Below are 288,358 nucleotides of genomic sequence, written 5' to 3' on the forward strand. Positions count from 1 at the left end.
GATGCCAGTGATGGACAGCAACATTGCTTATTAATTCAGTTATTGGACCATGATCTAGTGGGCAGAGCCTGAAAATGGTCGACAAACTGAGATGTACAGACAGTAATGAAACTTTATGGAAAATATCGTTGTTTATTGTAAGTAGTTCCTATCAATATAACTTAAGCATAAAAACATTGAAAATTGCTAATTAATTCAAAGTCACTGGACATGTCCTACAGGGCAAAACCTCAAAATAGTCGTCAAACTGATATGTACTGATACTAATGCAACTTTATAGAAAATATCATTGATCTATCACAAGTAGATCCTATCAATTGACTTAAGCAGAAAAACTTAACATCGAAAATTGCTTATTAATTCAGTCACTGGACCATGTCCTAGGGGGCAGGACCTCAAAATAGTCTTCAAACTGATCTGTACTGATAGTAATGCAACTTCATACAAAATATCATTGATCTATCACAAGTAGATCCTATCAAACTAACTTAAGCAGAAACTTAACAATTGTTGACGCCGGAGCTGTTGCCGGAAAAGCAAACCCTGTTTTTCGCTTTCCACGACTTTTGTCGCGGGCGAAACAATAAGGCAGGGTTTCCACTGGCTGTAGCCATTCTCGCATTTTCGAAAAAATAAAAATTGTGCCGATTAAAATTTGTTTTTGGCGAAAGAAATATAACGGTTCGACTTCGTCCATTGTTTACATTTTTCGGGTTACTCAGAATTTTTCCCTAATCAGACAATACCGGGAATTCACCTTGAACTCGTTACGATTTTGATAGAAAATCAATAATCAGCTGATTGCATTTTATAGCTATCTGCAACAAAGGATTATAATTAATCAAGGTGTTGATTGTATTGTTTCATGAAATGGTGTGGTTGAATGGCTTCACGTCACTCAAATTTTTTTTTACAACTTTGATTGAAATAATTGTTTTGAAGTGGGTACTTTCCGTTTTAGCAATGCACGTTTTGAAACATATTTTAAGTCTCCTCTTTTTCTTTTAACGATGGTCTGGAAAAAAAACTGTTGTTATGACGAAAATGTTAAAAAGTAAGAGAAATCTCTTACTTTAAATTTTATCGTATAACTTTTGATAGAAATAACTGTTTTGAAGTGGGTAATTTACAATCGTTTTAGCTACGCACGTCTTTGAGGCATAGTTTTACGTCCAAACTTTTCTTTTAGTGATGGTCCGGTAAAGAAAACTATTGTTAAGAAGAAAAATATTCAAAAATAAGAAACATTTCTGACATTAGTCTTTATCCTTCAACTAGATGGGAAGTATCTTATATATTATAGATGAATCCTGTGTTCTCCGGCAGAAGTAAAAAATTATGATTTCATGATTTACAGTATCTTTTAACAAGAGTGCACACACTGAAATGTCTCGCCTTCTTTACTAATCATTGATATTATGTTGATAGTCCTAAATATAAAGCTTTATTACAACTGTCACATAAACTTAACATTAACCAAGTAAACTAAACATTGACCAATGAACCATGAAAATGAGGTCAAGGTCAGATGAACCATGCTAGGCAGGCATGTACAGCTAACAATTCTTCCATATAACAAATATAGTTGACCTATTGCTTATAGTTTAAGAAAAACAGACCAAAACACAAAAACTTAACACTGAGCAATGAACCTTGAAAATGAGGTCAAGGTAAAAAAAAACCTGTGTGACTGACAAATAGATCATAAAATATTTCCATACACCAAATATAGTTGAACTATTGCATATAGTATTAGAAAAAAAGACCAAAACTCAAAAACTTAACTTTGACCACTGAACCATGAAAATGAGGTCAAGGTCAGATGACACCTGCCAGCTAGACATGTACACCTTACAATCATTCCATACACCAAATATAGTAGACCTATTGCATACAGTATAAGAAAAACAGACCAAAACACAAAAACTTAACTATAACCACTGAACCATGAAAATGAGCTCAAGGTCAGATGACACCTGCCAGTTGGACATGTACACCTTACAGTCCTTCCATACACCGAATATACTAGACCTTTTGCTTATAGTATCTGAGATATGGACTTGACCACCAAAACTTAACCTTGTTCACTGATCCATGAAATGAGGTCAAGGTCAAATGAAAACTGTCTGACGGGCATGAGGACCTTGCAAGGTACGCACATACCAAATATAGTTATCCTATTACTTATAATAAGAGAGAATTTAACATTACAAAAAATCTTTAACTTTTTTTTCAAGTAGTCACTGAACCATGAAAATGAGGTCAAGGACATTGGACATGTGACTGACGGAAACTTCGTAACATGAGGCATCCATATACAAAGTATGAAGCATCCAGACCTTCCACCTTCTAAAATATAAAGCTTTTAAGAAGTTAGCTAACGCCGCCGCCGCCGGATCACTATCCCTATGTCGAGCTTTCTGCAACAAAAGTCGCAGGCTCGACAAAAACTAAATGTTTGTTATTATAGAGTTTATTCATTACAATGTAGATTAAAAAATAGATATTAAGAATTATAATAAACATAGTTTTTTCGTTTGTAGTGGTTTATCTTTTGTCATATCGGGGCCTAGCTTTTATAGCTGACTATGCAGTATGGGTTTTGCTCATTGTTGAAGGCTGTACAGTGACCTATAGTTGGGAACTTTACGTCATTTGCTCTCTTGTGAAGAGTTGTCTTATTGGTAATTATACAACATCTTCTTATTTTTATATAACAACATGACAGATTTTTTTTTTGTTAGAAAGAAGGAAAACTTTAAACGAAAAATATGTATATGTTAGTTGGCAAAAAAAAAATTGAAAGTGGCAAAAATTAATTGTTTTGGCGAAAGGGGCAGCGAAAAAGAAAATAGACCCAGGGGAAACCCTAAAAAGGTATACAGAAAATTATAAATCCTAAGTAGATAAGACTTGAATACAAATTTTCACACACTGACAAGCCCTAATGCAATGTGTCTCAATGCAGATTATCCCATATCTCTTTTCATTCAAAATGTATATTATTGCCTACTTTTGTGATTTAAATATATACACTGATATATGTAGGTATATTTCTAACTCAGCAGATTTTTCATGCTATAATGGAAAGATCTGTATTTTTATTTCTGTAGTTTCTGGTTACTGTTCCTCTTGTTGGTATAGTAGCTAATCATATATATGTCCTTAAATTCCCTGGAAATATAAATAAAAAGAGTGCCTTAAGCTTGAAAAAATTAAAAACAAGATTTGACATTACAATTACTTTCAATGAAGTCTGAGCTCTTGTCAAAAATACATATACTTCTTATGTTAAATGAATAATCATTTAAAATACAATCGACTCTCACTATCACAAATGAGTATATATATATATATATATATATATACAAGTCTAAATTGAAAACAACGTTCAAACCTATGATTGCATTGGATAAAAACCGCAATTTTTATACGTGTGCATGCAAAACAAATTTCTTGTTAGAGGGGTCTAAATACAGCACAAACAACATTTTCCAAAAGACCAAAAAGGTGAAAAAGTATATTTTAACAAAACGCATTTGACTAACAGGTCGAACAACAAATGTTCTTAAACCCTGCTGACTGCCATTGGCGATTGCCAAATAAACGGATCACCGATGTAATAAATGGATCTTAATTTTAAATTTAATACTAAACAGAAAACAATAAACTTGCGTAAAAGATGATATACCGCAAACAAAAGGTGCAAAGGTTTTTGTACACCATATCCGGATTTCGACAAATAATGTCTCTTCAGTGATGTTAGGAATCGAAACGGTATTTGGAAGGCCATATAATTTACCTCAATTTAGGATAGACTCTTGAATTTTGAAAGAGTCAAAATAGGATGAACGGATCATATAAACCTGAAGGCAAATATAATACAAGCCCAAACGAAAAAATATAAACAAGTCTAAATTGAAAACAACGTTCAAACCTATGATTGCGTTGGATAAAAACCGCAATTTTTATACGTGTGCATGCAAAACAAATTTCTTGTTAGAGGGGTCTAAATACAGCTCAAACAACATTTTCCAAAAGACCAAAAAAGTGAAAAAGTATATTTTAACAAAACGCATTTGACTAACAGGTCGAACAACAAATGTTCTTAAACCCTGCTGACTGCCATTGGCGATTGCCAAATAAACGGATCACCGATGTAATAAATGGATCTTAATTTTAAATTTAATACTAAACAGAAAACAATAAACTTGCGGAAAAGATGATATACCGCAAACAAAAGGTGCAAAGGTTTTTGTACACCATATAATGAAAATCTATTAATTGGCACAGACATTTTACTTTGAGATGAATGAGAGTAAAATGTATTGTAAACTTATCATGAAGATGTTTGTGTAAAACTTTTCTAAAAAAACAGGAGATAAATGAGAGTAAATTGTATTGTAAACCTATCATGTGCATGTTTGTGTAAAACTTTTCTCAAACACAGGAGATAAATGAGAGTAAATTGTATTGTAAACCTATCATGTGCATGATTGTGTAAAACTTTTCTCAAACACAGACTTGGTAGTGTTGTGAGATGTGAAGGACTTCAGATGAAGAAGTTAAACATTCCTCTTCTGGTGCTTATTTACAAGTGCATCCATTTATCAGGAAAGTGTGATCACAGGAAGGATCAATTTAGATTGGCTAATTATTCCTTATCATAATTATCTGCCTTGAAAAAATTCCAAATCGAGAACTCACAAAAATTTTCATGTAGATTTTCACAAAATTGTGTTTTATGGCTATTTTTCACAACCAGAATTTTGAAATTTATACAAGGGGTCAAAATTGTGTAGTTCACGCCTAAATCATGTAAATTGGCAAGTTAGAAATAAGGCTGTGTATTGTCTGCAGCCTTTTACTCAAGTTAAAATTGCCAGGCAAGGATGCAGATTAAAGCAAATTAAACAAAGAAATTAGAGAAAAACAATGATTTTGCAACACTTGTTTGTTTTTGAGGGCCCATATATAACAATTCAAATACTAGATAATAATTTACCAAATTCATATTTATAAACAAATTTAATTTTAAAATCCAATATTGACTTATAAGCATAATAAATATTCTAATTCAAGCTTCATAACAAATTTCTCCTTTCTTTTCATAGCATTGCATAAGAAAAATTCAAAATGTAATCAGTTATTGACCTTCAGATTTGGTGTTTTAAACTGCTGCATTTTTTTTTTAAAGCTACAATGTAAAGGCCCTTCAAACAGTAATGTGAGGAATAAATTTCAACAGTATTTTACAAAAGGACAACACTATTTCAACGTCGTCTTTTGTAATACCTGTTAAGTATGGAATTTCAGCACACTCTCACCATTTTTGTTTGCCATTTACATGTTCTCTTCCTATTGCCAGTTAATAAAGAACAAAACTTTTCCTGTTTAAAGTTTTGGGTGTTTTTTTTTGTGATTTTGGCTTATTTAAAAACTTGACAAGTGTTCTAGAATCAATTACAAATATTTTCAACTTCTACTTGATAATGAAAAAACATGATTTTTTCATGAAAATACAGCAAATAATCTCACACGACTTGAAATAAATAAGTTTCATTAGACATTTTCAACTAGTGTCAAAAAGATTTTCCTGATTTCATGTGGTGAAAAATAGTGCACATATCATATACCCATTGATGCCAAGCCCCTTTAAGCATGTTAAGCCACACCAAACTGATGTTTGGTTCTTTCGATTTTGTCGCACCAAATTTGGACAAAACTTTTTAATAAAAAAAAATATTGCCAAACACGGAATTTTCTCATCCACATCCCACTCAATTTAGAAATAAAAAATATCTGGTTCCCTGTTTTCCTTGCGGCAAAGGTATGTTAATGGTTAAATAATCAGGAACAATTCAATAAATTGAAGAAATGTTGACTGTTTTTGTTGTGTCGCCTCACTGTCAAGGGCAAAATCTACTGGAAATAAACTGTTAACACAGAGATATGTCTCGCCTATTTGTTATTTTGATAATGCAAATGTTGAAATTAAAATTACAATACTTTAACATGCAAGTTATGCAAATATTCAAAGTCAATGAACCAGGACTGAATGTACAGGGCTAAACAGTCTCCATGGAAATGAGATGTGCCAATGCTAATACAACTGCAAACCAAATACCATTGACTTTTCATAAGTCGTTCCCTTTAAACAAACCTAAACACAAACATTAACTTTTAAACTATGGAAAAGTTTCAAAGTCAATGAACCATAATAAGGGGGTGGGGTTATATAATCTCCATGGAAATGAAACTTGCAAATGCAAATACATTTGCATACCGAATATCATTGACTTAACATTAGTGGTTCATCTTAAACTGACCTAATCACAAACTAATACATGTAAACTAAGCAAAAGTTTCAAAGTCAATAGACCATGACTGAGAAGTAAGGACCAAATATTCTCCATGGAAATGAGATGTGCTAATGCTTCTACAACTGCATACCAATTATCATTGACCTACCACTAACGGTTCACCTTAAACTGACCTAATCACAAACTAATACATGTAAACTAAGCAAAAGTTTTAAAGTCAATAGACCATGACTGAGGGGGCGGGGCCAAATAATCTCCATGATATGCCAATGCTTATACAACTGCATACCAAATATCATTGACCTACCACTAGTGGTTCCCCATAAACTGACCTAATCACAAACTAATACATGTAAACTAAGCAAAGTTTCAAAGTCAATAGACCTTGACTGAGGGGTGGGGCCAAATAATCTCCATGGTAATGAGATGTGCCAATGCTAATACAACTGCATACCAAATATCATTGACCTACCACTAGTGGTTCCCCATAAACTGACCTAATCACAAACTAATACATGTAAACTAAGCAAAGTTTCAAAGTCAATAAACCTTGACTGAGGGGGTGGGGCCAAATTATCTCCATGGTAATGAGATGTGCCAATGCTAATACAACTGCATACCAAAAAACATTGACCTACCACTAGTGGTTCACCATGAACTAAACCTATTCACAAACTAATACATTGTTGACGCCGCCGCCTGAAACAGCATACCTTTGTCTCGCTTTTTAACTCCGTCAAGGCGAGACAAAAAACAAAAGCAAAATGCTCGTCAACGCCACATTCGAAATTTTATTCCAAATGTCAGTAGGTGGGAAAGATAAAGCACATCCATTGATGCTCTGTTCAAAATTTCTGCACAAGTTCAACCCTTGTCACAAGCGATGACGATCTTGTATGTGTTGATATAAATTTGTTAGTGTTAATAGACCTTGGCTGCAAATTTGTGTGCTTTGAACTTAAAAAAGGCCTAGATCCTAACAAAAATTCCTCTTATGACAACCCTGCAACTAGCAAGCATGTTGATCCCCAGAATAAACAGATATTTGATTTTTCTGAGCACCCTAGGCCTCACCCTCTAACTAAACTTAAATATTTACAAGAGTTATGTGATTTATTATCTGTTTAAATAGGTTTACCTTGCCTCCATCATGTCCATGAATAATATTGTTTTTAATAGAAATCAAAGATTTTTACAAAACATTTTTAAATCATTACCAAAAAATAAATAGGTTTGTCTGAAAGCCAAACCTTGATTCAGAATATTATAATCTGCAATCAAGTAAGCATAATTAATTTTTGTTTTCCAGCTGAACAAATATAATACAAAATCATGCCATTGTTTAAATTTATATTTTAATCTTGTTCATGATTAAAAATTTTCTTAATTTGATATAACTAATTTTTGTAGGATAAAATTTTTAAAAAATCACTCGCTCACTCCATAACTCTCTCTTTGACTGAAAAAATGGCAGATTTACAAAAAAAAATAAAATTAAAAAATTTGCTCTCTCGGATTATTCTTTTACGTTTAAAAATCCAAAGAACTAAACATTAAACTGCTGTGGCCTTAGATGCAATCAGTAAAAAAGTATTAACATTTCTGTAATTTATGATTTTTTTCAGTCATACATGTATGTAATATTTTGACTTCAGATTCGTTCATAAAATTTTATAATAATCATACTAACAACTACATGTAGGCATACCGGTACAGTGACAAACAATGACTTCCTGTATTAATGACAACTACGATTAAAATTTGATGAGCATTTGAGGAACACCGACCATCGTGGTAAATGGAAGTCTTCAATGTTTACAATATTTGCAAAAGGCATAATGGTCCTGTTTCTAGTTTCCTTGTTCGAGTTTTCTTTCCTTACTGCAGAAATTAAATTGTTTCATCAGACATCGTAAGACTTGCTGCATTCATTAACTATTCAGAATTGAATAAGAAATACATAGATCGCTTTGCCCTATACCAGTCAGGGATATAACTCTATAGGGTTATTACAGGAAATAACTTGCATGTGTTATTACAGATATTTTTATGAGTTGTCTACTCTTTAAACCTAAAATTTTCTAAATCTGTAATAACATATGTTTGTTATTTGTAAAATAAATCATCAACATTTTAATTTTTAGTGGGCTCTAGGGAACCCTGGAAACTTTGCGCAGAAACTAAATGCATAGCCTTGATAACTAATTTTTGAATTAAATTAATACATTTAACATTAACCATGGTAAATCAATAAGACAAGGCTTTTAAGTGATAAACTTAGCTGTAGTAACAAGGCTTAGTTATTAAAGGCATGCAACTTATTATATGAGACACTTGGGATTTACTGGGAAACTTGCCAGAACCTCATTGCATGCTTTGGTTATTATTTCTTACAATGAATTAAAATAAATTGTAATTAAGCATGACCTATGTCTGAGCAAATGCTTTGGAGTGATATAGAGAAGCTGTAATAACACCCTTTAGTTATTACAGGCCAATTTTTCCTGTAATAACATAGGTGTACTATGCATGATAGTCAAAATATGAACTGTTATATTTTTCTATAGTTAAGTATACATAAAGACAATAGCAATATCAATAGAACCTGTATACATTTTAACAAAACTAATGATGTGTATTGTCCCTTTGAAACATGTAACATACATATGTTATCACAGGTCTTTGATTTTTTAGTCCACAATAACAAACATATGTTATTTTTCTCTAATAACCCTAAAGAGTTATATCCTTGACTGTATACTATAGTCCCAAGAAACCCCAAAGCAATTTATTTTCCAAATCACTCAAGTGCTTCTTGTACACTGCACTGTATGAGAAAATGAATGTTCCCAGCTGTACAAAATAAAATAAAATATTAAAATGCTGACTGACTAACCATGTGTTTTTCAGGATTAACCTTTTACACAAATTCTCAAATCTGATAATTTGGTTGTCTGTAAGTCATAAATGTCAAATGATCAAAAATGAAGAGACTTACAGGATAGCAAAAATACTGGTCAGTATCTCATTGTTTTTTGGTGTTTTAGCACACACGTTTGTCGATGCTATTTGATGTAAAACAGACTTTGAAAATTTTGGGGATTATTTTCCTCTTTGGTCTTGTTTCATGGAATATTCATGTTCAGTATCGGACCCTCACACAGTTGAGCAAACTTCTAAAATCAAGATGGTCCAAAGACGAGCTGCCAGATATGTCTGTAACAGGTACCATAACATCAGTAGTCCTACAGATATGATAAACTCATTACCATTAAACTGGCCAACACTACATGTACAAGTAAGAAGACTATGCACAAGATTAATAATGTTCTACAAAATAGTCCATCAAATCGTAGCAATCTCATCTGCTATTCTCATACCATCAGACAGTAGAACCCACAAAAATCATAAATTATTTCACTTTCAGACACATTTCAACCAAAAAAGATACATATAAATTTTCAATTTTTCCATATATCATAACTCATTGGAACTTACTTATTGCCAATCCATAGTCGCTGTCACTACAGTCGACAGTTCAAATAACAGCTCACACCAGCTGTTCTCCACAAATTCATTTAATTTATTATTAGCCTATGTACATAGTTTTAATCACAATTTAAAAAAAAAATTTATGCACTCCAAATTCATTTTCAATTATTTTTATATTATTGTAAATATATATATATAGGCCACGCTGCGCAAAACAGTAAATAATCTTCAGATCAATGAAGGACTACTGAAAACCTAAAGAAGAAGAAGAAGATGGTATCGAGTTAGCTGCGAAACGTAGTTTGTTGTTTTTTATGAAATAAAATGCTGGCGCCGTGGTGGTATAGAAAACACCAATCGCTCAACCACCTTGTAAGAAGAACTACAGGAGATCACATAATCAGGTGCTAATTAACATAAAGCTTTATTCGGTTCTGATTGTGAGAACATCTTACCTAAACAGCTAAAATTTGTCTTGTTCAACCATCAAATTTCCCGGCCCAAATAATGTTTTGGAAAAATGGCCAATCAAGACACTTGTTACAAAATAATAAAGCTTGGATAAAATTCTATATTTGGTTAATCTCGGGATTTCCTTTGTACAGTGTTTCACGAGATAATGCGAGATTCTTTAAAATAGTAGCAGAAACAATATGGCGATGACAGAACAAGTTCCGCTTCAAGTCTTCATATATGTAGGAATTATAATATGTTCTCTAGTGGATTTTATAAAAACCGAAGGTGAGTGGTGGATTTGTAGCAATTTAATAAAAAAATCTTTACTCATGAAAACACTGAAGGTTTTTGATTTTACTAATTTTTACCTGAGATTTACCTGAACGATTTTTTTTGTTTTGTAACCACATAGAACATACCGGCTTATTAGTCAAACATTATGATGCGAATGTGATTTGCGTTATATTTATTGAATGTCAGTCAATCTTTGAGCTCCTACCTTATGTTATGATTGAAAATATAAACTTTATTTTTATTTCTTTTATTTTATCAAATTAAAGCTACAGTACCTTGAGAACAAGTGTCTGCATACATGTAGCTAAGAAGAACTCATTGAAGATACCCGGTTTTATGTACACCAGACAGGAGTTTTGTCTACAAAAGACTTATCTGTTATGTTAAATAAAAAAAATCACAACCAAGAAAATGTGGAAAAGTTCCCCAAATTAGTAACTATCCCTGAAATGAGGAATATGATCTTCCAGTGTTTTAAGAAAAAAAAGAGCACATTTTAAAATTTGAAATGAAAAGTATTTGTGCATTGACAATTTTCAAGGTGACTAACGTTTTAAAAACCTAAATTTTAAAATAATTAATTGGATCTTTAGGTAAAAATTGTTTCATTGATTTTCTACAAATTTGTGCAATTTTAGTTGACGGATCGACTCAATTAAAAAAAAATAGATTTTTAACACACTCATAATAACTGAATAATCTTCACAAGTTTGTGTTAATAACTGTTTGACACATTTATTGCAGTACTAACCATTTTTCCTTCCAAATTTTGTACTGAAGATTGTTTTATGAAAAAGGCATACAAAAAATACAAACATGTATTTGTTGATTACAAAGAAAACTGCAAGCAAAAGAGGATCTCCTATACTTGGCAACAGAAAAACTGGAATCTTAATTTATTTACTTGTTATGATCACATGGTATAAGCACATATGTTAGGTGTTGCAGATACATGTACTATATTGACTTCATGATGTCTTTCCTGGTTTTATTGTGTTGTTTGGTTGCTGTCTTGTTGACAAAATCTACATCTTGTATTCACTGATAAACATTTATTGCATATAAACTGACACATACGAACATATACATGTAAATAGACATAAAGAAATGAAAAGCAGTAATTAAAGCAGTGTTCCTGTGAAATATTTATTGTCCAGTATAATATTGTCACATGATATAGACATCCACCTAAGACTCCTTTCTGGGCACTGTCAGTATATGTACATACACCCCATAAATGTACTGGTATCTCTCAACATGTACATTTCAACCTCATAATGATATTCTTTTCTCCCCATTGTTTTTACATGTACAAATGTGTACCAACTTAAAATCCCCTTCTCTGAAGTGTCTTTTAATACATATATATCTGCCCAATTTCCATTTCTCACCAATATCTTTACATGTACAAACTGTATATCCAACCCATATCCTTTATTTCCCAATGTTTCCACATGTATATATATCCCATATCTTTTCCCCCCCACTGTCTTTACATACATGTATATATCCAACCCATAACCATTTCTCCTTATTGTCTTTCAGGTATATCCATATCCCATTCACCTGAATGTCTACTAGTATATCAACCCGATATCTACATGTATCTCCCAAATGTCTCACAGGTACAAAAATGTATATATCGGATTATATCCACATCATAACCCTTTCTCCCAAATGTTACATTCACCCATATTGCTTTGTCCCAAATGTCTATCAGGTACAAAAAAATGTATCCACCTCACATCCCTTTCTCGCAAATCTTTTTCAGGTACATCCACCCCATATCCCTTTCTCCTCATCTTTTACATGTATATCCATGTACCATATCTCTTTTCCTCTACTCAGTTACGGTTTCTTCATGTAAATCCACTCCATATCCCTTTCTCCTTAATGTCTTTTTTGTGTATTTTAAACCCATATCCCTTTCTCCCTAATGTCTTTTAATGTATTTTAAACCCATATTCCTTTCTCCCCACTGTCTTGTCATGTATTTTAATAGAACTGAGAATGGAAACAGGGAATGTGTCAAAGGGACAACAACCCAACCAAAGAGCAGAAAACAGCCCAAGGTCACCAATGGGTCTTCAACGCAGGGAGTAAATATCCCTTTCTCCCCAATGTCTTTTCATGTATTTTAAACCCATATTCCTTTCTCCCCAAAGTCTTTACATCAACACGTAAATCAACCCCATATCCCTTCTCCCCAATATTGCTAAATGTAAAAATGAATGTATTGCTAAAAATAGATGTTATCATAAAGACCCATCTTTAGAATCCTACATGTACACATCATGAAAATCCAACCATAATAGTCCATGGCATCAATTTTTTTCTGAACAATTCTAATTTGTCAAGCAAGTCAGCACAAGGTTGTATTTCCAATACAGAAACACTGTATATATTTGATTCTCTAAGGAATGCTAAATATTTGCAACTATTATCAAGTGCTGGAAAGATATTGTTTTGTTTATAGAAGAAACCAATATGGAATTTTTAGTAATTGTGCTATTGATTATATACTTTCTATTATCGAAGATGGAAGTTGTTAGGAATTTGTTTCGTTCTTAAAATGTTCATAAGTTCATAACCATGATAAATACATTGATACATGTTACATTATTCTCAAGGTAACATATAATGAGGCACAAATTACATCAAGTGCCACCATATAATTTTGAAGGTACAAAATGTGATGATCCGTATCGGTATCAAACACAAGTACCATTCAATTGACTAAATATCAGTGTGCTAAATAATGATGTAAATATTGTTCACAGTTGACATTGTTGATCACCCAACTTTACCAGTCTACTTATTGTAAAAAAATATCACCCTACTTTACCAGTCTACTTATTGTAAAAAAATATCACCCTACTTTACCAGTCTACTTATTGTAAAAAAATATCACCCTACTTTTCCAGTCTACTTATTGTAAAAAAAATATCACCCTACTTTTCCAGTCTACTTATTGTAAAAAAATATCACTCTACTTTTCTAGTCTACTTACAATTGTATTGTAAAAAAAAATATCACCCTACTTTTCCAGTCTACTTATTGTAAAAAAATATCACTCTACTTTTCTAGTCTACTTACAATTGTATTGTAAAAAAAAATATCACCCTACTTTACCAGTCTACTTATTGTAAAAAAATATCACCCTACTTTTCCAGTCTACTTACAATTGTATTGTAAAAAAAAATATCACCCTACTTTACCAGTCTACTTATTGTTAAAAAATGGAAGAAACTAGAAAGGTGGAGGTGTGCTAAAAAGGGCCCATGATTGTTATGTTGATTTTCTAGGCACTACAGATATACATACATTGATGAAATTTAGAAGTTCCTCCACGGTTGTGGTGAAAAAATGTCTTTTCCATTTCAGTGTATATATTGTACATTTAGAAGTTCATTCTTGTTCATGGTCGTATCTTGGTAGCCATTTACACAGTTGTTGCTCATAAAAAGATGTTTTATGACCTTGATTTAAGATAATTCATTTATATCTCAGAATTCAAGGTTACATCCAGCAATGGAAATCTTTTCCAGGCTATCCATGATAATTCACATATATTTGTAGTTACATCTTTATAAGTGACCTAAAATGTATGTATATTTCATGACCTTGAACCTAGGTCATATCTTCTTGGTCAACGAATGGACAAGTAGGTATTATTTAGTCCAAAATATGGAGTGTTTTACTCGGACAATATGTAACATTACTTACCATGACTGAAATTATATATTTACATGTAAGTTGGTTGCAATTTGTTAGAAATTACCAGATATGTGCAAACCAATTTCTGTTTTATCTAAAGACATTTGACTACATGTACCTTTTCCGATGTCAACTCTACAACTTAGGTAGAAATGTACAAAAACTACATGTATCAAAATTTATTCTTTAATTGAATTAGTTTTACATGTTATATAAATTTGAACAACATTATGTTTAAGATATGATAATACCTATTTATCTTGATGGTGGTTTTTGCCACAGGGAAAATATTTAACACAGATTTTCTTATCTCAGATATGTATTAAGTCAGCCTCTAAGCTGTATTGTCACCAGAATGTTACATTTTATATGTATAGACAGCTATAGTACAAATCATAGGTAACAAAGGTGCAAAATCAATTATGTAAAGGTGAATGCATTTAGCATGGCAGGTATATTTATCATACTGACATTCTAAATTTTAAGATTATTTATTTTTCCTCACACTTATGGGTGTAATTCTCAGCAGTGACCAGAAATTTTTCTGTACAACTATGTTAACAAACTATAATTTGACAAACATAAAGTTGTTACACAGGATGACAGGCTAATCTTCCATCAAAATAAATGTTTCCAAACAAATGAACTTGCTAGTGGTTTGATAAATGGGGTTGATAGTTCAGTGGTTTACATTGTGTCTAAAGGATGTTATTCCTTCCAACAGGAAGAATCATGCCAATTAGGGTCTGTTAATTGAACTTACAAATTTTACAAAGAAAACTTGGGGATAATTTTTGATACTTACATTATCTTTTGAAAGTTCTGTGTGTGTGTGTGTGTATGTATGTCCAGCATTTACAATTGATTCTGATCTGCTTGTCAGTGTCTGTTTTGATCTCAGTAGTTCAAAGGTGATTTGGCCACTCTTGCTAGAAATAGAATGAAGTTTATAGAAAAACATCTATCTTCACATATATGATTGTATGTTGTTTTTATTGTTTTTCACCTATATTTATCTTTTGGTCTGCTTATTTACTGGTCAGCCTGTCAATGTCAGTTTTGATTTTAGCAATTAAATGGTGATTATGCAACTCTTGCTAAAAATAAAGATTAATTCATAACACTGTCCCACCCAGATCCTCCCTTATTATGCTGTGTATATGTCAGTTGTACCAATAACCAGTCTGCTATGTCTTTGGTGCCCTGACCGAATGCTGAAGAGTTACAGTGCAGATAAAGGCACTTGATTTACACTTATCAGAGTTCAGTAAAGGGACCAAGAAATGCCAACTGGTCATAGTATAAGGAATAAAGTAAACAGACACAGGTTTGGGAGAAAGAATCACAGTTTAATATTTTCTTTGCATATCAATAAAGCAATAAACATATTTACAAAGAAAGCAAAATCAAGTTGAAAAACTGTGGTACTCCTAACAAAAAGTACATAATAACTGTGAGTTCTTTAAACAATACTACTCTACTAAATTAAACAATACAAAAAGATATGTGAAGTTGATGCTTCTTATCAAATAAACATATGTATTATGCATGTGTATACATCTTTTAGCAAATAAAATTAAATGTCCTTAAGGGAGTTGGAGGGTGGGAAGAAAAATTTTCCCAGTAAAATAATAATGGCTGCTGCAAGCAAGCGTTGCTTTAGGAATAGTTGAGCCTGTGTGCATAAAACAAAAGCCCGGCTAATTAAGCGCTGATTGGTTAATTCAAAATTAGCTATGAATCTCATTGGTTAATTAGTATGATCTCGAAAAACAATTAGTAAACGAGAAGCACATGCGGCAGTGACTGGGAAACCCCATTGCTGATTGGTTAAAAACCTAGACATGCGAGTGTCCCCGAGTAACTACTGACCAGCATTCCAAAACGTATTATGTATTAATACTCTATTTAAATAAAATAGTTCCTATAATTTATAGAAAAAAACTCTATCTTCATGTGTTTGTTGTTTGTTTTGTTTTTTTACCCACATATTTATAATGATATTGGAATGCCTTTACTTTTTTAAACAGTTCTAGTTCATGTGTTTTATGGTAGGAAAATAAGGCCTTTATGCAAATGTTGCAGAATGTGAGCCCCCAAGGGCCTGTTATATTTCAGAAGGTATAAGAACCTGATAAATCATATCTTGTTACATATGCAGATGCCTTAAAGGCTGAAGGTTCTGTCTGAGGTATGTCTATTGTCATTGACCTCATTTTCATGGTTCAATGACTGATGTTAAGTTTTCCTGATAAGGGCTCTGTAAAGATTTCACCAATACTTAAGTAACTATATATTTACAGTGTATAGAATGATTTTAAGGTGTACATGATTGATCATGTTGATTGTCCTTCTGACAGGGCTTATCCAACCTTGACTTCTTTTTCAAGGATCATTGATGTAGTAATTTCTTAGATTACTTTTACCTTCATCTTGACCTCACAGACATTCTGTATGTACATTATTTTCGACTTCCGGGCATTATGCTGAGGGGAAGGCTATAAAGTTGAATACATGAAGAAGTTGCATGAACATTTTTCACATGACTTCCTTTTGAATAATGTAAATGATAGATATACTTGGTTGACCTGCAAAAAAGATATTCTCAAGTACAAATTTATTTCTATGATACATATATGTGTTGATAACAAGACTTTGATGAATGACAATGTACTGATTGATTTTGTCAATCTGTTTATCTCAAAACATCTTCAAATGAGGATCTTTACCCATCTTCAAATGGGGGTCTTTACCATTTTGTCAATCTGTTTATCATAAAGCATCTTTAAATGAGAATCTTTACTTTGTTTTTTCAATCTGTTTATCACAAAACATCTTAGAATAAGGGTCTTTACTAGTCCATTACAAAACAATGAAGATATCCTCCTTATTTTTAAAAAATATGACATACTTTGGTCAAAATGACTATTGCAATAAAAGGTGACCATTGATGTGCAGAAACAAGGAATAAAGAATACGATTGTTATTCCAAGGCTCCTTGAAAATGGCTCAACAGAATCAAACCCCACTAAATTGGCTTGCAGAGATTCTTCAACAAGACATAAAGTTGTCCACCTGTTATTTTGATTTTTTTCCCATATCAGGACATGAACAGCCATTTCTGCTTATATCATTATCAGTTTATTCATTGCAACTCCTTGAAAATGGCTTGCCAGAATTCAATCAAACTTAAACAGATTTTGGACTAAGGACATGAAGTTGTACACCTGTTATTTTGATATTTGATATGTGTGATTTTTGGGGGTTTCCTGAACCAAAACAAGGACATTGTCATTTCTGCTTATATTGTTTGGAAACAGCAGGCAACTCAGTGTTTCTTAGAAGATGCAACCATTTTTATTATTTTGTGTTTATGCTCCAGAAATTAGGTTGATATATGAATTAATAGAGGATGTGGAGTATACATGTATGTCAGTGACACAGCAATTCAACAACACATGTAGCCAATACAATGCAATCTTGCAAATTGTTTTGTATAACATTTTACCTGTTGAGTTGTATTTAGTCATATATTCAAATTTATGGATTAAATTTTAATTTCTTTATAAGACTCGTAAAGATTTTACAACATATTTCAAAACATGCACTTATTTAATGTAAGGGACAGTTTGGGTGGTCAGAAAAATATCTGTAATTACTGGTACATGTACACTACTTCAGAAAATTAGTGACCTTACTTGTGTGACCACACATTATTTATAATTGTAATACTTACACCATTAAGTAAGATTTTATCTGTTTTACTGTCTGTATGGTTGGTATATTTGATAGTAATGTTAAGTAAACCTGACAAGTATTTCCATGCTGTGACTTCAAGCTCCTATAAGATTTTGACATATTTTTAAGGAATCAAACATTAATTTGATTTTACATCTCTATAAAGACAAACTTTTTGTGCAATCACAAAAAATTAAGTTTTTTTTTTTATCAGTTTTAAACACGATTTTTTGGCAAATATAGACAATTTTTTATCTGATGATTGGTTGTTTTTATACATTAAAGATTTAATAGGAATTCCCAAAAAATATTGTACAACAAGCAACTTGACTCATTTTCAAGGATTAAAACACACTATAACAGGAATTTAAAAAAAAAACATCATATGGGGTATATAACTATTGAAATAGTCCCTGAACTATGAACAGCTTATCAAAATGTTGGTCTGATAAGTTGGAGGGTTCTCAATAAGGAATTTTCAACTGATTCCAAATTTCTGTTGAGAAATAAAACGCCTTAAATCATTATTTAAGTCTTCTTCAAAACAAATAAATGACAAAAGAGTCAAATTCAGATTAATTATTTAAACTTTATTATTGATTCATTTTATTCAAAGTGACCTACTTAAATAGAATGTTGCCATACTCCATTCTAACATCAAGTCATATGAATGCAAGTCATTGAAGTATCTGATATTTGATCTTACTGAAGTCATAATAGCATTTTTGTCATGTTAGTATTTACAGATTCATTTTCCTGGTATTCATTTTGTAAACAAAGACCATCATAAATTAAAGTACACTGTCAAATAAATGTTATTCTAATTGTGGTTCCAACATTGTCAACTCCGACCTGTAACCTTGGGGGATTTATCGGAACCTTTCCACCTAAAGTATCATTTGAAAGGATCTGTAACCTTAAGAAATGTTCACAACTAAGAATCAGATCAGTTTAGAAACATAAGTTTGCTAAAAGATACCGGGTGACAGGAGGCAATTTTTAAACATGACCTTGTGACCTAAAAAAGGGGGGGTACCCTATTGGATCCCCCTAATATGCACTAAATGTGTCCCAAGGCTTGGCCAAACCAAAGACTTTAAAATTGGTACTTGCTAATTCCCAGACATACATGTGGCATTTAGGAGTCAGAACAAAGATGTACTTATAAATAAGCTCTGAGTTAGAATAATGTGTCTGAGTAGGGTGTTTATCTTGTAAGCTAACACATTAGAATTGACTCAGCTTGCCTGTTTAGTACAGATCAGAGTACATGTATAAAGCAGGACTTAGTAGATAATAGTCTTCTGGTTAGTAGAAAAGAGGGTACATTGTACATGTATAAAGCAGGACTTACTAGATAACAGTCTACTGGCAAGTACAAAAGAGGGTACATTGTACATGTATAAAGCAAGACTTACTAGAAAACAGTCAACTGGTTAGTACAAAAGAGGGTACATTGTACATGGATAAAGCAGGACTTAGTAGATAACAGTTTGCTGGTTAGTACATTAGAGGGTAGATTGTACATGTATAAAGTAGGACGTACTAGATAACAGTCTTCTGGTAAGTACAAAAGAGGGTACATTGTACATGTATAAAGCAAGACTTAATAGATTATAGTCTACTGGTTAGTTCAAAAGAGGGTAAATTGTACATGTATAAAGCAAGACTTACTAGAAAACAGTCTACTTGCAAGTACAATAGAGGATACATTGTACATGTATAAAGCAGGACTTACTAGATAACAGTCTACTGGTTAGTATAAAAGAGGGTACATTGTACATGTATAAAGCAGGACTTACTAGATAACAGTCTACTGGTAAGTACAAAAGAGGGTACATTGTACATGTATAAAGCAGGACTTACTAGATAGTCTACTGGTTAGTACAAAAGAGGGTACATTGTACATGTATAAAGCAGGACTTACTAGATAACAGTCTACTTGTTAGTATAAAAGAGGGTACATTGTACATGTATAAAGCAGGACTTACTAGATAACAGTCTACTGGTTAGTATAAAAGAGGGTACATTGTACAAATATAAAGCAGGACTTACTAGATAACAGTCTACTGGTGAGTATAAAAGAGGGTGCATTGTACATGTGTAAAGCAAGACTTACTAAATAGATAACAGTCTACTGGAAGACCCTATTTGGGCACATTGCTCTGAATCTAAGATAGTGGAAAAGAGATAAATTGAGTTACTAGTATTAGATACACAAATGAAGGCATTTAGTCGATTAGGTGTATCCAAATTATACCAAGATATTACAGTAAAATCAAAGGATAGATTTCAAGTATTTTAAGGGGGTCTTTATGCTATTAATCTTATTTTATGTTAAAGCATGATAAATGCAGGATATCCAATTACATTTAATGACATCTTAGTTTATTTACACCAAAATGTCGTTAAATGACATTGGATACCCTGCATTTATCATGCTTTTCAATAACATATGGTCAAATCGCTGAAAGACCCCCCTCCTAAATTATTGAAAACTTTCATCCTGCATTGATAATAATAATTATCTTGGTGTAAATTAGATACACCCATTCGTTCTAACGCCCTAAAGGTGTATCTAATACATATTTCTGTGAAATAATAAGTTCCATTATATATTTCATTTGAATATCTATACATCATATACATACATGACTTTTGGGATTTATTGTCTTAAGAAGAATAATAACTTTTAACGATTCACTGACTTAATGAAAATCAGCCATATCAAATTTAAAATTGCTGCTTCTTATAGATTAGATGAAGTCTCTTGTATATATATCCAAACATTCATGTATATAATTTTTAAAAGTCACCGATTGAAGTCTGCTCTGAATATAGGAACTACATGATTTTAACAGATTTCAGTGCCCATATGAATGGCTAGATAATGCTTTGTGTTTTAATGTTAATGGGAAATAGACATTAAATGTACATTGAAAGATCATTGTGATTTACTTCATATGTTTCCATCTCTTCTTTAATTACTTAAATTAGGATGAGAAATAACTGGTGACAAAACTGGAAAGGTGACTGTGAAATTTCTAATTTTACTTTTTTCTTTACAATCCACTACTAAATTACAATTTATTTTATTAATTGCTTATTTTAGTTTATAATGTATAGGTTGTACTAATTGATCATCTTTTTTTATGATATCACATGAAAACAGTGATGGAATATATTGTTTTATCGTGTTCAAAAGTTTACAAGATAAGAAATTTCTCATGTTGTATATCATCACAAATTTTGATGCATCAATGCAAATATAAAACAAGTTTATTGCATTTTCATGCAGACATGAACTCATTGAAGTAATTTATCAATTAATTGAAAGTTTTAAAAGGTGGATATTCCACAAAACATTTATGAAGTTTATATGCACCTTCCTTCAAATTTACATTTAAACAATTTTAATCAGAGTTAAAAAAAGAATAGGATACCAAACTAAATACAATTTGATTGCATACATTGAAGTTTGAAGACATGACTAATAACAGGCTTGTAGGCTGTCTATATACTGATTTTGTTCTTTTATGGTACAATTTATTATTTCACTGTTCCAGATAAAACATTAAAGGGGGGGGGGGGGGGGGGGGGGGGGGGTTATTGCTAAAAAAAAACTAGATTAATTCTGAAGTATGTTTATTTTCTGGTCTCAAAGCAGAAATGAAATATATTTTTTTTAGGGATTTTGGTGATTATGGCAGATATTTGATAGTCTTTGTGAAATTGATACTCAACTTTTCCAAAGTGGGCGATTAAGAGCTTGCCATATTGAATAAATTTTGTCTGATGTTGCAGACCTTATGTTTACCTTAGATGTCTTTTGATATTTTGTGTTGTTGGATTGTTCTCTCAAATGAAATATAATTTATTAAGGGACAGGCTTGTAGCTGGTCTACATATGGATGATATGTTAAACTTGTATCAGGTCTACATGCATATGTGGATTAGATAATCAGTGACTTCCTTGTATCAGGTCTACTTGTGGATTAGATAATTAGTAACAGCCTTGTAGCATGTCTTCACATGGATTAGATAATCAGTGACTGCCTTGTAGCATGTCTACACATGGATTAGATAGTCAGTGACTGCCTTGTATCAGGTCTACATGTGGATTAGATAATCAGTGACTTCTTGTATCAAGTCTACATGTGGATTAGAAAATCAGTGACTGCCTTGTAGCATATCTACACAGTAGATAGTCAGCAACTGCATTGTATCAGGTCTACATGTGGATTAGATAATCAGTGACTGCCTTGTAACATGTCTCCACATGGAGTAGATAGTCAGTGACTGCATTGTATCAGGTCTACATGTGGATTAGATAATCAGTGACTGCCTTGTAACATTTCTACACGTGGAGTAGATAGTCAGTGACTGCATTGTATCAGGTCTACATGTGGATTAGATAATCAGTGACTGCCTTGTAACATTTCTACACGTGGAGTAGATAGTCAGTGACTGCATTGTATCAGGTCTACATGTGGATTAGATAATCAGTGACTGCCTTGTAGCATTTCTACACGTGGAGTAGATAGTCAGTGACTGCATTGTATCAGGTCTACATGTGGATTAGATAATCAATGACTGCCTTGTAGCATGTCTACACATTGATTAGATAGTCAGTGACTGCATTGTATCAGGTCTACATGTGGATTAGATAATCAGTGACTGCCTTGTAACATTTCTACACGTGGAGTAGATAGTCAGTGACTGCATTGTATCAGGTCTACATGTGGATTAGATAATCAATGACTGCCTTGTAGCATGTCTACACATTGATTAGATAGTCAGTGACTGCATTGTATCAGGTCTACATGTGGATTAGATAATCAGTGACTGCCTTGTAGCATTTCTACAGGTGGATTAGATAGTCAGTGACTGCCTTGTGGCATGGTTACACATAGAGTTGGTAGTCAGTTAATGTCTTGTAGTTATAAATCTTTACTAATGGATTATTTATAGAGTTCCAAAAATTAAGAAGATTATGTAAAGAAAATCATCATCTGATTGCTCTTTTAGTTCATCAGGACTTATTTGCAGAGTTTATGCTAGGAAAAAGACAAATTTACCAATTAATTGAAAAATTGAAAATATAAGACAAGGATATATTTTGTGTAAGATAAAACTATAAAAAATGCAAATTCTTAACTACAGGCATAAAAGGAAATTTAACATGAAATAATATAGTTTTAAAAGGTGTAAGATCACTAGTACATATACTATTTATAGTGGAGCCTGGAGCTTGATGAAGTCATCTGTTGGGGAAATTAAATATGAAAAATTATTTGGAAAGCAAGTATTTTTCTAAATAATCTTATATGTTGCATTAAATCAAAAATTATTCAAATTAACACAAATTAATGACCAGTAAGTTGAACCTCTATATATTCTGTCAGCCACTGTACATTGTTTTTTCTTTTTATTTCCTCTTCATGAAATGTTTGATACCTTGTTTTAAAGTGACTTATAAGTATATGAATCATAATTAAACAAATATGGAGTAAACAAACAATCTATTTTACTTAGACTATTTAAATACCAATATTAAAGTCCTCAGTGCTTAAAATAATTTTTAGCTCACCTGGACTAAAATGCAGTTAAATGCCAGAAAATGTCAGATGACTTCTTTCTCCCTGTGTTGAAGACCCATTGGTGGCCTTGGGCTGTTTTCTGCTCTTTGGTCGGGTTGTTGTCTCTTTGACGCAATCCCTGTTTCCATTCTCAATTTTACATATAGGATTATTTTAGATATTAGCATTTTTACATGTACTATTAGTCCTAAAAACTATATTAGATTGACTAAAATATTGAAAAAATTTTCAGCAGCACAAGATCGACAAACAAGTCAATATTATTGAAATCATCAATCGACTCCTTACAGTTGTCTCCCCTAATTATCTTGAAAACTTTAAAAAAAAAAAATTGGAAGAATTTTTTTAAGACTTCATTTACCATAAGATGGAGTACAGTTCCATGAACAAATGGAGTCAGTTTAGAACTCATACTCTGCCAGACATAAAAATGTCTGTGTTTTATTATTTATTTGGTTGCCAAAAGTGTTGTGAGGCTTAATGACTATAAGATATTTTTAACATTTATTTGTTTTATTTTCAGATGTTCCATACACATTGCTCAACGAACCGTCCAATTTTAACCCTGTGATAAGTTTTGAAGGACATTATATAAACAAACGACAGGCACCATCTTCATCGGATACAACATCCCCCATTACAGAAACTACGCCAAGTCCTTCTGGAACTCAGAGTACACAATCTTCAACAACATTAAGTACAATTGATGTTAAGGTATGTATTTTGACATAACACCAATGAGGCAATGATTAATGAAAACAGAATATATAAAATACTGTCTTACTATGTTTATATTTGTATATTTATATTTGCCTTAGAAAGTTTGTCCAATGCTTAATTTTGCTATGCTTTCTAAAGTAACCTGGTTCATTTTAACTGTCATTGATTTTTTTCCTTTTTCTGTTGTAGGACCAAGGTTCACATAAGTATTATACTTCAAAAGTTGTACTAAGTGATAAATATTGGGATGAACTAAATGATTTTCCTGCACAGCATGCTTCATTAACAAATGGTCATAGAATTGCTGTGGTAAGTATAACATTACAACAGGTCCTAACAGTTTCCTAGGGAGCAAGTACCTCATCCCCCCCTTTTTTCCACAAATATCTTCCAAATTATATAAAGGATTAACCCTAAATGGGCAGACACTAAGTGCTGCAATGAATTTCCATCTTAAGTTAATTTTCAGATTATGTTTATATAGGTCATTTTAATGACAAGTGTGATTAATGTTCCTTGCAGTGCAATGATATTTTTCTTATTTCTCTTCATTTGTAACTTATTTTCCTAGAATGCTTTTCAGAATGATAAAGTTGTAAAATACATTTTTAAATTTCTGCTACACCAATATACATATACAGTCTATCCTCTTCATCGGAGATTATTTGTATTTCTATACAACTGCAGAAGTAATTCTTCATCTCAAAGAGAGAGACTTCCTATTGGTTTTTCATACTTCATCCCAAAGAGACAACTTCATATTGGTTTTGCAAAACCTATTTAACAAAATTATATAAATTTGACAGGTCAGTGTATTATTCTATTCATATACAAAAAGAATATGAATTGTATATTTTTCCATTAAAAGTTGTTCTCTGGTTCATGAGATCAGTTTACAATGACATAGCATCAGAATTCATTTATTTTATAGGATAATATAAAGTAATATCAAAAGTTCCAATAGGTCATTTTATGTTAGGATATTTGGCTTTAGTATGAAAAGACTTAAGACACAGAATGTTATATTTGTTAAAATTCTGTTATTTTTTTTATTTATTATAGCTGCAATATATATATGATCTTATATAGTAATATAAAAGACTTAATTACTTAAACTGTCTTTAGATTATTTTATGTAAGGATATTTTTTCTTGAAGTTTATGAACTAATAAGTTGTAGATGGTAAAGATGTGTCTGAAAGGTGATTGTCTTACATGGCAATTAATAGATCAATAATTCTCTTAGAGATGTGCCTTTAATGTTCAATTTAAAATGAAAGGTTAGTTGTTAAATCAATAATTCTTACCTTTAATAAGGAGGAAGTAGACATTTAAGCCTGGCTTTAAGCCATTGTCTGTGTCATTAAAAGAGGAAATTTTGTCCTTATTACAAAATTGTATGTACAAATAACAAAAAATGTAAGAAAGAAATCATTTTCCTCTTCTCTTTTCGCAAAATATTTATTTGGTAATATCTTATGATTCTTTGCGTCTAATGTAGAAAATAAATTTTAAGAAATCCCTTTATTTTCCTGTCAGAAAAATAGGATATAAAGGTAGTTTTATGTATAGATAATGATTTGAAAAAAATGCCTTTATTTAAAATGTTTTCTGTAAATATCAGCACATTTTTCAGAAATAATGTTGTGTTTATAGATATTTCTATTTTGGTTGTGTTATCAATTTCCGGAAAGAAAAGATATTTCTCGTTCCACACTGAACACAATGTGATATGAATAAGGGATATGAGAAATGCATTAATTTCCTGCAATGTGTTATGGAATTGTGATATTTCATTGCTTGATTGGCTATTTGTAAGGTCAATGATGACTTTCAAAGATCATATTCCCCCCCCCCCCTTGGCAACAAGACTTTTTGATTTCTTCCTTGTAAATATAAAAGGAATCACATATTTCACCTGAAAATGTTTTTATTTTTGTCAAATTTGATTGCATTCTGAAGCATACAAAAAGTTTATGTCTGATCTTTACACTTGTTCACATAGGTTCCTAACACAATATTCTCAATACCATAAGGCAGATTTATATTTAAAGTGAAGCCTGGAAATCAAAAATATTTCACCAGAACCAAGATAATTTTACCATAAGAGAAATAGGTGTAAACAACTTATGAGAATAGGATGTCGTTTGATATCAACTCTTGTTATTTAATCAAATGATAATAATAAACTCACCAGATGACTCGTTTATTTTTATGTTGAAATTAAATAACTCTAGTTGATATCAAGAGATATCCAATTGGAACTTGTTATGACACCTATAGATATTTGACTGTCAGAAAGTTGAACACTATGCAGTTTGAAGATTTACTTGAAATATATATACAGACAAAATGAAATAGATTTTCAATATGAATGTCTGTTTTAACAAGCTTGTGATACAACATCTTACAAAATATTTACAGAAATTCAATTATCACATCAAGTTGTAAATCTTTCAAGTTTTTATGTTCCAAAAAGGTACCAATAGAAATTTTTATGGAAAACAAATTCCCCTTGGGTCTTTTGAAAATCAATATCTATGTCTGAATTTTGTAATTTCAGTTGTTTTAGCCAAATAATTTAGTGTATACATGGTTTTGCATACAAAATAGATATTAAACTAGTACATTCACCCTTTTCCTTAGCCATGGTTTAATTGATACAAATTGTAAGCAGCATTATAATTCACTCTGTTTGTATTGTTCTATTGATTTTGTCTTTTATTTCATTTGAATTAAAAGGTCTAAAAGCATTAACATAATTGAAGGTTTAAATGTAAGAATTGAAAGATAATTCTTAACAGAAATACATGTATGCTCTATTTTGACTTTACTGGTATGACAAAGATATTTCATATTCTGATTGTACTTAGGTTCAATAAGTCATGTTTTATATGATGAAAATAAAAGAGGATGTACTTTATGTAGAAGTACCCTGTGTAATGCCTGTTTCATTGGGGAAGTTATTAGTGAAAAGAGAGTCAGTCATGTTTGATGCCATTGGGAGTTGCTTTTCATAATAGTTTGACTAACAACAGCTTCCTCGTCAAATTTTCTTGCATTTAAACCCTGCAGTTACAGTGGCTGAAAGGAAGTTACTACAGGTGTTTTAAAAAAGTACTAAGATGTTTAATTTGTCCACAAAAGTAGCTTTAATTTTCAAACACCCCTTATCTATTTGGATTTTTAAGATTTGGCTTATACTTTAGACAAAAAAACATGTCAATTATTGATCTGATTGACACATCACAAATTAAAAGTATTGAAACTGAATCATATGGTCAGCTGTAATCTGTTTACCTAGGCCAACACATAGATTAATGATCAAATATCAAACAAAGTTTGGTTAAGTTTTAAAGGTATCTTATAGAAATGGTGAATGCCATTTTAGAGAAGGAAATGAAAGGTTGTCAGGTCACACAATGTTAGCTTCTATATTGATTCTGACCAAAAATAGTAATTATGAATAAGTCTATGATTGAATTCTATCCAGTCTTTAATTTGCTTAAAGGAAGATGAGAGTACCCTCTGTGTTTAAATCTTAGGTATGATCGGTGTCCACAGCCAGGTCTCAAAAAGCAAAATATATATAGCCATATAATCTAATGTACAGATACATCTTGAAGAGACTTAATCAGTGGTCTAAGTTTTAAAGCTCCATTACTCATAGAACTGGTTTAAATGCTTGAGTTCACTTACTAGATACTTAATGACCTACAGTTAATTTGGTATTGAGATACTTAATCACCTACAGTTAATTTGGTATGTAGATACTTAATCACCTACAGTTAATTTGGTATTGAGAATTGGTATGTAGATACTTAATGACCTACAGTTAATTTGGTATGTAGATACTTAATGACCTACAGTTAATTTGGTATTGAGATTTGGTATGTAGATACTTAATGACCTACAGTTTATTTGGTATTGAGATTTGGTATGATGAGACAACTATCCACCAAACACCAAAGTTTGAGAATGTAAACCACTACAGGTCAATGAACTATATGTTATGCCTCATATTTCAGATCTCAAATGGTGACTTTAAAATGTATAACTTGTAGGATCGAATAATAATATATGAGAAAAAAAAAATTTGAATTGACTTATTTGATGTGGTTAAGGAGACTAGCTGCTTTTGTTGGACAGTTTCAAAATATAAGTAACCAGATTTTGAAAACAAGTAAAAGTAAAATAGCAACCTGATGTAATTCGGATTATTTTGATTAATTCTCCCGTGTGTCAAAGGCAACTTTCTCCACTAATGTGATGGGTGTACATGGTGCATTTTTTAGTCTTGACAAGTTTATTAGGTCGAGCAAATAGTTTTAGAGTTATTTCCTTGTATTTTATGTTAGAACATTTCAAAAGTTCATTTAGACATGTCAGGCAGAATATCAAACATGTATTTGGAAAATCCCTAGAAAAGTTACCTCTGGAAGCAAACTGACCACCATGATGGCATATAATTCTATGAATGTGTACAGAAAAATCACAACAGAACAATTTCTTTAAAATATGTCCACCAGGTATTGAATATATGTATATTTGTTGTGAATCAAGATCTGTTTTATTGTATGTAATTGATTATTGATTAATAAATAGTGTTTTTGTTTTCGTTATACAGACTGTTGGTTTAACATTTGGTTTTCCTTTTTATGGCCACTCAGTAAGAAAAGTCACCATAGCAACAGGAGGTAAGTTAACAAATAAGAAAAATGTTATGAGAACATTTTGTTTAAACAAACGGTAAAACATCATTACCATACAACTTTCACCTCGAACTGAAAACTGCAGTGAATACATGTGATTAAAAAATTAATTGTGAATGACACTAAAATCGTAAAATATCTATAGGTCAACAGTCTGTATCAATATTTTATATTTGTCAAGCTCCATGAGTTTAGAACAGTAGTGAATTATTTAACAGAGAGTAGAAAAGTTCTACCAACAAAACAAAATTCCCTAAATGACATAAGACATTAGTCATATTAAGATATAACTTAAAAGACAACCACTAAAAAGGTTTGGGACAGGCACCTGTACATTTGGTGGAGTGAAACTAGTTTTTTGAGATCTCACCCCCCCCTATTAGATAGGATCATTGGCATGACATAAGAACATACATGTACAATGATAATCAGTACAGAAATACTTAAATTTATAATACTGTTATAAGATAGAATAAAAATATAAGTACAAACTCAACAATAATAAACAATACTGTATCAGCGAGGGCTCAAAGTAACTGATACAACGCTACTGATATGAAATCATGCCGTTCCATACGAACACATACACTGTACTTTATTTTCCCTTGACTGAATAAGGGCATTTACTAAACATTTGTTGTAAAAAAATAATTTAATCGAAACTTAACTTGAGGATACTAAAGAAAAATTTACATGTGTTAAAAAAACACTAAACAAATTTCTAGTGAGAAAACAAGTTTATGTTATACAAGAAACAACTTGTAATTTTAAAGTTTTACAAACATTGTTAACTTTTACGTCAGTTGGTCTCTGGTGGAAAGTTGTCTCATTGGTAGTCATGCATACCACATCGTATTTTTATAATGAAGCCCCATAGATAATTGACTTCTATTACTCAGTTTTGTATTTGTCTGTCTGATGTTGCAAATCTTTTAAATGAAAATATGACTTGTATGACAAAGCTTAATGACAAGTGTACATGTGTTTACACACAGTTAATCTATTTCTTATACTTCCTAGGATAGGATGATCGTGTTGAAATACCCCTATATCATCACAGGTCTCTGAGTAATACATGATTATATAGTATATATGGTGACACTGTTAACAATACCCTGTACTTTCATGCATGGTCTATATGAGTTCATTTAAAATTTTGTTATACAAGTTGTTTACAGTAAATAGTTCCATTTTATAACCTTACATGTCCTTTGCTATGTATTTTAATAAGAAGATTGGTAGCCTGTTTATTCTATCATAACATTTCACTACTTTTCTGTTTGCACAAAACCTACAAATTCAATTAATTTTGCCTCAAAATGTTTGCTAGAGTTTTGCAAGGTTTATTAAACTTTGCCGATAGTCTTTCAGATCTTATGATAATTTACTTGGAATTGATGTCCAAAATTAAGAAAAAATTGAAATTTTGTTCACAAATGAGAAATATTATTTTTAACTTCAACTGGTATTTTACTTGCAAGATATATTTGGGAAAAATAATAAAGAATGGATAAACATCAACCCTTATCTATGAATTCACATGTAGATTCAAATTTATGTGACATCAACACTCTTAGAGTATTTGCTTTGTTTTGCATTATGTCAACTTTAACAGAAACAGTATATTTGAATTAAATTTGATATAACAAATAGGTAAAATACTGACGCTGCACAATTTATTATGCATGTTATGTACAGTATCCCTGAATATGATAGCATTTCTATTAAGTTTTACAAAAACTAGCCCATTACATTTTAAAATGTAATAGTCTTATATACAGAGACAGGCTATTGAAAATACTTTAAACTGCATAAACTCTTCCTAAAAACTTTCTTTCAGTGCAGAAGTACTGTTTTGTCCTATTTATAATCATTCAAATACTAATGTTACTGTTATTGATTGTTTAAAGCTTAAGTTTTGGCAGGGAACATAATTTTAAAATTTATTTGAATATACTTCAGTATTGATTTTGAAATTCGTTCAACCCTGCAATGTAAACATTCACATAATACAATGTAGGTAAAAGGAAATTTAATTTTAAATCTATTAATTATAATATCTAGAATTAAGCAGATATGTACATATTTTTCTTACAAAATTAAGAAGTTTAAGGATTGTTGATCATATCTATATGCACTTAAAATGATAAATTTGATTTTTTGATAAAAAACAATAATCTGCCAAACAAGAAATTGTGTTTATAAACAAATTAAACACATAGTAATTGTAAAATGCAGTTTTTGGCTTATATCTCAAAAACTAAAGCAGTTATAGCAAAACTCACATGAGTTGAAATTGATCAGTAGGTCTAGGTCTATGTTATCATAAGTTTTCAGAAAACATTAAATGTCAATTTTATTAAAAATTATCTCTAAAACAGAGCAAAACTGACATGGGTTATTATCTTGAAAGCTATAATAGATAGAGAAAAATTATGAAGAGTAAAAATTACCAAATTCTACAAATAGGTCAACATAGAGGAAGGCATCAATTGACCACTTAAAGGAGTTATTGCCCTTGAATAATGGTTTTACCTATATTTGGCAGATATTATAATAGAAGGAGAGAAATTCTGAAAACGAAAATGTTCAGCAAAATAAGATCTACAAATATTTTTTTACCAATTTTTGCAGAAAAAACATAATAGATAGAGAGAACTGTAAAAAGCAAAAATGTTCAACAAATTAGATCTTCCAGTCAAATCATCATAACTGAAACCATTAATTGACCCCTATAGGAGTTATTGCCCTTGAAAGATGATATTTGCCCATTTTTACAGAAAACAAAATTGAAACTGTAAGAAATTCCAGCAAAATAGGATCTAAAAATAAGTCAACTTTGCTGAAATTATCTAACTGACCCTTTATATGAGTCATTGCCCCTGAATGACCATTTTTACCATTTTTACCCATTTTATGTATTTTTTGTAAAAACTATAATAGATTGAGAGCAAAAATGTTCATGAAAATAAAAACTTCTAATAAGTGAACATGGTTGAAATCCTCAACTGACCCTTTAGAAAAGTTATTGCCCTTGAGATGATTTTTAAATGTTTTTTTTTTTTTTTTTGCAGAAACTATAAAAGAAAGTAAATAGGAAAAAATTTCAGCACATCAAATTCTTCAAACAAGTAAACATGGCTGAAATTGTTAACCAGCATCTTTGTTTATTGGTCTTAAATGGATAATTGTCTCATTGGTAATCATACCAATCTCCTTATTTTTATATTTTTACTTATAGGTTTTTGTCTTGCTTGCGAGAATGCAGAATACAAGACATTGGGATTACAATCTGTTGGCAGCGGCAGTGGTGTAAACTATTTGTACTAAGCTTTATATGTCAAGAGGGAAAAAGACAGAGAGGTTTCATACCTTGTTTACAGATACCTTATGTTACAAAGTTTCCGTCTGTCAAATGTCTGTTGTCCTTGACCTCATTTTCATGGGTCAGTGACTGATTAAAAAAATTAATTTTGTCATGTCAACGTCTCACTTATTACAAGTAAAAGGATAACTATATTTGGTATATGAGTTTCTTGCAAGGCCTAGATGTCTGTCAGACAAGGTTACATGACCTCAACCTCATTCCATGGATCACTGATCAAGGTTAAAAGTATGTGATTAGGTTTGTTGCTCAAATGCTGTAAGCAGTAGGTCAACTATATTTTATATGTCAGTCTGGCAGGTTTCATCTGACTTTGACCCCACTTTCACGGTTTATCGGTCAATGTGAATTTTTTGTGTTTTGGTCATTTTTTCTACAACTATAAGCAATAGGTCAATTATATTTGGTGTATGGAATGATTGTAAGGTATACATATCTGTCTGGCCAGTATCACCTGTCCTTGACCTCATTTTCATGGTTCATTGTTCAATGGTCAGTTTCAGTAGTTGGGTCCTCTTTTAAGATACTATAAGCAATAGGTCAACTATATTTGGTGTATTGAATGATTGTAAGGTGCACATGTCTGCCATCTGGAAGGGTTTATTTGACCTTGATTTCATTTACATGTACATGGATCATTGGTAATGTTAAGTTAATATTCATCTTAAGGACTTTCAACATAAATTTAATCAGATTAGTAAAGCTGACAAGACTTTTCAGTATATTCACTTTTGTTTCTTTCAGGTTTTTTGTATATGAGTCCATTTTTACACTCCTGGTTAACAGCAACACAGTATATAGCTCCATTGATGGCAAATTTTGATACAACAATTGGAAATGGTTCCGATATTTTATATAAAGATTACAGTAAGTTTTAGACAGAACATTGTACATTTGTAATTCAGGTAAAGGAAAAAGAAGGATTTGGTGAATTAATTCATGCTACAAAAGTACCTTTTCATGCTTGGCAAACCCAAATTCAAGGAATACATAGTACTTTGATTTCTATACTTCATCTTTAAGTCATCATGAATCCTTCAACAAGGAGCAAAAGCTCACCCCTAGCTGCAAGTTGAAGATTGTTCCTAGCACTGGTTTGAGGACGATAATACTACATCTAGAATCATTGATATACATACAGATTGATTAATTTTTGCTTGCTTTATGTCCAGTGGCAATTTTTCATGAATACTCTATAGACAAACAAAGTAATTGTTTAAAATGAATACAATATGTAGTTTCTTCAAAGCATGTCAGCCAGAATGAAGGATAGTAAATTTGGACTGCAACTGGCAAATTATGATATTTGGTCAGGGGCAGACATTTTGGCTTGCCGTATCAACAAGTTTTATTTGGATACTTAGTTATATAAAAAAAAAGGAGACATGGGATATTTTCCAATGAGACAACTTTCCACCAAAGTTCAAATGAAGTGGATGTAAGCAATTATAGGTCACTGTACGGACTTCAACAATGTGCAAAAACCATACTGTATAGTTAGCTATAAAAGGTCAAGATATGACAAAATGTGAAACAATTTTAACGAAAATTTAGTAAATGAGTAAATTTACTTTCTTATATAGATATAAGAAAATGTGGTATGAGTGCCAATGAGACAACTCTCCATCCAAGTCAAAATTTATACAAGTAAACCATTATAGGTCAAATTGAACATTTTCCTCTTGATTCTTTTATTTTACATTAAAAATGATAAATTTACACAAAGGGCACAATATTTTGATATGCTCACACTATTAGGCAAAATTGCATAAAGTTTAGATTTACAGACAATTTTATAGAAAGCTTACTTTGATAACAATGTAGTAAGTTTGAGGTAACACAACACTACACAAAGTTTTTCCAGCAGATTTATCCTTAAAAGGCATCAATAGATTTTGGAGAATTTTTCAAAGGTGCGTTTAAATTATGAAAATAAAGTTATTTTTTGTTGATCTACAAATATTCTTGAATGCTAATCCTTGGAACAGACAGGAAATGATAATCAAGTAATCAAATAATGGAAGCTTCCTAAGTTCTGTTTATGGGTTTAATCGGTCATTAGATGTGACTTTTGTCAAACTTAATCAGAAATTTGACAGTAGATAAGACATTATCTCCAAACAGACAAGACTGCAACACAGAAAACCAATGTTTTATTGATTAATAGGCATACAGGAAAACAGTTTTTAACTCAATTAAGACGTGATCGAAACCTTAAACAGTTATTAGACTTGATATATCTTTGTTGGAGATTATTACAAAATGACAGAAAGTAGGCATTATAATTCTGTAGAGGAAAAAGACACAAAAAAATGGTATGTGTAATTACAGGGAATCAATTTCTATTTTATGTTCTATTTTGATGCTATTGTTCAGATTTGAAATGCTTAATAGTTGTCAAATGCAGTTAATGGTTCAATTTCCTTAAACATGCCATATTACCAACACCAACTACGATGATAATATCTAGTTTATATGTTAAGTGTTTCCCAAATCATAAACAATAAAATGAAATCTTTAATTTTATATCAAAAATAATTCAAACATGTTGTATATAATATTGAGTTTGTGTTGTCTTTCTGTTTCATTTCAGTTAATTTGATTAACTTTGCTTATTTAAGGTCATACACTTCAGTTATTACTGAAGCTTTGACACAAAGTCAATCTTTAAATGTACTCTCAAAATTTGCCAAAGTAAATATACCTTTATAACTTACTGTACAAGATATTTCAGTTTGATTTTGGCACATTTTGAGTGAATTTCTTGTCTTTATGCAGAGAGCAGGCTGCATTCAATTGATTTTAAATTCATGGAATTAATTTGATGACATCGTTGTATTTTCATCCCAATTAAGAAACTTCAGAATAGCAATTTGTTGTGCCAACAATGTTTGAATACATAATGTTACACATGAATAGTTATAATCTGGTCCTGTATTGTGTTTCTTCAATACTTCAATTGACCTATAATCACTCTTTTAAGCAACCAGCATTGGTCCAGTCAAATGAAGGCTTTACAATGAGTATGGCAATAAAGAAAAGATGTTATTTGTTATTCACTCAATATTAAGAAACTAAAATGAGTGTCATTTCAATCAGATAATTTTTTTTTTTTTTCAGCTGATCGTTTTGTTGTGGAATGGCGAGATGTTTACCTTCAAGATCAGAATCACAGTGAGTTTCTGGCTTGTATTTAAGATCTGATGCTTGCAATCCCTTAAATGATCAGGATCTTATATGACTATAAAGTACAGATAATTGATTGACCTAACATGATCAGACTTATGCTGGACTTGTAATCAAAAGGTTTTCAGCGTGATATATTTTAGCTTTAAGTATCATTACTGCAGCCGTATTTATCATTCATAAGAAGAAAATAATCATCATAGAATTCTTAAGCAGCTTCTAGGTTACCTAGAATGTTATTGACATCCTCTTAATGACTTACATTGTATTAATAGTGTCTTATTGATATTCATGGACAGGAATGGTATCAAAGTCAATTGGAAAATTATCGTTATAATACCATTAAGTTTGGACATACTTGTTTAAGAATAAACTATCTGATTTCCTAGAACCTATTTGCATCATTGCTGTCATATTTGTACCCCAACCATCATAAGGTATTGACCAAGACAAAATGTTTACACAGTTGCTTGGTTCTACAAATACAAGCTGTATTCTGATATTAATTTATTTTTCAAATTGTGAATGTTTTGACAAATATCATGCTAGGTAGTTACAAGAATGGTAATTTTAAGACCATTTTCAAAGTTTTTTTTTCTAATTGGATGGCATAAATGAGATCATTGATGTCACACAGGTTAACACTGAACCTTCTAGAAAATTTCATTTAAATATTAAAATTCTTTGAAAGCACCAGATAATTAGAACCAAAATTACCTTTAATAGTGTTGCCTTTTGTACAAAAAAAAATCAGTTTGTTCTGATTAAGTGAAAACATGACTGCAAAGATAACTTTTGAAATTTCTTCTAAGAAGGGACTCCAAAATCTTCTCTGACTTCATTTGAATAATGATTGGGAGAGCCTGTATTATTAATTTTTTTTCATTCTGATCAGATGGCATGCAAGGTGACAAAGATTCTTTAACTGTTTTGTTAGACAAATTAGGAAATCATCTTCATGTTTCCTCTTACTTGGCCAATCTTGGACAGGCATTTATTAGTTCTAATTGCTGAACCTACGAGTTTCTCCTCCTGAAATTAAAAGTTTGAAACATTCCAAATTTACATTAGTAAAAAGGGAGTCTCTACAAAGCCTCTGATTTTTATTTTGGATAATGACTGATTGAGTCGCATAAAAGACATAAATACATGCATATGCTAGGTTCTCACTGAACCATAAGTTAAATCTCACAAACTTAACCTAGAAACAGTAAACTTTTCTTCGAAGGATAAATGTACTGTATTGAGAGTCTTGTATGACAGTTGTCTTTTATTCCAATCAGCTGAAGAAAATATCCCACCATAGCTAGTTGTAATTACATAAGGTGATCAATTTCAAATGCCAGAATGTTTGACAAAATCCTGAAAAGAGTCAGGCTGTCGAACTAAGAAAATTGGTTGAAAGTGAATGGGAGTGGTAGATGTAAATATTGGGCATGGACTCATGTGATCAATACACACTCTTTATAGCCTCCAGTTTATATTTATAGACTTTCAAACAAACATATTTTGTAGCCATTATCTGACTTATTTGTTTTTTTACCATTTTTATCTGCAGTTTCTCATGATAGTTTCTATATTTTTCTTTCTATTTTAGTCTTACAAAATTGACTATTAAATATTAACTTTATTTTTATACATCATAATTCAGTTTTAAAGTCAATATTAATATTTTGATGTCAGAATTAAAGTTTGCGATTATTACTGAATTCTTCTTAAATAAGAGTTCAAAAATTATTGACATTTATATATACATTTGTATAAAGTATACTTATTACATTGGTTGCAATGAAATACTCAGATTTCCCAGTTAAATAAAAACTGATTATTTCACTCCTTTGAAGTTATATTACAATGGTGTTGTCAAGACACTGTAGATGAGGTTGCATCAAAAGGAATTGGGAATGTGTAGAAAAAGACACTTATAACTAAATCATATACTAGTCTAGCATTCATGAATTCATGTGTTGTTCAGTCACTTGTTGAATAATTAGTTATTCTATAAATATTGTTATTCTGATAGTGAACATTTTATTTATTTATAAATCAGATAAGAAACCAGTTAGAAAATAAGTACCTGAAAATTCATTGATTTATATAGAATATGTAGAGTAAAATTAAAGTCATATGATACTTCAAATTTTAAAAGAAAGTTGAATATGTTTGACTTTAAAACGTGTGTGCATGGACTTTCTCTTAAAAGAAAATCCTTTCTATTATCAAAATCTTCAAAAAAAGTACTGCCATTGAATTATCGTCTTCCCGTTCTCCTTAACCACGAGACCTTTCGTTATAATTTTGGCAACCACACAACTCAATTGCAAGGGAAAAACCGTGATGAAAGAAAAAGTGAACAAATGTGGGTAGATAGTGTTTATTGATTCTGAAAGAAAAAAAATTAATATCGTTCTGTCATTTCCTTTATTTTCACGTGCTTAATGATTCTTTGTTTATTGTTTATTAAGGTCGTGATCAGTAAAATTTCGGTATTATATGGTATGGATTGGTAATATTTGTAAAAACATGTGCATAGAGGAGTAAGTTTAGTGTATATGTGTGCATTGGTTCAATAATTTCCATAACATTATAATTAAAAGAAACTCGTTTCATTTGACGGTAAATAAAAAAAACTTGTTGAAATTTTGTTTATTTATTTGAATAAGTTTTGAGAATATGAAAAGGAATAACTTATTTGTACATATTGTAAATATCCTATGCAATACTGTAATTGATTTATTTTCCTTTCAGACAAAATTTTAGACAGCAAGATATTTATTAAAGTATATATCAATGTTCTTGTTACAAAACAAATGCTTACAACCTTGTTGTAAATTTGATCATTCATTGTAAATTAGGTTTGAGTATTTGACAAATGAAATGTCTGTTCGCTTTATTTCCGCCACAGATAATCCTGGTAATTGCACCTTTTTTTGTTGTAAAGTTGTTATAAGATGGTCATTGATTGGTCAGATGTGTATTGCTTGCAAATAAGAAATGTCATATGAACTCTTGAAGCTATCAGCTTTCAATTGAAAATACAAACATTGTGTGATAATGTAGAAATTTAATATATTCTTCAGCTTTTGAAGTCTGGGGAGTTAACAAATGGGCCATCATAATGATAGGTTCAGTATACATTTGTATTCTGTTATTCTGAACGACAAAAAAGTCGAGCAAATTGTCAGCCTTGAGTCCTATTTCAGCATAGCCCACCCCAAAGATATATCATTGAAAGTACCACCTCAGATGTGACATCATTCTATGCTTGTCATTGTTATAGAAATATCTGGTTCTAAACCTGACTACATCAGAAAAAAAATAGTGTCCAGATCATATTTTTAAGTGATTAAAAGAAATAATTCCCACACAGTATTTTAAATAGCACCATGGCAAAAGAGCACCATGGGATTTGAAATTAACAATGTATCCTTAAAATTATACCACTACATTTAAAATACATTCTAATGTAAAATCTATTCAGGTAGCACCTTGGTTAAAAAATGTAGTACCATGATACCATTGTGCCATACTGCCCTTCAGGTCAGAGAATTAACTTTTATTTGTGACTTAGAGTGTACTGAAAAGCTTTCAAGATTTAGGTATTTTTGCATTGTTTTTCATCAGTAGGAAACAAGTTTTTCTCTTATATACTGTAAATTCATTATTATTCGTGGAATATAAATTTTTGTGGATTTTGTGGGTATAAATGAACTATGAGTTTATAAATGCTCAAGGAAGTACAATTTTTATTTAGGCTTGTATGCAAACTTTGGCAAAACCATGAAATCAAATATCCATGAAAAAACAATGTTTTCTCCATCGACGAAAATTGGTACTCACCAAAATAAATAAATCCACAGTATATTTGTTGGCAATATTAAACAAACTTTAATTTCTGATCACTTAATGAAAAACAGGAAAGTTGTACACCAAGTAACTGCTACCTCACTCTAATAACATTAAGAAAAGTGTAAATAGAGAAATGTTCCTAAAGGCTAAACTATTATCAGTCTCTGGAAGCTGCCCACCATAGGGCATAGCTTTTTAAAGAACTGCATAAAAAGTCTGGCAAACAATATTTAGAACCTAACAAAAGGAGGAAGAATGTTGGAGAATAAATCTCTTCAGAAATTATGGTTTTTATGACAAATTTTACTTCCAAGGTTATTACTATTGTTAAATATATTTTGATGCAGTACCCTATGGCACACATTAAATCGAGGCTTGCTTTTGACCTGTGTACACTGGTTGTTGTTGGTGGAAATAATGGGAAAATAATTGTCATTAAATAATACATAGAATTATTTCCGCCTCCAAATGACTGTTTTACCATATTCTCCAGTAAAATCACTTTTTGTTAAGTTGTACATAAATCAATGGTACTTTATTTTCTTTGATCATATAGAGAATTATTGAATCTTAATCAAAGAACAAAGTCCATAATACAAAAGCTTTTATCTGTCATAGCGATAACATGATTGGAGGACATTATATATATAGTGATAGAAGAAGGAAACAGATCTTCATTAACAACAAAAGATTTAGACTGCCATTTGAGGAAAGCTGATTTAAGGCTTGTAATTCTCTTTATTGTCTGTTTATTGGATTCTATAATGTGATTACCTTATAGCTGTCTCTAGGAGTCAAATCTTAAATGAAATGATTGGCACATTTCTCACTATATATAGTATTGATCATTGAGTTGTTATGGAATGATTTAGATAACCTATCAGACAGTCCTTACAAAATGTTTCAATAAAAGTTCTGGTCAGATACTAATGATTGCTTAATAGTATGTCATTGGAGGTTGTCCTATTAATTAGTAGTTCTCAAATTTTATAATCTCATAAAACTTGGATGATGATCAGGAGAATAATAGATGACACTACACCAGAAACAAGTAATACTTAGTATATGTAACAGATTTCCTTGCAATTAGGTTTTGATAGCCAACATTGTTTAGTTTTCTTCATTAAGTTAAGGGGGAATAATGGAGTGTCCATCTGGTCTTGTTAGCGCTCTCACGTGTTCAATTCTTGCCAAATTTTTATGAAACTTATATCATTGGTTTATATCAGCAATGTCTTGGAAGAGTTCGAAAATCAGTCCTGATCAATTATTTTTTAAAGAGTTATGCCCCTTGGAAACATTAAATTATATGGAAAATTGCATCATGAGCACTCTCATTTGTTCAATTCTTGCCAGAATTTTCTGAATCTTAAATCATAGGTTTATATCAGAAAAATTTTGCACGAGTTCGAAAATCAGTGCCGATCAAAAATATTTAAAAGAGTTATGCCCCTTGGAAATATTAATTATATGGAAAATTGCATTGTTAGTGCTGTCATGTGTACAAATCCTGCCAGATTTTTATGTTATTTATATTATAGGTTTATACCATCAATGTCTTTCATGAGTTTGAAAATCAATGCCGATCAATTATTTTTAAAAGAGTTATGCCCCTTGTAAATATTGATTATATGGAAAATTGCATTGTTAGCGCTCTCATAAGTTCAATTTTTGCCAGAATTTTATGAAACTTTTATCGTAGGTTTATATCAGCAATGTCTTGGACACTCTCGAAAATAAGTTCTGATCAAATATTTTTTGATGAGTAATGGCCCTTGGAAATATTAAGTATAATGGAAATCACATCTTGCCAGAATTTTATGAAACTTTTATCATAGGTTTATATCAGCAATGTCTTGGACACTTTAGAAAATAAGTTCTGATCAAATATTTTTTGATGAGTAATGCCCCTTGGAAATATTAAGTATAATGGAAATCACATTGCATTTGCTCTGAAGCCTTCATTTCTCTAAGATATTAATAAAAAGTCTTATAGAACAACAAAAAAAGTGCTTTTCTTACTTAGTGCCCTTGTACCTTGGACAGATAAAATATGTGCAATGCGGGGGACATAGGAACTCTGTCCTTTATTATTTATATTTAGTTCTATTTTGGAGTTGAGATTTTAGACACTAAGTTTTTAGTTTTTGCAGAAGTCAATAAAAAACTAAGTCAATTTAGAATAATTGATCCTTAAACATTTAATTTTGGTATGTGGATTATGATATCTAATAGGAATGAATCCACATATTCTTAAATATTTGGGTACTTGTGCTTATCATTATTCAAAAATGTTTGAGAGAGCATTTATGTATCGTATAGAATCTGGAAAGCTGAATGTTGACTATTATATGTCTTTTTCTTGTGTGTATTGGAAGCTGTCTCATTGGTGTTGGCCCAATATCTCTTTTAATTCATGATAGATTAAGACAATATAAAAAATATGAAGATGTGGTCTGGTTGCCAATGAGGCAACTTTTTTCTTGAGACAATAATGTCTGTAAGCTTGCAGAAAACTGATAAAATATCTTAATATTTCTTTTGGTTTCTTCAGTGTTGTTGGGTTGCTGACTTATTGATGTATACTCCACATCCTCTTTTATTCATATATAGAAACTTGCTCAATCTTGCTCAAAGATGCAGTGACCAAGAATAAAAAAAATCATGTGCAGAGATTTAATTCTCGACTTCTTCCTCATTTGGGAATATTTGTATTTTGTTATAGACCTTGGCCATCTCTTGTTACTGATCTGTTTATTTATTTCTTTATCTTTTTTTAAGCAAAAAACCTTTTGTATAAATAATACACTATTTTTTAAAATGAATCTGTGTGAATGAAAATCAGATATGTTTTAATAAAAGCAGGAATACCAACCATTCAAGATAATAGATATTTTTGAAAAATGAATCCAAGTATGAAGTAATGGTGACATGTATAAAACCCGTTTGTATACATATTGTCATTTAATTTTATGGAAGATTTGATTTTCTTAGGTTTGATTAAAATCCTCACTGTCTAATCAATCTAATGTGGATAACCAGACTTTATTTGATCAGATTCTGAAACAGATCTGATCAATAAAATTAAAGAACAAAACAGAGTGCCATTTGACAGTGAGAAACATTTCTACATCATTCTTTAATTTTTTTTTTTATCTTTGATGAAAAGTAAGAATGAAGCATGGTATTACCCTAGTTTCAACAGAATAGGACAAAAAATGAATTTACTGAAGTGTAACCTGTCTGTCCAATGTCAAAATACTTCTCAGTTTTCAAGATACAAGATTTGTCATTCAGGGTTCAAAACTCTATTTATTTGACTTAAGAAAAAAATGGGACAAAAAGTAACTAAACAATTTCAAATAAAGTTTTTTGTCTCGCCTGCGACAAAAATCGCAGTATGCGAGACATAGGTATTACTATCCGGCGGCAGAGGCGTAAACTATTTGTATAAAGTTTTATATTTCAGATGGTAGATTACCTGGCTGCTTCATACCTTATATGCAGATACCTTATGTTTCGAAGTTTCTGTCTGTCATATGCCCATTGTCCTTGACCTCATTTTCATGGTTCAGTGACTGCTTGAAAAAAAATTACAGTTTTTTGTCATGTGAATTTCTGACTTATTATGAGTAATAGGATAACTATATTTGGTATATGGGGTCCTTGCAACGTCTACATGTCCGTCAGATAGGGTTCACCTGACCTCAACCTCAATTCATGGATCTGTGATCAAAGTTAGTTATGTGATTAGGTCCATTTTTCAGATACTTCAAGCAGGAGGTCAACTATATGTGGTGCATGGAATGATTGTAAGGTGTACATGTCAGACTGGCAGGTTTCATCTGACCTTGACCTCATTTTGATGGTTCATTGGTCATTGTTAATTTTTTGTGTTTTGGTCTGTTTTTCAAGTACTGTAAGCAATAGGTCAACTATATTTGGTGTTTGGAATGATTGTAAGGTGTACATGTCTGTCTAGCTGGTGTCATCTGACCTTGACCTCATTTTCATGGTTCATTGGTCATTGTTAATTATTTGTGTTTTGGTCTGTTTTTCAAGTACTGTAAGCAATAGGTCAACTATATTTGGTGTATTGAATGATTGTAAGGTATACATGTCTTTCTAGCTGGTTTCATCTGACCTTGACCTCATTTTCATGGTTCATTGGTCAATGTTAAGTTTTTGTGTTTTTCAAATACTAATAGCAATAGGTCAACTATAATTGGTGTATGGAATGATTGTTAGGTGTACACGTCTGTCTAGCCAGTATCATCTGACCTTGACCTCATTTCCATGGTTCATTGTTTAACATTATGTTTTTGTGTCTCGGTCTCTTTTTCGATTACCATAAGCAATGGGTCAACTATATTTGGTGTATGGAATAAATGTAAGGTGTACATGTCTGTGTGACAGTTTTTATCTGACCTTGACCTCATTAATTGTCATGGATCTTTTAGAATATTAAGTTTATGTGATACTTGTAGTAAAACCTTTATCTTTAAGACTTTCAACATATTAAAATCAATGATCAGTAAAACAGGCGAGACTATTCAGCGTGTGCACTCTTGTTTTCTAAGTAACAGCCTTTTGATTATTCAGGGTTGTGGGAACATAGATCCTAGACTTACAATATTGGACAACAGATTAGAAAAATATATTGTTGAATTGTACTAGTAATTATTCTGACTTTATGAATGTCAATCTGTGTTAATTTTTTTTTAGCGTTGACTTATTTGAAGTAGCTGAAAAATGTACAATTTTCAGTAATGTTTGGACTCAATAAAGATGCCTTTGGCAATTTTTAGATTCAAAATGAAATTAAGAAATAGATTAATTCTTTTCAAGGGGAAATAAATTACTTCTGTCAAGAATGTGAACAGGGAAATCAAGCTCTGCGATATCGGCCTCAGCTCTTTTCCAGATCAAATTAATATTGAAGAAAATGAAATATTGTGAAAATGCGCTTTATTATTTCTTATTGTAGAATGAATTAAAACAACCAAAAGCTCTTAAGCTGTCTTTCTTTCTGTGAATGGTTGGGAATGAACTCAAACAACACATGCACTAAAGCTGTTCTTTCTTCTGTGAATGGTTGGGAATGAACTCAAACAAACACAGACTTCAGAGCTGTCCTTTCTCCTTTATATGATTGGAATGAACTCAAACAAACACAGGCTTTAAAGCTGTCTTTTCTTCTGTGAATGGTTGGGAATGAACTCAAACAAACACAAGCTCTAAAGCAGTCCTCTCTCTTCTGTGAATGGTAGTGAATGAATTCAAACGAACACAGACTTTGAAACTGTTCTTTCTTCTGTGAATGGTTTGGAATGAATTTAAACAAACGCATGTTCTGAAGCTGTCCTGTCTTTTGAGAAAACTCATGAACTCACACATACAAAGGCTCTAAAGCTGTCCTGTCTTCTGTGAATGGTAGGGAATGAGTTCAAACATACAAAGGCTCTAAAGCTGTCCTGTCATCTGTGAATGGTAGGGAATGAATTCAAACATACAAAGGCTCTAAAGCTGTCCTGTCATCTGTGAATGGTAGGGAATGAATTTAAACATACAAAGGCTCTAATGCTGTCCTTTTTTCTGTGAATATTTGAAAGAAAAACACCTCACAGTTTTTCAATGTCTGGTCAAAATTAGATGAAACAAATACAAGCAGTCAGCCTCTAGAATATTGTCGTTGGTTCATGTCTGTCATATTTGTTTTTCGTAAATTGTTTTGTAAAAATTAGGCCATTCGTTTTCTCAATTGAATTGTTGCATATTTTTCATGTCAGGGCTTTTTATAGCCGACTATATGGTATGGATTTTTCTCATTGTTGAAGGCCTATAATTGCTTATATCCACTTCATTTGAACTTTGGTGGATAGTTGTCTCATTGCAATCATACCACATCTCATTTATTTTATATCAAACACACACAGGCTCTTAAGCTGGTCTTTCTGGTGTGAATTTTTGGGAATGAACTCAATCAAACACAGGCTCTATAGCTGTCCTGTCTTCTGTGAATAGTTGGGAATGAACTCAATCAAACACAGGCTCTAAAGGTTTCCTGTCTTCTTTGAATGGTAGGGAATGAATTCAAACAAACACAGGCTGTTAAGCTGTTCTTTTTGCTGTGAATTGTTGGAAGAAAAACACCTCACAGTTTTTCAATGTATGGTCAAAATTAGATGAAATAAACACAAGCAGTCAGCCCTTAGAATATCTATCTTTCCAAATACAAGTCCTTAATGACAAGTTATTTCATAGTCAGGTCTAATTAATGTTTACTTTAAGAATAAGCAATATATTCTTGTGTATAAACACATTACAACTAAAGAAACAGTCACAATTAACAAACACAAAAGAAAGAAACAATAAATACAGATTAATCGCATGTAGCTTGTGAAGATTCTGTAATTCATAATATTGAATGAAAGTTCAGATCCTTAAAAGCTTTATTTATGAAATGTAAATTTTTTATAAACATTGCTATAGTATCAAAGAAAATGGACTGCTTTATAGCCATGAGTTATTTATTGTGACATCTATGCCAAAACATTGATTATTCAGCCACTGACAATTAGATTTAAAGTCGTAAATTTGTTCCTATTCATCACATTGGTCATTACTAAGGCTGTTCATATTCTGGTTCAAGTTTCAGTTCACGTTCGCATCATCTCACTAATAAGGAAAATATCCATGTTTTATTTATATTTGTATTGTTGTCTTAACAACATGATTTGTAACACACGTTTGAATTGAAGTGTTGACAGTTTTGTTATGTGGTGACTGGCTTATGTCTTTGATTAGAAATAATGCTTGTTTGGTAGGTTTATATAGTAAATTAAAAAAGAAAGTGGCCTTCAATATGCTTTTAGAGTAACAGATATCATCCATCAGATATGTCAAGTAAATTGACTGTTTGGATATCCTCCTATATAGAATCTATTGAAGTATGAGGAGAAGTATATTTTAGTCTCTGACACCATATTTGTAATGTGGTTGCTTGTTACTGTAATCAGTCAACTATATTTCCAAATGGCATGTAATTGAAAACAACTATACTCAGTTTATGAGTTGGCCCTTTGTATAAAGTCTTATATACTTTTTTCATTAAATACATATTTCAAGAATTCCTTTTTTTGATTAATTTGGGTTCAATGTATGCAGTTTTAATTGTGCATGATCATATGCTTTTTACCCAATGTACCTTACAAAATATTCATTTAAACCAATGCTTGCTTACTTCTAGAGAATATCTTATAGATTTCATATGAGATGTTGATAAATTAATACATTGAGTTTTGAAAAAAGCCTTGAGAATTCTTTTTTTTATTCTGTCTAGTTTTATAGAGAATTCATTTTGTTACCTGACAGCCGAGTTGAAGCAATGCATTGGAAACATTTCTGATGTTACAATGTTATTGTCTGTGTCACTCTTTGTCCACAACTTGAACACAACTAGACAAACTTGCACAAATTCTTATCTAGAACCTTCTATTTTAATTTTTATCTGACCTTTATCAGCTGTGTAAGTCCACAACTACTTGAATGTTGCATGACAAAATTCTATTAAACTGTAACAGTTTCTTCTAAAGGACATAAAGCTGTACACCTGCTATTTTAATTTTTTTTATCTTGAGTGATTTTAGGAATTTCCCATTATTACGAAAGTATGGACTTCAGTTATAGCAGACATCACAGGCCTTCCTTGGAAGACTCACACATTCTTCAAACATTCCTATTAAAAAATGTGTGTACCTCTATAGGGATCAATCTTTCAGTACAAAGCAATGAAAAATGAAGATTCTATTTTTGTTTTAAATTGAAGCAGCCTGTATCTATTGAGATGTGCTATTTTTAGATAGATTTGACAGTTAATGAGTTAAGATATCTACATAAATGTTGAAATGCCTTTAATAGAGATTTAACTCAATAAACCATCCCCTCAGTCTAAATAACCTGTTTTGTCATCAGCTTTATTCCTCTTGATGTCAAATTATCAAAGCAGTGGAAACCATTCACAACAAAGTCTAACTTCATTTGACAGTTTTCTGCTACACTTCTTCTGAATTATTGTTTCAGGGAGATTTTCTTAGTCATGTAATTATATTTGTAATGACAAGAAAAAAGAAATGATAAACAGGTCAAAAACAATTTTAATCTCATAATAACTAATCAATGAAGACTAAATTGTATTGAAAAGAATAATGAATCTTCCTCATAGGACTTTAATATATATATACCTGCTGACTTGTATATAATATTTGGGAAGCTTTTTTGGGATAGCTACTTTTAATTTAGAAATTTTAGCATAAATTTTGATATCAATATTTGTATGTAGCTTTCCAGAAATCACAATATTTTATATCAAATTTTCCTACATTGTTCCATAACAAATGCTTGCGATCATTTATAAATGTACAATATCCTGATTTTTCATGTTTCTTTTTACATTATTATGTGAGGCCAGTCTTGCTACAATGAGTGATTATCAAAGAGAATTTTGTTATCAGTTATTAATGTATATGGAAAATCATTCTATAGAGGTCAGTTGACACTTTCTGACCCTGCTTTTGGGGTCTTTAACTTAATATTCCTTTCCTGGTGAGTGAAACAGGAAAATAATTATCTTGGGAATCCAAGGAATCCTGGGCTATCTCTGTCATCTCTGATTCTTTCTCTTGGGTAGTATGCAAGTTTCTAGTATAGTTCCTATATGAATTCAGAAATTTTGTATGCATTTATTAATCTTAATTCAATTGAAAAAAAATATTGATCTATTCATTAATGCCAGTACAGAACAGGGTTTTTATACAAACATTCATTTTAATGTTTATTTTCAAAATATAAGTTCAAATTCATTCTCTCTGTGCTCTGACTGATTTAGTACCACCCTTTTTCAAAGATGAACAAAAAATGACAACAAGTGAAACCCAATACAGAATGTGTATTATACAATGAATAACATGTTATTTGTCTCAATTCTGTTCTTAAAATTCAAAGCCTATAAACAATTCATTCAAAGAAATGTGATACTATTACAACACAAAGTGATTAAATTTAAAAGCCTGAGTTTCAGACAAAAACAAACAAAAAAATCTGTTCCATACAGTAAGTTATTAAAGGCTTTTAAGGTTATTATATAAAGTCAGTTAGAAAAGTCCCCATGGTAAATGTCCATATCATTAAGTCAGTTTAAAAGGGGTCAATGGTAAATGTCCAAACCATTCAAGTATTTATAAAAGGCCTCTTGTTAATCATTTCTACATTAAATGCCAAAGGTGTGTGCCAACACTAAAAGTAACTTAAAAAAGGTCCCTGGTAATAATCCCCAACTTTGAAGAAGTCATAAAAGATCTTGGTTTATTACATAGTTGGATTACAAATAAATAGATATGTTACTGTTTACCACAATTTATCTAAGAAGACTGAAGTTGAAGTCAAATAGTAATTGCAAAATATTTTGCTGAACTGCTGGGATGAGTTCAACATTTGAAGCTGGTTTGTTAATGCAACTAATACAAATATAACATAAGTCAAACATAGTTTTATGTCAAAACCTGATATAAATGTTTTATTAATAAATAATTAATAATATTGGTTAAAATGTATTGATTTTGTATGTTCTTGCATTCCTCTGAAGATTATGGTGTTGATAAGGGAATATCAAATTTATAAATGTCTGTAGACATTCATAAAATGTGTATATAATATTTTCATTCATCTGTCAATGACACATTATATCCTTTATAAAGCAGATACCACATTTATCATGAAATAAACTATGAGGGTGGAAAGGGGATTTGATATTTGGCATGAAGGGGTATTACCATAAGAAGATGTGCCACATATAATCACGACCTTCATTTCACCTTGATCTTTGATCTCAAGGTTAAGATAATTATTTTTTAGGGACATTTTCCTGTCTGGAATGTATTGATTTTATTTATAGGCTTTTGATATTTGTCATATGGGTGCAGTAACTCAGGACTATGTTTTGCATACCTTGAAGGTGATCTCTGACCTTGAATTTTGACCTTAAAGATCAGAGAAATTAATTTTTTTTTACATCCACTGAAAAAACCTATATATTCTTACTTGCCATGCATGGCAACACTAATGGTCTAACACAGAAATGAAATTTAAAAAAAACTTACTCCTTTAAGCCATGCATGCACGGCTAACTCGCCATAATGGGGTAAGTTTCAGAAATAAATTATTTACTGAATATTCCAGTTTTCAAAGTATTTGTTGTTTCAAGATAATTCTTTGATTTTACGTACACCATATGTCTTATCCTGGCCTGTCCCCTAATATTGGTAACTGTTTTAATCACCAAAAACTGTACATATCATCTCCCCTAAATCATATATATATATATATTCTGATATGCCATGATAAGACATTTCTGGTGCACCATAGGTTTTGCTCTTGGGGGTCATGGCATCAATTCACTAAATATTATTATTTTTTAATTATCTCTACAGCTGTTCAAATTTGCATCATTTATACCATATATTATACCATATATATTTCTAAATTCCATGACAAGACTTTTCTTCTGCACAATAGATTTTGTTCAGGGGTGAAGTGGTATTGTCATACTAGTCTACATATGATGTGATATTGGAAGCTGCACTTTTTTAGTATTAAAATACTTATAAAAATAAGGAGATGTGGTATGATATATTTCTTATTATATACTTAGTAGTAAATACATGTAAATTGTTTGTGTGATATGATCAATGGCAATCGTGCTGTATCAGCCATCCATGATGATATCGATATCAGTCATGGTTGCAAAGGCTTTAAATATCACACCCTTAATCTGTATGACGTCATGTCATCGACATCGACATCAGTCACCGTTGCAAAGGCTTTATCAAACCCCTAATCTGCATTACGTCACGTCACATGAAAAAACATCTACTTGAGGTATATAATAAAGTGTATAATGATATGGCTTTATCAATAACACACACCATATCAACCCTCAACCAATACAATCCCTTGAGCAGAGCTCTTGGGATTATATTGGTGTCTCGGTTGATACGGATGTGATATTGAAAAAGCCATATAATATTCTTTATTTATCAAATTTACATAAACAAACCAGTAATATTTATGTAGATTTGAGTTTTTGTCTGAAGTTGTTTAACTTTGTTAGCAAATAATAATACCATCAAAAATTTGATAAACTCAACATTTCATTTTCTTAGATTTAGTCTTAGAATTGGCAGTTGTATATTAGTAACAGTAATTAGAATAGAATGTTTACAAGTTATGTTGCACTTTGTTGAGGGAAATCTGTTCTATTTGTTATATTATTTGAACACTTTTGAAAATTGTAAGAGCAGTTATTGATTTGTAATAGATAAAGTGATTTGGTCATATTTGTATTCTTGGGTTAAGATAGTGTAAATGAATCTATTGACAGTGGGTTTGACATTTGACAGCAATCTTGGTGTGCTTCAATTTTAATGCCAATATTGACATACCCTGTAATTGAGTTCATGATGCCATGCAATTAATGTGCAGAAATGATTTGTAGAAGTGCAATGAATTCTAAATAGGCAGTAATGAAGGAAATATCAGAGACAATTCAATTGTTAACATAAAGTGCATTCATTTTAGTTTAAAAGTACTTTTACATGATTTCTCAAGAATTGTATTACTGTGGATTCATTTAGTTTCGTGGATGCCAATTTTTGTGGATTGAGAAAAACATGCATTTTAGGGGATATTTGATTTCGTGGTTTAAGTGCTAGAGTCTGCATATAATCATATTGAAAATTTTTTATTCATTGAACAGTTAAATTCATGGTTCACTAAAGTATTGTACCCATGGAATCCACGAAATTTGGTATCCAAAAAATAATGAATTCACAGTAGTTAGGACATCTGTTGGGTATCATCAGTTAAAGAATTCAGGAATCAGAAAGTAAATAACAGATAAGTGACTGAAGTGTGTTTTGTAATGGGTAGATCTGCCACTTGTAGGGCATGTCGACAAAACATTTGTTGTACTTTCAGCAGCTGTAACATGAGATTAACTGATAATAAAACAATATTAAATTACCATGCCATTTAAGTCTGCAACCAAATTTGACATTCTCTTTTTTATTTAAAGTACATAAGTTTCCATCAGTTAACCCTAATTCTTATAACTAGGAGTAAGTTCTAAGGAATGCTCCATATGAAGTTTGATCTTACCTCCTATAGACATCTGTGAAGCTCATTGGTTAAAAGCTAATGACACTTGGGAACAGTGTATATCTATATTATGTCACATTATGTTATATGTTTTAACAGCAGCACATACACACAAAATTTTCTGTTTAGCCAAGGTCTTATGGGAAATTTGACAACTACAATGCTTTCTAATTCAAAATACTATGGGAGTAGTTTTACTTGTAGATATGAATGAAAGATCTGATCTACCTCAATCAGACAGCAACCAATACATACTTTTAAAAATAAACACATACCAGTTTATATGATTTATGAACATCTTTGATTCTTTTTGTATCACTTTAAGATTTCTGTGTATATAATCATAGTGCAGCATTGATATCTTTTGATTGTATGTTGAGTTAAACATTTTAATTATGTTGACCTTCCAAGATATCTTATTTGGTTTTATTGTGTTGTTGTGTTGCTGTCTCATTGACTTTTTAAAAATAGTTCCCTATATTTGACATCAAAATCCTGTGAAAAATATGATTGCAACTAATAACTAAATCATTTTCAGAACATAATCAAAACAGCAATCAATGAACAGGACGAGGATCAATGCTGAAGTTGAAAATGCACTGCTTATTGTACCAAGGACATCTTATCTGAATTTGAATTGCATGTTAATAGATAAAAATACAATTTCCTGTCTTAAGTGAGAGCATGGGGGATAATTATTGTAATGAGAATAGGATTACCATCATTTTAATGTGTAACTTCAGTAATTTTCAATTAGAATTTTTCTATTTTCAGCAAACCCATTCAGTTTCCAGACCACATTACATAAAAATGGCAGTATAGTTTTTGGTTATAGACAAGTAAGTTCTGTTTATACAATTTGTTTATACAACACCTCAAAGCAATGACATACACAGTAACCCATGTGCAATCTGTGGTATATAAAGTAGTGGCATTTACATGTACAACACCCAATAGGTCCTTTGTGGTATGGAAATTATAGCTATTAGAAATTCTGAGAGTAGAACCAAAAATATAGTGATTTATTTATTTGATGAGTAACTTACCATTTTTGCAATATTAGATTGTCCATCTCATTCAGAATTGCTGTTTGTATACACATAACACTTGGAAAGCTGTTTCAAAAGGGAACCATAACTAAATGTTTTGAAATCATATATAATCTTAGAAAGATTTGCTTCCATCAACTGATAAAATGTATATCTATGTAAATGATGAAATGTTCAGAGGGAATATCAGACCATTTTGATATTTTTTTTTCTTTAAGCAATATAACAAAATGAATATAATTACATAATCATTCAGAATAAACAGTTTATAAAATTTTGAAAACTACAGGTTTAAATTGTAAAAAAAATATTTAATGATCAGTATTTGTCGAGCCTTCGACTTTTGTCGAAAAAGCGAGACATAGCGATCCTACATTCCGTCGGCGTCGTCGGCGGCGTCCACAAATATTCACTCTGTGGTTAAAGTTTTTGAAATTTTAATAACTTTCTTAAACTATCCTGGATTTCTACCAAACTTGGACAGAAGCTTGTTTATGATCATAAGATAATATCCAGAAGTAAGTTTTGTAAAAAAAAATTCCATTTTTCCATATTTTACTTATAAATGGACTTAGTTTTTCTGCCAGGAAACATTACATTCACTCTGTGGTTAAATTTTTTAAATTTTAATAACTTTCTTAAACTATCCTGGATTTCTACTAAACTTGGAAAGAAGCTTGTTTATGATCATAAGATAGTATCCAGAAGTAAATTTTGTAAAAAAAAAATCCATTTTTTCCGTATTTTACTTATAAATGGACTTAGTTTTTCTGCCAGTTAACATTACATTCACTTTGTGGTTAAAGTTTTTAAAATTTTAACAACTTTCTTAAACTATCCTGGATTTGTACCAAACTTGGACAGAAGTTTGTTTATAATTAAAAGCTAGTATCTAAAAGGAAATTTTGTAAAAATTTGTTCCATTTTTTTATACGACCGCAAAAATTAAAAATTTTTTGGTCGTATATTAGTATGACGTTGGCGTCGTCGTCGTCGTCTGGCGTCGTCCGGCGTCGTCCGAAGACACATTGGTTTTCGCACTCTAACTTTAGTTTAAGTAAATGGATCTCCATGAAATTTTACCATAAGGTTCAATACCACGAAAGGAAGGTTGGGATTGATTTTGGGGGTTATGGTACCAACAGTTAAGGAATTAGGGGCCAAAAAGGGGCCAAAAATAAGCATTGTTGTAACTTCCAGACAATAACTTGTGTGTAAGTGTATGGATCTCTCTGACATTGTACCACAAGGTTCCATATCACAAAGGAAAGGCTGTAATTGATTTTGGGGGTTAATTGCCTCAAAATTTTAGGAATTAGGGGCCAAAAAAGGGGCAAAAAACAAGCATTTTTCTAGTTTCATGACAATAACTTGTGTGTAAGTGTTTGGATATTTCTGAAATTGTACTGCAAGGTTCCATATCACAAAGGGAAAGCTGGAATTGAGTTTGGGGGTAATTGCCCGAAACGTTTAGGAATTGGGGGCCAAAAAGGGGCCAAAAATAAGCATTTTTCTAGTTTCCAGACAATAACTTGTGTTCAAGTGTATGGATCTCTCTGAAATTGTACTGCAAGGTACCATACCACAAAGGGAAGGCTGGGATTGAGTTTAGGGGTGATGAATCATAAGGGGGTTCAAAAAATTTGGGGGGGGGGATTTTTTTTTTTTTTCTATTTTTTTCTTTTTTTTCCTTTTTTTTTTCTTTTAAAATTTTCCATTTTAAGTTGGTTATTTCTGATTAATATTTAAAAGCAAATAATAATGATATGGTAGGAGATACACACCAAACAGGATGTGTAAATTATTATATAATAAGTATTGTGCAATAGCAAGAAATTTTCAATTGCACAGTATTGCACAATAGCAAGAAATCTTCAATTGCACAGTATTGCGCAATAGCAAGAAATCTTCAATTGCACAGTATTGCACAATAGCAAGAAATATCCAATAGCACAATATTGCGCAATAGCAAGAAATTGTCAATTGTACAGTATTGCGCAATAGCAAGAAATATTCAATTGCACAGTATTGTGCAAAAGAAGATACTTCGTATAAATTGCTTATTTCTTAATCAATTTAAATGGGGTTTTATTCTTGAATTCTTGGGGTTCTTTAATATGCTGAATCTAACCGTGTATTAAGTTTTTGGATTTTGGGCCCCGTTTTTAAATTGGTCCACATTGAGGTCCAAAGGGTCCAAAATTAAACTTTGTTTGATTTCATCAAAAATTGAATTATTGGGGTTCTTTGATATGCCGAATCTAACCGTGTATTTAGATTCTTAATTTTTGGTTCCGTTTTCAAATTGGTCAACATTAAGGTCCAAAGGGTCCAAAATGAAACTTAGTTTGATTTTAACAAAAATTGAATTTTTAGGGTTCTTTGATATGCTGAATCTAAACATGTATTTAGATTTTTTATTATGGGCCCAGTTTTCAAGTTGGTCCAAATCGGGGTCCAAAATTAAACTTTGTTTGATTTCAACAAAAATTGAATATATGGGGTTCTTTGATATGCTGAATTTAACCATGTATTTAGATTTTTGATTTTTGGGCCCCGTTATCAACTTTGTCCACATTGAGGTCAAAAGGGTCCAAAATTAAACTTTGTTTGATTTCATCAAAAATTAAATTCTTGGGGTTCTTTGATATGCTGAATCTAACCATGTATTTAGATTTTGGATATTGGACCATAATAGGTGAATGTCCAATTTAAAATTTTTAAGTTCTTAGACCACATTCATTCTGTGTCAGAAACCTATGCTGTGTCAAATATTTAATCACAATCCAAATTCAGAGCTGTATCAAGCTTGAATGTTGTGTCCATACTTGCCCCAACTATTCAGGGTTCGACCTCTGCGGTCGTATCAAGCTGCGCCCTGCAGAGCATTTTATTGTATTTTACTTATAAATGGACTTAGTTTTTCTTCCAGTTAACATGACATACAGTCTGCAGTTTAAGTTTTTAAAACATTTATTAAATTCATAAACTATCCTGGATTTTTACCAAACTTGGACAGAAGCTACTTACAATCAAAAGATAGTATATAGAGGAATATTTTTATTTATTTTTTTCCTCATTTTTGTTGAGACTGCGATTAACAGCAAAAGTAGGCGAGACACTGGGTTCCGCGGAACCCTTACGAATTTTTAATCTTTAACTCTTAGTTGAAGACAAGAGTAAATTGTCATTTGAAATAACATAAAATGGACATAAGGTCATTTTCTTGGCCATTTATTGAAAATCAATATTATAATTACAGTTTAAATCTACAGAATGAGAAGTTTTGTCATCACCTATAGTTATCATAGATCTACATGTAGCTTTAAGCATTGTATTATTTCTTTAATTAAAAATCCTTTTGTACTAAAGATACACTTGGGAAATTTGAATTATATGATTCTAACCTAGAAAAAATGTGAGTTCAAAGGACAATATGGCATCGATTAAATGTGTGTACCATAATGGTCATAGATAAAAGCTTCAAGACTTTAAAACTTTTTGGATATGATATTAAATGATTGGACACTTTAAAAACACATCATGTGATTTGTAAAGGAAATATTGTTACCATATTAACATTGCTATTCTTATTTATTTTTTATCAAATTAATTAACATTCATAGGCCATAGTAATTAGGCCTGAAAATTGACATATCATAGCAAAACATCCTTTTTATACGACTGCAAAAAAATTTTGTGGTCGTATATTGGTATGACGTTGGCGTCGTCGTAATCGTCCGAAGACACATTGGTTTTCGCACTCTAACTTTAGTTAAAGTGAATGGATCTCTATGAAATTTTACCATAAGGTTCAATACCACAAAAGGAAGGTGGGGATTGATTTTGGGGGTTATGGTACCAACAGTTAAGGAATTAGGGGCCAAAAAGGGGCCAAAAATAAGCATTTTTATACGACCGCAAAAAAATTTTGTGGTCGTATATTGGTATGACGTTGGCGTCGTCGTCGTCGTCGTCGTCGTCGTCCGAATACATATTGGTTTTCGCACTCTAACTTTAGTTTAAGTGAATGGATCTTTTTGAAATTTGACCATAAGGTTAAATACCACAAAAGGAAGGTTGGGATTGATTTTGGGGGTTATGGTACCAACAGTTAAGGAATTAGGGGCCAAAAAGGGGCCAAAAATGAGCATTTTCTAGTTTCCAGACAATAACTGTGGAACGGTGTATGGATCTCTCTGAAATTATACTACAAGTTTCCATACCACAAAGGGATGGTTAGGATTTGCTTTGGGGGGTTATGGCTCAAACCGTTTAGGAATTAGGGGCAAAAAAGGGGGGAAAAACAAGGTTGTCCTGGTTAATGGACAAATACTTTAGTACAAAACATAATTTAAAGCAGTGTAAGGGAGATAAATCAAATACATCATTGAAATTATCTCCCTTACACTGCTTTTAAATTATGTATAAAGTAATGGTTAATGAACAATAAAGATAATCTAAAACAGTGTAAGGGAGGTAATCCAAATACAACGTTTTGGTTACTTCCCTTACACTGCTTTTAATTATGTTTAAAGAAATGCATATTTATAAAGGAAGACCAGTAAAAATATCTGCAAATGTTTTCATCTTTTTTTTTTACAAAAAAATCCATATGAAAGATTTGACACTATATTTTTATTAATTCTATTATAAAATAGATTAAGTTAGCACTATTGTAAATTTAAATGGGTAATTATGGTTGCCAACTCCATTGGAAATTTGAATTGAGATTATGACCATATCTTGAGGGAAAGAATTTTTTTGGGGGAAAAAGGGGGGGGGGGGGATAAAAAGAAATTGAGGGGGGCCAATTTTTTTCTCATTTCAGATTTCAGAAATTAAAAAGAATTATTCTTCAAATATTATTTTTTTTTCAAATTTCAAATATTGAAAAATTTCAAGAAGTAATCTTTAATTGCACAGTATGGCGCATTAGATTTGTAAAATCTTTGATCACATTTATTTATTTGTTATGCCGAATCTAACAGTGTATTTAGATTTTTAATTTTGGGTCCAGTTTTCAAATTGGTCTACATTAATGTCCAAAGGGTCCAAAATTAAACTTTGTTTGATTTTAGCAAAAATTGAATATATGAGGTTCTTTGATATGCTGAATCTAAACATGTATTTAGATTTTTGATTTTTGGCCCAGTTTTCAAGTTGGTCCAAATTGGGGTCCAAAATTAAACTTTGTTTGATTTCAACAAAAATTGAATATATGGGGTTCTTTGATATGCTGAATCTAACCATGTATTTAGATTTTTTATTTGTGGACCCCGTTATCTAATTGGTTCATATTGAGGTCAAAAGGGTCCAAAATTAAACTTTGTTTGATTTCATCTAAAATTGAATAATTGGGGTTCTTTGATACTCCAAATCTAACCGTGTATTTAGGTTTTTAATTTTGGGTCCTGTTTTTTAAATTGGTCTACATTGAGGTCCAAAGGGTCCAAAATTAAACTTAGTTTGATTTTAACAAAAATTGAATTCTTTGGGTTCTTTGATTTGCTGAATCTAAACATGTGTTTAGATTTTTGATTATGGGCCCAGTTTTCAAGTTGGTCCAAGATAGGGTCCAGTATTTAAACTTTGTTTGATTTCAACAAAAATTGAATGTATGGGGTTCTTTGATATGCTGAATCTTAACATGTATTTAGATTTTTGATTATGGGCCCAGTTTTCAAGTTGGTCCAAATTGGGGTCCAAAATTAAACTTTGTTTGATTTCAACAAAAATTGAATATATGAGGTTCTTTGATATGCTGAATCTAACTATGTATTTAGATTTTTTATTTGTAGGCCCCGCTATCAAATTGGTTCATATTGAGGTCAAAAGGGTCCAAAATTAAAATTTGTTTGATTTCATCAAAAATTGAATTATTGGGGTTCTTTGATATGCCAAATCTAACCGTGTTTTTAGATTTTTAATTTGGGTCCCGTTTTTTAAATTGGTCTTCATTGAGGTCCAAAGGGTCCAAAATTAAACTTAGTTTGATTTTAACAAAAATTGAATTCTTGGGGTTCTTTGATATGCTGAATCTAAACATGTGTCTTGATTTTTGATTATGGGCCCAGTTTTCAAGTTGGTCCAAGTTGAAGTCCAAAATTAAACTTTTTTTGATTTCAACAAAAATTGAATATATGGGGTTCTTTGATATGCTGAATCTAACCATGAATTTAGAATTTTTATTTGTGGGCCCCGCTATCAAATTGGTTCATATTGAGGTCAAAAGGGTCCAAAATTAAACTTTGTTTGATTTCATCAAAAATTGAATTATTGGGGTTCTTTGATATTCCAAATCTAACCGTGTATTTAGATTTTTAATTTTAAGTCCCGTTTTTTAAATTGGTCTACATTAAGGTCCAAAGGGTCCAAAATTAAACTTAGTTTGATTTTCGCAAAAATTGAATTCTTGGGGTTCTTTGATATGCTGAATCTAAACATGTGTTTAGATTTTTGATTATTGGCCCAGTTTTCAAGTTTGTCCAAGTTGGGGTCCAAAATTAAACTTTGTTTGATTTTAACAAAAATTGAATATATGGGGTTCTTTGATATGCTGAATCTAACCATGTATTTTGATTTTGGACATTGGACCATAATAGGTAAATTAAAAAAATTCAAGTTCTTAGACCACATTCTTTCTGTGTCAGAAACCTATGCTGTGTCAAATATTTAATAACAATCCAAATTCAGAGCTGTATCAAGCTTGAATGTTGTGTCCATACTTGCCCCAACTGTTCAGGGTTCGACCTCTGCGGTCGTATCAAGCTGCGCCCCAGCGAAGCATTTTATTGTAACTTCCAGACATAACTTGTGTGTTAGTGTATGGATCTCTCTTACATTGTTCCACAAGGTTCCATATCACAAAGGGAATGCTGGGATTGATTTTGGGGGTAATTGCCTCCAAATTTTAGGAATTAGGGGCCAAAAAGGGGCAAAAAACCAGCATTTTTCTAGTTTCATGAAAATAACTTGTGTGTAATTGTATGGATCTCTCTGACATTGTACCACAAGGTTCCATATCACAAAGGGAATGCTGGGATTGATTTTGGGGGTAAGTGCCTCCAAATTTTAGGAATTAGGGGCCAAAAAGGGGCAAAAAACAAGCATTTTTCTAGTTTCATGACAATAACTTGTGTGTAAGTGTATGGATCTTTATGAAATTGTACTACAAGGTTCCATATCACAAAGGGAAAGCTGGAATTGAGTTTGGGGGTAATTGCCAAAAAAGTTTAGGAATAAGGGGCCAAAAAGGGGCCAAAAATAAGCATTTTTCTAGTTTCCAGACAATAACTTGTGTTCAAGTGTATGGATCTCTCTGAAATTGTACTGCAAGGTACCATAGCAAAAAGGGAAGGCTGGGATTGATTTTGGGGGTAATTTCCTCAAAATTTTAGGAATTAGGGGTCATAAAGGGGCAAAAAAACAAGCATTTTTCTAGTTTCAGGACAATAACTTGTGTGTAAGTGTATGGATCTTTATGAAATTGTACTGCAAGGTTCCATATCACAAAGGGAAAGCTGGGTTTGAGTTTGGGGGTAATTGCCCTTAATGTTTAGGAATTTGGGGCCAAAAAGGGGCCAAAAAACAAGCATTTTTCTAGTTTCCAGACAATAACTTGTGTTCAAGTGTATGGATCTCTCTGAAATTGTACTGCAAGGTACCATACTACAAAGGGAAGGCTGGGATGAGTTTGGGGGTGATGAATCATAAGGGGGTTCAAAAAATTTTGGGGGGGGGGATTTTTTTTCCCTTTTTTTTCTTTAAAATTTTCCATTTTAAATTGGTTATTTCTGATTTATATATAAAAGCAAATAATAATAATATGGTTTGAATTGGTAAATTTAATTTTTTTTAGTTCTTAGACCACATTCATTCTGTGTCAGAAACCTATGCTGTGTCAAATATTTAATTACAATCCAAATTCAGTGCTGTATCAAGCTTGAATGTTGTGTCCATACTTGCCCCAACTGTTCAGGGTTCGACCTCTGCGGTCGTATCAAGCTGCGCCCCAGCGGAGCATTTTATTAAACTTAGGTTAGCAGTCTGTAATTATTCGATATTATATTTCTTTTAAAAGCTTGTTGATCAAATAGTCATAGATTTTCACAGGCTCTTTTAAGACTCAAAATAACAATTGTAATCAATCTCAATGAAACATTTCATTCTCATGTGTGTTGTATTTAGCCATTATTCTTCTATTGGTCCATTAGTAACAATCCAGATCACACATGTATTGTCATATAATAAATCCCAGCAAATTCATTAACTCATAAGATATGAATTAATAAAGTATACTATGTCACCTGCAGAAATATATATACCAAAGAGTGAATTAATATTATCAAGATTCTATTGCTTTATTAGAAATGAATAAAACCATGTATGTCAAAACTTTGTGGGAATGCATCGCAGTCTTTTGATTAGATACTAAAAACTTTATTATAATTTTAAAAAGTTTGGGACCTATAAAAATTTTGGGACCTATACAAAATATTATCACAGGTTCTTACACAGCAGTAACTGATTCCAAAACTTTGGAACTAACTTTTTATAGTTTGTGGAAATTCACAAGAACACAAGAAAAAGCCATACCAAGATGACATCAAGAGACAAATTAGAAAGCACCAGAAGTAGTCAATAAGGCCAGTCGGAAAGTACCAAAAGTAGTGAATAAGGCCAACCAGAAAGCACCAAAAGTGATAAATATAAAGGTCAATCAGAAAGCACCAAAAGTAGTAAACAATACCAATCAGAAAGCATCAAAAGTAGTAAATAAGGCCAATCAGAAAGTACCAAAAGTAGTAAATAAGATCAATCAGAAAGTACCAAAAGAAGTAAATAAGGTCAATCAGAAAGTACCAAAAGTAGTAAATATAAAGGTCAATCAGAAAGTACCAAAAGTAATAAATAAGGTTAATCAGAAAGCACCAGAAGTAGTAAATAAGGTCAATAAGAAAGCACCAAAGTAGTAAATAAGGTCAATCAGAAAGTACCAAAAGTAGTAAATAAGGTTAATCAGAAAGCACCAAAAGAAGTAAATAAGGTCAATCAGAAAGTACCAAAAGTAATAAATATAAAGGTCAATCAGAAAATACCAAAAGTAGTAAATAAGGTCAATCAGAAAGCACCAAAAGTAGTAAATAAGATCAATCAGAAAGCACCAAAAGTAGTAAATAAGGTTAATCAGAAAACACCAAAAGTAGTAAATAAGGTCAATCAGAAAGCATCGCAGTCTTTTGATTAGATACTAAAAACTTTATTATAATTTTAAAAAGGAAATTTTGGGACCTATACAAAATATTATCACAGGTTCTTACACAGCAGTAACTGATTCCAAAACTTTGGAACTAACTTTTTATAGTTTGTGGAAATTCACAAGAACACAAGAAAAAGCCATACCAAGATGACATCAAGAGACAAATTAGAAAGCACCAGAAGTAGTCAATAAGGCCAATCGGAAAGTACCAAAAGTAGTGAATAAGGCCAATCAGAAAGCACCAAAAGTGATAAATATAAAGGTCAATCAGAAAGCACCAAAAGTAGTAAACAAGGCCAATCAGAAAGCACCAAAAGTAGTAAATAAGGCCAATCAGAAAGTACCAAAAGTAGTAAATAAGATCAATCAGAAAGTACCAAAAGAAGTAAATAAGGTCAATCAGAAAATACCAAAAGTAGTAAATATAAAGGTCAATCAGAAAATACCAAAAGTAGTAAATAAGGTCAATCAGAAAGTACCAAAAGTAGTAAATAAGATCAATCAGAAAGCATCAAAAGTAGTAAATAAGGTCAATCAGAAAGTTCCAAAAGTAATAAATATAAAGGTCAATCAGAAAATACCAAAAGTAGTAAATAAGGTCAATCAGAAAGTACCAAAAGTAGTAAATAAGATCAATCAGAAAGTACCAAAAGAAGTAAATAAGGTCAATCAGAAAATACCAAAAGTAGTAAATATAAAGGTCAATCAGAAAATACCAAAAGTAATAAATAAGGTCAATCAGAAAGTACCAAAAGTAGTAAACAAGGCCAATCAGAAAGCACCAAAAGTAGTAAATAAGGTCAATCAGAAAGTACCAAAAGTAGTAAATAAGATCAATCAGAAAGTACCAAAAGTAGTAAATAAGGTCAATCAGAAAGGACCAAAAGTAGTAAATAAGGTCAATCAGAAAGCACCAAAAGCAGTAAATAAGGTTAATCAGAAAGTACCAAAAGTAATAAATATAAAGGTCAATCAGAAAGCACCAAAAGTAGTAAATAAGGTTAATCAGAAAACACCAAAAGTAGTACATAAGGTCAATCAGAAAGCACCAAAAGAAGTAAATAAGGTCAATCAGAAAGTACCAAAAGTAGTAAATAAGGCCAATCAGAAAGTACCAAAAGTAGTAAATAAGGTCAATCAGAAAGTACCAAAAGTAGTAAATATAAAGGTCAATCAGAAAGTACCAAAAGTAATAAATAAGGTTAATCAGAAAGCACCAGAAGTAGTAAATAAGGTCAATAAGAAATCACCAAAAGTAGTAAATAAGGTCAATCAGAAAGTACCAAAAGTAGTAAATAAGGTTAATCAGAAAGCACCAAAAGAAGTAAATAAGGTCAATCAGAAAGAACCAAAAGTAATAAATATAAAGGTCAATCAGAAAATACCAAAAGTAGTAAATAAGGTCAATCAGAAAGCACCAAAAGTAGTAAATAGGTTAATCAGAAAACACCAAAAGTAGTAAATAAAGTCAATCAGAAAGCACCAAAAGAAGTAAATAAGGTCAATCAGAAAGCACCAAAAGAAGTAAATAAGGTCAACCAGAAAGCACCAAAAATAGTAAATAAGGCCAATCAGAAAGCACCAAAAGTAGTAAATAAGGCCAATCAGAAAGTACCAAAAGTAGTAAATAAGGTCAATCAAAAAGTACCAAAAGTAGTAAATAAGGTCAATCAGAAAGCACCAAAAGTAGTAAATAAGGTCAATCAGAAAGTACCAAAAGTAGTAAATAAGGTCAATCAGAAAGTACCAAAAGTAGTAAATAAGGTCAATCAGAAAGTACCAAAAGTAGTAAATAAGGTCAATCAGAAAGTACCAAAAGTAGTAAATAAGGTCAATCAGAAAGTACCAAAAGTAGTAAATAAGGTTAATCAGAAAGTACCAAAAGTAATAAATATAAAGGTCAATCAGAAAGCACCAAAAGTAGTAAATAAGGTTAATCAGAAAGTACCAAAAGTAATAAATATAAAGGTCAATCAGAAAGCACCAAAAGTAGTAAATAAGGTCAATCAGAAAGCACCAAAAGTAGTAAATAAGGTCAATCAGAAAGTACCAAAAGTAGTAAATAAGGTCAATCAGAAAGTACCAAAAGTAGTAAATAAGGTCAAACAGAAAGTACCAAAAGTAGTAAATAAGGTCAATCAGAAAGTACCAAAAGTAGTAAATAAGGTCAATCAGAAAGTACCAAAAGTAGTAAATAAGGTCAATCAGAAAGTACCAAAAGTAGTAAATAAGGTTAATCAGAAAGTACCAAAAGTAATAAATATAAAGGTCAATCAGAAAGTACCAAAAGTAGTAAATAAGATCAAAAGCAGTAAATAAGGTTAATCAGAAAGTACCAAAAGTAATAAATATAAAGGTCAATCAGAAAGCACCAAAAGTAGTAAATAAGGTTAATCAGAAAACACCAAAAGTAGTACATAAGATCAATCAGAAAGCACCAAAAGTAGTAAATAAGGCCAATCAGAAAGTACCAAAAGTAGTAAATAAGGTCAATCAGAAAGTACCAAAAGTAGTAAATATATAGGTCAATCAGAAAGCACCAAAAAGAGTAAATAAGGTTAATCAGAAAACACCAAAAGTAGTAAATAAGGTCAATCAGAAATCACCAAAAGTAGTAAATAAGGTCAATCAGAAAGCACCAAAAGTAGTAAATAAGGCCAATCAGAAAGCACCAAAAGTAGTAAATAAGGTCAATCAGAAACCACTAAAAGTAGTAAATAAGGCCAATCAGAAAGCACCAAAAGTAGTAAATAAGGTCAATCAGAAAGCACCAAAAGTAGTAAATAAGGCCAATCAGAAAGCACCAAAAGTAGTAAATAAGGCCAATCAGAAAGCACCAAAAGTAATAAATATAAAGGTCAATCAGAAAGCACCAAAAGTAGTAAATAAGGCCAATCAGAAAGCACCAAAAGTAGTAAATAAGGTCAATCAGAAAGCACCAAATAGAGAACAAATAGAATCAATTAGAAATCATCAAAAGGAGGACTAACTAGACCAATCAAAAAGCACCAAAAGTAAACTAATAAAATCAAGAAGAAATCATTAAAAGGAGGACTAACTAAACCAATCAGTAAGCACCAAAAGGAGACCTAACAAAAAAAGTATTGCATGCCTCCATTTCATTGTAAGGAATAGTGAATAGACAGATATGTTGTTTGCTATAATTATTTCATTATAGAATTTCCAACATTTTCATTTCCAATGGGTGGCTCCTCTAAGTCAAGGATGGCCACAATTCAAACGTCCTGTTAACCTACAAAAATGTAGTTGTTTTCTCGCTATTATGGTATTTTTGTTAGTACTTAAAAATGGGGATCTTTTATTATTCTACGTAATTGATTTGAATTTTACTTTTATTTTAAATTTTGATTAGCATTTGCTGAAAAGTAATGAATTAATGCAATTAATTGTCTATCTTGATCAAGTGTTCTAATACCTTGTCAGGAGTGTCAATCTACCTGTACAAGTGATTAGAGATCATAAGCCAGATAAACCTCAAGGCTTTAAAACTGTCATCAGGAGGACCCTTTTGATTATCATTCAAAAGGGGTTATGCAGTTACATGCAATTGATTATAATTGCTAACAAAAATGGCGGCATCTAGCAAAAAGAAATAAATTTTGACTACACCTTTCAATCATAGTGTAGTTATTTAACAATTGGGGAGATCATTTGACGATGGCTGAAGATAATTTAACGGTTGCGATGCGCCATCATAAAACAGGTCATGGAGATCTCTGCACTTTTTTAAATACTTAAAAATATGGAAATATGATTTTGGCATTGTGTCCTGTGGACATGGCCCACACTTTCATATAATGTTATAAAGGGACATAACTCAAGAACGGTAAAAGTGACCCCACCAAAATTCGAACTTGATCTGAGGTGTGGTAAAAAGCATTGTGTTTAAGTTTCATAACATTTGGTTGAAGCAAACAAGTTAGAGAATGGAAACGAAAAAAGTCAGCTATTTTTCCATTTATAAAGGGGCACAACTCTAGAACACTAAAAAATACGCCACTCAAATTCGATCTTGATCCGTGTTTTGTGGTAATAGGCATTGTGTATAAGTTTCATGAAATTTGGTTTTTGCAAACTAAAGTTAGAGAACGGAAACTAATTTTGGGACGTACGTACAGACGGACAAACGGACAATGATAACACTTTAGGCCCCTCCAGTGATTGCGGGGCCATAAAAATACAGAGGGATGCTTAAAATATTAAGTGGAAAAAATGGAGTTTGTCAGTTCTCAAGGATGCAGGGATCCAGTTTACCTTAAAACATTCAAATGATGTCAGAAATCAACATAAAGTAAAAAAAAAAACAATTCTGGTAAAATAAAATAAATCAATTATATTACATAATGTAAGAACATATGCATGGTAATATAAAAAACAAAATGTATCAATTATGGCAGTATTTTATTAATCTTTTGAAACTATATAAGACATTCTTCATTGCAGGTCCCAATAAATGTAACAGAAATAATAACAGCCAATCATCCAGTAAAGATAGGTGTTTCTGATGCTTTCTATGTCGATGCTACTGTTAATGGTTTGTATTCACTTTTATACCTTTTCAATTCTCTCTCTCATGTATGTTCTTCACTTCTTCTTCTTTTTATGATATTTCAATGTAATTATTTTCTTTTCTTTTCTGTTGAGTTTGTTTCATTAAGTATAAGTTTAAGATTTACTTTTCATATAAATACTCTTGGCCATTCAAAAAATTTCAGTGGTTCAGTTTAGATTGGTGCCTTGTTTAATTTTCTGACAATTTGTTTTAGGTCAAAGATCTAGAAAAGGTTTGTTCTCCAGAATTACAATGATAAAACTTTATACACTACTAAGCAGCCAAATGTGAAATAAATATCTGCTGGTGTTATATAAAGATATGTTAGGAGGTTGTGGTTTATGGCAGGGTGTATACTTATGCAAATGTGAAATGTCAGAAATAGAGCTTTGCTACAATTAGGTTTGAGTTTTGTTCTTATGTTTCATTAATTTGAAAAGATAATTGAATGAAAATGCATATCATCTATCTGTATAATTAACAGTTGAAAAGAATGAAACAGAATACAAATATTCTGAATTAGAAGGTAATTACAGAGCATCATGTCCAGCATCATGTGAATTCTCAAGAAAATTAATTAGATAAGTTTGTTAATTTGATACAAAGAGAAAATTTTGCATCATTTTTTTGTGCATCATGACCTTTATTTATGATTTTAATTGCATGACATGATACATAACAAAAAGTAATGTAAGGAATTTGTAAAAGGATATACCTTTTTGTTATTCATAATAGTTTGTTGTCTCTGTAAAATTGAGTGAAATACTTGTAAAGTACTGTTCCAATGAAAACCTAAATATATGTCCTTGAGGAAGGAGGACAGGTAGATAGGTCTAGCTGTTTCCATTCAAAAACTTGAGAACTAAATCCATTGGATGTTGGATGTGTACTGATTGATATTTCAGTCTTAGATACATCATTTTTATACGACCCCAAAAAAATATTGGTATCACGTCGACGGCGTCGTTCGAAGACATTTGGTTTCCAGACAATAACTTTAGTTTAAGTGTATGGATCTCTGAAATTTAACCAAAAGGTTCAATACCACAAAAGGAAGGTTCAGGAAAAAAAAAATTTGTGGGGGGTCAATTTTTTTTCTCAAGATTTAAGAAATTGTCAATTTTCCAAAGAAAAAAATTGGGGGTCACAATTTATTTTGCTAATTCTTTGTATATAGTCTGAAAAAAACACATTTACTAAGTATTGTGCAACAGCACAGTGTATTGCACAACAGCAAGAAATCTTCAATTGAATATAAATTCAAATCATAAAATCACAAAAATTTTTGTGGTCGTATATTGGTATGACGTTGGCGTCGTCGTCGTCCGAATACGCATTAGTTTTCGCACTCTAACTTTAGTTTAAGTGAATGGATCTCTATGAAATTTTACCATAAGGTTCAATACAACAAAAGGAAGGTGGGGATTGATTTTGGGGGTTATGGTACCAACAGTTAAGGAATTAGGGGCCAAAAATAAGCATTTTCTAGTTTCCAGACAATAACTGTGGAACGGTGTATGGATCTCTCTGAAATTATACTACAAGTTTCCATACGACAAAGGGATGGTTAGGATTTGCTTTGAGGGGTTATGGCTCAAACCGTTTAAGAATTAGGGGCAAAAAAGGGGGGAAAACAAGGTTGTCCTGGTTAATGGACAAATAGTTTAGTACAAAACATAATTTAAAGCAGTGTAAGGGAGATAAATCAAATACATCATTGAAATTATCTCCCTTACACTGCTTTTAAATTATGTATAAAGTAATGGTTAATGAACAATTAAGATAATTTAAAACAGTGTAAGGGAGGTAATCCAAATACAACGTTTTGGTTACTTCCCTTACACTGCTTTTAAATTATGTTTAAAGAAATGCATATTTATAAAGGAAGACCAGTAAAAATATCTGCAAATGTTGCATCTTTTTTTTTTACAAAAAAATCCATATGAAAGATTTGACACTGTATTTTAAATTCTATTATAAAATAGATTAAGTTAGCACTATGGTAAATTTAAATGGGTAATTATGGTTTGGGGGAAAAAATGGGGGGGGGGGGGGGTAAAAAGAAATTGTGGGGGGTCAATTTTTTCTCATTTCAGATTTCAGAAATTAAAAAGAATTATTCTTCAAATATTTTTTTTTTTTCAAATTTCAAATATTGAAAAATTTCAAGAAGTAATCTTTAATTGCACAGTATGGCGCATTAGATTTGTAAAATCTTTGACCACATTTATTTATTTGTTATGCCGAATCTAACGATGTATTTAGATTTTTAATTTTGGATCCAGTTTTCAAATTGGTCTACATTAAGGTCCAAAGGGTCCAAAATTAAAATTTGTTTGATTTTAACAAAAATTGAATATATGGGGTTCTTTGATATGCTGAATCTAAACATGTATTTAGATTTTTGATTTTTGGCCCAGTTTTCAAGTTGGTCCAAATTGGGGTCCAAAATTAAACTTTGTTTGATTTCAACAAAAATTGAATATATGGGGTTCTTTGATATGCTGAATCTAACCATGTATTTAGATTTTTTATTTGTGGACCCTCGCTATCAAATTGGTTCATATTGAGGTCAAAAGGGTCCAAAATTAAACTTTGTTTGATTTCATCAAAAATTTAATTATTGGGGTTCTTTGATATGCCAAATCTAACCGTGTATTTAGATTTTTAATTTTGGGTCCCAGTTTTTTAAATTGGTCTACATTAAGGTCCAAAGGGTCCAAAATTAAACTTAGTTTGATTTTAACAAAAATTGAATTCTTGGGGTTCTTTGATATGCTGAATCTAAACATGTGTTTAGATTTTTGATTATGGGCCCAGTTTTCAAGTTGGTCCAAGTTGGGGTCCAAAATTAAACTTTGTTTGATTTCAACAAAAATTGAATATATGGGGTTCTTTGATATGCTGAATCTTACCATGTATTTAGATTTTTTATTTGTGGGCCCGCTATCAAATTGGTTCATATTGAGGTCAAAAGGGTCCAAAATTAAACTTTGTTTGATTTCATCAAAAATTTAATTATTGGGGTTCTTTGATATGCCAAATCTAACCGTGTATTTAGATTTTTAATTTTGGGTCCCGTTTTTTAAATTGGTCTACATTAAGGTCCAAAGGGTCCAAAATTAAACTTAGTTTGATTTTAACAAAAATTGAATTTTTGGGGTTCTTTGATATGCTGAATCTAAACATGTGTTTAGATTTTTGATTATGAGCCCAGTTTTCAAGTTGGTCCAAGAAAATTCAACTTTGTTTGATTTCAACAAAAATTGAATATATGGGGTTCTTTGATATGCTGAATCTAAACATGTATTTAGATTTTAGATTTTTGGCCAAGTTTTCAAGTTGGTCCAAATTGGGGTCCAAAATTAAACTTTGTTTGATTTCAACAAAAATTGAATATATGGGGTTCTTTGATATGCTGAATCTTACCTTGTATTTAGATTTTTTATTTGTGGGCCCGCTATCAAATTGGTTCATATTGAGGTCAAAAGGGTCCAAAATCAAACTTTGTTTGATTTCATCAAAAATTGAATGATTGGGGTTCTTTGATATGCCAAATCTAACCGTGTTTTTAGATTTTTAATTTTGGGTCCCGTTTTTTAAATTGGTCTACATTAAGGTCCAAAGGGTCCAAAATTAAACTTAGTTTGATTTTAACAAAAAATGAATTCTTGGGGTACTTTGATATGCTGAATCTAAACATGTGTTTAGATTTTTGATTATGGGACCAGTTTTCAAGTTTGTCCAAGTTGGGGTCCAAAATTAAACTTTGTTTGATTTCAACAAAAATTGAATAAATGGGGTTCTTTGATATGCTGAATCTAACCATGTATTTTGATTTTGGACATTGGACCATAATAGGTAAATTAAAAAAATTGAAGTTCTTAGACCACATTCTTTCTGTGTCAGAAACCTATGCTGTGTCAAATATTTAATCACAATCCAAATTCAGAGCTGTATCAAGCTTGAATGTTGTGTCCATACTTGCCCCAACTGTTCAGGGTTCGACCTCTGCGGTCGTATCAAGCTGCGCCCAGCGAAGCATTTTATTACAGTTTGTTCTTATGTTGTACTGTTACACCACTGTCCCAGGTTAGGGGAGGATTGAGCGCTCACAAACATGTTTAACCCCGCCTCATTCTTTATGTGCCTGTCCCAAGTCAGGAGCCTGTAGTTCAGTGGTTGTAGTTGGTTTATGTCTGTCATATTTGTTTTTTTCGTAAATTGTTTTGTTATAAATTAGACCGTTAGTTTTCTCAATTGAATTGTTTCATATTTTTCATGTCGGGGCTTTTGTAGCCGACCATACCGTATGGGTTTTTCTCATTGTTGAAGGCCGTATGGTTGCCTATAATTGCCAAACAGTGTCCGTTCATTAACATGAAAACACTTTGAAGAAATCTTTTCAAGTTTAGATATGTTGTTTCCTGTGACTAAATGAAGGTCAGTTTTAATTTCTACGATTTTAGCTTTTCTTGTTGTTGAGTTGTAGACCTTTCTGTAGCGAAAAGTGATATTTATTACATGATTTATTTTTATTTTGAGTTATTTCCCTTTGAACAGAAATGGTGTAATAAATAAGTATATGGATAGATAGTCTATCAATGATTGTATCTGTTCAATTTATTTTAGTCAGGAGTTGTCAAAAATTTCTTTATAACTATTTTTTTTAAGTCATGTGTGTTTTGAAGGTAGATGTGACAGTTGTTATGTGGTATTTTATTTTTGTTGGGTGTGTTAATGTTTAATTTTTACTTGATCCTGTTTCGGGGTCCAAATTTGCAAATATCATTTTCATTAGATAATAATCTATTTTTATTAAAGGATATATTTCATTACATTACATTGTGTAGATAAAGTTGTTGACATTGATAGATAAGTTGCAGATATTAGTTTGTGACAAACAAAAGAAAAAATATTGGTAACTATTAATTAGGGCCCCGCCTAATGGCGGGTCACCCTAAAGTGATCAGTCTGTCCGTAACAAATAGTGTCCGCTCTATAGCTAGAGAACTGTTGTACTTTATACTTGACATGTATATTAACCAACACCACAGGGTGTGTCATAATGTTTGTACAACTTCCTAGGTCAAAGGTCAAGGTCAAAAACTTCGGTATAAAATATAGAAATTTACTGTTCATTATTAGACATTTTGAAGATAATTACAGATAAGTTTTATAGATTTTTATAGATTTTTAAAAGACATTGTATTAATGATAAATGATATTTTGGAATTTTTTTTTTCTTTTCTTTGGTACATTGTTTGAAGAATTTTGTGGTAGGTTTGTTTGTTATTCTGAATGCTATATATATTATTTTTACTTGATCCTGTTTGGGGGTCCAGATTTGCAAATATCATTTTCATGCAGGAAAATCTGGTTTGCTTTCATTCTGACAGCCTCTTGTTTGTATTTTATTACTGATGACAAAATGGAGGTAAAATCCATATTGATGCCATTCAGGAATTATGGTCCTTGAGGTTGCAGTCTTGTAATTGACTGCTCCATAGGCTTAAATGCAAAACAGCTGAAACATCTTAAAAATAAAATGCTTCAAAGAAAATGTTTTTCATGTACATATCATATATGTAGTAATGTGAAATTGGGATTTAATGTAAAAAAAAGTGCCTGATGCCACAAAGAATAAAAAGTTATGAAACCCTGAAGTCAAAACTACTTTTTTCTACTTTCTGTTTGCTGTTTTCACTAGTCCGCACCACTTCCAGTAGAAATGAAATCCTTCCACTTTCCTGGTTTGATATCTCAAAAAAAGATGCTTCAATTTAGCATAAACTTTTAATCAAATAGAAAAAATTGAGTCCAGAAAAAAATTCAGAAAAAGATGGACTATTTTATTTCACTCGGACTCCATGTTTTGACATCGGAAACTGGAGTTGTAATACAAGTCTGGTACCTTGATTGATTGTAAAATTGTACATTATGTAGATTCTGTGTAATAACTTTATAACTCTTGATCCAATCCTTTTCAGATTTCAGTAATGTGTTGTTTCTCTCGAAAAAACGGAGGTCAATATTGGTTTTTGACAATTATCACTTTTGCTATCCATGAATTATGGCCATTGATTGCTTTAACAATGGCACTAATGAACAAAATCCTGGTTTACTAACATTTTGAAAGCCACTATTTTTTTAATATTTTAGTTCTCAGCTTACAACATTACAATAAAAAGTAGGATGAGAAATATTATTATTTTAAGAAACACATTATGTTTAAAAATAAAAAAAATAAAATTGGCTCTTTAAATTTTTGAAAGTATTTAAAAGTTTAAGGTATTTGTAACCCTGTGAAATAACTGTAGTGTGATAACATCACAAATGAAGCCTATAGTAAATTTATGGTTACTTTTACTATTTATGTAGAATTCACTCAATTTAAGAAAAAAGAAAAAAATGTTCCTAATACCAAGTAATCTTTCTTATATTTTGAGAATAGTTGGTTGCTTATGTGCATGAATTAGTGATGGCTGAGTAGTTTGCATGAAAAAAGAATGTGGGACAATGCTTATTGAACTGTTTGCATGATTTTTACAGACACATTTTTGTTTTATATAAGCTGGATTATTAAGTGTACATTGATTGTATATTTTCCATTATGAAACTTGCATAATTCAATGTATTATAGTTTTTGTTTATAAAGTTTCAGTTTATTTTGACTCCTCTTTGTCAAAGGGTGACATTATGTTTTAGTTGTATTACTTCTTTTTCTTATACTTCCTTGTTCAGGCCAAAACAATTTTTAACTTTTGACATTTGCTAATGATATTTGGCATGAAAGTGCATTACCATAAGATTGTGTGTGGCATATCATCATGACTATGTGACCTTGACATTTGACTTCATGGTTAATATATTTTTTTATATGTTTGTGTACTTAACATTTTTATCCTTTAACATAGGCTTTTGATATTAAGTGCATGCAAGATAATGTGTAGCGTTCCATTGAAGATGACCTCTGAACTTGATCTTTGACCTTCAAGGTCAAATAGTTGTTTGGTTTATGTCCATTCCTAAACTTTAAATATTCTTGCTTGCCATGACATGAACTTTTCAGTGCAACTAAGGGTTTGTCCTTAAGGTCATGCCCTGTCCCCTCATATAATAAATCCTTAGATATTACAAAAATAATTCAGATCCCACCCCTAAACCATATATAGTATTAATTTTCTGAACAAGGCCTACTTATATAAAAATAAGGAGATGAGGTATGATTGCCAATGAGACATCTATCCACCAGATTTCAAATAAAGTGGATGAAAACAATTATAGGCAATCGTATGGCCTTCAACAATGAGAAACCCCATACTGTATAGTCGGCTATAAAAGGCCCCAACATGAAAAATATGAAACAATTCTATTGAGAAAACTAACGGTTAATTTATAACAAAACAATAATGGAAAAACAAATATGACACGAACCAACGACAACCACTGAACTACAGGCTCCTGACATGGGACAGGCACATAAAGAATTTAGTTCACTATAGGATTTGTCCCTGGGGGACATCCCTTTCCATCAGTACATCATTGATTGTTAAATATCTTGAAAACTGTTTGTATCCCCATCCTTAAACCTTATATATTTGTTATTGTCATGACAAGACCTTCACAGTTCACCACAAATTTTTTTTTGGAGGGGTTATGCCCCTATCCATTAAATTTTTAATTGTTATAATTATCAAAATGTGTTTAGATCTACACCCATAAACTCTATATATTGTGAACTGCCATAACAAGACTTTTCAGCTCACCATAGATTTGTTTCATACCACTCATCAAAAATGTTGGAATAAATTGTAGATAAGATAACCAACCATTTACCATATACATATGTTTTCTTATTATACCCTAACTCTAACAGTTTGGGCTATACTGCATTCACCTTGTCCTTCCATCTATTCATCTGTCTGTTTCTTCAACAATAAAAAAAACACTTGACAGGGATGAGTTGTATTGATTGACCACTTTCCAAATCTTCTACGCATCCACTTCTTGTTAGCCTATATTTTTGATACAGCCATACTGGATCTATAGGATCACTCCGGATTTTAAGATTGTGCAGAATTCTGATTTTCAGACATATCATGAAACTTATAATATGTTTTATGACTTGAAGAAAGGTTATATACCATTTTAGTAATGACTTTCATATTTTGTAAGCAGATAAGCAGTTGTAATGTGTGAACACTTTTTGATTCTGTCAGACACCTTTTCTTGTTTGCCAATACCTTGAGTTTCAACATGTTGAATACAATTAAGATTTTTGTCACACTTTTAATTAGAACTATTGAAAAAAAATTAATTGAGATTTTGTCAGCTCCTTGGAGTGATGAGTTGTAAAGTGTGAAAACTTTTGGATCTGTCAGACAGTCTGTTTGTCCATACTTCGAATATCAATATTTGGAATCAAATCAAAAAATTTTAATCACACTTTTCGCAAGTACTACTGAGCAGAATAACTTCATATTTTGTCAGCAGCTTGGCAGATATGAGCTGTAACATGTAAGCCCTGTTTTGAATCTGTCATATGGTCCTGTTTTCCTAGACTTTGAATTATGAATGAGAGTATGCTTAGCATGAAAACGCATGCATTCTTGTTTGCCAAGATAATACCTTTGTAGTACTAGAATGTGTTTGGCAAGATAATACCTTTTTAGTACTAGAATGTGTTTGCCAAGATTATACCTTTTTAGTACTAGAATGTGTTTGCCAAGATAATACCTTTTAAGTACTAGAATGTGTTTGCCAAGATTATACCTTTTTAGTACTAGAATGTGTTTGCCAAGATTATACCTTTTTAGTACTAGAATGTGTTTGCCAAGATTATACCTTTTTAGTACTAGAATGTGTTTGCCAAGATAATACCTTTTTAGTACTAGAATGTGTTTGCCAAGATAATACCTTTTTAGTACTAGAATGTATTTGCCAAGATAATACCTTTTTAGTACTAGAATGTGTTTGCCAAGATAATACCTTTTTAGTACTAGAATGTGTTTGCCAAGATAATACCTTTTTAGTACTAGAATGTGTTTGCCAAGATAATACCTTTTTAGTACTAGAATGTGTTTGCCAAGATAATACCTTTTCAGTACTAGAATGTGTTTGCCAAGATAATACCTTTTCAGTACTAGAATGTGTTTGCCAAGATAATACCTTTTCAGTACTAGAATGTGTTTGCCAAGATAATACCTTTTCAGTACTAGAATGTGTTTGCCAAGATAATACCTTTTCAGTACTAGAATGTGTTTGCCAAGATAATACCTTTTCAGTACTAGAATGTGTTTGCCAAGATAATACCTTTTCAGTACTAGAATGTGTTTGCCAAGATAATACCTTTTTAGTACTAGAATGTGTTTGTCAAGATAATACCTTTTTAGTACTAGAATGTGTTTGTTTTGCCTTTATCTTTACTGGAGTGACATCTAGAGAAGAAGGTGAGACGTAAGTTTACGTCCACTTAAACAGATCCACCTAGTTTAAATTTGGATTCCATGAAAATTTATCCTATTCCATTAAGGGTTAAGGAAGATTCAAAGAACAAATCTGTTAATACTTTAGCACAAGGAAAATAAAAAAGCTTTATGATAAAAGATAGCATTATTGAAAAATGTGAATACAATCTTATAAGATATTGAGATTTGAATACATGTTTCTGTATCATATTACATGATTGGTTTTTATGTCCTGCTTTTGCCAAGATGTTGGCCACATAGATTAAACCTTGTTCACATATTTATTTGGTTGTATATCTAGATTTGGTACATTTAAGCAAATAAGTCTATTTTTACAAACTTATTATAAAGTGTGAATGATGATTTGTACAGTAAAAAGCTGATAATCAATATTTGGATCACAGTGACCTATATTTCATGCTTTTGTGACTTTAGTTTAGTTTGATGTTTACAGCCATTTTTTATCAATGTCATTGTGTACTTGTAAAGTTAAAGCTTTTCAGCAAAACTTTTATCATTTCTTAATTACATTTCATGCTTGAGTTACTTGTGAAGTTTTTAACTCTGATCCATTTCTGAGAATTTGCAATAACTTATCAATTATAGTTGACCACTATAGTCTAGCTGTAATGCTATTTTGGTGACTGTTGTCAATATAAGTTTATTTCCTGGCAGACTAATCATCTATTTTACTTTTACTCTCAGTTGTTAAGCAGTATCATCCTTTAGGATATTCACCATGGGCTGACATTAAGGATGTTTGCTACTCTTGTTTTTGACTTTTTTGTCAGATATTCGGAATCCTCTAGTTTTATCCATGTATTGCCAATAAAAAAAATTCCCGCTAACCCCTACTTTTCTGTTCATAATTTTAATACATGTAGTTTGACAAGCCATTAATGAAAATCTTATAAAATCCTTGTTATTTTTTCATAGTTTTTGAAAGAAAAAAGGTGCCAATGTTAAATGTATGAAAAATCTAGAGAGAATCTTGTTATTTTTAAACAGAGGAGCGAACATCCTTAAAGTTAATAATCCTTGTAATTTTGTAGTTATCTAAGAAATTTGCTATTGTTTTCCAGGTATAACAAGGAGAACTATTTATGAATACCACAGAGTAGAAGTGAACTTGACACTAATTGAGGAAAATACAGTTGTTCTACTAGAGCCATTACTAAGTAAGTATAAAAGAATTTATTGTGGTACAATTTAGATAAAGTATTTTGTTGTGACAGATAGTTGAAAAAGGATCCATTTTTAGCTCACCTGACCCGAAGGGTCAAGTGAGCTTTTCTCATCACTTGGCGTCCGTCGTCGTCGTCCGTCGTCGTTAGCTTTTTACAAAAATCTTCTCCTCTGAAACCACTGGGCCAAATTTAACCAAACATGGCCACAATCATCATTAGGGTATCTAGTTTAAAAAATGTGTCCGATGACCCCACCAACCAACCAAGATGGCCGCCATGGCTAAAAATAGAACATAGGGGTAAAATGTAGATTTTGGCTTATATCTCTGAAACCAAAGCATTTAGAGTAAATCTGACATGGGTAAAACTGATTATCAGATCAAGATCTATCTGCCCTGAAATTTTCAGACAAATCTGACAACCTGTTGTTGGGTTGCTGCCCCTGAATTGGTAATTTTAAGGAAATTTTGCAGTTTTTGGTTATTATCTTGAATATTATTATAGATAGAGATAAACTGTAAACAGCAATAATGTTCAGCAAAGTAAGATCTACAAATAAGTTGTTATGACCAAAATTGTCAGTCGACCCCTTTAGGAGTTATTGCCCTTAATAGTCAATTTTTAACAATTTTTCGTAAATTTTTGTAATCTTTTACAAAAATCTCCTTCTCTGAAACTACTGAGACAAATTTAACCATACTTGGCCATAATCATTATTAAGGTATCTAGTTTAAAAAATTTGTCCGATGAACCCGCCTTCCAACCATCATGGCCAACTTAATTAAAGATAGAACATAGGGGTAAAATGCAGTTTTTGGTTTATATCTCTGAAACTAAAGCATTTAGAGCAAATCTGACAGGTGGCAAAACTGTTCATCAGATTTAGATTTATCTGCCCTGAAATTTTCAGACAAATCTGACGACCCGTTGTTGGGTTGCTGCCCCTGAGTTAGTAATTTTACAAAAATTTTGCAGTTTTTATACGACCGCAAAAATTAAAAATTTTTTGGTCGTATATTGGTATGACGTTGGCGTCGTCGTCGTCGTCGTCGTCGTCGTCTGGCGTCGTCCGGCGTCGTCCGAAGACACATTGGTTTTCGCACTCTAACTTTAGTTTAAGTGAATGGATCTCCATGAAATTTTACCATAAGGTTCTATACCACGAAAGGGAGGTTGGGATTGATTTTGGGGGTTATGGTACCAACAGTTAAAGAATTAGGGGCCAAAAAGGGGCCAAAAATAAGCATTTTTGTAACTTCCAGACAATAACTTGTGTGTAAGTGTATGGATCTCTCTGACATTGTACCACAAGGTTCCATATCACAAAGGGAAGGCTGTTATTGATTTTGGGGGTAATTGCCTCAAAATTTTAGGAATTAGGGGCCACAAAAGGGGCAAAAAACAAGCATTTTTCTAGTTTCCAGACAATAACTTGTGTTCAAGTGTATGGATCTCTCTGAAATTGTACTGCAAGGTACCATACCACAAAGGGAAGGCTGGGATTGAGTTTGGGGGTGATGAATCATAAGGGGGTTAAAAAAAATTTTGGGGGGGGGGGATTTTTTTTTTTTTTCTTTTTTTTTCTTTTTTTCCTTTTTTTTTCTTTTAAAATTTTCCATTTTAAGTTGGTTATTTCTGATTTATATTTAAAAGCAAATAATAATGAAATGGTAGGAGATGCACACCAAACAGAATGTGTAAATTATTATATAATAAGTATTGTGCAATAGCAAGAAATTTTCAATTGCACAGTATTGCACAATAGCAAGAAATGTTCAATTGCACAGTATTGCACAATAGCAAGAAATCTCCAATTGCACAGTATTGCGCAATAGCAAGAAATATCCAATAACACAATATTGCACAATAGCAAGAAATTGTCAATTGTACAGTATTGCGCAATAGCAAGAAATATTCAATTGCACAGTATTGTGCAAAAGAAGATACTTCGTATAAATTGCTTATTTCTTGATCAATTTCAATAGGGTTTTATTCTTGAATTCTTGGGGTTCTTTAATATGCTGAATCTAACCGTGTATTAAGTTTTTGGATTTTGGGCCCCGTTTTTAAATTGGTCCACATTGAGGTCCAAAGGGTCCAAAATTTAACTTTGTTTGATTTCATCAGAAATTGAATTATTGGGGTTCTTTGATATGCCGAATCTAACCGTGTATTTAGATTCTTAATTTTTGGTTCCGTTTTCAAATTGGTCTACATTAAGGTCCAAAGGGTCCAAAATTAAACTTTGTTTGATTTTAACAAAAATTGAATTCTTAGGGTTCTCTGATATGCTGAATCTAAACATGTATTTAGATTTTTGATTATGGGCCCAGTTTTCAAGTTGGTCCAAATCGGGGTCCAAAATTAAACTTTGTTTGATTTCAACAAAAATTGAATATATGGGGTTCTTTGATATGCTGAATCTAACCATGTATTTAGATTTTTGATTATGGGCTCAGTTTTCAAGTTGGTCCAAATCGGGGTCCAAAATTAAACTGTGTTTGATTTCAATAAAAATTGAATATATGGGGTTCTTTGATATGCTGAATCTAACCATGTATTTAGATATTGATTTTTGGGCCCTGTTATCAACTTTGTCCACATTGAGGTCAAAAGGGTCCAAAATAAAACTTTGTTTGATTTCAACAAAAATTGAATATATGGGGTTCTTTGATATGCTGAATCTAACCATGTATTTAGATTTTTGATTATGGGCCCAGTTTTCAAGTTGGTCCAAATCGGGGTCCAAAATTAAACTTTGTTTGATTTCAACAAAAATTGAATATATGGGGTTCTTTGATATGCTGAATCTAACCATGTATTTAGATTTTTGATTATGGGCCCAGTTTTCAAGTTGGTCCAAATCGGGGTCCAAAATTAAACTTTGTTTGATTTCAACAAAAATTGAATATATGGGGTTCTTTGATATGCTGAATCTAACCATGTATTTAGATTTTTGATTATGGGCCCAGTTTTCAAGTTGGTCCAAATCGGGGTCCAAAATTAAACTTTGTTTGATTTCACATAATTGAATTATTGGGGTTCTTTGATATGCCGAATCTAACCGTGTATTTAGATTCTTAATTTTTGGTTCCGTTTTCAAATTGGTCTACATTAAGGTCCAAAGGGTCCAAAATTAAACTTTGTTTGATTTTAACAAAAATTGAATTCTTAGTGTTCTTTGAATGCTGAATCTAAACATGTATTTAGATTTTTGATTATGGGCCCAGTTTTCAAGTTGGTCCAAATCGGGGTCCAAAATTAAACTTTGTTTGATTTCAACAAAAATTGAATATATGGGGTTCTTTGATATGCTGAATCTAACCATGTATTTAGATTTTTGATTTTTGGACCCTGTTATCAACTTTGTCCACATTGAGGTCAAAAGGGTCCAAAATTAAACTTTGTTTGATTTCATCAAAAATTTAATTCTTGGGGGTTCATTAATATGCTGAATCTAACCATGTATTTAGATTTTGTATATTGGACCATAATAGGTGAATGTCCAATTTAAAATTTTTAAGTTCTTAGACCACATTCATTCTGTGTCAGAAACCTATGCTGTGTCAAATATTTAATCACAATCCAAATTCAGAGCTGTATCAAGCTTGAATGTTGTGTCCATACTTGCCCCAACTGTTCAGGGTTCAACCTCTGCGGTCGTATCAAGCTGCGCCCTGCGGAGCATTTTATTTGTTATTTGTTATTATCTTAGATATCATTATAATATCTAATATCTAATACTATTAATTATGATTTTAACCTTATTTTACATGATTTCCAAAGCATCAGTAAATACAGGTGAGCGACACAGGCTCTTGAGAGCCTCTAGTTATGTCTTAATTCTAAAAATAATACTTCCAATTCAGTTCATATTATCTTACAAAAATATATCATTATTATTGGTAAAATATTGTGCGTTACTTCACTTCTCATCACAACTCTTCTGCTGTATAGAAAAAACACATCACAAATCAGGAATAGTATAATTCAAAATTCCATATACAAACACCATACAAGGATGAGTTAGTGGAACTTATTATATTGGTTGCGATATAATACTATGGTTTCCAAGTAAAAAAAAACAACATATTTCTCATATTAGATAAATCCTGTATAATATTTATGTCAATATGTCAACAAATTTGCATTCAGCGAGGTGAAATTACATAGAAAAACTTTAATTTACTTGCATATTCTACTTTATTCGTATTAAAAGTCAAAATACATGTAATATTACTGTAACCTGACTGTTAGTGTTGCTCTCCACCTATTGCAGTTTATTCAAAATTCTGACCAAATTGCAATTTATTTTATCATACCAAACTGTTCAACTGGTCACAAATTTTAACAAACTGCTGAAGAAAAACACAGTCAAGTGGTGAAAGTGCTAAGTGATAAAATAAAGCATACTTACAATCCTATAAGACTTTAAATCCACTTCAATGTTATTATGAAAAATCTGTCTAACAATTTCTATACAGATTTTATTGTAATTGTCATGCTAAAGGTGATAGGTAGTAATTTTTGAATTGCTAAAATTATGTCCAAATTTAAGTTTTTGAAATATTTCTAATAAAATGGTGTTTTTCTATGAATGCTACAAAGCTTTCTTTGAATTAATCTCTAAATACTTGGTTTAATGTATTTGAAGCTTGAATATATTCTCTTGAAGTTTTAAAGGGAGATAAGATCAATATTTTAAAAGATCCATGCTTTTTAAATTATCTCCCATGGAAACTTATTAAAAATGTATTGTAATTTCACATATATTTTACTGAAAATAAGATGTTTTAATTCAAATGATGTCTGAACCTTATGAATATAGAAGACTTTTCGAAAGAAAAATTGTATGAAAGTTAGTTTGGACATTTTTATTGCAATTCAAAAATTACTGCCTATCACCTTTAGCATGACAATTACAATACAATTTGTATAGAAATTGTTAGACAGATTTTTCATAATATCAAAGAAGTGGAATTAAAGTCTTATAGAAATTAAAGATAAAAAAAAAAGTCTTATAGGATTGTAAGTATGTGTTATTTTATCACCTAGCACTTTCACCACTTGACTCTGTTTTTCTACAGCAGTTTGTTAAAATTTGTGACCAGTTGAACAGTTTGGTATGTTAAAATACATTGCAATTTGCTCAGAATTTTATATAAACTGCAATAGGTGGAGAGCAACACCTATAGTCAAGTCACAGTAATAAAAAAAGAATATCTAGTTTAAGAGATCAAATATCAAAAATAAATTTCTACTCATGACCAAATGATACTCATAATTCACTCATGGGCTATTCCAAATTATGAATATATGTGTTCTTCAGTTAGTAATAGAAATTTGTTTTTGTCATTTGAATTTTTGGATTTGTATCAGGTCTTGGCATTTAAAAAGAAATGGCTAATTAATATGCATCACTGAATATAAAGCAACCTGCATGTGGTACTGTTAATCTTTTTTTTCTGCTTTTAAGCATGTAACATAGCAAATGATTGTGAAACCTGTATACAACAGAATTCTAATTTTGAATGTAAATGGTGCGCTGCTATTAGTCGATGTTCTGATGGTATAGATTGGCACAGACAGGAATGGATGAAAGCTGGATGTACATCTTTAGTAAGTATCACATATTCTCAGCCATTACATTATTGCAAGTTGTATATTTTTTTTCTTCAAAGAACAGAAATGAATACTTATTTAACTTATTATGCTTAATTAACTATTATCATTCTAACAGATGATTAGATTCATATGTTGACTACAGCCTAGAAAGGTTATTCAATGAGTTGATCTATAGTTTTAATTTCCATGACATATTTTTAGTAATTCTGCATGTGATAAATGAGGAGCATGTGGTCAGGGAATTTAGCCTCTTTGAAAAGTGATTTCATTGTTGGGTGAAGGCAGCAGCTCACATTTTCTAGAAAGAAATTTCAGTTATGCTGTGATCTTACAGTGCATATAAGGATAAGCAATGTTCATTTAATATGGTCACTATTTACAAAATGTTTTTTGATAAGGAAAACATCTTATCATGTCAGAAACAAGTTGATGAAAATTTTTCCTTATTAAAAAATAATCTTTTTGTAATTAGATGACTGTTTTCTGCTGTATTGACTATTAATATAAATTGCTGTCTTCACTAATAGTCACGCTTTCAATTAAGCTGCATTAAGAATGTTTAAAGTTTTGTTGATACAGTGAAGTTTGTTTCAAAGAACTGAATCACTACTAGATGAAATATTTTAAGAAATGCTGAACAAATACTGAAATTTAGCCAGAAAAACTCTTTTAACTTCATTTCAAGTAAAGATTTTTTTTTACAATTTAAATATTTGATCTTTTACAGTTAGTTTTAGCTTTAACAATTTTACAGTTCCTTCTTAGAAATCATCTGACTTAAGTTTGTTCATTTTTGTCTTCCTAGGAAATTGAAATACTGCAACTGTGAATTTTTCTATCTTGAAGGGAGATAACTCTTGGCACAGAGTTTTTAAAATTAATTAGTATAACCCTGTGTTTTATCAGCTATGAAAAGATGATGCAAAATACTTCAAAAAATCTGATTCAGAAGTTTTAAATTTAGGGAATTTATTTTAGATCAAAGACAAATGCCCTCATTTATAATTTAAGAATAAGGGTAATTTCTACCTTCTTACACACAATGAAAAAGACAACTAGACCTAAAGTTAATACATTTATTAATTAAGCACTACCGTATGTATTTTATATACACATTACAAGAAATTTCAACCAGACTATAATCCCACTAAATTTTTTTTTTTTTTCTTTGTAAAATAGGATAGGTTTTAATGTTGATGACCAGTTGGTAAAAACAAATATTTTCTAAAGAATGCTTGGTTATGAAGGTTTTGTTTGTAGAAGGCAGAACTCATGCTTAGCCATCTTATGTTATATAAAGTGTGCCATTCCATTGGAGGAACACTCAAAATTTAGTAAATTTACAATTGATAAATAGTTTTGTACAGTTAAGTATAATAATTAATGAGTGAACCTGTTCTTTGAAACTCACTTCATATGTGTGGTAGTAGATTAACATCTTCCTTAACATATTTTATGTTCTTTATATATGTTGTGACATCGTTGATTTTCTTTAGGCACATGACACTGTCAGTCGCTGTAATGAAATATATACTACTACCACAAAGAAACCTACTGTTACAACCTGTGACCCAATGGTAAAATTGTAGCGAGCTAGGCATTTTTCAGACCTAGCTGTGTGTATAACTCTCTGTCTCTCACTGCTGACCTTTGTTTTATAGCTAATCTTAAGTTAATTTTATGCACTACTGGAAGTCTCCATCTGACTCAAAGAGTCCCAATAGTATTCTGATAATAGCAAGTGCTTGTCTTCATGATTTTTCTTTTTTTGGCTGCTTCTATGCAATGACAAGTACATGTGTTCTCTCTTTCTCTAGTATTATGTATTTAAGTCTCTACAGAAATCATCTAAAGTAAAGACAAACTTATTTTAATTGATTGATTGGTGTTTAATGCCACTTTCAGCACTATTGTGCTATTTCGTGGTGGTCAGTTTGTAATGGTGGAGGATGCCGGAGTGCCCAGGGAGATGCACTGATCTTAGGTAGGAAAGCTGACACAATCCTAGTCAATTTTATTAAGATTAGAGTCTAACTCACCTGCCTATTTGTATATTAGTATGTTGTTTCAACATATAGTAAACATGGATGTTAAAAAAGTGTAGTTATACATATTGATTTATTTTTGATTTGCATAGCATTTGTCAATGACAAAACAAGCTATATTTTTTTGTAACTTATTGGATGGCAAGAAGGAAAGACCTCTTAAGAGAAGTTAATATACTTAGGTTTGTTTGACATGACGCTTTGGATTATATGTCCATCCTCTTTACCCAGAACTGATTAGTTAATCCATCCTAACAGAAGCTTAAGCAGCCAGGCCTTACTATACCTCAGCTACCATTGGAGTTTTAAATTATTAGTATATAAACTACAATCTGTTAATATACAGATCATGTGTGCATGCATGCTTACAAGGATCTGACAACACTCATTCTACTTTCTGTTCTGGTAGTTATTATATCAGCCAATGAAATTTCTGCCTTCAATTTGTTGATGGTGTGTATCATTTTGAAAAAAACAGAGGATCTTGAAAGGTCTTTTAAACAGAAAGTAGAACAGAGCTTTGTCAGATCCTTGTAAGCGAAGTATGAACACAGGATCTATATTTCAATCAGATTGTTAATGCTACAAAGTGTGTATGCATTTTTCTTTTGGTTTAAATTTATTTTTTTCTACATTGCACCCTATAATCTAGCAAAATCTGAGCAAATGTTACTATCTTGTATAAAAATATAAATAAATATGTTGTTTCTTCAAGCAATGTATTGATGTAGTTGAATAGCTTGATATTACAATGTATATTAAAAAAATTCTTATTCAAACGGACAAAAATATGGACCAAGTTAGTTCTACTCAGATTTTGCTATGTTTAATGCATGGATTTAGTATAGTATATTTACTGCATGTTATTTAGGCTAGTGAAAAATGTGCCAAGTCTCCTCCTACAACACTATCTACAAGGACTACAAACAAGTCAACTATTACAATAACTTCAACAACTACTGTTGCAACAACACTGACTACTGTTTCAACAAAACCAACTTCTACTTCACTGAAACATTCACCATTACCAAGAACTACTAGCTCTGTGGCATCTTCTGAGCAAGTTGCTGCAATTTGTGACAGTTCATCGGTATTTTAATTGCAATGAGGATGTCATTGATGCCCCATTTCGGCACCAGTTTTTATTAAAGGTCGCATTTCCTTTTTATCGTTATTTTTGCATGCATTATTTGTAAAGGAGTGGTTTTTTATGCCTTTTCTATAATAGTGGAGGGACGTTATTTTGTCTATCCATTTATCCCATACCAGGTTAAAGTTTTTGGTTAAGGGAGTTTACCATGAAGTTTGTGGTCACCTCAATCTGAAAGTTAGGATACATGAACATCGTGGTGTAACCATTTATACTATATACCAAATTAGAGTTTTGATCCCGATTTTATGTTTCACTGAACATAGAAATGTGATAGCGTGAAATTAGTACATTCTTATGTTAAAGTTTTTGGTTACAGTAATTTACCATGACATTTTGGTCACATCAGCTTGAAAATTAGTACACATGTTCATTGTGAGTTGAACTTTGTAGATTGTATCTCAAATTACGTTTGACCTGGATTACTCAGCTCACTGAACATGGACATAGGATATGCCGGTTCTTGTTTTTCATCAGGTGTTTCCTTTTTAAGTTTTGCATGTCATTTGCTATAAGTTTTAAAGTCTTTATATTTACTTGCAGTTTAGTGTAATAACGATATAGACATTTATGTTCTCAAATCATTTATATTCTTGATTTTAAAGACTTTGTTTCTAGAATGATTGATGGATGTTTTTAATTTGCATACTGGCTTATATAAAACAATATAAAAAGGCTATTTCAGTAAGAAATTAAATTTGCAAAAGCTGTGGAGCCAATATGGTAAATCAATGGCAACCCTTTGAATTCAGTTAAATTTGAATTTCCTTAGCGGGAGAGGGAACTTTTTTACATTAAATTTTGTATTTATATTATTCATTTGTTTATTTGGGTGCACATATGTAGAATATAAGCCACAAGTTTTTGAATTTAAGGCCTATGGTAAAAAGGAAATAGCCATAATTTTGTGGGAGTGGAAATTTAATCAATTACTCATGTTTTTTACCAAAAGCATCTTAGTGTATAATATTCCCCTTGTAATATATATTGCATGTTTACTATTATAGTATTTTGAATCAACTGAAAATGGACAAGCATCTTTTTATTATCAATGGTAAAACATTGAAGATTGTATATATTTGATTTAGAAATATTCTATATCACAGAAAATGACGCCTTTTGTAAAATTTACGAAACTTCATGTAAAGTATACAATATACCTAGCCATGTACATTTTATCTGCCAGTACATTAAAAAAATTAGGCTGCAGATGGGGTATTTGTGTCATAACAATACATCTTGTTTCATATTAAGTAGTTCAAGAATATCTTAAAAATTGTTTGAATCAATTAATGATATAATTGCCTCCTTTGACACCCTTATGTTTCAAAAGTTTGGAGCACTCATATTTTGTAAATATGTCATAGCTATCAATATGTAGATACCAGTTGTTGGGTGGTTGTCTCTTTGAATTGAAGCCCACAGTTTCTCTTTATCATACCAGTAATTGATCCTAAAATGCAGTATGATTTGAGTGTGGTTTTAACTAGCACTTATTAAACTATAATATATATTACTTTTTGTGTTCTTCTGGTATTGGAGGTCCTTAAATCATAGTTTATTAATATATTATTTTTTAGAATATTTAGATTGTTATCTTTCATTCAATACTTTAGTACTTTAAACTATAACTGGTAATAAAAAATTAACAAGAGAAAATGAAAAGTAAAAAAAGTTAAATATATAGTATGTAAAATTTATTTACTGTCCTTATTTTTTTTTCTACATATTCTGTAGAAAACACAAGAATAAAAGTGATGAAATTGTTTGGTTTTTGTTCTACACTACAAGCTGAGAAACATCTGTATACTAATGTGACTTTGTGATACAATAACGTACTATTAGTTATCTTAATAAAGAAACTTCAATGTCTACAAACTTTTGTTTTCAGATCAGCAGTGGAAAGGGAAGTTGTAATGAAATGAAGAAAGAAAAAAGTAAGTATTTCATTAATCAGATATGTCATCATTCATGACGTTGTTGTGTCACAGTACTCTCCTAACACAGTATAATTAGTGAGCAATAGTTTATAGTGTATTGTTGATGCATCATTCATGTCATTGTTGTTGTGTCACAGTACTCTACTAACAGAGTATAATTAGTGAGCAATAGTGTATAGTTGATGCATCATTCATGTCATTGTTGTTGTGTCACAGTTCTCTACTAACAGAGTATAATTAGTGAGCAATAGTTTATAGTGTATAGTTGATGCATCATTCATGACATTGTTGTTGTGTCACAGTACTCTACTAACAGAGTATAATTAGTGAGCAATAGCTTAAATTTGGTGACTATGTTGAACAAATCTATCCCATCGAACTAGAGATAAAGGATACTACAGATACAGTTAAGTCTGCCTCATATCTTGACTTACATCTAGAAATTGACAATGAGGGTCAGTTGAAAACAAAACTTTACGACAAAAGAGATGATTTCAGCTTCCCAATTGTGAACTTTCCATTTCTATGTAGCAACATTCCAGCAGCGCCTGCATACAGAGTATATATCACCCAATTGATACGATATTCCCGGGCTTGTGTTTCCTATCATGATTTCCTTGATAGAGGATTGCTGCTCACAAGGAAGCTATTAAGCCAAGAGTTCCAAATGGTGAAGTTGAAATCATCCCTTCGTAAATTTTACGGACGCCATTACGAGTTGGTTGACTGTTATGGAATAACCGTTTCACAGATGATATCGGATATGTTCCTTATGTCGTAACTACAATACTTTTCCCTTTTCACAAATGTGACTTACCGAATTAGACTATTTACCGGATTTGTAATAACATAAGCAACACGACGGGTGCCACATGTGGAGCAGGATCTGCTTACCCTTCCAGAGCACCTGAGATCACCCCCAGTTTTTGGTGGGGTTCCTGTTGCTTAGTCTTTAGTTTTCTATGTTGTGTCATCTGTACTATTATTTGTCTGTTTGTCTTTTTATTTTTGGCCATGGCGTTGTCAGTTTTTTTTTTATCTATGAGCTTGACTGTCCCTCTGGTATCTTTCGTCCCTCTTTTATAGTGTATACTTGATGCATCATTCATGACATTGCTGTTGAGTCACAGTACTCTACTAACAGAGTATAGTTAGTGAGCAATAGCTTATAGTGTTTTGTTGATGCATCATTCTACTCTACTAACACAGTATAATTAGTGAGCAATAGTTTATAGTGTATTGTTGATGCATCATTCATGACATTGTTGTTGAGTCACAGTACTCTACTAACAGAGTATAATTAGTGAGCAATAGTTTATAGTGTATTGTTGATGCATCATTCATGTCATTGTTGTTGAGTCACAGTACTCTACTAACAGAGTATAATTAGTGAGCAATAGCTTATAGTGTATTGTTGATGCATCATTCATGACATTGTTGTTGAGTCACAGTACTCTACTAACAGAGTATAATTAGTGAGCAATAGCTTATAGTGTATTTTTGATGCATCATTCATGACATTGTTGTTGAGTCACAGTACTCTACTAACAGAGTATAATTAGTGAGCAATAGCTTATAGTGTATTGTTGATGCATCATTCATGACATTGTTGTTGAGTCATGGTACTCTACTAACACAGTATAATTAGTGAGCAATAGTTTATAGTGTATTGTTGATGCATCATTCATGACATTGTTGTTGAGTCACAGTACTCTACTAACAAAGTATAATTAGTGAGCAATAGTTCATAGTGTATTGTTGATGCATCATTCATGACATTGTTGTTGTGTCACAGTACTCTACTAACAGAGTATAGTTAGTGAGCAATAGCTTATACATTGTAGTGTATTGTTGATGCATCATTCATGACATTGTTGTTGAGTCACAGTACTCTACTAACAGAGTATAATAAGTGAGCACTAGTTTATAGTGTATTGTTGATGCATCATTCATGTCATTGTTGTTGTGTCACAGTACTCTACTAACACAGTATAATTAGTGAGCAATAGTTTATAGTGTATTGTTGATGCATCATTCATGACATTGTTGTTGTGTCACAGTACTCTACTAACAGAGTATAATTAGTGAGCAATAGTTTATAGTGTATTGTTGATGCATCATTCATGACATTGTTGTTGAGTCACAGTACTCTACTAACAGAGTATAATTAGTGAGTTATAGTTTATAGTGTATTGTTGATGCATCATTCATGACATTGTTGTTGAGCCATATTACTCTACTAACAGAGTATAATTAGTGAGCAATAGTTTATAGTGTATTGTTGATGCATCATTCATGACATTGTTGTTGAGTCATAGTACTCTACTAACAGAGTATAATTAGTGAGCAATAGTTTATAGTGTATTGTTGATGCATCATTCATGACATTGTTGTTGTGTCACAGTACTCTACTAACAGAGTATAATTAGTGAGCAATAGCTTATAGTGTATTGTTGATGCATCATTCATGACATTGTTGTTGTGTCACAGTACTCTACTAACAGAGTATAATTAGTGAGCAATAGCTTATAGTGTATTGTTGATGCATCATTCATGACATTGTTGTTGTGTCCCAGTACTCTACTAACAGAGTATAATTAGTGAGTTATAGTTTATAGTGTATTGTTGATGCATCATTCATGACATTGTTGTTGAGTCACAGTACTCTACTAACAGAGTATAATTAGTGAGCAATAGTTTGTAGTGTATAGTTGATGCATCATTCATGACATTGTTGTTGAGTCACAGTACTCTACTAACAGAGTATAATTAGTGAGCAATAGTTTATAGTGTATTGTTGATGCATCATTCATGTCATTGTTGTTGTGTCACAGTACTCTACTAACAGAGTATAATTAGTGAGCAATAGTTTATAGTGTATTGTTGATGCATCATTCATGACATTGTTGTTGAGTCACAGTACTCTACTAACAGAGTATAATTAGTGAGCAATAGTTTATAGTGTATTGTTGATGCATCATTCATGACATTGTTGTTGAGTCATATTACTCTACTAACAGAGTATAATTAGTGAGCAATAGTTTATAGTGTATTGTTGATGCATCATTCATGACATTGTTGTTGAGTCACAGTACTCTACTAACAGAGTATAATTAGTGAGCAATAGTTTATAGTGTATTGTTGATGCATCATTCATGACATTGTTGTTGTGTCCCAGTACTCTACTAACAGAGTATAATTAGTGAGCAATAGTTTATAGTGTATTGTTGATGCATCATTCATGACATTGTTGTTGTGTCCCAGTACTCTACTAACAGAGTATAATTAGTGAGCAATAGTTTATAGTGTATTGTTGATGCATCATTCATGACATTGGTGTTGAGTCACAGTACTCTACTAACAGAGTATAATTAGTGAGCAATAGTTTATAGTGTATTGTTGATGCATCATTCATGACATTGTTGTTGTTTCTAATCTAAAGTGAAACCTGAAAAATCAAATACCTCTTAAAACAGAACAAATACTACAGTCTTGGTGGTGTTTGGCAGGTTTACTGTATAAACAATACGTTAACTATATTTGGTGTATAAAAGGATTGTAATATGTACATATAAAAGTGAGGAAATGTATGATTGCCAAAGAGACAACTATCCACCAGAGTAAATATGAAGTGCTAGTAAGCAATTATAGGCACCCTTGCTCTTTAAATTTTTTGTTGGTCTATTTTCACAATGAATTGCATTTAAGCTCATTATTTCTCACTATGAAACGTGTTGAAAAATGTGTCTTTTCATTTTCTCTGTATTTAACCTTAATGTAAATGATTTCCATATAAGATAATAAAACTACCCTTCAGATTTGTCGAGGGCAGATCATTGACATACTACCAGTGTATTTGTAGAAAATATTAGCTATCCTGATATATTTGTTGTTATATTTTGTAGATACACAACAAGCTGTTGGAGGGATTATAGGAATAGTTTTAGTATTGCTGATATTAATAGTAGCAATTGTTGGCTGGTTTGTTTATGCCTACAGAAATCCTACATCTGCTTCAGGAATGTGGCTGATGGAGGTATGTATTTGCCTAAAGCTTCAATTGAAAACATGGTAGAATCTGTATACAAGATAGCAGCAAAATGGTATATTAAAATAAATGGTAACATAATGCTGCTATATTATATAATGAGCTATAAAATTCTTAGTAAGAGAACAATTGTACTCAGAAAGTTACATTATTGTTCTACAATCCATAATAAATAAGAGCCGAGTGACGTCCGAGGGCTGTATCCTAGGTGTTAGATGATGGACCACCATTTCACTGTCTCACGACTTTGGCCCTGATAATGCTTCCTGTCATCGTTATTACTATGTCCGAGACTCATTGACCAGTACTCCATCATCGTGGTTAGCGGGCTGCCAAGCTGACCAACCTGGCTCTGAAAGCAGCCATTGTGAAGCAATAAAACACCAAAATAGTCAACAAACCAAATCAACTCACCAAAACCAAGATGGCGGCCTACCAAAATGGCGCATTCCACCTGTTCCTGTCCGACTGCAGAAAATATTTAAACGCTCACCAAAACGCCTTCGGGCACCAAGCCGACCGTGCAAGGGCTGAACAGCCAGTCAAGGTCGTTAAACACTTCCAGTAGTAGTATTGAGAAGATACACATAATAAACAAGTAGCTTGAAATTGATATAATACTATGAATGAAACAAGGAGAGGGGGTATGGCTTGGCTTGAAATGATTAAGTAACACACTAATATTTCAATGGCTTATTATGCAATGAAAAAATTAAATTAAAGCTGTTATCCTAATGCTAGCAATTTGAAGGTTTGGTTGGCTTGCTTGCTTTGTTTGTTTAAATGTTTGCTCAAGCATTGTAATTAAAAGATAGGTGGGACTTCAGCTTGTTTACATTATACATAACACCCAATAACATTTAAGTATCAATAATGTATACAAGCTGAAGCCCCGCCTATGTATTGATTGCAGATGTCAATCTTAATTACAATGCTTGAGCAACATTTATACAAACAAAGCAAGCAAGCCAACCAAACCTTTAAATTGCTAGCATTAGGATAACAGCTTTAAAGCTTTAAATTATTTTTAGTTAGTACTTCACCATGTGAACATATTTTGGAAACTGTTCGATTTACAATATAAAGGAATGTCCCCTATATTCAGCTGAAAAAAAGTTTGTACACGTAATGACCTGAGATTTTCTACTTCAATGCAGGTCATAACCTGCATTTTCATTTTCATAGGTTGACAGGTATGATACATCTAGGTGCTAGATTCTAAAGATAATAACCAGGTGCTGTATTCTATAAAAACACTGGGGTGCTGTATTGCATTAAAAAATCTGTAAATCTTTCATATTCATATGTTAAAATAACTTTTGTTGTATGTCGAGAGGAATACTAGTCAATTTTCACAACCATTATATTATTGTGAAACTTTTAACCAGTTAGGAATGATGTCCATTTCTTCAAGAGACATAATTGATATTTGTTTTAATATATGTCTATTAAATTTAATGAATCCAGACTCAACTTAATGTTATGGATAAAATAACAATATACACATACGTTTTCTAACTATCAGAGTAGAACCTATTTTATCATGCAATTGTTTCTTTTAGCACCGACCAAGTGTAATGAAACAGAAAATAGTCAACATGAAATTCTGGAAAAGAACAACAGAGACTGGAGATAAATATAAAATAGAATCATCTGCATCAGAAGCCTAAATAAATCCATAGAATGCCTTACAAACCACCGACTGCACTGCAATCATTGTAAAAAATGTGTTATTTTTTTGTCTGAAGGTTAGGTTACTGTATGCAATAAATTGAAAACAACTATTTTGTCTGAAGGTTAGATAACTCTACTTGATAAAGTGTATGCAAAAGATTTAAAGGGGCATTAGCTAAGTTTGTTTCAAACATTTAAAAAAAGGATTTTGAAATATTTTGCTATAATAGTCAGTTTGCTTCAATTTTGTCAAAATTAGCTAAAAATAAAAACATCTTTTGTATTATTGGCTTGCAAGTCAATAATTCAACCTCATTTGAATCTGTACTCATGCAACCATCAATTTTACCCTTAGCTAGAGATGGATTACTCATGTGCTAAGTATGTTTAGTTATTAAAAAGGAAAAGAATATCAACATTTGAAAGTGAATCAAGGGAGCCACTGGGAAGATTTATTTCATTGGCTGATTAGGCCAATAAAAGACATTCTTATACAGTTAAAACGATTATTTACATAATTTTTAAATCTATGACATGAAATCAAACAGACCTGGAAAAATTCCTCATATATGGTAGCATGTGCTTGTCTATATTCATATCCATTATTTTGTTTATATCAGGTCAAATGATTGTCGGCCTTCTTCCTTAAGAGTTCATCTTAATGATTAATAATATGTTATCTATTCTAAGTAGCACGTAAAATGCTGATACATTTTAATGAGCCCATGCATTGTTAATTGTTTCTTTTAGACTAAAGTGTTTGCAATAGATTTTAAGCTTATTCAAATGTCATTTTGTAGTATGGGTGCATATTCTTGCTTCTATTATTTATTAAAAGAAGAAGAAATGCTAAGCTTTTTGAAGGTTTCATTGTATATCAAAAACCCCACTCTCTCATTTTACATTACTCATTTTTACTGCAGCTTTCAATGTTAAAAAAAGAGAATACTTAATTAGCAATGTAAAATAAATTGTCTTGTTCCAAGAAAATGTTGTGCCTGGCATTTTCCTGCCATTTTTTCCGGAAAATGGGATACAACTCGGTCTAAAATCTTTTTTCTGACAGCAATAAAATGGGGGCCTCCATACATCATATTTCTAAGTTTAGAATATAGTTTTTCAAAGTTTTCATAAATACTTAAGGATATTTGCAAAGAAGCACATAACCATTGAATTAATGGTCATGTCAAAAATAAAGGAAAACTTGATTGATTGCAAATGGCCATGATCATTTGGACAAAAAGGAGCGCATTTTTCACATCAAATATGGTCAGAAAATTTTGTCAAATTAATACATGATCCAGGTACATTCTTGCCTTGATTTTTCTAAAGAATTTTTTTAAGAACCAGATGATCAACTTTACATACACTATAGTCTGGTGTCTTAAAACAGTGATTTAATATACAATGAACAATTGATTTTTCGATGCTAATTGTTGCTGTTGTTGTTTTGTTTATTGTTTTTTTTTGGGGGGGAGGTCATTGTGCATTGTGACAGGAATTTATTGTGATTTGTAAGTCATCTTTACATGTAAACTTACCTTCAGATGAAAGTGATTTCATTTTTTCAAACATTCATCTTATTTTTTTTCATGTTCATTTATATTATACAAATGATTCCAGGTTGTTTTGTGAGAATGACCTTATGTAGGTCACATAAAATGAATAATTTGTTTACATATTTCACAAAATGATAACAATTGGTGTTTCAATAGCAATACATATATCATAATACTTATTGTACATCTTATACATGTATTAGGTTTTATTCAGATGATTTGTGCAGTGTACCCTGCTTTCATATAAATAAAAGCCTCAACTTTTATTTATTAGTCATGCCTAAAAAAATTTGACCTTTGTCTAAAAAATGTGTTTATTATTCAGATAATGACCTATCATGAGAAGATAGAGGTAGGGTCTTTGGAACTCCAGATTTCTTGACCTATAAAACTGACTATCATGAAATTCATCTATTGAGAGCTGCACAAACAAACAAATAAGTAATGAGTACATATCAAATTCACAAATTATTCATTTTCTGTCACTTAAGTTGTTGGAAGAAAATTCATTTTGTTATAAAGAGCTTTATTTACCCATCATATTTGTTTTCTTCTATTAGACTTTTTTAAATATGTAAATACTCATCCTGTGTTGCTCTTTTTTGCAATACTTAATAAGCAAGAGATTATTTTTACATGATGAACGTGGGACGATTGTGTTGCTCTGAATCCTACTTCCAAACATATTATTCTGGAGAGCTGAGAGGCAAAATGTAGATATGTTCTTTTTTAACTCTTAAACAAAATTAAAGTGTGGTTCTTTAAATGAAAACTATTTTGCATGATTTAAGATACGAAAACATAAAACAGATTCAGAAATAGGACTTAAGATACAAAAACCTAAAACATTCAGAAATAGGACTGAAAATACAAAAACATAAAACAGATTCAGAAATAGGACTGAAGATACAGAAACATAAAATAAATCCAGAAATAGGACTTAAAATACAAAAACATAAAACATTCAGAAATAGGACTTAAGATACAGAAATATAAAACACATTCAGAAATAGATAGGATGGCAGATCTTAGAACTCCTTCAAACCTCTTGTTTTTAATTATAAAGAGAAAATTTCCCCTGTTTTGGTTTTGATGGTAAATAGTGGACAACGTGCAATCTAATCCCTATAGTCACTGACTTGTGTTGAGCCATCAAAAATGGTTTAATTACTACAATAAAGTAATTTATTAATAATATATTTGATCAGATATTAGATTAACAAAATTATGAATATGTGCATTACCATACTTTTAAAGAGAACATTTCATTTAAAGTTGTTAAAAGTAGTTCATATCTATTCTTCCTATAATTATGGACAGATCATGATTCAATTCAAACTATTGCCTGCATTTGAACAATGAAATATTTTTATTGTAAGTTCATGATGCACAGTGAAAGCAATCTTTATCCCCTCAATGCTGAGAAACATTTTTCTGTCATTCACTTATACCCCACATGTTTTTTATTCATATCTTACCTTTGTATGACACCAAAGTTTTTTGTAGAATGTAAGAAGTGTGTTTTTAACATTCCATGATCATTACATATATTACCTCGGTTCCTTTGAGGGAATAAACGTTTTACTAGATCATCTAATTTTTATAATGATTGAAGGTAAAATTTACAGAGAATATGACTGAGCTAGGGTAATTTTCAGTAACTTATAAAAAATCTCATCTTTCATTGAATTTTCAATTTTTTGATATATTCTTTACTTTTAATGTATTTATATGTATAAAAACAAAATATGACATAGTGATGTATTTTCACAATATAAGAGTAGTCATTTTTACTTGACCCTAACTTTATCAATATTGACCTGATTATATTATATTTATCTATGAATCTGACCTAACTTAATAGATCTGCTGACAAACTATATGAATCTCACTGGGAGTGCTGCTGTCTTTGTGATAGGATACTTATTGCTGGGAAATATGTATTCATTTTACAATTCCCTTCATCATTAAAAATGTTTTTGCCAATCCAGCATCAACAGGGTCTCATTAGTCATTAATTCAGCTAAAATTTAAATTGTTTAGAATTTTATCTACATATATTACAGATCTATACTTTTACTTTTTTTTCAATAAATACGCAAAAAGACGAAGTGTTTTAATGATCCATATCCATGTATTGAAATACTTGTGCTTTAAATGAGTCTGATATTCTTTTAAACAATGTTTTGGCAAGTTTGCAAAGAAAAAAAAAGATAAATATTTTCTAGCTTTAAGTATTCAAATCAGTGAAATTTATGTACTAGCATATCAGTCCTTTATTTTTATATTTACAGTGTTGTGTATTGGGATATTTTATGTTTTCATTTATTTTTATTTATTGAATATGTTACTTTGAGTAGAATATATTGAAGCAACTTATATCAAAAACAACTAAATTCTTTATCAAATTTCAACATGTTTATACAAAGAATAACTATCTATTAATACTGATAAATTTGTATATTGATGAGAGAATATTTGATATTGTATGTTACATGTATAAGAATTAAGGAGATTATGTTATTGGTGTCTTTAGTAATAAATGAGTTTTTTTTAGGTTTACAATACTTCTTTCTACTAATATGATATCTTCAGTATGATTTGTGTTTCAAACCTGTTTTGGTGATTGCCTATGTAAGTACAATAAGATGTTACAATTGATGTAATGATTAGATAAGCTAGAAAGGAAATGTGTGGTCTGTTAAATCAAGTACCTATTTATTTGTCATTCCAGTTCAGAAACACTATTGCAAAAAAGTACTTAATCCTTTTAATTCTCTATCCAAGCATTTGCTATTTTTATTTTAATTCCTACTTTTTTGGAATCCCAGGATTCCATTCATGTTTATTGTACATGAATATTTCACAGTGAAATGGAGATAATGTTCACATAAGTTTCAAAAGTAGTTTAGGCAACATGTTCTATTTAAGTATTTGTAGATATGTAAATCATATAAGGGAGCTACCATTTGATTTTTAGGGGGGGTGGGGGGCTAGGATGAAATTTGAAAAAAAAGGCAGAACAGGAGTTTTTTGAGTAAAAAAAAGGCAGGATGAGCAGCTTGGCAAAAAAAAAGGCAGTATGACAATTTATGTAAAAAAAGTCAGGATAAACTAATGAAAAAAGGCAGGACCAAATAGAGTGAAAAATAAAAAGGCAGGACCAATAGAGTGAAAAATAAAAAGACAGGACAGAGATTACAACCAAAAAAAAATGCAGGACAAAATTTTTCATCCTAGCCCCCATAAAAATCAAATGGTAGCTCCCTAAGAATGATAGTGATATAACTTTTTCAACTCCTGTACTATTATTGTTCAAGTTTGATGGCTTTACGTTTCATTGCAACATACAATTTTTATCCTATTTTAACAAACATTTGAAATGTATAATGTTATATACAGGATTTTTAATTAGTTTTTTTGACATATTTATGGGTTGAATTATTTATGATGATGTGTTTTAATATTTTTATTAATCATAAGATATATTTGTATATGTTGAACTAATGTACTTATTGACATAATATCACGGGTAGAAATTTAGTTTATGTTCTTTTGAAGTTTTAAAGCAAAAAACAAATTCCACATAGAGAAGATATTGATGAGAAATGTTTGGACCAGAAACAAAATTAACATATCTCGTATTCTGATGCATACTTTATTTCACTATTAGGTTTTATGTCTTAAATAAATCCGTGTACATCAATAATTTCTGTAAAAAGTTTTGATAAGTTTCAGAAACTCAGTGAATGGTTTTGTATAATGTTATGGCGATTTATATTTGATGGTTAGTGAGACCAACCTGATCTTCTACCACTATAGGCTTTAATTGTGATTTTGTATCAAAGACTTCAGGACTTTACAAAGATTTACCCCAGCTCAGATGACAGAGATACCAACGATGTTTATTGTTTATGTTACTTTGTTCTACATTCTTGTTATCATGTCATCAATACATCATTTTTGTTATAAATGTTTTCTTTTTCTTTTTCTGACCAAATAACAATCATGAATAACCCCTTCTCCTTTAAAAAAAACACATATAATACAACAACAAAAAATTTAAAAAAGATCTACTCTAAAATAAGTGAGCTAGTCTTGACAACCAATCATTCACCAAAAATATAGCAGGGGTCAAGTTGTGTTTTTGGCTTATATCCTACAAAATTTAATAATAGAACTAGAGGCTCTAAAGAGACTGTGTAGCTCACCTCTGTCTATGTACAAATTCAACAAAGGACACTGTCATTGTAGACAAGAAAAGAATTCATGACAAAAATCTCTTTTATGTTGGTCTTGTATTGCTGATCATTTAGTCTGTTTAGTTTCTGTCTATCTTTAGTTTTTGCTCAAAACACAAAAGAAGGTAAAAAAAAAACCTCATTTAAGGGAAATCACTCCAATAAAGTGTGGTATTCTACCAACTATATTGGCAAAATTTGACTTGTTTGTAGATCTTGCCTTGCTGATCATTTTTGTTATTTAAAGTTTCTATTTATCTACTATTGTTTTTATCATATAAGGCAAAACGCAAAAAAAATGGTAAAAATTGACATTAAAGGGCAATAACTCCAATAAGGAGTCGTTGGACAATTTCCTTCATATTGTCTTAATTGAAGATATTGTCGCAAAAAATTTTTTGTGGTCGTATATTGGTATGACGTTGGCGTCGTCGTCGTCGTCCGAAGACGCATTAGTTTTCGCACTCTAACTTTAGTTTAAGTGAATGGATCTCTATGAAATTTTACCATAAGGTTCAATACAACAAAAGGAAGGTGGGGATTGATTTTGGGGGTTATGGTACCAACAGTTAAGGAATTAGGGGCCAAAAAGGGGCCAAAAATAAGCATTTTCTAGTTTCCAGACAATAACTGTGGGAAGGTGTATGGATCTCTCTGAAATTATACTACAAGTTTCCATACCACAAAGGGATGGTTAGGATTTGCTTTGGGGGGTTATGGCTCAAACCGTTTAAGAATTAGGGGCAAAAAAGGGGGAAAAACAAGGTTGTCCTGGTTAATGGACAAATACTTTAGTACAAAACATAATTTAAAGCAGTGTAAGGGAGATAAATCAAATACATCATTGAAATTATCTCCCTTACACTGCTTTTAAATTATGTATAAAGTAATGATTAATGAACAATTAAGATAATTTAAAACAGTGTAAGGGAAGTAATCCAAATACAACGTTTTGGTTACTTCCCTTACACTGCTTTTAAATTGTGTTTAAAGAAATGCATATTTATAAAGGAAGACCAGTAAAAATATCTGCAAATGTTGCATCTTTTTTTTTTACAACAAAATCCATATGAAAGATTTGACACTATATTTTAAATTCTATTATAAAATAGATTAAGTTAGCACTATGGTAAATTTAAATGGGTAATTATGGTTGCAAACTCCATTGGAAATTTGAATTGAGATTATGACCATTTCTTGAGGGAAAGAATTTTTTGGGGAAAAGAAGGGGGGGTGGGGGGTTTAAAGAAATTGTGGGGGGTCAATTTTTTCTCATTTCAGATTTCAGAAATTAAAAAGAATTATTCTTCAAATATTATTTTTTTTTCAAATTTCAAATATTGAAAAAATTTCAAGAAGTAATCTTTAATTGGACAGTATGGCACATTAGATTTGTAAAATCTTTGACCACATTCATTTATTTGTTATGCCGAATCTAACCGTGTATTTAGATTTTTAATTTTGGGTCCAGTTTTCAAATTGGTCTACATTAAGGTCCAAAGGGTCCAAAATTAAACTTTGTTTGATTTCAACAAAAATTGAATATATGGGGTTCTTTGATATGCTGAATCTAACCATGTATTTAGATTTTTGATTTTTGGGCCCCGTTATCAACTTTGTCCACATTGAGGTCAAAAGGGTCCAAAATTAAACTTAGTTTGATTTTAACAAAAATTGAATTCTTGGGGTTCTTTGATATGCTGAATCTAAACATGTGTTTAGATTTTTGATAATGGGCCCAGTTTTCAAGTTGGTCCAAGTTGGGGTCCAAAATTAAACTTTGTTTGATTTCAACAAAAATTGAATATATGGGGTTCTTTGATATGCTGAATCTAACCATGTATTTTGATTTTGGTTATTGGACCATAATAGGTAAATTAAAAAAATTGAAGTTCTTAGACCACATTCTTTCTGTGTCAGAAACCTATGCTGTGTCAAATATTTAATCACAATCCAAATTCAGAGCTGTATCAAGCTTGAATGTTGTGTCCATACTTACCCCAACTGTTCAGGGTTCGACCTCTGCGGTCGTATCAAGCTGCGCCCAGCGAAGCATTTTATTGCTTATTTAAGTTTCTACCTATCTATTACCATTTTTATACAACCGCAAAAAAATTTTGCGGTTGTATATTGGTATGACGTCGGCGGCGGCGTCGTCGTCAGAAGACACATTGGTTTTCCCACTCTTACTTTAGTTTAAGTGAATGGATCTCCATGAAATTTTACCATAAGGTTCAATACCACAAAAGGAAGGTGGGGATTGATTTTGGGGGATATGGTACCAACAGTTAAGGAATTAGGGGCCAAAAATAAGCATTTTTGTAACTTCCAGACATAACTTGTGTGTTGGTGAATGGATCTCTCTGACATTGTACCATAAAGGTTCCATATCACAAAGGGAATGCTGGGATTGATTTTGGGGTTAATTGACTCAAAATTTTAGGAATTAGGGGCAAAAAACAAGCATTTTTAAAGTTTATACTTTCGTCCTGGAGGAAAATGACAGCTTAAGTAATATTGATTGATAGACGGATGCCAGGTGATGACTTGAGACCTACATGACATGTAAGCACATAGGAGACGATGAATGCCAAGTGACGCCCCTAACACATTGTATGTGATCCTGGATACTACTGTGCTTTATGATTACCTCAAGACCTCTAACTTAAATTTGGAGATCCTCTTATATAATAGTTTCTTCAAGTGTTGCTCTTTAACCATGGAACAGCTGGTGCCAAGTTATTCTCAACATAAACACGTACATGTATATACAACATAGGACCAAACGCTACAGTCTCTCAACTTGTCTTTAAGATGAAGAACCTCAATTACTGACCATATAAAAACCAGAACCAGACAAATGACTAAACCTGATGCAAGTACTTTGACAAATTGATAAGGCTGTTGATAACAAAGGCTTGATAAAGTTTCACTTTTATTATATAATATAAGTTTGCCCTTTGGGAGTCAGTATCTCAGCTGGGAAAATTTTGCTCCAGGCCCTGTCGACGACACTTGGTATAGTGGGTAGCCAAGCCCCGTGGACATGGACACTCCGCCAATCAACTGGAACGCAGAGGGTTCCAAAAGGGGATGAAGCGATGCTTCATCTCGTAGCAGGGTGCTACGAAAAGGGGTTGGATTGACGGTGGAGAGATGAAAAGTAGTTAATTACTTGGGGATAAGAAGAGAAATTAACCAGTGGTGAATTTCGTAATGGTCCAAAGATCAGATGTGAAACAGCTGAGTGACCCCCAAGGAATTGAATAGGATGTGGTTGTAAGGGGATGGACTTAAAGTTTAACACCTTTGACACCTTCAATACTTCACTGATAATGAAAGATAGAAATAATAAAATATGTATTTAATCATATGAATCAGTTTTTAAAATAAAACAAACAAATACATGATATTAAAATACTCAAATGTTAAATATCTACAGGTATGTATTGTACATGTGCAAATGTACACTATATGGTATAAAATAAGAATAAAAGCAAAAATTATTTTACACAGGATATGACGTAATGGATAGATACAAGAATCATGATGATAACTTTTGTTGTGCCTTTTTAATTACATTTTTACTAGTTCTTATATAGCGACAATAACTATTAGAATTCCATCTACCTAATGTTTTAATTAAGTGATCCTCAATATTAGATTTTCCAGCTGTTGTAGCAGCTCCAATTCGAAATGAATGTCCGTTAAAGGACTGAGGATTATATCCACAAATACCCAAAAGATGCTTTAACTTGCTGATGAAAAATTCTCTTTCTAAAGCCTTACCCGATTCGTCAATAAATAAAGCACTATTATTTTGAAATTTAAACATTGTTTTCCTTACAATCAAATAATCATGTAAAGCTTTAAATGGACAACAATCATGATTTAGCTTGTGAAGTTGAATATCAACACCCATCCTGAACGGGTCAGTCTTAGACTGCTTTAAATGTAAAATAACATAGTCAGAATAAAACAAAATATCAGATATACATAAATTGTTGTTACAATCAAATGATTTTGACCTGTGAATTGTAAATTCGCCACAGCGTAAGAAACCATAAAAAGCTACTGTAAAAGCAGTATATAACATCTGGTCAATAAAAGGTGAAAAAATTCCTTCTTTAAGCTTAACACATACATGTTGAAGGATATCAAAAGTTATGGGTAAGCGATCTTTAATGATCGGTTTCTGTAATCTTTTAATAGAATTAAAAAACAAGGACAGTCTCTCTAAATTGTTACTAGAATTATTGAAAGGAGAACAAGCATCTATGTCTAATTCCACATATGTATAGTTTAATTGTAGAGTACTGTAGTTTGAGATGTTGAAAGCAATGTGTAGCAAAATATATCAATAGATCTTCTGACACTGAATGAGGCTTGCTGTCAGTGACACTTATACCATTTAATAGCAAAAAATTAAAAAAATGATTATAACCGGTCTCATATGACACTTTTGTCCCTTCAGAAATAGAATAATTCCATAATTTACTAACTGTTTCACTCAGTGCCACATTACTTCTGATGCACTTGGAACTATGCATGGACTCTGTTCTGCTTTTGGGGCCAGCTTGTGAAAACGGGTGATCTGTAAACGAGACAAAGCATCCGAAATTTGGTTTTTATAACCTGGAACATGTTTTGCACTAAAGTAAAAATTATATTTAGCTGCACACCAAGTCAGCTGTCTCATCAATTTCATAATTTCTAGAGTTTTTGATCTCCCCTTTTTCACAATAGCTACAGTGGCCTCATTATCACACCAGAATAATATTCTTTTACAAGACCACTCTGGCCCCCAAAGCAGTGCTGCTACAACAATAGGATATAATTCTAAAAAAGCTATTGAAAGGTTGTTTGTCAATGATGGTAAATCCAAAGGCCAGGTTGAATAAAAGAATTTCCCCTGAAAATAGCCCCCAAATCCTATTGTTGACGCAGCGTCTGTAAATAATTCCATATCAAAGCTACTTGTAAATTCATTTTCATGAAACATAGTAATGCCATTCCAGTTTGACAAAAAACGTAACCAAAAATCCAAGTCTGTTCTACATTCTGTGCTTAAATGCACGAAATCAGACAAATCTTTAACTGTAGTTGACAAATTAATCAAATAAGAAACAAAAGACCTTCCAGGTAAAATAACCCTGGAAGCAAAATTTAAATGTCCCAATAACTGTAAAAGTTCTCTTTTTGTACAAGATGATTTGTGTAATATTTTGCGAATAAAATTGCATATCCTTTGCACCTTATTATCAGGTAATCTGGTTTCCATTTTTTGTGAGTCTAGTATGATACCCAAATATTCTAAACAAGTAGTAGGCCCAACTGTTTTATGACTAGCAATGGGAATGTTAAGCCGTTTAAATATTGTCATCATAATTGCCATTGTCCTCTCTCCATCTTTGTCGGGATGGTCAATTGTTAGGAAATCATCTAATAAATGCAGGATATGCTGTACCTTATAGTTTTTCTCAGCAATATAACACACTGCTTGGGAGACAGTGTCAAAAATTTTAGGACTGGAACGGCATCCAAAGGTGAGCCTAACATAAAAATAATACATAGATTTCCACTTAAAACAAAACAGTGGCCATTGCGTAGGTTTGTAAGGACAAATTTTAAATGCATCGGATATGTCGTACTTGGATAGACTTGCTTTTCTCCCACATTTTGAAATGATGCGGATAGCATCATCTATTTTCACATAAGACATAGAACAATCATTTTTGTCTATCATATCATTAACACTCATACATTCATCATTGTGTGGTGATGACAAATCTAAAATTAATCTTTTCTTATCGGAATATTTCCCTGTTGCTACCCCTAGAGGGCTTACTCTAAAACGAGGAAAAGGACTATGTTGAAATGGCCCATACACAAAACCTTTTTCACATTCTTTCTTTATCAAATCTGAAACAACTGTAGATTGCGACCTAGCTGAGTAATTATTTTTGCATACTTTGGTATCCCATGTATCGTATTTTACCATAGAATCGAAACCATTTCTTAATCCATTTATCAAATATGATGTGAAATTTATATCTGGATGATTCTGCAGCTCATGCTCAAGTTTTTCTATGTTGATAGGAGTTGATGCTTTCATCGAATAATCTTCCAAATGTACATGTAGTCATGATTTGTTATCAGGTTTAGTCTGAGTAACATCTTTGCTACTAGTGTTATTTTTGTAGGTTTGTGAATATTTTTGAGGAACATGAACATTGTGATGGTTTTGTCTATTACCTGTACATGTAGGTGCGGGGTGACCTGTAGATCTACAAGTTGAGCAAGCGTGAAGAAGGTTGCATGTTGTTCTGAAACAACCCCTGACATTATTATAATTGTTACATACTTCTTTACCGTCATAAAATACTCTACTACGACCTTGTTTATCAAGCTTGTTTGGCATGTTTGGTCTAACTGACCTGTTGTAACCTAAGTTGCTATCTACATGTATACCCTGATGATCAGAACACTGCAATGCACAAAATTCTGTGGCATGATCAACTTGATGACATAAGTTGCATGCATTTACTCTAATACCCCCACTAACTAGTGAAAGAATGTCACGGTCTCTTTTACTCCAATCAACCTTGATGTGTTTCTCTCTTAGGAGTGTAGCTGCCTTTGCAGAGAACAGCTTATGGTAGGTATAAAATTTATCTCCATAAAATTTATGGATCTGAATCAAATCTGCTTCATATGCATCAAGCTCTTCACGTCTTTCGGGATATGACACACACATGATTCGCTTATATTTTCCAAAGGCCTGAATAAAATCTTGTATATTCAGGTTCCTGTTAAGACGGGGGTCAGGCTTGCTTGATAGATTAACTTTTATTTCATCAGCAGTGATTCCTATAGAGTAAACGTCCTTTGTATTCAACAGCAAAATCAAAAGTGAGAAGCTGGCAGCCTGCAACTGTAATCTGAGAACCTAATCCCTGATATCAGACAGACCAAATTAGGCATGACCTTTGACCTTATAATGGAATCGACTGCCCCATCTCATGGAAGAAACCATCCCGTCTGAATAAACAACACTTATACTCTGCATAAGTTACAATTTCCTGACAATAACTTGTGTGTAAGTGTATGGATCTTTCTGAAATTATACTACAAGGTTCCATATCACAAAGGGAATGCTGGGATTGATTTTTGGGTTAATTGCCTCAAACTTTTAGGAATTAGGGGCCAAAAAAGGGGCAAAAAACAAGCATTTTTCTAGTTTCCTGACAATAACTTGTGTGTTAGTGTATGGATCTTTTTGAAATTATACTACAAGGTTCCATATCACAAACGGAAAGAAGGAATTGAGTTTGGGGGTAATTGCCCAAAACGTTTAGGAATTAGGGGCCAAAAGGGGCCAAAAATAAGCATTTTTCGAGTTTCCAGACAACAACTTGTGTTCAAGTATATGGATCTCTCTGAAATTGTACTGCAAGGTACCATACCACAAAGGGAAGGCTGGGATTGATTTTGGGTGTAATTGCCTCAAAATTTTAGGAATTAGGGGCCAAAAAGGGGCAAAAAACAAGCATTTTCTAGTTTCAGGACAATAACTTGTTTGTAAGTGTATGGATCTTTATGAAATTGTACTACAAGGTTCCATATCACAAAGGGAAAGCTGCGTTTGAGTTTGGGGGTAATTGCCTTAAATGTTTAGGAATTTGGGGTCAAAAAGGGGCCAAAAATAAGCATTTTTCGAGTTTTCCAGACAATAACATGTGTTCAAGTGTATGGATCTCTCTGAAATTGTACTGCAAGGTACCATACTACAAAGAGAAGGCTGGGATAGATTTTTGGGGTAATGCCTCAAAATTTTAGAAATAAGGGGCCAAAAAGGGGCAAAAAACAAGCATTTGTCTAGTTTCAGGACAATAACTTGTTTGTAAGTGTATGGATCTTTATGAAATTGTACTACAAGGTTCCATATCACAAAGGGAAAGCTGGGTTTGAGTTTGGGGGTAATTGCCCTAAACGTTTAGGAATTTGGGGTCAAAAAGGGGCCAAAAAACAAGCATTTTTCTAGTTTCCAGACAATAACTTGTGTTCAAGTGTATAGATCTCTCTGAAATTGTACTGCAAGGTACCATACCACAAATGGAACGCTGGGATTGAGTTTGGGGGTGATGAATCATAAATGGGTTCAAAAAATTTTGGGGGGGGGGATTTTTTTTTCCATTTTTGTCCAGCCTTAGACTTTTGTCGAAAAAGCGAGACATAGCGATGCTACATTCCGTCGTTGGCGTCGTCGTCGTCTTTGTTGTCGTCGTCGGCGGCGTCCACAAATATTCACTCTGTGGTTAAAGTTTTTGAAATTTTAATAACTTTCTAAAACTATCCTGGATTTATACCAAACTTGGACAGAAGCTTGTTTATGATCATAAGATAATATTCAAAAGTAAATTTTGTAAAAAAAAAATTCCCATTTTTTCCGTATTTTACTTATAAATGGACTTAGTTTTTCTGCCAAGAAACATTACATTCACTCTAAAACCAGGAAACATTACATTCACTCTAAAACCAGGAAACATTACATTCACTCTGTGGTTAAAGTTTTTAAAATTTTTAACAACTTTCTTAAACTATCCTGGATTTGTACCAAACTTGGACATAAGCTTGTTTATGATTAAAAGCTAGTATCTAGAAGGAAATTTTGTTAAAATTTTGTTCCATTTTTTCCGTATTTTACTTATAAATGGACTTAGTTTTTCTTCCAGTTAACATTACATACAGTCTGCAGTTAAAGTTTTTAAAACATTTATTAGATTCATAAACTAGCCTGGATTTTTACCAAACTTGGACAGAAGCTACTTACAATCAAAAGATAGTATAGAGAGGAATATTTTTTATTAATTTTTTTCCTCATTTTTGTTGAGCCTGTGATTAACAGCAAAAGTAGGCGAGACACTTGGTTCTGCGGAACCCTTATGAATTTTTTTCTTTAAAATTTTCCATTTTAAATTGGTTATTTCTGATTTATATATAAAAGCAAATAATAATGATATGGTTTGAATAGGTAAATTAAAAATTTCTAAGTTCTTAGACCACATTCATTCTGTGTCAGAAACCTATGCTGTGTCAAATATTTAATCACAATCCAAATTTAGTGCTGTATCAAGCTTGAATGTTGTGCCCATCCTTGCCCCAACTGTTCAGGGTTCGACCTCTGCAGTCGTATCAAGCTGCGCCCAGCGGAGCATTTTATTAAGATATAAGGCAAAAACGTAAAAAATTGGTAAAAAACGTCATCAAAGGGCAATAACTCTAATAAGGAGTAGTCTGAAGATTTCGACCATGTGACTTAATTGTAGATCTTGTCTTGCTGATAATTTTGGCAATTTAAAGTTTCTCTGTATCTATTATAGTTATCAAGATAATAGGCAAAAATGAAAAAAAAAATGGTAAAATTTGTCATTTAAGGGCAATAACTCCTATAAGAAGTCCCCTAACAGTTTTGACGTAATAAGACAATTGGTAGAGTTCAACATACTGGACATTTTTGTCCTGTCAGATTTTCTCTATTACGGTTTTAAAAATATTAGACAAAACTTGCATTTTGCACCTATGTTCTATTTTTAGCCATGTCGGCCATCTTTATTGGCAGGCGGGGTCATTGGACACATTTTTTAAACTAGATACCATAATGATGATTGTGGCCAAGTTTGGTTAAAGGAGTAGGTCCGGTAAGGGCCGATTTTGGCCTCAAAATTCAGGTTCATCTGATTAAAGATTTTGGACACTTTTTAAACACTTAAGTGTCTACTTCCGTAGATTCAGTTAGTTTATGTGAAAGATTTGAACTGATTTAGTCATTATAGACGCTCAAATTCAAGCTTAAATATGACAAATCTATCAAATATGCCATAATATGTCAATTTTCAGATGGTTTTTGTCAAAAATGAAAGTGGCCGCATCCGTGTTAATTCTCAACCTTTATATATGTTATGTATTATCATCAAATACAACTTACATTTAAATATTAAGAATGAACACAAATGCGGCCACTTCCATTTCAGACGGAAACCGTCTAAAAATTAACCAAAATGCTAAATTTTTTCAGTAATTTAGCAGGACTTAATGATGCTAGTACCCAAAACATGTGCATTGTATAGTCAAAAACAGCCCATATTTATGTAACAGAAGTATTCTTCTTTCCAATGAATAGCTAAAAATTTACATTTTAACAATTTTGTAAAACTGCTATTTTTGGGGCCAAAAAGGGGTCTTACTGGGCCTACTCCTTTGGTCTAGTAGTTTCAGAGGAGACGGACGCCAAGTGATGAGAAAAGCTCACGGCTTGGCCCTTTGGGCCAGGTGATCTAAAAAAACAGTCACCTCAAAACAATCAGCACATCATGATAAACCATTTCTTCTAATCATGACCATCAATCAAATCCTAACATTGCTGTCAGGACATTCAACATTAATCATACATTATTTACAGACATACTTATTATGCATGGATGCTATTGGCAATGGGACATTTGAGGTATTTTTATACGACCGCAAAAAAATTTGTGGTCGTATATTGGTATCACGTCGTCGGCGTCGTCGTCATCCGAAGACATTTGGTTTCTGGACAATAACTTTAGTAAATGTAAATAGAAATCTATGAAATTTAAACACAAGGTTTATAACCACGAAAAGAAGATTGGGATTGATTTTGGGGGTTATAGTCCTAACAGTTTAGGAATAAGGGCCAAAAAGGGGCCCAAATAAGCATTTTTCTAGTTTCCAGACAATAACTTGTGGAACGGTGTATGGATCTCTTTGAAATTATACCACAAGTTTTCATACCACAAGGGATGGTAAGGATTGGCTTTGGGGAGTTATGGCTCAAACCGTTTAGGAATTGGTTGGAAAAACAAGGGTTTCCTGGTTAATGGACAATTAAAAAAAAGTACAATGTTAAGTTTGGATTACCTCCCTTACACTGCTTTGAAATTATGTATAAAGAAATGTTGTATTGTCTTGAGGTGATTAGCTGTCAATCTATTATTAGAAGTTACTATTTAAAAATGCTGATTAAGGAATATTTAACATATTAATTTTAGCCATGATTATGTATGTCATGATCATTTTCTATTTTAAGACTTTTATAATGTATTTAAATGGGTAATTATGGTTGCAAACTCCATTGGAAATTTGAATTGAGATTATGACCATATCTTGAGGGAAAGAATTTTTTTTTTTTGGAAAAAGGGGGGGGGGGGGTGAAAAAAAACTGGGAGGGGTGGGGGGGAGGGTAAAAAAGAAATTGTGAGGGGGACAATTTTTTCTCATTTCAGATTTCCGAAATTAAAAAGAAAATTTCTTCAAATATTTTTTTTTTTTTTAAAAGAAAGGGGGGGGGGGGTACATTTTTTTTTGGGAGGGGGGGGGGTCAATTCGCAACAGCATAGTGCATTGCACAAAAGCAAAAAATTGAACATAAATTCAAATCATATAACCAATTCTAAGTTCTTTGACTACAGTTATTCTGTGTCAGAAACCTATTATGTGTCAAATATTTAATTACAATCCAAATTCAGACCTGTATCAAGCGCGAATATTGTGTCCATTTTTGCCCCAACTGTTCAGGGTTGGACTTCTGCGGTCGTATCCAGCTGTGAAGCAATTTATTTTGTTGAGATTTCCTAGTAAACACAAGGTGCTACAGTTTTAATTCCCCGCCTCCATAATCGCTCCAGACAACCAAAAAAGAATCAGCTGGTTTGGGTTGAAGTGTCTAAACCAAGTGTTACTTCGGGAGAATGTGGCTTATGTGGTGAAAACGCTGAAAATGTTGCACACAGATGTGTCATTCATCTAAATTAATCAGTAAGGCCACCCCAAAAAACTAGAGAATATTTTGCAATGTGACTAGCAAAAGTTCAAATGTTATTTATATTCCAGAATTTTGCGTGTGGGGCCTCCAATATGTCAGTCATTCTACAATAGCCTCAATGGCAATAGGAGGGATGCTATCCCAAATAAACTGTATCTCCCAGTGAGCAAACACTTCAGACAGTCGGGCAACAACTTCGATGGCTGTAACTGCCCGAAAGCATTAGTGATTAAACACAAACAAAATGGAATGGTGCTCACCGTGTAGTGGGAAAGCCTGAATAACAGAATTAAATCTGCTTCATCCAAATGGCACCAATAAAATGATATTGCACTTTTCACTTTTAGATGTGTTCATCATTTTTAACAGAGACATATTATATGTGTGTGGTTATAATTTTGGCTGTATATATATTTATGTATATTTGCACATACTACTATACCTTTTGATATAATATGATGTCTAAGTAAACACTATACCTTTTGATATAATGTGATGTCTAAGTAAACATTAAATTTCAGTTACAGTTTCTGTATTTATGCTGCTTTAACAATGGCCAGCAGCGATTTATATTCCTATGTGCGCATGGCTAACCCTATTTAGTTGGGTTAGTTTTCATCATACCTTTCTTATCAATTTTCCAGAATTCAAAATTATTCTAGATTCAAATAATTTCTTGTTTTCTAATGAAAGTCGGTGTGCGATTCATATAAACTGTAGCATCCAATTGTTAACTTGTAAACAAGAGGCAGAGATTCACATAAACTGTATCATCCAATTTTTAACTTGTAAACAAGAGGCAGAGATTCAAATAAACTGTATCATCCAATTGTTAACTTGTAAACAAGAGGCAGAGATTCACATAAACTGTATCATCCAATTGTTAACTTGTTAACAAGAGGCAGAGATTCACATAAACTGTATCATCTAATTGTTAACTTGTAAACAAGAGGCAGAGATTCACATAAACTGTATCATTCAATTGTTAACTTGTAAACAAGAGGCAGAGATTCACATAAACTGTATCATCTAATTGTTAACTTGTAAACAAGAGGCAGAGATTCACATAAACTGTATCATCCAATTGTTAACTTGTAAAAAAAGAGGCAGATATTTACATAAACTATATCATCCAATTGTTAACTTGTAAACAAGAGGCAGAGATTCACATAAAGTGTATCTTCCAATTGTTAACTTGTACACAAAAACTGTATCATCCAATCGTTAACTTGTAAAAAAGAGGCAGAGATTCACATAAACTGTATCATCCAATTGTTAACTTGTAAAAAAAGGCAGAAGATACATCAGGCAAACAACATAGAGCATCATGAACCCAGCCAATAACTGGGGTGATCTTTTAAAAGTGCTCCGAAAGGGTAAGCAGATCCTGCTCCACATGTGTTGCTCCTAGCAAGTACAAATCTCATGACAAGTCTCATTCGGTGATGTCACAATCTAGGAAAAGTGGACGGGATTATGGCTACGTGGGACATAACTCTGTAACTGTATAAACAAAGTATATAATTTAAACATGCGTTGACAAAAGAACAAGTCTGAATGGATTTTCTGAATTTTTAATATAATCGATGCTATTAAAATTCACGGTGTTGAGCAATTGAATGTCATCTCAATATTAAAGTAAAGATCAATTTTCCATGATCCATAATATCTACCTGTTTATGTTATTGGAAAACATGGAATTATATCAACATTAAAGTAGCGAGTTAATAATGGAGCGCTAACAGAAATTGTGAGTATACATTGATAGATTGCTTTCATGTTTTAAATTTACTTTACTTTTTACTTATAGTACGGAATATCTGATATGTTTTGGTAACTAAGGTTTTTAAAATTATTTATAGACTGTGCAAGGGAAGTATTATATGTCTCTGGCTATGATATTGATGATAACTACATTTGTCTCTTATCACTGATTTTTATCTTAATTTCAATTTGCTTTTGAATAAAAGAGAGATGTGGGGATATGTCAACGAGACAGAAACCAGACAACACAAACAAATAAAAGTTATCTAGGGTGCAACACACGGTTCTAAACAATAGACAGGTGTCTTTACGAAACCCCCAGGTCTCAATCGCCCCAAAATTAAAAAAAGAAGCGAATAAAAAGGTTCTTCAGTTAGGTAAATGTCGGAGAATCTCTATTCTCATTTCGGTCCAAAGCATCTCGATTATTTTTTACAATATGAATGTAAAAAAATAAGGAGTGTCTGTATTATTTAAACACTATTATAAAAATAAAAATAGCAAAAACCTATATAGGACTTAAACCTAGCCAACATAATTCAATGTACTGACAATTCTCTCTCAACTGACCTTGATCTAAACATAGGATGTAAGACCTAGCCTATTTTATAAATTGATTTACATTAAGTGAACTGTTTACAGTAGAAATATTGAAACCCTATTGATTGACAGACAACATGGCATAAAATATGTCTTCATCACCTCACGACGTATTCAGAGATTCTCGTTTGAATTGTTTTACATTCCACATGTCGGAGCCTTTTATAGCTTGCTATGCGGTATTGGTTTTGGTCTCTGGTTGAAAAATGCTCCATTGGCAGTCATACCACATCTTCCTATTTTTATACAGCGGACTTTATACTATTTAGACTGTTCTGATCCGTACACGGTTTTGATGCTATTAAATGTTTATATATTTGACTTCGCAGACATACGACACGGAGTCTATTTGGTGATTGTGTTTTAAGAAATATATTTTTGCGCACTGATTCGATATCATACTCCTTCGTATAACTTTAATAAAAGAAAAGTTCTAGTAAAGTAAAGCTGCGAACTTTAAAGGAGAATATCTAAAACAGAGTAGCAAGGCAGCATGTTATTCCCGTGTTTAAGGATGATAACAGCACCGAGTTCGCGGGAATCTTTGAGTGACTAGAACCGACTCTCAACATCTCATCTTGAACCTGATCACGTTCCAACAAATGCATACATCATATTATTGTATTAGATATATTATAGTATATATCAAACAATTTAATATTTCTTTGGTGCCTTTATATTGCTTAAATGTTGTAAAAATGGGAAAATCTCACGATAATTGTTCGTGATAAGCCTTTACTTTATCAAAAACTCAAAATATTGCGAAGCACTTCATTGTTTGTCTACAGGAACAATAACAGTTTTGTCCTGAAGTTAGTTGTCCTACAGATATCTATAAATAATTGAGTTTTTGAAGATATGTGAAGTATGTAAATGAAAAAAAAAACACGTTATAGTGTGTCCTAAACGTTTTATAATACTTACCTTATAAGGATGGTGTGTCCTAAACGTTTTATAATACTTACCTTATAAGGATGGTGTGTCCTAAACGTTTTATAATACTTACCTTATAAGGATGGTGTGTCCTAAACGTTTTATAATACTTACTTTATAAGGGAAGCTCAAAACAAAACAAAGTTAAAAGCCAAGAATGCATAAATACTTGAGAAGCTTTAAGACAAAAAGGACAGTAAAAAAACATCCAAAGCCAAATTTGCCTGACGAAGTTTAAACCTTTTTTTAATATCTTTAATCAACGAAAACATACTGAATGTATGTAAATTAGTCATGCCAGTGCTATAAGTTAACTATGTTTACATCATATTGAAGTTCCGAAATCTTTCACCTCCCTATATTTTGTAAGACAGAACATGTCAACTACAACTCCTCAAGCTTGAGAAAAGCTTTTATTGGAAAATTGAAAAATAAAAAAATAAAAGAAATAAATTGTTTTAATTTTGGTTATACAAAACCTGTTTTTGGGTCTTTGGCACACACATTTGTCATAATCTGCCCGTGTTTGTAAATTAAGTTGTTAAACTTTGAGGATGAAAAGCACTTTTCAATGACGTTAAGGAAAATACGAAAAAAGGAGTTCATGTAGATACGCTAAAATTCCGAATTGTCTTATTAAAAAAAATCAATTTCACTGAAAGCTGTCATCACTTTGTTTGTCTGTAAGAAGCTACAGAATACTCATATAGAGGGCCTTGTCATATTGTTGTGCTGACAGGTTGATCAAATTGATAAATGAAAAAAGTGTGTTCAGCAACAGTTGCTACTAGGTATAAACATTTAATAATTCTATCAGAAGCTGTGAAAGGACTGTGGCCCAAATATTTGTCTATAGCTATATCTCAGAGCATACATGTTTGCTTTTATTCGTGAAATATCGTTATATTTAGAAACCGTTTACAGTGTGAATACTGTCTAGGTTTCTTAATTTGATAGCAGTATATGACAAAATAAACAGATCAAAATCTTCATTCTAAAAATAAGATAAGAAGATATGGTATAATTGCCAATAAGACAACTTCCACCAAATGACGTAGAATTAAGCAACCATAGGTCAACTTATGGCCTTCATCATGAGCAAAATGTCCATTTCTCTTTTTACATGCTGACATTTGGGGTTATGACCAACTTCAGCCAAAGAAGCTTTAAATGTCTTGTTGAAAGGCATGTTGCAATATATGGGTATTGAGCAATTTTTATACGCCCGTTTACGGGACGTATCATGGTATACCGTTTTCCAAGTATTATCAATGTATTATCTATGTAAAAACTCAAAAATACACAAGTCTTTGGATCAAGATAATGTTTTTTTTCACAAGAGCATTTCATGAACTGCATTTACACAAAAAATCTATCTCAAGAAATATTTAGCGATGATGCAACTTAAAAATGAATTGAAAAACGTAATGGTTCTATAAACACATATGTAACATCATCTGACTTCAAAGACCCAAATCTTGCTAGACACTATTTTTTCCAATAGTTCTTAGTTCGGTAAAATTATTTGAATCAAATGAAAAATTATATAATTATCTTATACTCGAAAATGACTGATTTCTCATTGTATGTTGTTAGTTTCATTCAGTGGCGGATCCAGAAATTTTCATAAGGGAGAGGGGGCGGGGGGGGGGGGGGGGGGGGGGGGCACTTACTGCCTAAGAGGGGACCCGCTTCAGTCATGCTTCAGTGATTCCCTAAATGATCAACCAAATTTTTCCCACAAAAGGGGGGCCCGGGCCCCCTGGAAAACCCTCTAAATCCGCCTCTGTCTTTTTCTGTTTTTATTGGTTCTATTCGCTTGTATCATTTTACTGTAATAGAAGGATGTTGTAAACTCTACCTTGTTTACAGATCAAATTTAATGTTTTCTGTCCAACACAATCCTGTTTCTTGACTCTTTTATTTTTAATGAGAAAATTAAAGTCAATTTTAGTCCCAAATAAATAAAGTCGCTGTAGAATGCAGGTAAGTGTCAATAAAGGTACAGTTTTCTCACGATTTAGTGCAAAAAAGATAAAGATAAACAACAAAAAGATCTCACACCTTCGTTGTCGTTATAAATCTGATTTTATTTGAAAAGGCTTCTTCTTTAGGATAATAAATGATATAATAACTAACACAATTTTATGTTATAGGAAAAAAGAAAGCCATCAGAGCAGCTTATATAACAATCTGAAGTTCACAAAATCCAACCAACGTACTTTGATGATAAAAGTGACCATAAATTTGACAGTAATAAACTCACCAATAAGAAAGACACCATTCGATTCCCGTCATCTATAATTGTTGGTAAGTTCTAATTATGTCAGTAAATCTTATGCAATCTTATGACTTACTTAGACACTGTTAAACACGAAAAATATACGACCCTCTCCTTAAGCCTTTCCATTAGATTTGAGTGTCTACGAGATTAAGAAAACCATTTTGTATTCAAATAGTATAATCAATATGTTCTAACACAAAAACAGAGAGGAATAGGAAATGAGGTATGCAAAGAGCCTTTGAAGAATAGGAATAGAGGTATGCCAATAGCCTTTCAGAAACAGGTATAGAGGTATGACTATAGAGCTTTAGCTAAACAGGAAATGCATCGATTAATATCTGGCAATAGAGGCAAAAAAGAAGTCTTAGCATTACAAAAAAGCGCCTCCATTAAAACCTAGCAATAGAGGTATGACATGAGCCTTTATAGAATGTAAATAGAGGTATGACAAGAGCTTTTGTAGAATATGAATAGAGGTATGACAGGAGCCTTTAAGGAAAAGAAATTGATGTGAGACATGAGCCTTTGTGGAATAGGAATTGAGGTGAGACATGAGCCTTTGTGGAATAGGAATTGAGGTGAGACCGCAACCTTTTGTGGAATAGGAATGTAGGTAAATCAGGAGCCTTTGTAGAATAGCAATAGAGAAATGAAAAGAGCCTTTGTGGGATAGGAATAGAGGTATACTAGGTGCCTTTGTGGAATAGCAATAGAGGTATGATAGGAGCCTTTGTGGAATAGCAATAGAGGTATGACAGGAGCTTTTGTGGAATAGGAACAGAGGTATGACAGGAGCCTTTGTGGAATAGCAATAGAGGTATGACATGAGCCTTTGTGGAATAGCAATAGAGGTATGACAGGAGCCTTTGTGGAAAAGCAATAGAGGTATGATAGGAGCCTTTGTGGAATAGGAATAGAGCTATGACAGGACCTTTTGTGGAATAGCAAAAGAGATATGATAGGAGCTTTTGTGGAATAGCAATAGAGGTATGATAGGAGCCTTTGTGGAATAGCAATAGAGGTATGACAGGAGCTTTTGTGGAATAGGAACAGAGGTACGACAGGAGCCTTTGTGGAGTAGGAATAGATGTATGATAGGTGCCTTTGTGGAATAGGAATAGAGGTATGCAAAGAGCCTTTGAAGAATAGGAATAGAGGTATGCCAATAGCCTTTCAGAAACAGGTATAGAGGTATGACTATAGAAATTTAGCTAAACAGGAAATGCATCGATTAATATCTGGCAATAGAGGCCAAAAAGTAGTCTTAGCATTACAAAAAGCGCCTCCATTAACAACTAGCAATAGAGGTATGACATGAGCCTTTATATAATGTGAATAGAGGTATGACAAGAGCTTTTGTAGAATATGAATAGAGGTATGACAGGAGCCTTTGTGGAAAAGGAATTGAGGTGAGACCGCAACCTTTTGTGGAATAGAAATGTAGGTAAATCAGGAGCCTTTGTAGAATAGCAATAGAGAAATGAAAAGAGCCTTTGTGGAATAGGAATAGAGGTATACTAGGTGCCTTTGTGGAATAGCAATAGAGGTATGATAGAAGCCTTTGTGGAATAGCAATAGAGGTATGACAGGAGCTTTTGTGGAATAGGAACAGAGGTATGACAGGAGCCTTTGTGGAATAGCAATAGAGGTATGACAGGAGCCTTTGTGGAATAGCAATAGAGGTATGACAGGAGCCTTTGTGGAATAGCAATAGAGGTATGATAGGAGCCTTTGTGGAATAGGAATAGAGCTATGACAGGAGCCTTTGTGGAATAGCAAAAGAGATATGATAGGAGCTTTTGTGGAATAGCAATAGAGGTATGATAGGAGCCTTTGTGGAATAGCAATAGAGTTATGACAGGAGCTTTTGTGGAATAGGAACAGAGGTACGACAGGAGCCTTTGTAGAGTAGGAATAGATGTATGATAGGTGCCTTTGTGGAATAGGAATAGAGGTATGCAAAGAGCCTTTGAAGAATAGGAATAGAGGTATGCCAATAGCCTTTCAGAAACAGGTATAGAGGTATGACTATAGAAATTTAGCTAAACAGGAAATGCATCGATTAATATCTGGCAATAGAGGCCAAAAAGTAGTCTTAGCATTACAAAAAGCGCCTCCATTAACACCTAGCAATAGAGGTATGACATGAGCCTTTATAGAATGTGAATAGAGGTATGACAAGAGCTTTTGTAGAATATGAATAGAGGTATGACAGGAGCATTTGTGGAAAAGGAATTGATGTGAGACATGAGTCTTTGTGGAGTAGGAATTGAGGTGAGACATGAGCCTTTGTGGAATAGGAATTGAGGCGAGACCGCAACCTTTTGTGGAATAGGAATGTAGGTAAATCAGGAGCCTTTGTAGAATAGCAATAGAGAAATGAAAAGAGCCTTTGTGGAATAGGAATAGAGGTATAATAGGTGCCTTTGTGGAATAGCAATAGAGGTATGATAGGAGCCTTTGTGGAATAGCAATAGAGGTATGACAGGAGCTTTTGTGGAATAGGAACAGAGGTATGACAGGAGCCTTTGTGGAATAGCAATAGAGGTATGATAGGAGCTTTTGTGGAATAGGAATAGAGGTATGACAGGAGCCTTTGTGGAATAGGAATAGAGGTATGACAGGAGCCTTTGTGGAATAGCAAAAGAGATATGATAGGAGCTTTTGTGGAATATGAATAGAGGTATGATAGGAGCCTTTGTGGAATAGCAATAGAGGTATGACAGGAGCTTTTGTGGAATAGGAACAGAGGTACGACAGGAGCCTTTGTGGAATAGGAATAGATGTATGATAGGTGCCTTTGTTGAATAGGAATAGATGTATGATAGGAGACTTTGTGGAATAGCAATAGAGGTATGAAAAGAGCCTTTGTAGAATTGGAATTGCGGTATGACAGGAGCCTTTGTGGAATAGTAATAGAGGTGAGACAGGAGCCTTTGTGGAATAGTAATAGAGGTATGATAGGAGCCTTTAAGGAATAGTAATAGAGGTGAGACAGGAGCCTTTCCTTTTGTAGATAAGGAAAAGAGGTATGGCAGAAGCCTTTGTGGAATAGGAATAGAGTTAAGAAAGGAACCTTTGTAGAATAGGAAAAGAGGTATATAACCGGAACTTTTGTAAAATAGCAATAGAGGTATGACAGATTGAAGCCTTTGTGTAATAGCAATAAAGGTATTACAGGAGCCTTTTTGGAATAGGAAAAGATGTATGCTATGAGCCTTTGTGGAATAGGAATAGAGGTATGATAGGTGCCTTTGTGGAAAAGCAATAGAGGTATGACAGGAGCCTTTGTGGAATAGCAATAGAGGTATGACAGGAGCTTTTGTGGAATAGCAACAGAGGTATGACAGGAGCTTTTGTGGAATAACAATAGAGGTATGACAGGAGCCTTTGTGGAATAGGAATAAAGGTATGACAGGAACCTTTGTGGAATAGCAATAGAAGTATGATAGGAGACTTTGTGGAATAGCAATAGAGGTATGACAGGAATCTTTGTGGAATAGCAATAGAAGTATGACAGGAGCCTTTGTGGAATAGTAATAGAGGTATGATAGGAGCCTTTGTGGAATAGCATTAGGGATATGACAGGAGCCTTTGTGGAATAGCAATAGAGGTATGACAGGAGCCTTTGTGGAATAGGAATAGATATATGATAGGAGCCTTTGTGGAATATGAATAGAGGTATGACAGGAGCCTTTGTGGACTAGGAATAGATGTATGATAGGAGCCTTTGTGGAATAGAAATAGAGGTATAATAGGAGCTTTTGTGGAATAGGAATAGAGGTATGACAGGAGCCTTTGTGGAATAGGAATAGAGGTATGACAGGAGCCTTTGTAGAATAGCAATAGAGAAATGAAAAGAGCCTTTGTGGACTAGGAATAGAGGTATGATAGGTGCCTTAGTGGAATAGGAATAGAGGTATGATAGAAGCCTTTGTGGAATAGGAATAGAGGTATGACAGCAGCCTTTGTGGAATAGGAATAGATGTATGATAGGAGCCTTTGTGGAATAGCAATAGAGGTATGATAGGTGCCTTAGTGGAATAAGAATAGAGGTATGACAGCAGCCTTTGTGGAATAGGAATAGAGGTATGACAGCAGCCTTTGTGGAATTGGAATAGAGGTATGATAGGAGCCTTTGTGGAATATGAATAGAGGTATGACACGAGATTTTGTGGAGTAGCAATAGAGATATGATAGGAGCTTTAGTTGAACAGGAAATGCCTCCATTAACACCTGGCAATAGAGGTTTTTTCAAGTTATTTAACAGAACAGGAAATGCCTTTATTTACACCTGGCAATAGAAGTATTTACAAGATACTTAACAGAACAGGAAATGCCTCCATTAACACCTGGCAATAGAGGTATTTATAAGATACTTAACGGAACAGGAAATGAATCAATTAACACCTGGCAAGAGAGGTATGACAAGAAACTTAACAGAACAGAGAATGCTTTACTCTGTAGATATATATGGACTTGTTTCGGTTGTCTTTCGGAGTGTTTTATTTCATTCCTTCTATTTTATTTTTAACATTTACAATCCCGTCCTCTTATCCTCGATTGTGGCATCATCAAATGAATTTCATCACCGAATGTTTACTTACCATGAGTAACACGACAGGTGGCACCAGTGGAGCAGGACCTGTTTACCTTTAAGGTGCACCAGAGATAAACCCCAGGTGTTTCGCAGTCTTTAATTTTCTTTTATTTTTTTTTAACTTGTTCGTCTTATCGTCGTTTTCGTTATTTGAAATGGCGTTGACAGTTCCTCTAGACTTGTGAGTTTTAAATGTCCCCTTAGTATCTTTCGTCTCTTTTTTATATAAATTTATCTGTAAAATAGATCTAAATCAAATAAATCAAAAGAACTGAATTAAAACAAAATAAATTTATATGCTAATTAAAAAGAATGAATAAATTATCAATAACGAATGATAGGTGCACGGAAAACATCCCAATCATCTAAACATTAAAAAACAAAGCCGGCCAATATTATGTTCTTTTCTGTCTACATCTATCAAATCTGTCTGTTTCAGTGATTTTAATCCAATTGTTATTTGAAATGTAGTTTAAAACTAATGTTTATTTGATGATAAATGACATGTTCAATGGCCGATAGATATTTTCTCCGTGTATAGCGAACTTTACGGGTGAATTAGTATGTATATATGTGAAAAATATCTATATATAAACACCTATAGTATATTTTTCTATTGTGTCCATTTAATTTTGAGTTCTATGTAAAGACTTCCTATTACTTTGTGTTTATTTGAAAAAAAATGTCTTACAGGAAGTGAAGTAAACAGAACTATAACAGGAGTTTGAAATGAAGCATCATTAACATGTATTTCCAGTTATTTATGTTTGGGATATGGATAGCTTATGTAACGTCGAACGGTAAGTAGATCATTATTACTCTGATTTCAAAAGTTACAATTTTTGAAATACAGACGAAGTTGCAATTTCTTTTGGTCCGCAACACCAAAATATTTTGTACCAGAATTCAACATACGTGTACATGATTTTTTATATGAGTTAGTTATGTAAATGGTCGTATTCTTAAGTGTTTTAAAATCAATTCCATGAATTATGATTATAAAGTTCATTTGAATTTGAATAGTGATTCCCTTACCATATAATTATAGTTCGTTCCTTCATTGGCTATACAGTTAAAGCAGTTTCTCTAATTTAAAGGTTTATGATCTAGTAGAGTGCTACTATGAAACAACAATGAAAGACAACGCAAAACAGTACCGAAACAACTAACTAATCTTGTCCGAAACAACGGACAATTGATATATAACATGTAAATCAAACAGAAACGTAAATCTATACAATATATATATATAACACATTGCAATGTCATTCCATTTAATGTGACTTTACGGTTAAATGACTGAGTAAAACGAAGTGAAATAAGATATAGTACATAAAGAAAAAACATCACGAGACATAAGTTAAAATGATAAGTGTTGTTTATATGTTTCATTTCCATGTGTTTACCAGAAGCATTGCATACATTAATTAATTAAATCAATTCAGCATTTAATAACAGTTAGTGTAGTATGAAACAGACTTCCATGCATTAAACACCTTTATCAGCTATGAACAAAAGTTCCGGTAGCAAAAACACATCTTGACCATTAAAGCTCCATCCATTAAATAAACGATCAAACATTCATAGTTCAGCTTAATGACTTTTACCTATTATAATTACATAAATATTGACATGTCGGGTCACATTTTATCGTTTATAATTATATCAACACACCAACATTTGTTGGAAGTGGCTGAATAATCGTGCCTATTTCTGAAATGGTGATGTACCAACTTCTTTTATTGCCATTGGCTGAATTGTAATTTTAAGGCTGACAATTTTTTAATTAAAATGTTTAATTTTTATCAGTACGTCAAATAATCTTTGAAAAACAAGTATTTTGTTTTCATACGTAAAATCTTTTAGACAAACTTTTGATTCCTGGAAACATGAAATATATTATTATAGAATTGATTTAAGTTTTTTTGTTTTATGAAATATCAATGTTACTAATTCAATGCATAGAATTTTGAAGAACTGCTTACATGCACACACATCTAAAACATGGGTTAATTCTCGTAGAATTGATATAAAATAAAAATAAAAATATATGATTAGTTTTCAAACGTACACAATTTTCCTTTACCTTTCATGCTAAGGAAGGAATACATACTGCATGATCAACGTCTTGGAATGTTTCACGTAATTATAGAAGTTTTAATGTTTATCATACGTAATCATTTAAAAACTATTTGTAGAATACAAAATAGAGTATGCAACAGACTATAAAAGAGAACAGGATAATTATGTTATTTCTTTCCATGATTATCGGAGAGAAAAACGACAAGTGGAAAACAGTTGGTCTCCAAGTACGACAGCACACACTAATCTGACAATTATACCAACAACACAAACATATAGTAATGTGACAAGACCAACAACACAGATACATAGTAATGTAACTAGACCAGCAACACAGATAAATAGTAATGTAACTAGACCAACAACACAAATACATAGTAATGTGACAAGACCAACAACACACATAAATGGCAACGTGACAAATAGGCCAACAACACAGATACATAGTAATTTGACTAGACCAACTACAAATATACATAGTAATGTGACAACACCAACACACATAAATGGCAACGTGACAACTAGACCAAAAACACAAATAAATGGCAATATGACTACTAAGCCGACGACCAAAGTATCAAGTATTCTGCCTTCTACAACAAATACACCAAGTACAACAAGACTGCCGTCTACAACAAAAGCACCAAGTACAACAAGAGAAGCCATATCAACAACAACTACTACAATTTCTAAAGAAACTACGTTTAACCCGCCAGAAACAACATACATAAAGGTTTGTGTTTATTTTTCATCTTTTTCAGGTTTAAAAAAAATTGGAATACATGTTATGGCATGTATTTTAACATTTGAACGAGCTATTTAAGCATGGTGAAACGAATATACATGGAACTATATGTATAAGATAAAGAAATGTAAGGCGTTAAACGAAACTTGTATATATGTCTTGGCTAAAATATTGTTATATACAGCAAAGCACATGTTTAAATGCTTTAATTGTAGGTGAACGTTTCACCATTGTCGGGTGTTTTAAAAGTTCCGGCTCTAGAACAAAGTTAAAAACAAAAATATTTCCAAAAATATCGAAAATTCATTATAGAAAGACACAAGACTGAGTCAACCAAAGAAAGATAAATATCCATACTGGCATATCTAAACAACACTGAAATTTGACAAAACTCAAGCAAAACTAGGCGTGAAATTTGGTGCTCAGTAAAAGTATGCATATCTCTCCATTACTTTTTTTATGTAAGTTTCTGGTATTAAAAGTTGACACATCAACGAAACATATCGTTCAATTACTGTGTCATGTTCAATCTACTTGTGATAGGGACCATAAAACTCCTTCAGTGATGACATCAGCCTGAATATAATCCTGTCTGTATTCCTCCTATCTGTAACAATCTTGGATGCACTCTACTTCAAAGGAATGCAATGAGTGACTTTATCTAAATTATTTTCAACAGGTAAACTAATTGCCTTTTGTTTCAGCATATCAGTTAGAGTAGAGGTCATTCTATTCATCGACAATTGAATGTGATTGAAAAGTAATAAAACATTTCCCCTTGTGGTATGATTGTGGATGGATTGGTAGCGTTCCGGGTGAACATTATATATACATAAATAGAGATGACAACCAATAGACAATAAAAAAAAACTTATGTAAATCTGAATGTCAGCATTTGTTTTGAACAATAAACAAGTATCAATACATTATACTGAAGTCTATATTGCATTTTGGTGTTTTGATGGGTTTTATAAGATTAACTAATAAACTGCGATTCACAACAGTAAGCAATCCAATATGTGATAAGAGGGGAACATCCCAAATAGGAATAACTGTCAGGTGACTGTATACAAACTGAACATAAATATGGTAAAGCATAAAAAAACATATGTTTTTAATCATTTATTTGCATACCTTACTCTTATCAAGCGGTTAAAGTATCGCAATGTTTTGGTCAATACAAAATCCTACCAAAAGGAATAGGTGCGATCCTGAAGTGTTAAGTAGTAAACCGACAACTTCGTATGCAACACCCGTCGTATTTCCCACCAAACACACGTTTTGAAATTATGTTACTTAGCAAGAAAAGGAATGTTCACTTCTTAAAAAATAAATTCGTAACGATTGTCATAAGTTTTGTTTTCAAACGTCTTTTGATGTACATAAGTGTCAATATGTAGCAGTCTACCGTTAATGACCGTATATTGACTTTTAGCGTTAAATTATCTATGTACTATCTCATTAAGTATTCAACATCCTTTTATTCGCGCTATATCCGTGTCAAAATCGTATTAAAACCCCCTAAAAATATTGTAAATCTCATCTAAAATTTCACATAGATGCATTCAGATCAAATAACAAAAAGTTAAACATTTAAAAATCGTAAATATATGCTGTTATAATAACTAAAATTTAAAAACTAAATTGACAATAAAGTAAAAACGTTGCCGGTGTACAAAATTCTTATCATCTCATAAAATCTGTCTATCTATATAAGTTAACTGACTTGAAACATTAACGTGCATGTAGGTTAAATAAGTACATCTAATTGACAAACGAATAACTTGATCATTTCTTTATTTCGTAGACTGTATAATTTTATTTTACCATGCTTCGGAGAACGTATAAGAGTTTTATGCAAATTTATGAATCATTATATGAAGCTTTTTGTGGAGTGAACACAGCGAACAAGATCAAAACGTTTCATTTATATTGTGTCGAGCAGCTGATATTTTACAATATCAATATGACGAAAATATGATAATCGATTGATCGATTTATATGTGTGTGTTTTCCATAATTAAAAAAAACATGTTTTTCTATGTTTCACAAGCAAATCGGTAGGGGACTTGATGAGTTCGGGTCAAACTTGTACACGTCAGTTCAAACAGTATGATGTCGGTTATAAGTTCGGGTCAGCATATTTAACGTCAAATAGCTTGATATATAATTTTATGAAGCGCTAAGATACAAGCAGAGGAGAGACCAATAATACGAATTTTAACACTTCTTCTGGGTTCATAAAGTAAAATCATGTGTACAGCATTAATATTTTTAAATGAATAAGTACTTAAAATGCAGTTTCATAATAATGCCGTACTTGGTAAACTTTCAATATTTTATTTTCATTTTTTGAAGAGAAAAAGTGTTTTACTTTTTAAGCTCAGTAAGCATAAGATATACATTTATTGTCTTGGATATTGTTTTTCGAGCAGGGACATGCACTGTCAAATCTCCGTTTTTTCTTCTATTAAACTGCAGTCATTAAACATTTAAGAAGGGGTAAACGATTTTCGAGAATGTTTATTTTAGGTATTTTTAAAAAAGTTCGTTATGAATATATTTGCTGTATTACTTCCTTTAAGATATATCCCAATTAATAAGAACGACTGTGTTTTTAGTGCTACATGTATTGCTATTGCTATTGCTTCAATCAATTTATTGTTCATTTGGTTTTGAATTTTACTTTTTTGTATTTATGAAAATCAATTATCAATGCCAGTGCCCCTAAGGCACTTTGCTGGAATAACCTTCAACAGAAGTCGACACTCGCCAAATGGGAGCTACAAAATCCAGAAGATTCTATATCAGCCAGACTCACTACAGTTTAACATCTCTCATTATTCTATTCCAGCAATCAATCTCTCACCATTATTGAACTCCACCCATTTATGTTCTATCCCTACAAACCAACCCTCTTCGGTTTTGAACTCCACACATTTGTTATTCTATTCCAGCAGTCCAACTCTCATAGTTTTGAACTCCACACCGTTATTACTATTTTTCTACTCCAGCAGTCCAACTCTCACCAGGTTTTAACTCCACACCGTTACGGTTATCACTATCATATTAGGTCGAATCTTACCAGTATTATACTGAACATTTTGTCACTCCATTTTCAGCAATCGAATACTTATCAGTACTACAACTCCACAGTTATTCATGATGGTAATGGCGTCTATTGGCATGAACTTGAAAACCATACAACTCACGTGGTCCTGTCGGATGCAAAATACTTATCATCAGCGGTAAATCATCTTTCTTATTTATCGTACATTTTACCTTTTACCAATGGGTACATGTTATGATAGTGTGCTCAGGCTGAGTGAAGAAAGTCGTGGGTTGTCTCTAGAGGAAAGGCAAACCAGAGAATTTAAAATTGGTATTTGCACCTTCTATTATAAAGTAATTTTGAAGTAGAACAGTGACTGAACGGCTCCCATTCTACATAATGTGTCTGAGTAGGGCTACATGACTCACATTTAAAAAAACAATCCGACGCAGTGTGTCATTCTAGGACTAAGGAGGGTATTTTTATACGGCATTAATAATCGTCCTGAATACTATGTTATATTTGTCACTGGTCGTTCAGTGTCCAGCCATCCAATATGTACACGTGTTATTATTGTGTACACCAACCTACTGCGTTACGAATGAAGTATAAAAGATTAGTTTCATCAGATCTGAAATTTAAATAAAAAATAAATTATTTTCTATATTGTTATAACTTTTTTTTATCATAAATCATTCGGTCAATACTTTTAGTCTGGTAGTAGTCTCAGTTTTAGTATATTTCATCATTAAAATTAAAAATAAAACACCAAACAGAAATACACAAATGTTGTTCATTGTCTACAATTTTATTATTCTCTTCCTTTAAGAATATACATTATTGTACTGATTACATATAAATTGAATGCATATTATCACTACAGTTGCTAACATGTTTTTACAGGGTTTGAACTTGCCATTTATAATGCCATTTTACGGTCACAATATATCCAAGGTACAACTTACAACAGGAGGTACGTTCAATGGTACCTTACATAACACTAGATATTAAAGGAAGGTTTACTTTTGGTGAACATGTCCAACACATGAAAAACTAAAAAATGATCATGACAAAAATTTAATCGTCAAGAGCAAAAAGAAAGCAATCAATAACAAACTGAGAAATCGACCTTGGTTCATTTGCTTTAATGTTTGAGAACGATGGAAATGTCGTCATTGTATTTAGCAGTCTAAAAACAACTACACATTTTACTTTCCTATAGAAAAGAGTAATTGAATCAAAGGTTCATCAAAATGCAAGGATGTATTTGAATATAAACTTTTATTTAAATTATACTTGTATTTGTTATATATTGGTTCCACTGTATCAGATTTATGTTGATTTCCTTTGTAGGGTTTATATACATGGCTCCATTCGTACATAAATTTTTGACCTATTCTCAGTATGTGGCTCCACTGATGGCGAACTTTGATACACAAACAGACAATTCCGATATATTGTATAAAAAATATAGTGAGTATCATGCTGTTTATCTGTATTTGTTGTTAAATGCTATTGTCAAATTGAACCCACTGTGATTGAACTACACGTTAAAAATAGGATGAACGCATGTTAAAGGTCTAAAGCACCTCAATTCACAAGGGTATAACCCAAAAAATGACGAAAATAGGTAGAATTTCAACAGCACCTTGAATGTTAAAAAGTGACGGAAACAATAATTAGTGACGAAAAAATATATAGAACTTTGACAGTGCCTCGAATGACCTCAAATGGCATAATTGAGGAAAACTATGAATAAATTTAATAGCATCTTCAATGTCAAAAGTGATTAAAATACTAGAACTAATAAACAGAACAGTAGGCAGCACCTCACAGGTAGGTCAACAGATGCTATCGCTTAAAATGTTCACACAGAAGGTAATTCTGATAGCATTACAACATGGAATGCTTACTTAAACTATATTGTATTATGACTGTAACAATACTTTATCCAGATAAAAACGCACATACACACACTATACATGATATATCTTTTTCAGATGACAGTGTAGTAATTGAATGGCGCAATGTTCATCTAAATGATCAGCGATATCGTAAGTCGTTGTTTTAAATAAAGTTAAACATCGAACTTGTCTGTATTTTCATAACATTCCGATAGTATGCTTGACTTTTAAGGTGAACATCCGATTGCTCTGTCATCATATTTTTATTGGGGAAAATTATAGATTGATTATACTATAAAGTAGTAGAATTTATCGATTTAAATCTAAAGAAGCTGGTAGTTCGACACATCTAAGCAGGTATGAAAAGCAAAATACGCACCTTTGAATTTTAAAACAGTTATGTTTCTAGCTTCATCAATTATGTTTATAAACAAAACAGTTTATGCGAAATCATAAGATCGTGTGGTCAACCTTAAAAGTCGCTTTTCCTTAAATTAATAAATACATTGTATTTTTTAAGGTGGAAGTCACATTGCTGGTAATTTCTCTATTCTTTCAGTTTTTTGTATTGATGTTTATTGTCTAGAAGGTCGGAATAGCATTTAATTTTTTTTTGCTTATTGACAACACATATTTTAATATTGCTCAGCAATAGTTTATTGAGAGTATTTATGAAAATTTTGAGGGTGTGACTACTTTTTCCCTATTTATTTCAATCACAAAGTCAATAGCGGGGAATAGAATAGACATCTTATACTTTAGGGGTAGCTGTAGTTTATGGTTTAGTTTACAGTTATATAAGGGTAAGAGTATAGATTAGTTTTGGTAGGGGTTAGGTTTTATGGTTAATGTTAGTGGTCATTTTATAGCTTTATATGGGTTAGATACACTATAGTAAAAGAAGTAGAATAAGAATATGTATTGTTCTCATAAGTTTATACAAATCTTCTGCAAATTCATCATTAACAGACAGAACAAAAATATGATAATTTATATTTAGACAATACGTTGCTTCACTTTTGATTTTATTTGAGTGTCGTTCCTGTTTTAATTACATGTTCAGACACACTTTGAGTTGAGGTTGAGTAAATTTTATGGTAAGGTCCAAGGATTTTTTAAATATTAATTTGCTGATGAAGTAAAAGGGAAATTGTCCTGACTATTCCGACTTTATATTGTCTTTGATTATTAATTGTTAGTTCTTTTATTTTCGGTGATTTCATTTGTAGTGAATTTTGTTGTTGTTGTTGCCTTCATTCGTGCATATTCATAGTCATAATTTCATAAAACTTAGTCAATGCAATAACAACAAGAGGCTCTCAAGAGCATGAATCGCTCACCTGTAATATTTTGCTTAAATCTTTCATCAATGATTATTTTTGCTTTTCAATATATATTGATGAGTAGCTTAAAAATTCCATTTAAATGTTCTTTGTATCTGTCATATTTTCTTCAAAACAAAAAAATGCATTTTACCCCTATGTTCCATTTTAGCCGTAGTGGCTATGTTCTTGACGTACAAGGAAATGAAATACTAAATTTATACTAGATACTTTGAAACTCATTCAGCCCAAGTTTGGCTGAAATTGATTCAGCAGTTTCAAAGGAGAAGATTTGTCCTTAAAGGGCAATAACTCCTTAAGGGGTCAATTGACAATTTTGGTCTTAGAAAACTTATTTGTAGATCTTACTTTGCTGAACATTTTTGCTATTTACAGTTTATCTTTATCTATAATACTATTCAAGATAATAACCGAAAACTGCAAAATAACTCATCAATTCAGGGGCAATAACCTAAAAATCAGATACCCGATTTGGCTGAGAATTTCAGAGTAGGTAGACCTTGACCTAATGAATACTTTAACTTCTTGTCTGATTTCCTTTAAATGCTGCAGTTTTCGACTTGTGTTCTATTTTTAGCCATGGCAACCAAGTTTTCTGAGGAAACAGAAAATAAAACGCAAACTTTATTCTAGATACCCTAAAGATCATTCAGCTTAAGTGTGGTTGGAATTGGTTCAATAGTTTCAAAGGAGAAGATTTTTTAAGTTATCTTAATCATTAATAATATTCAAGATAATAACCAAAAACTGCAAAATTTCCTTAAAATTACCAATTTAGTGGCAGCAACCCAACAATGGGTTATTAGATTCATCTGAAAATTTCATGGCTGTTAGAACTTCACCTAATGAACATTCCCTCCCATCCTCCCATGTCAGATTTGCTCTAAATGCTTTGGTTTTTGAGATATAAGCCAAAAACTGCATTTTACCCCTATGTTCTATTTTTAGCCATGGCGGCCATATTTTTTGACGAAACAGAAAATAAAACACAAAGTTTATTCTAGATACCCTAAGGATCATTCAGCTTAAGTTAGGTTGGAATTGGTATAGTAGTTTCAGAGAAGAAGGTGTTTGAAATAGTTTACACCGGACAGACGACGACGGTCGACGACAGACGACGACGGACGCCAAGTGATGGCAAAAGCTCACAGTTCCTTCGGAACGGTGAGCTAAAAATGTATTCATTTAACATAAAGTAGTAAATTAATTAAGATTGATAAAACGTTAAAATGCTACACTGATTGCCCATCGAAACAAATTTTACAAGGACTATCTAAGACCTATGAGATAAACAAAATAGACAAAATAAACAAAATAGCCCAAACCATTATCACATGACAACAGACAACTTCCAGACTTGGAACTAAAGTTCACGACACATGTAGTGGGGTTAAACTGTTTTTGGATAACCCGAATAATTCAGTCGTTATATTTCGCTGCTCTACGATGGTGACTTCATCGATCGATCTCGGAGAGGGATTGAATTATTTGGATTAGCTTTTGGGGGTAAGATTACACCCCTTTAATCTCGATTTGGAGACTAGTTAAATTGTTCACATCATTGTCCTTGGATATATATATATATATTAACTTTAGACATTTTTACGAATCCAGATATTGATATAATTGTTATTACTGCTTATAAGTATGGTAGTGAAGAATAGTAATTTGATCAGAGAAGTAACAAAAAAATAATTATATCTTGATATGTTTAAAAAAATTACCAACTTTCTTTTGCAGATGGCCAATTTAGATTTCAGGCCAAATTATTTCAAAATGGAAGCATTATGTTGGTATACAAAACGGTAAGTAATAGTAATAAAGTAATGGTACAACTAATTTGTCGAGTGTTGTAACCTTAAGCATTCTGTACCAAAAATGAAAACAACACGTTATAAATTTCATTCGGTCGAAGCTCTTTTCTGGATTTACTGACCTTCATCAGGAACGCTCAGTGCCAAATATATGAAAGCCAAGGATGTATAAGAACCGAAACAGTTGAAGAGCTATACGTGTACAAGAATTTTATTTGAAGGTTAAACTGGTATTACTATTACACGTCTTTGATTAAACTAGACAGATATAAGTATTTACACTTAGAAATAAGTCTAACGATGCCCTTGACACCTACCAATTTATTTTGCACCTATAATTTAGTTGACTTCATCATCTAACGATTTCCTTGACACCAACCAACATGTATGCCACCATTTCATGTCATTTTATATAAAACTGTTCATACTCAAGTATAACAAGCATCATTGTAATATTGTAAAAATATTTACCAAAACTAAAATTACCTATTGTTGACAAACAGACATGTCATTCTTAAATATGAAAATGTTGTTATGTTGTTCTTTTGTTTAGATTCCAGCACCCGTTATGAATATATCAACAGACAATCATCCTGTAAAACTTGGTATATCTGATGCATTCTATATGGATTACACACAAAATGGTGAGTTGTTTTGTATGCCATCATTAGATTCTAGTTGGATACATATTTTCAAATATCAAAATCAGTTACATATAGTATGATAATTGTATAAATGTATACACAATAATTGTGTAGTGTTACATATAGTATGATAAATGTATCAATAAATGTATACACAATATTTGTGTAGTTTCGTTGCTGTTTCATTGTCGCATACTTAGCATCTATTTTTTTTATATACTAGGGACTTTATGTGTAGCAAATGAACGAAACAGAAATGCAACAACAACTTGATGCAGATTAAAAGTAAAAAACCTAAATATTGCACGACATATTTTACCCTGTTGGATTATTTGATGTTGCGTTGTTCTTGTTTTCATTTCTATTTTTTATGTATGGTTCTTCTCATTATCTTTTAAAGTTTTGCAATGTAACTTTTTTTTAACTGATACAGATATTTGTATATTTGTTTCAATTGCTGTCAGTGGTGTAGCGGCAAAAATGTGCGTTTTCAAAAATTTTTAAAGGCGGAATCTTTCACCATTCGCGGCAAGTTTTGTTCTGTACAACATGTACAAATCAGAAATCATACCCCAGCTTAAAAAAATTAATTGTCATTTTGTATATATTTTCCACCAGGAAGATTTAAACGACAAAGCTGATCTCCTGTTGGTTGGAAATGTTATGTCGAAAAAAACACTTATCTTGCCGCTCTACTGATGTTTTCCCTCCTTTTTAAAGCATCTAATCACCGCCTCCGATCAGATATGAATACGGCTAAACTTTCAGAAGAACTATTTTATATTCATGTCTAAATGTTTCAAACATTGTAACAATGAAGTGAATTCTGTTTGTATTTATCAAAATAGACTTATATTAAAGTATTATTTTTAAAAATTAATTAGTAAAAATAGGCATAAATTTCAGACGGATACTTTTAAAGTATCATTCATGTTATTATTTTACGGTGTACGCTACAAACGGTTATCTTTAGTATTATTCATGTTTTTATTTTTCAGGAGTACGCTACAGACGGATATATAAGTATCATGCTGTCGACATTGAAAAGTCGTTAATAACCAATAATACAGTAGTTATTTTTCATCCTTTACCAAGTATGAAGATTTATGTAAATTTTAGTATTTACTTATAATTGATTTGTATAAATACAAGAGTGTACGTATATGTATGTGTGTTTCAAGGTATAAAAGCTCATGTACAGTTGATGAAATCGGCTTGATTTTGCATAACAATTCAGGTATATAATAGAAAAATTCAGTCAATATGATGAATAACTGTGAGACTTAGAAAGAGATAAATAGTAATTTTGATGTTTTCATAGATGGATCTAATTTCCACTAAATTTATTTTACACCAGGGATATTTCCAAAAGTGTGAATTTTGCGTTTCTAACAGCATTGAGCGTATTTCTGAACATGGCACCGAATTATAGTAAAGATGACAAAAGCTGCAGGTTTGAAGTATTTTGGCAAACTTTCAGTATTTCAAAAAACTAGAAGATCATCGTAGCCTTAATCGTATACCTGGTAAACTAACACCGTGTATTTTAAGGGGAGATTTTTGACAATTGGGGAAAACACAATCAATATCTATTCCTGGTGGCCATTTTTTCATCTGATCCGGAGCAAATGCCGATGATTTGCAGAAAACTATCCATACTCAATTCCTACAACGTCAAGTAGACTAAGATTAGATGACGAAACCTAGACTTTCAATGAGAGCTATGTACCACAAATGTCGCAATGTTTGACACACAATAAACATTAAATATGGACAGTATGTGTCTTCCAATCAACAACCTTCTACTTGTTTAAAACCGTTTGATTTGTAGTTGCAGATGCTTGATTATTGACCACTCAGTTTCAAACATTACCTCTTTTCCATCTAACCGACAGAAAATGAAGATGGTAAAAAGACTTTCCATATAATATGCATAAAAATTTTGATTAGAAATGAGCGAATGGTTTCAATGGAGTTTATGGAAACGTAGAACTTTTTAACTAAGAAAATATTGAACGACCATGCGCTCCATTATTTCTATAACATATGTTTTATTATTTTTTTGTTGAAGTGTATTAAGTCCTACAGAATTTCAGATGGGGATATAACGTTCACCTATTTTTCTATTGGGCTATATATATAGTTGTTTTATCATACCACATTAAGGCGTACTTGCTTTATTATGACATTTATAAAATGATTCGTTTCTGTTGTAAACAATATAATTTTTGTCACTTTCCGAGTGAAAAGTCGGGTCATTCACTAATACATTAGTCCTTCGCAGATTTAGAATTAGGTGTATAAAAAAGAGACATAGAGTCTTACCTTTACTTAATATAAAAAAATAAAACTCTTCATTAATTCATTATCTAGCTTCAACATATACACTTTGGATAAATAACTATACCTCTTGTAACCGGGAGGCACATAGTTCGTTTTAACAAACTAAATTGAACGTGATTGAAGTAATTTGAAACTTTATTGTTGAAAAAAAAAATAGATAAGATTTAAAGATTATTTCATCTTTTGTATTTAAGCATGTAATCTAGCAACTAGTTGTGACCATTGTGTATCTAGAGTTATAGATTTTGATTGTTCATGGTGTCCGAGCGTTAGGCGATGTTCTAATGGGTATGACTGGCATAGACAAGAATGGAGTGAATCAGAGTGTTGGGAAAAAGTATGTTAGAATACCAATAGTCATTCATTGTTCCTCTTTAAGCCATTTATTCCTGTTAGTTGTTTTATAATAATAATAATAATAATAATAATGTTTATTAAGATAAAGGCAATGTATACAAATACATAATAAGATTTAGAAACATAGCTAGATAAAACCTTAAGATATAGTAATGGGCAATGAGGTTCAAAATCATCATTGAATGGTTTTAAAAAAACATGCGGTTAGATTAAAAACTACTAAGTAACACCAAAATCCGCACTATGGCCTTATCTCAATAATCCAAGGTTATGTTCAGCCCACATGTCTTTTGACGGTAGCTAAATAATCCAAGGTTATGTCCGACCCACATGTCTTTTGACGGTAGCTAAATAATCCAAGGTTATGTCCGGCCCACATGTCTTTTGACGGTAGCTAAATAATCCAAGGTTATGTCCGTCCCACATGTCTTTTGACGGTAGATAATCCAAAGTTATGTCCGGCCCATATATCTTTTGACGGTAGCTAAATAATCCAAGATTATGCCCGGCCCACATGTCTTTTGACGGCAGCTATGAGAGAATAATTAGATGATGTTAGAAAAAACTGAAGATGTCAACACAATTGAAATCTACATTGTTCTACATGGATTCATGTATTAACTGCTTACTCTTTCATGTTGACTTTTTATAATTGCCTGTTTTTCGTGTCTGTCTATTTCTCACTTGTGTGGACGTTTAGACAAGACCGTATCAGCCACACTTCCTTTTTCAAATGGAAGATTCTTTCTACTAAACTTTTGACAATTAGAACTCTTACTTGTAGTATTATAGTATAGACGATTTTATGTATCAAAACCATAATTAGTCTTCATATTATCATTTAGCAATGCTTTTGAAGCTCTGTAGATTTTAAATCATTGTGATTGATAAAAGATCGTAATACAATTTATCTAAAAAATTCCAGAATTGTAACAAACCAAGAGCACGTGAAATCCTGCGTTTCAAGAAAATTCTCGGCAAAGTTTGTCTTAAAAATAATTTTCAGGTGGTTGTTGGTTCACTGCCTTGCAAAATGATTAAACGGTATCGCTAAGCTTAATTTATAAGCTGAAATGAAAACAAACAAAAATAAGACGAACAATGAAGTTAATAGAGTGACCATGAATTATTTTAAAATACAATTGATCATTTATATCTTACGATACTTTTTTCTAGGCTGGCAATACTACAGATATCTGTAAGGCGACAACAGTAGCATCAACTACAAAACTCACTACACAATCAACCACAACTACCATACCAACAAAACCACCGATAACAACTAGGACACCAAGTACATCTACACCACCCACAACCACCACAACTACGCCACCATCTACACCAAGTCCACCGACAACGGTAGCTTCAACAGTTATACCAACTACTCAGGCAACAACAAAAATTACACAAGTGGCATCAACCCCTTCAACAAAGACTACTACCATACCTACAACTTCGACTATTACTCCATCGACATCAACAACATCGACTTCTACTACTCAATCGACGAAAACTCCAACTACTACTAAACCAACTACAACTAAATCGACGACGACCCCAACTACTACTACATCGACGACGACTCCAACTACTACTAAATCGACGACGACTCCAACTATTACTACACCGACAACAACTCCAACTACAACTGTATCGTCGACTACAATATCGGTAAGGTATAAATATAAATAAATGTCAGAAATAAACAGTATAGGTATGTATGTTTGTGTGTTTGTAGCATGAGAAGATCTGTCAACCTTATAAGGTTTGGCTGTTATCTAAAACATTATAGGAGATTGGTTAAACATGTAAATTGTAAAAATGATCAGCAACACAAAGATCAACTATAGTATGGAAATATAAAAGTTCTTATAAGCCGAGGCGGAGGGGGCATTAAGGTTTACCCTTGTTCTTCCGTGCGTACAGATGTACGTCCTGAAATTGGTTTCCGTTCTCTTACTTTAGTTTGCCTCGACCAAATGTTATGAAACTTATACACAATGTTATTGACACCGAACACAGACCAACTTCGAATTTGGGTGGTGTCACTTTCACCGTTCCTGATTTATGTCCCTTTATACATGAAAAAATTTGTGAATTTGCGGTATCCGCACTCTTACTTTACTTTGCCACAACCAAATGTTCAAAACTTATACTTTTGTTTCCTTCTTTCTACAGGTATGAATTGCCGTTCTATATCGGCACACTCCTACATTGTAGGATGGCTAATGCGCTATACACAATTATACACCCGCACCCACTAAAAACTCATATCCAATAAAACATGCCATTTATTCACCAATTCATGCATATATATATATAAAACGGTAACGGTAAAATCGTGCTGCACATAAACTGTGTTGTCACATATATACATACATATTTTATTTACACAATTCTTATAAACGCCAAACACAGATCAAGTGCGATTATGGGTGGTGTCACTTTCAATTTTTTTTTAGTTATGTCCCTTTATAAATGGAAAAAATTGGTGAATTTGCCGTTTCATCACTCGTACTTTACTTTGCCTCAACCAAATGTTATGACACTTATACACAATGCTCAAATTAGGATGGCATCACTTTCACCGTTCTAGAATTACCCCATTACTGTATGTTATTAAACAATGAGAGCACCCAAACCCCCGAGCAATCTCTAATGACAACATACAAAAACAAATGTCATTAAATTTCAAAGAAAACAAAACGTCAATAAGTATGAATTAGATAATTGAATCTTGCATATTTACAAGCGGGGGCATCTGTGTTCCATGGACATATCTTTGAATATAGTTTACATTGACACACATATCGAAACATAACTAAATTTGTTCATTTTCTATGTAGTTTAAGAGATTACTCTATCTATATATTACATTATACATATTTAATAACAGGTTAACTCCTAAGTATCCTACAGCCTGTCGATACTTTTATTTTGGCATTGCACAAGTCATGTCTTCTTTGACTGTCCATGACGTTAAAACACTAAATACCTGGGATGTGTTTTAGTTGATTTTAGTGTCTGATGCATGATTTTATATTATTAATTGTTTTTGGCTTTTAACTAGCTTTCAGTAACCGCGAGTACTCTCAAATCGTACTTTCGTGTTAATTTGACCTGTTGATACAATTTGTAATGTATTTTTGTTATTTAATTTTTACTTATTCAGTTTTATATCTAGTCTCACTGTTTTTAATATATACCACCTTTGTTAAGTGTTTAGTATGACGATAAATTTTCACTTTTGTTCTCGTACTAGGAACAACAAAATTATTTATTTTGTAAAAATTATTTCCGTACTCCAAGTATACCTTACAACAAAATTATTTTTATTTACCTGTGTACGTTATTTTATTTGGCGGCATTTTATCCAAGGTTATGGTTGTCTTTCTGATATTGTTTTACATCTAACCCCCTTGTTTTATTAATTTTGCATTTACATTGTGTCATATATCAAATTTATTCGTTCAGTGTATGTTCACTTGTTTTTGTTAATATGTCTTTTGATTGAGTTAAGCCATTTCAATTGATATGTTAGTGTGTCTTTCTATGTTGTGATGTTACACTATTTTTTCAGGTAGGGTGAAGGTTGGCGCCGATTAAAACGTTTAAACCCGCTGCATTTGTTTGCACCTGTCCTAAGTCAGGAACCTGATGTTCACTGGTTGTCGTTTGTTGATGTGGTTCATAAGTGTTTCTCATTTCTCTTTTTTTATATAGATTAGACCGTTGGTTTTCCTTTTTGAATGGTTTTACACTAGTAATTTTTTGAGCCCTTTATAGCTTGCTGTTCGGCGTGAGCCAAGGCTCCGTGTTGAAGACCGTACTTTGACCTATAATGGTTTACTTTTACAAATTACGACTTGGATGGAGAGTTGTCTCATAGGCACTCATACCACATCTTCTTATATCTATACATTTCTTTTATTTCATCAGGAGAGCGATACAGACACAGGTGTGCCTCTTGTATTACTAATTGTAGTAAATGGAAACTAAAGTACAACAATGTATGTGTAAATAATTGTATAACGGAATTTAACCATTATATTTTTAGATGTCTGTAGATTCATTATTTTCTTTTTGTGAAAGTACAATTTTATAATAATCATGCATTTATTAATTTGTTTCAGTCACCAAATCAACCACATGTAGAACGTCATACACAAAGAAAAGGTAACAAAATTGACAGTTTAACATATTTTTCTTTTCTATACCCAGCAGCATTGCTAATGACAGCCTCCGGAAACTTCTTGTCCATCAACAGCTGTGACAGCTGTTAAACTTTATATTTATATTACAAGTTAGCCAAAGTTTGCTTGATACACTATGTGGGCTTTGAACATTTTGTTCAGAATTGACGAATATAAATAAAAAGGAACTAATTCTTATTTCAATAAGGGTTCAGGCCTTTCAACTTTGCAAAACTTGTTTGGCAATGGTCTGTGGTTTATTCCAGTGTGTTCCATAAATAACTTAGGTAATGGCGTTAGACACTAACAACAAACCAATAAAAGTACTATAGTTGTTATGTGAAATAGTAACTCAGATTCGTCAGACCAGCACACCTGCCTTTTTGTGGACTGGTTTAATGCTATTGTACAGTTAATAACTAATTTATTATTGATGTGTAATATAAGGCACATAACCAAAGGTATGATAAAAGATTTAAGTGTTATACTATTTTGCAGAATCGTATAACAAAGCAGCTGTGATTGTCCCTATTGTACTGTTTCTACTGCTAATTGTTGGCCTTGTTGGTAGTTGGGTATATTACGCTTATACACATCCAAATACTAGCGCTGGACAATGGCTTATAGAGGTTAGTATCATAAATGCAATAATTTAAATTTATAAATAAACCGTATGATATATTTACCGAACGTATGGCACGGTGTTACTGGAATAACCCACAATGGAATAACCCACAATAGGTACGGTCGATACCAGAAGTTTGAGCATTGATGATGTTTACACCAAGAGTTCCTTCTCTCTTTTATTAATATTAATTTTTGTAACTTTCAAGATTGCATATATGCGAAAGTAATAATGTTTTCCCCAAATATGTTTTTTTTATGTTCAGTTTTGCATGATGTTGAGGATTATTACCAGTTTACAACATGCTCGGTCGCCATTTTTATATTTGCCAGCAATTTGAATATCTATTGTTTATTGTATTGTATTTTTCATTTATTTTGAGGTTTGCGTTCACTTATTAGACACCGTTTATTTTATGTGTACTGTATCGTTATCAGGACGATCCGATGCCATCGTAAGAATGATCGTTTAAATATATTGACGGTCTCCCTTTCTCTCTATGCAAACACAAACAGACACACAAACAGACACACACACGTACATATGTTGAAAAGCTTTTTGGAAAGCAATCCTGTATGCCAATTCTTTATTTTGTATTTATTTCAGCATCGACCAAGTCAATTGAAATCAAGATTTTCCGATATGTTTAAGCGGAGTACGGAAACTGGAGAAAAGTATAAGGTGAAAAACGAGGACATTGAATTTAATATGGATGAGTCAGTTGCCTAAGGCAGTATGTTTACTGACCTGGTGTACATCCGAGATACATTCTCTGTACATGGAAGTGGAAGCACTTTTTAAACTCTACTAAATTATCTATGACGTGTATTATAGTATCGTATAATATTTTACTGATTTATGTACTTGTATAATGTACATTTTGATTATATTGGTTGGTGCTTAATGTACACGCACTACAAACCAGTAAAAGTCTGAAATGGCCTATATCTGTACTCGACTGTACTGATTTTTACTCGACCAGTCTGAATTGGTCTGAATTTTACTCGACATTACTTGACCCCAGTCTTAACCATACTCGACCGTACTGATTTGTACTTGACCCTTATCTTTGCCATTGAAAATAGTCTGAACTATTTCTCGACCAGTCTGAAACAGTCTTAACCCATTCTCAACCTGTACTCGACCAATTTTTTTCAGTCTTAACCAAACTCGACCAAAGGTCTGAACAATACTCGACCAGTCTGAACCATACTTGACCAAAAAACCTATACTTTTTTTAAAATTTTAGCTGTTAAAATTAATTTCTTTTTATCTGACATGACAACAACTACAATAAAATAAAGATATATATCAAAACATATTTTTACATCCTTACATGATTCTCAGATTTATCAAATAGAGATAGTTAAATAAAATTATCTGATATAATAATTTAATTATATTAATTTTAAAGTTTTAGAGTTTTGTTAAAAAAAAAGTTTTTTTTAACTAAAAACCACACCTTTACTGAGGGTAATAAAACCTTATTAAGGTGCTTCTTGTTTGGCATGTGTGTGTTTTTTTTGTTTATTTTAAACTTAATTTTCCCAAATTCCTAAAGAAAAACTGCATAGGTTTCATGGTTACATACAATAGTTATATAATTATCTTTTTAATGAGGTAACAACAGCCAAAAAATCACTGAAATTGTTTAACCTTATATTAGAAATATATCTATTCTTATTATTATGTGGGATATATTATATATATCAAAAAGGGATAAAAAAAAAAATAAAAAAATAGATAAAATTTTTCTTCTTATTAGTGGTAAAGTATAAAGTAATACCTCCTGCTTGGGGCAAACTCATTAAAAAGATCACACCTGGTCAGAGAGTATTAATTTCTAATTAACATTCATTAAAAATTGCAACATCTGTAAAACTTGAATCACAAGGCCTTTTGAATTCACTAGATAAGTAATACACGAGTTTAAGAAAAAAAGGGCTTTCTCTTTACCTGTAAAACACACATGTACTGAGGTAATTAAACCTTATTAAAGTGCTTTTTGTATGCCATGTCTTTAATTTTGACAAAAGTTATTTAAATTTAATTGAAATAAATTTTTTCTGCAACTTTGGAACACATTTCCTTTTTTAAATGGTTATCAAGGATTGCTATGGAAGTTCTATTATCTTGATTATATTAAATTCTTGGTTTTACAAAGCAAAGGTGTGATTTTTAAAATTTATTAAGTTGCTTTATAATACTATTTTAAATATATTTTAATAAAAAAAAATGTGCACTGCATTATTAATTTAACTCAACTGACACCATAAATCTATACCAGGCTTAAGTTAATGGTGAAAATTGTCTAGTAACCATAAAATATATCTGAAACATGAAAAAAAAATTGAATAACATTGAAAATAATAGTCACAATTCAGTTTTGAGATTATTTGATCAGCTTGTTTTATTTTTATTTTAAAGGTGATATATACATGTAAGTGTTGATAAATATGGTGTTGAATTTATATTATGTTTATTGTGAAATTTTGGTTTCAATGCCATATTGAATACATTTTAAATTTCAAATTGTTGTTCAAATTTCTAGCCAGGGGAAATAGCTGTTAAAAACAGTTCCTAAATTGATGAAATACAATAGATAGATACAAAAATTAGGTCTAGGTTTGTTAAGACTTAGTCGAGTATGGTTCAGACTAGGTCGAGTATGGTTCAGACTAGGTCGAGTATGGTTCAGACTAGGTCGAGCATGGTTCAGACGAAATTAAAATGGTTAAGTACTGGTCGAGTACAAGTTCAGATTGTTAAGTATGGTTCAGACTACAGTCGAGTATTATCAAGTAAATTTCAGACCAATTCAGACTGGTCGAGTAAAAATCAGTACAGTCGAGTACAAATATAGGCCATTTCAGACTTTTACTGGTTTGTAGTGACGTGATTGAAAGGTGATTCGTCAAGTTACTATTTGTATAAAGTTTATATAGTCCTAGGGTCTACACCGTATACGTTTATATAATCCTAGTCTCTACACCGTATACGTTTATATAGTCCTAGGCTCTACACCTTATACGTTTATATAGTCCTAGGCTCTACACCGTATAAGTTTATACAGTCCTAGGGTCTACACCGTATAAGTTTATACAGTCCTAGGGTTTACATCGTATAAGTTTATATAGTCCTAGGGTCTACAACGTCTGCATCATGTTTACTTTTTAATGTGTTCAATGTAGAGAGGATACCGATAGTTCTTATCAAAACAAACTTAAATTTGAATAGATGAACAAAGTCAATAAGGTTTCCTGGTTCGTTTTTCGGGGTAATGTTGTAATTATGTTGTTTTCAGTGTCATAACTCTTTTGAAACACTAAGGGTTATTTACCTACATGAATAAGTGACATAGACCTTTGAAACACTAAGGGTTATTTACCTACATGAATAAGTGACATTGACATGATTAAGCATAACTCTTTTGAAACACTAAGGGTTATTTACCTACATGAATAAGTGACATAGACATGATTAAGCATAACTCTTTTGAAACACTAAGGGTTATTTACCTACATGAATAAGTGACATTGACCTGATTAAGCATAACTCTTTTGAAACACTAAGGGTTATTTACCTACATGAATAAGTGACATTGACCTGATTAAGCATAACTCTTTTGAAACACTAAGGGTTATTTACCTACATGAATAAGTGACATTGACCTGATTAAGCATAACTCTTTTGAAACACTAAGGGTTATTTACCTACATGAATAAGTGACATTGACCTGATTAAGCATAACTCTTTTGAAACACTAAGGGTTATTTACCTACATGAATAAGTGACATTGACCTGATTAAGCATAACTCTTTTGAAACACTAAGGGTTATTTACCTACATGAATAAGTGACATTGACCTGATTAAGCATAACTGTTTGGAATATTTTGTTTATAATGCTCATCAACTTTGTAATTAAGGATGTACTTAGGTGAAATTAAAAAAAATCTAGATTTTAAAATTCATACTATAAGTCAGAAGAGCATTAGTTAAGGAACAAAATAAGCTAAAAATATTGATAGGTTATGGAGCTCCTTTTCGAGATATTTAATTTTTTTAAAATGGCGGAAAAAGGTTGACTCGGACTTTTACCTTATATTTGCATTGGTATTATTTGGGTCTCAAATCGGAAGAAAAGAAATCTAGAATCTACTTAAATTTTGGTAAATGACCTTTTATGAGCTATTGAAGTCTTATATGAAAAGAAATATGGGTGTTATGGGGCAAAATATTTTACCCTGTATTGTAGAAAAAAAACCAGAGTCCGAACATCTGACACAAATTCCTAAACCTGACCTAAGTACATCCGTTTTTCCAATTGTTTTTATTTATTCGAGCTTCATTGATGAGTCAAGTGCTCAATTATAAGACTGGTATTTGTTGCCTTTTTAGTTCAAACCTCAATTTACTTTTATACCTCTGTATAGTTTTATTGACAAAAATTGTGCGACCAACCCAAACAGACATAATTGGTTAATGTGACAATATACCCATTGGGATCTAGCAACCAAGATTACTTCTAAGTGGTCTTCATCTTCTTTCAAATGTTTTATTTTTATAAACAAATTTTATCTGCTTTTCCGATGTAAAAATAAAATGTAATATGACGGCTACCCAAATCTTTAATTGAAATTATGCTATGACATATTAAGGGGTCGTTAGTGAATCGGGGACAAAAAAGTTAAAGTATTGGTAACAAAAAAATCGGATAGCAATTTGAACGAAGATCTTAAGCATCCTTATTGTTCTTACTAAAATTTCGTTTGAAATTGATAACACAAGAGTTGAAATCAAGGTCGGTAGTTTTATGTAAAGTCATAATAAGATTCTACATGAAATGTTAAATCATGTTTGTTTTTTTGTTATACTGGTAATGATATATACTTGTAAATAAAATTAGAATAGAGAATGGAAACGGGAGATGCGTCAAAGAGACACAAACCTCATCAAAGAGCAGACGAATTAATTCATTAAGCGAACTACGAGTTTTATACTTTTATACTGTTACAATTCCGTTTAAAAATGAATATATTTGTATAAGAACACTTTATGAAAATCAACATTTCATTTAATTTTAAATAATCCGTATGTGATTTTTATTGTAAATTATGTTATATTTTTTTTTTATCTTTAATATTTATATTTTGATAAATATTTTGTTTCTGATTCAAATGTTTTTGAAGAATCAACCAGTTGATTAACAGAATAAATAAAATTGAGAATGGGAATGGGGAATATGTCAAAGAGACAACAACCCGACCAAAGAGCAGACAACAGCCGAAGGCCACCAATGGGTCTTCAACACAGCGAGAAATTCCCGCACCCGGAGGTGGTCCTCAGTTGGCCCTTAATAAAATTGTGTACAGTCTAGTTCAGTGAAAATGGACGTCACACTAAACTCCAAAACATATAAATGAACTAAAATTAAAAAAACATACAAGACTAACAATAGGTAACAAAAGAAACTAAGCAAAATGACAATGATACATAAATTAACAAAGGACTACTAGCAGTTACTGACATGCCAGCTCCAGACCTCAATTAAACTGATTGAAAGATTATGTCTTCATCATATGAAAATCAAGTACAATCCCTCCCGTAAGGGGTTTAGTATCATACCATCATAAAATATATGAGAAGAACATAACCCGTATCATGCCAATAACTGGTTTTAGAATAAATGTGTTTATTTCCGATGCAAAGACCCTATGAGTGAATCAATATTAATACCAAAATATGCAATCCTTAATGACTTTACAACAGTATCGTAACTATATCCTTTCCGAATAAGTCTGTTTAAAGTTTTGGTTAGCTTTTGAGGTGAATGCCGACATTTTTGTGCTTTGTAAAGAATATTACCATAAAATATTGGATGTGAAATACCCGAACGTATAAGATGTCTGCATGTTGATTTATATTTATGAATGATGTCCTTGTACCGATGATAAGATTTAGTAAATGTTTTGACTAGTTTGTGATATCGAAAACCCTGGTGTAATAATTTTTCAGTAATACAGAGATTTCTTTCGTTGAAATCAAATACGTTGTTACATGTACACGAGCGAATCGAACAAGTTGAGATAAATAAACACCATAAGATGGTGACAAAGGAACGTCACCATCTAAAAATGGATAATTAACAATAGGAAAACTTAATTATTATTGAAATGAAATCGACTCATTTCCCTCCATTCCACTTTTACTTGTATTCAGAAATGTTAAATCTGCTTAACTTTCCGGAGCAACTGAGATCACACACTTGGTGGGGTTCGTGTTGCATAGTCTTTGGTTTTGTTGTGTTTTGTCTTTTGACATGTGTTCGGTTTTTTTGCCAAGATATTGTCAGTTTTTTTCTCGACTACTGAGTTTGAATGTCCATTTGGTATCTTTCGCTTCTCTAGGTAACCACGAATTGAAATTTTCAACGAAGTACACATTTTCATGTGCTTGTATGCAGACTTTGGCCCTACCATGAAGTCAAATATCCACAAAAATACATTTTTTCCACAATCCCAAAAAAAATTGATATCAACGAAAATAAATAAATCCACAGTAATTGAAATAAGGCACATATATAAAAGTACTTGCAGTTACTGAAAGACAGTTCAAAGCCAATTACAAATAAGAATAAATCAATTATGCCCCAGACTAAAGTATCAATCAGTACACATCCAACAAATTTAGTGTAAAGACATCATGAACATTGCAGGACCTTGTACAATACCGAAATATAAGTAAACAGTATCGACAGGGTGTAGGATCATGAGTACTCATACCTGGCCATAAACATTTAGTTATTTTTCTAATATTATTTTTTTTAAATCAATTTTAGTACCGATAAAAACATTATTCAAAGATTTCACTACGGTGTTAGACTGATAACCTAATACATTTATTCAAAGGATCAACATGGATCGTCTCTAAATTTACGGGCTATAAACAACATCTACGTAAAAATTAGGATGTGCTATCTCTTTTTTAATCAATCAGGTACAGCCAAATTTCCAAACCAAATCTTTGTTTCTATGAAAAAATTAAGGTAAAGGTTTAATTAATTTGTGGTATAAATAATTTACCTATCATACACGAACTACGTCCATTTAAATCTAAAACGTCACTACAGGCACTTGAACAAGTAAGAAGGCGCATAAGGAACATCATCGTCCAAAAGGGTAAAATTGACATTAGGAAACGAAGAATCGTCTCTTTTATCGTAAATTCTAGTGTGTACTTTCCAGTGTGAAACTGAAATGTCCAAATCTTAACGGACAATTATTGCTGTTTTTACTAGGTTCATTTAAAGTATGTTCCCTTCGGTAAATGTCCGCACTAAACTTACAAAATTCTTGATTTTTTAAAACAATCATATCATCAAGGTAACGATAATAGTTTTAAAATTGATCAAGACTGATTTTGGCAATAAAATGTGATTCATAACACTACAGCAACAGGTCTGCTATTTATATGGCACTATTTGTGCCCATAGGCAAGAGCTTACACACGGTCAAAATATAAACTGTTTTGCTGTAACGCACAAGGATATTGTCAAAGAGAACATTTACAGCTTTAATCATCTCATCACAGTCCAGTGACGTCATGACACTCAAATATATTTAAGGCCTTTTGTCCAGCCTCAAATCTGTGTACTTTCCTCAGATTATGACACTAAAATCTGTGGCCCTTTGTTTATTCAAATCCGTGTCCTTTTTATTATTTAAACATTCAGTAATGTGAAGTAACTTGGAACAGGTACATATAGAATTCGGCATGATGAAAGTGCTTACCCCTATCGTAATCTCGTACCGTAAAAACACAATACCAAACTGTAAAAAATGGTTGGGAAGGGCTTGACATTAGATCGGCACAAAGAGCACAATTCAACTAACACAATGACTAAAGACAGAAATCTATTTTACCGTTTGGCCTTCAATACTTCTTTATTTATTTGACAATCATCAAAAAAGCGTTTAAACTAATATATATAGATATTAAGAGAAAACAAGTTTTAATATTATGAACAATTTTTTCACTATCAAACTATTTTTCTGATTTAATTTTTTTTAACTTGATAATAAGGCTAAAAAATAACAAAAATATAAATAAAAATATGTTTTTTTTCAGCACTTTTTTAATATGCGAGAAACGATAAGCCCTTATATAGAGGGTGTCAACATGGGAGTCCCTGATTCGAAAAACCCTTCGCCTACTCTCAATTCCCCCTCCCCCCCCCCCCCCCGCTTACTCCCGGACGGAAATCGATAAAAAAAACTTGTTCAGCATATACCTATTATTTACTCCCACTCTTCTCCTGGTTCCCTTTTCTTCTTCCCTTGGTTTCTGCCACCTGACTTCCGCTTCCCATCCCCTCATCCCTGTCGAACCTCTTTATGTAGATAGTTCTTCAATGGCCTTAACTTCTGTCGATTTCATTCAAAAATGGAAGTCGTATTTATGCCTTTGACAACACAAATATTTCCTCAAAGACGTTTTTATAATCCTGACGTCAACAAAGGACCTGTTGAAAGGATACAGATTTGAGAAAAGAAAGGACATATATTGGTGACGTTTATGACGCAATGTAGAATAAGACGAAGATCTGAGGAAAGGATACCGAATTGAGACTGGACATATATTTGAGGGTTGCAAGTATATTAAGCATATTTTCCTTTTTTTCATTACAGTAGAAGGATTTATATAAGTTGCAGCACATAAATCTGCATATTTTTTTTTTCAAAGAACCATTTAATTAAATAAGATATCTTCTGTTTGATAAGAATATGTGAAAATGTAGTGTACGGAGTCGAAAAGTCATCACTGTCAACCGATTGAACGGATCATCAAAAGCACAAAAGTTATCCAAACATTCATAGATTTTTTGACACTTCCAAAATTGCTAATTTCATTATTTTTATATGCTTTGTTACACAAAATTAATGACAAGTTGACAAGTTCTTAAACAGAAGTAAGAGAACTAGTTAACAACACAGAAAGATAAATCGTAAGACACTTACTAGAAGCCGAGATGAAACGAAATTTGAAGGATTGTTTGTGTAGTGTAGGTAGTCAATACATAGAAGACACCTTCAAAAGTGCAGAGGAGGCCTTAAGCAGAGATATTGTAGGGACATGATCACTTACTATTGAACTCTTAGTAGTATTTACGTCATACCATTCCTCATTGTTGGCTGTTGAATGTATAACTAAAATAAATATGAAATATAACGTTTATATTTTCTGTAGAACGCAACAAGAAGATATGCTATACAATACAGCATGACTGAATACTTTATGTCGAACTGAATTGTAATGGAACACTGGGCATTTGATTTTCAATATCAAAATTACATGATCAAATTTCACTAATAAAAACATAAGATAGCCAATGAATATGCTATTAGGCAAATATATTTGAAATTAGATAGTAACTACCTGTGCAAACTTTTCGTGTACTGCTTTAAAATCTAAGTATTCGTAATGAAACGAAGCAATATGTAAACAGAATGTCATTTTGGATTTTCTACAGCTAGAACAAATTTCATTGCAGAATTATCTCTGCAGAGGTAAGTTCTGGTGATTATAACTATATATACAAACTTACGTTTTGATGTACGGGAAACAGATCTTAGGAAAGTCTACAGATTTGAGGCCTGACAAAGTTTTGATGTTATTCACGGGGAAAGGATTTTTCCCCTTTACTTCAGGGAAGAAATGCTGTAGACAAAAAAATAATGATAATAACTTATGTATACTAGAAATATGATTACAAAAGAAACACAAAAACAGACAAATTTTGCAGTATTTTATGAAGGTAAAAGAAAATAAAACATAATAAATTCCGTACGTCCGAAGCGCTTTTCTGTGTTTACCTTCACCAGGAAGGCTCAAACTTAAAGATTTGAAAGATAAGAATGCATAAACATGCGATAAGGTCTATCACTTGCTTGAGGGAGTTGGAACCTTATTCTTAATAATTTCTTAATTTATCAACGGGGACTTGCCACACGACCGAGATGTTATATATGTATATATCCATATAAGTAGATGTCTCTTTACAATAATTGTTTCTTAGAAGTTGATAAACCATAATAAAGGATTCAAACAGTTTTCCACATTAATCAATGACAATAACACCTTTTTAAATATCGTGCGTCCGAAACGCATTAATGAGGCGTGTAACCTTCGCCAAGAACGCACAAACTAAAAAATTGCAAGCCAAGTATGTATAAATACCAGGGGGAGCTATAAGGAACCTAACATGAATAGTTAAATTCATCTATGATCAGCTTAGCCTGCGGAAGTTGGAACCGTAATTTCTTAATAATGTCTAAATTTATCAACGGAGAATTTAAGAAAAGTATGTTATAAATTATGTCAGTTGCGAACTACTGACTTCTGAGCTGATTATACCTCGGATACTAACAGTCCACCTTAACCTAAGTGTATAGACTCAGTTATTATAAATGAAAATAACACTTTTTAAATTTCGACCGTCCGAAGTGCTGAATCAAATAAATATACCTAATAAGTTGTAATTACAAGTAAATTTTATTTGTAAAACAATCCATATTAATTGTCATAAAATGCCATCTTTGAAGATATCGACATAAGCCACGGTTGCAAAGGTTTTATCATGCCACATCAGAAAAACATCATATTGTAATATCTATACGATAGGACTTTTTTCAACATTTCACACATCGTATAAACCCTCACCCAATATAATGCCTCGAGCTTATATTGGTGTTTTAGGTTGATACCTTAAAAAAACAACATATAATATTTTCATTTATCATATCTGTTTAATTAATTGCACACATGTATTCTGGCTGCTAAAAGTCAAACAGAAGTCTTACACAGATGTTATGACCCAATTTCCCCCCCCGCAATGGAAGCTTTTATATAGATATATCAATGAATGCCCCTAGTTAAACTGGAAATGCTTACCTTTCCAGAAAATATGAAGTTGTTTTGGGCGGACCGTATTGCTTAATCTTCAGTTGTTCTGAGAAGTGTTTTGTGGGCTGTTGTTTGTCGTTTTTCTTTTTTGATATTTTTCTGTCTGCCTTTATTGGACTTTTGATTGACCCTTATTGAATTTACCTTGGGATTCTGTATTTTTGTTATACATTTTTGGTATCTTCTCCATCTTCAGACAATTGATATGCGAGACGACCATCAATAGTGAACAAATAAATGTTCTGGCATTATATGGTTTTGTGAAACTTAATAAGAACATGGTTTATCATTTTTTATTAGTGAGTTTGGTGGTGGTCGTTGTTCAGGAATATGACACATTGAACTTCTACGACATATTAATCTTCAATAAAACTTATTTGGTTAATAACCAAACTTTGAAAAGAATATGTTTGAAAGCAATTCCACAAATGAAAAATAACACTTTATGAAATTCTTGCATTCGATGCACTTTTCTTCTGAATTTACCTTTATAAATGACGCGTAAACCTAAACATTTAAAAGCCTGGAATATGTAAATACGTAGAAACGTTAGCTATTTCACCTAAAGGGACCTTAAAAAAAATAGCCAGATTCATCTAAGGTCAACTTTGCCTGAGGGAGTTGGAACCTTAGTATCTTAATAATTTCTTAATTTGTGAACTGGGAATTTTAAAATGGTTTGTTATAAATCCTGTCAGTACAGAAACAATGAATGTTGAGCTAATGATACCCTCGGAGACTAACAGTCCATTAGCAGTGGTATCGCCCTAGTGATACCAACCTCTTCATTTTCTTCTATTTGGATGAAACAGAAAAAAAAAACTTAGTTGGAGAGTTATCGATATTCATTTATTATGATTTGTCCCGTTTTCAAAAATCATTTTCTAAAACTACAAATTTATTTGAAACAATACTGCATTGTAAGTAGATATCCCTTGTCACCATCTTATGGTGGTTATATATCTCAACTTATTCGATTCGCTCGTGTATGAAACAACGTATTTGATTTCAACGAAAGAAATCTCTGTATTACTGAAAAATTATTACACCAGGGTTTTCGATATCACAAACTAGTCAAAACATTTACTAAATTTTATCATCGGTACAAGGACATCATTCGTAAATATAAATCAACATGCAGACATCTTATACGTTCAGGTATTTCACATCCAATATTTTCTGGTACTATTCTTTACAAAGCACAAAAAAGTCGGCATTCACCTCAAAAGCTAACTAAACCTTTTAACAGACTTATTCGGAAAGGATATAGTTACGATACTGTTGTCAGGTAATTAAGGATTGCATATTTTGGTATTAATATTGATTCACTCATAGGGTCTTTGCATCGGAAATAAACACATTTATTCTAAGACCAGTTGTTGGCATGATACGGGTTATGTTCTTCTCATATATTTTATGATGGTATGATACTAAACCCCTAATGGGAGGGATTGTACTTGATTTTCATTTGATGAAGACATAATCTTTCAATCAGTTTAATTGAGGTCTGGAGCAGGCATGTCAGTAACTGCTAGTAGTCCTTTGTTAATTTATGTATCATTGTCATTTTGCTTAGTTTCTTTTGTTACCTATTCTGACATCGGACTCGGACTTCTTTTAAACTGAGTTTTACTGTGCGTATTGCTATGTGTTTCTTTATTCTACATTGGCTAGAGGTATAGGGGGAGGGTTGAGATCTCACAAAACATGTTGAACCCCACCGCATTTTTGCGCCTGTCCCAAGTCAGGAGCCTCTGGCCTTTGTTAGTCTTTTATGTTTTTTAATTTTAGTTCATTTATATGTTTTGGAGTTTAGTGTGACGTCCATTTTCACTGAACTAGTACACAATTTTATTTAGGGGCCAGCTGAGGACCACCTCTGGGTGCGGGATTTTCTCGCTGCGTTGAAGACCCATTGGCCTTCGGCTGTTGTCTGCTCTTTGGTCGGACTGTTGTCTCTTTGACATATTCCCCATTTCCATTCTCAATTTTATTCTACAAACAATTGTCATTTTAAATAACAATCAAGTGAGATTATGATATTAAACATGTTAATCTTACAATAGGCCTTCAATTAATTTTTTTCTTCAGGAATTTGACTTTTACGACGGAAACAATATCTGAACATTTCTGTAGTTAGTATTTCTTGTCCCTTTTCAGTGATTCAGTATGGAATCTTCTAAGACTCAAACATGTAGCCTGTGTAACAAACAAGCCACCAAATGGTGCCCAGAATGTGCAAACTTCCTGTGTAAAAATTGCGCCAGACATCACAGCTATTCCTCATCTACAATGCGTCATGAACTTGTCAATATAGAGAACTATTTAGGATTACCCAAATCAGTTCTGTCCATTAAAGACGTTTGTATTCTGCATAATAATACATATGAATTGTATTGTAAATTTCATCAAGATTTGTGTTGTGCATCATGTGTAAGCGACACCCACAAGAAATGCCTGGAATTTTGACCTATTAATGAGGTAATACAAAATGCAAAGACATCGGTCATTTTTGATAAACTGGAACAAAACCTGTCAGACACTCGTAAGGAAATACGATTACTAAGAAAGAACATATACATGAATACCATCCAAATCAGAAACCAGAAGAAACAGTGCTTATCTAAAATATCAAATATTCGAAAGATAATTAATGAGCATTTAGACAGACTTCAAGAAGATATACAAGAGAGACTTTATGGAATTGAAACTGAGGTTCAAACAAAACTAAATAAGATGTTAAGTGAAATGACAGAAAAATTGGAATTGTTTGATCAAATGCATTTAGATATAACAAATATCAAACACTATGCTAGTGATTTACAAACATTTTTAGGGGTTAAAGAAATGACAGAGAAGGCTGATCAAGAAAATAGTAATATAGAAGATATGAACAATTACGAAGTTGTCAAGTTAGATATAACTATTTCAGATGACTTATCGTCACTTGTCCACACAATTTCATCTTTTGGTGAAATATTTACAGACACAGAACAATCAACAGAAACTCTTTCAACTAGAAGCATCGATTTTCAAGCACCGATTGAAGTGCCAACGACAGTGACAAAAAAGAGTACCATACACCTGCCGCATGGTAAACATGATGTCTGTGTGCATGGTTGTGAAATTTTAGAAGATGGTTTAATTCTGTTTGCAGATTTCGACAATAAAAGACTAATAACATACTCTGAAGATGATGTGGATTATTTCGAATTCATGAACTTACCAGGTAAACCGTTTGACCTTGTTCATACTACAAACGATAATATATGTGTAACTCTTTCAGATAAAAAAACGTATGCTACTCATAAATATATCTACTAAACTAATACTTAATTCAGTAGATGTAGGCCATCGCTGCTTTGGGACTGCTGCAGACTTGCAACATTTAGCCATTCGCGCTATACATTCTATAACATCAGATCACGAGATCATATTTTATAATTTTGATGGCAAGTTAATACATCGTGTCAAAGTTCCCGGACATTCTGCCAGACAAATCTGTTACAGTGGTAATGAAGTGAAATGTACAGAGTCAGAAAAAAACATAGTTTCATGTTATACTAAAGACGGTAATCTATCATGGGCTTTCAGTGATGAGGATATCATTCGGTATCCTGCTGGAGTTGCCGAAGATCGAAACCGATTTATTTATCTAATCGGACAAGAAACAAATAATGTCATTGTTATTACGCCAAATGGGCAGTATTGTAAACAAATTTTATCGCTAAAAGATGGCTTAGACAAACCTTTAGCGGTGTGTATCAATGTTTCAAGAAATGAACTATTAGTGTGCAATTTTTCGGGAAAGGCGATTCTCTTTGCGCTAGGTTAATGTAAATTACAAACGGGATGTAATGTTAAAAGTTCGAACTGAGACAAAGTACTGTTTATATGCGTCTTGGGTGCCAGACAAACATTTCATGTCAGTTTCAATCTAAAACAACTAACAAAAAAACTAATCTGTGTTTAGATGCAATAAAAATCAAAATATTTGGAATAAAGCAGGCGTTTGTATGAATTCTGACATTTAAAGTTATAAGTGAACTCAATGTGTATTTTGTTACATTGACAGAATTTTGATTACTCGACAACACCTATTTACAGTGAAATAAATAATGTCTAGAGCAAGTATGTGCGTGGAAGATCCCTGCATTTGTCAAATGTTGAAGGACAGTATATTGTTTCTGATTAAATTATGCTATGTTTATGCGAACAAAGTATACGAATCAAAGTACTAAAATACTGAACATCGGATGACCGCAAGTTCTTGTGGATGGTCAAAAGCACTTGTCACAGAAAAAAATAACATCTCTATACCTAAAACTGAGGTTAATGTAGAGAGATTTTTTTTTCTTAGACAAGTTCGTGCGTGGATGATAAAATAAATGACAGGAAATTCAACCTCACCGTAATAACTATTATATTGTAGTGATACAAATCAGTATACACTGGTTTGTTGTTATATATTATATTAATATAACAGTTACATGTATATATAATTTTCATCCATTTGTATATCATTTTATTCTACTATACTAATAATAGTGCAGTGCAAGTTCATGGTGGACACTCTTCTGTAAAAATTCGATTTTTCTTAAAGATTGGATATGAGTAGGCATTCATATTTTCCCGCAAAAACAATCTTCCATGCAGAATTACCGGTCCTTGCCGGGATTGTCGCAAAACGTTCTTGAGATATTCTTCCGCATGCTTTAACACAATTTTTCGGTACGTGTGCATAGATATTATCAATGATTTTTTACTTATATATATATATCTAACGACAAAACATTTTCATATTATTAATTTATTTTCTAAACAAAAATATTTTTATCAGTATTCATTGAAGAGATGTTTTTATAACAAACGATAAGGAATGTTATTTTGCACTCGTTAATATCCGCGTATTTATCATGTTTATAGATCGGTTACAAACCCAAAACGAATGTTACGTAATGGAAATCTAGGCGATAGCAATACATCGGAATGCCTTTGTATTGTAGCCATGCAAAAACATTATTAAATAGTAAACTTTCGTAATATATATATATATATTTAATAAGCAGCTTACATCTTGTTTCAAACATAATTAGAATCTGGTCATTGTTACTGAATATATACTAATATACTAATATATAGCGGATAAACAGACAGATGGACTACTGGATCACTGTTCACTATTATGCGAAGACAACTGGGGTGAATAATAAAAAATGACTGCACCTTTTGAAGGAAATATAGTGTTGTAATATTAGATCGTTCTGAATTAATCACCAATTATTGGTATGACGATGTATCCATCAAATAGTATTAAAAAGCACTGAATGGTGTTGTAAAGCATGCATGTACATGTAGTACATTTATACTTAATTGTTTACTTTTCATCTATTCAAAACTGCAGAACAATGGCATCTTTAGCATTGAGATATACAGATATCATGAATATTTCAAACAAATTGTTTTTGAAACAGGAACATAAAATGAACCTTAAATTAGGTGATCCTGTAGAAAAATGACACAACTAATCTATCGAAAAGTACATAATAATGTTCTAATAATAATGTTCATTGTAAAGGAGGGAAGATACCTAGAGTAAAACAAAAATCATAAGGGAAAAAACAGCAAACACCAAGGCAAAAAAGAAAAAGCACTTTACTACACAACTAAGGATTGAGTTGTGGCTTTGTCAGTTTGTTTCGCCTTGTGAGTTTGAATTCACTTTGGTATCTTTCGCCTCTCTTTTATCAAGTTACGTCTTCTGTTAAGGTACATAACATCACCAATAGATGACAAATTGGCGTTTTCTCAACGATCATGACAAGAACAAATGGAAATGAACTCTTTTAAACCTTATTGTTGCCATCGTCATCTGGAAACATATTACGAAAAATCAATAGGACGGATTTAAAAAAAAATATATGTACACATTTATTAAATATCAACGATAATAACTGTCCTTTCCTGTATTTAGATATTTCAGGGAAACTCTACACAAAAATTTAGGACAAAAGGGACGATTTTTCGTTCCCTATTGTTAATTTTCCTTTTTTTACACCAGTGTCCCAGGTTAGGGGAGGGTTTAGCGCCCATTTACATGTCTAATCCCGCCACATTATGTGTGTGTTTGTCCAAAGTCGGGACCCTGTAATTCGGTGGTTGACGTTTTTTTCTGTATAGCATATTTGTTTTTCGTTTGTTGTTTTGTACATAAATCAGACTGTTAGTTATCTTATTTGAATTGTTTTACAATTTGTTATGTAGGGACCTTTTATAGCTTGTTATACGGTATGGGATTTTCTCATTGTTATGAGCAGTACGGCGGCGTATATAGAATTAAGAAGATGTGGTATGATTGCCAATGAGACAATTCCTTACCAGAGACCAAATGGCGTAGAAATTATAGTTCCTTATATCTGCATCAATTGATCTCTGGTGTCTCATTGGCAATCATACCACATCTTCTTATTTTATATACATAAAATTGAGAAAAAGAGTGTAACTGACGAACCAGGAACTGCTCATCTGTCTGGAGCATCTGAATTAACCCCGCTGGTTATAGGTGTCTCAAACCTTTATTCTTCAGCATAGTGTACTGCCGATTGTTTTTTGTCGTTTCAGCGTTTTTTTCTCGATTTGCCATGGTGTGTTCTGTTTTTCTTCGACTTAAAGTATTTTCCACCCTCTCCGCACGAATTCAAACTCTAAAGCGTTACTTTCCTGGCTGATGTATTTCACAGAACTTTAAGGTTAATGGTTTTTACTAACCTTCTACTCAAAAGTTTAAAATCTACGACCAATCGGACAAAATTTGTATCCCTATCATAATAAGAGATCACATAAGAATACTATGATTTATTAATAAATAAATAATTCTTGAATCGTGACAAAAAATACAGTCATTATTTTTATCCGGTTCAGTAACCGCATTTTTCACTGAAGGCGTGAAGTTCTGTTGATTTAGGTGATTTTGCTGACAATTTTCTATAGAGGTATACAACAGCTCCAGCAGACGACAAAAATGCAATAAGCAAGGCAAGCAAACCAAGAATCATAGGCCATTTATCAATGCAAACTTCACTATTGTCATCGCCATCTGAAATAAAACATTTAAACATAAGTATTTGATCTTAAGAAAATTTTAAGTAAAATGTATTAAAATGGCGTAAAGAAACATATTATTATTATAATTATTATTATGATTATTAAAAATTTCATCGCCAATATAATAGATGAAGGTAGTCACTGGTATATACAAAAGGAAGTCATTAATATTCATTGCCTATAGGTTTGTTTGCTTTATAGTTTGATCATTGGGTATACTTTCACACTAAATTATATGTTGAATCGGAACATTTTTGGTTTACAGATGACTTGGGATAAGCAGGATATGAAATGATTTTTCCTGACAGACATATTTGTATGTACAGATGTTCTGCATTAACAGACGTTTAGGATTTTGACAGACTGATCAGACTAATCTGAGAAAGGAAGTATCTTATTTTTCACACCTACAAAAAATGTGTGCCTATACTTGTTTATTTGGCAATATCATTTAAGGAGAATACTCAGTATTTACCTCATAAATATTTATTTTTAGTACAGCTTTCATCGTAATCATCACTCAGCGTAAGATAATGTTGTGACTAAATATTGATAAAGATATGCATAAAAGGAGATGGATGATGCATACGCCAAAAAAAAAAAAAAAAAAAAAAAAAACAGCAGCACTGCGACACATACAGTCTTAAGTATCATGTTATTTAAAAAAAAAATAATTACATAATATGTTTTGTACAGAAATAGAGGGTGATTATTATTATCGATCGTCCTACTGACTGAAACAATCTGCTCAAATACGCTGACCCAGCCTTGATAACTTTTAACCGGACATATCACCGACGTCGTAATGAATGAACCGATGTTATCAAGTCATCTTCCGGTTTACTGGTGAATCAAAGAAAACTCTTGTTTCTATTATGCAAAATACGCAAATAAAACCCGATAAATTGATTATCTGGTTGTCTGCATATTCATATTGTAAAATATCAGCCGCTCGGCATAATATGAAGCATTTTTAAACTTGTTCGCCGCGCTTACTCGAAAAGGGCTTCATATTGTGACTCGCAGCTTATATTTTACAATTTCAATATGCAGACAACCTGATAATCGGTACATATTCAACTTATTTGTCGGACGGTCAGATAGTATAAAGAATACTAAGTTACCATGAAATCATTCAAGCTCGGGTTTCTTATAAATAACAATTACCTTCAATAACAACATCATTAGCTATAATTCTGAGCGTTGAACCGACGTTGATGTCATCGAATGGTGATTGGTCGTCTGCTCCTCTCTTCTGACGGAGGCTTCCGGAAACAATGACATCCATTACATCTCTTCTTTTTCTTCCCCATCCATTAGAACCACTAGAACATGTGGTCTAAATTCAAATATTATCCATTACAATAAATCAGTCAGAAAAAACCCGTTTTCGAAATACAACATTTATTAAGAAGTTGCAAAAATAAAATATTCAGTTTTATCAGTTAAAATTTACTTATCCATAGCTCTATTTAAAGACAAAATAAGAATTTCTAGGAATGCTGTCTGTCCTATGTGTAAATTTTGATGTTGAATGACCATAAAAACGCATCATTAGATCTGTTTAAGAAGGACATTTCCCTATTTAATTGCAAACAAATCTTTCATGGTTTTTATATCTACAAATACTTGAATTCGTGAGCGATACACATGGAGTGTTTGCGATATGTGTTGCTTAATTTTCGGTTCTATTGTATAAATCAAACATTTATAGGTATCAGCAAGTCAATATGGCGGCTAACTCCTTAATTACGACATGCCGAGTCAACGAAAATAAAATATTAAGAAAAATTGCAAATAATTGGGTTGAGAATCATAACGAGTAAACGATTATGTATGTGTAAACTGGGACTCTGACTCACCAACTTTGCATAAAATTCCTCCTTTGGACTTTTATTCAGTTTTTGAGTTAAAGTCATATGAACTTAAAATTTAAAAAAAATAATTGAATATGTTTTATATACTTGAAAGGGTAAGTTTTACTATAAAACAAGTGTATGTGAACTAAATGTAAAAGAAAATCCTGTATATTATCAAAATCTTCTTAAATGTACTGCTATTGAACTATTGACTTTCCGTACACTAATTCGCCGATTTCCCGTATGCAGTGACCTTAACTACAAGACCTTTCTTAGAACTTCGGTCACCGCACAGCGCAATTTCGAGGGGGAAAATCCTGATGAAAGAATGTAAATAAACTTGCAGTGGAAGGTAAATAGTAATAACTGATTCTTAAAGAACAAATTTAAAACAACAAATCATTTAACAACTGTTAAAAAAAATATTATGGCTCTTTTTAAATTCACTTCTTTGCCACGTGCTCCACATGCTCTGTGTTGATTGTTTATCTATGTGACGATCATGTAAACTTCGGCAACAAACTCGAAAGTTAATTAATTTGCGATCAACAATCACTGACTGAAATATTATTTGTCGATAAAACGTTATAGATTCGTAATCAATATAAAAAAAATAGTTTTGTATATATGCATGCATTGGTTCAATAATTCCGATAACATTAAAATTATAAGAAACTCGTTTCATATGACTTTAATCTTTATTGTTAGAGATACAATTTTCTTTGTTTTAAAGGCTTAAAATGTCTTGAAATTTGTCTAGCTTAAATATTTCAAAATATTTGAATTTGTTGTTCTTTAAGATATAAGAGTAGAAATTAGCTTATGTCAATTATGCTGTTTTAGAATTAGGTTTAACACTGTCTTTTTAGAGTTCAAATGTCCTTAGAAACAAAGATTCCAAAAAATATGAAATGATTGAAATACCAACACCACACAACGAGCCAACAATATTTATCTAATTGTTAACAATGTAAATGCGCTGAAAAGAACGGAGAAATATCTTATCTCATGTGGCGTTGTAGAAGAATCTGTATTTTTAAAAAACGTTTTAAAGAGTCTTATTAGCGGAAAATATGAAACATAAATTATGTAATTTGACGGACATGGTATTCCCTGGCGACGCATCAGCTCTCGGTCCTTTTGAATTGATGCGACTCCTTAAGTTTTTGTTTGTAACCTTAAATTATATCTTCTTTGTGGATTTAGGATATTTGAACATCGGTAAACTACTGTTGCCTCTAATTCCCTCCTATGTCGTTATAACGTAAAATAAACCAATCCCTACCCAAACCTGCCCAAAAAAAAAATATAAGAAAATTATAAAACTCATCATTAAATTATTTCAGTAAAAAGTGACAACCTTATTGTACATGAACATTTTACTTACAACAGAACAGCTTCCTAAACAAACTTGTAAGCTACAGGTAAACGTCATGGGAACAGATCCACCATTGAGGTCAGTTGTGCGGAAAGCACCAAAGGTAGCCGACAAGTATCCTTGTGCTGGTTTGGAGAATTCTGGGAAAAGTTCTGTATCTGTTGCACATCTGGGAAAATATATACATTGAATCACATATCACACTAGTATTTCATTCCGGTTCATTTTCTTCAATCAGATGTCATGGTACGCAAAGGCATAGACAATCATTTCCAAAATGGTTTCAAAAACCGGTACTACTTATCCCATTCTTATTTTACTTTAATCTACTGTAATTCAATGTTATCATCTGTCTTTCTATCTTAATACAAAAAACCTTATTTGTATATTTATGCAGCTCTAAACGGAGTTAAACATTTTATAAAGTGCAAGCGTCCGAAGCGCTTTTCTAGAATACTTTCATCGGGAAAGCTCAAACCAAATCATTTGAAAGCCAGAAATGCGGAAATACGCTGCAACGGTAGGAGCTGCATGACCAAAAGGATTCTAAAAAATAAAATACAAAAGGTATCCATAATTAATATCTTACGTATTTTCTGTAATTGGGATGGTTGATGCTGTGCAGTATTTCGCTTTGATATCAAAATCCTCTAAAATAAAAACATTCAAACGTAAATAGACAGTTATAAATATGACCAGAGACAATAATGGCGATTGCGAACTACGTTTTAAAGAGTTTTTAAAACTTTTTATAACCGAAGATATTGTTAATACATTGCTGAAAATTTTTTTTAGTATAATACTTCAGATATGGATTTTTCTTTGTTACAAAATTTTACTTGTAAAAAATTGAAGGAACCAGAATTTTTTTAATTAAACCTCCTTTGTGTTGGAGAGTTGTGTACACAACTGAAACACATTACTACTAATAAATCTGCAGGTTTAGATGGAATTGGTCCCATTTTTAAAAGCTTATTGCAGAGATAATATCGCCATCACTAACTTGTCTAATAAACAAAAGTAAAACATCTAATCGTTTTCTGGAAAAATTAAAACATGCTAGGAGGCAAACAGAATGATGTTCTCTCCAATTAACGTCCAATTTCTATTTTAAATACCATATCTAAGATTTTTAAAAGACATGTAAAAACTATATACACAGATATGTGAATCCTTGAATAATAAAATAAATATTACATATAGTTCAGTCAGGTTTCAGACGAGGTCATTCATGTCAAACCGCTCTGACTAAAATAATTGACAAATGGTTAAACTATTTAGATAATGCAGAAATAGTTGGTACTGTGTTTTTTTTTGGATTTCAGTAAGGTTTTTGATCCTATTAACCACGCAGTACTTATAGAAAAGCTAAAATTTTATCATATTGGAGAACATATGATAAATTGGATAAAACCATTTTTGTCTGAAAGACAACAACGTCAAGAAGTTAAATACGCAAATATTAAATTTGATAAAACGTTTGTAAAATATGGAGCGCCTAAAGGTTCTATTTTATGTCCTCTATTATTATTAATTTATATCACTTCATGTGAAACACTCCAACATGGATTTATATGCTGATAATTTAACATTGCATTTTCATGATAAGAAAATTGAAAAAATTAACAGCATATTGCAAAAATTTAAATGCTGTACATTCTTGGTGTTACAATAACAGTGTGAAAATTAATGCACAAAAAACAAAAAGTATGAATTTAAGTTCAAAACAAAAACTTACACAACTATCAGAATTAAGTATTACCATAAACGAAACATGTATTAACTGTGTATTCTTTCATTACTTATAATTGACATTTATGAAAATTTAAGCTGGGAAGAACATGTTAATCGTATATGTAAGATTATCTCATCTAAAATATCACTCTTGTATAAACTTATAGAATATTTGCATATACACATAAGAGAACTATTTTATAATGCATATATTCTACCATATATAGACTATTGTAGTTCAGTTTGGGGAAATGTATTACAAAAAGAGTAAGATAAAATCATAAAACTTCAGAAAAGAGTAGCAAAAATTATACTTGAATGTATCAAATTTTATGTTTTCTTCTTTAAAATGGCTATCCTTTATACAAAAAAAGTAAAATGCCAACGATCAATTCTTATGTGTAAATATATGAATAACACATAGCAGAAAGGGTGATAGAGCAGATTGTTACCCCGAGAAAACATTGTCAACTGAGGCGAAGCCAAGGTTGACAACGTCTTTTCGAGGGGTAGCAATCTGCTCTATCACCCTCTCAGATATGTGTTATTTAATCTATTATACTGAATGTTCTGTTATTACTGTCTATTAAATTTCAAATTCAAAGTAATAAACTATGTCGTCTTGTACATAACAATCATCCGTATTTATTAAAGCGCACACTTGAGCAAGCGTCTCCGTGAAGGATAATAGAGTATTTGCCATGGGATAGAGTAAATTGTCTCCCTCGTATTAACCAATCAAAATCTGGCATTTTGACATGAAGTATAATAAATTGTAAATGAATTAACACCTGATTACTTATCAATGGTAATTAATAATAATGTTAAATACTACAACTTACGATCTGTCTCTAATAACGATCTATTTGATCTAAGACCAAATGCTAATTTTTATAAAAAAAAAATCTTTTCATTATTATAAGGTACTATGGAATAATTTACCATTTACAATAAAAAATTGTCGCAATGTGGAATTATTCAAGAAACATTGTCACAATCATTTTCTTGAAAATTCTATGCAAGTATTTTAATGTATAAATGTAAACTGTATACATGTATTTTGTTTTAGGGCCTCAATGAAAATATGACTAGTTCTTATTGAGTTACCCTCTTTAAATAAAGAATTTATTATTATTATATTATTATTATTGAGCCATTTCTTAAGACACTCAACATTTTTCTTTGATACATTGGAATCAGGTGACTTTTTAAGTCTTGTTTAATGAAAGTTTACCATTCACACCTCTTATTTTTAGATAATATAAAAAAGAAGATGTGGTATGATTGCCAATGAGACAACTCTCCACAAGAGACCAAATGACACAGAAATTAATAACTATAGGTCACCGTACGGCCTTCAACAATGAACAAAGCCCATACCGCATATACAGTCTTACAACTAAGCCCAAGAATTTGCATCAAAATGATGTTGAATAAAAAGTGAACTTATCTCCTGCACCACTTAGAAAATACCATATTTTCAAATTAAACTGTCACATCAATTATATTATGTTAGTTCACAGATACCACATGGTTTCTTTCTCAATCTATAGGTGACAATTGTTACAAGAAGGGATAAAAATGAAATACAAAATACCAATCAAGAAATATATCTTTTTTTTCATTATATGTGATTTTAATTTTTTTTTCCAAATTTGATTTTTTCAATAACTTGCAAGATTAGAATATTTTTAAAAACCATATTTAAAAATAATTAGGTTTTCAAATAAATCTTGAAAGTCAGGATAAACAACATCAAAGAATATTTCCAAAATAAGAATTAAACGCAAAAAAAAGGGGGTCAACCCCCCATGTGCCTGTGCATTTTCCTAAAACTTTTAAAGTTTAACAATTTTGTGTTTTAAACATCTGTTTGTTAAGTAATATTATCAGACGCCTTATCAGTATGAAATGACAGATTTATAGCCCTTCTTAACCATTTTATGATTGAGAGAAGATAGGAAATTTTAACTTTCTTGTGCATGGATGCAGGACTGTATAGCTGTAAAAGACCCCGTAATGACAAATGTAAAATAATTCAAACGAGAAAACCAACGGACAAATTTATGTACAAAATAATGAACGAAAAACAAATATGTAACACATCAACAAACGACAACCACTGAATTACAGGCTCCTGACAGTAAAAAATCTGCTGACTTGTATGTACGATATATTCGAGACTGATGAAAATTATTATCAAAACTTTTAACTTACGAAGATAATCAGCATCAAGTTCCATGGTTAAGGTCAGCATATCAGTCAGTTTTACGTTACCACCGGTAACATCAACTCCGTCGCTATATAACTTCATAAAAGCGGTTGGTTTTACTGTTAAATTTTGCCCGGCATCGTCATCTTTGTCTCTTAGAAAATAAACAAAAACATTGATATGTTATATAAACGCACACATGCTCCAGTGATCGAACATTTTAAAGCAAACAATTGCTGCTTAATAAATGTTAATTGCTTTGAATGATTTGTATCTTACAATGCAAGTGTGTTTATAATTTACAACTTCACTATATTACTCTAATTGTGTGTAAGCCCAAGACGGGATTACAAGAATATTTTCATTGTTTTAAATCAAATATATCATATTTACTACGCAATTGCATTAAAATCAGGGACATGTAATTATACAATACAAATCTACTTACTTCTTGAAAATATAAATTAAAAGGAGACTTTAAGATCAAAAGTTTTGAAAGCAATAAAAGTTAATACCTATCATAGGTGTAATACCACCATTGATTTTCCCCTATTTAAGTCTTTGTTAAATTTGCACTTTTCAAAAAATTGTGCAGAATTTATCTTTGTTTCAAATAAAGAAATACTTGGCATGAGTATCCTGTCCAGTACCATAGAAAAAATTTCACATAACATTTCATTGCATATAAGAAAATAACCATCACTGGAAGTTAACCAATCAAATTTTCCCCCTTTTTTAACCTGTGTACAAGCTTTAGTAACCATGTAACCTCAAGTTTCCAAAATATTCAATAGAAACCCCAAATAAAAAAAATAATGGTGCTTTGAAATACCCAAGATATATGTTTATGACCCAGAAATGTTTTACTGCAATGAAATGTAGGATCAATTACCTACAACTGTCAAATTCAAGGGAATATTTTTTTTCGACCTATTTTCGTTTTAATTATCAATTTGAATTGTTTATTGGTAGACTTAAAAACCTGAATATCTCTAGCCTAAGTTACAATTAACTGTTGGGGTAAAAAATGCAACTGCAGTTCATGTAGTTTCCATCCAGTGCTGTCTCATTGCTGAAATTTCTTTCTTTCTTTTTATTATGGCCATTTGCTCTGTTTTTTTATGCATTTATTATATATACCTGCTATCAAATGGCAGTGCTTAATAATTTATCTATTTATTGATTTTATGCTTTTTAGTTTGTTAGTTTTTTTATGATATTCAAGTGATTTGCTGGTTCCCCCATTCAATGCACACAGAGGTGCTTGCCGCATGAGCATTGACTCTGGAGGCTCAGAAATCAAAATTAATTTGCTTTCATTATATTTGCATGCTTTTTCATTTTTATTTATTAGTATTTGCATGATGCTGCATGATTTTTGTATGTGATAGTCGGTTAAAGAGCTCACCAGAGTTCATGTTTTGTCTGTTATTATGTATATATATGCCGACTCTAAAAAAAATTTACTTACTTACTTTCTTACTTACAAAAACAGTAATTCAGTATACTTAATGCACAAACAGAGACGGTATATATGTCTCTAGCCACAAACAGAGACGGTATATATGTCTCTAGCCACAAACAAAGACGGTATATATGTCTCTTGCCACAAACAGAGACGGTATATATAACAGAGACGGTATATATGTCTCTAGCCACAAACAGAGACGGTATATATGTCTCTTGAAACAAACAGAGACGGTATATATGTCTCTAGCCACAAACAGAGACGGTATATATGTCTCTAGCCACAAACAGAGACGGTATATAAGTCTCTAGCCACAAAAACAGAGACGGTATATATAACAGAGACGGTATATATGTCTCTAGTGCCAAGAGGAAAGATATAAATAGTCATGACTTACAAGTTGTTAACATCCCCACTTAATGAGATGTCGGTCAGGTCGGCCAAACACATTACTGGTATTTGTTTATCGTCTCCTGTTTGATATAGTTGTTTCTTCTGGACAATTACTTTAAATGATGATTCCTGCGGAATGTTAGATGAATTAAGTAAACACAAACTTTAAAATACAGGTTTTTAACAAGAAACGTGTATTTTTTCTATGTGCAATTTATGTCTGACTGTTTTTGAAAGGATTCCACAATATGTAGTTATATATGAGAAAGGTTAACATGCAGACTTGTTAAAACACGACAATGGCAATATAAAAAGAGAAGTTATTAGTTGATTTAAACTTTATCCAATTCAGGGTTTTGAACATAATTGATTTTACCCCAATATTCCTAATTTATTAATTTAGCTTTAAAGATGTCCTGAGATGAAATAACACTGGATAAAGATAAAAAAAAGTAACTTTTGGTCTCTGGTGGAGAGTTGTTTCATTGGCAATCATACCACAACTTCTTATTTTTATTAATCTACACTCCTGAATTTACCAAAGCGTAAAGTAACATTGTTTCTGTTAGAAAGAAATGTTATTAAAATAGTTTCTCGTGAAGACTACCGGTATAAAATAAGATACTATATATTTTTTTTTATCTTTTTGAATTATACAAATACATTTATTTTTGTCTTTTTCTTGTTATAGATATTCTATGAATCTTTATATACAAAGGAGTTATATGAAATTTACAGCGCACATGTCCATGTATTATTACTTACCCATGCAATGCCACAAGCACCAAAGTTAAATTCGTGGATGTTCGAACCGGTCGCCGTCAACTGTTTACAAGCGGCCCCTTGACCTTGAATATAGATGATTCCATCTTGAGCGGCATCGTTCAAAGTCAGCTTCAAACTGCTCTTTGTACAACTATCAACGGTCACTGGAAACGACCGAAATAAATAATATGTTACTAAATAAGCCATAGAATAGAAAACAACTTTGAATTATCCAAACAGAGTCTATATATTTGTTACATATTCCAGAATTTTTTTTATTAAAGCAAAGTCATGTAAATACCTTGTCATGGTCCCAAAACAGGAATCGAAAGACAGTGCAACTTTTGATATAATATGTTAATATTTTAAGTTATACATGAAAAAATTGCAAACCCTTATTCAAATGTATTGGTTATAATTTGTATTCTTTTTTGTTTATAATCTCTTCATTTTTTTAAAAATAATTTTTGGATATTCGAATATTTTAGCCTTGAGCATCACTGAAGAGACATTTATTGTCGAAAGGCGCTTTTGGTGCAGTAAAATTGGTACCGTAAATGTTATTTGTGGTTTAACACTTACGACTAGGATTAAATTGAGCCAGTGCCAAATATGATGCTTACAATATACCTACGACTAGGATTAAATTGAGCCAGTGCCCAATATGATGCTTAAAACATACTTACGATTATGATTAAATTGAGCCAGTGCCCAATATATATGATGCTTACAATATACTTCCGACTAGGATTAAATTGAGCCAGTGCCTAATATGATGCTTACAATATACCTACGACTAGGATTAAATTGAGCCATTACCCAATATGATGCTTACAATATACTTACTAGTAGGATTAAATTGAGCCAGTGCCCAATATGATGCTTACAATATACTTACTAGTAGGATTAAATTGAGCCAGTGCCCAATATGATGCTTACAATATACCTACGACTAGGATTAAATTGAGCCATTACCCAATATGATGCTTACAATATACTTACTAGTAGGATTAAATTGAGCCAGTGCCCAATATGATGCTTACAATATACTTACGACTAGGATTAAATTGAGCCGTTGTCCAATATGACGATAACAGTATTCTTACGAGTAGGATTAGATTGAGCCAGTGCCCAATATGATGCTCACATTATACTTACGAGTAGGATTAGATTGAGCCAATGCCAAATATGATGCTTACAATATACTTACGACTACGATTAAATTGAGCCAGTGCCCAATAGAATGCTCACAATATACTTTCGAGTAGGATTAAATTTAGCTAATGCCCAATATGATGCGTACAATATACCTACGAGCAGATTAAATTGAGCTAGTGGCCAATATGACGCTTACAATATACTTACGACTAGGAAAAAATTGAGCCGATGCTCAATATGATGCTTACAATATACTTACAACTAGGATTGAATTGAGCCAATGACCCAGACGATGCTAACAACAAGACAACAAGAATTATGTAAATTTCCATTCTTCTGTAATTAAACAATTTGTATTGTAAAGAAAATGCTAACAAAATTTTGTATCAAGACGGAAAAAAAAGATGATCGCATATTTTGTTTATGAATACAGACAGTCTTTTATTCTTACTTTTTATGAATATTCAAACGTAATCAATATAAAGAAAATGTTTGGGTTTTTTAATGATAAATAGGAATTAGATAGTACAATTTCTGTAAATGTGAACAATTTCTCCATTTTTGATACATGAAAATATAAACCAAAAAATACGAATAAATTAAAAAAGGTAAAGGTTTAACAAATTTGGACAATGACAATACATAAACACGGAAAATGTCTACTTAAAAACATGTATCTATGCCTTCAAAGAGCAGAAGAACAATCCTTACCTTTGTCTAACTGAGGGTACAGCCTGCAAACTGAAACATTAACACGACATTTATATACATCATTTGTTTAATAATGATATTATTTGATTAAAAAATGTAATTTATGATAAACCTGAATTATTGATTTTCATATATAATTCTTTAGATAAATACCTATGATCATGGTTTTCAAAAGGTATCCAAATGTTGATATATAAACTAATTTACATGTAATTTGATAAAGTTAAATAAGTTATGCATATGTAACAGATTTTGTTACTATCTTTAGCATTGTTATATTTGCCCCACTTCTACCAAATAACGAACCGATGCCTTGTTTATTAGCAAGACGATCAAAACCCTATGATAAGTTTCTATATATATGAGTAATATTATTAATTATTCTCCCACTTCTTCCAAATAACGAACGATCAGATGCCTTTGTTTTTAGCAAGACAATTAAAACTTAGGATAAGTTCTTATATGACTTCCATTTTCAAGGAATAAAACTGAGACAGAAGATACCATTAAAGGGAGATTCAAAACTCGTAAATCTAAAATCTAAAAATCATAATAACATAGAATAATGTTACAGAACAATGGATTTTTTATGGTAAAGTTGAAGCCTCATCTTCATAAGTTTTACGGTCGACATAATGACTTGGTTGACCGTTATGTAACTGAATTTCACTGGTCGAAGTCGTAATCCCATATCATTTTTTTTTCGATTATCGTTTTTGGGTTAATTTCTACCCAATAAACAACACAATGGGTGTTACAATTGATACAGGTAGTGTTTACTCTTTCATAAACACCTGATTTCAGCCCGAAATCAAGTGGGCTCGTGTTGCTCAACATGTTTATGTATATTTTCGTGTGGTGTTTTTTTGGACTATTGCTTGGCTTTCGTCTTCACCTATCTTGCAATTGTATTATCTGTCCTTCGTCTAAAGATTTACTTCATCTTGCAATACTATTAAAACATTTGACTTTTCTACACTTTACACAAGTATTCCCCATTCCAAACTTAAAGACAAATTGAAAGAGAAGGCCCTGCTTTGTTTCATAAAAAAAGAATGGCTAACGTAGATACAAGGCGTAAGTCGTCACGAGCAGCAAAAATAGTTAATTTTAAACTCAAAATATATATGATCACATTATCTCCGCTCCTTTTACGTAGAACTTATATAAATACATTGCCTATATATAACAAAGCAGATAAGCAGCTTAAAAATCATACATCCGGAGAGGTAAAGATCTCGTCAAATACAATATCCTTAATTAACATGGATCTGACCCTATATATTGACTTGTAGATTTTTGAAAGGATGCTTATAAACAGATATATGCAGACAAATTTGCATTTTTGTAGTTCAGAATATATATATATTTGGGCACAACAAACAAACTTCTAAATTTCAATCGGAGCAAGTTTTGGTCATAATTCTTCTATAGTTTCCAATGAAGCCTAGTACGACCGCATTAAAAACAGAAGATAGTTTCAAGTTTGAAAAATATATAAAATCATTGTTGCTGAAATCGATTAAAACCATATGAGAATTGAATATTGATTATGAACAAAAAGAGACATCTAGTATACTTCAAAGAGAACAACAAACATCCGTACATAAATAAAAAAAATCACACTCCATCTCCCATCCAAAAGAAGAGACAAAAAAAAGAAACTAAAACTAAAGCCCAACAAAATATGACATCTAAAGGTCATCACACGACCTTCCACAAGAAATAAATGTTTTATAATACCGCTAATATAAAGCTCTACGTCGCTCCTATAGATAAACGAAAAGATTAAGGGGACTATTTAAGACCAGCCGTAAAATTCCATGAAGACGAAAAAAATATTGAGATATTATTAAAAACTATCAATGATGGTGTCCGACATTTGGGCAGGTATATGAACATTGGGTATGGTGAAACCTTGTGATAGAGTGCGAAATTTGGGCAGGTATATGAATATTGGGTATGGTTAAACCTTTTAAGAGTACTGAACCCTTTCTGTTTTTTTTTTTAAATTTCCAATCAATGGAATGCAATAGTTGTTTAAAGAAAGAAGAAACAAAGGAGACAAAAATCTGAAATATTCATATTAAAGTAACCTGTCTGATGTTACAATCTTAAAAACATAGAGATAAAATGAGAAAAACGTTTTCTTTACTGTAATAAAAAAAAAGAGACGGAAGCTACTAATGGAACTATAAAAATTCGAACATATATATAAATCACTGAAAGACAAATAACCAGTCTTCCAAACTTTTCATAGAAAAACTAGATTGAACAGCACGAACATCAGCAAAACAAAGGGTTGATCGCAGCTGCTTATGAAGGGTTGTAAGATACTACTTCACATTTGGAATCCGTCGTGTTGCTCATGATAATCACATATTATGTGATGCGTCTAATTCTGTGATGTCACAATTGAGGGAAAGAAGGGGGGGGGGGGTGTTGTGGCTACACCAATTGGAATATATCCGTGGTTATTTGTGACAAAGATTTTCCATATATTTTATGGTCAACCAATTAACGATGGCAACTGTAAAACTTTCGAAGAGATGACTTGAGTTTTACCAATATGAACCTTTGTTTCAATAGCTTCCTTGTAAGCGGCAACCATCTGTCAATGAAATCATGATTGGAAACTAAAGCTCTAAACTCTACTTATGGATATATATACTCTACATGCAGACGCAACTGGAATGTTGCTACATTGTACAATGTACATATAAATGAAAAGTTTACCATTTTTGAAATCAGCTCTTGTGTCGTAAAGTTGTGTTTTCAGCCTACCCCCATTGTCAAGATATAAAGCAAACTGGCATGTATCTGTGGAATCCTTTATTTCAAGTTTTATTGGATATATGCGTTCAACATAGTCATCAAACTTTGAATTATTGAATGAGTGTCATCATCTACATAACGGCATGCGTATCTAAAGGATAATCTAGCTTCTTTTTATTTTAATTTGTTTAATGATCGATGTAATTGTCCGTAGACTTTAAATGGATTTCAATAGTAACAGTTTATATATACGTTATCTTTTACCAGATTAAAAGGTTTTCTAAATAAGTATTTTAAATATAAAACATTATCAGGAAGGAGGTGATTAGCAGCACAATTACAAAAAACAAAAGTGAATTATATGATTTATATTTCCGTTATAAAGTTAAAAAGATAAGAAACGGATATGTAGTTTTTGTTTTAAGTCAAAAAGAAATATTTCATTTCAAACGTTTTTATTTGTTTTAGAGTGGTAAGTACATTTCGTTTTTTTTATAATTTAAATCAATTATAATTAAAGATTATTTACCATGTACCATGTATTTTTTCCAGATTAATTGATTGGTTGATTGTTGCTTGTTTAAAACGTTCAATCGCACAAATTTCATGCACATTCAGGACAAAAACAATTCAATCGTTTATGCAATAGGTAAGAATTGAGCGCCGTAACTGGCGATAATTAATTTGAAGCAAAGCTCGGTAAGAAAAAAAACCGTAAGAATTAACGTGTTCATAATGGTATGTCCAAAGCTAAGCCAGTTTCTAAAATATACTTTTGAAACATCCGAGGTGTCATTAGCAAAATACATGAATTTTAAATAATCATCTTTCTACGGATAATGTAAGTATATTTGGCATGGTTGAAACCTTCTTAAAAACTAATGATAGACCTGCTAAGCTTGATGATACGTATTCATGGATCGGAAAATGCAGGAACTCAGGTAAAGATAAAGGGGATATAGGTATGTGCTTAAAATTAGACATTCCTGTTCTAGATGATTATGTTCTGAATAGTAAAGACGATAAACATGAGCGTTTGTGGGTTCTGTCTAGAACAGGCAATACCAAAACTGCTATAGGAATTGCATATTTTCCAAATAATGGTATTGATCGGGAAACAACCGATATACTCATGTATGAATTAGTTGAAAACTGCTCAAAGCTAGCAGCCTCCGGTTATGAAATTTTACTGATGGGTGACTTTAACGGAAAACGTATCGAGAAGGGTCAAATCAGTAATAGTTATACACTGAGGGATAGGTGTGTCTGGATAAGAAATCCCGACGGCCGGAGGCCGGAGGGGTTTCTTATCCAGACACGCCGTATCCCAAAGTGTATAACTAACTTACACCCGATACTAAACCCTATATTTGTTTCCATTGAATATTAAATGAAAAAGAACGGATATCATTTTTATTGACAATTTCAAACCACGATTAAGAAGAAAAATATTTTTTTTATATAAAACCTTCCTTTGACGATCTTCATTCAAACTTTGACAAGCGAGTAGATTTTACAAATGTCAAAGTTGCCGTTTTGCATATTCCCGTTAAATCCATGTGCTAATATGGATCAGCAGGACAAGGTTGGCCGTATCGTGCATTCTTATTACAAAAAAAATCATACTCCTTTTATGCAGTTGTCAATATGGACGGGGATAAGACGGGCGACATTTTGAGTCGGGCGTTGGATTTGGCAGACGAGACTGAAGATAACGCAATGTTTATAACCTAAAGTTCTTACATGTATCAGTTTGATTAAGGTAATTTTACATGTTACAGTTTTATCAAAAAAGCCCCCCCCCGCCCTTCTTCTCAACATTGAACAAACATACATATTCGAACATACTGAGGGATAGGTGTCTGGATTAGAAACCCGTCGACCGGACACGCTTAACATACAAAAAAAAAGATTGCATATGTAGGAACCCCCCTTTTTAGGGTCATCCAAGGGGGGGGGGGGGGGGGTTCAGGGGTTGGAATCTCCATATTTTTACGATCAATGTTTTAGAATGTGGACATATGGCTGGAACCTCCCTTTTATCCTGGGTTGGCACCCCCATTTAAAAATTGGCTGGATCCGCCTCTGGGTGCCATCATTAAGACTTAGTCCAAATGAAAACTATATGTTTTTAATGTATAATTCAAATAAAAGTTTTTTACATGCATGTTCTTTAAGAAATTGCCATATGGGATTAAAGTTTTAGCTTCAAGCCAAGCAAATGAGTATTTAAATGTTGTTTTTAATTCAAAATGGAAGCTAAATATTTGTTTCGCTATTGGAATTTCCTGAAATATGTCTTGAAACAACTTGTAGTGAACACTATAAGTAATCTCTTAAGTTCATGCTATTAAAAAAAAAACATTTTCTATTGTTATGAATAACAATGGACTGTGTTTCCGGGATGTAGAAGCAGGGGTTTCCAGAAACCCCGCTCGTCACACCCTGTGATCAAAATCCATTGTTATTCGTAACAATAGATCTATTCAATTTACACTTGTTTCAGAAGTAGAAACTATGAAGTATAACAATAGAACTGGGGTGTAACTAATTTTAATATCATGTGTGAATTTGCATCTTATAATGGAAAAAGGCTTCGTCAGTTTTTAAATGCAAGTGAGCTATATGTTGTTAATTGCCTCGTGGTTTGCCAAGGATTTTATACGCGTATTCTAAGAAATTCGTTTATTCGCTCCCGTCAAAAGTACAGAAAAAGAGCAGATTTTGGGATATTCATCTAGTATTAAACATCAATTGTTACCGTTTTGTATTGCCAAATGTTTCAAGTACTTGGTGACATGAAGCGAACGACGACAGCCATACAGCACATCCATGTGTAAGAGATTGTCGGATAACCGAATATCAGAGAACATCTTAAAAAGATATGTGACTAAAAGATCCGTGCGCACTTAGTAGCTTAGTCATAAAATTTAGTTCACACACACAACTATCTTTTTTAAGTAATGATTGATATGATGACCAAAGTCAAGTTATTCTTTTGTTTTATTTCATATAATATTTAAATTGTTCGTATATAAATGAGGAAATTATACAGAACTAAGGTTTCCACGTCCTAAGGCATAGTTGACCTTATATGGATTTGGCTATTTTTAAAATCTTGGTCATATAGCTCTTCAACTGTTTCGATTCTTTAATATGTCCTTGGCTCTAAAATATTCAGTTTTAAGCGTTCCTGATGAATGTAAATCTAGAAAAACGCTTCCGACGCTTGAAATTTTATGTTATATATGTAATTGTTTATCGATCGATTTATTATTCTGAAAATATGCAATTCAGATAGCTGTTTTGGTTTTAACTAATCTAGTTAAAGTCCACAAACACTCATACTTATCGTTTTTCAGATTTACCTCATATCCTGAATTTTCCGATCCATGTATAAAGCTCTAAATGGCCTAAAGTCAAATCAAGTGGTATAAAAATCCGTGGGCCATAACGTTGAAATTAAACAACCCCAGTTTTTTGCATCTTTAAAATAGCATTTTTTTCAAAATTATAATACTTCTTTAATTCAACCTTTATCTTTTGAAAGTTTTTATATAAGGTAAAGTTAACATATGGGATGGGATCGATTAAACGATTTTCTTGATAGACGATCGGATCCTGCACTGAGTAACATACAGATATAGATATGAAAGACAAGAGTCAAATTTATAATAAACATTGAAATACAACACGCTCTTCGTCCTTGAATGCCCGCATTCTTTAATTTGCCGACAAACAATAGTCATTAGAAAAACAATAAGGTTTTTTTTTCGCGTAATGGAAAAACCTTTATTTGTGCCGGTAAGCTTAGTCTTTTTGTTAAAATTCAAGGTAATATTTCTATCTAATGATTTAAATTTGTGTATTTTGCAGAGATTGAAAATAAAACTTGTATCTATTTAAGGAATGACTGTAATATTTTTTCTGTCTATGAAGAAATAACATCAAAAATGTGGTGCACATTGAATAACCCGCGTAGCGGGTTATTTTAAAGTGTGCACCACATTTTTTATGCTATTTCGAATAGACAGAAAACATATTACAGTCATTTCTTATAATTTAATTCTAAATTCCATTTTAAACCTGAGTAAACCATGAAAACGTTGATGACGTCACGGTCACATGACAAAATTATGTCTATGAGCTGATAAACAATACAACGTCAGCCAATCAGAAGACGCGTTACATCCAAAATTAAATTATTGTTAACTACTCATTGAAAGCAAATTAAGAATAACTAATATAAGGAATATATTTTCACATATACAGTTTTCAAAGGACACTAATATTGCATAATCGATCATGTTAACAAGCACACACATAATTATACAAAGCACTATTATATAAAGTACATAAACCGTGACATATAAAGCTCTATAGAAAGTACATATCTATCAAAGCACATTATATTAAGCACATACTATTAACGATTAAAATGTAAAGTCATATCACAAGACACTTTATTGTCAATTTAGTTTAAGTGTAGTAGGCATGTGGCAGTATCTACAAACTGAAATGAATAAATTTTAATTTCTCTGTATTTCCGTATCCGTCAAACACACATTCAACCTGCAGCACACTGGAGTTGTTGACACCTGGTATGTCCCTCTTGTCGTTGAAGTCGTTCCATGAGATGGAATATGTAAGGATCTTGAACTTTAAGCTATTTCTTGATCTTTGAATGCCAGCATTCTAGATTGTTGGTAGTCCGTAGTCATTCTGTTCTAGTTTAGTGCGAGAAACTAACAGTACCAGTAAGTGAATGTATGCGTTGTTGCTGTCTAATTTTGTAAGGCTATTGTGTCATTCTCCAGTTGCATATGTAGTATGACCGAAGCATCCCTTCTTGGTGCTATAGCTATAGGAGCTTAAGAGTTGTCTCATGGGCAATCATACCACATCTTCTTTTTTATGTTAACTTTTGTAGCAAATACTAGTATTTGAAACAAGTGTAGTAGATTGGGATGTTACCTCCCTTCTTTAACTTCAAAATTCATATTGGTTAATAAATATGTTATTTAATGTTTAATCATTATAAATGGGGTAACAAAACAAAAAAACAAAAAAAAAAACAAAAAAATGTGAATAGATTTTGTTTTTCATAATTATAAAGACGTTTATTGATATTTAGAAAATGATTTATTATGTTTCGAAAATTAAAAAAAAATAATGACCAAAATTTGGAAGTTTTGAAATTTATACCTATAATATTTAGCTAACTTTATCAAATTGTCTGATGACTGGCGACCAGTCCACATAAAGGTTAGCCGAGATAATCCAAACCTTTCAGGCTAGTGTAACTGCCTCTTACCTGCACCGATTCATATGCCGTCATTTGCTCCATTTTGATATATTTGAAAATTTACATGCTAAACGTTGTATTTGGATAATAAATCAACAGTTAGTTTACACTATTTTTGTTTCAATGATTTTTGACTTTTAGCGTTATTACATTTGACATCCATCGTCAATCAGTCAATTATCTGGCATAGCTGTAGTCCGCATCCCCGAATCCCTAGCAGAATTGGTCCTGCTACAAAACTTTGAAATTTATATCATCACAAAACGCGCAAGATTTTATAAAATTAATTAAATCATGTATAGCGGAACGATTTATGGTAGAACAATTTTCTATCAATGGACCTGTTTACAATTTTATAACAAGTCAAATAGCGAATGTATCAATGTATTGACGTAACTTCATCATTAGAATCCGTGTACACTACCTATAAGTATTCATGTGTCACTAACTTATATACACCAAACCACCATAAACAACCCCCAACCCAATACAAAGGGAGTATTAGGACACAGGGAAAAGTCAGTTATTATAGTGAAGGAGCCGTAGTTATCGTAGAGAGCCTCGACAAGAAAAGACAAACCGAAGAGATATTTGCAGATTGATCTCAGGTCAAAGTCGGGGCAATATTGACCAATCCAGACCCCAAAATATCCATTCTAGTTTAAACTCCGGTCTGGGTACCAGATATGTGTGTGGGAGGGTGAAAATCACCCTTCTAATGTACTGAAATTTTCAGCACCCGTGTCAAAATTGAACTCGGGACCTTCAACACTGTAGTCATCGGTCTTAACCACTACGACACGGACCTAAATTTTCAAAATACAGTTTAAGGTCACATGTCAAAAGTCCAATGTACTTAAGGAATGACTGTAATATATTTTCTGTTTATGAAGAAATAACATAAAGAAATCTGAAATGTGATGCACACTAAATAACCTGCGTAGCGGTTTATTTAAAAGTGTTCACCACCTTTTTGAGGTTATTTCGAATAGACAGAAAAAAATATTACAGTCATTCCTCATAATTTAATTCTGAATTCCAATTTTAAGGGATAAACCATGAAAAAACGTCGATGACGTCACGGGCACATGACAACGTTATGTCTATGAGCTGATAGAAAAAAACTTTCAGCCAATCAGAAGACGAGTTACATCCAAAATCAAATTATACTAAAAAAAAAAAAACGCACGAGCGCGGCTTGAAGACTTCTTGAAATGTTTAAGGTGATACACAGCTTGGGTTCGTGATGGGGGGTGGTTAGGATGAAAAATTTTGTCCTGCCTTTTTTTTAGTTGTAATCTCTGTCCTGCCTTTTTATTTTTCACTCTTTTCGGTCCTGCCTTTTTTTATTAGTTGTCCTGACTTTTTTTACATAAATTGTCATCCTGACTTTTTTTTTTGCCAAGTTGCTCATCCTGCCTTTTTTTTTACTCAAAACTCCTGACCTGCTTTTTTTCCAAATTTCATCCATACGTTTTTCATGTGTTTTTTTTTTTTTGGATTTAAGAATATCATTTAGGGTATTTAAAGTACTAGAAACAAGAAAGTCCTTATATATAAATATATATAAATAATAATAATAAATAAAATTCTTTATTTAACGAATTATTTATGAATAATAGGAATACTATATTTGGTATATGAGTTCCTTGCAATGTCTACATGTCCATCAGACAGGGTTCACCTTAACTCGACCTCATTTCATGGATCAGTGATCTAGGTTATAGTAACATGATTAGGTCCGTTTCTCGGATACTATAAACAATAGGATAAGTATATGTGGTGTATGGAATGATTGTAAGGTGTATATGTCTGTCTGGCAGGTATTATCTGACCTTGACCTCTTTTTCATGGTTCATTGGTCAATGGCAAGTTCTTGTGTTTTGGTCTGTTTTTGAATTACCATGAGCAAAAGGTCAACTATATTTGGTGTATGGAATAATTGTAAGGTGTACATGTCTATCTGTGCACTCTTGTTATTTAATAGCGCTCTTCCGATTTTTTTTTTGACACCATCTGGATCCGCTTCTAACATACTAATGGCCTAGTTCATTCCAAATCCTTTTTCCAAAAATATTATATTGTATTTTATATTTTTGTGCATTTGATAGATGGGTAACAGTTCTTCTCAAAAAGAGAGAGATCCGTTGATGTCAGAAAAATGTCGGAACGCAAGACAGAAAATTAAGGTCTCACGTGAGAAATTCTTGTTAGATTTGCACGAAGAATGTGACCAATGCTCTGATGATATAGGTGAGTTATATATGTATTAATGATGCTCTGATGATATAGGTGAGTTATATATGTATTAATGATGCTCTGATGATATAGGTGAGTTATATATGTATTAATGATGCTCTGATGATATAGGTGAGTTATATATGTATTAATGATGCTCTGATGATATAGGTGAGTTATATATGTATTAATGATGCTCTGATGATATAGGTGAGTTATATATGTATTAATGATGCAACATGTTTAAAAGACAAAATAAAACATGAATACTAATGTACTAGTGTGATACATTGATTTATCAAACCAAGAGATATATTATATTCCCCGAGTAAAACAGTCGAGGAATCAGTTAAAACATGCAAGATTTCCTATATATTTTTCAATTCTATTGGATATGTTAAAGTATGCTCACAGTTTAGATAACACAAAGGAGGGTTCATTAAATGACGCATATATTGTATTAAAGAGAAAAATCTAAAAAATATTATAACATCGTTTTCAAGTTTTGATTTTTCAATGAAAGAACTAGACTTATCAAACTTAATTGTAAATTTTGGCCGATTATGTACTATAGTTAAGAGGGGCCTGATGGATTATTTTCGTTCTTCGTGATCGGCGCATTTTCGCTATCGTGATCTGTTTTTCTACAGATTTTTTTTTTATATTTTCGTGATCCGTGATCATGGAAATTTATTTTCTGTGAATCGTGATTGACAAAAAAATCAACTCGTGAATCGTGATGAGACCCCCCCCCCCATCAGGCCCCTCAGTTAAGGATAACCTATGTGAAAGTTTTCTGAATTATTGGAAAGTATTAGAGAAAAGACTAATTAATCAAATAAAGGTAAACTCTTGACAATTAGTTTTGTTTTTTGGTACAGAGAAATAATTGGAATTAAAATAATTTAAAGATAGGCGAGCACTTTGTAAGATCAGAATAAGATCACACACCCTTAAGATATGCAAAACATATTATGGATAAATCACAAAGGTTACGTACAAAATGAATGTTGGATAAAGAAGAAGATGAAGAATTTTTTATATGCGAATGTCCCCTTTATAATCTTTGAAGAAAATAGTTGTATGATAAAATTTTGATAAGTTGTGTACATTTCGAAGTTCTAACCACAAGTGCCATTTTCAGTTGGATCTTTATTCAAGAAAACCTAGAAGTATTGAACATAATTTGAACTTATATTGATAAATGTTTTGAACTTACCCATTAGGAATATTTGCCAGTTATATTTCATATAATCTGTTTTATTAATGCTTTTTTGCACGTATGCTTATGGTTCTGGTCTGGCTGTGTCTTATGATCTTAAAATTCAGTGGATTATATTCATATTTATATATGATCGTAAAAATTGTGTCTCTCAATTATATAAAATCATTTTAATAGATGACTTTGTTCTTCCTGGGCCCTATAATTGAAATAAAAATAGCTTTATTTTTGTAAGAAGATAACACAGGGACCGTTAAAAATTCTGAGTTGTAGAGATACAGACAATACAATGACTAAAGAAAAAAGACAATCTGACAAAGAACAGTCCACAGAACACTACACACAAAACTTAAGATTGAGCAACTTCAACACCATCAGACCCAGTTGATTAGTTTACGGCTACTTAATGTTCAGCAGAAAACAAAAACATTCATACTCAATAACATGCTAATGAGATTGGTAAAAGATTTTTTTAATAGCTTTCACTCATAGAAAAGCGCAGAAATGTCAATAAAAGGTATGATCACTATTCACTTTATCTGCATGAGAAATTAATGATGATGAATATGGATTGGTTTTAAACGTTCAATGGAAAATATTACATGCATGCCAGAACATGTAAACGTGATATGAAATAAACTCTGTTTTTTATGTGCTAGTTTACATGTTAAGATTCCATAGGAAGATATGGCACCCTACCCGGATAAATTATTTCGACTCAGAACCGATTCGTCTTTGTTCTTGCTTACGATACAGTTAGGGGAGGTAATGACGTTGCTAACATAAAATCTTATTTTCGCGACGTCAAACTGTGACATATCGGGAAAAGATGCATTTTTCGACTGATTTTAATCATTAGCTTGATTTGTCTTGATTAAGTATGAAGATGATGTGTACAAATAAAAAACTTTTTTTTTTTCAAATTAGATAAATATTTATCAAAAGAAACCCCTTTTTTTTTTAATAAAATCAGGAACATTTAATAAAACTGAATTATTTCCAAACAATTGTTATCATGGATCAAACATAGGACATTATGAGACGAGCACGCTACTATGAGACGCTAATTTTGAGGTTTTGACAAAATAAAACGCTTCGCACATTGCTAACTAACTATGTATCCTTACTTTTCTGCATTATTTCATCTTTTTATTTTAGATTAGTTTAAATTTAACAAACATGACTAACACGTGTTTCAATACAACATTTTGACCACTTTGTCAAACTTTATTTGACGTGAATACAACAACATTTTGTTATAATTCCGGAATTTGAATTAAATGAATTAAGATTTGAAACGCAATTTCATTCCGATTATATAATGAATAACTTCAAAAGTTTCGTATTTTAGATGTGGATTACAACTCATTACCGCATCATGGTGACGCAGATTGTAGCGAGATTGATCCAACACAATATAGTTTTCCTTTTGAAAATCTGGTACTAGAAGGAGGAGGAGTCAAGGGTATTGTTTACGGTGGACTTGGAAGGGTAAAGTAATGTGTAGATCTAAAATAATGACAAAAAATGCAGTCTATCTTGGTTGCAATAAATAATTTGGTGCTAAATTTTTACATTTTTACCTGTAATGTCTGTTTGTTTTGCTCACACATTGTTGTCAATATATTGGAATTCTATGCGACTGTCATACATAAAGGCAACAGTAGTATACCGCTGTTCAATAGTCATAAATCGATTAAGCGAAAACAAATCCGGTCACAAACAAAAAACCGAGGAAACACATCAACTATAAGAGGAAAACAAAGGAACAACAGAAACACTGAACTGTTTACAAGTGAGAGGTTTAGCTAGCTATAACGCCAGGTTTTATCCACCATTTTAAAAAGGAAAATGTACCAAATCAGGAATATGACAGTTGTTTTCCATTCGTTTGATGTGTTTGAGTTTTTGATTTTGCCATTTGAAGGCACTTTCTGTTTTGAATTTTCCTTGGAGTTCGGTATTTTTGCTATTTTACGTTTTGTATATACGCTCCATGTTTAAAGCTTTTTTTTAAATAGCCTAACTTAGAAATGTATTGAATTATAAAAAAAACAAAAACTAAATTTAGTTTTGTAGGAACATTGCATAACAATTGAGAATTCGCCAAGGCTTATTGAAATTTAACTCATCATAAAAAGCAGAATTAAGATTTAATACGCCAGGCGCGCGTTTTGTCTGCGAAAGACTCAACAATGACGCTCGAATCAAAAGAATAAAAGAGGGCAAATAAAATACGAAGCTGAAGGGCATTGAAGACCAAAAATTCCGAAAGGTTTTGCCAAATACAGCTAATTTAATGAATCCTTATAATGTGGAAAAATTCAAAGTTTGGTTTACAGATTATTTATAATCATGACCATATCAATGATAATTCGTGTCAACACTGAAGTGCTGAATACTGGGCTGGTGATACCCTCGGGGAGGAAACCTCCACCAGCAGTAGCAACGAACCAGTGGCTGAAAATAAACTCATAGATATAAAAATCAAAATGTGCTATCCTTATCAGTGGATAAGATTTAATTAAAATAACTACAACGGACAAGACTATGACCAAAAAGAAACAAATGACAATCAACAATTATACATAAAACTCCGCAAGCGTAAGCAGTTCCTGTTCCACAAGTGTCCTCCGTCGTGTTACGCATTGTATCAAATAATGCGTATATTAGTCTCCAATCGAGGAAAAGGACGGCATTGTGGTTACGACATCGTAACCAGCAATGATTACTAGCATATCAAGATCTTTGTCTAAGTTGTGCATGTTTTTTTTTTTTAATTTTTAGGAGCCAGGAGTCGGTGGTAGATAAACTCCAAACTCACAACTCACAACTCCTCAAGTTACCGCCCAGTACAACAGACCACATCTACCAGAAACACCTGACTCCCGACTCCTCAAGCGACCACACAGTACAACATAACACATCTACCACCAACTCTTGACTTCCGACTCCTCAAACGACCACACAGTACAACATAACACATCTACCACCAACTCCTGACTCCCGACTCCTCAAACTACCGCACAGTACAACATAACACATCTACCACCAACTCTTGACTCCCGACTCCTCAAACTACCACACAGTACAACATAACACATCTACCACAAACTCCTGACTCCCGACTCCTCAAACTACCACACAGTACAACATAACACATCTACCACCAACTCTTGACTCCCGACTCCTCAAACTACCACACAGTACAACATAACACATCTACCACCAACTGCTGACTCCCGACTCCTCAAACTACCGCACAGTACAACATAACAAATCTACCACAAACTCCTGACTCCCGACTCCTCAAACTACCACACAGTACAACATAACACATCTACCACCAACTCTTGACTCCCGACTCCTCAAACTACCACACTGTACAACATAACACATCTACCACCAACTCCTGACTCCCGACTCCTCAAACTACCGCACAGTACAACATAACACATCTACCACCAAATCCTGACTCCCGACTCCTCAAACTACCACACAGTACAACATAACACATCTACCACCAACTCTTGACTCCCGACTCCTCAAACTACCGCACAGTACAACACACCACATCTACCACAAACTCCTGACTCCCGACTCCTCAAGCGACCACACAGTACAACATAACACATCTACCACCAACTCTTGACTCCCGACTCCTCGAACTACCACACAGTACAACATAACACATCTACCACCAACTCCTGACTCCTCAAACTACCGCACAGTACAACATAACACATCTACCACCAACTCTTGACTCCCGACTCCTCAAACTACCACACAGTACAACATAACACATCTACCACCAACTCTTGACTCCCGACTCCTCAAACTACCACACAGTACAACATAACACATCTACCACCAACTCTTGACTCCCGATTCCTCAAACTACCACACAGTACGACATAACACATCTACCACCAACTCTTGACTCCCGACTCCGCAAACTACCACACAGTACAACATAACACATCTACCACCAACTCTTGACTCCCGACTCCTCAAACTACCACACAGTACAACATAACACATCTACCACCAACTCTTGACTCCCGACTCCTCAAACTACCACACAGTACAACATAACACATCTACCACCAACTCTTGACTCCCGACTCCTCAACCTACCACACAGTACAACATAACACATCTACCACCAACTCTTGACTCCCGACTCCTCAAACTACCGCACAGTACAACATAACACATCTACCACCAACTCTTGACTCCCGACTCCTCAAACTACCGCACAGTACAACATAACACATCTACCACCAACTCCTGACTCCTCAAACTACCGCACAATACAAAAGAGAGGCGAAAGATACCAGAGGGTCATTTAAACTCATACGTCGAAAATAAACTGACAACGACATGGCTAAAAAGAAAAAACAACAGACAAACAATAATACACAAAACACAACATAGAAAACTAAAGACTTAGCAACACAAACCCCACCAAAAACGGGGGGGGGGGTCTCAAGTGCCCCGGAAGATAAGCAGATCCTGCTCCACATGTGGCACCCGTCGTGTTGCTCATGTTAGTACAAACCCTGTAATGAGTCTAATTCGATAGGTCACATTCATGAAAAGGGGACGGAATTGTAGTTACGATATTAGCAACATATCCGCTATCATCTGTGAAACGGATACTAGTATTCAATAATGGTCAACCAACTCGTGATGGCGTCCGTAGAATTTACGAACGTATGATTTTAACTTCACCATTTGGAATTCTTGGTTGAATAGCTTCATTGTGAGCAGCAACCCTCTTCAAGGAAATCATTATAGGAAATACCAGCCCGGGAATATCGTGTCAATTGGGAGATATATACTCCGTATGCAGGCGCTGCTGGAATGTTGCTACATAGAAATGGAAATTTCACAATTGGGAAGCTGAAATCATCTCTTTTGTCGTAGAGTTTTGTTTTCATCCTACCCTCATTGTCAATGTCTAGATGTAAGTCAAGATATGAGGCCGACTTAATTGTATCTGTCGTATCCTTTATCTCAAGTATCTCGATGGGATAGATTCTTTCAACATAGTCACCAAATTTTGAATTATTTAGTGAGAGAACATCATCTATATAGCGGAAAGTAAAGTTAAAGGATAGTGCTTACTTCTTTTCTTTCTTCCTAAGAAGTTTCTATATGAAGTCAGCCTCATAAGAATAAAGGAAGAAGTCGACAAGAAGAAGGACACAGTTGGTTCCCATGGGAATGCCGATTGTTTGTTGAAAAACACGTCCTCCAAACGTAACAAATATGTTGTCAATCAATAAATCAAGCATCTTGATAATGTCAGTTTCAGAGAATTTTTTGTTTGTTTTTTACAAAGTAGGATTCATCCCTCCCCAAGACAAGATACCTGTATCTACATTGGCCATTCTTTTTTATGAAACAAAGCAAAACTAACTCTTTCAGTTTGTCTTTTAGTTTGGAATGGGGAATACTTGTGTAAAGTTTAGAAAAGTTAAATGTTTTAATACTATTGCAAGATGACAGAGTCTTAGATTGTATGTACTCTATAAACATACCACATCGACCACAAACTCCTGACATATCTAAATACCGCAGATTACAACATACCACATATACCACCAACTCTCGACTCCTCAAACTACCGCACAGTACAACAGATCACATCTACCACCAACTCTCGAGTCCTTTAACTTCCGCACAGTACATCAGAACACATCTACCACAAACTCCCGACTCCTTAAAATACCGCACAGTACAACAGCCTATCTGTTGTACTATGCGGTAGTTTGAGGAGTCGGGAGTCAGGAGTTGATGGTAGATGTGGTCTGTTTTACTGTGTGGTATTTTGAGGAGTCGAAAGTTGGTAGTAGATGTGGTCTGTTGTACTGTGCGGTAGTTTGAGGAGTCGGGAGTTGATGGTAGATGTGGTGTGTCGTACTGTGCGGTAGTTTGATGAGTCAGGAGTCAGAAGTTAGCGGTAGATGTAGTATGTTGTATTGTGTGGTAGTTTGAGGAGTCGGGAGTCAGGATTTAGTGGTAAATGTGGTTTTTTGTACTGTGCGGTAGTTTGAGGAGTGGGGAGCTGGTGGTAGATGTGGTCTGTTGTACTGAGCGATAGCTTGAGGAGACGGAAGTTTGTGGGGGCATTTATTTGGTAGCTAATGCCAATTTCATTAAGGAGTCAATTTGAATTCGCGTCAATGTTTGAATAAACCATGTTATATTTCAAATTTTAAGGAGCTTGAAAAACATGGAATTTTAAAACAGATTCACAGATTTGCTGGCGCCAGCGCAGGGTCTATATGTGCTGCATTGTATGCTGTCGGATTCAATTCATACGATGTCGAGCAAATTATGAGGGTTAACCTAGAACCTATTATTTGTGGTAAGCGTAATACTATGATTATATATTTTATTAACAATATTTCTTTTGATAACCATACACATTATATTTAAATATTTTAGAAACAAAAAACACTTGAAAATTACACTACAAACCAGTAAAAGTCTGAAATGGCCTATGTCTGTACTCTTCTGTACTGATTTTTACTCGACCAGTGTGAATTGGTCTGAATTTTACCTGATATTGCTCGACCCAAATCTTAACCATACTCGACTGTACTGATTTGTACTTGACCCTTATCTTTGCCATTGAAAAGAGTCTGAACTATTACTTGACCAGTCTGAAACCGTCTTAACCCATTCTCGATCTGTACTCGACCAGTTCTCGACCTATTTTTGCAACCTGAACCATACTCGACCTAAGGTTTGAACAATGCTCGACCTGTCTGACCCATACTTGACCAAAAAACGTGTACTTTTTTGAAATTTTACTGTTAAAGTAACGTTCTTTTTAACTGAAACGTCAACAACCTCACAATAAAGTAAAGATATATAAAAACAGATTTTTTTAACAAAACGCATTTGACTAGCAGGTCGAACAACTGATGTTCTTAAACCCTGCTGACTGCCATTGGCGATTACCAAATAAACGGATCACAAGATGTAACAAAATAGATCTTATTATTAATTTTTTTACCAAACAGAAAACAATAAACTTGCGGAAAAGATGGTATACCGCAAACATGAGGTGCAAAAATTTGTACACCGTAACCGGATTTCGACAATTAATGTCTCTTCAGTGATGTTAGGAATCGAAACGGTATTTAGAAGGCCATATAATTTACCTCAATTTAGGATAGACTCTTGAATTTTGAAAGAGTCAAAATAGGATGAACGGATCATATAAACCGGAAGGCAAATATAATACAAGCCCATACGAAAAAATATAAACAAGTCTAAATTGAAAACAACGTTCAAGCCTATGATTGCGTTGGATAAAAACCGCATTTTTATACGTGTGCATGCAAAACAAATTTCTTGGAAGAGGGGTCTAAATACAGCACAAACAACATGTTCCAAAAGACCAAATGAGTGAAAAAGTATATTTAAACAAAACGCATTTGACTAGCAGGTCGAACAACTGATGTTCTTAAATCCTGCTGACTGCCATTGGCGATTGCCAAATAAACGGATCACAAGATGTAACAAAATAGATCTTATTACTAATTGTTAACCAAACAGAAAACAATAAATTTGCGGAAAAGATGGTATACCGCAAACATGAGGTGCAAAAATTTGTACACCATAACCGGATTTCGATAATTAATGTCTCTTCAGTGATGTTAGGAATCGAAACGGTATTTGGAAGGCCATATAATTTACCTCAATTTAGGATAGACTCTTGAATTTTGAAAGAGTCAAAATAGGATGAACGGATCATGTAAACCCGAAGGCAAATATAATACAAGCTCATACGAAAAAATATAAACAAGTCTAAACTGAAAACAACGTTCAAGCCTATGATTGCGTTGGATAAAAACCGCATTTTTATACGTGTGCATGCAAAACAAATTTCTTGGAAGAGGGGTCTAAATACAGCACAAACAACATATTCCAAAAGACCAAAATGAGTGAAAAAGTATATTTTAACAAAACGCATTTGACTAGCAGGTCGAACAACTGATGTTCTTAAATCCTGCTGACTGCTATTGGCGATTGCCAAATAAACGGATCACAAGATGTAACAAAATAGATCTTATTATTAATTGTTTACCAAACAGAAAACAATAGACTTGCGAAAAAGATGGTATACCGCAAACATAAGGTGCAAAACTTTGTACACCATAACCGGATTTCGACAATTAATGTCTCTTCAGTGATGTTTGGAATCGAAACGGTATTTGGAAGGCCATATAATTTACCTCAATTTAGGATAGACACTTGAATTTTGAAAGAGTCAAAATAGGATAAACGGATCATATAAACCCGAAGGCAAATATAATACAAGCCCATACGAAAAAATATAAACAAGTCTAAATTGAAAACAACGTTCAAACCTATGATTGCGTTGGATAAAAACCGCATTTTTATACGTGTGCATGCAAAACAAATTTCTTGGTAGATGGGTCTAAATACAGCACAAACAACATTTTCCAAAAGACCGAATGAGTGAAAAAGTATATTTTAATAAAAAACATTTGACTAGCAGGTCAAATAACTGATGTTCTTAAACCCTGCTGACTGCTATTGGCGATTGCCAAATAAACGGATCACAAGATGTAACAAAATAGATCTTATTATTAATTTTTTTACCAAACAGAAAACAATAAACTTGCGAAAAAGATAGAATACCGCAAACATAAGGTGCAAAAATTTGTACACCATAACCGGATTTCGACAATTAATGTCTCTTCAGTGATGTTAGGAATCGAAACGGTATTTGGAAGGCCATATAATTTACCTCAATTTAGGATAGACTCTTGAATTTTGAAAGAGTCAAAAAAGGTGAACGGATCATATAAACACAAAGGCAAATATAATACAAGCCCATACGAAAAAATATAAACAAGTCTAAATTGAAAACAACGTTCAAACCTATGATTGCGTTGGATAAAAACCGCATTTTTATACGTGTGCATGCAAAACAAATTTCTAGGTAGATAGGTCTAAATACAACACAAACAACATTTTCCAAAAGACCAAATGAGTGAAAAAGTATATTTAAACAAAACGCATTTGACTAGCAGGTCGAACAACTGATGTTCTTAAACCCTGCTGACTGCCATTGGCGATTGCCAAATAAACGGATCACAAGATGTAACAAAATAGATCTTATTATTAATTGTTTACCAAACAGAAAACAATAAACTTGCGAAAAAGATGGTATACCGCAAACATAAGGTGCAAAACTTTGTACACCATAACCGGATTTCGACAACTAATGTCTCTTCAGTGATGTTTGGAATCGAAACGGTATTTGGAAGGCCATATAATTTACCTCAATTTAGGATAGACACTTGAATTTTTAAAGAGTCAAAATAGTATAAACAGATCATATAAACCCGAAGGCAAATATAATACAAGCCCATACGAAAAAATATAAACAAGTCTAAATTGAAAACAACGTTCAAACCTATGATTGCGTTGGATAAAAACCGCATTTTTATACGTGTGCATGCAAAACTAATTTCTTGGTAGATGGGTCTAAATACAGCACAAACAACATTTTCCAAAAGACCGAATGAGTGAAAAAGTATATTTTAATAAAAAAGCATTTGACTAGCAGGTCAAATAACTGATGTTCTTAAACCCTACTGACTGCTATTGGCGATTGCCAAATAAACGGATCACAAGATGTAACAAAATAGATCTTATTATTAATTTTTTTTACCAAACAGAAAACAATAAACTTGCGAAAAAGATGGTATACCGCAAACTTAAGGTGCAAAAATTTGTACACCATAACCGGATTTCGACAATTAATATCTATTCAGTGATGTTAGGAATCGAAACGGTATTTGGAAGTCCATATAATTTACCTCAATTTAGGATAGACTCTTGAATTTTGAAAGAGTCAAAAAAGGTGAACGGATCATATAAACACAAAGGCAAATACAATACAAGCCCATACGAAAAAATATAAACAAGTCTAAATTGAAAACAACGTTCAAACCTATGATTGCATTGGATAAAAACCGCATTTTTATACGTGTGCATGCAAAACAAATTTCTTGGTAGATGGATCTAAATACAGCACAAACAACATTTTCCAAAAGACCAAATGAGTGAAAAAGTATATTTAAACAATACGCATTTGACTAGCAGGTCGAACAACTGATGTTCTTAAATCCTGCTGACTGCCATTGGCGATTGCCAATTAAACGGATCACAAGATGTAACAAAATAGATCTTATTACTAATTGTTAACCAAACAGAAAACAATAAATTTGCGGAAAAAATGGTATACCGCAAACATGAGGTGCAAAAATTTGTACACCATAACCGGATTTCGATAATTAATGTCTCTTCAGTGATGTTAGGAATCGAAACGGTATTTGGAAGGCCATATAATTTACCTCAATTTAGGATAGACTCTTGAATTTTGAAAGAGTCAAAATAGGATGAACGGATCATGTAAACCCTAAGGCAAATATAATACAAGCTCATACGAAAAAATATAAACAAGTCTAAATTGAAAACAACGTTCAAACCTATGATTGCGTTGGATAAAAACCGCATTTTTATACGTGTGCATGCAAAACAAATTTCTTGGTAGAAGGGTCTAAATACAGCAGAAACAACATTTTCCAAAAGACCAAAATGAGTGAAAAAGTATATTTTCACAAAACGCATTTGACTAGCAGGTCGATCAACTGATGTTCTTAAACCCTGCTGACTGCCATTGGCGATTACCAAATAAACGGATCACAAGATGTAACAAAATAGATCTTATTATTAATTTTTACCAAACAGAAAACAATAAACTTGTGGAAAAGATGGTATACCGTAAACATGAGGTGCAAAAATTTGTACACCATATCCGGATTTCGATAATTAATGTCTCTTCAGTGATGTTAGGAATCGAAACAGTATTTGGAAGGCCATATAATTTACCTCAATTTAGGATAGACTCTTGAATTTTGAAAGAGTCAAAATAGGATGAACGGATCATGTAAACCCGAAGGCAAATATAATACAAGCTCATACGAAAAAATATAAACAAGTCTAAATTGAAAACAACGTTCAAACCTATGATTGCGTTGGATAAAAACCGCATTTTTATACGTGTGCATGCAAAACAAATTTCTTGGTAGAAGGGTCTAAATACAGCACAAACAACATTTTCCAAAAGACCAAAATGAGTGAAAAAGTATATTTTCACAAAACGCATTTGACTAGCAGGTCGATCAACTGATGTTCTTAAACCCTGCTGACTGCCATTGGCGATTACCAAATAAACGGATCACAAGATGTAACAAAATAGATCTTATTATTAATTTTTACCAAACAGAAAACAATAAACTTGTGGAAAAGATGGTATACCGTAAACATGAGGTGCAAAAATTTGTACACCATATCCGGATTTCGATAATTAATGTCTCTTCAGTGATGTTAGGAATCGAAACAGTATTTGGAAGGCCATATAATTTACCTCAATTTAGGATAGACTCTTGAATTTTGAAAGAGTCAAAATAGGATGAACGGATCATGTAAACCCGAAGGCAAATATAATACAAGCTCATACGAAAAAATATAAACAAGTCTAAATTGAAAACAACGTTCAAACCTATGATTGCGTTGGATAAAAACCGCATTTTTATACGTGTGCATGCAAAACAAATTTCTTGGTAGAAGGGTCTAAATACAGCACAAACAACATTTTCCAAAAGACCAAAATGAGTGAAAAAGTATATTTTCACAAAACGCATTTGACTAGCAGGTCGATCAACTGATGTTCTTAAACCCTGCTGACTGCCATTGGCGATTACCAAATAAACGGATCACAAGATGTAACAAAATAGATCTTATTATTAATTTTTACCAAACAGAAAACAATAAACTTGTGAAAAAACGATATACCGCAAACATGAGGTGCAAAAATTTGTACACAATATGCCTCCAAATACCATTTCGATTCCTAACATCACTGAAGAGACATTAATTGTCGAAATCCGGATATGGTAATAATAAGATCTATTTTGTTACATCTTGTGATCCGTTTATTTGGCAAGCGCCAATGGCATTCAGTAGGGTTTAAGAACATCAGTTGTTCGACCTGCTATTCAAATGCGTTTTGTTAAAATATACTTTTTCACTCATTTGGTCTTTTGGAAAATGTTGTTTGTGCTGTATTTAGACCCCTCTACCAAGAAATTTATTTTGCATGCACACGTATAAAAATGCGGTTTTTATCCAACGCAATCATAGGTTTGAACGTTGTTTTCGATTTAGACTTGTTTATATTTTTTCGTTTGGGCTTGTATTATATTTGCCTTCGGGTACATATGATCCGTTCATCCTATTTTGACTCTTTCAAAATTCAAGACTCTATCCTAAATTGAGGTAAATTATATGGCCTTCCAAAAACCGTTCGATTCCTAACATCACTGAAGAGACATTAATTGTCGAAATCCGGATATGGTGTACAAATTTTTGCACCTCATGTTTGCGGTATACCATCTTTTCCGCAAGTTTATTGTTATTTGTTTGGTAAAAAATTAATAATAAGATCTATTTTGTTACATCTTGTGATCCGTTTATTTGGCAATCGCCAATGGCAGTCAGCAGCGTTTAAGAACATCAGTTGTTCGACCTGGTAGTCAAATGCGTTTTGTTAAAATATACTTTTTCACTCATTTGGTCTTTTGGAAAATGTTGTTTGTGCTGTATTTAGACCCCTCTACCAAGAAATTTGTTTTGCATGCACACGTATAAAAATGCGTTTTTTATCCAACGCAATCATAGGTTTGAACGTTGTTCTCAATTTCGACTTGTTTATATTTTTTCGTATGAGCTTGTATTTTATTTGCCTTCGGGTTTATATGATCCGTTCATCCTATTTTGACTCTTTCAAAATTCAAGAGTCTATCCTAAATTGAGGTAAATTATATGGCCTTCCAAATACCGTTTCGATTCCTAACATCACTGAAGGGACATTAATTGTCGAAATCCGGTTATGGTGTACAAATTTTTGCACCTCATGTTTGTGGTATACCATCTTTTCCGCAAATTTATTGTTTTCTGTTTGGTAAACAATTAATAATAAGATATATTTTGTTACATCTTGTGATCCGTTTATTTGGCAATCGCCAATGGCAGTCAGCAGGGTTTAAGAACATCAGTTGTTCGACCTGCTAGTCAAATGCGTTTTGTTAAAATATACTTTTTCACTCATTTGGTCTTTTGGAAAATGTTGTTTGTGCTGCATTCGACCCCTCTACCAAGAAATTTATTTTGCATGCACACGTATAAAAATGCGGTTTTTATCCAACGCAATCATAGGTTTGAACGTTGTTTTCAATTTAGACTTTTTTATATTTTTTCGTTTGGGCTTGTATTATATTTGCCTTTGGGTTTATATGATCCGTTTATTCTATTTTGACTCTTTCAAAATTCAAGAGTCTATCCTAAATTGAGGTAAATTATATGGCCTTCCAAATACCGTTTCGATTCCTAACATCACTGAAGAAACATTAATTGTCGAAATCCGGATATGGTGTACAAATTTTTGCACCTTATGTTTGCGGTATACCATCTTTTTCGCAAGTTTATTGTTTTCTGTTTGGTAAACAATCGCCAATGGCAGTCAGCAGGGTTTAAGAAAATCAGTTGTTCGACATGCTAGTCACATGCGTTTTGTTAAAATATACTTTTTCACTCATTTGGTCTTTTGGAAAATGTTGTTTGTGCTGTATTTAAACCCATCTACCAAGAAATTTGTTTTGCATGCACACGTATAAAAATGCGGTTTTTATCCAACGCAATCATAGGTTTCAACATTGTTTTCAATTTAGACTTGTAAAAACAGATTTTTACATACTTACATGATTCACAAATTATCAAATTGAGATACTTAAACTATCTAATTTTAAAGTCCGAGTATTGTTAAAAAAAAAGATTTTCTTTTACATGAAAACTGTACTGAGGTTAATATAACCTTATTAAGGTGCTTCTTGTTTGACATGTTTTTCTTATTTAAACAAATCTTAATTCAGATAAATTATTAAATAAAAAAACTGTATAGGTTTCATGGTTGTACATACAATTGTAATATAACGATCTTTTTAACTGAGGTAACAGCAACAACATCACTGAAATTGTTTAACCTTATATCAGAAATAAATCTATTCTTATCATAATTTGGCATATTTATATGTATATATATTTTAACAAAACGAATTTGACTAGCAGGTCGAACAACGGATGTTCTTAAACACTGCCGACTACCATGGCGATTGCCAAATAAACGGATCACCAGATGTAACAAAATGGATCTTAATTATCAATTTAATACCAAACAGAAAACAATAAACTTGCGGAAAAGATGGTATAAAGCAAACATGAGGTGCAAAAATTGGTACACCATATACGGATTAATAGCTCTTCAGTGATGTTTGGAATCGAAATGGTATTTGGAAGGCCATATAATTAACCTCAATTTAGGATTGACTCTTCAATTTTGAGGAGTCGAAATAGGATGAACGGATTATATAAACCCAAAGGCAAATATAATACAAGCCCAAACGAAAAATATAAGCAAGTCTAAATTGAAAACAACGTTGAAATATATGATTGCGTTGGATAAAAACCGCAATTGTTTTACGTGTGCATGCAAAACAAATTTCCTGGTAGAGGGGTCTAAATACAGCACAAAAACATTTCCAAAAGACCAAAAAAGTGAAAAAGGATATTTTACCAAAACGCATTTGACTAGCAGGTCGAACAACTGATGTTCTTAAACACTGATAGATATCTAAAAGGGATAACAATTAAAGAAATTATTAAAACTGTTTTTCTGATTAGGAATAAACTATAAAGTAATACTTCCTGCTTGGGGCACACTCATGAAAAAGATCACACCTGATCAGAAAGTAATAAATTTTAAATACCATCCATTGAAAATTAAACAGCATCCTGTAAAACTTAAATCACAAGGCCTTGTGAGTTCACTAGATAAGAAATACACGAGTTTAAGAAAAACAGGGTTTTATTTTTACCTTTAAAACACACCTGTACTGCCTAAGGTAATTAACCTTATTAAAGAGCTTCCTGTATGCAATGTCTTTGATTTTGACAAATTTTAATTAAACAACCTAAATTATAACTTTGGAACACAATTCTTTTTTTAAGAAGGTTTTATAAAGTATTGCTATGGAAGGTCTATTATAGTAAAGACGTTATTTTACAAAACAAAGGTGTCATTTTCAAATTTATTTAGTTTCTTTATATACAATACAACAAAATCACTTCGTAATTAACTAAACATGACTGACACCATAAATATATACCAGGTTAAGTTAGTGTTTGAAAATTTTGCAATAACCATAAAATATATCTGAAACATTAACAAATTTTGAATTTTGAATACCATTTATGATATTTGAATAATGGTCGAAAGTTCTTGTATTTATGATGTACATAATGCAATGTGAACCTGACATCATGTATATAAAAATTCATTTAACCAAGGATTTGTATAGTATACAAATCCTTGATCTAACCGAAAAATTTATTACATGATATTTTTTTTAATCTGACCAGAAATGACTTCCTTCGATCACCTTGTTTTATTTTTATTTTAAAGACGATATACATTGTATATATATATGTATAAGTGTTGATGAATATGGTGTTGATGATTATATAATGTTTATTGTTAAATTTTGGTTCCAATGCTATATATTATATACATTTTTTATTTCAAATTGTTGTTCAAATTTCTAGCCAAGGGAAATATCTGTTGTTAAAAACAGTTCTTAATTGATGAAATATAAAAGATAGATAAAAATAGGTCTAGGTTGGTTAAGACTTGGTCGAGTATGGTTAAGACCAGGTCGAGCATGGTTCAGACTTGGTCGAGAATTGTTAAGACTACGTCGAGTATGGTTCAGACTAGTACAAAATGGTTAAGTACTGGTCGATTAAAGGTCGAGTACAAGTTCAGACTGTTTTAAGTATGGTTCAGACTACAGTCGAGTAATATCAAGTAAATTTCAGACCAATTCAGACTGGTCGAGCAAAAATTAGTACAGTCGAGTACAGATATAGGCCATTTCAGACTTTTACTGGTTTGTAGTGTTAGGTAACTTAACAATAAAAATTATAAAAAAAAATTTATGCAGATGAAAGTTTCATAGATCTGTACTCTAATGTGATAAAAAAATATGTGTTTGTTGTCCCCTGTGTAACGCGTTGCGGGGGACATGGAAATAACGGGCGTCCGTCCGTCCGGTCTTGTTAGCTCTCTCACAGGTACAATTCTTTCCAGATTTTTATAAAATTTATACTATAGGTTAATATCAGCAATATCTCGGGCAAGTTCTATAATGGTGGCCGATCTACTTTTTTAAAAGAGTTATGCCCCTTGGAAATATTAAATATATGGAAAATTGCCTCGTAATCGCTCTCACGGGTACAATTCTTGCCAGATTTTTATAATGGTAGACGATCGAATTTTTATTAAAGAGTTATGCTCCTTGGAAATATTAAATTTATGGAAAATGGCCTTGTAAGCGCTCTCACGGGTACAATTCTTGCCAGATTTTTATAAAACTTATACTATAGGTTATATCAGCAATATCTCGGACATGTTCTATAATGGTGGACGACCGACTAATAAAAAAAAGAGTTATGCCCCTTGGAAATATAAAATATGTGCAACGCGGGGGACATTCAAACTCTGTTCTTTCATTTAACATAGAATTTATAAACACAAATTAATATATTTGTTATAGATGCGCCCTATGGTTACATGAGTCTGATCCCAAATATAATATCACGCTATGGCTGGCATCCAGGAGACAAATTTAAAAATTTTATGGGGGAAGTTTTATCTATGAAGACAGGTGACCCAGATATAACATTCGCTGAGGTATAGTAAACATAATATTTTATTTGTTTGAATAATAATGGACCATAGAACTTTTGTTCTCTAATAAGAACACAAAATTTTATAGATAGATATTAATCAATCGAAGATAAGATACAATGTATACTCGTCTGATGGAACTTCATACCTGAAAGAAGTATTTAATGTGCAACAACATATACATACATCTCTAATGATATAATGTTGAATACCTCCAAAATTTGGTTAAAAAATTCATTTGTTTATAAATTATATTTTGCACGCAGGTAAACCGTATGTTGAACTGTGTAATGAGTAAAAGTATTTTAATGTAAACACTGATTTCGGAATTGAATTGTGATTTTTTTGGATGAAAGAAATTTAATTCCAGACTAATATTTATCATTGTACAAGAACATTGGTTATGCATTTTGTCATTGTAGGTATATAAGAAATTTGGTAATGAATTGTGTATTATTATTGCAAACGTCAATACTATGTCAGAAGAATATTGTCATGTAAAAACCACACCAGATATGCCTGTTAGATTGGCAGTGCGTATGTCAATGTCTATTCCTGGTAAGATTTGGTTATCAGTTTTTAGAAAAGAATGGATGTAGAATTGATATGAATACAAATCTATTAAATTAATAAACAGATATATGTATATATATATATATATAAATATACATGAATAAACTGTTTTAGGGGATTTAAGAAATATTCGTGGAATTTGTACATTTAGTTTCATTTTCTGAGTAGTAATTAATCTGAAACAATTTCGTATAGATATTATCACATCTGCTTTGCTTCTCAAAAATGATGTTCATATTAGATAAAACACAATTTAAGTGTGTGTCTGCTATTTACATTTACATCTATTTATCTTGAGGCACAATTATCAAGTGAAGTACATAAGCATATTACTATGGTATAAAAGTATGAAAACTATGGATTAAGTCTAACATTTTCATCAATATAATAATAGTAGTAATGATAGTGCAAGAACACATATACACATAAAATATGGTATAACAGTATACCTATACATTAAAATATACACACATATGTACATGTATATGGATGTACGCCATTAATATTTAATAAGTGACCCAAGCCCAGGGTTCCGGTACATGTTATATTCTTCCACAATCAATTTTTTCAAAAAAATATGTTTTTCTAAAATCAAGTTTTTTTATGTAATTTTGAAGTCCTTTTATAGGAGGTTTTACATCTTGCATCTTAGATCTGTAAACAAAGTACTTTGTCGGTAAAATAACATTATTTTTGATAATATTCAATTTATAATTTTAGAAACAAAAAAATGACAATATTCAATTTTAGTGGAATTTCGATATGTACTTTATCAAAAATCAAAGAATTTAGATTGTGCCAAATGTCGGCTACAATTTGACAATCCCAAAGTAAATGTTCTATAGGTTCTGACTCTTCCTTGCAAAATGTACATATATTACAGTTTACAAGGTTCATTAAAAAGATGGAGTAGACCATTTGTACCCAAAATATAATGAATAATTCTATACTGAAACCAACATAGCTTAGCTTTTTTTGTGAAATCTTGGTAACAGACAAGTGTATTTTTTTCCAATTTCCTACAACCTTATTTAGATTACCTTCCTATTTTTTTCTGCTGCAAAATCTATAGGTATTTTACCATTGTTTAAAATAGTATACATGTCATTTAAACCCTTTTCTGGCTTGCAACCAATTTTTAATGCAAGTATAAGCCCATTAAACTGTAAGAACGTGGGTTTAGACTTATAAATTCTTTCAAAATGTTCATAGGTCAATGTATTTCCATGTTCATCTAACAGGTCTGTTAAATACCTTCTCTATAAAAATTTACTATGGTCATCAGGAGTAAGTCAGTCGTTACAAGCAGCAGATATATATTCATTTTTCTGATTGTCACAGAGTTTGGCGGCCATGTATATATGGTAATTTTTAGTGATATCATGTCATTGGCACTCAAACCACATCTTCTTATTTCTATTTAATCAGTATATTGTAAACATACCGAAGTTGGTATTGTTCAAAATCTAGACTTCGTATGTACTTTATTCTCAAACGCCCTGGTATTTGTTGGTTTGTAATTAAAGGCAACAGTAGTATACCGCTGTTCAAAAGTCATAAATCGATTAAGAGAAAATAAATACGGACTACAAACTAAAACCTGGGGAAACACATCAACTATAAGAGGAAAACGAAACTGTTTTGGTGCATTTAGTTTTAACTTTTTGTCTATTTTTTTTAACTTAGAATTTTTCCCTCTTTCCTTAAACAAAATTTCCCTCTTTCCTTAAACATGATTTCCCTATTTCCTTAAATATGATTGGTTAAGAATCTTAGCACGTTATTTACTGACATGCTATATTAGATTATACTTTATATATCACTCTGGGTCTTCTTCAAGACATCAACTTTATCTCGTTTAGTCACTTTGGTTACAAGCTGCATTTGTCGCAGTCAAAATGTCAGCTTTAATTTGTTTCAGGTTTGTTTCAAAGTGTACAGAATAAACTGTACGGCAACACAAATACTTATGTAGATGGTGGAATTTTTTGTAACTACCCTATCCATTGTTTTGATGGTAAGTGTAAATGCATCTAATATTGATCATATTGAAACTAAACTTCGATGCTGAAAACAATTAATTTTCTAAAAAAGTTTCATTTCCAATGCTTTTTCAATATTTCGTCAACTGTGGCAGTTTATGATATAAACTAATCATAGATACCAGTCTAAAAATTTTGTATGCCAGATGACGTTGTTTTCAAATGATACATCAGTGACGTTCGATGCAGTAGAAGATCACTAAGGGCCCAAAATTACGAAAGGGGGTTTTACTATATTACCTTTTATTTCAATTGAACAATAAGGAATATATCGAACTAAGTGTGTACAGTTTACAGTAAAATATTCTCAATTGAAGAACGAATCATTCATCGTGGCTATAAAACAAAAGAAACAAATTTACTGAAAATCAAAGGGGATAATTTTTATATCTTTGTTCTAGGATGGTGGCTTTCGATGGATCCAAACGATAGTTTCTTAAATAAAATTCAGCCAATCTATGATATAGCATCGCTGATGGATAGAAAAAACAGGTTTCAAAGTGGAGCAGAGTCTACAAAAACACTTGGGTGTATTGTCGTAAGTGGGTCCCAATTCAAACTGGTATTATAAAAGAAGACAAACATCTAGCCATATAAAACCTAAGTAAAAAAGACAAAATCAGCAAGCCCAGAGAAAACCAACAAATGAAGAATTCCAAAACCAAGGCTCCAAATAGGTTTTGATTCACAACTCTAGGCAGACATAATACTGCAATGATAATAAATTTCTCTCGTCTAAACCAGGTTTAATCCACTATTTTCTACATAAGAAAATGCCTGTACCAAGTCAGGAATATGACAGTTGTTATCCATTCGTTTGATATGCTTGAGCTTTTAGTTTGCCATTTGCTTAAGAACTTTCCGTTTAGAATTTTCCTAGAGTGTTTGGTATTTTTATTATTTTACTTTTTACACTTACAGAATAAACAAATTTACAAAAGTAGTAGGTAGATGTAAGTTATCTAACTACTTATATAGGACGGAATGGGCAAGTCTAAAAAAAAGTAATTTTGTCTTAGATAAAGGAAAGACTATACCATGGAATAAAGAAATAGCACATGACTGGGAAAACAATAAGAACATAAAACACATAAAATTAAAGCAAAAATCTCACAAATCCCTTAAAAAATTATAAGTTTACCTTTAACCTCCAGAAGGGTGAGCATGGTTCTGCTCTATTAGTGAAATAAGTTGTATAGCTCAGGACAAGTAACAATCTGATGATATGACGCATTCAGTTCTGTCAAAAGAAAGAAGGTACGATAAATAAGACTTATGCTTAACCGATTGTGACATAGATATTTCAAAACGGGCATTGCCAAGCAGAATACGATATACTCCGTAAACTTCAAACAAAATGACATGAACCAAATGATAATTTTACCAGTCTAGTAGGCCGAGTTGTCCAGGTCACACAGCATAGATATAGATGCCATGATATCACAGAAGCATGGGTTAATGTCCCGCTGAAAAAAAGGACAAATATTTCTTACCGCGGATCTTTTCTTCGGAAGAGAAGCTTACAAAGACGCTATTTAAGTGATGGAAAAATTGATGTCAACATTTTAAAAGTTCTATGGACACAATCCTTTGCGTGACTGTCATGGAATCTATGTGGCATTGATGACTAAATTTATGTTCAAATTGTAGTAGCCACAATCCTGTCCACTTTTCCACAATTTTCACATCAACGAATACGAAATTTACTTGCGCAACAAGGCGGGTGCAACTAGTACATTATGATCTTATAGGTGTCAGACCACCAATTACTTCCTCCAATTTAGAACGTATGTAATGGTAGCCCTACTCTGACACAAAATAGTTCTTTTGATGTCATTGTTTACTTAAACTAACCAACAAATTTGCAACTGAAACTTTTGGTGAAAGAGAAATACATTTAGACCATTTTGAGCCAAAATTTACTTGTCTATGAGTTTGCATTAAAAATTCAGGATCAATGGGCTCCATAGTATACTAATTTAAGATTTCCAGAAAACCAGGGGTTATTTTGGTAGTACCTATGTTCCGAGGGTAAGATTTTTCTTATAAGACTTTAAAGGTAGGTTGAAAATTGGCACATAGAAAGGTGATACATGTACTATTCAGGATATACCTGGTTTCTACGAAGTTAAACTTAAGGTAAAATATTTAGAAAGCTGTGAAAATTGCAAAATTTGGTTGAACAGATAGGGATTTTTAATTGTTGGTCTGACACCTTTATTCTTTCCGGTGCATCGTAGATCACGTTCTGTTGTTAGTAGAATTCTCTTGTTGCTCAGTCTTTTGTTTTAATAGCAGAGTTTCGGTGGCTTACTTTGGGTTTTGGTCGTTTGTGTCATGAATTTGTTTCGGTATGACTTTTTATATTCCTTTTTTTTACTCGGCCCTTTCTGTGCATGATTACTTTGATTACTACTTACTGAATGACCTGAAGATTTGTGGATGAAAAGACGCAGTTGAATATATGAATTTTTCAATGTGACCCTCAAAATAAGGCAAACAATTATTTGTTGAATTCAAATAAATTTCATCGCACTGCTTGTTTGAAAATAAAATGATAAAAAAGTATCAGGAAACATTTTAATCTTAAGAAACTTTTATATGATAAGTTACAAACTGATGTATTCTTGCAACATGAGAAAGCAAAGGCTTCTTGAATTGAGTCTCAGTTGATAATTATTTTCTTTCAGTTTTCTTTTGATGAGTCAGAATATCATAAAGATTTGATATTGAAGAAATCTGGCGTTCCCATGGGAAAATTACCGAATACGAAATTGGCAAGGTAAATTACACCGATTGAACATAATGTCTATTAAGCGACAGTGGTTTCCGATCTCCAATTCTCCTAAATTGTTTAAAACAGACAAATCAAGTTGAGAAAGAAAAAGGATAAAATCGCATGAGCAACAAAAGTTGCATGATGTGGTTGGTCGACAAGGTAAACGTCTACTGCTTTGCAGGCATCATCCGCCATGCAAATTCGCCATTAAAATTGTACAATCGGGAATAGGACGCAAGCGGTTCAGATGCTTATGTAGGTGTCTAAAGAATTAAGACCATGATAAAATGTCGCTACCGGTCAATCAATACCTGATCATGACTGTAAAACTTGTAGTGTCGATTATAGCTATTCCCCCTCATAACTCTGTTGAAACAGTTTTGTGTAACGACGTTCCCATGTTGATGAAGTTCACTTTAGTGTCAAAATGCACGAGTAGAACATATTAACTGAGATATGTTAACTCCATACGATGCAGCAGAGGGTATGTTAAGCACAATGGATACACTTTCTGCATACATAAGATATCAGATGTTTGGATAAAGTTTATGACCAAATACAAATTTTAATTGCATTAAACATAGATATCATTTTCTTTTAAAATTCTTGAAAAATTGAAAATTATGAAACAAAAAGCGTTATTAAACATATAATATTGTTTTCCCACGATATCAAATGAATGACTGGACTAAAAATTGTTAAAAGCCATCCCTTTTCAGAATATAAATTGAACAGAAAGAAGACATTAATTTTAACCACATATAGTGAAATGATCATTTATTTTAAGGTCCTTTTTGTCATAAAGCTCTTTAACTGTTTCGGTTTGTATACATCTTTGGCTTTTAAATATTCGGCTTTAGCGTTCCTGCTGAAGGTAAATCCAGAAAAGCGCTTCGGATGCATGAAATCTTGAATCAATCCTAATCCTATTTTATTTTTGGGAAATATTTTTACAAATTCAAATGTGACGTCACTTTGTGTGTTTTTTTAGAATTTCAAATGTGACGTCACTTTGTGCGTTGAGGCTTTGGCTAAATCGGCTGTGCATTTTTAAGTGTTGGATTAAGTTGTTTTATGTAATGTATCCGTTTTTATTCTGTAGTTAGTCCCCACTTCGGTTTTATCATGTATATCTATTATATAGTCATTTTATAAAATTTACTGTTTGCAAAATTATAAATTATTCTAAATAATAAGGATGTTCTTGTCCCAGGCAGAAAACCCTGGCCGTGTCCTCGGTGCTCTTCAGCTTTGTACTTGTTTTGGCTTTTAAACTTTTTTCATCTGAGCGTCACTGTTGGTCTTGTGTGGATGAGACGCACGTCTGGCGTATTGAGTTTTAAGCCTAGTACCTTTTGTTAGTTATTATTCGTGTGTTTCTTTGTCCTATATGTTCTCCCATTTATTTGTATTGTGGTCCTGTCATGTGATGTTGTCGTTTTGGTGTTGTGTTTGACGTTGCCATAAAAGCGGGAGGTTTGGCATGCCACAAAACCGGGTTCAACCCACCATTTTTTTTCTTAAAATGTCCTGTACCAAGTCAGGAAAATGGCCATTGTTATATTATAGTTCGTTTCTGTGTGTGTTACATTTTAATGTTGTGTTTTTGTTGTGTCGTTGTTCTCCTCTTATATTTGATGCGTTTCCCTCAGTTTTAGTTTGTAACCAGGATTTGTTTTTATCTCTATCGATTTATGAGTTTCGTACAGCGGTATACTACTGTTGCCTTTATTTAAACATAATATTTCATCTTAATACATTTTTTGAAATGTCAATTTATTCATCTTGACAAATTGATAAGCTTGTACTAGCATTCAAAATCGTAAAATGTAGACCTTGAAATCAATTGGATTTATTAGTAGGAACCTTGCTTTTTTTTGTAGACATTGGGCAAAAACAGATCAAGGACAGAGTAAAATAAACAATGTATATACAGACGTATGTGAAGCTGCGGCAGAATTCCTCAAAGTAAGTCTTCCGTAAAGTCTGATTATTATTATTACTATAAGCAGGTATAATTTAGAAACAGAATGGAACGAAAAGAAAACAAGAAAGAAACTATTAGGAAGTAACGCTTTAGATTAGAAATAGCTATTGAAATGCGAATATTAAATTTAAGACTTCGTTTATGCTTTTCGTTTTGTTATAATGATCTTATCACCTTGAATTATAAAAACAATCATTTCATTTGTATTTACATCACCTGTGGCCTTTACTTATGACATTTTGCAAATCATTACTAAAGATGGCGTTTTCATGATCTTTTGTAGGTTTTACGAAAATACAATTTAGATGGAAATGACGTCATTTCAAAAGAAGAATTTGAAAATGCTTTTTCTGAAGTAAGATACGAAAATGAAAATAAAAAGATGTAGTATGATTGCTTATGATACAGGTGACATCTAGAGACCAAGTGGTGTAGGTGTTAGCAAGTATAGGCCACCGTTTTTTATTTGGATATTTTATATCTTTCGGTTGTATATACCCAACAATGTCGACTTGCTATAGTTGGATCACACTCATAAGTCATTTCAATTACTTACCAAATTGTAATATGTATGTACCTGTAGAAAACCTATTTCAAACGAAATAGCACATTCTAATTTTCACGGTGATGTTGTAAACCGAGCCCGGAAATTTAGATTCGATCTGGGGGTAAACTTATCATTCCTTTAAATAAACTTATTCTAAAAGGTTACCTATTCAACACTGTAATTAAATCTTTGAATATTGTTTTTATTGGTATAGATATTCATTTGTTTTAACAGTAAATTACTAAACTTCACTTATGTACTTCCACGGTACTTCAATCTGTCGATACATATAGTTTGGCATTGCACAAGGTCATGTTTTTCTCTGACTGTTTATGTCGTCTTTACACTAAACCCATTGGAATTTGGTTGTGTACGGATTGATATTTTAGTCTAGATACATGATTTTATTATTAGTTGTTATGGGCTTTGAACTAGCTTTCAGTAACTTAGAGTCCTCTCAGATCTGTACTTTGTGTCTTTTGTGTTTTTGTGCTTTGTATCGATATGATGAATTAAGCCCTTTTCAACTGATTTTTATAGTTTGTTCGTATGTTGTGCTGTTCCATCACTGTCCAAGTTTACATTAGCTATGAACCTTCGAAGTCATTTGGTATCTGGTGGAAAGTTGTCTCAATGATGATTTTTATTGGCAATCATACCACATCTTATTTATATGATGATGAATAAAAATGTCTTTTTAATGTGCATGTCTGGTTTTGTCTGTTATTATGTATTCCCCGTGTTACAGGTACCAAGGTTCGGTTATCAACTAAAAACTGTAGTCGTGTTATAAGTTACAGTTTCCGAAACTAATTTACATTAAGAAGGCATTTGTCCTTAAATTTCGTATGAACATTACATTTATATTTCAAATACAGACCCCAAAAGCCTATTTAGGTTTATAGTTTACATAAGTAATGAAACGACAACATCTTGGACCATTGCAAGAAGAATACAAAATATCAATTGAAATGTATCCTCTAATTAAGAGTAAATCAGACTCTACTGTTGAAGGAATATTTTGCGGTGGTTACAAAAGTAATGTGGTTTAAATGATGTAGTTTGGGATATCGTTTTAGTACCGTAATTTAGTATTTGTACAATGAAATGCATTGTTTAAGGGGAATGTTTTCGTGGTCGTCAATATTAAAACAACAGAATGGTCGTCGGATCTGTAAAATTACAGATTGTCTCCTATTTCAGATTGTGATAATTTAACTAAGTGTCAATTTAGATTGATTTTACATTGGATTGAATGTTCCCTTTCTGACCAGAGTTGGATACGAATTTATATTCCGCACAGCCAAATGTACGCCCCACTTTTGCAAAGTCTAAATACCAGTCTGAAGAAGACAAATATATGAACATATCTCTCTACCCCAGTCACCCTTGCTGTTCTTATATAAGACTTATAGAAGTTTTTATTTTTGTAACTTATTTGTTTTGAAGTGTTTAGTTATGCACTTTTCTTTGAGGCGTCTTTTAAATCAATATATTAAGAAAGCCAAAGCAATCCAACTTACGGTTTACGTTTTCGATTCATTGTAGGTCGAATTTAAAGAGAAATACAGCAAATTGTTATTCGGAGAGGGATGTGGTCCTGATCTTGCATACGATGCTGTAGACAGAGACGGAAGTGGCAGTGTAAGTTTATAGAAATTGGTATAAATCTTAATATAAACAAACACAAATTGCATCATACAAGCCTCACTGTAAAATTGTTAACTGTTTTATAATATCGTTGATGAGTTATATATATATAGTTTTATACGCCAGATGTACGTTTTATCTACAAAAGACTAATCAGTGATGCTCAAATCAAAATAGTTAAAAAGACCAAATAAAGCACTGCGAACCCCAAATTCCGAAAGGTTTTGCCAAATACATCTAAGCTAATTTATTCATGGGGTAAGAAATCCTTAGTATTTTGAAGAATTTAAAGTTTTGAAAATAGTTGATTTATTATTATGACCATATCATTGATAATTCATGTCAACACAGAAGTGCTGACTGCTGGGTTGGTAATAATCCCTACAAAATAATCATACGCAATGCAATCCAAGTGAGCAGGATAAAAAAGAAACTTTTTTTTCACAATCCGTAATTTATGTCTAGTCAGGAACATTTAATCGAACAAAATTCATTATTATCATAATTATACACCTGTATTGTTGGATTTGTTAGAAATTAGTTTTTGCGTTATGCATTTCAGATTGATTACAATGAACTGTTGAATTTTATTGAAGTAACAGGAGTTTGCATCCAGGAGAAATACCTCGGGCTGAAACGCAAAGAAATCGATGGATTTTTCAGCTTTTTGGGGACCATTTTTAATGCTCTCTTAACCAATGGCGGTAGGATATTTTCGCAGGTACATATTTAAATAAACATATTTTAAAACTAAGACAGAAGTGAAGAAAATTCTAAAAAAATGAAACATTGAATTCAGAAACAAAATAAAACTAAACATGTTTTTAAGTGTCACCAAAATCGGGGCCTCTATTTCAGTAGCTGATATTATTGTTTTTTTTTTCTATTTAACATTTATTTCATTCAGGGGGTACCAAACACCTTGACTAAAATTAATTTGGCTCGTTTAATTTTCATAAAATTTTGAGAAAATATTAACTCTGGCCCTTTGACAAAAATATAAAAAATTCAAAAAACTTGAATCACACACTTTATCGGAAAACTTTCTTTGGATATATAGCAGTTTGACAAACACCAATTGTGTTCATTGAGAAGCTCAATATTTCCCTAGCAATAGAAAGTGATTAAAACGTTCAGCTGATTTTTACAGAGTTATCTCACTGTAGTGGTATGTACCACCTTAATTCATTGGCAATTTACTGATACAATGTGCTGATGTGCTGTCATTATATACTGTTTCGTTTGTCATACAACATTTACAAGGCCTTATTCTTCTTTTGCTACAAAATACAATATGTGTGACACATTTTGGTAGAGCATATCAAAAGTATCATCTTAACAACCATTTATATTTAATTATATGGAGTATTATTTTTTTGCATTGTTATCAGTTTAAGATCTATTATAGTGAAGTAAAACATTAAGATGTTTGACATTTGTTATGTAGTGTTAGCAATGGCTTTGTTTTTAGAGTTCTGACATAAAAAGAACGATAGGAATCAGTACATGGTACATCAAAACAAACGACTTTGATTTGGAAGATGAAGACAAGAATTTCTTAATAAATGTAAGTTCAGATAATATATGTTGATCCGTAAATTGCTTTAGTTCGTCTATGTTGTTCTATCCTCCCCATTTCCTACATTACTTCCTCGTAGCAGCAGCATCCATTTGCAAAAAGAAAGGGTTCAGAAAGGTCCCTTATATTTCAATTGTTTTGAGTTAAACAGTTGTAATTTACTATAAACACAAAATACCTTCTCTTTGACACCTCACATAACACATAACGAAGCATTTATTTGTGTTGCAATGTTAGGTTTGTCCAATATTTCCACCATTTCTTACAGTTTTTGACATAATTTACTGCCATCTCTGATCTAAACAGTGTTTTCTAGGGAATCTAGGGCTTCGATATTAATCTTGAAAGCTTTGAAACCCTCTATGGTTAATTGCATCCCTTTTATATAAGCATTTTTGAAAGCTTTTTATTTCTGGCAGAATCATTTAGTTACAAAAATTAAAAACCTAATTTAATTTGTTACTCTTTAGCTTTTAAACATTTCTAATGTTTAATTCTCCTCTAGTATCATCAAAACATTTACGGGTGCCACATGTGGAGCAGGATCTGCTTACCCTTCCGGAGCACCTGAGATCACCCCCAGTTTTTGGTGGGGTTCGTGTTGCTTAGTCTTTGGTTTTCTATGTTGTGTCATCTGTACTATTATTTGTCTGATTGTCTTTTTATTTTTGGCCATGGCGTTGTCAGTTTGTTTTCGATCTATGAGTTTGACTGTCCCTCTGGTATCTTTCGTCCCTCTTTTAAATTAAAAGTATGTAGGTTTTTTCTGAGATTAAAGTTCTAAACAATATTAAGTAATTGGGTGTAACTCTTTACGATATGAATTGAAAATCTTGAACGAAATGTTTATTGCAGTGTCTAATTTATTTGTTATTTCTAAGGTATTCTTATATGTATTATTGAAATATAAAATCGAGAATGGAAATGGGGAATGTGTCAAAGAGACAACAACCCGACCAAAGAGCAGAAAACAGCCGAAGGCCACCAATGGGTCTTCAACACAGCGAGAAAATCCTGCACCGGGAGGCAGGTTTCAGCTGGCCCCTAAACAAAATTGTGTACTAGTTCAGTGAAAATGGAATATATTCCTTCAATTTTGTTAATTTGGAAATATCGTGGAATCCGAATCCCATGATCGATTTCTATTTTAAAGAAGAAAGAAAATAAACAAATTTTTCGACATATATGTACATAGTAACAAAGCATGAGCTCTGATGGGAAATTTCACCGCCTTTCCATCGATATCGCACAGTTTCATGCAAAACAAATAATCAAAAGGGTATGTAAATATAAGAAAAAAATGTCAAGCTTTATTTCTGAAACTCTACAGACAATGCCGATGTGTCATGTGCCTTCCTGTGAACTAACTAAGGGACCAGTAATCATTAAACTTTCACAGAAATACTTACAAAATAAAGCTTAAAAAATAGGCCAGCTCCTTGGAAACTACAAAAAACAGCATTAGATTACGTTTAGATTGAATGCGTTATACCAAACATATGTAGCAAGATCAATGTTTTATGACTGTGTAAAATCACAAACAGAAGTATCGAATTTGTAAAACTTTCAGTTTGTTTACCTTTGCATTGTTGTAACGTTGTCATGATGAGAACATGCAGTCATACTTGTTGTATCATTTTTTTTTAAATGAGATATGATTTGGGATGCCTCGCGATTTTTGTTTTTTTCAGCAACATTACAGAGTCTTATGAAACATCTATTTGATGTAATTGTATACTTTTGTCGCGCATGTCAACTGTCTTCTGGAATCGTCAAGGATATCACAAATATAAAGTTTTGAACCAAAAAGTGTATATTGAATAAAAAACAATTAAAACGTTTTCATAACATCAAAGAAATCATTACTGCTTTAAATAGAATAGAGTTTCGCTGAAACAACTAAACGTATATAAAAACATAACACAGCCGAACAAAGTACTTACTTATAGAATCAGTTTACAACGAAGAAGATATTAATCTATCAATACAGGTGCCCACAATTTTTCTTGGTGTACTATTATAATTGAAATATCCTCATTTGAAATAAATATATCGATAAATAGTAATTTAGTAAATGATAATTACAAAAGAATAGTGATGCAGTTGATGTTTAGTTTAATTAACGTCGAAACACATAATGAAAGAACACATTTTCCAAGTTTTCAGTCATTAAGGGCAAAATGATTCCTTCACTCGTTGCGAGAAACAAACAGTACTCACAGTATTGTTCCGTACTAAAGATGAGTACACTTATTCCTATACTTTCAGCAAGGAAGAAGGTCTACTCTTAAATACTTACAGCATTTTGTATGTGACAATAACCTAGAAAAAGTATCTGAAGATGTAATTAATGCCAGGGATATTCCTAGTAAACCAAGTCTTACTGATGCACAGCTAGAATCGATTGCTAAAATGTAGTACATTTCACTCTTAGTATTCGACAGTATATGTCTATAGTCATGTAGTATGAATACTATCGTATTATCGGTATTTATGATATCCAATGAAGCTAAAATATTTATACATCAAATAGATATCAAAAGAAAATAATAGTGTGATTTGATACATTATATGTTATATTGTTGATATGATGTCTAATAAAGAAAAAAAGAATGAATCATAGTTATATGATATTGATAAAAGACTCTGAAAAGGGTTGAAAGAGGGTCATATTTCCTACATCTACATGACAAGAGACATTTATGTCGTAGGTTGCTATTCAGTGTTAATACAGATATTGCATTTCAATACATTCGTATACATGTAGTATCTCTTTTTTTTTTTAAACTATGCACATCTAGTCTCATCAAATAACAATTCCAAGCACAAAAAGAAATATTCAGATAAAAGAAAAGAATGTCGGCTGTTGAATAAAAAATCAGATGGATGAAACGTAGTTTAGTAAACTGTCATTTTTTCACAGAATACATAACACCAATGAAAGTTTTGTTATGAATAAGGCCAATAGTTTTTTCAAGTGAATTGTTTCATATTTTTCTTGTCCGGGCCTTTTATAACCGACTATACTGTATGGGTTTTTCTCATTGTTGAAGGTTGTACGGTTGCCTATATTTGCGTACATACACTTTATTTGAACTTTGGTGGATAGTTGTCTCATTGGCAATTTAACCACATATTCTTATTTTTATATAATATGTCTTTGTAGTATTTCATCATTTTGTTTTACATTTTAAAGACCAATGTAAAAAGTTTTTATAGAATATTGTTATTCATAAAGTTGGTTTGGTTTTCAGTTTATTTTGTGGCGTATATCAAGTTAGGTATAGTGTCCGGCTGGGATCGTGGTTTTTCGAGTGATTTGATCGTTTTCGAGTGTGACCACTTTTTTCGAGTGAATATAATCAAAAATGTAAACAAACAGACTTCCATTTGTGATAAAACGTGAAAAAAGATGCTAGAACCTTATATACAAGATCATAGATGGTATATTAGTATTTTTGATAAAAAGATATTATCAACCCTACATTATTTTGTTTTAAAAACGATTAATTTAGCCTTATAATGCTTTATTCCAAAATATAATTTAAAGCCATTTTATACACATACCAATGCAAATGTCAACAGAAATGTGCACATGGAATCAATGTATACTTAGATATATAGACACTTTACAAAAATTCTTGTTTTTGCATTGAAAAGAACATTTTGGAGAGTAAATTCATTTTTATATGTTCGTGTTTTTTTCGAAAGCAGTCCGTGTTTTTTCGAGTGTGTCCTTGTTTTATCGAGTGAAAAAACAACATTCCTTTGGCTTAAAATGTGATATGTCATTGCATTTACGTTTAAAGAACAATGAAAAGGTTCAAATAAAGTACTTTTCAAAGCACGAAACAATGCATTAAACCTGTTTGATAATGCTGTATTAACACGTACATTTCATAAAAAGTCATCGTTCATTTGTATTCTGAAATCTTCATATTTATTATTTATGTGAGCTCAGACATGTTGGACTGAGACGTACGTACACTTAGAGTGTAAAGCGGGTAAATGTGTTTTTTTTTACAGAAAAAATATCCTTAATGTTTCATTTACTATTTGTCTTGATGGAAATATTAGTTATCTTGGTGTAATCAGGAGTGTACAGAATTTTACACCGGTGTTGAAAATCTATACACCCTGTGGCGCAGCCGAAGGTCGTATGCATTTTTAACACCGCGATGTAAAATTCCATACACCCCTGATTGCACCAAGATAACGAATTTATTTCTTACTTAGCGTTCGTTTACTTTTTTTATTCCCGGGTATAAATTTAAAAAAATCTTATGACCAACTTCATTACACATTTTTCAACACCGAAGTTGCTGTGCATTGTCAAATATTATCTTTTTTTTTATTTGTTGAAAATTTGTAAATTTTTAATTATTATTATTTCCAAAATTTTAATTTTCGCAATTTTGGCAAAATGTTTTGGAAATTTCTGTCCATATCAAATATACTCTCATTTTCAGTGACAGGCTAAATTTCCCGACCTTTATCCCGAACGTCCTCTGTTACATGACCTATACTTATTGGATTTATTGTTAATTTGTTCTCGTCCGGAACATGCATGACACATTTTGCCACTGGACGTTAAGCAACCAACAATGAATCATTTAGAATTGTCCGTTTATAAATTTAAAAAATCATAAAGAGGATAAGGTTTCAACTCCATCAGGCAAAGTTGACCTTAGATGGATTTGGCTTAATTTTAGGTCCTTTTGGTCATATAGCATAAAATTATAAAGTGTTGTTTTCATTTTTTTTATTGGATATTCCATTCAATTCAAATGTTATTGTAATTTATTAATTTTTATTTAAGGGGGTGGGGTCTTCTTTTAGTAGAATATTTGGGTTTATATTGAATTTTTCTGATTGTTTACTCCTTTTCCTTAGTTTCCTTGCTCCTATGTTTTTTCGTCACTGTAATATATATCAATCATAAAATATTATTGTCTGTAAAAATAAAGGCAGCATGCAATGAAATTAAAATGAATATGAGTCCCTGTACTCGGTTCTTACGACCGTTTTAAAACGGACCCATTGATTTCTTATGTATCGTAATACTGCTAGGTTATGGTAAAATGTTTTCAAAACAGAAAGTTATCATTAAATTGAAAATAGTTAAATTTGATCAACATAGAAATCTGTTTTTGTGACTTATTCCGAATATATAATATTGTCCATCGCTAAATTACAGTTACAAACTAGAAAAAGTCAGTTTTTAAGCCAAAGAATGTCTTCTTTCTTATTCACATTTTCTTAAAAAAAACCTGGACAATTTGTTAAAAAACCCGGACGTTTTACATGTTGCTCTCGAAAAAACACGGACAATGTAAATAACTGAATTTTAGGTTAAATACAACGAAATTGTGAGTCTTTTGTGCTCAAAACTTGTATAGTATTCAAAATAACATGGACGGTCATGAATAAAACTATTATAATTGCGAAATAGCAGTTAACTGACCTGATCGCATGTTTTATCACTCGAAAAAACCCGATCTACACTCGAAAAAAGTGGACCGATTCACTCGAAAAAACACGATCTCCGCTGGACACTGTACCTACCGTGTATATCTTCAAATTGAAAGGAGAGGGTACGATAAGGCCACTCTTTTGCCACCTTGAATTGAAAAAAAACTAATAGGTTTATAACCTATGCAATAAAAAAATTTAAATCTATAAACTAAAAAAGTAATAATAGCATCACCACGGGTTTTGGCGGGTTTCGTGTTGCTCTGTTTTTAGTTTGCTATGCTGTATTTTGTAGACTGTTGTTTGTCTTTTCGTCGTTTTTCGTGTTTTTGTCAGATCGTTGCTGTTGCCTTCTACTTTAATATCCCTTAAGGATCTTCTGTCTCTCTTTACAGATATTTACATGACATAAGTCTTAGTTATTTGCTTCATGGCTTCAAATTCGTGCATTTTATGAAAATCTTCAAAATCTGCAAAAAATGTCAGTTAAATTTGGATATGATTATATCACCCCATAAATTTATCAATGAAATTAACCAAAGATGAAAATTTTACTATTTTAGCAATTTCAGGGATCAATTAATACCTCTAATCATACCAACTCCTTTAAAGTACGCGTTTTTGTTTACATTTATTTCTCATTTAATATGATACAGAGATGAGTGCGAAGCTAGTTTTTGACAAGTGTTTTATTTACTGCTCCGGTTTGTCTTAGGACCAAAGAAAAAAAAAATGAATGGCACTTAGCTTGGTCCTAATACTCTTTATGACACCCGAAGAAAATGTCTAATGCATCGGCTAACTCGGGAAAAGTTTATACTTCGTCAAAACCAGTTAACACAAGTAAACTTCGTTCTGGACTGGTCTAATCGAACCATAGCTTTTATCAATTAAACTCTTGGTTTGGTCAGCTCAACACTAAAGTATACTTATGAACAGGGCCGCTTTCTGTCGATTGATTTAACTTTTTGAGTGTGTTCATGTATCTTTGTATTAATATACTGCAAACACTTTCTATCGAATTTAATTATCATGATTTGCCTGTAAATAATAGAAACAAATATGGGTTACACTGTAGGAAGACCAACGATCTAAATACATTATCAACGAATAAAGGACGAGTGTAATCATATATTGGATTGTATGCTTCGTCAAGAAAGTCATGTATTTGTTATATCGAAAGTCCAGTTCTGAACCGCTATACAAATACCAGTCCTAGAAACTTGGTCTACCTATAATGAAGAATATTATGGGTGTGTGTTTTCAAAACACGACTGCTTGCTAGTTATTTTCTGATTCCCGGTTATATATTTTTTTTATTTTTTCTTATTTGTAAGATAATTTTTAGGATACACCTAAGGGGTTTTGATTATTTGAATAATGAGTTTTCATGTCCATTTTTTATCTAATGGAACGCAATGTTAAAAAAATAATCACACAATGCGACATTTCATCTTGTGATTTATTAACACTGAAACAAAATTTAAATTCATATTTTAAAATTGAAATCAAGCCTGAAGAGCTTCCTCTTCGTCGTCATCGTCAGGGCTCTGTTGACTTGACAATATATTAGAACAGAGGCTCCTGACTTGGGACAGGCGCAAAAATGCGGCAGGGTTAAACATGTTTAGTGAGATCTCAACCCTCCCCCCATATTTCTAGCCAATGTAGAAAAAACAAACACACAGCAATACGCAGAGTAAAACTCAGTTTAAAAGAAGTCCGAGTTCGATGTCAGAATAGGTAACAAAAGAAACTAAGCAAAATGACAATGATACATAAATTAACAAAGGAATACTAGCAGTAACTGACATGCCAGCTCCAGACCTCAATTAAACTGATTGAAAGATTATGTCTTCATCATATGAAAATCAAGCACAATCCCTTCCGTTATGGGTATAGTACCATAAAAGGTTTTGTTCAACACAAACACATTCTCTACTGCAAATATTGTTTTCCTTTGCAAGAACAAATCAAATCTTGAAGAAAGTCTGATGACATAAGTCCGGTAAACAGAACTGGGGTTGGACCATTGCAACTTTTTTTCCAACCGTATTCAAAGGGTGAACCTTTTGGCGGCTTTGCTTGATGTGATGTCATCCATATGTTTGTTTGTATGCTGGCTCTTAGAACGTGTTGTTTGAATGACGATTTGCTCGGTGGAAGGCGAACAAAAGAGCAGTCTTTGCTAGTTGCAAGTCTAACACGTAACTTGTTCAAATCGTGGTGACTTGACGTATATTTGCCTGTTGGGTCATACAACTTAGATAAAAGTTTTCTTGCAACACAGATGGAGGTGTCAATATCTGAGTTACGTAGTTGTGATAGACCCGCCAGTTCTGCAGATGACGACTTCAAAAGCTTAGAAATAGACTTTTTCCCAATGCCAAAGAGACTTGATGTGGTGTCACAACCAGTAAGAGTATGAGCTGCTGGTAGAATTTCACGTGTACTGTTTGTACGGGAACTACACAACTCATGCACGGGGATGTATCGCCTACCATCCTTACCACTAGTGACAGAACCCATTAATAGCTATAGCTGATCTGTGTTAAGCATCCGATGGAAATAATGAACAGTGAAAACTAAAACATCAGTGTCAGAACTTTTGACAATCGTTCTCCCTCTAACATTACACTTCTTTATTCCTAAATATTTCCTGTATACAATTACCTTAGTCGTCCAGGAACAGGCTAAGGGTCCCTGTTTACAAAATGAAACCATCTATCCAAGGGTAATAGAAGGCAATAAAAATGTAGTCCACTTTTTACCTTGGATTTAAATTAGTGTCAAAAATATATCCATATAATGTTAGAAGCATCTAACAGTTATATACCTTAATTTCAAAATAGTAAGTAAACAATAAGATACCCACACAAAAGATGTGCATTTACTACAATAAACATGATAGGCTAACACTTTTTTATCATTTCGATATTCTTATACAATAAACCATAAAAAAAATGTACTTTGACTCAAGCTTATACTGTCTAAATTCTCGTTATCATCGACTCCAATTTTGTCTTATCAATGATGTCAATGCCTTTCAATAGAAGAACAATTTTTAGATTATTTTTCAAGTTATGTTTCCAGATATTATAAATATCTTGAGGTGCTTTAGGCGTTTTGTTAAATTTTATTGAATTCCTAATTTTCCATACAGTCCATTTAGAATATATGATAATTATGTTTAGAAAATTATCATATTTTAGTATTCCCGTGTGTTTACCTAACAGAATGTCCTTTCAACAAGAGGATTATTTATTTCTATGTTTGATTTGATAAGTATTTCTTGGAGATTTTTTTTAAATTAACTGTGATGTACTACAACTGAAAAATAAGTGTTGCAGGGTTTCTATATTGTTGTCATTTTGACAAATGTGGCATTTTCCATTTGATATCTTCATTTTTTTAAATCTTTCTTCAGTATATAAAATATTGTGCATGGATCTCCATTGAAATTCTTTTACATTATTTTCAATTATCAACTGTTTTAATCCCGACCACATATTTTCCCAAAGTATATTGTTTCCAAATATTTCCTCCCACTTAATTTGACATTTTGGAGATACATCTTTATTTAAAACCGTACGAATATATTTGAGTTTTAACTTTGATGGTTTGATTGTTTGGTTGTTTAAGTTAATGATCTCAAGGTCATTTGATATCTTTAATTTCCTTTCATAATGCAAACTCTGGTTTCCGCAAGATTTCAATATTTGCACGAAATCTTTAGTAATTGCCTGTTTAATTTTTAAAAATTCGGAAATACAATTTCTCCGATCAATCAGCTTCCTATAAATTTCATTACAGCTAATAAAATCTGTAGTTTCTGAATTCCAAATGTCCTGGATAGTTGTGATATCGCTTTTTAAAAAAGAAGAGTATAACAATGGTTTATTTTTGAACAGAATAGAAGAGTTTCCAAATATCCTCGTATTTAAAATATCACTTTTATTTGAAGGTGTATCAATATTTTGAATGAATCCTGACCACGTATTTATAATTTTCTGATAAACTTGTGGTAATTGGTTCATATCTAAACCATTTAAACTTGAACATTTACATACAAAAAAGGCATCATTATATTATCATCAAATTTCCGAAGCCAATACTTACCGATCGCATTCCAGCTTTCCAATGGCTCCTGCATTAAACGATATAAAAGTTTTATGTGTTCACTTTTTATAAACATATCTATACTTACCATACTCATCCCCCCTTTTATTTCATTCAAACAGCAGACATTTCTATCTACCTGATTCACTTTTCCGTGCCATATAAAGTTCCAAATTATATTATTTAGCTCTTTAGTATATTTATCCGGAATTCCTCGTATTTCGATCTCGTAAGAACAGAGAGAAAGTATCATATGTTTTACTATAAGTGTTGTACCTGTAAATGTAAGCTTCCTACTTTCCCATACGTGTATACAATTCTTAACTTTATCTATTATTTTTCTCCAAATATCATCGTCATCTATTTCATAACCATGACACACCCCTAATGTTTTAACATTGCCTGTGATCCATTTTATTTTATCAAATTTAAATCGTTTTCTTTTAGAAGCCCCTTAAAGTAAGCCTTTTGTTTTGTCATAGTTTATTCTAGAACCCGAAGCTTTTTCGTATAGGGACAAAATTTTAAAAGTATTTTCTACAGCTTTTTCATTTTTATTAAATACCTGGGTGTCATCTGCAAACATACATAATTTAGTTTCTATAAAGTTTTCTCCCTCTCCTGGTAATTTTAATCCTTCTATTTCAATGTTACCCCTAATCGCACATGCCATGGGTTCAGCCTGTATGATATACAAGAGAGGCGCTATTGGACACCCTTGCCAAGCGGAGCGAGTAATCGAAAAGTATCTTGATACAAATCCATTGGTTTTAATACACGAAGTAGCTTTGTATAATAGCATTTTTATCCATGCTCTAAATTTCCCGCCAAATTCAAATTTCTCCAGTACAAAATCTATCCATTCCCATTCAACCCTATCGAACGCTTTTTGTTGATCCAAAAATAATATAATTCCTTCTTCATCTTCGTTGTCAATATATTCTATAATGTCCTGAATCATTCGGTTAGCCTCGCTTATATTTCTACCTTTAACAAACCCTTTTTGATCGGTATGAATAATTTTAGGTAATACTATCTTAAGTCTTTCAGATAGAATCTTTGCAATAATTTTATAATCACAATTTAGTAGAGTTAGTGGTCTCCAATTTTTAATATTTTCCCTTTCTCCTCCTTTATGTAGTAAGGTTAAGACCCCCTTATGTTGAGAGTTACTCAATATAGTACCATTAAAGATTTCTTGTAGTAAACTAAAGAAATCGTCTTTTATTATGTCCCAGTATAAAATATAAAATTCTGATATTATACCATCTTCGCCAGGTGATTTGTTCTGTTTAAGTAATTTTAGTACCTTTTCTACTTCACAGATATTTAACATTTCTTTATCTTCCTTGCTTACCTTATCTATTATAAACTGACAAAGTTTTTCGCCCGCTGTTTTGTCCCAGCCTTCCGTGGCAAAAAGTTTAGCATACAATTTTACTTGTTCATTCAAGATAGAATCAATGTCACATTTATACTCACCGTTTTCTGTTTTTACTCGTTGCCATAATTTGTTCTGCCCATTTTTCTTTTCTAAATTAAAAAAGTATTTGGTCGACTTCTCCCCATCTTCGGCCCATTTAATCCGTGATCTTATTTTTGCGGAGACTGTTTTATTAGTATAATATTCCTTAATTTTATTTTCTATTTCTAAAATTTTGTCACATGATTTATTTGATTCGTTCAATTGAAGTTTCAATATTTCAAGCTATTTTTCTAAAGCAATGACATTTTTTTGTTTTGATAAACGGTTTAGTTTTTGACTAATTTCCATGGTCAAAAATTTAATCTTTGATTTTGTTACATCCCACCACTCTTGAATGCTATTGAATCGATTGTTACTTTTAACCCAATTTTTCCCAAAACGTTTTAAATGCATTAGAAAATTCATCTGTCTTAATTGTATTTAGATTCATGATCCACATTCCCGGTCCTCTTTCAATATCATCTAATTTTATTTTTGAAGTAACTATGATCACTAAATGGAAATGTGATTATACGCGTATTTAAAATTTTGCAGCTAAGAGATTTCGTACAAAAAATATAATCTATTCGTGATTTTGAATTACCTCTTTGAAAACTATACCGTCTATTTGTTGGAAATTTAGATCGCCATGTATCATCTAAATCAAAATTCAATAGAAGACTTTTCAACTCGTTTAATCCTGTATCATCATTTTGATGCGAAGGGGCCCTATCTTATTTTCTGTCTAACGCACAATTAAAATCTCCCAAGAAGATATTATAATGATCTGTGCCATCATCTGAATACAAGTCATTTTTAAAGTTTTTCAGATTTTCAAAAAAATGTTTCCTTTCTGAACCCTTATTTGGGGTGTACAAATTAAATGTATGGTACATCGCAGTGTTAGTTTTAAATTCACCAATTTGCATTCTACCGTTATCATCAATTATTGAGACATCAAAACTAAGCGTAAAATCTTTTTTTAGTAAAATCCCCACACCTCTCGATTCGTTTGTACCACAATTCCAGAAACTTTCACCACCCCCATACATTACACTTCTTAAATTGTTCGTCTGCATGGAGAGCATGTAAAACGAGTCTTGTGTCGGCTTCCTCCTGTGTGCTTAACAAGCTCGCACAGTCAGTTTTTTTATTGTAAGTTATTTTTTTTACGATTTCTGGATTTTGGAAACATCAGTGTCAGAACATATGACAATCGTTCTCCCTCTAACATTACACTTCTTAAATTGTTCGTCTGCATGGAGAGCATGTAAAACGAGTCTTGTGTCGGCTTCCTCCTGTGTGCTTAACAAGCTCGCACGAGTAAGTTATTTGATTGTAAGTTATTTTTTTTACGATTTCTGGATTTTGGAAAGTCCCTGCTAGATACAATATTTGTCCGACAGGCAGTGGATTACTGGCACAATAAAATTTCGAAATAAATTCCCCGATGAAGCAGATCAAAACCTGTTTATTTCTTTTATTCGCCAGGAATTTTTTCCAGTCTGGAATACTTCCGTCATTTACATGATATACCTTGTGTCCACCAGCTACTTGAGACCGACGTTCCCTTCCAGCCGATTGGATAGAGCCTGTGATGTCATATCTATCAAACACATCTACAATTGTTGAATTGTTGATGCCGACTGAAAGAGAGTTGACAGCTGCTTCAAATAGAAAGTAAGCAGATCACCAAAACTGGAAAATCTTTTCACATCCAAAGATTTAATAATAGCCATGCTATCCCTGATCACAACTGTGAGTGATGAGTCAAATGGTGGAAGATTAAAAGATGGGTATATCTCGCGTTCAAGCTCAGGTGCAAGATCAGATTTAACACATTTTCGCATCGTTCCATCACCGTGAAAAAGAGAAGTGGGTATGGGTCCAATAGGGAACGAAAGCAATTTTTCAACAGTAACATCATCTCTGCATTTCGCAAGTGCTAGGGCACGACGAAATATGAGCTCTAGGTTGATGTTTCCCTGTACTATCTCTCCTGATCTGCATTTTAACTTTGTTTTCTTGTTCATATCTGAAAATGTTTTTATGTTAGAGCGTTGAATGGGTCCATAGAAGCTTCTAGACATACCTTCAGACAAGGCAGAATCAACGAACTTTTTTGTCATTACGGTACCCCTGTCAATTGCATTCAAAAGTGATTCTTGGACTTTCTTTGAAGCCTTAAGGCCAGTTGAAATATTGACCAACTCAGGAGGATGCTGTTGAATGTCAAATGGGTTAACCATTGTCTCCTGTAAGTGACTGATTAAGTCGATGGTGATATTTTCATAGGTATCTTCGTGACGTATTTTTTAATTTAATAAATTCAGTAAGTCAAAACCATTGATTCAATCAATTTTAGGGAAATTATATTTCAATTGGGCTTGTGAATCTTGTCAAAATGACATGCACGAAAATTTTTAACATGCACGAGGATAAAAGCTTATGTGAAGGGTTACTGCAAGTCACCACTTATAAAAAAGAAGTGCTGCATATACCTGCGCGTATTATCATTACCAATGTAGATCTTCATATCTTAAATCTAAACACCTTTTCTTAATGTGTGTTGTTTTTAACTTTTGGTTATTTGTCTCATGCTTGCTCATATTGCTACCAGTAATCGTCTGTACCATAGCCTAGCATAGATGCCTGCTAGTTACACCACTATAGATCTCTACCATATTCTATTAAAGGTGCCTGCAGGTCACACTGCTATTAAATTGAAAATAGGTGCCTGTAGGTCACATCACTATAGTTCTGTTCCATAGCCTATCACTAGAACCTGCAGGTCACACTGCTATTTATCTTACCATAGCCTATAATAGGAGCCTTATATAAGTAAATTTAGAAAATAGCAATATTCTCATATTACACAGTTGGTGCTTGGCTCAATAAACAATACTATAGGTGCCTGCAGGTCACACCAAAATTTATCTGTACCATAGGTGCCTGCAGATCACATCACTTTAGATCTGTAACATAGCCTATCATTTGAGTCTGTAGTTCACACTGCTAATTATCTGTACAATAGCCTATAATATGTGCCTGCAGGTTGTATCTCATAGATCTCCACCATATGTTATTAAATGTGCAAGCAGGTCACACTTTCATTTATCTGTATGGTAGGTGCCTGCAGGGCACATCACAATAGATCTGCACCATATATAAAAAAGAAGATGTGATATGATTGCCAATGAGACAACTCTCCACAATATACTTAATGACATAGAAATTAACAACTCTAGGTCCCCGTACGGCCTTCAACAATGAACAAAGCCCATACCACATAGTCAGCTATAAAAGGCCCCGAAATGACAAATGTAAAACAATTCAAATGAGAAAACTAACGGCCTTATTTATGTAAAAAAAAAAGAACGAAACAAATATGTAACACAGCAACAAATGACAACCACCGAATTACCGGTTTCTGGCTTGGGACAGGCACATACAGAATGTGGCGGGGTTAAACTAGTTTGAACTATCGAAATCCATTGAAAAGGGCTAAACTCATCAGATGGATACGCATAGAAATACTCAAAGCTGACGTGGACGGGTACTTTTACATGCGAATAAAAAAAACCCACTAAGTACAGATCTGAGAGGACTCGCAGTTATCATAGGTGCCTGTAGGTCACTTCACTAATGATCTGCACCATACATAGCATATCATAGGAGCCTACAGGTCACACTGCTATTTATCTGTACCATAGCCTACCAAAGAAGCATGCAGGTCACATCACCATAGATCTGCAGCAAAGCCTATCTTGGGTGCCTGCAGGTATCACAGCGTTTTATCTGTACCATAGTCTATAGGTGTCTGTAGGTCATACAATTTTGTATCTGTACCATAGCTTATCATAGGTGCCTGCAGGTCACACTGCTATTTATCTGTTCTATTGTCTATCTTAGGTGCCAGCAGGTTACATCACCATAGATCTGCACCATAGCCTATCACAGGTGCCTGCAGGTCATACTGCTAATTATCTGTACAAAAGCCTATCATAGGTGCCTACAGGTCACATCACCATAGATCTGTAACATAGTCTATCATAGGTGCCTGTAGGTCACTTATAGGTGACTACAGGTCACATCGCCATATGTCAATACCTTAGCCTTTTCACACAGCTATTTTATGTACCATATTCTATCATAGGTGCCTGCAGGTTTATTTTATGTGCCTGTAGGTCACACCGCTTTTTATGTATCATATCTTATCATAGGTGCCTGTAGGTCACACTTTTATTTATATGTAACATTACCCTATTATAGCTACATTGTACCTGCAGGTCACACTGATATTTATCTGTACCATAGCCCATCATATGAGCCTGCAGGTCACGTCACCATAGATCTATATCATAGGTGCATGCAGGTCGTATCCTCATAAATCTTTACCAGAGCCCATCATAGGAGCCTGCAGGTTACACTGCTATGTATATGTAACATAGCCTATAATCGGTACCTGCAGGTCACACTGATATTTATCTATACTTTAGCGCATCACATCACCGTATAGATCTGTATCATAGATGCATGAAGGTCGAATCCTATAATATGATATGGATAAATAACATGGTGACCTACAGGCACCTATGATAGGATAAGGAAAATAACAGGGTGACCGGGCACCTATAATATGATATGGATAAATACCATGGTGACCTACAGGCACCTATGAAATGATATATAAAATAACAGGGTGATCTACAGGCACCTATAATATGATATGGAAAATAACATGGTGACATACATACATGATAGGATATGGTAAAGATAATCAGCAGCTATGATAGGGTATGGTAGAGACTAATAGTAGATGACCTACAAGCACCTTTGATAGGATATGGTGAAGATGATTAATATCAAAGGGTTGCTCCCTTAAAAAAAATGGACATTCTTCCGATTGAACGAAAGATAAATGTGAACAAGAATTTGAAAATAACACATTTATATAAAAAATAATTTACCACAAACGTTTTCGGTACTTGAAAGTCAATATTTTTCATTCCTTTTTATGCTTTTTATCCGTCTTCTCGGTACTAAGGAAATCTAACTTTACCCAAATACAAACAGGTCTGCATGGTCGGCGTTCTATAGAACTGATGGAAGGGAGTTAAACTACCTGACTATACCTAAATAGGTCTGCATGGTCGGCCCTTTACCGGGCTTTGAATTATTGATATTTATATATAATTATATATATACTAGTAATTAATATTTTTAAAAACAAAAAAATAGAAATAAATGATGAAAAGTAATAAGCTGAAATAAAATCAAAAAGAAAAACAATAACGTTGAAAGTTAAATAAGTTATTTAGAAGGAAAAAAAACCACAATACAACGCTGTAGGACGCAATCGTAAAGGAGGACTGCCGTAATCCGTGCTTGAAAGTTTTTTTAGGGGCCAGCTGAAGGACGCCTCCGGGTGCGGGAGTTTCTCGCTGCATTGAAGACCTATTGCTGGACTTCGGCTGTTGTCTGCTCGATGGTCGGGTTGTTGCCTCTTTGACACATTCCCCATTTCCATTCTCAATTTTATTGAAATTTGGAAATTAAAAATTAATACCAAAGTTTGAGAGGATGCCGCCGTTTTGGAATGAAAAACATATTGCAAAATGTTGTTGTGCGGAAAGAATTTAGAAATAAAAAAGTTAAAGCCAAAGTGTGAGTTTTTTAAATTAAAAAAGAAATTTTTTAAGCCATATTGAGGAACGCTAATATGTATAACTTAGAGAAACAAAAATGTGTATGTTATATTATAAGCCGAATGTGTGTGCTTATTTGTGGTACAAGTGTAGTGTTTTATAGTTTGATATTTGAAGTGCCGTATGTGTATGCATTTTGGAGCCGAAATAATTATAGCCAAAAGGTGTATGTAATTTAGTTGCTTTTTACCAGACCATCGTAGTTGTGGTATTTGAAGGTGCTAGCGCATCGAGTGTTGCACGCAGGTAAACTTCACCCACAACGGAATCCCCGTCCCTGCAAGACGGTTTCTATCGAACCAAACATGAGCATTTCTATAGGGAGCTTACTCAACAGGTGGCCCACAATTATTATGATTTTAAATAGTTATTTTGTAACCGTAGTATATTCTCGTATAATTTTCAATTTCCAATTGTTTTAGGACTGGATTTATATCAGTTAGGGACCGATCATATAATTTGAAGTGGGCATTTTTTTTTGGAGTAAGAATGATATTTTCGCGATATTTTTTTTAGTTTTTAACAGCGACATTTATTTCTAAAACTTTATTCAATATGGTAAAATTCCGCTCTAAGATTTCCTTTTTACACCTCCCTGGTCAAAATATATTTTTCTCAAAAAACAGCATAACATTATTTATCTAGGAAAATACAACATGGCACCCCTCCTCTTTTCAGGTTAAATTGTCGTTCCCTTAATAGTTGTTCATAGAAAACCAATTGGTTCCCATGTGTTTAGTCGAGTTATTGTATTTTTGACACATTCCTCGTTCCAATCATAATTCTATTTAGCAATCATATATTTCAACATCACATAGGAGGAAAAAGAGGGTACATGTAAGGAGCGTATAGCCCTTTTGGGTACGCGGTCTTCATTTTTAAAGAGTATTAAGTATCACCGTGTACAGGCAAATCTTAGGGGGGAGCACATGAATCGAAAAAATCATTTTACAGAAAAATATATTATCAGAGAAAGCAAATGTATGGACCACGAAGTTCAGCAAAATTTTCTCTTATACTCTTTCCTTTGGTAACACACACGTTGTGCAAGGCTATGTCGTTTTCGCAATCACCTCGACAATTTAATGTGGGTATGCTTTCCCCCAAAAGATTCACCCATTTCAAATTGTTGAAGTGTTTGTGAAAACTAGAGCGTTTTGCAAATCGTGTTCATAACCAAAATATAGAGTATTTATGATTAATTCCGTGGTCTATGTTTTACTTTCGCCTATTCTTTATTTTGCCTTGAGACAGTTTTTTTTTCAATCATTGTGCTCCCTTTACGATTTGCCTGTACACCGTGGGTATACACAGGTATGGTATGCAGTATTAAAAAATTGAGTATATAGTATTCAGTACGCAGGAATTGTAATTTTTTTTTAATTTCAAGGCACAATGTTTACAAAAAAATTAGTGTGTGTTAAAAATATATTGGGTACCAAATAGTATTCGGTATTCAGTTAGGTTTTCTCCGGTATTCGGTACGCACGGAGGATAGGAGGTTATTCCCTTTGTCAGACTCATAACTGGATGACTTATTTGTAATACACTAGTCATCTATCATTTTGTTTTTGTGTTAAGTCTTCTTTTTTCTGTTGCTCTTTTCATCTTTCGAATCTACCTATTGCCTTTTTTCTCCTTTCAGTCGGGCTAAACCAATTATACGATAATTATTTTTTATTTCTTCAACCGGGTTAAATTTTACTCAGCTTACTCGGGTGGTAAATCTTAAAGGTCACTATTTTTAAACATTAAGCCCATCCCTAGTGAGCTGAGTTCAGTGTAGCCCGGTTGAAGTAATTAAAATCATTAGCACATACTTACAACTTCTCGTCCAATCAAATTGCTTATATTTGCCTTCTAATTTTCATAGTACTTTTACTGTGTACTAAGTAACTACGCATGAATGACCACAAGGATAAGATTTCATTGTATCGTAATTAAGATATTTAAAACAAAAATTGCCACTGGCTATTTGAAATAAAATGCTGTGTTCTAAATTAATTTAAATAGTTTGTAATTAGTTTTCACGTTGACTTTTAAATATCCTGCTATTAAAATCTTTGGATCTAAAAAATGTTTTTGACAATTGCAAATTTTATCATTTAAATAAAGGGTAATACATATGGTTCTTTATACCTTGATTAGAGTACAATGATATCTTAAAATTATGATAATGTGTCATCCATGCAATTACTTTGTATACAAAAAAGTGTGTACTATGAAACCTTGTGAAGGAAAATTAAAGCAACTTGGTGATAATTTTTTAAACTTTCTTAAGAAAGGTGATCTGTTTCGTCATGAATTGATTGATTTATTGATTATTGGTTGCTTAATGTCCAGTGGCAAATATTTCATGCATGTTTAGGACGATGTCATGAACTGAAAAACTGTGATTATGTCTGAAGATAATGTGCCACTTATATATATATATATATATAAACATATTCTGATAAATCTTTTAGTTTTTACTTTGAAATGATAAAAAAAAAACACAAAACACAAAACCTATAATCTCTGATCTATTGGTAGTTGCTTTTTAATGCCTATCTGCTAGACTATATCTACGGGGACAAACTATCTATATGTTTCAAATTTATTATAGCTTTAGTTTTACTGTGAAATTAAAAATGTTTTCAAAACATGTAAAGCTTCCACTGCAATTTAATTATTGCCTGCTTTTGGTCAATTTATTTTGTCATCTTACCATATAAGAAGAACATGTATAGTAAAACACCGCTTTATATCAATATACATACTTACACCAGCAGCTACCATCTTTTCATTCTGGAGTGAAGGGCCTTTTGAAATGACATATTTTACAATGATACTAGTGAGTAGATTTACAAAACTTCGTTAATGAGCTCCGTTTTACAAACACCTGTGATACAAGTAGTCAGCCAAAATAAACTATCAATAGACCAATTAAAAGATTACTCGAGTTGTAAATATGTGCTAAATTGGATAGTCTATGAAAAGGTATATACTATGAAATAAAGAGCTCGGGGCAAGCCCCTCGCTCTAAATTTCATAGTATATACCTTTCCATAGACTAACCTAGACATAGGGTACACGTACAATTGGATAAGCATGGTTGGAGTTCATAACAATTGGATTAGTTTAGGTTTTCTATGAAAAGGTATATACTATAAAATGTAGAGCGAGGGGCTTGCCCCGAGCACTTAATTTCATAGTATATACCTTTTCATAGACTATATAATTTAGCACATATTTACAACTTGAGTAATCCTTTAATTTGTCTATTGATGGCTGACTTCTTGAATCACAGGTGTTTGTAAACCAGAGCTCATTAACGAAATGTTTGTTTTGTAAATCTACTCACTAGTATTATTGCGATTTCAAAAGGCCCTTGACTCCAGAAGGAAAAGATGGTAGCTGCTGTTGTAAGTATGTATATTGATATAAAACAGTGTTTTACTATACATGTACTTCTTCATATGGTACATGTAGGATGATAAAATAAATTGAACACAAGCAGGCAATAATTAAATTGCAGTGAAAGCTTTACATGTTTTGAAAGCATTTTTCAATTTCACAGTAAAACTTAAACTATAATAAATTTGAACCATATAGATAGTTTTACCCCTTAGATAGTCTAGCGGATAGGCATTAAAAAGCAACAACCAACTAACTTCTAATATAAGAGGCTTCGTGTTTTTTTTTATTTCAAAGTATAAACTAAAAAATTTATCAGAATATGTATATATATATATATATAGATGGCACATTCTCTTCATACATTATCATGGTTTTTCAATCAAAAACATCGCCTTGAACATGCATGAAATATTTGCCACTGGACATTAAGCAACCAATAATCAATCAATCAATCAATTCATGACGAAATAGATCAACTTCCTTCAGAAAGTTTTAAAAAAAAATCATTATAAAGTTGCCTTAATTTACCTTCACAAGGTTTCATAGTACATACTTTTTTGTGTACAAAGTAGTTGCTTGGATGATAAATTATCACAATTTAAAGATAGCATTGTACTTTAATCAAGGTATAAAGAACCATATGTGTTACTGTTTATTTAAATGAAAGAAACATGCAATTGGCAAAATTGATCATATTTTTAGATCCAAAGATTTTAATAGCAGGATATTTAAAAATCAATGTGAAAACTAAAAGCAAACTATTTCATTTTATTAGGAACACGGCATTTTATTTCAAAATAGCCAGTGGCATTTTTTGTTTTAATATCTTGATTACAATACATTGAAATCTTACCCTTGTGGTCATTCGTGCGTAGTTACTTAGTACACGGAAAAAAGTATGTACTATAAAAATGAGAAGGCAAAATCAAGCAATTTGATTGGACGAGAATTTGTAAGTATGTGCTAAGCCCGGTTAGATAACTGTTTAGCCCGGTTCATAAAATGCAATTAGACTAAACCAAATTTAGGTGAACTTTAATTTAACTTTACAATTAGATTACCAGGATGGAGCCCTAAAGAATATTGCGGTCAGGTTATCAAAATTATTTCAGTGTTTTAGCGTAGCTTTGGGTTTTTTCAAGTATAGCTATTGAAGACGACGGATATAACATGATGGCAATAACTTGCATTATCATTTGCTCAAGAAGAGCACGCAAAATGTACATATGCATTTCACTTGAACTTATACCTGCGACAATTGTCGTTCAATCCAAACACTATCGTTTCTCTGTATCTGAATAACCAGATTAACTTTTGTATAATCTTGTTTGATTTATTATATTGTTTGCCATTCCACCGAAATACTCTCTTCTATAATTCATTACATATAACTTATTCATTAAAATGAAACAACTCTTGTAAGGGATCTTTCATGTATGCGTTACCAAATACATCTTCAATGCCATAAATTATTCCTGAATAGTAGATTGTACAAAATCGGGTAATCAATTTTAGAATTACTTTTGTCATGTTAAGAAAGTTCCAATACCTCAAAACAAAAACGTCCACAAAGTTTGCATCTCTTCATCGAAGTCATTCAGGGCTCAATGCAATTTTTGTCGAAGGTGTCCTTTTTGTACCGCAGATCGAAAACAAATTATACTTGTTTATTATACATATTGAAACAATTATGCCATATGATCAATTTTATTCAATCTAGAAATGTGTCATCCGAGCTTCAAACTATATATATTTTTTGTTGAAAGTGGTTTTTTTTTGTAATGATTTATATTGCTATACTATTCAGACCTCACTGCAAATGTTTCCACAGTGTTGAAGATCTTGAGATAACCTCTAGATGAAGATTTAAATTTGATAGTATAAATAGGAGAACGGATTTTGTATTTCTTATTTCATCATCATTTTTTTTTTCATTTTGGTAGACCTTCCAATTAAATTAATATAATGAATGCCAAGATACAACTGAACAACATATTGGTATCAAATTATAGTTTTATTTCTTTAAAAATCACATGGACTAAAAGTTGTCCTAGCATTTCTGTACTAGGAGTAAGGGGTAGAAACTCGTATTTAGGTAGTCGGGAACAAGTCAAACGTTTGTCTCATCATTATATTACTTGAAACCGAATAATTAATGGATACATCGAGGAAACAGGATATACTGAACAGTAGTAATATATTATGTATTAGAAAAAAATTAAAAAATATTACACAGAAAAGAAAATTAAGTTAGAATACCACCTAAAATGACAAAGGTGAAAGTCAGGGTCATCACACATTTCCTCGGATTTCGGTATTTTTGTTATTTGACTTTTTATGGAATTCTGCACATCAAATTCATTTGATCGCATGAAAGTCAAATACTGTCGGTTATACTCGGAAGTGTGCCTGCAGACCATGAAAGCTTACCATGTACTACAGATAAAAAGTAACAAATAACTTATGCAGTGGCTATACCAGGGGGGTCCAGGGATTTAACAAAAAAATTGTCAACAAATTTGTAAATATTATGTGAAAATTACTGAAAAGTAGACCAAAATTTGCTTTTTATTCTGGAATTTTTGAAATGTCTGGATCCGTCCCTATTATTAATCTACCACTTTAGTCGTCCGGTTTTGCTATATATTCAAGTTTGTTATAGTCTGGGTTATCCTGAAGCGGATCCAGTGATAGTTTCCCGAACTTAAACAATAGAACGGAACTCTCTTTTAGAAAACGACAGAAAAGTATGTCGTAAATATTTACAAAAAAAAGTCAAATAACAAAAATACCGAACTCCGAGGAAAATTCAAAACGGAACGTCCCTAATCAAATGGCAAAATCAAAAGCTCAAACACATCAAACGAATAAGTAACAACTGTCATATTCCTGACTTGGTACAGGCATTTTCTTATGTAGAAAATAGTGGATTAAACCTGGTTTTATAACTAGCTAAACCTATCACTTGTATGACAGCCGCATAAAATTCCATTATATTGACAACAATGTGTGCACAAAACAAACAGACATAATAGGTAAAAATTCCAAAAAAAAGGGTACAGCAGTCAACATTGTGCTATTGGAATCATACTGTGATACCTGGTGCCTAAATGTTAACTTAAAAAAAAAATAAAGTTTTAATTTTTAATAAAAGTGGACGCCAAATAAAAGAACCATTCTATTTTAAAAATGAATTAATTGAAACTGTTTTCAAATATAAATACCTTGGAGTTATATTCAAGTCAAGTGGCCTATTTAATAATGCAAAAGAAGACTTATTTAATAAATCTTTAAAAACTTCATATAAACTTAATAGATGTTTATCTGGCTCAGATGCTAGTATTAAACGTTTGACCATACCATTAAACCTATTATTGTGTATGGCTCAAAGATATGGGGAATGTTCAAAACTGACTCTGCATCTTGAAAAAAAGATGCTACAAATGAACTTGAAAAAATATACCAGAGTAATGTTGCTGATAAAATGAACTTAAAGTTCTGTAAGCATATTTTAGGCTTAAATAATAAAAGTACAAATGTTGCTGTACAATCAGAATTAGGAAGATTTCCTATATATTTTAATATTGTTATATCTATGAAAAGCTATTTGCATAGATTACATCATTGTAACTCAAATTTATTGAAATAAGCGTTTTTATGTGACAAAAATATGCATGAAAATAACACTATGACATGGTATTCCTCTGTTAAATCTTTACAAAAGCTTGAATTGAAAAAAAAACATATTGTATTGATTATTCAATAAATAGATTAAAACAACTTATTATGAAAAAGTTTAAGACATTGTTTTTGAAAGCATGGTACTATGATAGAGATAATGTTACTGGAAAGCTAGATATATATTTTTCTCATAAAAGTAATTTCCAGATGGAAAAATATCTTGATATTCAAAGTTTTCAATCAAGACAAATATTATGTAAATTTCGTATAAGTGCCCACCAATTACGAGTGAAAAAAGAGCGACATAAGAACAAACCTATAGAAAGGTCACAGAGGACTTGTAATTTTTGTTCCTATAATGATATAGAAGATGAGTTTCGTTTTTTTATAAACTGTCCATTATATAATAAATGTCGGGAATTATTGTTTGCACAAGCTCATGAGCACTGTCAAAAATTTAATAACTTAGACTGCAAATCAAAATTTTTATGGTTAATGACCACTGAAGATAAACATATACACACCGAACAGTAAGCTATAAAGGGCCCCAAAAATTACTAGTGTAAAACCATTCAAACGAGAAACCAACGGTCTAATCTATATAAAAAACGAGAAACGAGAAACACTTATGAACCACATCAACAAACGACAACTACTGAACATCAGATTCCTGACTAAGGACAGGTGCAAACAAATGCAGCGGGTTTAAACGTTTTAATGGTACCAAACCTTCACCCTTTTTCTGAAACAATAGTGTAACATCACAACATAGAAAGACACACTATAAAATATCAACTGAAATAGCTTAACTCAATCAAAGGACATATTAACGCCATTGAACATACACTGAACAAATAAATTTGACCCATGACACAATGTAAATACAAAATAAATAAACTAAGGGAAGAATAATAAAAGTAACATGTTATATCGGTAAGAAATGTTAAACAATAAAAGAAAAACAATATGCTCGAACAAAAATATCAGCCATTTGCAATAACTTTAAACACAGGTAAATGAAAATAATTTTGTTGTTAGGTATACGTGTACAGTACCAACAGAGAAAGGAAATATTTTTACAAAATAAATAATTTTGATGTTCATAGTACGAAGTGAAAATTTATAGTAATACCAAACAATTATCAAAGCTTGTATATAGACCAGATATAACCCTGAATAACATTAAATAACAAAAAAGCAATACAATTAGTATCAACAGGTCAAATAAACAAGAAAGTACGATTTGAGAGTACTCGCAGTTACTGACAGCTAGTTAAAAGCCAAAACAATTAATAATAAAAAATCATGCATCAGAGACTAAAATCAACTAAAACACATCCCAGGGATTTAGTATTTTAACGTCATGGACAGTCAAAGAAGACATGACTAGTGCAATGCCAAAAATAAATGTATCGACAGACAGTAGGATAGTTAGGAGTTTAACCTCTTTATAGATCAAAACGAACGTGGGTGTGTCTTTATACATATTTCATCTATTTATATGTAAATGCTTATATATGCGTTAATAAACTGCAGTCAAATTTCGAAGGTACTTATCCAATTCTTGCAATTTTTTAAAAAGATTATATACATAAATATCTAGTAATTGGTTGCTGTGTGTACATGGGAGAAAACTACCCTTATATCTAATCAGTTGGGGCTGCATTTTTATGCAGCTCAAAACACCATATCTTCAAAGACTATTGGATACTATTTGAAGGGGAATAATCCTTACATAAATTGATTGTCTCCCATATTAATTTCTCTTCCATGTGCATGCAATAACTGTTCAGTGTTCTATTGTGATGTATTTTATTTTATTATTTCATTGTTATAACACAAATCATTGTAATCATTGTATGAAATTTAAAACCCGCAAGTATCCATAATTGGATTATTAAAGAATTCTTAATCTTATTCTTATTCTTATAATCTTAATCACTATAAAAACAAACAAATATGACAATTGGATACAAGTTTCTAAAAGTTATTCCAAATACTTTAAATTATGATTTCTTGCTATTGATGTATTACACTTGATTTGAAAGAGAGTTGTCAATTCGTTTGATGTGTTTGTGCTTTTGATTTTGCCATTTGATTAGGGAATTTCCGTTTTGAATTTTCCTCGGAGTTCAGTATTTTTGTGATTTAACTTTTTGATATGAAAACACCATCAAAAGTTTTATTTTGATTGAAAGAAATATGTTTTTGTCAGAATCTACGATTAAAGGTAATTTCAGAGGTAGAATTTACTTTTACTTTTAGTCCTCCATTGAGCATATACGTATTTTCACCAATTTAAATATGCTGCTTCTTTACGCTTTGATCGTCGCTTATGCCAAATTTGGCTCAAATGCCTCGTTGACATAAATGGTTAAGATATGATTATTCAGGTATATCGCCTTGGATAGCTTTCATGTCGCCTTTAAAACTTTTTTTGACGACATGTCGACCTTTTCTCTTCCCGTGACAGCTTTCTTTTTATCAGAGAAATTATCCTTCCCCAGCGATGCTTCGGAGGGTAATAGTAATACAATGCTACTTCAACCCTTCTGACTCTCCGTCGGTCCGTCCGTTCGTTACACCCTTGTTGACACTTTTGAATCTGCATTATTCAAGTGACTTTAAACATGGTAAATTTATCACACCGCGAGATGTTATATTTTCACTTGCCATGATGAGCTTTCTTATTTTCAATACCACACACATGTCACAGATCATTCATTTTAACAAAAGAATAATTGAGTTATCAATGAGACCAAAATCGTCATATTTGGTAATCTTACAAATATTAACAAACCCTTAATGGCAATCAATTAATCGTCTCCAAAACGATCTAAATATCAAATAATCTGGATATTTTAATATGCCTTAATATTAGAAACACCTTACAATCTACAAGCATTTATTTACCTAAATTACTGAACTTGTGTCATTAAACTAGATCTAAGTTCGCGGAAATAAGAAGGGACACAATCATATTATATGTTTTTTCAGTTTGTGTTGGATTTTCTTAATGTGAACCTCGGTAAGCTTCTGTTGCCTTTATATGTCGACCATTCGTATTGGTGACCGTACAACTCATGAAGTGTCGATTTCAGTCGTTTTTTCTTATAACCCTGCTGGAGCAGTTTTTGTTTCAGAATCACACGGCTGTTCATGGTTACCGTATGCTGGGACCATGCACGACCGAAATGTATCATTTGATATACTAGTATGTTAATGACATTAGATGAGTCAGAGGTTATGTTGCTGCAGATAAATTTGAATTTGACAATGGGAAAACTGAATTCATCACGTGGATCATAGATTCGAATTTCAATTTAAATTCTGTTTGGGTTGCTAACCCAATTTTGTCAATATAAAGGAACTATAAACAACTGATATACAAGTGGGAGCTAGCTATAATACCAGGTTTAATCCACCATTTTCCTCGGAAAATGTCTGTTCCAAGCCAGAAATATGGAAGTTTCAAAACCTGATCCCACCAAAGACAAACACTGAGTCAAAATATTAATCACATTAAAATGTATTTTTCACATCAAACACACAATTTACACCGTGACAACTTTCAAGACTATGAATTCAATTTAAAGTTAAATGAATAAGTTGAGACGGATGGAAACTTATTCCCAATATTTTGGAGGGTGGATTTGTTGTGCTGTAAATATTCAGATATCTCTTTATTTGATAGGTTTATCGGTAATTTTGGTAATATCATGGATATGGTCATAATCATAAATCAACTATTTAAAAATTTTGAGAATTTTTCGAAATACTAATACGTCTGGCGTACAAAATGTTCATCCTGGTATCTATGATAAGTTTATTTATAACCATTGGGTTGATGCCATTGCTGATGGAGGCTCCCCTCCCCCCGATGGTATCACCAGCCCAATATTATCATTTAAATGGTCATAATTATAAATTAACTATTTAAAAAACTTAGAATTTCTGAAATAATAGGACTTTCTACCTCAGTAATAGATTACCTTAGCTGTATTTGGCAAAACCTTTCAAAATTTTGGGTTCTCAATGCTCTTCAACTTCGTATTCTATTTGGCCTTTTTAACTTTTTTACGCGAGCGTCATTGGTGTGTCTTTTGTAGACGAAACGGACGTCTGGCGTACAAAAAGTTAATCCTTGTATCTATGAAGAGTTAGGTAGTAATTCAAACGTTTAATATAAAAATAAGAAGGTATGGTATGATTGCCAGTAAGACAACTCTTCACAAGAAACCAAATGACACAGAAATTAACAACTATTGGTCACCGTACGGCCTTCAACAATGAACAAAGCCCATACCGCATAGTCAGCTATAAAAGGCCCTGAAATGACAAATGTAAAACAATTCAAACGAGAAAACTAACGGCCTAATTTATGTACAAAATAATGCACGAAAAAAACAAATATGTTACACAGCAACAAACGACAAACACTGAATTACAGGCTCCTGACTTAGAACAGGCACATACAGAATGTGGCGGGGTTTAACTAGCTTGTTAGCGCCAACCCTCTTCAACCTGGGACAGCGGTATAACAGCACAACACAAGAACAACTATGAAAAAACATTAAACGAATAACAAACATGAAAAACAGCAAAAATCGACAACCACTCAATTACAGGCACCTGACTTGGGACAGGCACATTTACAATGTGGCGGGGTTAGGTCTTTTAATGATACATGCATTTAAATGTGTATATAATTCATAGGTAATCAATATGCATGACTGCGGTAATTTTAAACAAACATTCTCAATATACTACACCTTTCAAAGGTGGATAAACATAACCTTATTGTATATGCAAGAATAACTTTAAATTTTTAGTTGCTGTTTCCATACATAAAGATCGAGCGGTGTTTACACATACAGAGATAATGTAAGTACATGTACGTTTTCATTTTTGTAGCAATTAAAAGAAGAAACAAATGTTAATAAGAAATGGATATGAATCATAAATGTGCCAAGCTGGATTTGTATAGGGTAGTTAGTATGTGTCTTTGTGTATTTGGCAAGAAATGTTAAACAAACGGAATGGAAGTTCAAGATCATCTGCCACATATATAGATATTTTTTGTGGAATTACAGAAAGCCTTTTTCTGTTTGTGTATTGCATCCTTAAAATATGAGCAGACATAAAATATGTCAAGATAAAAAGGGTCAATTTGGCGCATTTTGAGGTTATTTATGCAAGATTTAAACTCGGTAAACCGTAATGGTCCATAATAGGGGGCATAGTAGAAAGAGTTTCATAACAGCGAGGACATGGACACATAATAATTAAATGTTATCGTGTGTATCACTGGCTGTCGACAACAAAGACTTCACGCAATTACAGTATGTCAGGGGCCTCTCAATGGGGATATACATAATTACTATCTTTACACATGTCCATTCATAAAATAAAAGTTTTTTTGACAGAATGAGTATATTCAGAGGTGATATCACCAAGTAATCGAGAGAAAAAACGTTATGTTTTTTCTTGCACACACGTTATGTGGCTCCTGAAAAAAATAAGAGAACATTTATTCGTACGAGTTGATGTAGAGTAACCTTAGATCAACTTTCATACTAAGATTATTCATGTTGGTAATAAGAACCTTCGACCTTAAAAAAAATCATTTTAGTCCTCTTGACTGCATAATTTTTTGCACGGAATAAATTTGAATTCCCATCGAAGACTCCAACGATCAGATTTTCGTGAACATTTAAATATCATTCTAACAAAAAATAACTCGTGAAAATATCAAGAAGCATATGAATCCGGTCTTGTGTGCAAAACTTACGTTGATTGGAGTCAGTGTAGCTTTTGTGGAAACATTGAAACATGTATTTATTTTAGATTTTGTTATACCTGAACACGTATAACAATAGGTACGGGATCTATATTCTTTTACTACAAACCAAGCAGGTAATTTCAATGAATTTGGTCTTACTCAAATATTTTTTTTTATTTGAGACAATTCTGCATAAATGTTTATTTGCAATTTTGTTCATGCTGATTTCAAAAGCCTCTTGCATAGCCACCCCCTCCCTTACTTTAACTGAATCAGGAATGGTCGCCCCTTTACAATTTGAAATTGTACTCACTTCTTTTACGGTTTCTGTGTTTCAATATATATCCATGAATTTAATGATATGTTCACAATACATCTGTTTTGGAATAATAAATCATGTGCACAAGACTAAACTGGTCAACTGTAACACGATATAATGTACAGTTTATTATGTAGTAGAGAATTGTTAAGAAGTAGTGGATTCGTAAACGATAATCAACGAGCGACTTTAGTCGCAAGTTGATTATCGTTTCCGAATCCACTACTTCTTATCAATTCTCTAGCTTAACCCATTTCTAGTAAAACGACTGTCTGTTTTACGTTTTGACAATGAATCAACAATATTTCATAAAAAAAGTTTGGTATTTTGTCTTTTTTATTCTATAATAGCTGGAAATGAATATATCCACACGGTTCGCATCTATATTTAGACATTTGACAAGTTAACATAAGTTTAATATAACTTAAAGGGGGTGTTAGCTCCCCTTTTTAATACCAGATTTTATTTTTGTATATACATATTTCATTTAATCTTTAATCATTACAAATTATTTAAATTTAATAGATTTTGGTATATTTAATTTATTCAAAAAGACATATATTGATATACAGAATTTATTTATCTTGTTTTGAAAAGTTTAAAAATTTTAATTACCAAAATTTAGAATCTTCAAAATTTATATACATAATATTTAGCAACGTGATTTGGTATAATGAAATCGTAACACCATTATGTCGTTCCTAGTCAATTAAGTATAATTAGCGTATATGCCATAAATCTGCCATTTCATAATTCATATTGCTGTTTAAAGTATTAAAATTATGTGCTTACGATTTAAATTGAACAATTATATTTAAATTTTGTTTAAACTGTTTCCGTTTCATTTAAGTTAAGATTATTTTAGCGTTATTACATTTGGTAATATCGTTCACCGGTCAGTAAAATAGTTTTTTCTGTGGTACGCATTCTGAATCCACATCAGAATTGCTCTTGCTACGGATGTACAATGACTACTTATGTTGATGTCATAAACTTACCATCAAGATGTTCATAGCCGTGATCGTCTAGTCGTTGATAACGAATGTCATAACGGTGATATTAACAGTGCAAAGTTCGAACCTTGTACGCGGAATGAATTTTTTTCCTTGTAATCTTTTTTTCTGGACCAAAATATTGTTTTAATCCTAGAACATGTAGAAGTATCATATATTTCATTTTCATATAATGGCAATGATTTTGTTCTGTTTTTATTGTCAAAGAAGTAGTTTTAACCCGTTTCTTAAAAAAAAAAAAAAAACCCAAAATAAAACAAATTCAATAAACATGAACAAACCAAGATATATATATTTCATTAGATTACAAAAGCGAATTATCAATGAGACAGAAATACAGTTAAATGACATGTATTGACAAGTAAGCGCTTTAAGAGTACTATTTATATATTGATTGATGTCAGCCATCGTGGTCTAGTGGTATCATGCATAGACTGAAGACTGTATTGATACGAAGAAAATACGCGCGGGTTCGAATCCTACACATGCCACTCGTTTTTGAGAGGATAAAAGATCGTAAGTTAAAAGGTTAAAGTTATAATATAAGTTCTCTTAAGTTAATACTATGGTCAGTGGATTCTTGAAAAATAATCTACAGCCAGAACAATAGACTGACGTCAGAGAAATGGGTTAAGTCAACATAACAGTAACAGTAACAGTGTAATAATTAACTTTAAACTGGGTGCACTCGTTTAATATTCTAGTATAAAAGGTATTGTGAACATATTTAATTCATGGATAGATACTGAAACACAAATTAAAAAAAATAAGTACAATTCTAAATTAAATCGCTGTGATCCGTCCATTCGTTTTTTCAAATCAACAGGACAGCTGCATTTAAAAGGTTGGGCACATTTCTTTATACGGACATGTATTATTTAGCATACGTATGCCCCCGTCAAAGCATGTATTAGTGTTTGTTTACATATTAAGCTTTTTTTTTTATTTTGGCGATTGACCTATTCACTGAATGATTTGCAATGAATGATGGACTACTTGTCTATTACTGACACGCTACTTAATTATTCACTTATTGCCAGAAAAGAATTTTTCTTACTTTTTTTCTCTCGATTACTTGGTGATATCAACTCTGAATATACTCATTCTGTCAAAAGAAACTTTTTGCTGTGAGTATATAGATATATTCAAAACAAATTCCTATAAACTTTCATGCCAAAAAAATAATTTAAGAATGGACATGTGTAAAATAGGAATTATGTATATCCCCATTGAGAGGCTCTGACATACTGTAATTGCGTGAAGTCTTTGTTGTTGACAGCCAGTGATCGACACGATATCATTTAAATATCAGGTGTCCATGTCCACACTGTAATGAAACTCATTCTATATGAAACAAACCATTTACGCGTAAACATATTATGTAATATTTAAATTTGAAGTGTACTTTATTTTTTCTTAATTGCTGTGCATACGTTAAAGGGATATTTTTTTTAAATATTGCACACCATGAAATTTTGTCAACATAATATCGGTCAACATAAGATGCGAGTGTCAAATTTTCTATTATTGAAAACACACGTTGAAAAAAATAATATGATGGATGATGAAAAAGAACGTGTTTTTCAACATATTTATTGAGTTATATTTTTTATTGGAAATCTCTGAATACTTTTTCTTATCATTTTAAACTAATCATTTTTAACGATTTTCATATCATCAACGTCAACACAGAAATCAAGGATCTCGGTTAACTTAACCAAATCACTTTTCACCAAAGGTTTGTAATTTAATCGTCCATGCCTTGGCTCATATTTAAAACTAAATGAATCAACGTCATAATAAGGCTATTGGTAGCAGTTTTTTAGCTGTTCAGGTAATTGCAAGAAGTTTGCTGTCGTTAATTTATGCAACAGTAGATTACCGATGTTAAAATCTCATGAATTTAAGAAGATACAAATCAAGGTAAAAAAGAAAAACTTAGGGACTCGCATGAAGTCTGAAAAGAGCAATTCTGTGTGCATCGGCATTGGGATAAAACAGGTAGCCTTTGTTAGTCTTGTGTGTTTTTTTTAAAATTTTGGTTCATTTGTATGTTTCAGAGATTAGTGTGGCGTCCATTTTGCTGAAGTAGTATACATTATTGTTAAAGGGTCAGCTAAAGACCGCCAACGGGTGCAGATTTTTTTCGCTGCGTTGAAGACCCATTGGTGGCCTTGCGCTTGTTTCCACCAAGTATACGTAATTTAGTAGGGTTTTATGGAAAAATGGTTGTTCCGTTTCTACAGACAATAATTAGGGCAAGGTTTTGGGGTTTTGTATGCATTTAGAACACATTCAACGGCATCGTGATATCGAAATGAAAAAATATATGAAACATACTGATAAAGAGGTTAAAATGTATGACATGCTAATTAAAAGCCTTTTTTTAATATGTTTTTACTGTAGTTTTCTATTTGTCTAAAATTGGTCCTAATAATTTTGTCAAAATTTTTTCAGTAGGTACAGAAAGTGTCAAAATGACAAAATAAGCGTAAAAAAATATGACACACTCTGCAGAATCGTAGTTTCATTTTTTTCAGACATTACTCGAGAAAATAAAAATATTTCGACAGAAAAAAAGAAGCTGATAACCCCTTTATTTTTCATATATTTAAATCGGAAATATTCACAACAATAAAATACAGTTGTTGAGCAAAATTTTTAGTGCAATATAAGGTCAAGTTACAGTAAATAGGCTATGTCACAGATCTTGGTAAAACTTTGCATACAACTGATTTATATATTTAAAATAGGTGAACATTAGAATAGAAAGCACATAGAGTTGGCGAAAAACAATGTCTTAAATCATTAAGTCTCTCATTTCTACTACATAGATTTATCTTGAAAAACTATATGTTGTTGATACATCAATTTCCGTTTTAATGATGTAAAATAATGATGGGGTCATCGACTTCGTTTTTACGGTAAACATCATTCGATGAGGTGTTTCATGTGAAAAAATACCACAAAACGTCAAAATAATCGTAACGTCATCGCGTAGTAGGCCGTAAAACGTTAATTTTTGACGTTTTTCACTACTATCTAGTTAACAGATTGATTATTAGACAAAAAATGAAGTCGGTGACCATATGCTTATTTTCTATCATTAAAACGGAAATTTATTTATCTACAACATATAGTTTAAGGAAAATCTATGTAGTCGAAATAAGAGATTTGACGATTTAAAGACAAATTTAAGAAGGTTTTTCATAAAAATCAGAAATATCCTCTTTCTTTTATATATTTTTTTTAATTTTAAAGCTATTTTATTAATTATCACCTGTTACATCATCCCTAATGTGTTTAGGGAAGCAACTAATGGGGGCCCCGCATTATTACAGTCTCATTTGTCGGGGAAAATTCAAATTAGGAAAAAAACTTCCATTATAAATAATTAACATCTATCTGTATAATTGTCATCTATCTATATATATATATATATATATACATCACACCATATATAAATATTTGAACAAAGTTTTCATTCTATCTGTATATTTTTTCTCACTAGATCTGCCTGTATATATTAAGATATAGATACAGTTAAGTCTGCCTCATATCTTGACTTACATTAAGAAATTGACAATGAGGGTCGGTTGAAAACAAAACTTTACGACAAAAGAGATGATTTCAGCTTCCCAATTGTGAACACTCCATTTCTATGTAGCAACATTCCAGCAGCGCCTGCATACGGAGTATATATCTCCCAATTGATTCGATATTCCCGGGCTTGTGTTTCCTATCATGATTTTCTTGATAGAGGATTGCTGCTCACAAGGAAGCTATTAAACCAAGAGTTCCAAATGGTGAAGTTGAAGTCATCCCTTCGTAAATTTTACGGACGCCATCACGAGTTGGTTGACCGTTATGGAATAACCGTTTCACAGATGATATCGGATATGTTCCTTATGTCGTAACTACAATACCCTCCCTTTTCACGAATGTGACTTACCGAATGAGACTATTTACCGGATTTGTAATAACATAAGCAATACGACGGGTGCCACACGTGGAGCAGGATCTGCTTACCCTTCCGGAGCACCTGAGATCACCCCCAGTTTTTGGTGGGGTTCGTGTTGCTTAGTCTTTGGTTTTCTATGTTGTGTCATTTGTTCTATTATTTATCTGTTTGTCTTTTTATTTTTGGCCATGGCGTTGTCAGTTTGTTTTCGATATATGAGTTTGACTGTCTCTCTGGTATCTTTCGTCCCTCTTTTAAGCAGTTTCGATTTTACAGCACTTCATTCCGTTCTTTTGTTTTGCTAATTTGTATTACATTCCGGTTGAATGATCTTTTGCCAGTTACTAGTTTGAAAATTATTTGAAAGGAAATGTAATTTATTACATAAAAGTAGGATTTATAATTTTGTTTTCCAAAAAGGAGTTATTTCAAAGATATGGTGAGTAAATATTTGCTTATAAGGTCTCATACATAGTAGAGAAGGCTTCATTGTTTGTTTTTTGTTAAAAAGATTTGAACAAAAATTCCATTTCATGTTTCATAATATTCAAAATCCTCAATTTTGTTATCCCTTACTTTTGATATTTTGCGATGTTTCTAGTTTTCCAAATAACCCATTTCGTGGTAGGACGCATCGTATCTAAAATTTGAAAATCAGATATATCTGCATTTATGACACCTAAAATGATTTTCATTTGTGATTTTTGTAATTTTCCGATACTCAATTTTGAACAAAATTCCCATATTTTCTCAAAAATTCCCCGCCAAACATCATCCACCAGTTTACAGTATATAAAAAGATAAAATAGTGATTCTTTTCCATTGCAAATTTTCCTCTTTATTATTCGCTGATAAAACTTGAAGACACAGAAAGTGTCCATGGAGCTGCTGTCCTGTTGTTCATTCCTCTTGCTGCCAAATAATTGCAGGCTACAATACATACAAATTAATAAATTGTGTAAAACTTCGGGTATGTTTTATCAACGTTACAGAACTTTCAACCACTTTCGATAATTTCTATTAATTGATTGATATTTGCCTATGTTCTAGTGGCAAATATTTCAAGACAATTTCAAATGGAATCGACCTCTAAAAAGAGTAGAAGATTAAGACTTAAAGGTATATGGACAGACACAGACATTTTGTTCCTTACAACATTCTGTTAGGTAACTGAAATTGTCTTATACATATAGTTTTGATATTATTCTGTGTGTTGAATCGGAACGTTTTTTAACTATTACTAAATCAAACAGTCAGGATTCTACTTCGTCAAAAGTATCTCCCATTACGCCACCTAATTTTTTTCAATCTTTTAAAAATGGAAGCCATTGTAGGGATGACGTGTTTTTAACTTAGCTCTTGTAAACCGATGAATTTATCAAAATAGCATCATTGCGTTCCATATATGACAGTTGTATATAAAAGGGGCATTGGCTGTCAAATTCATGTTCACCGATTTGACTCAAATTCTCATATTTGATTTATAACATACTAAAACGTATATCCAAATTATAAAAAGTCTAAAATAAACAATTCACAAGGCATGGGCTCGATAATATGTATGATCGTTTCGTGTGTATTTTAGTCTAGACGCCATATAATTAACTATCGAGTTGACCTCCGAAGACTGCCGAAGGTCATATAAGCGATATAAACGTAAATATAGATATAAATAGATAGCAAACTGGTGAAATTGGATTTTTCTAGGTCTGTTTAATTTCATATTATAAAAATATATGTTATACATCGTTCTTACCTGTATAAGAATGAGTTTTTGTGGATCGAATCAGTCAATCAAATGATTTTCCTTTTTTTCACTTTCAATGTTGATATTCTTTTCCTTTTAATAACTGAACACGCATAATTCATGCGTAATCCATCTCTAGCTAAGGGGTTCAAGACCTAATAGTCAAATTAAACACGATTAAAAATAAAAAGGTGTACTCGACTTTCTCTTTTTGACGAAATTATTGCCCATTTTTTAGGATTTTTTTCGGAAAAAACTGTCGCCGGGGCAGCGATGCAAATTAATGCTTTAAAAAGATCAATCTATAATATTTCTTTGGAATTGTTTTCTGCGAAATTTATGCTCTTGCACAAAATAGATCCACATGTATTTGCACCTACCACAATCGACAGTTTTGTGGAAAGTCTTTCAATTAAAAGGTTACAAATATCTCGAAGACTTACTATAATCTAAGTAAAAAACAAGTATATAAGATCGTAAGATCCTAAATAATGCACCCAAAATAAACTTTGAAAGCCTGTAGAAACAGATGTAAACAATTCAAATATTCGTACTTGGCCTTTTTTTTACCTTTTTTAATAAAAATAATGTTTAATTTCAACTTGATATCAGCCTTGATAGATATAGGAAGATGTGGTATGAGTGCCAATGAGACAACTCTCCATCCAAGTTACAATTTATAAAAGAACACCATTATATTAAACTTGTTTCACAGGAATAGTTATATATATCTTAAGTACCCAGATGGTGGATGATTAATTTCTAACTTCAAAGAACGACCATTTTTAAAACGACGAAAGTTGTTGTTATTTTAAAGCAGTAAGATTTAATGACAGCTTTATTGACTGAAATTATGACTGTTGGCTTATTTACATATTTTTGTAGAAGCATACGGATTTCTGTTGAACTAAATCTAAATAAAATTTATAAAAAGATCCATGTTTGATTTTTTAACTTATTCTGACATCGGACTCGGACTTCCTTTAAACTAAGTTTTACTGTGCGTATTGCTGTGTGTTTGTTTATTCTACATTGGCTAGAGGTATAGGGGGATGATGAGATCTCACAAAACATGTTTAACCCGGCCGCATTTTTGTGCCTGTCCCAAGTCAGGAGCCTCTGGCCTTTGTTTGTTTGCTGTCTTGTATGTTTTTCAATTTTAGTTCATATTTATGTTTTGGAGTTAAGTGTGACGTCCATTTTCACTGAACTAGTACACATTTTTGTTTAGGGGAAAGCTGAAGTCCGTCTCCGGGTGCGGGATTTTTCTCGCTGTGTTGAAGACCCATTGGTGGCCTTCAACTGTTTTCTGCTCTTGGGTCGGCTTGTTGTCTCTTTGACACATTCCCTATTTCCATTCTCAATTTTATTGAAATATCAAAAGACTTCATTGACTAACATTCATTTGGAAAACAATGTCTAAAAGTCACTTTACAATTTTGTTTTTAAATTCTTTTTTATTGGAATAAATAACACATTTATGATGCCTGCAAAATACATGCACATAGCATAAGTAATAAAAGTGAAGGAATGAATTATACATTGGTGCAAACAGAAAGAAAGACAAAACATAGAAATAAAGCAACAACACAACAAACAAGGTTTTAAATTGCAAGTGTATTTTTTTAATCTATTGCTATTTCTTTAAAATATTGCACTCCAAAAAACATTGTCAAGATGAAATGGGTCAACATAGTATGCGAGTATCACTTTGTTTACCAAATTTTTTCTTTTACTGAAAACACGCGTTAAAACAGTGATATGATTGAAGAAAAAAATTAAACGCGTTTTTCAACATATTCATTGATTCATAATTTATTGTAAATCTCTGACAATTTTAATTTTTAGTTTTAAACACATGATTCTTTTATGATGTTCTTTTAAACAAGATAATATTATCAAGGTCAACACAAGATTCGAGGATGTAGGTAAATCTGACCCTATCACTTTGTTGACCAAAATTTTGTAATTTAATCGTCTGAGTTGGATGAACGATAATACCTATAGAATGTGTTTTCACCAATCCTATAGTTACCGTAACAAATTTATCAATCGCGTGTCAACGCAGGAAAGAATGAAGTTTAATAAGATGATTTACATTATAACATATTTAAGAAACAGTTCAAGCCATAGTATTTTTTACACGAGCCAAACATGTGAAAATTATGACAAATCTGTGGCTTGCATGAGTCGATTCTAATAGGACAAATACGGTATTTCAAAAAAACTGACGCGAAGATAAGTGTGTCACGTGTGTGGCTTTTTTATTTTAATTTTTTGTGATAAAGCTTAAAATTTCCAATAAATCTATTGCTTGCATGAATTATTTGTATATAATCCCAAAAAAAAATGTATTTAATACTTATAATTCACAAATTAAATTTTTTTTGTCATCTACTATTTATAATCCACAGTTGACATGTCGTAACTGAGGAGAGAGTATTTATTATATGTTACCTTAAACTGAATATACTGTTGGCACGTCATATTGTTTGTTGAAAATTGTATTTTTTATTTCAGTTTTCCAAACCTGTTTCCGAGTCTCATACTTGAATTCTATGTAAACTTCATTGTTATACTTTATCAATAATAAATACTGGTTACACTAAGGAGTGATTCGATTTGCTGACTTGCTGAAATCCTTAATTGTGCGAATAATACAATAAAAAAGGAAAAAAAAAACCTACCTCAACACTTCCTTTTTTATTTGATGCAATATCTCCGGCAAAGCGCCTAAGTTGCGAGCGAGAAATGATAAAAAATAAATTGCACCAAAAAAAAAAGAAATCGTAAAACAAATACATTTGACGTCCCTTTATTCCCGTAGATGTCGTTATCTCTGATAGTATGATTTATAAATTAAAGTAATGCTGAAACCTTTGAAAGCTTTTTGTTTAGGTATTTTATTAGTTAAAACTTCACTTATTAACATGCGTGTTTCTTGTGTGATAAAAATAAAGAAATGTTTATCCATGTCAGCAAACTTTTATCATTCTTTTTTTTTTCGTTCTTTACCACAAATTCTGCATTTTTTTTTCTGTCAAACTTGTGACCTAATTTAATTCTTTTTTTTAGAACTTTTTTGTTAATTAAAAGATGGTTTTAAAAACACTTTTTAAGTTTGGAAAGTGGACTTAGAACATGTTATAGATGATGTACAAAGTTATGATTTTTATGCATGTTAAGAGTGGTTTTAAATGTTTTGAAATAAATTAGGGAATTGTCGGGACCTTCATGGCCGTTGCAACTCTGAGGTGGTGGATTTGAACAAAGCAAGTTTTTCTGTCAATAACAAACAAACAAAATGGTCAATAGCGTTAAGTACCATTATAATATATTATTATACAAATGTACATATATATTGAACACGTAAGAAAAACTGAATTGATGTTTCTTTCATGATGAAATTGGTACGAAATGAAATTTCGGTTTTATCTATAAATATAAGGTGAATACTGGCGATGAAAAAAGTGGTTATGTATTTCTATGGCATCAAAGTAACAGATATCATCGCAATGTTAAAAGTACATAGATTTTGATTTTTTAATTGTACTAGGAAGAGCATTCCAAACGTTTGGTCCACTAGACTTATACAACTCTGAATTTGGCTTTGAAATTATAAAATTATCATATGATGAAAATATCGCATTGTATTTTTAGTTTGCAGAAGCTGACTCACAATAATTCTCGACATATATTCTGGATCTTGAGCATTTTTGCCTTATATATTATTAAAGATTCATGATAATGTATTTTCTTTGTAATCAGTAGAAGATTTGCTGTAATGATGTTTGTCTAAAATTTTGCAGCTTTAGTAAGCTATATAATAGAAAGTTGTTACAGTTTCTTCATATTGAACAACAATTATCTAAATGAGGTAAAACGTAAGCATTATTAAACAGTTTTCTCGCTTTGTAATTCATGTATTTCTTTATTCTCTTAAGTAAAGCTAAAGAAGAGTTAGGAAGAGTTGACTTATTTTATTATATGAACAATATGAGAAAACCAAGAGAGAGATGCATTAACAAAAATACCTAGAACCTTACTTTCTGTGAGTTGTTGCCCATTCACGGCAAGAGCAATGTACTCATATGATGTAACAGAAAGATTCTATTTTTGAGCCAATACACATAGCATTCGTCTTAGATACATTTACAGCCATTTTATTGTCATCACACCAGCGAAAAATATCTTGTAAAACCGTGTTTCGAGTTTTTCTGATGCAACTCTTGTTTTGCCGAATGACAGATATGGTGCTATTATCAGCAAACAAATCGGTGTTATGATTAGGATTAAATAAAGGAAGATCATATATTGAAATAAAAACAATGCAGGTCCTAAAACGGTGCCTTGAGGTACAGCCGTTTTTTTGTGTTTATTTTTCTACGTCGGAAAATGTATTTGAAATAGATACCAACTAGTATATGTCAGACAATTATAATATAAACCAACAAAGCGAAGTATATGAAAAGGAGTAGAGACAGTAATCCAACTAATCGACCCTGTAAAGGTGTATTTTTTAAAAATTCAGTTGTTTCAGTAAATCTGAGGTGCATGTTTTGCTATATGTATTATTGTTGAAAGTATAATAGGAATAATTGTATATCAGCGTCATATTTATAAATATATAAGCCCAAAATAGGAATAGATTTCATTTTAGTCCATTTTTCTAGAAATGTTTCACCTTTTTCAACCTTTTTAATGATTTTATATGTGGCGCCGCCCATTGCCCATTGAAATTGTGACTGAAAAGTAAAGAATAGGTATATAGAGAATATTGTAGCAAAAAATATGTGTGGGCAAGGGGTGGCGCCACAGTAAATTTTTCAGTAAACCGTCATAAATGTTGCCAAATTATGGAATTAAATTAACTTACATTTAGAATGTCATAAAATATATCACTAATGACACAATTGGTTTGAAACTAGTGGACATTTTAACATATGTTTTAATCAAATTTTCATAATATTAGCGCTGTTAAAGATTTTCAAATAATTTTTACGGCCAAAATTATGAATTATTGAACCAACTCCTTTGTAACAACACAAAGTCATAACTCATAAGTGGTACAGAAAAATACACGTTATCTGGTACACGACTCGATATGAAATCATCAAGTTTGTCAGAACAACAATTGTTGGTGTTTGGATTTATATTAAGATTATCTGTGATGTTTGTGAAATAAGCATTAATTACATTAATACTACTCTTTGGATCTATGATATCATTTTTGTTACAATCACTTATGATTTTAATGCCGGTATGATTGTCGGTTCAGCTGACATTTTTCAGGTGTTTCCATAATTTACTACTGTTGCCCTTTTCGTGTACTATAATATTGGTATAATATATTTTTGCCTTGAGTTTTCAAGGATATATTTGAATGATTCTCCCGAGTCTATCATTTAATCTTTTTCCTCTGAAAAAAAGTCATGTTTTCTCATGCTATTTCCAATTTCATCTTTCATCCACTCATTTTCATACAAACATTTTACTCTCTTTTTTATAAGTGGAGCATGCTAATTTAATACTTCGGTAAATAGATTTAGAAATGAAAACAATGCTTCTTTGGGATCATCATTTCTAGTACACTATCAAATGAACACTGTGATATGTGATTGATAAAATCATTCTCATTAATAAGTAGACCTGTACGTAATACATTCATGCACTTTCTTTTTTCGATTTTAACCCTCTTTAGTAAGATATGCATACTGGATAGTGGTCACTGATAGAATACTTTGGAACTGAAATATAATGAATAGTATCTGGTTCATTACTATAAATATGGTCTACAAAGTAGAAGATAATTTTGTGACTCGAGTGGGAACAGAGACGTTTTGAGATATTTTTTAAATATGCCCATTTAGCTGGAATTTCGCTAGACGCTAAATCAATATTAAAGTCACCCAAAATAATAATGTCTTTATCTTCAATATCAACATTATTTGAAATTTTGTAATCCACTCTGCATTGCTTTATGGCGGTCTATATATGTAACCAAGTAAAATAGATGTTTGATGAACATGAATAAGTTCGATCCAAATTCACTCTATGCCGTCCTTTACCAAATCATATCGTCTTATTGTAGTTAACAAGTTAGAAATATAAATCAAAGATCAACCCCCAGATTTTCAAATTCAGTTGTTTCTGTTTGTATCATAACCCTTTATATCTATTTCTTTACTTTGGACAGAAAACATCTGTGTTAGATTCTGAAAGCAAATATTTAATTTAAGAAAACTTTGGTAATATATGATTTATGTTCAAGTGACATATATTTAGTGACTTGCGTGGAAATATAAAACGGTTTATGAAAGAAGATGAATTGGAGTTGTATTATAGATTATATGCTCCAGTACATATATACAAAATGACAATACTGATAAGATTTCCCAAAATGAAGTTACATTTTCTGGTAGTAGAAAAATTTCGTAAGGTTAGGGTAGTCTCCATACAGAAAGTCTAAAGTATTGTCTAGAATTTCCAACTGCTGTTCCAGCAGTGATAAAAGTCGGTTGTTGACATCAGAAATTGTGCGCTTAGATTGATAATGTGTTGGCCTCAGTAGGATTGAGGAAATTACCAACATAGTTCTCGGTAAGCTCTGTCTAAATGTACAGATTAAATTTCTATAGTCATCAATGATAGCGTGAACAGAGTCTCCATCTTATACGTTGTAAGTGCCCACATGAACAACAATGACATCTACACAATCAAGTTTGCCTTCTGAGATGTACTGAATGAGGCAGTCTTCAATGTCTCTGAATCGTCCTCCACGAAAAGTCTTTACCTTAGTGTTAATTTGGTTAGTTGACATTTTCCTTTTAGACATTATTTATAAAGTGTTGAACTTCCAACAAGAAATACGTTTTTCTTGTCACTAGTACTTAGAAAACATGGATAATTGGAGCTTACTTCACGGTCCGGGTATTCTGAGTTTAGTTGTAACCTATGTGTATCTATGTAGGTATACTTTTGCGTACTATGGTGAATCCCGAGGTCCGTCCTATTTGGAGAAGTTGGCTTATTTGATCTGCTTGGTGTTGTGCCACGATTATTTACAGTAACATTTTTAGCATTCATTTCATTCGTATTTCCCGGCGTATATTTTCCGCGAAACTGGGTAATACTTATTTTCACTTTTGCACACTTGCTTGTTTTGCGGAATAATCTTTCATAGTTTCAGCATAATTACCTTATTCATAAGTTATTAATGCACCCTATTTAGTCCATATTTATCCTTTTATAATGTAAGAATCATCCAAAGTCCTACTTGTTAACTAGAACGTCACTTTGGTTTACTTTCATATTAGTGTACACATGTACTATCTTTAACGTTGTATTGAGTGACGTGGTCTTACAAACGTTTTGAAAAAGATAGTTTGAGTTTCAAATTATAGCCGCTGGCGAACAGCTGATTTTTAGACAGTGACCCAGATTTATTTTTTCAGGTATTTTGGCACACACTACAATTCTTTTTAATTGATTTATTAATAACTATTGTTAATGATATTAGCTTTTAATAAAGCTGCTTTTATTTATTTAAACAAATCTTATTTCTTGATTATCCAAAGTTTGGACTTCAAAACAGTTTTATTACTTTGACTTTAATTGATATTTGTATAATATCTGCCAACCATTTACAATAACAGTTGGCGTTTCAATTGGCGTTTCAATTGGTGACAGCGGTAAAAACAACATTTAAAAAAAAAGGAAGGAAAAAAGTAATACATATAAAAACAACAACATACAAATCAGCTTATATTGAAACTCAAAGTGTGGTTTACATATAATATTATTAAACACCAAGAGTTATTGAAATTCAAAGTGTATTTTTCTATATAAATTATTGAACACCAAGAGTTATTGAAATTCAAGGTGTATTTTTCCTTATAAATTATTGAAAACCAAGAGTTATTGTATTTCAAGGTGTATTTGTCCATATAAATTATTGAACACCAAAAATTATTGAAATTCAAGGTGTATTTGTCCATATAAATTATTGAAAACCAAGAGTTATTGAAATTCAAGGTGTATTTATTCCCTATAAATTATTGAGCACCAAGAGTTATTGAAATTCAAGGTGTATTTTTCCATATAAATTATTGAACACCAAAAGTTATTGAAATTCAAGGTGTATTTTTCCATATAAATTATTGAACACCAAGAGTTATTGAAATTCAAGATGTATTTTTCCATATAAACAATTGAACATTAAGAGTTATTGAAACTCAAGGTGTATAATTCCATATAAAATAATTGAACGCTAAGAGTTACTGAAACACAAAGTGTATTTTTCTAAAAATATTTTAACATTAAGGGTAACTGAAATTAAATATTAATTCAGTCTGGTATATTAAATATGAATTTAAGACACAGACAATTACCACTTCCTATGTTTTTAAATAATAGAGGGGGAGGGTCCCCAAGAGCTCCCTTATATAGTATTAATTCCAATTTTTCGGACTTAACAAGAGAAAATGAGACACAATTGGTTTCAAATAGTGGGTTATCAAATATGCCAAGTTTACATGGTTCTTCAAGTCAACTTACCTTGCCTGCTTTAACCAGTAATAATTCATTAAATGAACCGGGGGTGTCAATGATAAGAGACAATGTACTGAGCATTAATGTTCCTGTACAGAGTGCACTGAGCACAAACGTACAACATCAGAGTGCATCAAGCACATATATTCAAACTCAAGGTGCACCTAGCACATGTATTTCATCACAAAGTGCACTGAGCACTGGTCATTATACCCAAAGTGCACTGAGCACTGGTCCATATACCCAAAGTGCACTGAGCACTGGTCCTTATACCCAAAGTGCACTCAGCACTGGTCCATATTCACAAAGTGCACTGAGCACCGGTCCATATACCCAAAGTGCACTGAGCACTGGTCCTTATACCCAAAGTGCACTGAGCACTGGTCCATAAACACAAAGTGCACTGAGCACTGGTACATATAACCAAAGTGCACAGAGCATTGGTTCATATACCCAAAGTGCAACAAGCACATTTGTTCAAAACAGTAGCGCTTCAAACACTTATGCAAAAGTACAAGGTGTACCAAGCACATGGTCCTTTTCCACGGGAGGAATAAGCACATCTTATGCCTCTAATCCATTTCATGATCAGACAAAGACGGCTAATATACCAAAAATCACATCGTTCAGTGACACCAGTTTCAAAAGACCAATCAGCCATAATAACGGTGATGACCAACAAGAAGTATTTAAATTGAGGGAGAAAATAAGGGAAATTGAAAATGAAAGAGATTATTACAGACAGCAGAATATCCAATCAGATAATGCAAGACAGCAAAATTTTCAAATTGAAAATGAAAGAGATTATTACAGACAGCAGAATAACCAACCAGATAATATAGGACAGTAAAATTTTCAACCAAATTATACTAGACAGCAAAACAACCAAATGAGATACCGAACAGACTCCACATCTAGCATGCAAGATAGTTATCACTCAAGACTACCATTCTACAATGGAAGAAGTGCCTGGAGTACATTTCAGATGCAATTTGAAATAATTGCTGAAAGAAATAATTGGGATCCAAGACGTCAAGCTGAGGAAATATTACTGGTGCTTAAAAATGAAGCTGCAAAATTTGCATCAGAGCTACCGTATGACACAAGGAGCTCGTTTCGACTTTTATCCAAAGATATGGAAAGAAGATTTGGTGATAACAACCTGCCTGAAACCTACAGAAAAGAGTTGCAATTTACCAGAAAAAATTACAAGGAGTCAGTAAATGAATATGCTGCTCGCATTCAGACAATAGTCAGGAAGGCATATCCAGGCATGGATAATCAACTATTCAACAATATATCAATTGAACATATGTTAAATGGATTAAATGATCAAAGTATTGCCTATGATGTATTGACAAAAAGACCTTAAACTATGGAGGAAGCAATCAATCTTGTAGCATGGCATACTACATGCAAAAATGGATTGAGAAGCAAAACTCAAATAAGGCAAATTGAAATTGAAGAAGAAGAAAGGTCTTTTGATGCTGATCAGTCTGATGACATAGAAGTGAGACAAGTTGGAGGTAAACGATTTGTTACAGAGGAGCGTCTGAATCAGTTTGGTAGAGAGATGAAAGAAAGTATCACGACTGAGGTAACTAAGTCTATTGAGAACATAATGAACACAAGACTACCAATATCAAATACATACCAGCCTAAGAAGAATTTTAACAGTGAAAATTCAAGATGGAATAACAAGGACAAAAACCAGAAGCAAAACAACACAATATGCTATGCATGTAATGAAGAAGGACAATATGCAAGGTCATGTCCTAACCAGAAACCGACACAAGGACAGGCTTCAGACGGAAATCCGTTAAACTAAAACGGGCTGAGACAAATGGCAAAGTGTCAGCCCGCAATTGCAAAATTAAAATAGACTTAGTATATATAAACCAGAAAAATGAGGATCAAGTAGATAGAAACATTGAATGGGTGTTTCTTGGTAAAGGGATTGAAAATCAAATGGTGAACTCTGCCAGTAAGAAAGAAAATACAGATTTTGTTGCTGAGATCATACCGGAGGACCAAGGTCTCTCTTTAAATGGTGATAGTGGTCAGAATACAGGTGCTGAAAAGGACGTGATATTCAACAATAAGGAGGAAATTGTAATTGATCGCGTAACAACACCCAGTATTAAGGTACCAATGGAAGTCAGTAATCAAAAAGTAAAAGCTGTAATTTATACTGGAACAGAAGTTACTGGAACTGTTTTAAATGAAGATGCTGAGTCAGCAGATTTTAATATTGATCTACTTTTTGAGGAATTCGAGATACAGAAAGGAAACAAAGAACAACTTCAAAAGGATTTAAGTCCTTTGACTCCTGTGAGAGAAACAAAGATTGTGGAGGTAATGTCTGAGTTGACGTCAGGACAATGTACCTCAACTGCTGTATTGACTCCTATGGTGAAAAAGGAGAATGTTGACAGCAGAGGGCAATCAAGTTGTGATATCCAGATAGACAGAGTGAGGTCTGCAACCATAAAAGTCCCCATAAGTATTAATGGGCAGGTGACCAAAGCTGTTTTGGATACAGGAGCGAAAGTAACAGTTCTTAATAGCAGTCTATATTTTGGGATTCCAGAGGAAAAGAGACCACTATTAAAGAAAGCGACCAGAAAGCTAGTAGTAGCTGAAGCAGGGAAAAACATGGAGACCCATGGAATAACGACCATGAATGTTAAGCTTGTGAACCATGAATTTTCTTGGGAAATGTATGTTGCGCCTATAGGTGATAGTATTCTTCTTGGGTGTGATATTGTAGATGGACATTACAATAAACTCCAAGAAGGGAATACAGGTAGACGGCAAGTGGATAGAATGTCACACCGAGAGAAAGGTGGACGACCAGATAGAAAGAGTAATAACTGAAAATGTAACCGTTCCAGCCAATTCAGAAATTATGTTGTCTGGTGGGATTGGTAATATTGATTTTATAGATACCAGATATTCCATGCTTCAACCAGTGGTTGAGGATAGTCGAAAAATTATGGATGCCCATTGGAATACGAGAAATAGGAAGACTAAAACAGAAAACTCCTTGGAGGTGAAATTTGATAGGTGTAGAAATATGGCCGATATTTCTACCATACCAGATCATTTCAAGGAACCCCTGACAGACACAGTAAAGAATTGTACATTTGATGTACATGTAGGAAATAGACAGGAAATAAAACCAATTTGTGAAAAACCATCCAAAGGGTAATGCTGAAGGACTGCAGAAGGACCATGACATTAAAATGAACAAGTATCTAAGTGAAAATGAGGAAAATGTAGAAGACTCCAAAGAAAACTAATGATGAAGAAAGAAGATTTGAAGTTCTGTTTGTCTTGTGCACTCAAAGAAGTGGAAAGACCTTATAATTTGCATGATTTATATTGAACTTTTTAATGAATGATCGACTTGACTTGTGAAAATTGTTTAACATGTTATGCTATTTTATTTTATATCAATTCTGGGGACAGAATTCTTTTTCTTGATGGGAGGCAGTGTTGTGCCACGATTATTTACAGTAACATTTTTAGCATTCATTTCATTCGTATTTCCCGGCGTATATTTTCTGCGAAACTGGGTAATACTTATTTTCACTTTTGCACACTTGCTTGTTTTGCGGAATAATCTTTCATAGTTACAGCATAATTACCTTATTCATAAGTTATTAATGCATCCTATTTAGTCCATATTTATCCTTTTATAATGTAAGAATCATCCAAAGTCCTACTTGTTAACTAGAACGTCACTTTGGTTTACTTTCATATTAGTGTACACATGTACTATTTTTAACGTTGTATTGAGTGACGTGGTCTTACAAACGTTTTGAGAAAGATAGTGTCAGTTTCAAATTATAGCCGCTGGCGAACAGCTGATGTTTAGACAGTGACCCAGAATTATTTATTCAGTTATTTTGGCACACACTGCAATTCTATTCACATATATTGTAATTTATTAATAACTATTATTAATGATATTAGCTTTTAATAAAGCTGCTTTTATTTATTTAAACAAATCTTATTCCTTGATTATCCAAAGTTTGGACATCAAAACAGTTTTATTACTTTACTTTATAGTTGATATTTGTATAATATCTGCCAACCATTTACAATAACTGTTGGCGATTCACTTGGTATTCCACTTTTAACAGCATTACTATATAATCCATGTGTAGTTTTATTTGTAGCAGAAATGTTTTCCTTCTTTTTCGATTTGGTGTTTCTGTCACGGCCTCTGTTATAACGTTGACATTAGATGATTTAACAGATTTTATCTCATTAGATACGGCATCTACTTTGTTCCACAAGCTGTTTGATTTATTGACAAATGCCTTGTTGTTTATCTAGATTTCCGATTTAATGAACTGTGTCTGTGTAAACACTTCTTCAACGGAGGTTAAAGCTGAACTGGTTTGAGCTTTAACCGTGTTTGTTAATGATGCAAATTTGTCTTGTATCTCTTAAAACTGATTGTTTGTCGAGTCAATATGACAGTTAAGGGTATCATTTAAGTTTAAAACTTCCTCAGATATTGATAGTAAAAGACTTTCAAATCTCCTAAGTGCTGACATTGTAAAAAATGACGAACCAACGACCTCCCGTACTCGAGACCAATGTTTGTGTATTAATGTCGTCTGGGGATATAAATTTCCGATTCGACTCCATAATCTCCAATCCACAGACATGTCACCCCCTTATAGTGTAAAATTTACTAGTACATTTTTACGTTAGCTTGGCATTTACCTGTTGTCGACACCCCTTAGAAAATATATCGTAAAATTTGAGACCATGAAGTGCTTTTGCGCCAACCAAGGATTTGAATGGTGAGATCTCACTATACGAATCTGTGTGCCAATATAGTATTTTCACATTACCGACTTTTGACCAATTCTGGAGTCAAAAGTCGGTAATATGAAAATAGTCTATTGGCATTTCCTTTGCGTCAATGATACAGGTAGATAGTATAAATAATAGATCTATATTGAATATCAACTCATCATAGATACTAGGATTAAAATGTTGTACGCCAGACGGGCGTTTCGTCTACAAAAGACTCGTCTGTGACGCTCGAATCAAAAAGTTAAAAAGGCCAAATAAAGTGGAGCCAAAGTTCCGAAAAGTTTTGCCAAATACTGCTAAGGTAATTTATTCCTGGGGTAGAAAAAGAGACTTTTAGTAATGATTATGTTACAGCATAGTTTTAATAGCATTATATAACTTGGCATATTCATCATAAATCACATGCATCAATAATCCAAAATGAAAACATTTAACATCACTTGGTTTTCTAGATGCTGAGATTGTACTTTTTGCTGCCCACATCTGTTGTGATTCTGGTTCCGCAACTTTTTTGGGTACATCTATACGATTTGTCTCCGTTTTTCAATACATTAGATCTTAGACTACCTGTGTTATAGTGATCTCAGATGAAATATATTAAATGAGAGGATTCATTGTTGACCGAGTAATAATGCTTGAAAATCCCAAATCTAATAGAAACTTTGTAGCGCTACAGGGAGCTTCCAAAAGGTTTTTTTCTGTAAAAAGATAACAATTCAAATATAATATTTTACTTTTATCAGTAGTTGAAAATTGCAAAAATTAAATGCACATGTTGCAGTTTAAAGACACTAAATGTTCTTTTGAAAATGTCTTAGAAGTAAGTAAGACAATATCAACTAAGTCTGTAAAAATATGCCAAAATTTGTTATTTTCTTAAGATGTCCAATGTATCCTAAGGCTGTCTGTCCACTGTAGGTATATAAAAAAACTAAGGTTTTACATGAATACTTATTACCTATCAAAAATGAATCAGAAAATTTACAAAATTATAAAGTAAAAACACAATGCTTTCAAAATAAAACATAAAAGTCTAAAACTTGAAAGAACATTTTAACACTAAAAAATGTGTGTAATAACAAATAACTGCTCCTCAGAGGTATAAATTGTGTTGATTGACAGTTGGAAGTTAAATGCTTTACATTCAGCATGTAATAAAACGGATAAATTGTAACTAACTTACCAGTTGGTTTGTCACGGATAATTTTACAACTCTCCACCTCTCCTATACTAGAGAACAATGCCCTGATCGCTTCTTAAGTCATGGTTTGTGGTAAGTAATTGACTATGAGGTTTGTCTTGCTACAGTTCTCATCTCCCTGTGATTCAATTGATGCTGATGATGCGGTTCCATTTTGTGTCTGAGGTGGCTATATTAATAAGTTGATCATATGTCTTTGACAACAGTACTGCATTAATACATTTTCTAAATAAAACGTTATTTAAAATAAAAATCATTCTCTTCAATTTTAGGTTAGGTGGATCTAGCGCCTTTAAAAAACAAGAATAAATGAAAAATCGCAACGTGTCGATAGTACAATAATTTAGCATTAGCAAAGACTATTAAAGATATTTATTTATCTATTTTCGAATATATGCCTACGTCCACTTCATTTGAACTCTGGTGGATAGTTTTCTTATTGGAAATCACACCACATATCCTTATTTTTGTACATAAATGTATTGACATTGCCTTCTTCTTCTTCTTCTTTTAAAATCGTACACTTGTATCTTACATATATTTTTCAGATATAAAGTATGGCAAGCTCTCAAATGCGAAATTGTAGTTTATGTGATCAAGCGCGTGGACGTCAAGCATTTACATGGTGTCCTGAATGTGGCGACTTCCTGTGTAAATGTTGTAACGATCATCACAGTAGATCATCGTCCACAAAACACCATGAAATTGTTTCAAAGGAAAACTATTTAGAATTAACCGACTCTATTTTATCCATTTCCAATGTTTGTGTTCACCATGACAAAAAATATGAATGGTATTGTAAATATCATGAAAATTTGTGCTGTACGACTTGCTTTAAAGAAAAACACAAAAGTTGTGCTGATGAATTATTGCCAATTAATGATAGCATAAAAAATGCAAAAACTTCGGTATCTATGGATAAACTCGAGAGCAGTTTACGAGACGTGCAGCAGGGAATAAGTGTTTTTAAGAAAACGATATCGAAAAGAAAAACCGAAATCCATGAGCAGAAACAGCAGTGCTTGTCCAAAATAAACGACATGCGTAAAACAATTAACGCCCATTTGGACAAACTTCAGGAAGAATTAGTACAAGACCTCGCTTCGAAAGAAGATTCAATACAAAAAGATTTAGAAAAAAAAATTGTTGATATAAATACGAAACTGAAATTGTTTAATCAAATTCAGACAGACATTACAAAATTGAAACAACACGCAAGTAATCTTCAAGTCTTTATTGGTATAAAAGACATGACAGAAAAGACTGAAGTAGAAATAAGAAATTTGCATAGCTATCAAGATTGCGAAATTTTGCATATAAAAGTTGATATTATTGATCAATTGTCTACATTTGTCAACACAGTGCCTTATTTTGGTGAAGTAAGTACAGAATTAGAATCATTCACATTACCGTTATCACCTAGAAATATTGATATGCAAGCACATGATAAAGTGTCGCCATTTTTAACGAAAAAGAGTGAAATAAATCTACCAAACGAGAAAAATGTATTTGTGCATGGGTGTGAAATAATGAAGGACGGAAAATATCTTTTCACTGACATCGAAAACAGGAGGATAATCATCTGCTCAAATACAGATAGCGACTTCTTCGATTATATTGATTTAAAAGGCAAACCATTTGACGTCGTCAACACTAGCAACGATATTGTTGCTGTTACACTTCCTGACAAAAAGCACATAGTATTTTTAGATGTAGTTGGGAAAAACAAACTTAGCTCATTAAATTTAGGTCATTGTTGCTATGGTATTGCATCAAACTCGGATTGTTTGGCTATTCGACTTATTCATTCGATAAAAACATCAGACCATGAGATTGTATTTTATAATCACGACGGTAAGTTAGACAATCGTGTCAATATACCCGGAAATTCAGTGAAAACAATTTCATATATTGGTAGTGAAATAAAGTGTTCGAACTTTCAAAAACACACTATGTATTGTTACAACAAACAGGGTGATCAATTGTGGGATTTCTGTGATAAAAATATTATTCAATGTCCATCTGGAATCACAGAAGACGGATGTGGACTTACTTATGTTGTTGGTCAAGAAACAAATAATGTCATAGTTATTTCTGCTAAAGGAGAACTTTGTAAACAAATCCTTTCAGAGGAAGATGGCTTAGATAAACCGTTTGCGATACGTATCAATGTCTTACGAAATGAAATGCTAGTATGTAATTTTTCTGGCAAAGCTTTTGTTTATTCACTTGGTTAATATTTACATATAACGGCCATATAAAACACATGAAGACATTGAATTATGTTCGATAGCAATGACTTAAGAATCTATTATTCGACGGACTTAAATTTATAACAGTATTGTACACATTTATTACAACTACATGTTCTATGTCCATATCCCTGTCTTCAGTCTTTTTTTATTTATTTTTTTTCTTCATGAATTTACAGGTATTAACATATACTTATCTTATGGCACAATAATCAAGCAATTAAAATAATTAAGCATAATGAGCATACTATGGTATAACAGTATGAAATCTTTTGATTTAGTACGATAATAGCTTCTTCATTAATATAATAATAGTAGTAATAATAGTGCAAGAACATATATGCACATTCATATGGTATAACAGTGTACATATACATTCAAATATACATATACACATAAAATTTACACACATATGTATATGGGTTTACACCATTATAATGTAATCAGTAACCTAAGCCCAGGGGTTCAAGTACAAGGTGTGTTCTTCCACACTCAAAAATTTTGAGGAAATATGTTTTTCTAAAATCAAGTTTTCTTTTATGTATTTTTGAAGTCCTTTTATATGAGGATTTACATCTTGCATCTTAGATCTGTAAATGAAGTACTTTGTCAGTAAAATAACTTTTTTTTTGATAAAACTCAGTTAATTATTTTAATAGAGGCCAAAAATGACAATATTCAAATTTAGTGGAATTTCGATATGCACTATATCAAAAATCCAAGAATCTAGATTATGCCAAATGTCGGCTACAATATTAAAACCAAAAGTAAATGTTTTATTGATTCTGGCTCTTCCTTGCAAAATGTACATAAATAACAGTTTACAAGGTTCCTTTTGTACCCAAACTATAATGAATAATTTTATAATGAAACCAACATAACTTAGTGTTTTTTTGAATCCTTGGTACATGTAACACAAAAATGATTTTTTTCCCAATTTTCTACAATCTTCCCATTTGTCTTTCTGCTGCAATATCTATAGGTTTATTACCTTGGTTTAAAACAGTAAACATGTCATTTAAACCCTTTTTCTAACTTGAGAAAATATTAATATTAAAAGGCATAATAGCCTTTTGTTTTTTCTCTCTTTCGGTGTTAATTCCAATGGCTTGCAACCACTTTTTTAGTGCTAGAATAAGTCCATAAAACTGTATTAACATGGGTTTGAAAATATACATTCTTTCAAAGTTTTCATATGTTAATATATTTCGATTTTCATCTAACAGGTCATTTACAGTCCATACCCCATGATGTGCCCAATTTTTATAGTAAACGCTGACAAAATCAATTTTAATATGATCATTATTCCATATAGATGCCGAAATAAATTCTTCAAAATAACAGGGAATTCTGAGTTTTGACATATTTTTCCAGGCATTAAAAACTTCATTCCAAAATGTTTTTTTGATATTTTAATGGTTCCAAAATAAGCCAACTCTGTAAAATTTATAGTTTGTGTCTATCCATAATAATTAAAAACAAACTGCAGTAAAACAATCTGACCCAGGACTTTTATTATTTTTCATCCTTTTCAATGCTTGTGTTAATTCAGTAAAGTAAATGTTACCTTCTAATGATTCTTTTTCGTCATCTTTTAATTTAGGTATTTCTCTTTTTTTAGACATTCTTGTCTTTTGTTAAGTTTCTCATAAAATAGTTTTGATCGTTTTAAGATTTCTTTTTGAATTTCTACTACAGTATTTTCATCGATAACTAGTTTTTTAATAGTTTTATTGACAAAATTTTGTGATTCTAAATTACAGAAGTTAGTTGGCCTCTCTCCTTCTTCAATACATTGTGTTCTTGACCTAACATATTGACCCTTTAACCGTGTTCTGTCTCAAAATTCGAAGTTGACATTTATTGGCTTCTATTTCATCAAGATTGTCCTCTGTACTTTTTTTCTAGTTTTTGTATCTCATCAGTCAGCTGAATTTCCTGTTTTATCCTTTCCCTTTTTATAAATGTTAATTAAAGAAATAGTCTTACCTCTTATCTCAATGAAAGATCTCCAAAAATAATTTGTCATTAATTGCAACTTGGATATCTAAATTATCGTTACCATGTAACGCATCCCCTGTATGCACTGGCATTACATATTGCTCAACTGTGTTATTAATTTGTTGTTTTATTAGTTTTACATATTCAGGATGTTGCAGGAGAACTTCTGCTTTTTATAAATTCATCAAATTTTAGAGTCAAAATCAATGGTGAATAATCTGACCTTTAGCTATTACCAATGTTTACATCTATAAGGCTGTCAGAAATCAAAAACAAATCTAATCTTGATTGTTTAAAAGGGCTTTTCCTTCTCCATGTAAATCGTTTAAGATCAGGGTATATTTATCTAAATGGATCAACAAGATTCTTATATTCTTTAATTTCTAAGATTTTCTCTCTAGATCTTGCATTGTTTATATTTATATACATGTAGTGATGGGTATCAAGGTTGAAATTTTGAATAAGATCAAAGTCCCCATAGATATCCAAAGAGGTCTTTAATTTCTGTTAATTTGTCAAAAAAGCAGGGAGTAAGAAATGTAGAGTCTTAAAAATAGATATTATAAGAGTCTCTTAAGTGAATCAGGGACTGAAAGAAATCGCATGCAAAAAAAAATCTATCGATGATATAGGTTAAAGCATGCATATTTTCAACAAATATAAAAAGCAGAACGAAAAATGCAGAACAGAAAAAGCAAATAAAGCACATTACAACATATAACTATCACTAATTATATAATAATGTGGTAAGCAGAAGCTTGCATTTACTCAACATATAAAGAACGCATAACTAAAAAATCGAATAAGGCATATAATGATGTATATCAAATCAAACTAGTCAACAAGTAATGAAAAAAAAAAAATAAAAGAGCAAAATAAAATGTAAGCCAAATGAAATGGCAACAATTCTTTGAATTTGTTTTTCTATACTTACTATACATCTTAAAGCCTGTAAATAAATATATATATATAGAAATCCAACAACACAAAATCCATGTTTTAATGTAAATACATTATGTTTTGTAAAATTATTAATTCATATATCTTCTTATATTTATAGTTGATTTATATACTCAGAAATATATATAACATTTTGTATTATAAACCAGTTTTTTTCTTAGAATAGTGTATACATGTAAATGTGACTGCAGATTTACAGTTATTCCCATAAAGACCATTTTTCGGAACTATTTTTACGGCCCACTTTGCTTGAATTCTTGTTTGTATCTTGTCCCTTTTTGTCGAGTTTGCGGCTTTTGTCGCAGAAAGCTCGACATAGGGGTAGTGATCCGGCGGCGGCGGCTTTAACTAACTTCTTAAAAGCTTTATATTTTAGAAGGTGGAAGACCTGGATGCTTCATACTTTGTATATAGATGCCTTATGTTACGAAGTTTTTGTCTGTCACATGTCCATTGTCCTTGACCTCATTTTCATGGTTCAGTGACTACTTGAAAAAAACTAAAGATTTTTTGTAATGTTAATTTCTCTCTTATTATGAGTATTAGGATAATTATATTTGGTATGTGTGTACCTTGCAAAGTCGTCATGCCCGTCAGACAGTTTTCACTTGACCTCGACCTCATTTCATGGATCAGTGAACAAGGCTAAGTTTTGGTGGTCAAGTCCATATCTCAGATACTATAAACAATTGGTCTAGTATATCTGGCAGGTGTCATCTGACCTTGACCTCATTTTCATGGTTCAGTGGTTATAGTTAAGTTTTTGAGTTTTGGTCTTTTTTTCTAATACTATATGCAATAGGTTAACTATATTTGGTGTATGGAAATATTTCATAATATACATGTCAGTCTCGCAGGTTTTATTTGACCTTGACCTCATTTTCACGGTTCATTAATCAGTGTTAATTTTTTGCGTTTTGGTCTGTTTTTCTTAAACCATAAGCAATAGGTCAACTTTATTTGTTGTATGGAAGGATTGTAAGCTGTATATGTCTATCTGGTAGGTATCATCTGACCTTGACCTCATTTTAGTGGTTCATTGGTCAATGCTAAGTTTTCTTTGTTAAGTTTGTTTCTTAGATACTATAAGCAATAGGTCAACTATATTTAATGCATAGATTGATTGTAAGGTGTACATGTCTGCCTGGCATGATTCATCTGACCTTGACCTCATTTTCATGGTTCATTGGTCAATCATGAATGTTTAGTTTTCTTGTTTAAGTCGGTTTCTTAGAAACTATAAGCAATAGGTCAACTATATTTAGTGTATTGAATGATTGTAAGGTGTACATGTATTTCTCGTTTGGTTTATCTGACCTTAACCTCATTTTCTTTGATCATGTTAAGTTATGTGATAGTTGTAGTAAAGCTTTATATTTAGGACTATCAACATAATATCAATGGTTAGTAAAGAAGGCGAGACATTTCAGAGTGTGCACTCTTGTTCTTATTTTGAACGCATTGTGTGAAAGTAAAAATCTTCCCTCCTTCATTGAAGTTGGCACATCATCAAGTATTCGTATCGTTTTCCCTTTTAAGTTGTGAGCGTTTGACATGAAAAGTTGCTTATCCTCAAAATGCAGGAAACGAACTATGATAGGCTTTGGAACTTTCCCATGTGTCGGGGCTGCATTTGCAATAGGAATAGAATTTGCTTTTCTGTTGTCAATATGCAAGTCTTCACTGAAGAGTTTTCTTGTTATTGCATACACATTCTCATCTGGTTTGCTGTAATTTTTACCATATATTAGTATGTTATACTTCCTATCATGTTTTCTAGTAGTATGGCCTTCTCTTTAAGGTCATCATTTTGCTGTTGTAATTTCATTTTTTGTTTTTCAAGTTTATTATTCTCTATGTATTGAATCTGTGCATCCATACCTTGAACACCTCCTTCGAGCTCTATGAAATCATTTGAAGAGTGTTACAGTTGTTTTCCATTCATTCGATGTGTTTAAGCTTTTGATTTTGCCATTTGATAAAGGACTTTCCATTTAGAATTTTCCTTGAGTTCGGTATTTTTGTTATTTTACTTTTTATCTATTAAAGGGAGGGGTATGAATATTTTTTTGCGTAAACCCCCTAAGGGGTTCATGCTTATATATTAGCGAGTTTTGGGTGTGTCTATGGGCCACTCGATATTTCTCGGCCGGAAGTCGGAATAAAATTCTCGGAACGTCTCGAAAGTTTTCGATCATTTATACAGGTAGTTATCTATGTCTTTGATACGGTCCCTTTATGGCTTGGCTACCATGTGACATTACACCATCAAAGTAAATTGGAAAGTAAGGCTAGGTTGCAGTCAATAAATCGTTTAAATATAAGAAACTTTTTGCCTTTTCACAAAACATATGTGATTTTAATAATGTGAATGTTATTTATAAGCGCTTTGATGTGAAAGTTTCTAAACAAGTATCATGACAACGCAATTATATTTGTTTTAAAACGACCCCTGTACACTGTGTGTATCTAGGTCAATTATAACGTGGTATGGTGCATTGTCATGATAACATGTAAACTAATTATGTCTGAAGATTTAACCACGTGTGTATTTTCATCATAGACTAAGGAGAGAACATTCTGGTTTAAATGTGTATATTAGATCGGAAAACATAAAGGTAATACTCGTGTTATTATCAAAAGTATTCAATTTAATTTATTCAATAGAAATCAAATAAAAATATATACAAAATATATACTGTTATATGTTTCTGTAGAAACTAAATTTTAAATTGAAGTCAGAATATTTTCAGAGTTGCAATTAAGAAACAAGTATTTATATGACAAGATACTCTGCTTTGGTATTTTTAAATATTCATTTGAAAATGAAACATGCATAATAATTAAATCTGAATAAATCCTTGCATCATACAAAAAAAAAATGTTGATAAACAATAATAATTATATTTCTACGTTAATTATTTCCTACCGTTTTTGTAAGGTTTTATAAGTAATTGTTATCTATCTTTTTGTATTGTAATATATCCATAAAACGGGAAGTAAGATAAATTAATTAAATATTTAAATTTTAAACGGTCGTGAATAAAAAAACTTGTGTGTTTTCAATTCACAAAGATTTTAAATCCTTGCAGCTCACAAAAAAACGTAATAATAATTTACAATAATCATAACAAAATTTAATTAAGTACTATCAAAATGTTTGTACTGTTTTAGTATGAATTTATAAGTCTTTGCTTATATCTGGTATAGTAATCTATTTATATAGTGGAATGGTAGAATTTAAAAATAGATTCATTTGATAAATAAAATGTCCGTCCGTAAATACTTGACGTTTGTGTTTATTGATACTACATGTATATATATTAAAAATTTTCGGAAAAAAATTACTAACAGGAACGTAAACTATGTTTATTATAAAATTTCAATTCTATTTTTGTTTGTTTGTTTTAATAGTTTAACCTTATAACATCTACATATTTTTACTATGGTACGGTTTTGAAAATTGAATTCACTGTGTTGCCCAACTATCCTACACGTCTTGATTCATTCACATTATAGATCACATTTCAAAAGCACACAATCGGTTTGCGTTCTCAAAAATTTCAATAATACTAATTTCACTCGTGAATGCGCATTTTCGTTTTTCTTATCTAAATTTAGGACACGGCTGTAAGAGATTGACATGTGACTTTCATGCACGGTCATCATTACTTACGGTATTCTGACCTGTAGCTGTTTCTCTTTTGTTTCTTTTTTGAGTCACTGTCCTATAATAAACTTTGACCTTTTCGAAAAGCTAAGGATTGTCTACCCAAGGAATAGATTCCTTAACTTTGTAATTTATTTGGCCTTTTAACTTTTTTCGTTTGAGTGTCACTGATGCTTTTTGTAGTCTGGCGTCTGGCGAACATCATTTTAAATATGGTATCTTTTTATATCTACATACTTTTTTATATAAATTGGTTATTTTGAGGGTATGTACAGGTATTCATAAAATTTCTGAATTAAGATATTCTTCGGCAAAACCAAGTTTCCCTGTAGAATATTTGAATTGATTTAAGTAAAATCAGGAAATCCTTAAAATTTGAGATGTTTTATTAGACCAAAAAAAGTCTCTTTATAAGATGTCCCAATCAGTTGCATGCCACAGGTTTCATTGCACATGGAAATTGGACTTTAGATTTATCTATACAATTTACATCTACCATGAGTACAGACAGCTTCAATAACGAGTTGAGAACATGAAGGTCCATGCAGGAAGCAAAATATAAAGATATGATAGATAAAATAAATGCATGCAGAATTCCAGATTATAAAGCAAACTGAGTGCATAAATTTATATTGCGATTGGTTTGTGCAATTTGCATAAGTCATCCGGTTTGTAGAAATTGGGATTTGCAAAAGGGTTATCATCGGGAAAATTATGTACATTCCCAAGTACTAAATAAAATAGTCTAGCTTTAAAATGTATGTTCAAAAAGTAGATGTAAATATACACTTTCAACTGACTTCTTCTAATCACAGTCAATTATTTCATTTCAAAAGCAAACACAAATTCAGCAACAATCTTTTGGTGACCCGGCAGTCAGCGGTCTTAAGTTCACGTATTGCTTTTCTTTTTTTTTAAAGAAAGCAACTTGTTTTAATAATAATGTAACTGTTATTGCTTTTTCTTTCTTTGGTTTTTCAAATACACTGTGTTATGGATGATCAGATCTGCATTTTGTATCAAACAAACTATCATATCTGGTGAAGAAAAGAAAAGGCTTGTTTAAGGTAAATATCATGATGACTCATTGGAAATATGGAGTAATTCAAGGACAATCTCCCAACATGTCTACAAAAAAAAGATACTTAAATAATTAAAGTTGACCGTACCTTAATAGAAGTTTGTCAAAAAAGTGGTCAATACTAGTAATTATTTGATATAGTGATGTATTTTGCATTAAACCTATTAAAAGTAAAGTCCCCTTGGATTTTTAATAATTTGGACAAATTTTGTGCCACAATGTAATACTCAGTTTTTGCTAGAATTGCATCAAAATTGACATATAGGTTTGGAAACCTTCTTCAAGATTGAAGACTGTCAATTTCAATGTCATAGGGACACCCCAACTTAAATTTCTGCACCAAAGTATTCAGGTTATAATATCCCATAGATTTATCAATAAAATTAACGTAAGTGTCCGGCTATACTTTTTTGTTCATTTTGGTTAATAGCTCTTCATCTTTAATAAGCTTTAGATTTTCAAATATTTTTGACTCTAGTATCACTGAAGAGACATTGATTGTCGAAATGCGCATATGTTGCAGCAAAATTGATACCGTTTATGTTATTGGAAATTCTTTAATACGTTTACTAGTTTAGCAAATTCAAGGGTCAGATAATGCCTATAGTCATACCAGCTCCTTTAAATAATCTTTGATATGTGTGTGATTCTACTGCTCCTGTTGGTCTTAGAACCAAAGTAAAAAAAATCGAAAGCACTTAGCTTGGTTCTTATACCCTTTATGACACCCGAAAAGTTTACTTTGACAGGTCAAATGCCTCAGTTAACTCGGGAAAACGTTTATACTTCGTCAAAACCAGTCGTTACCACAAGTAAACTTCTATCTGGACTTGTATAATCGAACCACACCTTTTGTCAAGTAAGCTATTGGTTTAGTCTGTTCAATAATAAAGTAGACTTGTGAGCAGGGCCTCTTTGTCTCGGTGGATGTTACGTTTTGCGTATGATCTTGTTTCTTGGTATTAATATACTCAAAACAACTTTCTATTGAATTCAATTATCAGCATGTGCCTGTAAACAATAAAAAAAAAACCATGTATGGGTTACACTGTAAAAATATCAACAATCAACTTATAAACGACGAGTGTAATCATTTATTGGACTGTATGCTTCGTCAAGAAAGTCATGTATTTGTTATATCAAATGTCCATATCTGAACCAGTATAAAAATATCAGTCCGCACGTCTTTGTGACCTAGAAACTTAATCAACATATAATGAAGAATATTACGGATGTATGTTTTCAAATCACGACTGCTTGCTGGTTTTTTTTCCCACTAACGGTTATGGAATGTTATAATTTTTTGATTAGCAAATACAGAATGGAAATATTGTATCCACTAAGAGGTGAACAAGATCAGTAAACTTGCCGCCAAGATATAAGTGAAGTCGCTGGAAGTGGCGTAAAACATCAAAAATCAAATATACAAAACAAATGATGTGCCAGTGCTATCAAATTAGAAATCTATGTATCTCAGAATTGATTGTTTTTCATAAGATGTAGACAAAATAAGTATGTTGTTGCTGGAATATTTTTCGGTTGTGATAAAAGGTGCTTATACCGTGCCAGCATGAGTAGAATTTTACCATATTTCTTCTGTCCATTTCAACATGTTATGTCATTATGAATAAGAAGTTTTGATTTCGAAAAAATGATAGTATTCCATTAGATGTGAGTAAAATTAGCAAATTAAACTACAAATTATGCCAGCTTCAATTAGCAGTGCTGGTATGAGAGTATGATATTCTTGTAATTAAAAATCATGTACTGATAGTAGGACATGCATTACCTGCCATGCTCAATTTAGATGTCACAATCGGGAGTAGAGCACTATTTTCTTAATTTTACAGATATGAGAATTTGTTTATAATCTGAATATTGAAGACTTCGAAAACATGTCACTAGTGTGTTGAAATACAGACACATTCTATTGGTCAAGAAGTTTGTGATGGTGATTGTAAATTCAGACAGGTAGCCCAGCGGTCATGAAATTGTAGAACCGATGGATCCTTCTACTTCTTTTGTTCTCGATAGGAAAATCCAGCGCCTCGCTACGCAGAAAAAAACAAAGAGACGTATTCAGTAGTATTCATCATATCCCTAGCTACGGACAAGCAGACCAGAAAAATAAAAATACTATGCTACAGTGCCCCATTTCTTCGTGATCAACTACTTACCATATTACATTCGTAATTGTTTTCTTTCCAACCTGTCGAGTACCTATCTGACAATCTATATACCAGCCGGCTCATATTTAATATAAGACTCAATTCCAAATAACCATACTACAAGTTTAAATCACGTGTCTTCTGCATAACGGAATTCCGATCAGCTGATTTAAACACCATGGCAAAGCTGCATTGCATACTAACCAACCAGCAGACTCGCTGTCCAGCTGTCTACATAACGACACTACAAAAAATATGAAACACCAGAGTACAATCTTTGTCTCCAACAGACCGGTTGACCTCTTCAACATTCTGGCATTATTGAAATATAACTATACATTCAGGATTAGGACAAACTATTTTCCCGTATTCTTCCATTGAGCCCGCGTCTACAGTTAGGTCAATACATGACTGGTTTTTTAGTTATTGGACTGCACCACCAATTTGTCCACTTGTGATCGTAATTAGGGGCTTAAATTTCCGCCCTTTGATAATTTTCTAAACTATATAGCTACGATGTAAAATAAGTATAAAAACGCAGTTTAATGATATCGAATTCAATTTGCACGACATCATTTCCCGGGATGAACCCTCATCAAGTTTTCCCGAAAGTGTACATTTGAAAAGTCCGAAATAAAACGTTCTAGAGCATCAAAACCAGATGGACCTAGGCAGAACAATCATCACTGTCTGTGATTACTTAAAAAGGTGTAACCCTAGTTTTAAAACATTTTTATAATATATATGTATATAAAAAAGTAAGTTGCTGTCCATATTTTTAACAATAAAATATATATTTTAAATTTCAGTCTTAATTTTTGGCGGAGATTGTTTATCTTGTACAGACTTTGTTATTCAAGGAATCTGCATTAAACCTATAAGGACTGTAGTAACAGCTGATATGTTATATCTAACCGGGAAAATACATTTGTCGTCGCTGAATTCAACTAAAACTTTACGTTGTCTTTTTCATATATATAGGAGATATTGGGTATAAAGGTTACAGTAAGTGTGTATAATTAGGGATTATGTATAATCCCTGAAAATTTTAGGGTTTATGCATAATCACTGGTAACTTTAGTGATTATATATAATTAGTGAAATTTTCAGGAATTTTGCATAATCACTAAAAAAAATGTCAGGGATTATACAAAGTAACTGGAAAGCAGAGACAATGAATAACAGTTAAATAATTTATTCTATAAAATCGTATTTATACATCTATAGAAACATGAATATTAAATTGTTAATACTCTTATTCAAATCATTTATTTATTTTTACAAACTACATTGTAAATTTGAATGACATCTACAATTGCACATTTACGCATGAAAGGAGTAGGGGCATTAAGGCACAGTTTTGGCCCAAGAAAATAAAATGTTTGACAACTGTTTCAAATTTCCACATACTAATTGGAAATGTATAAAGTCAAGAAATATAAATGAAAAACATGAGATTTATTATCTGATGACGTCACAATTACGTCATTATATTGAAACGCTGCCTCCCTGGTGCTAGACAGTCGGCCACCAGAGAACACAGGGTCACAAAGAAAAAGAGAGTAAAAGGTTCTATAAAGTGTAAGGTTCGACGTCCACTGTTTACCGTCGGACCAAAACACGTTACAGAAAGGGAAATCGTATATTTGTAGTTATATATATATTCTCAGTTGTTAAATAAAATATCTGAATAAAATAAAGTTTCATATTTTATTAATATCAAAAATAATCCACGACGGAGAGAATGGGTCTGGCAGGCTCTGTCACTGGTCTGTTCGGGTCCCCGGTAATGGTTGGTCTTACAGTATACAAACAAACTTTTGATAATAACCAGCTAATAATATATAATTCAACAGTTAAGTAACCCGGTGGTCCCTTATTTGAACTCTTTCAATAATCCCAATTTAAGGATATTATCACCATTTCACAGTATTCAACATCGACTTATCATCATAAAACATCTAAAACAAATATTAAATATAGAAAGCAACAATTTTGCCCCCGTCACTAACAACCTTACTTAGGACTGTCATTAACCACCTTAGCACCGTCCTCCACAACTTTATTTATTACTATCACTAACAACATTAGCACCCTCACCGGCAATATTATTTAGTCTCGTCATTCATAAAACAATTCCTATCGCTAACAAACTTAATCACTGTCAATGGCAATATTAATTAACACCACCACCCACAACCTTAGCACCGTCACCGGCAACCTGATTTAGCACCGTCACCCACAACCTTAGCACCGTCACCGACAACCTTAATTTGCACCGTCTATATAACTACATTATAATTAGCACCGTCACCGGCAACCGTATTTAGCACCGTCACCGGCAACCCGATTTAGCACCGGCACCGACAACCTTCAATAAAAACAAAGTTAACTTTCAACGCTTGGTTGTGATTATCAGACACATTTTAGCTTCTATTCAAATTTGATACTTTCCAACTTTGCCAACCCAACAATCCGTCGGTTCTGTTGTTGCTTTTGCTTTTATACTTCCGACTGACCAATGGCAGAGCTTGTTACATATTGTTTACCAATCGGCAACCATGGATCACACAAGGGAAATTCCCGTTATGTTGATATTATTTGTAAACATGGATTAATCATCATCAATAAAGATGGGTTTTGACTTTAAATTCATTAGTAGAGCATTAGAAGAGTTGTATTTGAGTTAATAGTCTAACAAGGTAATTACCGCGAAATTATGGATTCAGTACGTGAAATAAAACTTCCTAACATACACAAATCTGTCGTATCCTTGAAACAACAGCCAAAATAACAAATTACAGGTCTTATATTATTTTCAACATTGGACATCTCACTAATATCTATCATTTATCCTCAATAATTTCCAGAAACTATACAGACATAGATTTACTATAAAAAGGGGGGAAGGCCGGCATTACATTGCCCCCACCTTTAAGGATTTGGTCCCCAAATACATTCGTCTGTAAGGTTTAATTCAACTAGAACTAATTCATTATTATTTTTTTAAGCTGACGAACATACAAAAAGAAATACACGAATAAGTTCATTCATGTTAACCACCTACACTTACAGAACTTTTGTACTTTGTTTTTTTGACAACTCTGGTTTCAGGTTTTTCCTTTCATTCTGATATTCAGGCTTGCAAACATTTTGAAATGCTTCTCTAGCAAACTCGTTTTATCATTCTTTGCTCCATAAACACTGACCAGTAATTAGGTCACTCATGTGTCTATCTCTTTTGAGCAAATTTGTCGTTCCTATCTATTCCTAAATAATTAATTTTTTTTTCTGCTCTTAGTTTTTTTTTTTACAGCCCTATTGTGTATTACATATACTTATTTCACTCATTATATTCATATCATGGCTTGCAAATATTGTGAAATATTTCTTAAGCAACCCCGCTTTTATTAAGCTTTACTCATAAACATCGACCAATGATCTGGTCACTCTCGTGTTTATCTCTTTTGAGCAAATTTCTCTTTCTATCAATTTATTATTCTTTATCATTTATTCTTCCAGTTTTGACAACATTATTTGACATTGCCTAGAATTATTCCCACTTTTATACTCATATCCGGGCTTGCAAACATTGTGAAACGTTTTTTTAGCAAATCCGTTCTGTCATTCGTTGCTCCATAAACACTGACCAGAAATTAGGTCAAACATGTGTCTATCTCTTTTGAGCAATCAACAACATTCAGTTACTATCCGATCTGGGGAATATTTCATGTACACGCAGCCTTTTTCGGAAGGTGCCTCGTTGTGTACCTCTCGTTATTTACTGATCAATATCTACTATATTCTTACTGATCAACTCTCAAGAATCATACCTTCAACGTATATATTTGACTGGCCAGGCCAAATTATCTACATTTCAGTATTAAACTGAGACATTCTTGTCATTTATTGAGCTTTCATCATCTAGCTCAACTCTACATCATATACTCTTCTATTATCATTTTTTTATATTTTACTCTATTTACGAGTTTTGAGAACAATTCTCTTGATAGGGCCTCCGACTAAGAGCGTAATCACCTATTACCATCCTGCTAGTGTGCTGAACAATTGTATATATATAGCACTACCTATAACCAGAGTTTTTAACAATATTATCAGTTGACCTATATTTTTTTTTTTTTTTAATTTCTTAACCAGAAGTGACCAATACAGATCAGTATATTCACCAAAAGTGTTCATAAGTTTTAAACAAATTGCAACAAAATAGTATTTAGTGCCACTGCAGGCTTTGCCTTTATTAATCATTCATATCTATAGTGGAACTTCTACAATCTCTGCTACAGATATTTTACAGAAAGAGGCATTACCTCTGATTTTTAGACAAGGGATAACCTCATCTTTAATTATTAAACAATCCTTAGTGAAAGGAAATCAACATGACATTTATACATATTAGATCTGTTTCGGTATAATAATTGTCCAAAACAAATCTGTCTTCAAAATAAACACTAGCCCCAACTAAAACGAGTGTAGGAACTTTTAATTACATATAATATACAAATCTATAGTAGCCAAAACAAAACAACCGTTTTGCTGCCACGACATAATATCAAAATAGTAGTATTTATAGTGTCGAGAATTTATTCTCGCTCCCGACATCATGGACATTTGTCCGTTTTCCTAACCACGAAATGTCCCTCTATTGTTAAAATTTTTATTGAAATTATTCTGATTTCTTCTGTAATTATTATCTTCTCTGAATTGCTGACCATTTTGATTTTTGATAATAATTACTTCACTTGTCAAAGATTTAATGCCTTGTTTAATTTCAATAATTTCCCGTTTCAGACTATGATCTTGAACGGTTTCAGTATCGGCCGTACGAACGTTACGACCTTTCTGTCTATCAGCAACTCGTAAGGCCTCAAGTCTAACGGCAATATTCTCGGCCTCGTTAATTGATTTTGGTCCAACCTCCCTCAACCTGAGTCGTACTTCTGTCTCAGGTATTGCATCAATAAAATAATCTAGAACTAATGTGTCCCTAACCAATGGAGAGGTACCAGGATAAGCCCTACGTGTTAGTTTCTTAATAGCCTACGCTAATTCAGGCAGACTTTCATTTCTTAAACGTACTCGTGTTTGCAACTCTGCTCGAAACACTTCAGCTCTATTGACTGAACCAAACCTATTCTTAAGAGATGTGACCAAGCTGTCAAAATTGTGACGTTCCTCTTCCGTGATTTCGTTAAGAATTGCCCGTGCTCCGCCAGACAAACTACTAGCCAATAACAAAGCTTTTGTTTTTGAGTTCCAATTGTGCAATTCTGCTAACAAATTAAATTGAGTTAAATACTCTTCTAAATCATCATTACCGTCATAAACTTGGGGTTTTATTTTACAACTCAATTCATATTTGCCATTTGACCTATCGATATTATTTTATTATTTGTAAACATGGATTGATCATCATCAATAAAGATGGGTTTTGACTTTAAATTCATTAGTAGAGCATTAGAAGAGTTGTATTTGCTTTAATAGTCTAACAAGGTAATTACCGCGAAAATATGGAATCAGTACGTGAAATAAAACTTCCTAACATACACAAATCTGTCGTATCCTTGAAACAACAGCCAAAATAACAAATTACAGGTCTTATATTATTTTTAACATTGGACATCTCACTAACATCTATCATTTATCCTCAATAATTTCCAGAAACTATGCAGACATAGATTTACTATAAAAAGGGGGGAAGGCCGGCATTACAATATGTCCCGTTTTCATGAAAACAATGAAAAATACAGAATTCATGAAGTTTTCCATCATTATTTCCATTGCGGAAACATCGTGCGCAGCCAAGAAACAACAAAATGATTTAAGAGAAGCTTTATTATAACTTTTGACATAATCTCACCAAATATGAAGTTGTTTCTTGGGTGCGCACATACTTTACCAGTCTAAAATATACTTAAAATTTGATGAAAAACAAGGAAAATCAAGAAATTTTACCAAATATACAAATTTCGTCAATGTTTGTTGCCATGGTTACTCATTAAATATGAAATTTGTTTTTATTTTCTGAATTAACTTTTACCTTAGTCTTTTTATGACAAATTTACGAATATGTATGATAACTTTTAAATTTTCGATAATATTTGGGCCAAATAAGAGCCTTATTGCCCCTACTCCTTTATAAAGTGTTGTTTCCCTTTTTTAAGTTATCAAGAATTTTTAAATGCTCTGCCTTTCGAATGTTTGCAGCAACATCCACTTAAAAAAAAACCTTACCCTTCACATATTTAAGAGCCTGTCTGTGAGAAAGCCATGCAATATGCCAAAAATAGTCCCGAAGCAAGTTTTGAAAAATAATGTTCTGTGACATGTATCTGGAAGGGTAACATGTTGGGACTCTGTGTATACCTTCAAAAGGAAAACAATTTCATTCTATTTTTAGAAATAATCAATTCTACTTTTAGAAGACATTTAAACATAGGCACAAACTTTTTCCTGTGAAAAAATGGCCGTCTTTGAAATATGTTTTTTGCAAATTTATCCGAAAAAGTTTTTTTTTTTTTTTATAGGAAGCAAGTTTAACACGTCTTAAACCTTTACATAAAATCAAATGATAGAAATTGGCATGATGCCAACTTTTGAAAAAGGATTGGTACATAGAGGTTGGTTTTTTAAAGTTTATAATTTGTAAGATAACACCTGCATTTTGTTTATTATGTGCTTTTTATTTTTCTTACGGTTGATATCTTCAGTGTCTGTAAGCTTTTGGTTGCAAATAAGGTTTAAGTTTGTTTAAAGCATTTCATTTTTTTTTTAAATTTAACAAAAAAAAGGAAGAATTTCAGACAGAATATCCTATTTATTTGCAGAACAACCCATCAATACTGATCAAAAGTTACTGATATATAGAAAATAATTGAGGGAAAAAATACTACACACGTAATATTAATTATTTAACATCAAAATTGAGCAATACGGGGCTATATATAACTCTAACATATTTTTGTTTTCATCCAATAGTATCTACATTATATTACACATCAGGACATAAAAGTCCTCATATCAATCATTTGTTTAGTAGTTATACAGATAAAAATATTTGTTTTAATATTTTCCAACCTAACCCATTTATTTCTGTCTATATAGAAAGTTCAAGATATCCTTCATAGTGCCTCAGTTAACATTGATTTACCTCCCCTGAATCTATTTTTTGATGTTCACATTTGAGCCAAAATTGAATCACATCTTCTGCAAGTTAAAAGGAATTATTTAAACATGACTGGCGCCCCCTAATTTTTACATCCAAGAAAATAGGTAGAAGTAAATTTATTTCTGCTGCCCTGGTAATTATAAAAACAAAATTGAAATAGTGAGAAATGAGTGTTGGCTTTTGGTACGGAAATAGCTAGAGATTGAAGGAAACTCTCTGTGACGAGCGACATTTTCTGTGCAAAATTAAGCAAGGGGTGTTCTTCATTCATACTATTTCCAAAATTCCGCAACCATAAATTACTCTTAAAAAAGCCATTTTTCTATCAAAAAAGCTGCGGCACCATATGTGTTTTGCAGTTTTATTCACACCCAAAGGTGTTGATAATTCAGAATTTGATAGTTTTATCAACGGATCTTTTATAGTAAAAACACATATGTACAAATATACTTCATTTTAACTTGCAGTTTTATTTCATTGGAACCTCCTTAGAAGTAATAACTTTTCTAAAAAGTTAGCCGTCTCATAGCTGATGAAAGTGAAAATGTTTACGCTTTGTAGTTTTATTCATTCAAAATAGCCTTGTATCATTTTTAATTTTAGTTTCTTGTGTATAATTTGGAGTTTAGTATGGCGTCCATTATCACTGAACTAGTATACATATTTGTTTAGGGGCCAGCTGAAGTACGCCTCCGGGTGCTGGAGTTTCTCGCTGCATTGAAGACCCATTGGTGGCCTTCGGCTGTTGTCTGATCTATGGTCGGGTTGTTGTCTCTTTGACACATTCCCCATTTCCATTCTCAATTTTATTGTATATATTTGTTTACTCTTTACACATTGTGACTTGGATGGATAGTCGTCTCAATGGCACTCATACAACATCTTCTTATTCATATTGTATATAAATTGTAGTGGATTACAAAAATTAAAAAAGGGTTATACAATTTCTTATATTTATAAAGTTCACATAAAGTGGAAGTAAGCAATTATAGGCAACCGTACGGCCCTCAACAATGAGAAAAACCTAACCGTTTAGTCGGCTATAAAAGGCCCCGACATGAAAAATATGAAACAATTCATTTGAGAAAACTAACGGCCTGATTTATAACAAAACAATTAACGAAAAACAAATATGACAGACATGAACCAACGAAAACCACTGAACTACAGGCTCCTGACTTGGGACAGGCACACAAAGAGTGTGACGGGGTTAAACATGTTTGTGAGCGCTCAACCCTCCTCCTAACCTGGGACAGTGGTATAACAGCACAACATAGGAACAAACTATAAAAATTAGTTGAAAAAAGGCTTAACTCATCAGATCGATACAAAGCAGAAAAACATCAAACATAAACAAAAACACAGACCGAACGTGGCAGGGTATTTATCCATCCCTCATTCCTACCAATAAAAAGGACACTGTTTGCCTGTGAGAGAGCTTTCATATGTTTATTATATTGTTCAGTGGTTGTCGTTTGTTGATGAGGTTCATAAGTGTTTCTCGTTTCTTGTTTTTTATATAGATTAGACCGTTGGTTTTCCTGTTTGAATTGTTTTACACTAGTCATTTTGGAGCCCTTTAGAATTAGACTATTTATCGGCTTTGTAACAACATGAGCAACACGAAGGGTGCCACATGTGGAGCAGGATCTGCTTCCCCTTCCGGAGCACATGAAATCACCCCTAGGTTTTGGTGGGGTCCGTGTCGTTTTTGTACCCCTATTTGTGACAGTTTGTTCACGCATCATTGTCAATATAATGGAAATTGATGCGACTGTCGTACACGTGAGAGGTTTAAAGCTATAAAACCAGGTTAAATCCACCATTTTCTACATTTGAAAATGCCTGTACCAAGTCAGGAATATGACAGATGTTGTCCATTCGTTTGATGTGTTTAATCATTTGATTTTGCCATTTGATTATTGACTTTCCGTTTTGAATATTCCTCGGAGTTCAGTATTTTTGTGATTTTACTTTTTTTTTTATAGCTTGCAGTTCGGTGTGAGCCAAGGCTCCGTGTTGAAGGCCGTACTTTGACCTATAATTGTTTACTTTTTACACATTGTGACTTGGATGGAGAGTTGTCTCATTGGCACTCATACCACATCTTCTTATTTATACTAATTTTTACAGATCTGAGAGTACTCGCAGTTACTGGCAGCTAGTTTAAAGCCAATAACAACTAATAAAAAAATCATGTATCTAAGACTAAAATATCAATCAGTTCATATCCAACATCCAAAGGATTTAGTGTAAAGACGTCATTAACAGTACTTCTCACTTGCGTGACAATCATTCATAGAAATTAAACATTCCTTAAAAAATGTTAGCACACATGTATAATTGGTTACATCGTCTGACAGTACTTTTTTATTCTTCTTATATTCTTTGGATTTTTTTGGTCTTCTGTTCTTCAACGTTTTCTATCTTAATAGGAAGAGCTAGGGAGGGCTAGACAACATCCAACCCTGCCCGAACACTCCCCTAAAGATCTTATGGGTGTGTGTGGGGGCACTAACTATGTAATGAGTGGAAGGGATGAGCGGCTGGAATAGTTCACTATTTCAAACCTCATGATATTTCATGAGGTCGAGAAAATTAGATGATGTATAAGACAAGGTTGATGATTGAAACTGAAACTAATCAGATGCCGATTTGTTACATATGCAATTAAATTCACTGTCGTAAATGATTAAGATATTTGTCAAAACTATTTATCTCCCCATGAAATAGCGTAACATTGATAGCTTTATCTTGGTATACTTATAGTAAAAAAAATATATGATAGCTAGGGTATGTTCTTTTGTTATTCAAAATATATGAAAAGGTTGGGGTATTGGATGTCTCAGCTTCTCACCCCTACCATAAAAAGGTCGAAGTGCCGACTTTCCCCGCCCCTGAGATAAAGATCCCGTGTAAATTAATATTAATCGAAACTAAATGATTTTGATATCTCCGTTTTTCAATGTTTTTGTTGACTTTGGATTAAGTTACTAAGTATAAATATCTATAAACTAAGAAAAAAGTATGCGCGGTATTTGCCTATGTTTTCATGTATAAAATGTACGTAACAGTGAGCGACTGGATTGAATGTGAAATAATTACGTGTTTGTTTACAAAATTTCAGTAGTTTCGGCTATTTATAGATAAGTGTTACCTGTGTGTCGATATGCATGATTGGTAACCAGGCAAAATCTAATTACTAAACTGTTCAAATCCGACACTCTACGGGATTCAAAGACATTTACTAGGTTTTGAATTGTTTCAACCAATCAACGAACTTAACTATTATAAAGTCAGTAATTATAATTTCTCCCAATCAGGTAGTAAGAAAGCATTCAGTCCGCAGATTGTGCATAGTTCAACTCTTAATACCGTCTCCGAGGAGACGGTAGTTATGTTACTATGCAGAATGAGAATGGAATGAAAAGTGAATATAGATATAAGAAGATGTGGTATGAGTGCCAATGAGACAACTCTCCATCTAAGTCAAAATTTATAAAAGTAAACCATTATAGGTCACAGTACGGTCTTCAACACGGAGCCTTGGCTCACACCGAACAGTAAGCTATAAAGGGCCCCAAAAAATTACTAGTGTAAAACCATTCAAACGGGAAAACCAACGGTCTAATCTATATAAAAAACGAGAAACGAGAAACACTTATGAACCACATCAACAAACGACAACTACTGAACATCAGATTCCTGACTTAGGACAGGTGCAAACAAATGCAGCGGGTTTAAACGTTTTAATGGTACCAAACCTTCACCCTTTTTCTGAAACAATAGTGTAACATCACAACATAGAAAGACACACTATAAAATATCAACTGAAATAGCTTAACTCAATCAAAGGACATATTAACACCATTGAACATACACTGAACAAATAAGCATATGCATATATATCCCAATGTGGCCCATCCATTCATCATACAGAAAACACCCTGTGTATCCAAGTTACAAGTCTGACAAACCAACAAGGAAACACAAAGTCTTGGATATAACTCCCCGACATTGATCTTCCAGAAGGTCTTTTGATTCTTTATAGAAGTGGGATATTCTTTGCAGACTCTTCCTCACGTGACATTTATATATGCCCGGGACATAGGAATGATTTTGGTGTTTATTGGAGGCGACAAACGAGATACAGACTTCGTGTCAGTCACCGGCACATCCAAGTCAGAGTGTTTCTAAACCAAACATGGGCATACAAGCATTGCCTTCAACAAGCAGAGAATATCACTTGTATACCAGACACACATATCAAATTCCTGTATTAAATTGTACTTTTATTACATAAATTAAAAAAGACAAATGCATGTATCTCAAATTTATAGTCATAATTATCACTAAAAAAGCAGTATTACACCATATAATATCGAGTTATACTAGTCTACAAAAATTACTTACATATCATGCATGTAGGGTTTTTTTTAAAACATTCCGAGACACATATTTGTATTTTGGGAGTTGAACAAAATTGAACATGTGCAATGTTATTATATTGATATTACCTTTTACTATATATATATAAATACATGTTCTGGATTAGCGCATTTTGATATTTTGTTATTTTTTTTTTTGAACGGGGGAGGGATTTACTATGCATAGGCTTGTCGGAAGAAGAGAAATGTGTATTGCTATAGTAAATTAATGTGAGTAACTCTTATCCCACCCCTGGGTTGAATCGATCAACAGTCAGAGAAATGAGAGGGATTCGAAATTGGCTTGTAAGAACATACAATAGACAAGAAAGGATATGAGGTATCCATTCAAGACACAAAATCAGTACATGCAAAGCATAAAACACGAAAAGCAAAGGAACAGTGCTTTTATTGCTGTTCTTCATCTTAGTCACAGTAAGGCCTTCAACACGGAGCAAATAAACTCTAACCTCACTGCAATGTAAAGATGGCCCTTAGCACTGGTAAGAGCAGACTTCTTTGAAAACTGACCATCAACGGTGAATTGAAGAACAAAGTCATGGAGTAATATCAACAAAGCAAATCTGGCAAATAAATCAAACATTCACTGTCATAATTAACCGGATAATCACACTGAAGCGTGCAAGAACAATACAAACATTTAGACAACCACGGGCCATATTGAGATATGTATTAGATACAATACAAAGGTAACGAAGAAACAGGCCGGTAACAACCGTTGCCGGATAGTTTTTCTGCACGAGTAGTCAGGTCAAGGTCCGAGGCGATAGCCGAGGACCTTGACCTGACTACAAGTGCAGACAAACTATACGGCAGGTTGTTTCCGGCCTGTTTTTAGTTACCTTTGTTTTGTATCTGACTTGTACGACGTTTCAAGAAGGAAGAAGTACATTTTGCATTTAGAAGAGGTACATGTAGCAAAACTAAAGATATTAGAAACTTAAATGGCCATATACCAGTTAATGTAAGTTACAGTTTAAACTCAATTTTTTTTTCTCACTTCCCTTCAGCCGAGAGTTTTTTTCTCAAAAAATTCAAGCCTAATAACTTTATAAAAGAACCATTTCAAGTTTAAAATAAACAGACTTCATCCTTTTTTTGTTGAAAGAATGCATGTTGTGCCTTTCCAGCCCCCCCCCCCCCCCCCCCCCCCCCCCCCCCCCCATTCCCCCTAAAAAATGGGGGGCTGGAAAGGCATATCGCCTCGGACCTTGACCTGACTACTCGTGCAGAAAAACTATCCGGCAACGGTTGTTACCGGCCTGTTTCTTCGTTACCTTTGTATTGTATCTAATACTTATTGATTTTTGTTGACATAAAATTAGCCTTGTAAACTAGAAACAATTGTACATGTACATTAAGGAATTTTGGGGAATAAACTTTGAATGACAGATTGTTTTAAGCGACTGCCAGATCAAGGGAATTATCAAAATTAATAATGAAAATTTGGGGTCACTGACAATGTTTTTCATATAAAAAAAATGAACCAAATTTCAGCCTTAGGTAGTTATGTGTTTATGTTATATTTAGGGAAAACAACCTTTTCTCAATGAGCAAAAAAAATTGCCAACAAAGAAAGGAGAAAATAACTATTCATGAATAATTTTCAAAATGTTTTATAAACAAAGGGGGTCATCTTAAATCTGAAAATGTGAATCTGTTCCTATTAAATTCAATATCATTATTTAATATTTATTACCCTTTAATTTGATAGGATTTTAAAAAAAACTTTGAATACATTCATAACACTGAGTTTTGCAGCTTTATCTGATCTTTTCAACCTCTTGATGTTTCTGTTATATAATTCAACAATATTTCATCAGATATTTTCATAGTAAAATTATATGTTTGCAAAATGCTTAAATGATGATCAGACCCACCCAACCACTCTTCATCATCTTAATACATCAAACGTCATTTTCTAACCACTGCACATACATATCATTACTTTGTGGTCTCTTTTTCCTTATGTAGACTACATGATAATGTCTGGTAGAATTGATTTGCTGCAAATATGTTTCATTTAATTTGTTTGCCACTGGAACACAATGATTTTTAAATGTCCTTAGCAACCAAGATGTTTTTAAAGAATTGTTTGATTTTATGTAGTCTCTCATATAATCAGAGTAAAACCAACTATCAATGTCCATTTAAAATGAGTCGCTGTTTGCTTTATTGAATTGTCAACAGTTGCTTAATTTTCTCAATTTTTCAGTTTAAAAAAAAGGGGGAGGACGTTTGATTGCAAATATTTTGTTAATATTCAAATGCAAAGCAAAATATTTTATCTGGTAATAAGTAAGACTTAAAAAAGTGTGAAAAAAACAAAACAAAAGAAATAAAAGTGTTTATACAACCATATGGACTTGGGCATTTTGGAGAAATTGAACAATTGCCAAGTTTTTATAGTTATCTGTCCTTGGCTAACTTCATTTATTTTTTATGGCAGATATGGCTATGAAGATGTCCTTGTATTATGTGTTACATGTGATGCCACTTTTATTGATATATGTTTCTTATTATAATAAATATTGTTTCAAAATATGCTTATTTTGTGTATTTTCTATTGGTTTTCGTCTGAAAATTAGAAAATTTCAGGTGGCGCCCCTTACCGCAAAAATATATAAATCAGACCGAAAGTTTATATGTATTTACAATAGATGTGGTAAGGTTAACTTACAAACAAGCTTTCATGAAGATTGGCAAATGCTGCTTCCGGACTGTTTTGCATGGTTTTCCCATGGACAGGCTCTGAATCTTACTTTACCGAGCGTAGAATAGAAAAAAAAAGTGTTGATTAGAAACATCTGAATTGCTTAAAAAAATGAATCAACCACATATTGATTTCTTGTGTAGGATTCAAGATAAATTCTATGTTTCTTAGCCAGGCAATATCCTTTTCAGTTCGTCCATTATATTTTTGGGGTCTTCCTTTCCGCGATCAACATGCCAAATCAGTATCAAATCATTACAGCCAATGTTTGCTTCCTCAAAAATTGTGTTCAATCTGTCAATTATGCAGTCTATCTGTTTTTCTATACGTTTACATGCATTAGTTACTTAGTTTTAATTCCTTGTCCATATGAACATAAAAAAACATATGTGCAATAACCTTCATCGCCATTTGGTATACTGGAAATTACATGCACTAGGCATTTTCATTCACAACATGAATGTGCATTGGATAGTGTTTTTGGCTAACAATGTTAGCATTATTGATTTCAATGTGGTGCAATACAGTTAAATAGCATATCACTGGAAAACTGTTCACTTTAGATTTGATAAATGGACATGGGAATAAACACTGTCCACTTAAACTTTAGTGTAAGAAATACATATGA

The 288,358-nt window shown here is 32.3% G+C and overlaps 4 protein-coding genes and 5 long non-coding RNA genes across 17 annotated transcripts; 6 read left to right on the forward strand and 3 right to left on the reverse strand.

The window, feature by feature from the left end:
- The first annotated feature begins 10,427 nt into the window (after positions 1–10,427).
- Positions 10,428–99,239, forward strand: LOC127730956 (plexin domain-containing protein 2-like). Of its 4 annotated transcripts, none has more exons than XM_052239596.1 (15): positions 10,428–10,556; positions 24,144–24,334; positions 24,530–24,649; positions 28,967–29,036; positions 33,181–33,303; positions 35,557–35,610; positions 52,459–52,523; positions 66,460–66,550; positions 66,783–66,800; positions 77,121–77,216; positions 82,702–82,844; positions 84,347–84,427; positions 87,937–87,982; positions 91,891–92,021; positions 93,596–99,239. In XM_052239596.1, the coding sequence occupies exons 1-15, from the start codon at positions 10,469–10,471 to the stop codon at positions 93,701–93,703; spliced, it is 1,425 nt and encodes a 474-aa protein (XP_052095556.1). In that variant the 5' UTR covers positions 10,428–10,468; the 3' UTR covers positions 93,704–99,239. The 4 variants fall into 4 exon arrangements, with proteins under 4 accessions (XP_052095556.1, XP_052095554.1, XP_052095558.1 ...); XM_052239594.1 differs by lacking the exon at positions 84,347–84,427 and adding an exon at positions 85,767–85,985; XM_052239598.1 differs by lacking the exon at positions 84,347–84,427.
- Positions 53,659–60,573, forward strand: LOC127730960 (uncharacterized). Of its 2 annotated transcripts, XR_007995399.1 has the most exons (3): positions 53,659–53,822; positions 56,546–58,130; positions 59,053–60,573. It is a non-coding gene; the product is annotated as an uncharacterized LOC127730960 (long non-coding RNA). The 2 variants fall into 2 exon arrangements; XR_007995398.1 differs by lacking the exon at positions 53,659–53,822 and having other exon boundaries at positions 56,346–58,130.
- LOC127730962 (uncharacterized) lies at positions 62,737–63,615 on the forward strand. The gene is made up of 3 exons (XR_007995403.1): positions 62,737–62,860; positions 63,062–63,127; positions 63,595–63,615. It is a non-coding gene; the product is annotated as an uncharacterized LOC127730962 (long non-coding RNA).
- LOC127730961 (uncharacterized) lies at positions 75,154–76,322 on the reverse strand. Of its 3 annotated transcripts, none has more exons than XR_007995400.1 (5): positions 75,956–76,322; positions 75,524–75,667; positions 75,416–75,487; positions 75,272–75,307; positions 75,174–75,199 (listed from the first exon to the last, which is right to left on the reverse strand). It is a non-coding gene; the product is annotated as an uncharacterized LOC127730961 (long non-coding RNA). The 3 variants fall into 3 exon arrangements; XR_007995401.1 differs by lacking the exon at positions 75,956–76,322 and adding an exon at positions 75,920–75,935; XR_007995402.1 differs by lacking the exon at positions 75,272–75,307 and having other exon boundaries at positions 75,154–75,199; positions 75,956–76,321.
- A 13,773-nt stretch (positions 99,240–113,012) lies between the features above and the next one.
- Positions 113,013–141,542, forward strand: LOC127730952 (serine-rich adhesin for platelets-like). Its single transcript, XM_052239586.1, has 16 exons — positions 113,013–113,102; positions 116,806–116,959; positions 122,227–122,333; positions 123,732–124,348; positions 127,483–127,608; positions 128,316–128,385; positions 128,766–128,885; positions 129,413–129,466; positions 132,400–132,464; positions 133,027–133,117; positions 134,116–134,211; positions 135,655–135,797; positions 136,994–137,488; positions 139,951–139,993; positions 140,509–140,639; positions 141,242–141,542. The coding sequence occupies exons 3-16, from the start codon at positions 122,279–122,281 to the stop codon at positions 141,362–141,364; spliced, it is 2,229 nt and encodes a 742-aa protein (XP_052095546.1). The 5' UTR covers positions 113,013–113,102; positions 116,806–116,959; positions 122,227–122,278; the 3' UTR covers positions 141,365–141,542.
- Positions 141,543–143,528: 1,986 nt separating this feature from the next.
- Positions 143,529–144,870, reverse strand: LOC127730959 (uncharacterized). 3 transcript variants are annotated; one of them, XR_007995396.1, is made up of 3 exons: positions 144,047–144,870; positions 143,724–143,998; positions 143,529–143,659 (listed from the first exon to the last, which is right to left on the reverse strand). It is a non-coding gene; the product is annotated as an uncharacterized LOC127730959 (long non-coding RNA). The 3 variants fall into 3 exon arrangements; XR_007995395.1 differs by having other exon boundaries at positions 143,692–143,998; XR_007995397.1 differs by having other exon boundaries at positions 143,535–143,998; positions 144,047–144,088; positions 144,154–144,870.
- A 5,132-nt stretch (positions 144,871–150,002) lies between these two features.
- LOC127730964 (uncharacterized) lies at positions 150,003–157,833 on the forward strand. Its single transcript, XR_007995404.1, has 2 exons — positions 150,003–150,202; positions 153,759–157,833. It is a non-coding gene; the product is annotated as an uncharacterized LOC127730964 (long non-coding RNA).
- Positions 157,834–158,096: 263 nt separating this feature from the next.
- Positions 158,097–170,415, reverse strand: LOC127730957 (uncharacterized). The gene is made up of 9 exons (XM_052239599.1): positions 170,381–170,415; positions 169,929–170,005; positions 168,512–168,675; positions 167,751–167,875; positions 165,891–166,039; positions 162,529–162,589; positions 161,949–162,108; positions 159,870–160,041; positions 158,097–158,694 (listed from the first exon to the last, which is right to left on the reverse strand). The coding sequence occupies exons 2-9, from the start codon at positions 169,999–170,001 to the stop codon at positions 158,516–158,518; spliced, it is 1,083 nt and encodes a 360-aa protein (XP_052095559.1). The 5' UTR covers positions 170,002–170,005; positions 170,381–170,415; the 3' UTR covers positions 158,097–158,515.
- Positions 170,416–176,899: 6,484 nt separating this feature from the next.
- On the forward strand, positions 176,900–212,584 carry LOC127730953 (uncharacterized). Its single transcript, XM_052239587.1, has 15 exons — positions 176,900–176,989; positions 180,572–180,713; positions 183,272–183,411; positions 188,149–188,296; positions 198,708–198,844; positions 199,264–199,399; positions 201,336–201,431; positions 201,858–201,994; positions 204,147–204,238; positions 206,119–206,203; positions 206,506–206,577; positions 208,318–208,413; positions 208,982–209,140; positions 209,891–209,986; positions 212,267–212,584. Exons 1-15 carry the CDS (start codon positions 176,936–176,938, stop codon positions 212,414–212,416), a joined length of 1,740 nt encoding a protein of 579 aa, XP_052095547.1. The 5' UTR covers positions 176,900–176,935; the 3' UTR covers positions 212,417–212,584.
- The last annotated feature ends 75,774 nt before the right edge of the window (positions 212,585–288,358 follow it).

The sequence above is a fragment of the Mytilus californianus genome, unplaced genomic scaffold (assembly GCF_021869535.1).
Source record: "Mytilus californianus isolate M0D057914Y unplaced genomic scaffold, xbMytCali1.0.p SCAF_2, whole genome shotgun sequence".
In the NCBI taxonomy this organism is placed as follows: Eukaryota; Metazoa; Mollusca; class Bivalvia; order Mytilida; family Mytilidae; genus Mytilus; species Mytilus californianus.

What these genes read in the sequence shown, in the direction of transcription:
- LOC127730956 (XM_052239594.1), top strand. Translation starts at nt 10,469, where the DNA reads ATGGCGATGACAGAACAAGTTCCGCTTCAAGTCTTCATATATGTAGGA. An exon ending in TAAGTACAATTGATGTTAAG is followed by an intron (nt 24,335 to 24,529) that starts GTATGTATTTTG and finishes TTTCTGTTGTAG; the next exon opens with GACCAAGGTTCACATAAGTA. An exon ending in CCTTCAAGATCAGAATCACA is followed by an intron (nt 35,611 to 52,458) that starts GTGAGTTTCTGG and finishes TTCTATTTTCAG; the next exon opens with CAAACCCATTCAGTTTCCAG.
- LOC127730957 (XM_052239599.1), bottom strand. Translation starts at nt 170,001, where the DNA reads ATGGAAATTTACATAATTCTTGTTGTCTTGTTGTTAGCATCGTCTGGG. An exon ending in AGTGGGGATGTTAACAACTT is followed by an intron (nt 166,040 to 167,750) that starts GTAAGTCATGAC and finishes TTATTTTCTAAG; the next exon opens with AGACAAAGATGACGATGCCG. An exon ending in ACTTGATGCTGATTATCTTC is followed by an intron (nt 162,590 to 165,890) that starts GTAAGTTAAAAG and finishes TTTTTATTTTAG; the next exon opens with AGGATTTTGATATCAAAGCG.
- LOC127730952 (XM_052239586.1), top strand. Translation starts at nt 122,279, where the DNA reads ATGTATTTCCAGTTATTTATGTTTGGGATATGGATAGCTTATGTAACG. An exon ending in CAAAATACTTATCATCAGCG is followed by an intron (nt 127,609 to 128,315) that starts GTAAATCATCTT and finishes ATGTTTTTACAG; the next exon opens with GGTTTGAACTTGCCATTTAT. An exon ending in TCTAAATGATCAGCGATATC is followed by an intron (nt 129,467 to 132,399) that starts GTAAGTCGTTGT and finishes TTTCTTTTGCAG; the next exon opens with ATGGCCAATTTAGATTTCAG.
- LOC127730953 (XM_052239587.1), top strand. Translation starts at nt 176,936, where the DNA reads ATGGAAAAACCTTTATTTGTGCCGGTAAGCTTAGTCTTTTTGTTAAAA. An exon ending in TTTACGGTGGACTTGGAAGG is followed by an intron (nt 183,412 to 188,148) that starts GTAAAGTAATGT and finishes TCAAATTTTAAG; the next exon opens with GAGCTTGAAAAACATGGAAT. An exon ending in TATGTCAATGTCTATTCCTG is followed by an intron (nt 199,400 to 201,335) that starts GTAAGATTTGGT and finishes AATTTGTTTCAG; the next exon opens with GTTTGTTTCAAAGTGTACAG.